Source organism: Camarhynchus parvulus, chromosome 1A (genome assembly GCF_901933205.1).
Source record: "Camarhynchus parvulus chromosome 1A, STF_HiC, whole genome shotgun sequence".
Lineage (NCBI taxonomy): Eukaryota > Metazoa > Chordata > Aves > Passeriformes > Thraupidae > Camarhynchus > Camarhynchus parvulus.
Window position 1 is genome coordinate 48,178,140 of NC_044586.1, and position 243,793 is coordinate 48,421,932.

The 243,793-nt window shown below is 38.4% G+C and overlaps 1 protein-coding gene across 7 annotated transcripts; it reads left to right on the top strand.

The window, feature by feature from the left end:
• Positions 1–114,299: 114,299 nt before the first annotated feature.
• PTPRZ1 (protein tyrosine phosphatase receptor type Z1) lies at positions 114,300–243,592 on the top strand. Of its 7 annotated transcripts, none has more exons than XM_030961041.1 (31): positions 114,300–114,490; positions 152,668–152,733; positions 186,153–186,332; positions 188,182–188,333; positions 189,748–189,843; positions 190,097–190,163; positions 193,316–193,473; positions 194,018–194,168; positions 199,361–199,545; positions 200,239–200,365; positions 206,638–206,681; positions 209,281–212,851; positions 216,464–216,608; positions 223,504–223,595; positions 226,842–226,927; positions 229,192–229,212; positions 229,375–229,471; positions 230,919–231,001; positions 231,723–231,857; positions 233,158–233,292; positions 234,301–234,464; positions 235,192–235,275; positions 236,772–236,907; positions 237,871–238,017; positions 238,591–238,684; positions 238,935–239,008; positions 239,980–240,108; positions 240,797–240,943; positions 241,242–241,384; positions 241,934–242,069; positions 242,566–243,592. In XM_030961041.1, exons 1-31 carry the CDS (start codon positions 114,433–114,435, stop codon positions 242,704–242,706), a joined length of 7,044 nt encoding a protein of 2,347 aa, XP_030816901.1. In that variant the 5' UTR covers positions 114,300–114,432; the 3' UTR covers positions 242,707–243,592. The 7 variants fall into 7 exon arrangements, with proteins under 7 accessions (XP_030816901.1, XP_030816905.1, XP_030816904.1 ...); XM_030961045.1 differs by having other exon boundaries at positions 209,281–212,761; XM_030961043.1 differs by lacking the exon at positions 114,300–114,490 and adding an exon at positions 137,749–137,894.
• The last annotated feature ends 201 nt before the right edge of the window (positions 243,593–243,793 follow it).

Genomic DNA, 243,793 nt, shown 5'->3' on the forward strand with positions numbered 1-243,793 from the left:
TGCTGTTTCCATAAATATTATTATTATTATTATTATTATTATTATTAGCAGATGATGGAAGGGAAAGAAAAATTTCTGACTTCTCCATTAAACTATATAATACAACAAGAAACTTTTCTGATCCATTGAATTTGGGACTGCTACTGTTTATACATAGCTATGTACATTTATTTCTAAACATCCTGATGGATTCTAGAACTTCTATAATAGAATTTTAAAAAAAATAGCTGAATGAGAGGAAAGAAAATGTCTCTAACCTATACAAAAAAATGAAGATGTGTTGTGGTTTTTGCAGGATAAATTAGATAAAACATGAGAAAATTATCCATTGCTCTGAAAGACACATTTAGAGTATAAATGCTTTATTAGGTTCTTAATAACTTTGGGGGAGTATTGAGCAATAGCTAGCTATCACACACCAGGTTTTGGGCAGGATAAAGTCTTCCATAGCCATTTCAAGTTACATGAACCTCCTCCAACATGTTGTTTAAATAAGCACTGGCAAATTGACAGTATCACACTGTCTGGAACAACTAAGAAAACATAACCTAGTGCAAGTGAAGGAAGGTAGTAGCTGGCAAAACCTACTTGGGTTAGCTGTGGAATTTGTGTCCATCTAGAAACATAAATGTTTGAACATTGTGGGCAATTATTTTTAACTTTTTTAGTTTTTTCTGAACCAGAATCTAGATTAATTTTACAGAGATACAGAAAGATTTTTTATTATGCAGTTCCATTGTAGTTTGCAGCAAAATTCAGTATCTGTTCAATTACTGGTGACTGGATGTTGGCACAAAAAAAGATGAAATAAATTATTCATAACAATTAGCATAGAAGTGTAAAATTTCACAGGAGGGATTAAACTGGAGTGACTCATTCAATCTATCCTGCTGTTTACAAGAGGTTTCAGTAACCTAGTGAGGGTGGAAAAATTTTCCATGAGACTCAAGCCTCAGGTCAGGTAAATAAATGTTTTGAATGAGTTAATTGTAAAAGCTGTGTTTGAGTAATGTGTTGTCTAGAATAGGGTTGAAAGGTAATAACAGCTTCCATGCAGTGGGTCTTGGCTAAATACAGAATAACAGGCTCATTCACAGATGGTGGATGTGTTAGGTCAATGGAACTAGCAATAAAGTCTGTCCACAGAGAGTAACACAAAACACCACTCAGAGCAACGGGATCCCAATCAGAAGTTAGGACACTACACTGCTGGATATCCATATGCATTTGAGGCTGAAGAGAATGGTATAATCCTTAAGAAAATAAACAGATTTCAAGAAGTAGCAAAAAACAGAGCTTCTCTGTCCCAGACTGACAAAATGTTCAGATGTGACATTTGAAAGCAAAGAAATTGCCTGCTTAATATATGCAAGAAAACATCTTCATGTACATTTCTTATAAACAAGCAGAACTTTAGCAAAAGAAATCCAGCTCTTGACATTTGTCCCACTATCGCAATTAATCTTGCAAGTGCCTGATCATGAGCTAATAACTCTGATTAATGGGACAAAATATATTCGGAAACAAAAGATGATAAGAGAGATGGCTTTTTTTTAGTTCCATAAGGGCCTCGAACATGTCTGTATCTGACCATGATAGTTTGAGGTCCTTTCTGAGGTAATCTTATATATTTCTGTGACATCGCAGATTTTTTAGAAGAATTTGAAAGGATGGTGAGATTTTGACTGGAAAATGGTTGTGAAAGAACTTTCTGGGACATACATCAAGATGAAGAATAAAGTTAAAAGAGAATTCCTAAAACTAAGAGGCTATAGCAAAATGAAGCTGCTAGTAAGTATTTTTAATTTGTCATGGAGCTTGAAGAGAATTCTCCCTGGAGCTGTGAAAATGTTCATAGTTAAAGTTCAGACTAAGTAAGATGTGACAAGAAAAATTTGATTTCTCTGTAAATATATGTCCATGTTTTAAATAAGCGTGAATAGTTGGACACATATTTTGTGCAAGAAAAATGTTTTGGCTCAATTCTTTAAATGCTTGCAGGTGATTTAAAGTTAGCTGAATATCTGTTTGTATCCTCAGTATTCAGTCATAGTCTTAGATGATTTGTGCTGGTTGCAATGATATTGAACTGTCAATTTTCTAAATAGCAGCAGAGTAGCAATCTCTGTGTAAGCAGGTCTATTTGGCACAGTGAGATTATAGTAAAATCTCCCAAGGCATAATTTTAAAACAAAGGGGAACAGTCAGAGGAAAATTTTGATGGATAACAAATTAAAGTGATTGACAAGACAGAGCCAAGTTCAGGTATTCAGAACCAATTCTGAGAGCCCAACAGCTCGCTGTGATTTTTTACCAGGATGTAAACTGAAATAATTGCCATTTTTTTGTTATCAGACTACCTCAAAAACTCCTAAGTTCATTCTGTACTTCTGATAACAAGAAAAATTACAAGGACATTTGCTTCATATTTTCACAAACTTCGTTTCTGCTCCTCCTGCATTCTGCAGAATCACAGACAGTCAAAGCTTCTGCGAAAAAGCTTCAGGATTTAATAAGTGCAATATCTCGTATGACTGGTTTCCTTAGTGTCTCTTGACCTTTTCTTTCATGGAGGCACTTTATTATCTTTTAAGAATTTCTGCATACCTTTGAGCAAAAAGTGAGACTCACATATAGATATAAATCTGATTTACCAAAGAAGTTTGATTTCTATGACATGGAAGGATTATTCATTTCTATAGTCTTTTATTTTAAACTTTACCTTTCTGTGAATTATTTCAACAACTACTGTCTTTCTCAGTTTGATGGTTCAAGTTTTAACCTCATGGATCAGTATTTTCCTGTTACTTATTTAGTAAGACAATACTGTATTATGAACACACAATGCCCATGTAACTGTATTTGTGTTTCCACACTATTTAAAAATAAGTAAGCGAAACCATGCTTCAAATAATTCAAGCACTTCAATCTTATACATGAAGGAGAACAAGAAGTAAAACTGTGATGGGAGAACAGAATAGAAATAAAAAAACATTAAGATGCATTAATCTCTAATGCATTTAACATGTGGTTAAAAAAAATCATTAAATACTTGCATTGAAATGCACTCCAGAGGTCAGTGTCCACTATGTCCCTGCTCCATCAACTCAAATCTAATCACAACAAATTGCTCAGGGCCATGTCTTGTTGATTCTTGAGCATCTCCAAGGACGAAAAGTCCACAGCAACTCTGGCCAACCCATTTTGGACCAACCTTATGTTTAAAAACTAATAAAATTATATTGCTATGTTACAATGAATCACAATGTGCCATGTTCCAACTTGTTTTCTTCTCTTCCTAGGGACAAAGATAATGTAGTCATTGGAGATGAGGATATGAACATGGAAACAATCATAATTAGGAAGGAAACAAAGGGGTTAATGATTTTAAGATTAAGATTATTTCATTAAGGTGAGTAGAAACTGATCTAATTGTTTGGAACACTGTGAGTCATGCTGAAGAATGAGTTGTTGAGTTTCTTTAGGCTTCTGAAGACAATCATTGGCAGGTCTTAATGTTTTCATTAATAATCTAGGCAGCAAAATAACAATTTGTTAATGCAATTTGCTGACAACATAAATTTGGCAGATAAGAATAGTACAGAGAAAAATCAGAACTGTGCAGACTCATAAATACATAACTTTAAATGGAACAAGAAATATAAACACATCAGATACAATAATATAAGAAGCACATAAGTAAGGCTCATATATGCCTCTCCCAAGTTTACACTTTCTAACACATCTGTGGGTCTTGGGCTAAAGTTCAGCCCACTCCCTTGGTTAGGGCTAGGAGAAAGACAAATTTTAGAAATCTGGGAAACCCTGGTGTTCAAAATAATGTCTAGGCCATTTATACCTGTTTGGGAATAAGGTTCAGTCTAAGACCAGGCCTTGGGCTAGATTTTGGGCTTAGTGTTCAGAGACACAAAGGTTAGAGCCTCTCTCGCCATCTGTTGATGGAGTACCATTGCATATGGGTACCATTATGGGTACCAATATGAAGTACCATTGCATTGGGTTTGTGCGACAAGATTTAGGTAGTGGGGAGGGTACAGGGGAGGCTTCTGTGAGAGGGTGCCAGAAGCTTCCCCTGTGTCCAGCAGAGCCAATGCCAGCCAGCTCCAGGATGGATCTGCCTCTGGCCAAGGCCAAGCCCATCAGTGATGGTGAGATAACAGACATAAGAAATGGAAAATCTGCTGCGTAACAGCCGCAGTGAAGAGAGGAGTGAAACCATATAGAGAAACGGTTCTGCAGTACCAAGGTCAGTGCAGAAGATGCAGGAGGTGCTCCAGGCACCAGAGCTGGGATTCCCCTGCAGCCCGTGGTGCAGCCCATGGGGAGACAGCTGTGCCCCTGTAGCCCATGGGGATCCATGGGGGAACAGAGATCCACCTGCAGCCCACGGGGAACACAATGCCAGAGCAGGTGGATACCCAAAGGAGTCTGTGACCCGCGGGAAAGCCAAGCTGGAGCAGATCATGAAGAACTGCAGCCCATGGGAAGGACTCGATTTCATGGAGGACTGTCTCCTGTGTGAGAGACCCCATGCTGGAGCAGGGGAGTGTGTGAAGAGTCCTCCTGAGTGAGAAGGAGCAGCAGAGACAATGAATGATGAACAGAACATAATCCATTACCCCCACCTGTGACCCTAGTTTTTTAAGATTTTCTAAGCCTTCTGATGTTGACATTCTTGTAGTGAGCTTTCTCACACACTTTCTGTAAATAACTCATTGTTTTGCATTCCTTTATGGAGGAGGAGAAAGTTGATAGACTGTTGGTTTGACCAGTGTCATTGGAGAGTTGGCACTGTCACCCTCCAATCCACTGTCACTTTTGGAAAACTATAAATGTTGGAGTCAGAAAATAAACTTCCCTTTTCCTTCACCTTGAGAACAGTGGTGTGCATTTGTGTTTTTTCATGTCCTATAGCGACACCTACCCCCCATCCTTCTGCATCACTGTGGGGAGGAGATAGAGAATTGGGGGGTCAGGTTGAGCCCAGGAAGAAGGGAAAGGTGAGGGAAAGGTGTTCTGAAATTTGGGGGTTTTCTCATTATTCTCTTTTGATTTGATTGGCAATAAATTCAAATATTTTCCTCCTGTTTTGCCTGTGATAGTAATTGGTGAGTGATCATCCCTGTCATTATCCCAAACCACAAGACTTTCATTAGTTTTTTCTCCCCTGTCCAGTTGAGGGGAGTGATAGTGCAGCTCTGATGGGCACCAGGTGTCCTACCTATGGTAGTGAAGTCACTTGTCTGAAAAAGGCTACAGCAGAAGCAAGATGGGTAGAAAAAGCCTCTAATAGCATCCAGGTTAAATGGATTATTGAGTGCACACTGGGGAAATGGAACTAATTGAGAGGTTGCATAGCATGTTCCTAACATTTATGATCTTATAAGGGACCCTCTATACTTATTTTCTTCCAGCGCTGCAAACAGAGAAAATTTCTGCATATCTTTGTGCAAAAAAAGAAGTTTAGGAAGAAGGATCTTTGAAGAGCATGCTACCAGTGGGAAGAAAGGATAATTTTGGTGGTGGCTGTGGAATGTCCAGCTCATTTGTACACTTCTGGTGTCTGGGAGTCTTGAACACACTATTCAGCTTTGACTCCCCTGGGCTCCCACATACACTGCACTACAGTAGAAGTGCACCCAAACACGAAATATTCACCTAATTAATTCGGTTAATTAATAACTTAATTAGCTGTCTTATTAGCAATGTGCTAAATGGTGAAGAGCAGTTGGGACTTCATAGATTTTAAAGGTACAGAATAATATTATTGTTCTACATATTAAGGGTCACAGCATTCTTATTATTAAAAATCAAGATTAATACAAATAAATCATGTCATCTGGCTCATGAGATTGGAGTGAAACAGAATTTGTCCCTCTCCTGAAAGACCTCCTTAATCACTTTTAGATAGGTTGTATACCTGCATCTGTTAGCAGAGACTCTTACTCTGTATTCCTGGTAAGAGTAGGTAAAACTGAGAAAGAAAGGGTGCTACAGTGCCCCAGCACTGCTCAGTGTCAGAGGATAAGGAGATGGCCTTTTGATATTGCTTACTTGTCTCCTCTTCTCGCTTAACACTCCAACTGTACACCTACATGTACATAGGTAATTCAAAGCACAGGCAATTCTCCTGCCTGTGAACTTCTGTTAATATGAAAAATTAGCCCTTGGTAATTATGAATACCTTGGGAAAGTCAGCTCTGCTTGTCAGCTCTGAAAGTTATGTGTACCTCCAGGAAGATTTTCACTAGGACTTCATGGGCACATTCACAAGAATAAGTGAACTGCCAACTTTGATTACTTGCCCCAAAGAATTGGGATGCAGGAGATTTTCAGGTAAAAATTATAATTCAGGACACATTATACTTTTATTTTATTTTTGGAAATGACTGAATGTGAAATTACAATAAATGGATTTAGGTTACCATCAGGACTGGACATATGCTTAACTACTTCATATTTGGCAATTGAAGAAAGCAAAAGCAGTAGTGTGAATTACAGGCATCATTATGAGAGCTGCCTATAGTGAAATTGGACAGTTCATTAAACTACAGTTCTTAGCTAGTTAGACCTTTAAACATGGTGTATTATAAAAATTATAGCAATTACCATGATAATTAAATGAGTCATCTATGATTACATCTGAGCTTAATGTCATGCTTAATGCAAGAGATGGGACTTTGGGCTTTAAAAGGTTAATTGACCTTTAGGGAAAAAAAATTAGATAGACATGATATGGAGGACTAGATGGTACCTTGTTCCTAAGTAATAAAGCATAGCATAACAGCAACCTTCCCTATGTGTTTCCATGACCTCCTTGGATTCTGTGAAGAAATTTTACCAGTCCGCCTAAAAATTAATTGATTTTAAGACTTTCTGTATTAAGCAAAACAATTGTTCCTCTTTTTGGTTTTGCTCAAATTTTCAAGAATTTAAACATTTTATTAGTACTGTTGTTAAGAAAAGTGTTAACTTTCTTAGTGGACACTCCTGTAGACATCATCCTTTATTGACTGGCATGTGAACCCATGGTATTTCATGGTATTTATGGTTTTAAGTTAGCAGTAAAACCAAGTGAATAAAACACTGAGCTTTCAGGAAACATCTGATACTAACTAGTACTTGGGAGTGACATAGCACTCCTGCATTATACAGGATGTACAGAATCAGAGTGCCTGGGTGTTCACAAGGCTTGAACAGGCTGCAGGAGCCTGAAACAGCCTTAACAGGACTTGCAAAGCAATTGCCGATTAACATTGCACTTATCTGCCAACCAAAGGTAACTGAGATGTTTCCTTTCATTTCTCCTCCTTCTGATGGTCCATGACTGCTGCAAAAGCATCACCTCAGTGTTCCATAATCCCCACCTATGACATTGCCAAATGTTACTTCCAGCTCCTTATTTCTCTTCACCTCTAGCTCCCTATGCAGGCAGAGCTGATGCTGGGGCATCTACATGGCTAAAATGGCTGTGTTACAATTACAGGTATCTTTATCTATGGAACTTTTCTTTCATTTTTCTGTTTGTCTGCTTATATTTTCTTTTACTCTTTGTTACTTCACCCTACACACATTGAAAAAAGTATTTGATCTCAGCCCAGAATGCAGATGCAAGAGCTAAAAGGATCCTAATTTTTGTCAGAGAGCTCTGTAAGTCTGTAAGCAAATAAAAGAAATTAATAAAACCAGTTTACACGAGGGACTCCCTTATGCTCACTGTCCTGGGAGTAGGAAGAAGACAAACTCCATTAGTTTGCTATCAGATGCCCACTCCAATAAAAATCAAAACCTATTTGAGATGCTCTATGATCTCTCACATTGCCACTGGCCAGTGATTCAGAAATGCATGGACCTTTCAGAGGTTTTCAGCAGCTGTGTTTTACTCAGTCTATTAAGCACTTCTCATCTGTTTCAGAGACAAGTGTGTTACTGGTAATTTCAGGTAAAAATCTGTGTTAGCTTTTTCCTCATGCACTTACTTGTTTCTCTGATGGCACAGAAATGCTGTGCTTCTGTGAAGAGACTGAAATTTCCCTAAAAACTCCCTTAGGCTTGGACCTGTTACCATGCTTCTCAAGGACATCTGAATGAGTCTGCTCCAAAATGCAGTCTTTTTCCTACAGACTGAGGTGGGGACAGGATTAGGATTAGGAATCTTCAGAAATATGAATATGCTTCCCTACCCTGCAAAAGTCTATGTAAATCTGTATGGTCTGAAGACCCAAATGAGGTCATTCATACTCAAATGGCCCCTAAAAAACTTGGAATCTAGGTGAAAAGCCTCCGCCAAGGGGAACTGAAAATTACTCCCACATCTCCCTGTTTTACTTGGGGAATTAGACAGTGTCCTGATTTTAAGCCCGGTTGGAGATGAAACACCATGCAGTCACCCAGTGGGATCAGGGAGAAAATTGGAGGATGAGGGGTACATTTGGAGTGATGCAATAACAAAGAGACAGGATGCCCATACAGTAAGCAATCCTGGACATCTCACAAATCAATCACCTTTTTAGCACCTTCTTTCCTTTCTATGCTTTTTCTGGTTTGTCATTTAAGTAACTCTTCAGGAAAGACTTCAGATTCACAGAGGTAGGTCACTCAAGGGGATGTCCTCTAGGTTTCCTCACCAGTTTACTCTGAGTTGAATTTACCATGTGCACCTGTCTTGTACTATGTTTCCCTCTGGACTCAAAAAACCCCAAAAAACCCAAAAAAAAAACCAAACCAAAAACAAACAAAGAAAAAAACCCCAAGAAAGCATAGTCAAAAAGCATAGTCATAAAGAGATAGCTGACATAAACCCTTTGGCAGATACCCCTGGTATCCACAAACTTTGTGGACTAAGAAAGTGATAGACAGCAGCATGCACATTAGGTGCTTTTAGGATCAGGAATGTCAGTCAAGTGATAAACAACACAAGCATGGGTAATTTAGCATACACAGCACGAGCCAGAACCTCTGGGGAACAATGAAGTTAAACATGAATTTGTTCTCTGCTCTCAAGGCATGCTACAAGTAGGCATGCACAGGATTATGACTATTTTTGCCTGCAGTCTTCAGGCCCTTTGTCTTCTCTCTCTTAGGATCCCCAGTCCTATAGAATCAATGATGATCAATGATGAAACTCTGACTATGTAGGAGCCAAGAAAAATTTATGATTCATGACAGTGGGAGGTCCAAAGATCTACTTCAGCACCTTGATACAAGACTGTATCATGATATAAACATCACTGAGCCCATTTGGACATTGCTCACATTTTCTGTTTCCTTGCTTAACTTTCCTTTTGTTTCCCTGTTACAACCTCTTGAGGTTATATACCCAGTTAATAGATTTGCTGCCTCAGTTTCTGCCTCTTTCTTTCTTTTCTCCCATGGATTTCTGGTCTGGGAAACCAACATGCAGTGCAGCACAGGCTACAGACCCTCTGTAAGCTCCACATCGGATTCTGCTGCCTTGACAGTTGCAGAAACATGGCTGTCACAGCTCACCAGGCTGGACTAATGCCAGCTAAATATAGTTTTAATGGGATCACATTCCCTGGTGGCTGAGAAGGCTTAGCTGCCATATGGCCTCTTTGGGCTGCTTTGCCAGTAGCGCCACAGAAGTGAATTGCCTTCCACAAGCTGTAAAATGGGAGATTGGGAAGTAATATTAAGAGAAAGGATGTGAAAGTACAGGGTGTCAGGCAGTTTTATGGGTTAGCATAGGAGTCATTCATCATGAAGACTAAGTCCTACTGAAAGAATGGCAGCAAATTAAGGGACAGAAAACATGAAGTTTGCTGTCCCATAGCACATTCCCCTTCTGATGTAGAAGGTTATTTACCCATGTTTCTTCAGTGTTTTCAAAACTCCTAAGAGCAAAACCTTTAATATAACAGAAATGATCCAGCAGTTTTCAGGGAGCAAGCTTTGGCAACTTCCACAGGAACACCGGGGAAAATAATCCTAACAAGGACCAGGGGTGTCCTGATGAAAGTAGCTATTGACTTTTCATCAAATCCTTGAACTGATAATTAAACCAAGTGAGATGAAGAACAAAGTAAGTGGTATTGAAATATAATCAGTGATAAATGCAAATGTCAATAATCTAATTAGTGCTATTTTTCCTTGAGAGGCAGCAAATAATAAAACCACAGAGGATTACAGTCTAAGATTAAGACTACACTTCAGGATTTCCTGCTGTATAGCAGAAACTCTATTGCAAAACCAGTTATACATTCATACCTGTCCTTCCATCCCCATGGCTATTTCTTCATGGGACATGTAGTTTAATTCCAGCAATTGAGAGCTTACAAAGTACTGAGGCTGCTGGACAAACAGACTGGCAAAGACCTTCATGACTTAACACCAGTGTTACAGATTTAATTTAAAACTTCACAGACACAGTCTGAGCAGTTGAGTACCTTAGCTTTCCTTCTTTGTTTAGTCAGTACGCATACATTAGAGCTCTTTCTAGCTGATACCCCTGAGGGAAGCACAGGCACAGCCTCAAGAAAGATATTTTCCCTTGTTGAGACAGACACACCGCCAACAGCTTAGTGAAGCCACCTTTACCAATGAGAGCACTCCTCCATTATCTTGTTTCCATCCACGTAAGCAATTTTGCTGCCATAAGGATGTGAAACAGAGGACATGATTTGTTCACATGCTTATGATAGCAGTCCTTAGCACTACTGACATCAGCTTAAATTGAGTCCCTTAGGCCAAAAGCATACAAATTCTAGCCAGGATAGCAAGTGTTGGCTAAGCCAGCATCCCCCCCTAGGCAATTTGGTTACACCACCAAATGCCAATTGTAGACCTGCCAAATGAAGAGTGGGCAGTTTCTGAATTTTGTTCAGCTCTTTTAGGAAAAGTATGGGAGCTGCGTGGTCAGGAAACCCCCCTGTCCTGCGGCTCCTCATGGCGTGTCCACGAGAGGGCTCTGCCGGCATGCCGGCCCGGGCCTTGGGACGGGCACCGCCCGCAGGCCCTGGGACGGGGCCGAGTAAAGCCTCAGATCGGCTGAGAGAAATTAAATACACAAAAGGAAAGAAAAAGAAAGAAAAAGAGGGAGAAAAGAAAGAGAGAAAAAGGGAAGGAGGGGAGGGAGGGAGAGGAGGGAGGGAGGGAGGGAGGGAGGGAGGGAGGGAGGGAGGGAGGGAAGGAAGGAAGGAAGGAAGGAAGGAAGGAAGGAAGGAAGGAAGGAAGGAAGGAAGGAAGGAAGGAAGGAAGGAAGGAAGGAAGGAAGGAAGGAAGGAAGGAAGGAAGGAAGGAAGGAAGGAAAAAGAAAAGGAAAAAAGAAAGAAAGAAAGAAAAAAGAAAAGAAAAGAAAAGAAAGAAAGAAAGAAAGAAAGAAAGAAAGAAAGAAAGAAAGAAAGAAAAAAAAAAAAGAAAAGAAAGAAAAGAAAAGAAAAGAAAAGAAAAGAAAAGAAAAGAAAAGAAAAGAAAAGAAAAGAAAAGAAAAGAAAAGAAAAGAAAAGAAAAGAAAAGAAAAGAAAAGAAAAGAAAAGAAAAGAAAAGAAAAGAATGACAAAATCAAATGTCCACCATTTTTTCAGCCAAAAATATTGGTCTTGACCCAACAAGGAAATGTGCCACAGGGCCTCTTTACAAAATAAGAGCCAAAGTTTGCACTGAAAAGTTGAACCCCGCCATAGCAAAAAACCCCAAAACCTCTAACAATATGCCACAAACTTTATTCTCAAGAGACTTTGATTCTCATATGCCTGAGAGCATCATTAGGGTTGATCTTCACTCCACGGCTGCTTGTTTCCTGCAGCAGTGTAAACCTAAGTGAACAATGTCCATATGTCCATCTGTCTCCTCTAGGTGATGTGGTGTTTGCTCTGTTCATAGGAGGAGCTAAACAGTGAGATCACTTTGGTTTTTGTTTGCCCCTGTACAACTGGCTTCATACTCCCTCCTAAGTGAAAAGTTCAGTCTGAGTAACCGAGCACAGGTGAAAGGAAGACTGAGGCAAGGGCTTTCATCAGTGTACTCAGCATAACATCTTTCTGCCCTGAATGATGAGATTTCTGAAAGAGAAGTTGACTTTGATGTGCACAGCATTAGGAAAGCAGAACTAGGTCACTCTCCTTTCTAGAAATATCTTGTATTTTTTATCATAGCAAGGGGGTGGCTTTATATATTGGAAATCTGTAGAATATTATTAGTTTTCTAAAAATATAACTAATTCCTACTTTTATCTCTAATAATTACAGAGGTTTTGCATGCCTAAGGCTGACTACATGTGAGGGGTTTTTTTCTATTTTTGTGTATATATATGAGATATTGCTGTACTCTGCAGACAGCTTCAACAGCTTCAGCAGCTTGCAATAACTGAAAACCTAATAACAAAATAATTGTGAACCTAATAATACCTTTTTTTCAATGTGTCTTATGAATTAGAGACCTCTAGAATTTTATTTAAATCTCACAGACATCACTCAGGTGAAGAAAACTGTAACATTCCTACAGGGATCAGAAGCAGTAATGAATGTAAATTACTCAAGCCTGGTCGAGATAACTACAGTTAGAATTTCAGTTCATAGCCTGAGCTGTCATGTGAGCCCAGAGCCCACACACCTGCTCACACCCTGACTCACATCTGGAATGAGACAAGGCAAGAAAAGTCATGCCCAGGCTAGATCTGCCTCACACACTGGTTTTGCCTTGCTTGGCTGAATGGGTGCATCCATCTTGAACCTAGCCCAAGCAGACAGAGTCAGAATGAAAGTAACCACCCAATGTCTCTTGTGTTTTAGGTGCTGAGGGGAGCAAAGCTGTGTATGTGTCTGACCTGGTGCCATGACAGTATTGTGCTCTGATCTGAATTTGAAGACACAACCACAGATTTTAGCTGGCTCAAAATGCAGAAGGCAGCTGCCTGCTGCCTCCTCAGCACTCCTCCAACAATGGGCAGTGTAGTGCACTGTGCAGAGCCCCCTGGCTCCCTGCTCATCTGTAACCAGGGGCCAGCTGTAGCTCATGGAGCAACACGTGCTTTTGTCTTCAGCAGGCTTAGAATATTTTGCTACTTGCTCTGGGGGTAATGATGAAGTTCATTTTGGCATCAGTGGTAGAAAGTTAGTTCTGAAAGAATAACTGTTACTGGAACTCAAATAGTGGTACAAAAGTCTCACATAAAATTGGATCAAAAGTCTAGAACTCCTTTAAACCACGCACCCTACCCCCTCCCACTTCCCACTTGCATGTGCCATTTTGGACTCCATCACAACTACTGAGTTCAGTTCAGAGCCCTAATTGAACCCTGCCTCAGCTGAAATGCCTGAATCTTGGTGGCATAGTGGTCTGAAGGAAGGGTATTTGAATAACACTTGCACTAACCCTTGGTAAGTGGCCTGCAGCTCTTAATTTCCAGACCATGTTGAAACACCTTCCAGTTTATTTGGCTTCTGATTAAAAAGGTTGATGATGAAGAGTAGCATTTTGGACAAAAAGATGTTAAAATCTGATGTTTAGCTTTTTGAATTTTATGCTGTTTGATTCTGGGTTTGATTGACTTTTAATATGTGTTTTGTCCCAAATGCTAAGAGACATAATTAAATTAACTGGAAAATAAAATTGTTGATTTTCATTGTGACTGTTCAGAGATTGGAGCACTTAGTCATTCTAGAGTCTGTGACATTTTTAAAGGTTGCACAGGATTTTCACCACATCTGTTCTACTACAGTCCTATCAAATCAGACACCTTACCTCTCTCCTCTCGGCAGCTGATAGGAGAACAGTCATTAGAATTCAAAGACCACACATGAGTTTGGAAAGATAGTGCATAAAGGTTTTTTAGAAAACCTAGAATGGATTAAAATATTGGAAGTCAGTCTGAAAATGTGAAGTATTTTTCACATGGAAGGCATCATTCCAGCACATTTGCAGCTAGAAGTGAGTCTAGACAAGGTATCTATCATTCTAGGTGTATGTATTGATAACCTCTGGTGGAAGGGGAATATATGGTATTGAGTAAACCCTATCTTGGTATCCATATAATTATTTTAAAATTAAAGAGATAAGCAGAAGAAAGAAGAAATGTCAGTGTCCATGGCAGTCAAGCACACTACACTCTCTTCTGAGTAAGCATTCTCTGTATCCAGGGGCAGAACCAATGCTGACTCAAATGGAAGCTCCTTGCTGCTACATGGATGGCCTGTGGCAAACACCAAACTGTGGCTTACCTGCCCCTTACTTCTTTCCTTGAAATACTAGACAGAAATTGCTACAGTTGTCCCAGAAGCACAATATATACCTATTCCCTTTTTGTTTCAAAATGCAATCTGAAGTCCATTTTTTCAGTATTTCAAATTTGAAACAGTTTCTGCAACCAGATTCACTAGAGCAGTGTCCTTTGCTTTGAAAATACTATCTTGTGGGGATTTGCCTGCTCTCTGAAATTCCTAGGATAATTCTGCTATGGGTGGTGCTATAAAATTCAGTGTTGATGATTGTGTTCCATTGTCTTAATGACTTGCTTTTCACATTCTTCTGCACCTAATTAGATTCAGATCAAATGAAGTCATAAGTGCCTGGGGATAAAGAAAAAACTCTTAAAGGGCAATTGGCTCAGTCAATGCAAGCCTCCAAGGGGTGCTTGAAGCAGATGCAGTGATTAATTGGTTATTTCAACTTCTTGTGATGAACTGTTCTGACAGGACAGGTATTTTCATGCTGTCTGACTTGATTGCAAAAGCTGTTTGTGTAAGAAAAGTGCAGCATCGAAGAGACAATCATTTAACGTGCACATGGGGACTGTATCATCAAAATAAGTATATGGAAGTTGTGAATATGTAGTAATTAGTGTGGAGAGGCTAAGAGCATATTTCTAAGATCTAGGATATGCTGAATAACTGCTCCAAAAGTGGTGATGTTAGTAATGATATGTCAAGTAATAAATATTTAGCTGAAATAAAGCGACATCGGTAATTTAGAAGTAACACTCAGAAAATGTAAATGCTTCTGTATAATGGTGAAGTCTTATGAAGGTAACATGCACTGAGCCAGCACAGCAACACCTGGGAGAAAATGCAGGATCCATCACTGAAAATCCATGCCTTAGCGCTGGTATCTGTTGCCTCCAATTCTTCATGGTAATAACAGGGTTAGGATAACCTTCTAAAGTTTCTCCTCTGATTAGCCAGTGTTGCAAAGAAACTTCATACCCTACAGGTCCCAAACAGTTTAACAATGCAAACTCTCAACTTCTGTTTAATTTTACTAATTTAGGAGCAAAACATCTTCAGCAAGAGAAGAGATTTCAGAACTTTGGCTAAGGGAGTTAGGGGTGTTTAGCCTGGAAAAGAGGAGGCTCAGGGGTGACCTTATCACTCTCTCCAACTCCCTGAAAGGAGGTTTTAGCCAGTAGACATTTGGCCTCTTCTCTCAAACAACCAACCAGGATGATAGAACAGTCTCAAGCTGTGCCAGGGGAGGTTTTGTAAGAATTTCTTCACAGAAAGAATGATTAAACACTGGAATGGTCTGCCCAGGGAGGTGATGGAGTCACTGTCCCTGGAGTTGTTTAAGTAAAGACTGGATGTGACACTCAGTGCCATGGTCTAGTTCACATGGTGGTGTTGGGTTATAGTTTGGACTTGATGATCTCAGAGTCTTTTACTACCCAATTGATTCTGTGATTTGTTAACTTGGTCCCTTCTGGGCTGTAACTCTACATCATTTTTTGTGGTATAACTTTGACTTTCCATGTACATTACTAGGTCACATCATTGAAGCACAGATTGTTTGGAGCAAGCAATGAGCAATCACTTTTGGAATCTCTTTGGGCTCTTTTATTGGAAGTACTTGCATGCAAGACTGTCTTGCAACTGACCTTTCCCCATCATCCCCCTTTTGGACTCATCTTTTTTACACTCTGACTTATATCCTGTCACTGGTTCCTCAACCTTTCCTTGCTTTCTTCATTGCTCTTATTTTATTGTCATTTTGCTCTGCCATCCCTTTTCCCTACTGTATGTACTCTGTGCAGACACATGCCCTCCCATCCTACATTGGGTTTTAATATTTTTGTCTCAACATTTATATTTTTTTAACAGAACACACGCACACACAGGTATGAACAATGCTCAAACTAGTAAGACTTCTGAAGCAAAAGAAAAAGAAACATATTAACACATTATATTTTGGTCTTGCTTCTTTTTGCTCTTCCCATTCTTTTGATTTTTGGCTTGATCTCTCATGAATAATCAGGCTATATAAATACTTTGTAGTAGGAACTATATCCTTTATCATTACCTAACACACTTCTGGATGCTATAGAAAAACTGCAATATGTCGTTAAAATATTTACCTTAAGAACTCAGTGATACAGGTACTTAGCATTCAGACTTGATTATCTTTCTTTCCTTAGGCAATTGGCTCTGAAATAAGAACAGCAATAGCAACATAAGAAATTAGTCAGCTTGTATCAGTCGAGGGACTGTACTTGGTCCATTTATTTCTTGTTTACATGGAAAAAATCAAAGCATCTTTACTGTGACTCTACAACTTCTGTCTAGGAAAACAACACTCCTACACTCAATATTATACACTTAATTTAGAGAGGAAGAAGAACAAAGGATTGTAAGGTGAAAATACTACTCAAATTACATTCTGTAACATGGTTCAGTGCTTTGAATTTTCCTGTTTTAAGATAAGATTTTGCTGCTATGCATTCCCAGTGATCAGTTACAGCAGTGTCCCAGTCACCAGATCCCTTCCCAGACAATCCCCTTACATCCACAGGGCTTCTACTGCCTTTTATCATATCACATGCTCAGCATGGGAGACCACAGCCTTGTCCACTACTCAGTGGGTAGCAAACTTGTCCAGGATGTTTGTTGTGTGGGTGTGAGCCTGAAAGACAAGATTTTTGCCATGCTTGCCAGGGTGCTGTGACCACTGGAGTATTTTCAAGGCATGAACAGTGTTACAGAGGCATGAAGGAGGCACTGAATTGTGCTGAGAGGAAAAATAGAGCTCATAAAACTGCAGTTTCTAGTATATACAAAGAGGCAGAACTTAAAACATAAATTCCCTCTGGGTTTTCATATGTTATCCACCTACTTTACACCAGATAAATCTTGATTTCTATACCACTAGTCCTCCATTCATTGCACAGGACTAAAAATTCAGTCAGGACTAAACATTGCCAAAAGAACCAGGTACCTAAGTGTTAACATGGCAAAATTATTGAAGCAGACCTGTAACTTTGTAACTGGAACAATTAGACAGTGCGTTAGAAAATGTAGAGGGATGTCTTTGATTAGTTGTCGGCTACTAATGGTTTATTTCAAGTATTTTTTAATTAAAACCATTGAAGTGTTGGAAGAAACAAATCCAATCTCTTTATTTTGTTTCATACTTTTAATGTGTATGTTTTAAGAATGCTCAGTGCAAAATTAGCTTTAATGCATAACCTTTACAGCATTATGAATAATGCTACCTTATTAAAAGTGAATCAGTCTGAAAAAAGCCCCAGTGTAGCACTCTTGCTTCTGGCAAGGTGTTTGCTTTTTATTCATCTGTTGTGATGAGCATAGACCTTCAAGTTGTCATTTTGCTTCACTCTAGTCTTCCATTTCACATTGCAGACAGGATCAAGTTTAAGCAAGCACTAAAGGCAATGTGGTTAAACTCCCTTTTACTTTTTTTAATGCAATAGAAAGATGTGAATGACCTTACAGCTCAGCCATTTTTTCTGGTGCTAGACAACACAGCAAAGCTAGGAAAAATAATCATCCCCTCCTCAGATTTGAGGGCTTTGGATGAAAAATTAGGACATGAAAATTTTCAATTAAGTTGATGCTCCAAGAGCACTTCAGGACAGCACAGGTCAGCCAACATATCAAATACCTGTCTTAGAGCACCTCTCTCACTGTGTTGCAGTGGTCTTAATACACATGGTCAGAGAATCCACCTGATTAGAGCCAAAGTGGAAAAAAAAACAATTCAAATAATCAAAAAAATCAAAATAATATTCAAAATAATAAAAAATTCAAATAATCAAAAATCTGTTATGTGTCCCACTCACTCCATCCCCCTGCACCCCATAACCCCTCCCACCCCAAGTAAAGAGTGCACACAAAATCCTGGTTAGTTTTAATCCAGTTCAGCCCCCTGATCACATAGCAACATAGGAGGGGTTTCAGTTTAGGCTCCCAAGTTAACACTTTTTTCCAGTGTTAAAATTTAAAGGTGAACCACTCACAGGGTGTCTGACTCTCCACTACAATTAAGAGAGATGTAGGCAAGAATTCATGGAGTAACAGCTGATATCCCAGACACCCTAGGTTATCCAAGGTACCTCTACAGAGCAGGATTGAGAGAGACCTGTGCCCTTCCAGATGGGTAGATGGGCAGCAGGTGAGTTAGAGTAGGAACATGCACAAGACCAGATATTTATGATTAGCCAATTGAATATGAATGTAGACGTTTTAAAAATCCACCTACGTTACTCTCAACCTGAATCCTGATCCTAAACTCACTTAACCTAAAGCAGAACTCCACTCACAAACATGCCAACAAACACCAGGGAGGAGGGCAGTGCAGCACGTTGGTATTGCTCAAAACACGACAGGAGTGAAAACCTCCTTTCTTAGAGCAAAAATACTTTCTTTTGAGTGGAAATCTCTTTGTGTACTATAACATGGTTTTTATAATTACCATGTTATTAGTTAAAACAGCAGCAATAATCTTTTACTTTTGGAACAAAAGAGACCATTAGTTCCCCTTTAGTCCTAAAAAGACCTCTCAGGAAAGAGGTCCAGCTCAAGATGCATCTTCTCTTAACCTGAAGTCTCTATCAGAAAGCATATTAAATTATCCTGGAATATTTTCTATAATTAGTTTGCATTCCTTTGTCCACAGGTTAGAGACTCTGACTCAAAGTGCTTCTGGAGTCAGCCTGGGGTGAGGACAGCCCTGAAGGCTTAGGATCCTCTGGGACCATGCTGTCTGGTAGTGGAGTGAACTGTGGTGAACAGGACAGTACGAAAGTTGAGGTGAAGTCCCCTCCAATTTGAAGTACTAAAATAGCATAAGTTCACATACATGTGATCAAAAAGGAGAAAACTGTATTTCAAGAATAAAAAGAGTTGCTGCAACCAAATAAGTGGATAACATGAACTGGGCAAGAATGAGAAGTCTAATTCCCCTGAAATTAATGAGCTTAACCTCCATGCATTTTTCTGCTGATTTCATCTGATTTCCTTACCTAATCTTCTGTAAAACATGTGGACAATACCTTTGATAGAGATATTTCACTTCTAATAAAAACAAGTGTTCATACATCTTCCTGCTTAGGTGGGATTTCTGTGAGCATCTCTCTGCTGTGGGAAAAGGGAAAAAACCTGTTCATTCTCTATTGCCATCTGGGCCTTTTTTTTCAGAGGTTACTACCTTTCCCTCATATCATTCCTCTGAATAGACATTAAAAAAGGCAAACTGGAAAAAAAAAGGAACCAAAGGACATTTAGGGAACACAGAACAATATTAAATTTACCAGTAAACCTTATTGCTCAATTTTTACATATATGAATACATAAATAGAGCAGCACGTGACAGAAGAGAAAGATCAAAAAGAGAGATCATTACTTAGAGACATTGATGCAGGAGGTGGGAACAGCCAGCCCATCTCAGCTGGCATGGGAAGAACTTCCTGGGAAAAGTTGTTCCAGCTCAGAAAGTCTGTGACTCAGATAAAATTAAACTTGGAAGCAAGGACTTGCCTGCAGGGACACCTCCAGGGTAGAACAAAAATTGAATGTAACATCCTTTTTTAAAATTCTATTCTCGACTCATTCATTTTGTATTTTCTCTGTGTAGAAAATTCAATTTACTTGTATAATAAATACTGCCTTTTATATTTGAAAGTCCCTTTGGTCTTCTGCAGGAAAGTTCAAGTCAAGTTTCCCCCTGTATTTTTCTGTAACTACAGAAATTTTTTGAACCTGAAAAGTCTTACATGAAGGAAAAGTTCTAGGTTTAGTTTAAAATAGAAAAGGAAAACTTGGAAGGATGAGCCTTAATGCTATGGAAGAGCTTGCAAGCCTAAGCATTAATACTCCAACAAGAGATTACAGAATTAAAACATGTTTTTAAGTCAATACTCAATTTATTTCCTCCAAGCCTTTTATTTTCATGTCTAGAAGTGGTCTTATTTCATGATTTCTAATGTTAGTTTGACAGCACCAAGTGATTATGTTAAACTTGGCATTAAAAGGACCACATTTAAAATAAATCAAATACTCAGTGAATATGTGAAGACAGAATAGGATTTAAGGAAATCATAATGAACACTTGAATGCTGCCAGTCAGTCAGAAAACTCTTAAAAGGCCCATATTCTTGAAATATTTTCTTTGCTTAGTTTGATAAGCATAACAGTCATGTTGAAAGTTACAGGAGATTTTGTGTGCATCAGTGTCTGAAAGACATGCTACTAAATTGGCAGGAGTTACTATATATCTATTCTTAGTTAAATAGTCTGAAAATCTCAAATTATTTTTTTTTCTTCTTTAAATCCTTGACATCTTCAATTTTTTTTCTCTTTTCAGGTAGCTCAGTTCTCTGCTAATTCAATTGCTTTGGGTGGTTGTCTCTGCCAAATGGAAAACAGTAATTTTCCTTAATCTGCAGCTTTTAAAATGTACTTCCCATGATTATCTGATGTACAGTATTCCCTCCATTGCAATGGATTTCTAGCTTCTTTACAGTGATCTGCAATAGCAATCCATTAAAATATTTTTGATGAATCTTCATGAGTATCTGATTTGATAGTAAGGCTATAGATTTTTGAAAGAAAATGTATCTGACAACAATCAATTCTATATTATTTCTTTATTATATTAATTCTATCTCTTATGGATAATTAATACCTGCAGAAGTTGCATTTCTTCCTCTAGGGACACTTTTTGAAAACCAATACACTGAAGTATCACAAAGAGGAAAATGAATCAAAATATTTTAGATTTCTAACTATAAAAAATTCAGTAGTTTGCAAAGACACTGTGATAAACTGCTTCTATTCCCAGACAGAAATAAAAGCAATACATGTTAGGGAATCTAACAAAATTCCCAAGAGAAAGGGTTCTGTCTGACAATATCCAGCTTCTTTACACCATCACTGAGCTGCATTTGGAGGAGCTTTACTTGCTCATTATTTAGCATGAAATCTCTTAGACACTAATACCTGCACCTGGAAGGGGAATGTTTATTTCCTACCTGAGGTTTTACTGCCTGGTAGTTTGTTCATTCAAATGGGCAGCATATAAGTCCTGACAGCAGCCTGGAAAGTTAATTGTGCTCAAAGATAAGAGCTGTCTTCTCCTGACCTGCTGCTGCTCTTTTCCCTTTCACCACCTGTCTTTATCAAGACCACAGAATCACAGAATCATCAAGGCCAGAAAGACCTTCAAGATCATCTAGTCTAACCATCAACCTGGCAATATCATAATCACCCCTAAACCATGTCCCCAAGTGCCACATCCAGACACCTCTTGAGCACTTACCAGGATGGTGACTGCCTCTCTAGGCAATTTATTCCAATGCCTAACTACTCTTTCACTGAAAAGTTATTTTCTAATATCTAATCTGAAAATTCCCTAGTTCAATTTAAGGCCATTTGTCTCAACTTTAAGAGGACTATTGATGGATGGATACAAAGCCAAGGCTGAAAATAAGGTTAGGCATGTTCCTATAGGCACATGCCATAATCATGAGGTCAGATCCAGACTTTCCTTTTCTTTTGCTCCCAGAAGCATAGTGTTCAGTTTAGACCAAAGGAAAAAGGATGTCCTAATTTTCAGATCATGGAATGTTTTGAATTCAGGTATTCTTAGAGGATCCCTACATTTTAAACTGGGGGAGCACAGACCCAGCACCTAACTCATCCTGTCTTCTGAGCAGTTTTGCTAATTGCTAGAGCTGTTACACTAAAGACAATTATCAGTGCTATCACAAACCTCTATTAAAAGTTACCAGCCTCAAAAGAGCAGGGGTAGACTGCAACATGAGTGACAGATAATATCAGCAAATCTGAATCATCCCTTAAAGTTGCCTACAGATTGAAAGGGAATCACTCTGGTTAAGCATACAGCATTCAACCAGCATGGAATTAATGTAACTTTTTAAATGGCATGGCTTGAGAACCTGCAGGAAGCAAGTTCCCATTTGGCCATGGAATAACAGAATTGACTAAGAAAGAACTGAAATGCCTATTTTGCAATACATATAATGATCAAACTTCTCTGTGATTGTGAGAAGTGACTTATCCCAATCAAAAGATAGTCACATTTTTCTGAGGTGATACTTTGCTACATTATATTATGTGTAAGATGCGCCTGAAAAAAAAGACACAGTGAAGAATCCTTTTTGGATACCAGTTGTTCTTTGGGCATCATTTTATCTTGATTTTCTACATATTATCTTGCTTTCAATTAAGACAGAGAAGAAGAAAGCATCACAACTGTTGTGTTTTTGGCCTAACTCCATGGCTTGTTGTAATTTAGAAGTTCTCTGCTGTTTGCCCTGCAAATCGTGGGTATCACTGGTTAACATACCACTAATCTTGTAGAAATGGAACTGAATAGAATGTCAGAAGCTCAGGCAACTATTTGGACAACACAGCCTATAAATGGATTTCATTAGTACTGCACTAATAACTCAGTGCATTAGCAGAAAGAAAATCATGTAGGAAATGGGATGGAAGCTGTCATCAGGGTACTTGTATGTTTTCACTCTGGTGTGACAGAGCACAAGAGTTGATGCCTCAGCTACTGAAGCTGATGTGCAAGAGTAAAAAAGCAAATAAATTCAAGCCTTCCTTTTTTCTAATTCATTATGAAAGTATACTAATCTGTTTTTGAATTCTGCAAAGCTATGCATCTTCCCCTCATTCAGTGCAGGATCAATGAACAAAATGGAACATGATTCATGCTATTTGCAAATTTTCATTTTTACATGGAAGCTAGAATGCCATAAAATGTGTGACTAGTGATGATTGTTGTGACAAATAAAATAATTTCCTTTTCTCTTAAAAGGTAGGTAGCAGGAAAGAAATAAGGAAAGAACTTATTTTACAAGAAGGATTTTTCAAACAGCCACAGGGGGCTTACTGTTGCATGCTCCCACTCTGAGTGGTGCCTTTAAGAGAACAATTATGGAAAAATGCAAGAGAAGTTTACTTACTGGATGGATCCTTCTCATGGCAGTTTGTTTTTTTTTCTTTTTCCTCTTTTTAATAATCTTTGCTCATGCAGAAGTAATGGGGAAAATTGGTGCAGCTGTGGCTGGACTGCTTCTGGGACAATGTTAATTCAGTGAAAAGGAAATATTCTTTACAGATGCAAAAAATTTGCTTGGGCTCTAGGGGAGAGACAAGATCTTGAAGAGAGGTCTGTTACAGACAAAATCTACTCAGGGAGCCTCCTGGATTGAAGATGGTCAGAGGCCAAGCATGCCAGGAGGAGGGTACAACAAGTGATTGTCCACTAACTGCTCACAGCTCCCACTGCATACAGGATATTAGCTGAGAACTTACTGGATCATGATTTTAAAGAAAACAATATTTCTGCCTCATAATTAGGCAGGACATTAAAAAAAAATGTGGGTATTTCTAAGAAATACCTGAAATTAATTTACATAGAAATGTCAGTTAAACAAATTTTGACTCTAAAAACATCCTAAGGAAGTCTTCCTCATCTCTGACTTTGCCATTGTAATATATGCCTGCATGTCTGTAAGTGCAATCCCTCCTAAAACATTTTCCCCTAGAAAGTTTCATGTATTCCTTTTGTTTTTATCACAGAGATTTCAGAAGCTCAGTTATGTACTTACCATGTGAAACAATTAAGCAGTTATAGGTACAGTAATGTGAGCATTAATATCTAAAACTACTACATTCATTTTGTATGCAACTTTTTCTACAGTGTGTTAGTAGTCCAAATTGCTATGCTTTGCAAATGAATATGAATAGTCAGCAGTGAGGCTGGGCTGTTACATCACACCCAGAGAGCTATTATTTAGCATGTACATAATATTTCCATCCTCAGAGAGCTTCATGAGCAGCCATGCATTCATCTCCTAAAGATGCCTCAAGCAAAGCAGGTAAATATTACCATATCTATTTCTAAACATGAAAGACCAAAAGACAGAAAGGGTAGGGAAGCTAAGCGACTCACCCAAAGGCAATCAGTAACAGAAAGTCACTATCAGAGACATAATTATAGGCCAAGCACTCCTAATTATATCTAGAATACATTTAGAGGAGGAGCCTGAGGCCATGCAAGTCGACATGCTTTTGTCAGCATTTCAAACATGAGGTTGTGGTGACCTTTGGAAAAAGCCAGAGAAAGAACTTCTGGATAATATTATCCCTTAGTGCAGCATGCCTGATCCAAACACCTCTATGAATCATTCCAGAAATGTTTCTACCATTCCTTACAGTGTAAAGAACATGCACAGAATTATTTTGAGAGATCTCAGCAACTTTGCCCTATCAGTGAGTGGGATTTGTTGACAAAATAAAAACTTCTATAGTCAGCAGTATGGTCAGTTAACAATGCAGAGCATGCTGGGCTGTACCTGATAATTTCCTATCCTGAAAGCATAATGTGGGTGTGGATGCCACCTCTAGTGCTCATAATTCAAGTTTAACACTCCATTTTCCCATCCCTGCTCCTTTTATGCTGTCATTTTCATCATGTGGAATCTCTCTCAAAAGTGCAGTCTTTCTTTGAAGCTCACTCTTCCCTGTCTCCCCCACAGGAAAAAAAAAAACCTTTTGCCCATGACCTTATGAGATGTGGCTTTGACTGTTGGCTATTGACTGTTCCTCTTGATGAGGGGATTCATCTTATTCTCTTAACACCATTCTAATCTCTTATCTCTAGTCCCTGTTCTCTTCATCACACAAAGTTTTTGTAGAAGCAGTGCATTCCTCACGGCCTTCTGTATAGGAACACAGTTCTACCTCATCTCTCTCTCAAACTTCACTAACCAATTATTTAAACTTTCCTGTGTCTTCTATCGCCAATCACATCTGTGCATTCACATTACCCCTATCCTTTCTATACCCCCTTTTCTACAGAGCAGTTCAGAAGTCTTCTCCTTTCAGTCTCATTCATTACACCCAAACCCTCTGCATTCCAACAAAACTTCCACCTCAGTACTCTTTCCCACTCCCTGAAAGCTAAATACACCCCAAGGATATTGGCATAATTGAGCAGCTCAGATGAGTGAAACCAGGTGAGGACTTGGCGTTTTGAAAAAACATCACCCTATTCTGTGTTGCCTGAACCTCAGCCCATCCTTCTCCACCCACATATGATCAAATCCTTGATGATTTAGAGCCTTTGTTTTACATATATCAAACAACATAAGCTAGACTGTTGATGCAATAGAGTGGAGTTTTTCGCCTTACTTATTTTTCTAGCACAGTGATTTACCAGACAAATCAGAATTGCACCATTCTTTATAATTCTGTTCCTTTTAATTCACCATTCAAAGGCAGGAGAGTCCAGGGCATCCAGTGAACTGAGTAAAGGAAGGATCTCCTTGCCTTGTGGACAAATATACAGAGCTTAGGAATCTCTTTTCCACAGGCAAGAAATGCAAGGATTACCAAGCTGTGCCAGCTTACTTATTCACATAAAAACAAAAGATTTTAGGTTCTAGTTCTTCTGTTTTTCTGTATTTGTAGTCAGTACATGTACAACACTACACAAATTTACAGTCAACCTCTTTAACCCTTAGCAAGCCCATTTTAACTAAATTTTACTGGGGAGTTTGTGGAAAAAAATTACAAGGAAGAAGCAAACTTAAAGGGTTGAATTCTCTAGTCTTCAGAAACACTCTTTGGTTTTGTTTGTTCTTCCTTTACTGTATAACTTTGTTTCTTTTTTAGTTAATGAAGAATAGAGCAGACTGGAAAGCTGAGCTTATCTTTAGTTTCAATGAAGAAACCTTGTCAGTAGAATTTCTCGATGATTGAAAGAAGTGAGCCCACAGAGACCAGCTGGTGGGATTCTTTTCTGAGATTAATCTTTTCTGTTTGCAGATATTTACAACAGTTAAAGGAATTCAGTACTGAGAGCCAGTCTGAATGGCTGAAAACCACTTTCCACCATTCAGATATATACAGGAGACAGTATCTCTAGTATTGTAAATGAATGTATCACTCTCAACTTCAAAGGAACTATGTTTCACACCAGATGAAAAACCAATCCCGTTGGAATTTCCTCTTGTGCCAGAGTTTGGTTGCTGTTGCATGTCTGGATTCAGCTGATCTGGATCAAAAAGGTTCCTAGTCCCAGCTGCTTCTCACTGTATTCTCTAAAGGTTAACCCCCCTGTTTCCTTCCCATGCTCCCCCTCTGATATGTGTACATAATTGTTCTCTAACCCAATTCAATCAAAATGAAACAGGTTAGGAAAAAAACTACTATTTAAAGTGTGTGAGCTAACCTGGATCATTTTGACTGAACTGGGTCAGGGAGTGATTATATGTGTCTCCTACCAGCTGAATGAAAAGGAAGGGAGACAATCTATTTGCTTGGCTTAGTAACAGTCAAAACAAGCCATAGGACTGCAGCTTTATGTGATTTATTCATACACTGCCTGTGGATGGTATAAACTGGCATGTGGTCTAAGAGATGTCTCACTGTGCTCTTCCTTTTGATGTGGTTTCTGCATGACTGAAATGCCCTAACAAATCCTCTTGAAACCATAATGGGGAGGTCAAGTGAGCATTTCAGGTCTCCCAACATGCTGATGCCTTGGGAAGTTCTGCCACACACACTAAGTACTGGTAAAACCCTGCAACCAAGACAGTTTAGAGCAGTGCTGAGGGAGATGCAGGGCAGCAGCTAAGATGTATGTCTTTTGAAATCAGCCAGATGGTTTTTTCCTGGCAGATAGAGACAGCCCCCTCTATTTGCTATCACCATCAACATGCAAATGTTACTGCACCCTGTCTAACAGATTTAAGCATTCTTCAAGTGAAGACATTTAATGTCAACATTTGGGCTTAACAGTCTTTGTCAACAGCTCATTTTATGTAACAACCCTGTACTCTGCCTGACCTTTAGTTGAGAAGAAGGGAAAACCATAGCGTAGATACTGCATGGCCTTGGATGTGTGCTTTTTGGACACACAGAAATCTCAGCCTTTCCAGTGCTGGGGCTAGTATTATTACTCTGAAGCCTATTCCCTTCTTGAAAGAAAAACAAACCAACAAACCTCAAATGTTTTGGTTTGTTTGGTCTGTTAAGCAGTAAAATTTTTCACTACAACTCCTCTTTCTCAGTTCTCCATTATCCGGCTCCTGCAGGAGTACAAGAGCACAGGAAACACTGTCTAAAAAAAAGAAAAAACCCAACCCTTTAGGAACCATCCAGGTAACAGCAAAATTCACCCTGGTGTCCCCAATTTTTTATAGGCTCCTATTAAATCCTGTTAGGCTGTGCTAAGGTCTTCCTGGACCCCTCTCTTCTTCAGGCTGAATAACCCCAGTTCTTTCACCCTGTCTTCATAGGAGAGGTGCTGCAGCCCTCTGACCACCTTTGTGGCCTCCTCTGGACTGACTCTAACACAGACACACCCTTCTTATGTTGCAGACCCCAGGGCTGAAGCAGTGCTGGAAACGCAGTCTTGCAAAAGCAGAAGGGAAAAACAAAATCAGCTCCCTCAACCTGCCAGCCACACTGCTGTTGGTGCAGGCCAGGCTGAGGGTGTACAGTGCTGTCATATATCCAGGCCTTTATCCACCAGTATCCCCTAATCCTTCTCAGCAGGGTTGTTCTCAATCCTGTCATCCCCCAGCCTGTATCACCTGGATTGCCCCAGGCAAGGTGCAGGACCTTGCACTTGGCCTTATTAAAGCTCCTGGAGATCACATGGACCCACTTCTCATAGTCTCAGGTGAATCAAGAGGCTGAACTACAACATTCAATACTGATGCCCAGAAAAAAATAGTAAACTATAATGGCAGCTGTAAATACCATGCAAAAATCCTGTCTGAGAGCTGTGGTTTACAATCCTTCTCAAATTCAGCACCTCTTCAGAAATGAGGGTTAACCCTGATGGTGATGATTTCCATGGGTACAGCTCTGCCAGCAGCAGACATGCTGCATGCTGTACCCACTCTGCAGTGGGTTGTTAATCTTCCCTGCAGGAAAAGGGTGGACAGCTGGAGGCAGTAACCTCTTTTGCCATTGTAGTTAAATCCATTAGAGACTGAATCACAGCTCATATTATTTTCCACATGAGCTCCATTTGTGCTCTGATGAAATGATGCATTCAACAGAAAACAAAATGAAGTGCTGAAACCATTAAATTCTTTAAGACCAGGAGACACCGCAAGTTTTTGTCATTAATCTGCCATAATTAGGAACTACTATTAATGTAGTAATGTATTATTAATTAAAGAGGTTCATAGTACATAATATTGAAATGTTACTAATGAAAATGCTACCATGATGTGATGTGGTGGGATGCACAATTTCATCTACAGCCAATTTTGCATTTCTGATAGTGTGGTGGGTTGATGTAGGAATAACACAAATATAAGCTTGAAGCAACATGATCTGAAGTTAAAGCTTAACTTAGAGAATTCTTGTGGACTTTTTCCTGAAAAGAAACTTTTCAAAATATAGAAGGTGTGAAGGAAAGATCATCTGTTTAACCAATGCAAAAACAAAACCTGGGTTTAACTCCAAATTGAGATGAAGTGAGGTTTCAAAGCTAATCACAACCCAAAACATTGGAGTTTCAGCTGCACTTGAAATCACAGAAGAAAAGTGATGGAAAATGTGATATGTTGAAAAGGAAAGAGGATGTGGTTTTCACGTTACCTGATTTTAGGCCATACAAGCTTGACAGACTTGTCTATCTCTATCACTACAAGCAATTTATTTATTATTATTTATTACAGTCAAGAACACCAATGTAATAAAGAAAAGTAATATATAAAAGTTATATATACATATAGTATGCTTATTGTCTGGAAGATAGTAAAAGATAAGATGTCTTCTTTGCAGAGCAGATCCTGTAATATTTAACAGGAAAATGCAAAGCCAATCCTGATTTGCACAAACATTAAAAAAAAAGAATTTTCCTTTAAATCTAGTTTGAAGAAAATGCAAATCTCCCTCCCCAATATTTTTCATTATTAAAAAAAAAAAAAAAACAAACACAAAAAAAAAAAAACCCCAAAACCACCACACAGCACTTAAAACTATGTTTCATTTTCTACATACAATGTGGAATTGAAAAGCCAAGAAATCTGGCTTTCTCTTCTTTTCCCTCACCAATAGAAGTTATGCTGCTGGCTCCTTTTGGAGCCATGATATTCAAACTCCCTCCCATAGCCTCAAGAAGCAGACACAGGAGAGGTAGGGAGGGCACGGACGTTTCCTTCTTCCCGCTAGGTCTGCCTGTGGGTTACCAAGTGGAAGACTCTTCAGCTCTGTTTTATTACTGGGTAAAAGCACAAGTGGCAAGGTCCTGCCAGACTGAAAGTTGTGATTTTAGTTTTCTGAAAATATTTGTGACTATGCAAAAGAATGAAAAATTTCTGTTGACCCTATTACAGCTGGTTTTTAATATGTGTCACAAGAAATGGAACTAGTAAATACTGTGATGAGAGGAAACAAAGTGAACAAAATCTCATGGTTATCTGAAATTGTGCACATCTTGATAGTTCCTTTCAAGCTGATTTTTTAATGGCAAATTCAATTTTCTTCTTGCAGACAGAGTGGAAGTAGCATTAGGCATATGTTATCTTTTATTTTATTGCAAGATCTGTTTCATTCCATGAGAAGATAAGATCATTCACAACTGGTTATCCTGTAAAATCACATTCAAGCACAGAACCTGGGAACCATAGCAAAACACTGGGAGATTTTTATTTGTCATTTTTATTTATGGAAGCCTTTGATATTCTTGGCACTGTACAAAACAGAAAAAGCCAGAAATTTTCTCTTTCCTATGAAGTTTACAACCTGTGGGTTGTGCTGTGCAATTTAAGGCCAGCCTGAATCTAGAGTAGTGAAGAATTGCACTGTGTCCTGGAGTGAGAGCACACCAGCTACTACTGTTCTTGCAAAGAGAAAGTTTGCACATTGGGTATGCTAAGCCAGCTTTGCTCTTTCCTTTGATGCAGTACCATGCCCAGGGAAGCTGTAAAAACGTGGGATGCAGCAGATCTTTGAGGGAGAAGTGAAACCACATGAGGCACAGGTTTTGTGGCCAGTTGTCAAGAGCAGCAGACTGCTAATCTTGCAAAATGGTCAAGATTTTGTCTACTGTGTGCAGGGCAATCTAGGTTTAGTGCTGCCGGTACTATTGCCCAGAAAGGGGTCAAAATGGGTGAAGTAATAGTTGCTGCAATGTGAAACAACTCCAGTGCAACACCTTTTCCCAAATCATTCTTTCCAGCAGCAGTGGTGGCCTGTCTCTGGCCTCCCACTTTCTGAACAATAAAACTTTAGCGCAATACAACACTTACATTTTCCTAAGATGGCCCAGAAATGGAGAATACTCTATATACTGTAAATTGTACTTGTACAATTTATGCAGTGCTGTGTAGACAGCTCTACACCAGGGCTAGATAAACAAATATATTTAAATAGGACCATGCACTGTCTTGCAGCGATATTAGCTTGGCTCCCAGAGGCATAAATTAATAGTTTTCCACTGGGGCAAGTTGGGATGATGCATCATTCTGACACGGCTGTAACCCTGGCAGGTTTTGAGTCAGTTCATTTGCAGACAGTTTGGATATGCTGCAGTGCCTGATGTGAATTATCCTTTATGATCTCCCTGCCCTCACAGCCTTGGTACCCGAGTAATGACCCACCCCAGGCAGATCCTAATTTTGTGAGAGCAGTCCAGACAATGAATATACTGAGTAAGCAGATGATGTACCCAACCCAAAATGTTTAGATGTCATTTTATGATTTAAAAACTGTGTAGTGAGCATAATTCTTGCAACAGGCTACTCCAGGAAAGCATTTATAAAAGTGAATATAAGGGGAAGATGTAATGCATGTATGATCTTTAGGCAGTGGCTATAGTTAACCTTAGACAATATGGGAAGACAGACTGGGAGATATGTGTCACTCAGAATTGGCATCAAACAGTGGAAGAGTAGGCAGTGATAAAGGATTTGCACAGAGAATGAAGAGTCTGCTGACTATTCAGAACAGGTTTGAATGTGAACAGAAAGGCTCAAATTAGTTAGTGTAGGAATTTAGATCTTTCAGAGAAGGAGGGAGATCTGCCCCTGGTGAGAATGCTGCTATGAATTGCCCACTCTCCCAGAGATTATTTGGTCACACAATCCCTGGATTTGTTTGCTGGGGCAGTAGACAGCAGAAAAGAAGTCAAAATAATTTTGTGTATATTACTTTTCCCTACAAGATAGAATGTTAAGTAATTTTCAAGTTATTTAAAGATTTGAAGTTACACTGCTACTAGTGTTTTAACTGCTGTGTATTGACTGCGTGGGAGACAGGCTGATTCTTCTCTGCAGCAGCAGAGTGCATGGGAAGATTTGTATTTTTGTCATATTGAACTAGTCCCTCACATACATCCCATGCTACATATTGCACAGAAAAAGTTGTTCAGCAGCTATCTAGATCTTGTTTTACACAGAAGTATATGAAACTCAAAAACCCCACTGTTCTTTCAGGAGCAGTGTAAAGGGAAACTGGACCAACAGTAATGGTTCATAGTACACACATGTATATGTGCTGATATGTATCTTTCCATATCCTCATGAAATTCTAGGTTTTTTCTAGGAAGTCACCGTCAATACAAACAACAAATTCCTATGTTACAGCCCCTGTGAGAACATGCCAACTTTTTACACATGACAAGTTATTATGCCATAGAGAAGCTCTGTCTCAGTTCCTAGACTCTCCAATGACTCAGAGTATCTATGCTGGAACCTCAGGAGCTCAGCTTTTTCTGAAAGTTGAAATTAAACCTAAAACTGACACAGCCTAAACCTCTAAGGAGTTTTCAAAATGTTCTTGGTCTTTATTTTGTCTGCTTTCAGAATGTTTTGATAAATGTCCTCTCACATAGGCGTCCTTCAGGATCCTCTCCACACTGAGCACACCTAAAGTAGATATTATCCAAACAAATGCAAAAGTAGTATTATTTAATATGCCTAAGGCTGCCTATATAGATATATATCATTCATCAGGGACTCATCCATAGATGTTTTATATTTCCCTTGCCTTGAGAACTTTCAAATCTACAGATCCCAGCTCCAAGAAAAGGGCCATGAGACTACTATCTGCTTTCATCCTTTTTTTATTTGAACCTAGATTATTAAAGAAAAAAAATATGTAAATTTCAGAATGAGAGAAGATAGGGAATCAAATTCTGTACAGTTTGCTTCATATAAAGAAATTCAATAAATCAGAGAAACATGCAAGACTATTTAAGGAATTTCGATGTTGAAAATTCATTAGTATATGTAAAAATCATACTCCCATTAATTATGTAACTGTCTTAGATGCCCTTTTAGAGCAGCAGAGATGCTGATTACTGTCATGTATTTTTTCTCTTTCATATTGTACATATTACAAAAATTCACTACAGAAATTATTATTAAATCATATGCTAATATGCTGAATGAGCACAAAACTATTAATGGCACATAATTTGCAGTGTACATGTCCACTGGAGTATTTAGCAATCCATGCAGATCTTATAGTATGCCCTATGTGCTTTGATTTTCTCTGTTAGATGATTGAAAAATATTCATTAAGAGATTTCTCTAATGAGCTGCGTTCAAGCATAAAATAGGCCATTCCTTTTATAATTTAAGTGTGGTTTTTGGAATATAAATATCCTCCAATTCCCTATAGGTACCAACTTCAAATAGGGGTTTTGTCTTAACACAGATTTCAGGATCTTTGAAGGGTCTTTGAAGTTTATAATTGGGTGCAAGCTGAAATGTGGTGTCATTCACTCAAACATTGGCATTTGCACTGCTTATGTTTGATAGAAAATATACACTTTTTGAGATATATCACCAAATTCCTTTGTATAAATACTGTAGAAAGCCAAGAGAATATTCACATTATAAAATCAGTACAACACCACATGACCCTCTGGTCAGTTAATCCTTGATCCCATTCATGGAGTTACATCAGACTTACCCTTTTTGTTTTCCATTAAGTTATTAGAGAGAAAGCTTTTTTGTGCTTTAATTTATTCTGTTTTCATTTGCAAGGCACTGAGAATGCTTGAGCACTGGCAGCTTTTAAGAATATACATAAAGGCCAAATATGATGAAAACCAAAATAGTGTTTTCCCACCTACAAGGTGAAAAGCACAGAGTGAAACTGCCCTTTGTGCAAACATTTTGCTGTTGTGCCTGTCTGAAGACTGTTAAAAACAGGAGCCATGTCCTGAGAGTGTAGCAGGTCTGAACTTGTGGCCTCCTGGGGAGGTAAGCCTAGCTGAGGACATCACTTGTCAGAAGTGGCATTTCTGAGCTGGATGAGCTCACTGTGATTAGTTGGCCCTTGCAGAGCTGCACAGTGGCAGACCAGGAGCATTCTGCTTCAGTGAAGTTAAATAGCTAGTTAAGTGATGAAGTGAGGGTACTGTAGCTCCTTTCCTTTGCTATTTCCTCTTCAGTCATGAACAATTCCGAGCTGATGCTAAATTGAAAACTCACTTTGGCTTCAAGCTTCACCACAGATATTCAAGTAGATTTCAAGCTGTATTTTTGCACTCATCACTGCTTCAGCTTTCTTAAATAGAATCAAAGGAGCCTTCACATTTTGGCAAATTAAAAAGAAAATAAAAATCCAGCCAAACAAAAGCCAGGCACAAGGACTGGACTTTGGCACAGAAGTTCGGCACATATGACACTGGGTGATTGTGCATTATAAGCAAAAAACCAAAACCAGAACCAACACCACTTTGTAATCTGCTGTGCCTAACAGCGATAAGCACAGAGCAGGGGTCCCATCAGAAACAGACTGTAATTTTGAAAGGAGTGGAAGATAGAGACATTGTCCACTCCAGCTACCAAGACACCTAACAGAGCTAAAGGGAGTCTGGTTTCAGAATGAGGATTGTTCTTGAGGGACAAGCACATAAGAGCTCTGCTCCCATAGGAGTACTCCGAGCATGAGGCTACCATTGCATTTCTTCATGCGTCATCTTCTTTTGGCTCTGTGATCACTGGCCCCCAGGTGCACATTCTCAGCCTTCTGAAAAATGGATGCATGAGTTCAAACTACTCTTCAGCTCAGAAATCAGAGTAAGATTTCTTCCTTCTCAGGCAAGCACACGAGAAGATAGACTTTATGGTAAAGGATAAAACTGCTGTCACCAAATTCAAGTGAGCAATGATTCCAGGTAGCCATCCAAATGAGAAAGGAAAAAACCCACGTTTCTATAGTACATGCAAGGTATCAAGATGATTGAAGTCTAGTATCAAGCTCGGTAACTTTCTTCTTTTTCTCAGCCAAGAGACTCTGGGGGCACTGAATGTACTGTCACATCATAATTTAATCATGCTTCCTTTTCCTTTCCTGAAAAGTCATTTTGGAGGATGTCATCTGTGCTAAATGCTACACAATCAAAACCCCATTAGTGATACTGTCAAAATGAAATTCATTAAACTTCCAACCAAATGTAGGCAATTGTTCTTCAATGTCACTGGTGTGGTCAAAATACTTTTTCAATTAATTTTCACTAAGGAAAAATTTCAGGGTTAGGATTGAGCGGTAATTTATCCTCCTGTAAGTCATATTTGTTTTTTCATTGCCTCAGTTTTATTGCAAAGGTTCAAAGACATAGTTTTCAATTGCTGTAAAGTGGCAGTCTGTTCACTGAGACATATGAACACATCAGGCAATTAGGCTAATCTTGACAGGCATAAATCATCTGTGCCTTGAAACCTGAAATCAGTATGAAAGCTTACTTCTAGGACCAGAATTCAGAGAGACAAAACAGCCATTTTTCATTGTGATAACCAGCTCATTTCCTTTTGGAGACACTTTTGATGACTGCCTTCTATTTTTCTCACATCACAGAAAACAAGCATGAATTCAGTGCCCCTACCTTAATAAAACTGACAGCCTGACTAATCCACAGCCATTCCCAGGATAACAAGCAATTTTAAAGATGTCATGCTCTGCAATAAATACCATAGTGTCTGAAGTTCTGCTTGTCCTTTAATTCTCATCACTCAGCCAGGGCTTTCCAGTTGCTTCTTACAGTCCTGTGTGGTTTACCAACATCCACCATTCATTGTGAAAAATTCACTGTGCTTTAGCCATTGTTCATCTTGGCACACCTTTATGCTTAGAGAATACTCCATGAATGATCCACTTGGATCCAAGCCTTTTTATGGCTGAAAAATACTGGTTAAATGGGTACTTCTAATTTAAGAGACCTAAACATTTTCAATCTTTTCCAATGCTTGAGAAACCATGCTGTAAATAATTTTCTGCAAATACCTGTTTGATAAAGAAACGGCGGCATTTGGCAGCAACATCCCATCAGCTTTATATCACAAGTCTAGATGGAGGGATAAAACTGTGTAGTGTGATTGGACAACATGCCAAAAAACGAAAGAGAACCCTGTGTTTGAGGGTCCTTCTTAGCTGTTACACGTGTGATCAAGAGAGATATGAACTCAAGTCACTACTAAGCAACCACTGTTATTTTATATCTTGTTAGAAAGAAGTACATGCAACAAGGTTAGAAGGATTCAGTTCTCCTCTAGTTAAAAGAATTTTATGTATATGCCATGGAACCAATTGCTTGGATTTAATACATGAAGAGTAAGTAAAACTAATGTGTAAAAAGATGGCTGGAAGTAAAAGTAGAGGAAACTGGGATGTAATATTCACAAAATTAAACTGAAGTTATAAGGGTATGGAAATTATAGGACAAAATACAGTTGCTGGTCCCTCAATGGAATGTGGTTGGCAGGCACCACAATGATTCCCCACACAACCATAAGCACCTGCCAAGGGAAATGGAATGGACTTGAGATACCATGGCCAGGCACTGTTGAAATCCTTGTAGGGAGGGGATCTTAATGGTACATTGCAGCTGATAAACTGTGTGACACCTGTCAGCCAGGGGAAAGAGGGGAAGATGTCCTGCTGCTCCTAGCCAACAATGTGGTGAAATCCCTCTCCTCAAATGAACATCATTCACTAAAGCCTAATGGTTACATTAACACACACCTCCATCCCAACATTACCCAACTCCAAGGTATGACCACCCCTCACCGGACATGGGCTCTATATTCTTTCTGATTGCACCTTTAAAAGTGAAGGGAGAGAATTTTACACCAATTAGTAACAGAGGTATGCATGACAAGAGTCACTCAAGCTCCTCCTAAACATAAAGAAATGGTATGAAAATAAGTCAAGAATGGGGACAAATTTAGGGAAGACTCCATTCTAACTGCTGGGATCAGTTGATGGGCTGAACCTGTCTTCCCCCATAGGGACACCTATTGGAAAATAACAATATTCTGTGCATTCTGAATACTCTTACTGGGGATTAAAATTTCTCTGTATGTTGTTTTGTATACATTTTTGCAGTCAGATAGTATCACCACCAATTATATTAATAAAGAGTGTTATTTCATAAACCATTGGTGTGGATCCCTCACAGGCACTGGCAATTGAGTACACTGCACTGGCAGCAGAGGACATAATTACGGAGGAAGACCTGACCTGCTGAGGGGTCATGAAGTGGGAAGACTCACTGAAGGGTCTTCCTTCTGCTGTTGGTGCATTTCCTTGAAGAGGTCTGTCGAGCCGCCCTCTGATACAGCAGAACTGCTCAGTGAATTGTGCCCATAATGGGACACTAACAACTGGGTCAGGCACAAGGGTCTTGTCATTTCTGAGGCACTGATGGACCAATCAATTAAGGGTCAAGAAAATCTCCTCTTTTCACATGAAAATTCTCCTTTTTGATAACTTTTGATACCATAGTGAATTACTGTATGACTAAGATGTCAGATCTCTATATTTGGCTGAATAGGGTTTACACCGTTTCTGCCCCAAGCAGGAGAATCTTTTCAATTTGTTTTTGAGGCTTTCAAGTCTGAGTAATCTTACTCCAGCAATGCTTAAGTGTCTCTGGCACTTTTATATATTTTTTCTTTCTCCTCAGAACCCGAAGACAGTTCACAAGACAAGTGGTATGTGGTTGCACCTCTAAATGAATCAGCAGAATTTATTGCTTACTACAGGGAGTGTACTTAGTGCTTTTTAGTGCATAAAAGCTGTCCAAGCTCTTCTGCTCAAGCCTATGACTTGTCTGACAAGACTCACTGTGCTGCTTACTCTCTTTTGAAGACATTTTTCATCTGCAATGAGGATAACATTCACACAGAATCATGGTATGATAAAGGTTGGAAGGCACCGCATTTACAGGTGTAAACTATCTCCTACACACCTAAGTCAGGGACAAGAGAAGGTTCTTAAAGGTATTTGAAGTCCAGTGTTTTGTTGGGACGTGGGAACTTCTCCTCAGTCTCATGTAGGTGTAAAGATCTGTTGGAGGTGATGTAGTGGGTAAAGATCTTCCTGTGACAAATTCAGTGAGAGCTGGGCTTGGTAGAGTGAGTATAAATCGGGAAGTAAAGAGATTTGAGGTAAGATAAGGGATTTTCTGATCCAGATGAAGGAGGGGTTTAATGATTTGCATCTGCATATAACAATTCTATGGGCAGGAGCAGAATGCTTGGGAAAATACACGAATTTGGAATGGATACCAAGTACCTTCAGCTCCTGCAGGCTCCTTCCTTCTCACCAGCTATGGAGAATTACCAACTGATGATAATTTGCATAGGGGCTGTAGAAGGGCTTCAACTGCAGTCAGCCACACACCCTATCCATTGGACCTAACCAGTCAATGTGTCTATTGCTCCACAGAAACTGGGCAGGATTCATTGTGTCCCCCTGCTCACAGATCATAAAGGGTTCTGTTGGCCTGAAAGTGCAAACGTAGTGTTATGTGCTGCAGCTATGTGTTGTGTAGATGCTCTGTGATCTGAAATGACCTGGAAAATGCATTTTGCTTTTCAGATATGTTCTGGCATGCTCCAAAACACATACAAACAGCTTCTCTTGCAAACTGGAAGGCGTTCTGGCATGCCACTTCAAACAAGCTTATCAAAGAAATACCTGTGGTAGATAGGTCTCTGTGCAAAACACCTACAGTACAGAGAATTAAGTGATGACCATCCTCTGCATTCCCATGTACTTTATACCACCTTGGAGTTCACAGTGTTTTAGAAATTCTGAGTGGTAACATTCTAGAAAGACAGGGAAGTATTTTTCTTTACTTTGATAGATGAAGAAGCTGAAGCTCAGACTGGCCCAATGACTCACCAGTGTACCTAAGTGTATAAAACATCCCTAAAGTAAGTGAGATGAGTTAAAAAGCAAGCCCAAAAAAGAGCTTCCTATATACATATAAGGTATATCCTGCCAGTCACTTCCACCTGAAAGAATAGTTCTCCTTTTGCCCTTCATTATTGCTGTCATTCATTCTGCATTTTCTCTGTTCTAATTGTTAAATCCAGACATTTGTCAGTTTTGTTGCACATAATATTTTGCACCCGAGCAATCCTAGATGAATTCATAGCTGAATCTCATTGTAGAAAGTCTTTCAGAGGGCATCTCATAAATTCTTCTACTCTTCTATTGCAAGGAATCCAAGTACACTGAGAAAACCACTTTTATCTAGGTTTCTGGTTCTCCCATATTCTGTGTGGGATTCTCCCTAAATAGTTTACCAGTCCAGCTGTTTTCAAAGAAATGCTGTGCTAGGAATCTATTTCATTTGCAGCTTCCTGAACACCTTTGTGGCTAAGCAGAATACAAAACCTGTACCTCAAGTCGTTAAAATTTCCCATGGCAGACCAGCTCTGAAAAAGCACTTTTTTAAAGGCTAATACAATACATGTCCAGAGTTCAGCGCTGTTGCCTTCAGTCACCACATAATATGGTTGCCAAAATATGAGAAAGATATAGAACCAGAAATACTGCACAGAGATGCACTAATTAGATCATTGCTTATTCAAGAGAAGAGATCTTTCATCTCCAGGAACTCAGGCAATTAGGTGAGGTCTGTCACAGTACACCACAGGGGCAGCCAGCTGATACTAATGAGTTTTGTGCTGTAGTTGAGTAAACAACCAGTCATCACAGTCTCATTAAGGCTCTTCCATTTCCATGTTTTCTTCCCAATTGCTGGGCTCTGTGGTCTGGTAGTGTGTTAAGGCCCTGTCATTACTTCTGTCTGCATTTATTACTTCTGCTTGTTCCTCCTTCTCTCTGTCCACACTGTTTTGTCTGCAGTGTGGGGCTGGTGCTGACCCTGCCCACTCTGCCCTCACCCCATCTGTATAATTTTTTTCATGTCCTAGCACATCTTCCATTGGATGCTCTGACCTGTTTAGGTATATGCCTCCTTCTTGAGGTTAATTTAGCAGCAATGAAATTTCTAGTTATAGAGAATAACTCTATCCATTTTGTTCAGGATAGCAGCTGTCACAACTGGATGTGTTTTAGTCTATTTTATAATTATCATTTATAATAAAATATCAAAATTTTAAGTTACACTGACAGTGATGTAGGTTCAAACTATTCAAATACTGCAACATAACTAATTTTCATTATACCTCTTGAATATATTTTTAAATATATAAATTATTTATTTATCAAAATATCAATAAAAGTATCTGCACATAAGAAATAACTGAAGTCTGAATATGAATCAGCTTTGACATTTGAATTCATAGATTGGCTTTAAAAGTCCATACACAAAGTAATTTGTGGACACTTGGCCAGACTGTACTCCCCAGAGCATATCAACTTTATACTAGAGTCAATGAAAACAGACATGATGTGTGAGAAGCTGTAAGAGAGCAGAGCCTGAAAAGCAGAGCTTTTAGCTAGCAGTCAAAGGCCACTCAGAGACTGATGGAATCAGCCATTCTGCTGAAATTTAAGACCATGCCAAATTGGATCACTGTCACCTGTATTTTATTTCCAAAGAAACTAGACTACATTGATTACATATTTTAATTTCTTGATCAGAACATGACAACACAGCTTCCTTTGTGTAGAAAGAGATTCCATCACTTAAACAGAGGTAGCTATTGTCATTTGAGATGCACTGGCTACCAGCTGCTGCTCCAGATAGGACTCCTACAGCTCTGTGTGCAATTAATATTACATAGGCAAATAGATATAGTTACCAATAGATGCATCAGATGCTTGTATCTAGGTGACTAAATCCCAGCACCAGTGATTGTCAATGAGTGGGTTTTAATGACTGGATACATTTCAGCATCAGGATTAAGATCTTTAGGTTTATCTTGCAATTAAAGATAAATACAAATTTCAGCATCAGTTAAGATCTTTAGACTTATCTTGCAATTAAAGATAAATACAAATTTCTGTGGGTTTTGATCCTTGAACTTATCCCATAGCGTCTTTCTTAGAATATATTTTCTCCACCTTTTAAATGTACTGTTCACTCTGGTGCTTCTTGAGCTGTAGTACATAATATTCCATTGCTTCTAATCAAGAAAATGTTATTTTCACAAACAGGCATCTATAATTTCTCTCTTTGGGACTTCTTTTGTGATTGCTTACCTTATAAAAAAAATCCAAATTAATACACTTATTCCAAGAAGAAAGGGTTTTGGAACTATATAATGCCAGGAAAATGTGCTCTCATGAGAATAAGATCTGTGCTTAGACTTCAACTGAATTCGGCTGTCCTGAAAATACGTATTTTTTATTCTTTTTTTTGTATAAAGAGGTATAGATGTGTATGTGCATCCTATCTCGAACCAGGGTAAATTTAAGATGAACTCAAAGCCTTAGCAATTTGCAGTTGGTTATATGAAACAAGTTTTTCTTGTCAAATTCTTTTCTTTCCCAACCTTTTCTTGCAGTAACCTAACCCTTTTCAAACAGAAGCCTGCCAGACCACAGACTTTGTTGTCACTGAGAGAACCCTGGGGTATCACTGAACAGGCACGAAGAACACAACAGTGCCCAAGAAGTAAAGTATGCTTATTTAAGCATATTTAAGTAGCAGAACCTGTCTCTTCTCTCGGCTTGAACATATTTCACAATAAGTGCAGAAAAACTTGAAAGGGTGGGAAAAGAAAATATTATCTATTTTAATGCCCTCTGAAATGTTAATTTGCTATGAAATTAACATAAAGGTGAACAGAGATACTCACAAACTGCATGTAAAAAGTGCTGAGCCACCAAAGTTTTAAAAAAGAGAAGGTTTTTGATTATATGTATTTTTTAAATGAAGTATGATCCTCATGAAGTGTAATTATTAACTTGGAATGCAGATTCAGCTCGTCACTTAAGTTTCTGCTTTACCAGGAGCTTTTTAAATAGCTGGAGAAGTCACCCAGGGACTAAACCCATAAAGGGGCCTTTAAATGGACCCTGAGGTTTCTGTAGCCCATGGATGCGTGCTGAATGTTGATGCAGGTCTCATTGTGGCTGCAGATGCCCAGAGGAGATTCCCGTCTCTCTCTCTCTCAAGAGATAGATTCTGGAGGATCAATTAAAACATGCCTGGGCTCGACTGACAAGTGAAACCCATTCCAAAGAGCTGAACCAGCTGATTTCTGGCATGGGAACTCACAGTCAGCTGAACCTCAGAAACCCTCTACAGTGACAGTGTGTAACTACACACAGAAAGGGATGGGAGACTACATGGCTGTGTCGCTTCCCTCGGCCCATTTCTGCAGACACACCATCTCCATTGCAAAAAGTGTTATACTCTGTGCTCCACTCATGAGTTGGGAGTTGTCTGTGCCAGCTTTAATGGAGTACAATTGCAATGTCAGAGGCAAGCAACCCTTCTGTATGTGTTTTTCCAGAGACAGAGACCATCAATTAATTTTGACCAGATAATCAAAAACTGTTGTGGTAAAGATATAGTTTTTCCTACTGAGCAGAGCTATTGCAAAACTCACTGACCTGGAACTGAGATGGCCACATAGCTTTATTCATCCTCAGCAAAATCATGTGGGTTTAACATACCTTTTCTTAAATAGTGACCAAGAGTCGATATTCAGTTTTTTAAAATTGTTAAATATAGTTTCATTCTCATTTATGCCAGTGTGAATAACAGTATTGAAGAATCTGACCCACAAACTAATGATAAACATTTTCTCTGACATGAACACAACACATTCCTGTGTTATGTAACTTGAACTGATTTTTTTATCTCTGTTTTCCTTTGTGTTTCTTTCCTTTTTTTTTTTTTTTCTTGTAGCTTGAACGTGAAAACAAATGGGAATTACAGTCAATATGGATATTCCTAAGAGGGAAAGAAAAATTTAATGTCGTGGGCCAGCTAATACCTAAAAAAATGTTCTCCTTCCATTCTTTTTCTTTTGGATATTTTTTGGTTTGCTTGTGGTTTAAAAAATGGACTCTTCTTTCTTCAGTGGAAAAGGTCATTGCAGTCCTGTAATTTTCGTGCTACATTTATGAAGTGCATCCATTTTCTTCCATCCAGTCAACTTTAACCCAAGCACCAAAATTTTAAAATACAGCACTGCCTTGTGCTTATGTGGAACACAATGAGGAAAATCCAACCACACGTTGAGAATATTAATGATACAATGGCAAGAAACGTACACATTAATTAAAATAAATGTATTCAAAGATGGACATTTAGATTCTTTAGCTTACATAAAGGAAAATACTTAACCAATTCCAGTTAAGATACTGTTAAAATCAAGTGGCTCCCTTAAGAGCCTTGCTCTTGCATGCAATGTTTAAATAGATATTTTTACTTTATATTGAATAGCATTTTATGATGCAACATGGAATAAAATAAACCCCACCGTCTTTATCATAGAAACAGACCTACAAAGAAAAAAGATATTTTACAGTGAATATTCCACCTATGAACATTCTTTAAAATTACTTACACTATTAGTGTAAAATTACTTACACTTACCAGCATTAATAGCTGGTGCCTGAGTTTATTCTGAGGGAACTTTAGCTATACTTGGGTTTCAAAAGTGATTTCTATGTTAACCTCATTCCTAACTGTTTATAGTAGTCTGAAAAATCCTGTTTTCAGACTCAATGCCCCTGTGTTTTAACTCAAATAAATAATATAAATATTGCCTTCTTTACAATTTGTTTTATTATAATACTTACATCTCCAAGTTCATTCTTTCTCTTTTCTGACCTGAGCTGAAGTGAGTGTTTGTACTATGACCTTAAATTACATCTAATAACAAATCTTTGTGCAGCAAAACTGTAAATATATGCACTGACCTTTAAAGATCATACACAATGGATTTTAAACACACCTGCAATGTTCTGTAAGCCACAAATGAAGAGCAGCTTTTATGAATAACTGTGTGCAGTGGTTGGTGCACTCCTCTGCAAAGGCAAAACCTCTATGTCTAAAGATTGTTACAATTCTTAAACTGAAAAATAATTATTTTATATATACAGAAGGGACTACTTTCTGTATTTCACGTTGTTACTCTACCTCCCATTCTGGTGACTGAAGATGCATCTTCTTGGTCACGTTCTCAGGCCTTGAGAGCAAATTGCACCATACAGATCATATCTGTGCTGTTAAATTATATTTCAATTACTCGCTTCTGTTTCTTTATCTTCTAATATATCTTTCCAGAAAGCAGATTTGTCTAGATGTGTCTATGTTCAGGGTTAACTAGTGATTTGAAAAAGAGTGTAGACCTTCAGGGATGGATGTGACACTTCTTCTCTCCACACCTTGCATACAAGCTAAAAGGTTTATGTAATAGTTCACACCAGCTCCAGCTTCCTGTTTGACTTAGCCTGCACATTGCCTGGAGCAAGGATTAAGATCCTGAATCATCTTTTACCCCCCACTCTCAGACCTGAGTAAATCTTCTGTTATACCAAAAGCATAGCACCAAAGAACATTTGAATCATTATGTTCCCCTTTCCCAGTTTTTGCCAACTGTTAATTATCAATGATGTTAAAAATAACTAATCATCAGTATGCAGTAAGTAATGCAGTGACATTTAAATGTGATGCTGAAGGGCCATGAATCAAATGACTTTTGACTGCTACCATGCTATAATTATGTTCTCATGTAATGTGATTTTTATAATGCAAGATAAAAAGCATTTTCTATAAAGTATAACAATTGTTGCCATTAGAACTAATGTCCAAATCTACTCAGTTACCTCTAGGGAGAGAAGGAAAACAAAACCTCTTTCCCTAGAGTCTCTAATGGAGGTCTGATTCTGCAATTTTTACACCAACATTAATCACCTTACTCAACATATTTTCTGGTTTTATTCTTTCCTGATTGCAGTTCTGGATAACTGAGATTGGTTTGGTGTTGAAATCATAAACCAGAATTTATACTTTTCTGCCAGAATAACTCAGAAGTGTTAACTATCAAAGTCTACCAGCAGATTTTCATGGCTCAGTGTTACCATCACACAAAATTTCAGCTTAGGAACATATTAGTCAAACATAAGTCATGAATGCTCTTAAGCTTTCCTGGTATGAAGAGAATAAAGCTTTTTTCTATTCCTTATCCAACACTCTGGGTTTATTCTTGACCACACAACAAAAACTGAAAGTAAGTAGATAGATTGCTTTATAGTATTCCCAAAAAATAAATATGTATTCCATGTATTGGAAACATACACAGATCTATAAAAAATAATGCCACATCTATCAGACTTCTCCCACTTGGGTTGCCTTCTTTTCAACACTCATTCAATATACTTCAGTGTCCTTTGAGAAATCCAGAATCTTTCATGATTAAAGTGCAATCTACCAACGCACTCATGGCCTCTTTCTTACTCTCAAGCAAGGAATTTTATTTCTTCCCTGGATTTTCTCACCTGCTGTGACTAACTACATGAGTACAGTCTAGTGGTGTGACATAAACTTTGAATATGGAAAATTTACTAGTGCCAAACTCACCTGAAGTGAGTTTGGCAAACTCTGGCTGCGCTATAAGGGGTTTTATAAAAGCATCCTATGAATCACTTCAGTGGGAGCTGCAAAACTGAAGTAGAGAAAGAAACTAAATTTACTTAGTTCATGCTGCATGAGGATGATTTTGAATATAACAGTAGACATAAATTTGTGTTGTAAGAATTCATGTCCCTTCCCTGCTGCCCAGTATTCCTCTGTCAGTGTTAATTCTCCTCTTCTTCACCACTTTTCACTTATGGTAGTTATCAATGGCAGCTCTTCTGCCCTTGGAGAAATCCAGCAGTCTCAGATGCTGATTTGTTCCAGAACAGTTGGAGAAAAATATTTTTCTTTTTAATTCCTCTATCTCAGGCCAAAGTGTTTTCTTTCACCTGTATCACCAACCCTTTGGATACCATTCTTGTACATAAGCAGAAAAAATCCCCATATTCAAGCCAAGGTTCAGTCTGGACATGGCATAAATGGGTAGTCACAAGTTCACATCAATGTTATAATCTGCATTTAGGCACATTCAACAGGTTCTTATGTGTAAATTAGCATATGATTGCAGTTTTCACATATCTTAACCCAGTAGTTTCTGCTGAGTAATTTGATAATAGGTGTTTTCATTACAATAAACATAGACACTGTTTGTTTTCCTATTTATTGCAAGATTTACCACAAGACCTTTTGAGAACCACATTCCATTTATTGCTTTTAGAAACAGCAAGGAAGTGTAGCCCTGTTACATGCTTTTCCAAAAGTTTTCACAATACACCAAAATTCATACTAACACCTTTGCTATCAACCACCACTATATGCTTTTTCATATACATAAACCTTTTCTTTTTCTATGATAGACAACCCTTTCTTTTAAGAAATTATTTATGTGAAATTCTGTGCTGGTTTTAGAATATCAGTTAAAAATAATTTGCTTTTGCAGATGATAGCAGTCATTTATTTCTTTCTAAGACGACCGATGAATACTTAAATATATTTCACATTCCCAAAATGTGTACCTTTTCTCCTATTTAAGTCAATGGGATAAATTTTTTTTTTTGCCTTTTTCTTTAATATTTTCACATAGTAAGAGATCAGTTAAGGTTGGAAAGGGTGTCTGGAGGTCATTTGGTCCAACCTCTCTGTTCAAACAGGGTCACCTAGAGCAGGTTGCCCAGGGCTTTGTCAAGATGACTTTTGAATATCTCCAAGGAGGGAGACTCTACAACCTCCCTGGGCAACCTGTGCCCTAGGCTCAGTCATGGAGCACTGGATGCACAACTCCTTTTTTGCAAAGTTGCTTTCCAGCCAGGACCTGCAGCATGTGCTGGTGCCTGAGTTTATTCTGAGGGAACTGAGACTCCACTGCCCATGTGTCAGCATGAGGTCACAGGCAGAACGCAGACATGGCTGTGTGTTTCTAGCTCATTATAGATTCATTTTAAAAGTATGAATTCTTTTTCTTCATTTCAGTCTACCATGGTTCAAAAATTTTCTGCTAACAGCAAATAAGAATTGCAATAGGTGACTTTGCCACCATATTGTATCGAATTGTTTGCTGCATTATAATTACTTCACATTTTAGACAGCAAATTCTTCATAGGTATTATAGCGTTACAGTTGAATTGCTCAGGGAGTCAGCTGTGAGCAATGGAAAAATCATAAAAATAACAGGGTTTCATGTATTTACATTTATATGTCAAAAAGCAACAGTCTCCCTTTCAGAAAATATATGTTGACTTCTTATTGGCCCCTCTATTGATGTTACTGAAAAAAATGTAGTGGGAGATTTTAAAGGGGTTTTCTTGATGCTCTTACTTCATCTTCCACATTGTTATATTCTACTTCAAAACTGAATATCTGTTAAAAAATAATATCTGTTAAACAGAAAACAGAATATCTGTTAAAAATAATTTGCTTTTGCAGATGATAACAGTCATTTATTTCTTTTACATGGGACCGATGAATACTTAAATATATTTCACATTCCCAAAATGTGTACCTTTTCTCCTATTTAAGTCAAGGGGCTAAATATTTTTTTGCCTTTTTCTTTAATATTTTCACATAGTAAGAGATCAGTTAAGGTTGGAAAGAACAGAAGATATGCCTATATTAAGGAAATACAATTTCATTGACAGGAAGGACTTAGAGCATCATATGTAGTAGTTTTATACTAAAAGGTAATTAGAGGCAGGTTGATAACTGTCATTTAACATCTATTTTCTTTTTTTAGTAGACATTTCTATTCTGTATGATGAAAGGCAGTCCAGCTATTAGAAACACAATACAAAAATAGGTCAGCAGTGGATTACTGTGATGCTGTGGAGAGCAGGGTTTTGCAAATGTCAGTCTCTATGGGTCCAGGAAGGTAGCATGAGAGTGATACACAGATTTTCCCAGTTCAGTGTTTTATAGTAAACATACCCCAGAAACAGCAGCAATTAATCTGAGTGACTAAAGTCTACATGAATGTAATGTAATGGCAGCTTCCTTCCCTGTTGTCTTTCACTGGTTTTGGCTGAATCCAGGGGTGCAAGAATGGAACAAAGATGTACATGCACTATTATGCATATTCATTAAAAATATTTGATTCAAGATGCTTTGTCTAATTTTTCTTTCATTTATTTCCCACTGGATGTAGTTTCAAACAAGAATGATCAGTTAAACAATGGATTTCTAATGAAGTATTAGCAAATACGTGTATGTTTTTCTCCTTGTGATTAAAGCTATTTCTATGTTTTACTCATCCAGCTTGGGCAAGAAAAGAACATCACGTGATAAGCATGTTCTAGCACTGCTCAGATTTAGCATATTCCTGCCAGCAGTCTACATATAAAAATTATTTACAAAATGTATCTGATGAATAAATTTGAATTGCAAAACGCTTTCATTTTTAAATTTAAAATAGAAAAAAGCCTCATAAATAATTTTTGGGTGATTTGTCTATGAGAAAAACTAAAATAACCAAACTATTAACTGAGGAGTACCTACTTAGATTTATCTAAGATATTTTTATAAGTAATTCTCAATAGGAACGCAGTTCATGTTTTGTAGATATCACAGTCAGACACTGGAAAAAGTCAGATAGTTTCAGACAGTCAAAAGATGGCATTGATTGGTTTCCTAGTGAAGTACAAGTGCGTAAATAAAACTAAAGTCTTTTTGCACTGTTTTAGTTACTTATGACTTTGCTATGAGGATAATTTTTAAAGTCAATGTTTGTATTAAAAGGTGAAAAATTACTTAAAAGGTCTGGTGGGAGGACAGGGTTAAAATTGGTAGGTTTGGTGAAGAGGAAGGAATAGTTTTGCTCAAAGTGACATTGCAGCTGAGAATGCTAAAAATGTTGGTGTGGGAAAACTGCATTTCTTATGCCTCCTGTTTGGAGGAGAAAAGTTCCTGTGGAGAGGTAACACACTCTCCCAGGACACGTGTGAAGCCTTTTGCTGTGGTGAGGCGGCAGCGAGCCCCCCATGCTGCTCACTAGGAGGAGCTGAGGGGAACGGAGCCCGTGTCCCCCCGTGTGGTTCAGCCACATGAAAAAGGTAATGAAATGCCTTCTTTTTGAGCAAGGTAATGAAATAAATCTGCTCTTTGTACTTTGGCTGTGGTTTGATGGTTGCCCTCAGTTACCTCTATGTGTTGAGACATACAAGATCTTTTCCTACAAGACCATTGCTTTGCTTCTGAAAGCCCAAGCAGGCTATACTGATAAACAGCACATCCATAACTTGCCCAAGCAATTTTCTTGTTTTGCTACTCTAGGATGATCAACAAGTTTTCCTGGGTTGGGCTGGCTGTGTCTCAGCATGTATTGTATAAGTCTTACATAATGTGCCTGATTGATTCTTTTCCTCCAACATGCAAATCTCACAATACCACACGATAAACCAGCTGATCAAAATTAGTGTTTCATGTCACAACTTGTATAGCATGACATGTTGCACATGTGTATTTCTACAAAATATTTGAAACACTTTACTAGCCACTGTGAAAGAAAATATATTTCTTCTCTGAAAACTGTACCACTTTCACCTGGGATAGAGTTAATTTTCTTCTTAGTAGCTGCTGCAGTGATGTGGTTTGGATTTATATGAAGAATAATTTTAATAACACACTGAAATGTTTTGGTTGTTGCAAAGTGTTTACCCTAAGTACAGTTTCCTGTGTTCTGCTGGTGAGGAGCTGCACAAGAAGCTGGGAGGGAGCGTGGCCAGGATAGCTGACCTGAAACAGCCAAAGAGAAATTCCACACCATAAAACATCATGTCCAGTATATAAACTAGGGGGGAGTGGCCGAGGACCCACAATTTTTCCTTTTTTTACTTATCCGCCTTCTCACTGTGGGAGGAAAGGATGGTGAACAAACTGGTATTCACTCACCAACTGGGGTTAAACCATGACAAAATCCTCACCTTTCTTACTTCTGTGGAATTTATGGATAATTTTTCCAACCAGTGACAATTTATCTCTTCCTTTGTAGAAATGTCTCTCAAATCTTTTCAGAATCTGATCATATTTCAGTGCAGTTTCTGTCTTGTGTATTGCCCTCCTTTCACCCAATAATATGGTCTTCCTATAAAATTACAGCCATATCTGACACTGAATACAGGCAATATCAAGAAAGCATTTAAGTAGTGCTAGCTGCTTTTTCAAACTTTTCAGAGAATGCCAAAAATTCATTAACTCAAGTGAGCACTCACACAGAAATGTTCATTCATTTTCAGTATTCAGGAAAAAATCCAGTAATATACTTTACTCTATGCATGTACACTTCAGAACACTTCCACACTTGGGAAAGGAGTTACACCAGGGTAACCTCTCTGGTCCATATGTTCTCTTAGCTGAGGCCTTTTATTTTTTCACAGTGTCTCCCAGCATTCATGTATTCATTGGCCTCAATTATTTGAAAACTTCCAAGAAGAAATTGAGAGTTAAGTCTCCTAATTTCAGATATTTAAATATTACATGTGCAATGCAATGGCACATGTATAGCACACGTGTAGACATGTTATCAATGACTGAATGAATGCCATCTGTAATATTTAAATATTAAATATCACAAAAATAAATACTTTAATATTTTAAAGATGCACTATAAACATATATAGACATGTAATCCATATTCCTCTATAGAGACCACTGAGTGAGTCTAAACAGAACTCCAGCTGTGCAACTGATATCTGATAACTGATTTGTGCAACTGATATCTTAGGACAGTTTGTTGTCAATATAGAAATACACTATCTGTCTTATTGCTGCAAATTTCACTGCGTTACTCTTTAAAAATGTGATAAATGGCTTCTGAAAATGAAGATTTGTCTCCATTAAATAGAAGCTTAGTCTAAACAAACTTCTGTTAGCTCTGATTGTCAGAATCTTAGAGGTCAAATAATTTGCTCAAACTTCCATGCCTAGGGCCATTTGAGACTCTGGTATGTATGAGAGTCAATGTGCATAGCTTGGCAGATGGGGCACAGGATCTATGGGAAACTTCCTGCAGCTGCAGGTGGGAGCCAGGCAGGGCATCTTTGGGCAGCTCAGATGGCACAGCATCCCCATGTGGAGACAGCAGAACCAAGATCTCAACTTTTTTTTACATATTTATAAATATGTGACAAGAACTCATCCTATCTGTGATTGCTGATTTGAGTCCATCACTTAGTTTGACATAGTTTTTTGTTATCTAACACTTGCGCAGGGTAAAACTATTGACTTAGCACACTAAATTGACTGACTGTGAGATTGTAGGACCTTGGTGAAACCTGTGGCAACCTGGACATCATGGTCTAATGCTGTAAGCTACTTGCATCCTCTCAGAAAAGAAAAAAATCCTTACTGGAAAAAAATCCTGGTGTGGTTACCATTAAAACCACTAAAACTTCTATTGGATATCTTTAGTGTGTAGCACCTATATCTGAAGACTGCTACTACAAGGAGAAAAATTTTGACCTTCTTTTTCCTCCCTTTTTAGGGGGGGCAGGGGTGGGTGTGTGTCTGTGGGTGTGCATGGGCATGCTGGTTTGTTTGGTTTTGTTTTCATTTTTGTTTTTTAATTAAGCAAGATTGATTTCCTTTTCAATTTTCAGATGTCTCAAACTGGAGTGTAAGGAGGAACAGAGGAATAGAAATTGATGTGGGCTTATTGGGCCTGCCTGAAGCCAGCATTTTTTGCAATGATGAAGTATATGTATTGACATATATGAAGAAGAGTAGAAGGCAGATCTGTGAGCATACATGTGGATCTTCATTTTGAAATGCACCACACAAGAAAAGGGCTGCTGCACTGCCTCAGGGGAAAAAAAAGTTCAGCTGAGCATTGCATGGATCCTCTTGCTTTTTCAGGAATAAACCCTGAATGGTTTGCACAACATCTGAATAAAATTCATAGTCACAGGTCCCCCTAATTACCACTCCTGTTAATTGTCATTATCTTCTCCCTTCTCTGTCTCTCACACCTTCTCATCTCACTGCCTACACTTTTAGCTCTGAAAAAGAACAAATAAAAATCTGTAACCATGTTAGCAGAACCAGAACTTATCATCAAGTTGAATAAAGAAAAAAAATCATCTCCACGATGTCATTGCATGTGTAATTATTCTCATATGCAGTGAAGAGCAAGAAGAAGTAACAGTGCTGGACACTTTACATTTGGAAAGCGCTTTGTTAGTTTTCACATAGGTTACATCTCATGTGATTTGGTGGAATTACTTTCCCCTCTTCCCTTTCCATTTTGGATAGGAGTGGAGATTTAAACATTATAAAACATACATGCTGCAGCAAGTGGGTTAGAGGAATTCTCTGGTTTTAGGAGTTCAACCAACAGTTTTCTCCAATTAATTTTCAAAGCTTTTCAGCAACCATTGCTGGCTTCTAAATTCTTCTTTACCCTGCCCAGCATGTAAAACATGCAATATATGTAGACACAAATATACTCACATTACCTCTCATCTCAGCTGAATGAGTCTTATGCCAGCGATTTTGGTGGAGTCATCCTTGTTTCAGGCCAGTGGATAGAAATCAAGCCTTTGTATGCAGGATATTTGATCAAAAATCCATACATGAGAGAAGAGGGCAATGCATTAACAGTGGGTAGCTTTCTAGTGCTTTTGCCTTCCCATTAATTGCACTGACAGCAAAGCTGATGAACATCTTGTTCAGGTACACCTGTGGCAAGGCTGGAAACTCTGGGGTAGGTAGAAATAGAGCTCTGATATAAGACCTGGCCCAGCTATTTCATCCCACAAATTTGAGTTACAGTCCTCAGCACAGAGATTAAAACCAAAATCTTTTTATTTTGGTGCTTTATCACAATTTACTGGGTTTACACATTAATATAATTTTCTTGCCCATATTCATAAAGGATTTTCCCGATTCCCTGGTATTCTTCTTACTAAAGTTCCTTTTTCTTCCCCTCAGTCTCTCTGCTCTGTTGTTTATTTTAATATAAAATAACAGTAAAATATTGCTTTTGTAAAAAGGCATCTCTAGGATGTATGTTAGTTATCTTTTCTATAGTTGCATTGCTTTACTAGCGCTAAAATTGCTTTACTATTTGCTTTACTATTTGCTAAACTTAATACATGCATTCATCTTATCAGCATCTTTATACTCAAAGCTTTTTAGAGTGGCAAGGACCTCAATTTTCAAACAGAAGACAGATTTTCATGTCATTGCTTATCACTTCTACTTACTGACCTCTTACCTGAAGCCTCCATTTAACTAAACACCATGAAACACGCTTAATGTTAAATGGAAATTCTAGTGCCTTCAAGAAAGTTTTACCTGTGCAGAGCATCTGAAATAGGTCATCTAAATTATTTTCTAAAGCTCTGTTTCCAAAGAGTCTGTTTTTTGCACCACTACTTTAAAAATAATCTATTTTTAACATTAAAGTTACCTGCTACTATGCTGAAGTCCCGGGCTCTTTAAGAAATCAGATTTGTTATCTATAAACAGATTTAGGGTGCCAAATTTGGCACAAGAGAGTTCTAGCCCACCAAGACAGTTTCTCAACCCAGCCAATTTCTAGTCTGCAGTGGGGGTAGCAGTTTTCCCTGAAATCACTCACCAAAATGACCAGTGAGCCACCAGGATCATTTAATTCAATTTTGGTGCATATCCATGAGACAATTTAATAGCTTTTCTAGCACAGAAGGGGAAATACCACCAACATTTGCAGAAACCCAGAGGCTATGTGGCTTTTGGAGTAGCAGGGAGAAGTTAAATAGACTGGGAGCTGGCTGTAGGAAGAGAGATTGGTTCTTGGATATTGGGATGAAAGGCTCAGAGCTGGCACGAGAAACTATATGTTTCTGGCAGAGAAGTCTATAAGAGGCATGAAAGAGCCTTGTGGGTGGCCCACTAAAAAGGGGGGTTACAGCTGGGTCTGAAGAAGGCTGGCAGAAGACAGTTCCTGGCTGTTAAATTTGCCAGCCTGTGTATGCTTGCAGCAAGGCAATGACCTACAGGGAGTTGTCTGGACAAATTCCACATCTATACCCAGCAGGCACTGGGATGTCTTTAGGACTGAATGAAGCATGATGATCTTACATTGGTTGCTAACCATTTGTATACACAGAACATGAAAAGAATTTTCCTCAGGAACAAAGGTTGGGAAAGGGTACCTTCATTACAATATGATCAAGTGAACATGGAGAATTCTTCAGAAGTGCTTATTTAATCACACCTGTAATCCTCTAGGTATTAAAATTGCACAATGACCATAAAAATAATAAAAAAGAGTGTAAGGTAATCTATTTATTTTTTGCCCTACCCTCTGTGGACTTGGAGTGCAAAACAGAATTAATCTGTTAAAAAACAAATCGACCCAAAGAGCTGTTAAAGGATTGGAAGACTTTTCATGTCCTTCCTCCTTTTTTTAGTTTGCTCATATTTATGTTAAACATGACCGTATCTTTCCAAACTTTTTATGGGCCATGTTTATAAAACTCTTTTTTTTCCTGTCTTTCTCTAGATTTTCTTCAACTCCATCTTTCTTAAAATATGATAGCCCACCTAAACATAGTACTCCAGGTAAGTCCTCACCAGTGGTAGGTACAGCAGAACAGTGACCTTCCTGACAACACAAAATGACATGGTTTTTTACAACAGCACGATATAGTTGACTCAGAACAAGCCTAATAAGCCTTCTAACTTCTAGGCCCTTTCTGGTTTGCTGCCAATCAGTTAACACTCTTTTCTGCATGAAAACACCACAAAGACTATATTGAATTTCACCTTGATTGATATTCTCTTTTTTATACCAGATGATTCTTCAGCTGCTCAAGATCTTATTCAGTGAACCTTGCCATCTTCACTCATTCAGTTTTTCATTAAAGTTCTTTCCAAACTATCTAAACTATTCATTCAAGCTATTAAAAAATATTGAAGTATACTGAGCACAGGACAGAGCCCCAGTGACTGTGACATAATAGGAAATGGTTGACAAATAGCTCTAGAGAAGATGTGTGCTTTTAGCTGTGAACCTGCCAAAACCATCATGTATACATGACTTCCTTGAGAGAAAGCGCCATATGGAAAGATCTCAAAAGCCAAAAGTCAAGACATATCCTGCTGTTGCCTCTTTTTCTGTATGCGACATGATTTTCTCTGGAGAATAAAGAAACTGCAGTGGATTAATGTTTAACTATTGGAAAAACAGTTGTCTTTTTTCTCATTTCATTGTTATTCTTTTAATACCTACAAACTGCTATTAAAAATTTGATTCTGATTCTTCCAGGTTATCAAAATGGCAGGTTTTTATAATCCCATTCTACCCTTTTCAAAACTGGAAATATCTTTGCCTTATCTTTGGATGCTATGATTTCTGGAAGAAAATCACTGCAGGTTTGGGAGTTGCTATAATACCCTTAATGAGGAACTCCCAAACTTGAGAATAACTAAAATATTCTCAGAGGGTTTTGAGCCTAGGTTTTTACATCTGTTTTTCATTTTAATTATTTTGACCATATAGAAGAACTATTTTTTTGCTCTACTTGAAATAAAAAAGACTTTGAATTTCTCTGCTCATTACTTCCTTCCCTTTCCTGGTAAGGATTTAGCTCATTCTTTCATTTCACTTTCATTTACTTCTAACATATAATTAGAAGGTTTTCTTCTTGTCTGTTTTCTCATTAGTCACCTAAACTTTCACATTCTAATGTATGCTCTGAATCAGTTGGATTTTTAATAACAATTTTTAACAGTAATAATGTCTCTCAACTAGCTCAACCTCCTGGCTCAATTGCATTATTTCAGATTACTTCTACTTTTATCCATCCCCAGGGACTTCCAGCAGATTGGTCTTTGGTTGCTCGAAAGCCAATACGTTAAGCCTATTCATTTTTGATTGATGGTGTAGTTATATACTATGTGTTATCTGACTTTACTATTTAGCTTCTTGCTCAGATACTTACATGAAGGAGGTCAGGAGAACAGGAGATTCTTGTGTCATAAGCAGGTGGTGTCATAGATTATGGTGATTAATGATCATAAAAATCATAAGTATACTAAAAATGAAATTCAAAAATGTGTACAGTTTTGCAACTTTCTCCTTATATGAAAAGAGAAGCTATGTTGAACATCTATTGGCACACACTGGTGAATTACTTTCATTGTAAGATAAAGTAACTTCCTGCACAGTGAACTGGTCCTCTTTCTCTTCTGTTGAGTCCCATTCCCATGAGGAAGGAGAGCTGAGTGCCTTTTGTATTCTCCTGTGCCCTGAACAGAAAGCATAAGGTCTTGCCTGGCAAAAAGGAACTGAAATAAGTAGACAGTGTATGCAATGGTGGCCTCTGGGAATGGTTTCAGGACTTTGTATTTCCTAGTTATTTTGTGCCTTTTTGTCAAAGGGTAAACAATTCAAGCTAAATTATTCAGAAGGGATTTAGGAGGTGTTTTCTTTAAGTTCTGCAGAGTACAAATGTGTGGAGAGAAAGAAAAATCAAGCATTCTGCTTTGGTTTTGTGGTTTTGTTCACTGGTTACACTGAGGTCTTTGAGGAGAAGGATTGTATAGATGTCTGGGGATGTTCCCCCCCTTCCTGAGTAGGCCTTTCATAGGAAGCCACTCCAAACCACTTCCACTGCTGGAAGAGGTCTATCTCAAGCCTAGTAAAGGAGAGAAAAGAAAAAACCCTGGCAGATGAGGAGCCATGATAAAATCTGAGGGGATTTTACTACCAAGACCAGTATGTTAGTGATATTTCTCCAGCTAAGAGAAGACACTGAGTACTTTTCAGGAGATGGCATTATGTAAATATGTGGTGTATTTTAGCAGATCAATACCAGCACAAGGCCTCAGAGTGCAGAGTGAATTCACTTTCCTGAAAAAAATACCTTCTTACATGTAGGAGGAGGAATGTAACTCCCTAAAGGTAGAAATTGAGCTAGAAGCCATCTGCTTCTGGATGCTCACATTGACAATACAATATATGCATGCACATAGATGTTTGTCATTTAAACAAAAACTAAGTGGTAACTACTAGAGCCATGGTATGCCTCAGTACACATAATCTGCATGAAGCCAGAAAAAAACTGTTTGACCCCAATGTAGCAAAGCCTCCCCAAGGACTGTTGGAAATGCCATTTTCCAGACTTGTGCTTCTTGCAGTACATGGCAGCAGATGGCCAGCCAGCACTCTGGGATATGACTGACTGTAAAACAGTGCCTTGACTTTATTCTGCCATTTTAAGGACTCAAAATTTTAAATGTATGTATTTTGACAAAGTTGTGAGACTGATTATATGGGAGGTAAGAAACAGAAGAATAAAAGTTTTTTCTTTGCAAGATATTGTGCTCTCTAGAGAGACTAAGAACCTGAGGCTTGTTTATGCTAAGTAACCTGCTGAGCCCATGTGTCTTGGTTAGGTTAAATAACACTGAATGCCCGCAGAGGGGTCACCATATTTGTTCAATATTCCCACAGTGTAGTTTGAGTAGTGAAAGAAATAGTAACCCCAGAAAGCTGTGACCCCCATGGCATACTGTCCCCAGGAGAACAGAGGCTGCCTCTTTTGAGATTGGGCATTTTTGTACTCTGGCATCCATCCATGTTGAGCATTATTCCACTTATCTGTTATTATGGATTGGGCCTAATTCTGTGTGATACAGAAGCATGTGTTTATATTTATATACTATGCGGACTGCAGTACAATTACTGTTAATAACCGATCCCAGGAAACTAATTCACTTTCAAAGCATTGTTACAGCTATTTTTATAGTGATATTTTTTCATGGTTCACAAAGTTGTAGGCGACAAGTTGCAGGCAGGCACCAGAAGTTGCGAAGGTAGTGACTTTTGATAAGTGAGGTTCAAGTGCACATCCTTGTCCTCTGTCCTCTGTCTCATCATGATCTGTGACACTTTATGTAAGATTTTGCAAGGTAAAAATCTATTTCTGTGCAGGTTTCAGCTACACAAGCGTAACAGACTAGTTTGAAACCTTCTTCACATTAACCCCATGAAAATAAAATACGGCAAGAGAATACTACTCTTCTTGGGTCTAAAATTTAGTACACACTTAAGAACCTCACTTACCTGGAGCTTGTGAACAAGGGTCCTCCAGACCCAAATTAACAGTAAATGTAAAGTACTTATGACAGGGCTCCAATACAAAACGTGGCATTGAAAAATAAAGATGAGCTTGGTACACAGGAGTGTAAATGCATTTAATTCTCTTTATGATATAACATATCACTGACTTGACATGTTGTAGCAACATTGAAAAAAATTTGAAGAATGTCAGGGATGTCCTCAAGGAAGCAATGAATTCCTAATTTGCATAAAAGGGGATAGAGGTAAGGAGAGAGGAGACCCTGCTGCTGTGCATGACTTTCGAATGTTAAGTTCTTCTCCAGAGGTCAGTGGGCAGAGATGTGAGACATGAGAGCTTGGTTGGAGATGAGTTAGACTCACATCTTGCTGTTTCATTTTTTACCTTTGACATTTTATTTCCAGCCCTGATATTAAGAATTTAAGATTTTCTTTGGCTCAAAAAAGCTTTCGTTAATTTTCCCCATCATCTTTCCAGTACTACAGTTGGGGCCAAGGGAAGCTGACAAATTTGGCTCACGTTCTGTCTCTGGAGGTAAAGTATGCAAGCATCAGCCCAATATTCCCCCCCATGAGGTGCACTCTGACATGGTGCTAAATGCTCTCAGCCAGGCTGGAAGGGTCAGCCAGGGCCTGGGAGTGCCAAGCACTCTATTGAAAAAGTTGTTCCTGGCAGACACAGAGTACACCCCTTCCTCCAGGATCAGGTAACAAAGACAGACCCCTCACAGCAGACTCCTGGGGAACCTTTCAATTCAGTCCATGGCTTCGAGGGGAAATGTAGCAGCTTCCAGCACAGGAGAGAGGGCTGAAACTAAATTAACCAAGAGAAAATGTTGGGCACTACTAATTTATGAGACTGTGTTTGAAAAAAAAATATTTACAAACACTTTCTGCAAAGTTGCTACTACTGTAAAATATGCAATAGAGGGTGTTTTCATGAGAATTAAGAAAAGAAGCAACTCTTTTAATCTAATAAATTCCAGGAAATCAGTTCTTTACTCAATCCTCTGACCTGAGATGCTGATACAGGTTTATTTTGCCTATTTTGAAAGGTACTGGAAGTTATCTAGTAGTTTTCTCACTCCAATAGACATTGCAACAATGCTGCTGTTTTTATCACTTCAGCCCATAAGGCTTCTCTCTGCATGGTCAGGCTCATGCCTCAAGAAAGTCACTGGCAAAAACTACTTGAAACTCTGCTTAAAGCCCAGACCCAGGCTTTGGAGGAGGTCATTAATGCTTAGAAGCTGGCTACCAGGGGGAAATGTTGCCATGGAGCTTTCATGGAGCTTTTATGGGGACTGCAGTCTAAAACCCAATATTCTTCTCAGAGTTAAAAGCTAAACAGGATGCGGGGAGAGTTTCTATTTTATCCTCCAAAATAGGTGACAATTGCACTGATGTTATTTTTTAGCTATTGTTGGATTCTTTCTTAGGTTGAAAACAAAATAGCAGGTGCAAAAAAGATGAATATATTGGAAGAGACACATATAAGAGTGCATATCTCCTCATGTTCCCATGCCCCTAAAAATGTTTGTATTCCACTCTAATGAGAAACCAGATGTAAAGAAGGAGGTGATTACAGGTAACTCAAGGAACTGTCAGGGTATGCAGTCCCATGTTAAGTCAGTGTTAAAACAGAAACTTGAACTCCATATTCTCTAAATGCAATGATGTGAAATGTTTTGGGATTGCCACAAATCAGATATCACTAATACTACCAAAAGGAGATTCTATTTAAGAACTTATCTGATATTTTGTGTGGTACCATGAAAAAGTGCACATTGTGCAGTAAAATAAACACATTGCCATTCAAAGTCAGGGGGAAAAAGGGGAACCCAGGCTACAGAAAACTGCAGAGTGCATTGAAAGCACTTTTAAGTAGAGCCTTTCAGAGATCCTAACAACTGCCAAAACAACCCAACTTCATTTGGAAGAAACAGAAAGCAACTGTGTGGAAAGAAAACCCATGGTACATAGAAGAGATTCGAGTGCAGAACATAGGGCCAGAGTGATGGTAATTCCATCTTGAAATGGTAAGTATCACAAGTGAAAAGGCCTAGCTGAAAATAATAGTGCTCCAGGTACAGGTCTTCCATAAGGTCCTAATTAAGCAAAAGAGATTGCCCAAGAGTATTAGCATCAGGAAACAGCTCCAGCAACCTGAGTACTCTGGCATGTAATTGATAAAATATTAAAGTGATGTTTTTAATCCAGCAGCAGCCCAGGTTAAGTCATGAACTTGAGAGTTAAGCATGTATTAGTGAAACATCAGAAGCTAAATTTTACCCATGAAATATACACTCACAGAGAGGTTATCATCCACGGAGCAGGACATACCTCAAAGTGGGCAGCCGTGCATGCAAAATTACCTCCTGCCTGTGAGCCCAAAGGAGCTGCTTAGATCCCTTCTGTGTCCAGTAATGGGGCCCAAAGGAGAGACAGCTTGGATACTGTGTATTGCTAAAAACTGAAAAAGGTGCACTGGAGCCTGCATAACTCACTGTAACAGAAAGGGCTCTAGCAACGCCTGTGAGGAATATAGCAGGAAAAAAAGAGAGAGAACACTGAGCTGTGGAAAATAGTTCATACCTCTCTTCTTTGAGGCTTTTTCTTACAATCCTAATTAGACATGAGCAAATAATTGACTTTTCAGTTTGGTGGCTGAACCTAAAAAATACTTTCTAATGTGTTTCAGATCAACCTGAACTGATTTCTTTTGCTAACTTCTTTTGCTAACACAAAAAGCAGCATTAACAGTATTTGGTGCTCAAGCACTTCTACATTTACAAAAATTATTTTGTAGCTGCCTTTTTTTGTTGGTATTTGTTTGTTTTTTTCTCTTAATAAATGAAGGAGAATTTGACTTCTGCGAGGAATGCTCAATAAATTTTTATTTAAAAAAATTGATATTTGATCCCAAAGCTCACAAGTTACTTTGGTAGACCTAAAACATTTCCTTTCACATGAAATTCGAACATGAATGCAGGCACAATCTCCATTATTGAAAGCCTTTATTTTTTTCCCCCTAATTTCACATTATTAGAATTAATTCTGCCCTCATATAAGTGGAGCAATGTAGCTCTCACTGACACAGGGTCCTGAATCAGCAAAGAACCTGTGTGTGTCCTTAATGATAAGGAACCTGAGCAGACATTTGTATTTCTGTTTGAAAACTAGGTCAACTAAAAAAATTTTTTTGAATTAGCTAAACATCATTTCAGCAGCTTACTCTTGCACTCCCTTCCCTCTTATAACTGTGTAGTAACTTCCCTATACTTCCAAAATCTTCTCTGTCCTGTTGAGGTTCCTGTTACACACTGAAGGAGAAGTGATTGGGGGAGTCTGTAAGCTCCCACTCTGCACTGCTGACTCCTAAATGGAGAATTCCTCAGGGTGCTTCTGATCTCCAAGGTCTAGATCAATGCTTCTGCCTCAAGCTGTTTCCATGTTAGGCTCATCCCTGCCTGTCTAGAGCTCTCCCCACACTCATTATTGTGTGGATGAGATCCAGCCATATGGGCTAGATGAGACCCAAGGAAGACTCAGGTGAAGCTTACAGCTCCTGTATCTGGGTGAACCAGGATTTCTGAGCATTCCCAGAGTGCAAACCTGCAGTTTGAGGAGTTGTGGACCACTCACATCCCACCATCACCCCAGGAGTTAACTCCTTACCAAAAAGAAAAACAGGACATATGTACTAAGACAGTAATTGATTGTATGAGCAATTGAGGAAAATTTACTGAGTCACTTGGGAAAAAGAATAAGCTGAAGAACAGGAAGAAAAAAAAGACATAAAATGAACAATTCTTTAGCAATCTTGGCTGCCTCTGGTATCAACAGTTTCCAGGACTTTCTAAGAGGGATCTTGACTGCCATACTGCTTCAACAAGTTGTCCGAATGACTATATTCTTTCAGTTTCTTTACACTTTTTCTTATTTCAGTTACTCAGGAATTGTAGCTAAAGAGAAGAGTAAAAACATTTCCCTTTATTTAGGATGTGCTGGAGGAACCTCAGTTGAGAACACTGAAGTCACAGCCAGATCCAGAGTCCTTTGTTAAAACCTGTTTTTGGAGAATCCTGTCCCCTGCTGCTGACTCTTTTATTTGCTGTTGCCTCTTTTCTGTGCTGCTGCTCTCGGCAAACTGGGCCTCCTCTCCCCTTCAGAGGGATAATCATCATATTCAGTCTGGGAAATCCCTGTTCCTGGGAAAGGGATGAGGCTGTTCTTGCTATCTGCTCTGCCAGCTCTGTGGGTAGTTCCTATTTCTCCTCTCTGTCTATTCAAGTTCAGGTATAGAAGACCTTTCTCCTAAGCAGAAATGGTCCCTGCCTAAGTACAGGTCAGTTTAAAACCACTCTAGTCTCTAAAGCTCTTGACTGAAACTACACTGACTCTTTTGGGAGATTCAACACCTAACAAAGTTTTATCTGGGAACACATAGGTTTAAATGTCTTAATCTGAGAGTTCTAGCTTGACCTTATGAATCTATGGCTTTTTATTTCACAACAGCTTTACTCTGACAGGCAGGACAGCCCAAGCATTTAGATCCTGTGACTGAAAATACTTTGAACCTTGAATTTAGAGCCATATAGGCTTAGATCTGAAGACCAGCTAGTTTAGGTAAGCTAGGCTGACAGAATCTAGCCATTATTTCTGAATGTTATAAAAGCCAAAATTGTATATTAGAATTATAGTAAGAAGGATCAGACGAGTTTCTGTAGTGTCCATGTGCAATGATCCCAGTCTAGCTGCTGCACAGTGAGGTTCTATCAAAGGCAAAGGGTGCATTCAGCTTTCTCACACATAGTTTTTGAGAGGAGGTCCAAGAAGACACCTGTCACTGATGCTTTTATTCATCCTTGCAAGTAAGGTCTGAGTCACATTCACTAGAGATTGTGTAATGACAAAAAAATTGTATCTTCCCAAGGTGTTTAATACATTTCTCCAACTTCTAGATGATCAGTCTGATAGTCTTCAATGGAAAATCAATGCACATAAAATGAATATATACACAAATGGCAGCAGCATTAAAAGAAGAAGAGTGAAAAGACTTTGAAAGAAATAGATTATATCTGACAAAAATATATGTGAGTTTTGAAAAGACATCAGGGGGCAACGAAAGTGAGGTCTTTTCTCTCTGTTCTGACTACAACTCTACTGCAAAAATTTTCCCTAACATATAATAATCTTAGCAAAAAATCAGCTTTACAAAGCTAATCAGCTTCACCTTGAATTCCTTCAGTATGATGGCAAGAATTTTTTGCAGGTAAAGATACAAGTGAGAAAGGTAAAGACCTTTAGCATGAAAATCTGTGGCTTGTTACAAACAGACTGACATTTTTGTAGAAGCAAAGTATAATTAAGCTGCAAGATTCTTTTCCAAAACAGAAAGACCTTATTTTACAAGTGAAAATTACATAAACCAAGTGGTTCATCATGTTACCTTTGAGTTCAACTATCAGTAAATTCAACTCCCACTACCCCCTCAAAGAGTTTAAATTTGAAAAATATACAGCTGAAACCAATACACAAAAAAATGTGGTAGGGAAAAGCGTGGCAACATTACAAGGGTAAATGAAACCATGCAAATCATCAATGAAAACCAGTGTCCTAAGTCTACCCAGACAGCTACACAGGATTTGTACAGCCGCAGGCTGGTTTTGTCTTAGGCTTATCTCTGGCCGTCCAGAGCTCTCCCCACAGGGAGAGCAGGGCAGGGCAGGCTTAGCCTCATGCTGTGCCCCAGACTGGGGAGGTAACTGGTGATGTTCAAGGCCTGCAGAGAGCAGGAGCAGCACCCACACATAAGCTTGGACTGCAGGATTCCAGGTGGTGATGGCCCAGGCTAATTGCTGCCAGAAACCCCCATCCCAAGGCTGGGTCTGCAAGAAAGGATCCCCCTGGTCCAGCAGAGATCCTCTGCACTGAAGCAGTCACTGAAAAAGTTATGAGCTCTAGGCAAATAAGGTAAGGGTGACAAAAGAATGTTAAAATTTTAGTGAAAGGACATCTATGATCCAGGCAAATTGCAGAGGAGAAAGGAGCTGGGAAAAGAACTGGATAATGAGTTATAAAGAAGAGACAACTTAACTGGACAATATTAAAAGACAAACATCAACTTTAGAGGAAAAAGACGTTTTGAGGACAGGAACATTCCTGGAAGTTGTGGGTCAGTGCTGCCTGTGACAGGAAAGAAGAATCATTCTTGCTTTGAGACCTTGTTCCTGCCCCAAAGTCCTTTTCACAGCATAACAGTAGGAAAAAGTTGTTAAATGTACAAAACAGCTGCTGCTGTGCTCTCTGCTGTCTCACAGCACCCTTTGATCACCAAAATATATAAGCAGAAGCCCAGATTCATTGCTAAGCAACAGGCTGCTTAAACATACACCTGAATTCAAGTGTGTGACAAAACTCCTATCAGTAGGACAGAAGCTTGTAACTCAGTTTAAATTCACAAGAGTGTCTTGTTGAAGGGGGGTATGGAGGTGGTAATGTGCACTCTCTGCCCAGCACCTTCAATGTAAAAATGGAGGTCACACAAAGCTAAAGCAATATCAGACTTTAGCTGCTTTCTTGATTCTGCTTTTGGACTCAATGATCTTCATGATCTTTTCTAATCTAAGTGATTCCATAATTTGGTATCAGCCATTGCCATTTCATGTCTGTTAATTCATTTTTTGCAGCAATTCAAGAGTTTTCCTTGCTCATGAATTAGGAGTGGTGCAGCATGAGCAAAACATGCAAACACAACACCTGAAGGGATTGATGCATCTGATCCCATTACCACTGTCCTGGGACACCATGCACTAATCTTTCAGCGCCAGGAAGGCTTTACAGAACATTCACTCCCACACTGTAATCCTGGTTTATAGGTGTTATGGGTTTAGACTGGAAGAGACATTCCAGATAATCCAGTTCCAACCTCCCTGCCATGGAGAGGGACTCCTTCCATCATGTCACTCAGAGCCCCACCCAACCTGACCTTGAGCACCTCCAGGGATGGGGCAGCCACAACTTCTCTGGGCAAATGTTCCACTGCGTCACCAGCCTCACAGTGAAGAATGTCTTCCTAATATCTTGTCTAAACTTACTCTCTTTCGGTTTGAAACCATTCCCCCTTGTTCTATCACAACATGTCTTTCTTGTAAGCTCCCTTCAGGTAGTGGAAGGGTGCAATAGGATCATTCCAAAACCTCCTCTTCTCCTGGCTGAACAATCCCAACTCTCTCAGCTTTTTCTCATAGGAGAGGTGCTCCATCACTCTAATCATCTTCATGGCCTCCTCTGGACTTGCTCCATCAGGTCTACGTCCTTTCTGTGCTGGGGACCCCAGAGCTGAACACACTACAGTTCTTCAGGTCTCCTTCTTCTGCAAGACATGGGACACAATTTTTAGATATAAGTATAAATGTATATGGGGTTGTGTATGTGTACAAATAACATATGCCATGTATGCATGCATTTATGCATTTACACAGCTACTTACTTTTGAATAAAACAGCTGAGAAAAGGAAAATTAAAGGATCTTGCTGCTGTAGGACTTATTCTTCCTTACCCAGTATCGTCCCTACTATTTGTTACATTCAATTCTCACAACACCATAAAAATGAGTAGGTAAGCATCTGGAAGACGAGAAGTGTGGTTCTGTTCAATCTCTCAAATGAATAAATAATTTTAGTTGATGCTGAAAATCTGCAAAGAAATTAGTTGCTATAACAGCCACTGAAACTGTGTTAGAAATTTTGGGAGAAACTGACTCATGATATAAAGGTATCACATACATTCAAAGTTATTCTCTTCATGTTTACTAAAGTCACCTAAGGAAAGGTATAAAAAACCTCAAGAGGCAGTAAAATTATGGCAGTGACAGCCAGCTGGGTTCTGTGCAAACACCTTGATGACTGGGAATGGCACCAAGGCTTTTCCAGCTCCTCTACAAGAGACAGAAAGAAGAACAAGAAATACAAAATCTCCCACAGGTGGGATCTTCTGCAGCTCACTTCAGATGTCTGTAATGTAAATGCCTATGTTTGAGGTAGCCATCCCCAGGTAATTTCACCTGGAGGCAAGACATCTTTTCATTGCCAGATCCAGGGATCAGCCTGACTCATGAGATGCAAGCTATGGGTAATTTTATAGGTTAATTGTGGCTGCAATTAATCTGGTTTAACTTTGTTGTTTTAAAGTTTGGAGATCTGTTCAGTTCACTTGAACCACACCTGTTCAGGGAGCAGTTTTGAAATTTTGCCTCATGCTTTTATTTATTGACATAATGATCATAATTATCACCCCACTTCAGTTAGCAGTGGTTTTGATGTGGCTTCTGAGGGCTCAAAGTTGAGTGTATAAGGAACAATATTCTTTTTAAAAAATGCTGATTTTGGCTTATGTAAAATGCTTCACACAAACATGAATGTCTTTCTGGAATAATCACTCTTTTCTTCTTGCAAGTAAAAGATACATCCAAGCAACCTCAACAAGAAAAAGAGTGTAGCTCTGATCAAAGCTAATCACAGTGTAGTAGAAATGTTTAATTCTTTTCCTCTACTTTCAATGCAATTCCAAAATTATGTAATACTCACTTCAACAGATCTGAAATATATTTCATCTTGATCAAAGGCAAAAAAATGCATTTTCATGTCATCATTTCAATTGTTATCCTATACTAAATATTAATGTGTATTCTATCATAAAGTTAAAAACAATTATTTGGTTTTATTAGTAGACACATCTTAGGAATTAGCAGTTTAATCTTATCCACACAGACCATTTTCCATGTATGAATACGAAACGTCACGAGGAGATCGATTCAAATTTTTCATTTTTCAAGAATTCTGAAATGTTTGGCTCCTTATCCCATTTTATCTCTAAGAATTCCTTGAGAAATGGAAATTCAGATCAAGCCTGATGAAGTTTTATAAGGGAAAGTAATATTCAGGTTCTCTGAAATCTTCTGAAATTCAGCTACAATCAATTGGATGAATCATGAAGACTTATTCTTTCTAAAAATTGGTTGGATTTTTTAAGTTGTGTGTCTGAGGGATCCATAAAAAATCCATATGATTCAAAATAAAAAAAATGCCTTTAATAATTACTTTTACTGAAAAGCTGTAAAAATCCTGTGTGATTTGCGCAGAAATTAAGGAATTAAGGAAGAGATGATGCTTCATTCAGGTCTTCTCTCTGAATGTCTCAAAATGACTTGGAAATATAATAAATTTAAGTCTCAGAAAGATCAACCCATTATTATATTCTCAGTAATTTTAGAAAATGGGAGTGGAAAATGGGAGTTAAATGGAAGCACTCAGAACAAAGTACTTAGATGTTATCTCAGACTCCAATTATGAAGACCAAAGAGCAAAACCTTCCAGGTATTATTAGCACCACAGGAGATCTTTTTACTAAGCTCATTTAAAACACAGATTTGCACCTAAATCCCTTCTCATGAAAAACATCTCTTCTGTCTAAAATTTCCCTGAAGCATAAATGTTGAGGCACTGGTGTGCAAATGGAGCAATTAAAAGGAAGATTAAAAGAAATTTATAGAATGTATTTCCTTCATAACTACTCTTATTACTATTCTGAAGCCCCTCAGAGACTCATTTGATTTTCCCAATGGATTTTTAGTCTTTTTCTAGTATCAATATCAGTCAGGATCTCTCCCTGCAGAGTAACACATCTGTTCTCAGGGAAAAGAAGGCCAGACAGATACAGGGTTTCCTCTAAATCAAGCCAGAACTCGTTTTGCATTTTGTTTTCCCTCATGCATTCCCACAGCCATAGGAAAGACATAGCAGGTAAAGTACTCACTATGGAGAAAAAAAATTACCAAGACTATAAACTACAGTGAAGCCATGTAGTTCTCATGGAAGTCTGGTGTATTTAGATAAGCAGAACTCACTTTTACTGGGGGAAAAAAATATTGATTTAATTTTTTCCAATAATAATTTAGGACTTCGCGTTTTTTTCACTGAGAGTAACAAAATAAATAATTGCTTGTAAGATTGAAGTGTTCCCAATCAGCTTCCAGTTAGGGAATTATGCAGAAGCAAAGAATTTAGGAGGAAAAATAGCTTTATATGCCCAAAAGAATGGTCTTATTTATTTGAAAATGTAATGGTTTTAATCCTCAAGGAGTTACCTGAGCTTTCACCTTTCTAAAAAGCAAGATATATGCAAGGAACCTAGAAGTGATCCTTTTTGACTTTAAAAGCTCGTTATAGCTCTCACTCTTTTAATTTGAACACCTCTGTTGCTGCTGAAAGAGTTTGGTCAATATGACCTCTACAGCTGTCTCAAATACAGCTTGCAGCTAATGGAAATAGACAACAGCTAGGATTTTACTGAAAAAACACTTTCCCAGCTGGATTAACCAATAATAAAAGGCGGCAAAACACCTTCTACCATTTTTTCTGGCCAAACCCCTACAGTCCACCTCCTACAAAAGGTTACAGTCACAGCCATACATGTTTGATTTCTCCTACTTGGGTCCAGATACTGAGACAAGGTGAAACCTTCACCTCATGTTGGGTGCAGGAACTCATGTCTGACAGGTGTAAACTTTGAGAACACCTGAGGTTCAAGACTTAGAACCTGCACTTGTGTCCCTGAACTCAAAGACCTACTGATACTGTGGGCTGTCAAATATTTGATTTGTATTCAGCAGTCTTATTTAATTGCCTTTGACTGCTTCTATATGAGCAATTGCATAGTCACTCTCCTCTTAGACAATTCAACCTGTGGTGCCTAAGGAACGCAGAAGAAAAGAGAGTTCTCCAGATGTGAACTAGCAAAAGACAAAGAAATACAGTGAAAAAAACCAGACCATTCAGCTATATGCCCTATTCTTGGAATAGACTATAAAATGTGTGCAAAAGATTTTACAGTATTTAAGAATTAAGGAAAATATAGGAAAAGATAAACTGCAGAATAATGTACACAAATCATTCCAAGAAAACATACAGAGAAGCAAAGATCAGTTTACCATTGACACTGCTGAGCAATCCATGGCTAGAATATGGAGTGAAATCACTTTATCCCTTTCTTCTTGAATTGCAGCTCGGTTTATGTTTGCTAATCTATTACTCTTCATGAAAAAGTTACAAGATATTGTCTTACACGTCTTGGAAATCAAAATCAATCTGTGCAGTTTGAAAATTTAGGAACATGTTTTCTGTCCAAAAGTAGCAAAGTAAGGATGGTTATCTTACTAAATTCATGGTACTTTACAAGACTTTAAAGAAACTCAGAAGAGGCATTTACCCCAAGTTGCTGGATGGAAAATTGGTCTCAACACTCTCTTGATTTCAAGACGTGACTGAATCACATTTCATGCTTTCCTATCTTCTAGATAGTTTATTTAAAACTTTCAAGAGTACGTTTGTACTTTGTTTCTAAGACCCTCAAGTTCCAAACTGCAGCTGCATGAATGCACGTGGAGTGCACCTTTTTACTGAGCTGTACTTCTGTCCCTTTGCCAGCTGTAGATGGAGCAGCAGGCAGTTTTTTCTCGAGAACTTCTATCCACTTAGGATGGGAGAAAAGAAATATCATGTTTATGATAACACAGAGAGAGTAGTAGCAATTTGCAAGGTGAAACATGACATTCAATTCAAGGCATTTGTGGGTTTGTGGATGCTGCTTAGCACCAGACCTGACAGTTTGGGCTTTGGGCAGTCTATTCAGATGACTGTATTGTTTTAGCCTTTGAAGGAAGCATACAAGGTAAGTGGCTTCATGTCCTGGACAATAACTTCCAGTTACAGTAAATGGAAGCTGAAAGTGATGTGGTTAAAGTTTACAGTGCTAATAATAAGGGCATGCCCTGTGAGACATTGAAATAAACCTCCCTCTTTCCCAATCACCAGCATGGCTACCCATCATTCTTCTGACAGGCATTGTAGCCCTTGCTCTCAGTATGCATGGCTCAGTCAGTTTCCTCATTTCAGTTCTCTGGAACAAATAATTCACACTTCCTTTTCAGAGCAAAAATCCACATAAATTTGGATTTCAGGCTACACAACCAGTGAATGAAATGAGACATAGCTTCATGATCGCCACTACTTGGCAGTGATCTTCAGAAAGTGTTTCTTCCTCCCTGTACTCCACTCCTGCATCTTGGCATCATAGAATTACCTGAGTGGAAGGGACCTCAAAGATGATCTGGTTCTAACTCTTGTGCAAGGACACATTTCACAAGATCAAGTTGCTCAGAGTGTTATCAAAAATAGGTAAAAATAAAATTCCTTAATACCAATGTAGCATTAAGAAGCAGACATTCTTTATTCTAACAGATGCACAAGGGGATATCTCCTTTGAAATATCATTCATCCTGAGTAAAGAAAGAGCTTGTGTTTATATACTGTATTTTACATACATATTAATTGATTTTCCTGGAATAAACATCAATATGATTATCATTTTCTCAAAGACCATTAAAGTATGTTCCCTCGCCTATGCTCATGAGGTCTGTCCTGGAAATCTCTTCGATAGTCCTGGGTGGTCAGTGATCCCAAAGTCATATTTGACTGCCAGGTCAACTGATAAAAATTAGGCATAACTGCTCTGGATACTCTCCAGTTCTTCTTGCTCAATGCTTAGCATCCTACAGAACATTGTGCAGATCCTTAGGCTAGTGGTTTATGAGGAATAAATGTTGTATTAATTCACCAGGTGCAAACAAGTCTTCATCTGGCAACAAGAGCTCCATCCACCCTGGCCCTGAACACTTCCAGGGATCATCCATAACATGTCTGGTTGACCTGTTTCAGTGTCTCAGCATTCTCACAATAAAGGCATTTTTTCCAAATATACAATCTAAACCTACTCTCTTTCAGTTTGAAGACATTCTCCCCCCAGCATACAGTGCTGTCACTATATGCTCTTGTAAGAGGCCCCTTTGCATCTCTCTTGTCATCTCCCTACTGGAAGACCACAATTTGGTCACCCCTAACCCCTCTCTTTTCAGAAGGGCAGAATCCCTTCCCTTGACTTGCTGTCCACACTGCTTTTGGTGCAGCCCAGGATACAGCTGGCTTCTCTCAAGGCTCCCAGTATTCCCATTAAACTTTTACAAGACATACACCTCCACATCCAGGTGCTCTACTTTTTGTCTGTTTTTACCTTTCCACTGGAATGCAAATACTCTGCTTTAAAAGATCTAATAGCGCTCCAGCTTAAGGAACTACATATTCTCTAGCCAAATTCAGAAGTTATATTTCCACAGGATTTGCAACTAGCTAGATGCTGAATTCTATGAATTACTTAAGTAAACTAACACTTCAGTATTTTATTCAAGTCTGCCTTGAGTCTTACCCTGCTGCTACAATCACACTGGTGTTCCCATGTGACTGTGTTTCTATGGATGTTACAGTGTGTTGAATTTATGACTCATCTCCATTTTAAAGATAGTCAGTATGCACACATACACAAAAATATCAAAAGGTTGTCATCACTTCACCATTTCAAATCTGGTTTATAGGCTATTTGGTGTAAAGCACAGAAGGCTTTTCTATCATAAATGGTGAATAATACTGACAACAGCTAATTTTTGAAATCTCATCAGGGTAGGAAAATTGAATCAGAAACTGCTTGCTCTTTTGGTGATGATCTAGATGTGTAGCAGGTATTGCTTATTAAGTGGTGTGAGGTATAAATGAAGGAACATCCTACTCATTCATTTATCAGATCCTGTGTCAGTGAGATAACTGCATCCCAGCATATAAACCATATTTCAGAGGGGCATGTCAGATTTGATTTAAGTTGATAGCAACTGCATGTGCAAAGTGTGTTTCAAAACTCAGATGCCATGACCCATTCCTAAATCCACTGAAGACAAAGCCCCCCTTTCCACTGGAACAGCTGCCAAGTCCTACGGCAATTTATATTAAAATTGTACATTTCTGAACACAAAATTCCTGAAGATCAAAGAAATTTTGACATTCTATTAGTAATTTTTTCCATAAATTAAAATTGAAAACCATCAAATGTCAGAATTTTCCAATGACCACATTTACTTCCCCAAAATTCACCACATTATGTTCTGCATTTGTGGATTTATGGATCATTTTTGCTTTCATTCTCATTACAGAATGATGACTTGCATCCTGAAAATAGCTACTTGACAGAAATGGAACCATGGATATTTAGTTTCAGCATAGACACATCAGCACAGATGTCTGAAGTTAGGATGGATTACAACTTTTGTCATTCAGACATCATGAGACCTGAGACGTATTGGGCAGCATGACCCATTGCCCAGCACAGACTACAGAACATTATCCAGTGATCCTTTCCCTAACAGACAAAGATCTGATAAAAAACTGGTATTCCATCTGTTGAATAAGGTGAGAAAGTTAGGGATAGGCAAAATAATATAGAATATCATGGGTGATATAGAATCCCTTGCTCTAGAACCAAGAGAGACAACAGATCACTAACACCACTACAGTGAATAAATCTGTCTCAAGCATACCAGCAAGGGCTGAAGTTTGAGTCAGGCATCATTTCCCTAGAAGTTTTGTTCAAGCTAACACATAAAAAAAGTTAAAATATATACCCTCTATCTAATTATCTGGTTTAGCCTCTAGATACTGCCTTTGCCTGCTAGATTAAAGACTGATTGCATCTACTGATATATCTTTTTTTTAATATACATATGTATGTTTATATTTTTATAAGTATCTAAGTTGTATCTTGATTTTCTTTTGATCATGGAAATAAATCATGAACAATTACCTCACTCTAACATATGAACACTTCATAAACTCTTACTTTTTTGATAAGAGGTGGTAAATGTAATCTGCACTAATGTAATATCTTCACTGTGAGAAGATAAAAAATAGACTTATCATACCCTATTTGTTGCAATGGAAGTTTTAATGTTTATATTTAGCTCAACTGGTAGCAATTAAAACTCTAGAAAAAAGCCCTTAACAGGATCAAAAAGGTCTTTTTCATTTTATTCCTTCAAATGTACATCAAAGCCTCCAACTCCCTGGGTAGTGCCTTTAAGCTGCTCTATAAATATGTGCTCTGTCATCTGACAGAAAGGAACAAGGAATTTTTGGCCAAATAACAGTTGAGCTGCAATGTGAGCATTGCAGAACACAGTACTGTGGGTAAAGAGAAAGTTTTACTGTGAAGGCATCATGAAACTCAGCTGAGGCGAATCAGCTGAAGAATCCCCATCCTGGTTTTAAGAAGCTGGATGTCCAAACACATCTTTTGACTCATAGAATATGAGTATGAAAATTTAGCCCACAGCCCAAAAAAGCCTCTCACAATGTCACCTAAAAGCAGAATTGGATCATATTTCTGCCCTTAACTGTTGGAAACAGTCATATCTGTCAAGGAACAAAAAAAAATATTCTTTTTTAGATCTTTTATGGAGATCCTGTGAGAACCTCTTTTTGAACCTACCTACACCCCCTGAAAGGCTGGACTTACAATGAAGTTCAGATCTGAGAGGAAGAATTTTTGCTGGTTCTTCTACTCAAAAGGAAGAATTAATTCCATGCTGTTTGATCTTTAGATGTGGTCTCTTGAGGATTTGAGACATACTGACTTCCTTAAATACATAAGATTTATGCAAAACTTGAGTAAGGTGAAAGACAGATGTTATTCTCTAGAAGAACACCAAATAGGAGTACACATTGTCCTGGTCAGGCAGTTTGAACTTCCTGTGCATGAACGGCAATAAATAATTCTGTGCTTGACATAAGTTTTCCAAATAGCACAGAATATCTGGTGTTAAATAAGAAATGGCAAATTGTGTTCTACTACACTACACACATGTAGGAACAGATTGTTTCATCTATTAAAACAGAGGACAACTAATTGCTTGCAAAAATTAAGACATCATTTGGACACATTGCCTTCATTCCTTTTTCTTTCCAAGCTTCACCACGATATAACAATTCCTATCACCTAAGGGAAAACAGATTGTTAAAGACTAACATAACATTATTTCAGACCTCAGCAGAAGCCTAATCACACAATCAGCCTGGAGATGCCTTTCCCTTTATGGGTAAATTAGATCATGGATTTCTACACTCTTAGAGCAGCTGTATAGAACTTTGAAACTACTGGTCCTAACCAAAGTTTGCATTTATTTGAACACCATTTATGAGGTGCATACAATATCTAGATATCCAAATAGTATCTTTCTCTCTAGCAGATCAAGAGAACCACAGGCTACAGGGTCTATAACCCTTTTGTTGCAAATTGAAAGGCATCTGAGTTGAGGAAAAAAGGGCAAACTCGACTGATCTCTGGGCTCCAGACACTGGATTAGAAATATCCAACATCCTGATTTATGTATCTGTTTTCCTTACTAGCTATTCCCATGGAATTTAACTTATCACCTAAAAACTCCTAGGGGAAAGAAGACTTCCTTCTATCTGAAGAATTTTTTCTCCTTTTCAGATACTACATTGCAAATAAGAATTAGGGATTATTATCATGAGGTCTTCACTGTGTATAGATCCAATAGCAAAATGCACCCTTCAGCACAATTTAAAAGCCCAGGAAACATTGATTCCTGTAAGCTGGAAGGAATTATCATTGCTTAAGGTAAAATCTTCAGAAGTGCTTCAATTACTTAGGCTGTTGAAGTGCCATTTTTAAAAATGATATACACACTTAGAAACATAAATCCAATAGAAACCTAATGATTATTGTAGCCTAATAGTTATTTCATTGCTGGTGGGCAGCAATAACTGCTATACTTAACCTACTAAGATCTGCTATACTTAACCTAATAAGATCTGCATATGAGGCTTAGATGGTTCTTCCTTTGTAGGTTAAGTACAGTCAATTTTTTCTTACTTCCTATGTAGCAGGCAGGCAGCCTGTTATGAAGGCCTACTTGACATGTGGCAGAAGATTAAGTTATAGCAATTCACGATTAGCAAATAAAATCATGGGACCTCAGAGCTCATGAATATGTAAATTCAGCTCATGAGAGGTTTTTGACTCATAGCCTAAACAGAACTTCACCCAGAAGTTCCTCCAACAGTCCCACAGCAGCTCGCTGAATAGATGCATGAATGCATTTTCTTGAAATCTTGCTTTATCCTAAGAAATAGCTATAGATTTTTCAATTCTCTGAAATGGTATTCCAAATGTTCTTTCACACAGGTGTGTATTTTAATGTTGTTCCAAAGATAATGTTTACTGAGAGCCTGTGATTCTTTGTATTCCTTCATTTCTTTTACCTGTGTTGGGTTACCCAAGTTTTCAAGGAGCTGTGTCTCTTCTTGGTGTGCATGCACACACACACACGTGTGTGTTACAAGTGCAAATTGTGAAGAATGCACTAGGAAAAGACACACTAAGGGGTTAATCATCCATCTAAATCTGTGTGTGGGTGGCTAAATAATTCATTTGAAATATAGCTCACTTCTCACCCACTCACAAAGGTGTTACTGAAGACATGAATTCTCTTTCATACTTGGGAACAAAACAAGGCTTATTTTTTGGCTTTTGTAAAAAAATGCTAAAACCAATGTGAGAACCCATCTTCTCAAATACACACAGAGTTCCCACAAGCATTTACACAACATCTGCTGCTGTAGGCTGAGGCTAGTAAACAGTAATGTTAATATGCACTCAAGATATATTATTGCTAATAATACAAAGTAATAATGTGTTTCTATTTCTTAGGGTATCACAAGTGTATAATCTAAGGCAAAGCCTGCTTTTCGTCTAGAGAGGGAGAAAGAAGACAGTCACCTTTTTACACCTGTAAATGTCATGCTTTGTAGAACTTCTGCTTCTCTGCTGCAATGTGATTCTATAAATATGATGTATTCATTTGTTCTACATCTATTGCTGTATACCACAAAATGGATGCTGTGATCCAAAACACATGAATGAAGAATTACTGGACTGATTGCAGAACCACTCTATTTAAGTCAGAATATGTTGGATGTAAAGACTTGTTTTCATTAACATGGTGAGCTTTTCTGTCAAACTAGCTGCAACTGAATATCCTGCTTTAGTAAAAAGTATTCTCTGTTTACAGAATATTATTGTTTCCAAAATGCTGCTCCTAGATAGCAAAAGCTTGTAAATCTTTTCTATTCTTGTGCAATAAATTTCTCACTCACACTTGAAATGGAGTAACTTATATTGGTTTTGCTTTTCAGGTAAATGTATATAACACACAATAGGAAGCATGGGTATCATCCTGGTTTTTCCATCTTCTTTTATGCTTTTTAGGTGTTTTAAGTTGAAAAAAAAGTGCCATAATATTCAAAAGATACGGGAAAAACAAATTCTAAACCTCATGGTTTTACCATTTTAGAATTGCATTGATAAATTCAGGAGAACACTTCTGACACACTATGCTTAGCCTTCACATTTAGGGAAGTGCTAATTTAACTGCATGGAGAAGCAACCCTGAGGCATTCTCCTTCAATAAGACACTGTCTTCCTGGCAGTGACTGCAGGATAAAAACAAGCTCAAAGTGTTTTTTGCACAAGGGTTGACATAATACAGTTCCCCACCATACCTCATTATGGTATCTTGCTCATCTGTTCATAAGGTGGGCGCTATGCACAGCTGCAAAACTGGCTTTCAGGAAATCACTTTCTGGTTGACTCTTTCTTTACTCAGACACTCAGTTCTCCTCTACCTATGCTAATAAACAAGGAAACACACTGAACTATGTATGTAATTGCAGCCCAGACCCTTCATTTTTTGTAAGTCCAGCTACAGCACAGATCCAGTTCAAATCTAGCTGGATTGAAAGGGAGCCTTTTCACTTTGTTTTAGATCAGGGTATGCATCCTGCCTTGGACAACTCATCTTTCTGTATAAAAGTCCTTCCAATTCCTTTCAAGTTTCCTTCTAAAAACATCTTTCTCTTCTATGAGAAGATATTCTGAAATATTCTCGTTTTCTTCATGCTGCGAAATTACAGTATGTGGTCTTTATGGGCAGTGTATGATGCAACTGGCAAGTGTTAAATGGCTGGCCACCCACTGTGGAATAATAGTGGATGGTAGCAAAAGCACAGTAAAAGTCCAGCAAATAAAGGGCCAGAATTCCTTAGACAACAGTTAAAACCCCAGGGATAAAGCAGTCGAGCATCACTTCCTGCTTAAGATAGATGACATTAGTGTCCAATGAAAACAGACCTAGACACACAGGGAAAATGCAGACCAGATCCTGACATCTAGATGTGAAGGCACCCCATGAGTTGCACTTGTTATCTGTCCACAAAACAATACATAAATCTGTAATGCCTCTTGTTTGGGAAAAAACAAAGCACTATATAAACCAGTTTATAATTTTTACAGTTTCTCATTGCAGCTGGCTATTGCTAAAATAGATGATCTCATAGTCTGCTGTGTGGCTGCCAGATAGCTTGCATGCAGATAGATGCCTTTGTGCTGCAGACCATAGAAACCTGCATAAAATTGGCCTTCTTTCCTTAATAGAGCTGCATGAACAAAGATGAGTTTGTTGCTGACCAAGAACTGAAAGCTTTGTTTTATAAGACTCTTTGAATGTATTGCACTTTGCCAAAGGGAAAGGTTCTCTATTAAAAAGGAGAGGGAAAAGGGAAAGAGAGAAAAAACCAAAGAGACAAAAAAAAAAAAGAGAGAGAGAGGGGGAGAAAAAAAAAGAGAGAGAGAAAGAAAGAAAGAAAGAGAGAGAGAAAGAAAGAGAGAAAGAAAGAAAGAAAGAGAGAAAGAGAGAAAGAAAGAAAGAAAGAAAGAAAGAAAGAAAGAAAGAAAGAAAGAAAGAAAGAAAGAAAGAGAGAAAGAAAGAAAGAAAGAAAGAAAGAAAGAAAGAAAGAAAGAAAGAAAGAAAGAAAGAAAGAAAGAAAAGAAAGAAAGAAAAGAAAGAAAGAAAGAAAGAAAGAAAGAAAGAAAGAAAGAAAGAAAGAAAGAAAGAAAGAAAGAAAGAAAGAAAGAAAGAAAGAAAGAAAGAAAGAAAGAAAGAAAGAAAGAAAGAAAGAAAGAAAGAAAGAAAAAAAAACAGACAAAGTGTGTTCTGTGGTGAATATTTGTGAGTAAAGTGGGCTGAAACCCTTTTTTTTTTTGAATAGTGGTCACATTTTTTGAGCTGAATAAAAATGAAAGCAAAAGGAACTTTAATTAATGGGATGCCTTTTGATTTGTAGAGCAAAACTGCCAGAGCAGATGTACCAGCAAAGAGGATTAGATTGTTCCTTCCCTGACACACTGAAAATTTCTTTTTCTCCTTGTAGTAACCCCCATTGAGGAGAGGCTGTCTTTAGTGTCTAAAATTCAGCACTGCTAAAGAAACTGTTGTATTTGGGCACAATGGGCAGCTCTCACAAGACTAGACAGAATATGTGAGGAGAGAGCTAATATTCCTTTAAATCCAAGGTTGATTCCAGTTCAGTATTTAGAATAAGCCTAAATGAAAGAGAATTTCTAAGTCTGAGTTCTTTCAAATCTCATCAAAAATGTATTAAAGTGAATCCTGAAGCAGTCATGATGAATGTTCATCCTTTTTAAGAGGCTGAAGTAACTTAAAGAAAGAATCTTGAATTTGTTTTTAATTTATATTAAAAGTCCGTCAATTCATCTACTTCTGAAATCTTTGGCTTAAGTTCAACTTTGAGCAAGGTGGAATCATGGAGTGCGAATGCATGAATCTTATACACAAAAATAGGTCTGAGAAACAAATTCCTTAGGTATTTGATTTTTACATATTTTAAATGGTGTTTTTAAAACTCTAGTTTGAAGAAAAACAGATCTCCACTTCTATTTATTTAACTTCCTTTGCACCAGCTGTGAGATAAGGCATATAATAAAAATTCTTTTTATCTAGTGCTTGCTTAGGTTAATTTTAAATTTCTTCTGTATAGAGAAAATTGCTTTGGAAATACATAACTGGCTCAGTGGTGGACGTGCTAAGGTGATGAATGTACAGAAGCCTAATTTATCCAAAGAGAAGCTAAATGGCTGTAGGAATCAAAAGAAATACCTATTTTTTTCATATATTATATTGCACCTATAAACAACACATATTTACTAAAGCAAATGTGTACACAGAAAAGAGGGGCAATGATACATTTTTAAGGTTACAGGGCTTATTTCCTGTGTTTTTGGATCACTCCTGGAATGGACCATGCACAGGGGGCTTCAGTTTACATTTTCCTTTCTTTCTAAGGTATAGTAACTCTGGACTACATTTATTCCTGCCTTAGTCAAAGGCTAACTTTGATGCAGTCTTTCATGAGGATGAGTCCCAAGTCACAATTTTGTTACTTACTGCTTGGGTAAGTGATAAAAATTATTTTCGATGCACCATTTCCATCATGTTTATTTGCCCAGAACAGTTTCTACTGCCAAATGTCAAACAAAAATCAAAGCTCAAATGTTTCCTTTTGTTAAAAAAGGCTTCTTCTGGTGCAGAACTTGGCCATGCACTGCTCTCCCACTGGGTAAGTTACTACATTGTTTAGGCTATCATCCTGACAAGCTCAAGTCCTAAGGAAACATTTTAAATGTGTTTTTTCTTCTTGTAAATCACAGTATAGATTATACTTGGCATAACACTCCTGCTGCTACTGTACTGTCAGAAGCTTTATATTGGCATCAAAAGTATGTACAGCACCAGAGACCTGCACCTCAACAGCGTGCACATCTTTGCCAAGGAATCGGGACTTTTATTTAGCCAACTGTGAATCTTGTAGAACACGAATCAAAATGAAGCTATTAAGTTCTTTTACCAAACTCTCCAACACCAAGAGTTTGGATGGGATCCTGTGATGGTATGACCAGCCTACCATTAGACAAATCATCTCCAGGGAAGGACTCACCAATATCAGCTGTTTCCCATGTGTGCCTAGTTAATCTGCAGTCTTTTTCTTGCACACTTATTTTACATAAAACAGTGGGTAAAAATAAGCACATGACTATTTACGAGGGATGCACTGCTCTTCCCCTCCCAGCAGGAAATTGCTTGATTGTATATTCAACTGCTGACCCTTACATCCAGCTTTATTATGCAGGGGGTGGGGTGAGGGAAAGGCAGGACCTTGGAAGTGCTACCCTTTGGCAAAAAAACTGATGGGTATTCTATGAAAATTGTATGTCCTCTGGACAACTGATTCCTAAACTGTTCATTCTAAAATTAAAACAAAAATCCAAGATAGGTAGAGGTGAGGATTGCACTTCATACAGTGCACAGGGGAAAAGAACAAGTACATAGACTCATTTTAAGACCTTAATAACATAATTAGTAACAAAATTATAGCTGTGAAGTGATGGTGTATTAAAAGTGTGATAATGATGAGAAGCGGAAATTTCAGGCAGGGACTGAATTTTCTTTTTCCATAGGATTTTCTATATGTCAAAGATCCTGTTTTAGTTTACTCCTCTTTCATTTTCAGTATAAATTTTCATGTACAATTTTATGGTAGATTCTTCAAATTTTATTTTAATGCAGTATATATTATTCATGGACATAAATTAAATTGGCTATAAAATTGTGGTTTTGTTTGTTTAGCTGTAAATATGGCATTTATTAGGAAGCAAGATATAGCTTTATAATATCCAACTATTGAAAGAACGACAAAACATGTCCTCCTTGATACTGGTTTTGTTATATCCATAGTGATAGGACAAAACCCAGCAATTTGGGCTTGTGCATGGAAATGGAATTAGAGACAGAATGTAATGTGAATGAGTTTATCACAGACACATTTATATAACAGCACTACAAACACTTTACTTGCACTTGCTGTGTAATTAAATTCATGATTCAGCCTGTTTTGTTAAATTACATTCATGCCTACATATGCAAAGATCGGATTTTTTCCCTTTTTTTTTAATTCTGAAGCAGAGTTAAGAGGGAGCCAGTTAAATCCTTGCTTACCTATGGAGCACTACACTAATTCTTCATTCCTTATATTACTTACTTTTTTAATTACATCTTCCTTAGCTGCTAATAAACCCACTGCTCTACTCCAATACCTTAGCTTCACTATCGTGATTTTTTTTAATGTACAGAATTTTTTGCTATACTTACAAAAGGTAAGCTAAAGTAATGAATTATCTTTCTACTGATAAGTTAACAGTATCTAGTGATAGAGTAATGCAGCCCCTTTATGTGTGTTTCCCATGTGTGTTTCTCCAAATAATGTTGCTCACTTGTTGCAGTCTAAGTACTAAACAAGATTTCTTCTCCTTTAAACTTGCCTTATTTGGTTTCTTTATATTCAGCCTCATCCCAGTCTCATTACCAGCACATCTCTATGAAAAAAATTCCAGAGATTTCAATTCACTCTTAAGTCCAAACCCCATTCAGTTGTAATTCCATCATTTATCTAAGAGATAGAATATTCTAATTGATTCTGAAATTTCTTGTTCTGCAATTCATGACATAGGTGCTAAAACAGACTTTTTAAAATATATTCTATTGGGGTTTTTTTGCTCCTCCCATCAAATGCAGTTTTGCAGGTTTTGTGTTTATAGCCTGAAAACTAAGAGGTAGGTAATTTGTGTGTTACATTATTTGATTCAGACACTATCCTTGATAATTTGTGTCTCTTGCCAGGAATCAGAAAAAGGTTGACCATTAGGCCTGTACCAGAGGTGTTCTTGCCTCCTTACTCAGTGTAACACGAGAATGATTAGTAAACTAGGACTACCCCTCTCCAGCTGCATAGTCTCAGCACGGCCACCAGTAAGTGAAGAGACATCAAAGAGACATGGAAATGTGCATCCATGGAAAAAACTTCACAGTGGCTCTGGCTGTGACTTTCAAATCACTTTGCAAAGCACAGTCAAGTGTTACCCTGTGAAAAGCGAGGTATCCAAGGCAGGGCTACAAAAGCAGCTCTTGAAGGCTGCTGCTCTCAGTTGCTTAGGTAGAGTGGGACAAACAAGAAGGAGAGAAGATGTGGGCAGAAATTCTCAGGTAAAGGCTGAGGCAGAATTAGTGAGAGAGTGAAGGGTACCACAAGAAAGATAAACAAAGCAGGTAAGAGAAAGATCAGAAATGCACTTGTGTTGGTATGTGATGACAAGACACAGAGGAACAAAGTGAAGCTCTTTGCCATGCACAGCTCCTCTCAAATACTGCCATAGGAAGGCTAATATACTCTTTGGATACAGAGTGTATCCCATTGCCCTTTCTAATGGACTACAAATCCACGTGAAGCATGCAATTCAGGCATAGATGCACTTCCACTTGGGGCACCTGGCAACAGTAGAAAGGGCAGAAGAGGACCACCTCAAAGGGGGAGAGTTCTGTCCTTCTACCCAGAGAACATCATTTTTGCTTGCCTTCTGCACACTGCACAGCCTTTTGCACCATGCAGCTTCAAGGGAGCCGAGGACTCTGGTATCCAGGACACCACAGCACTGGAGGGCTGGTCAGCCTGCAATACAATCTGAATGAAATCAAATCTTCCTCAGACAAAGAAGACTTGGATTCAGGGTTTCCTGTTTCCAAGAATAAATGGCAGTGTAAGATGCAGAGGACATGACTGCTGTTTGAGGTTCACAGAGGGAAACAGTTACCTGTCACCTCAGCATGAGGGTAGGTGAGTGTCAAGAAGGTTTTTACAAGCTTTCCTTCAATGACATATTTAGGAAGATTATTGTTTAAGGGGCCAGCTAGCTAGCAAATCTGAAAAGATGTTACCCTGTTTCATCTGTCTTTCACAAATAAAATTTTATTTCTATTTATGACAAGATCCAATTCTAACAACTTAAGTGTCATTGAATAATGCCCTTGAATTGTGAAGAAGTCCATCAAAATCGATTGAATTTTCTCACATACTGAGGTTGAATTCAATATAACCCAGGGTAACAGCCATGGTCTTCAAGAAAATACGATTCATTGTTACCCCCCTCCCAAATAAAAACAAAAAACAAAACCAAAACAAAGACCCCCACTTATCGTAGACTTTCTATTATAAAATCTTCTTTTTAAGGGTCAACTATTCTGTAAAATTTGTCTTAAAAGAACTCTATAATTTTCAAAATTTACAGTTGCCATGAGCGTACTTTATATCCCTGCATGAAAGGTCAAGGGAGATTCTAAATTGGTATCAACTGGCAAAAATCCATGTGCTTCCATGGAGCTGAATGTATTTACATCAAATGCTTTCCTGGCCTTTTGAGAACAAGATTTTATTGTTATTATTATTATCATTTTAAAGGCTACCAAGACAGCAAGGTTTACACAATTTTTTCCTGAAACTTGTGTTTGTAAAAAGAAAGCATCCTACTTTCTCTTTAGTAATTTTCTAATTAAATCCACATGAAGATAATCACCACTTTAAGAATAATTGGGTGTATATTCTTGTTCTTGGAAGTATAAAAAAATTTTCAGCAAATACAACGGCACGAAATGTCCTTTATAACAGGCTCAATGGCTCTCACAACTAATTGTGACATTATATCATAGGAAAAAGTCCGTAATGCTCCTCCAGCAGTGAATCAAAGAAGCATAAATATTAATATATACACAGAATTTATCCTCAAGCTAAACCCTTGCCTCATGCTCAGTGCCTGAATTTGCTGCTATGCCCGCGTTGAAAGGAACGGAATCCACATCACAACAACCATGTTTTATCCAGAATGGATCAGGGGCATGTATGGCTGTTCCTTGGCTCCTACATACAGAGATTTTGGGATTTACTCCCACAGTGCAGCCTCATGGTGTGCAGAAAAATGCCATTTACTCTGTCCAGTACTCACACAGAACGTGGAACTCTGTCCATGCTCCCTGTGGAGTGAGGACACCCTTACTGCTATGGCAGGGTTCCTCCTGATGACAAACAAGTGTCTTGTTCTTGGGTTGAATTCAATGTCTGCTCCTGCCCAAAAGCAGGACAAATTAACACTGGTCTGCAAGTGCAGGTGCTCACTTTTAGACAGACTACCAGTTTCCAGGCAACACAATGACCCTTTTTGTTTGGAGGTATTGCTTTGTTAGGTGTAATTGTATACACTGTCTCCACTTTAATCAGAGACACCTAGTAAATTATAGAGGGAAACATTTTACAGAGAGGAACACTGGCACCCTGAGAAACTCCAGCTGTTTCTGTGCAATATTTATTATTCATATGCCATCCCCATTTTCTGTATGGGGCACTTCACATTGTAACAAAGCAGAAAGCAAAGATGCTATCAGCTGACAGCTGGCAACTCTGGATCTAAAAGTTTAACTGTTCAATCCCACACCGTTCAGACAGGTTGCTCCCCACTTAGTTGTGTTTTTGCTGCCTGGTGAATAGTTTACAGTACAGGAATAAACAAACACAAGAAATTTTCTAGTCTAATAATAGGCTACATTTTTCTAATGGATATCATTATATCTACAGTTGCAGTAAATTCTCTCTTGTTCTAGAAATAACATAGCTACATGAGGTTGAGAAAAGTGTTACTTTCCATTGACAGCCAAAAACATGTACCCATGTGTCTGATCCAGTTGTGTTGTTAATGGAGGATATTGGCAGGAGAAATGAGAGATCATTACAGCTCATTACTATTTTTGTACACAGAGCAAACATAGCAAGGAACAATTAAAAAAAAGGTAGAAGAATGAGAGGGAAAAAAAATCAAATTCCCCTTTATTTCATTCTCATCTCTGAGTGACTTCTACTCCAGGTGCTGTGGTACTACAGAAAAGCTTGAAAGCCCAGAGTCAGATCAACTCATCCACCTGCCCACAACACCCTGACATCACAGGTTTTAAACAGAAAAAAAGACAGACTGAAAGATGAGCCCAGGTGACCTCCAGCCCATTTGATTTCATGGCACATCATATTGAATGAACCTTCCCAGCACAGTTAAACAAGCAATCTCTGATATTTCTCTAGGATATGCTTTATTGAAAACTGAAAAGATTTTCACTTCTCAAAGATTGAAATCAATGATTTGCACTTTTCAGAGATTGCACATTTGATGACATTTTTTTGCCCACTAATAAGAGTTTTGCAGTCCAGGCAAGGATGGGTGTAAAGAGGAATATTTCCCACCTACTGCAGAAAATGAGGGATGATTGATTTAAAAAAATGGCATCATTTAAATTAAGCCTTCAGGTCTGTGGAATAAAACCATTGGATTCATGATTAACAGCCAGAACACATAACATTCTCTTCAAAGAAAAAAGTGATGTACTAGTCAATAACACTGTGGATATTAGAAGAGTGGGCAGAGCTGTGGTAAGTGGGAATTATGGTGCCATATGGCAGCAAAGCCCACGCAGAAACAGCAGCCGCAAATCCACAACAGCAGCAGCAGCTGCTGGAAGGGACTGAGGAATAGCAAACCCTTATAAAAGTCCTGTAATAGAAAAAATATCATGATGTTGGGAAGGCCCATGCAGCTATAATTCTTCTTAGAGTTCTGAACATGGATTAATCATTCCTGCTAGACACGGCAGTGGAGTGCTGCAGGTCATAGGAGTATTTTCCTGGTCATGACTCTTTTAACCCACAAGAACCTCTCATCTTTCTTGGCCATGTTTCTGTCCTCTCCCTCCATCCTTCTTAAGATGTCTACTGCACTCTTATGACAGGAAAATAACCTTGTAAAGCCAGTTCTCTACTTAATCTGAAAGGTCCCTATACATAGCTCTGTGATTAGGAGGTGGTTTAGGTGTGGCACACAACATGCAGTAGAGCAAAGGAACCTGGAGTCAGTTCTCAACCTCCACTCTTCAGTCCCTCCTGGCTGCACCTACTTGTGGTGAGGGGGAAAGGGAGATACATGCAGACCAAATATTAAAGAACAACATTTTACCAGACTGTTGCTCGACCCAAATAAACATTGCAATAGCTTCTTTTATAAGTACATAAAAACCTATTACATTTCTAGCACCATAGACCAAAAAAAAAACCAAAAACAAAGGAAACACTATGGTAATTAAAACACAACCCCTTACAAAAGAAGATTTTTAGCTATGATTTTCTGTCTGAATGTTCCCAAAACTTTTAGAAAAGCAGCTTATCTTCAAGAAAATTCCCATCAAAGGCAAATCCATTGAAACACTGACTAAGTTGTTCCTCTGCTTAATCAGCCCCATCATAATATGCTAATCAATAATAAATAATTGGTTTTTAATAGTTACCACTCTATAAAGCCTTTAATTACCCACAACCTTCCTGTAAGTCATCAACATCACCAACCAAGCAGTAACATACTCATAATAGCTCTGAAGTTTCATAAAAATCTTTGGTGATTTGAGTGTCTAATTGAAGACACTCAACCTTGTCCTTCCAAAGCCAGGTACTCAAAGCAGCTCAGCATATTTGGATAACCAGACTAGAGATGGGGATAAAGGCAGGTTTCACCCAATTTTACCAGCAGAGTTTGAATTTTACATAGCTGTTTTTCTCTTTTGCTTAAAAAACACATTTCATTTGTGTTGAAAAAATGTATGTCCCCATTTCATTTTGTATGTAGTACATATGGGAAAAGGCTTCCATGTGGTAGCAGTGATCTTAACAGATGCTCCCCTTTGGGCAAATGGGATTTAATGGAAAAAGTGCTGAGCAAGATGCCAGCACCTTGTTCTGATGGAGCAAAATCATTCTGAAATGAAAACTTTGTTTGCCTCCAGTGTACTTAGTTTATGATGTCAGCTGTTAACTGTTATTCTTCATCACAAGCAATGTTTAATTTATAGGTATTCATATCAGATATAAAAACAGAGAACTGGAAGTTAAGTCAGTTATTAAGTACAGTCCATTAAATTGCCAACATAACCCATTAAATGGGAGATTATAACTGCAATTTATTTTTCATCTATCACTCTTAAGGGAAATGATTGTTGCTTTCTACATGGAGTCATCAGTCAGACTCATGGCTGCCTGATGAACTGTGATGATTTGATACTCGGAAAAATAAAGAGCCAAGTCATTCATTACTTTCTCTTGTACACCACTTGTAGACATGGTGCCAGCTGCAGGAAAATCTCTCTCTGCCCCACACTTGAGTTGCAATAGGCCTATTATTCAATGCCAGGCTATGGTTTCCTAACTTTTCCGGCATCAGCTTAATAGTAGCGTCAGCTGGGCATCATGCCATGCACATCAGCTATGCCTCATTTACCCTCCTGCTCCCAATTAGCTTGATCACGATGATAAAACCAGGAGAAAGACCTTTGGATAGAAGGCACATATTTATTTGGCCAACAGTCTAGTAAAAGGAAGGAAGGATGGGAAACTCATAAAGGGGAGGAAGCATGGATTGTGATCTTGGCTGTTCTGCAAATGCTCTGTGTGACTGCCACTTCTCTCAGCTTTCTCTTATTCTTCTTCCCACAACTGGGATCATTCTTTGCTTTGCTCATGGGAGTTTTCTGAGCCACTCAGCACAGTGGCAAGTCACAGAAATTACTATAAATGAAGGATTCCAAGAACTTTAAATAACTCTGATGTTCACAGATCTACAGTTGCTGCTGATACCTCTTAATCAAAAATCTTTGCTGAATTTCCTGTCATCCTATTTTGTTTGCTGTGACTGTTAGGCTGTGAAGCTGCCATCTCAGCTGTAATCCAAAAGCTGAATGTGATTTTTTGGGTAAAGGAGACAAATATTCTACTTTAAGACCTTTGTGCAAGATGTAAGCCACAGCAATGTAGCTATGAGAGAGAAAGTTCTCTGATTTACTCAGCAAGTAGTGTTTGTGCTAGCACATGTGAGCAGACACCCCTAGATCTCAGATACAAGCAGGGCTTACAATATGCTGGATAGGGAAGAAGAATTTGCAAGTTCCTGCTGTTGAATGCATGGCAGTATATGTCAGTGGAAGAACAGATCATTTAAATGTGAAGATCTTGTATCTCCCTGTGATCTCAGTTTCAAGGCAGAAAAATTGAGGAAGAGTTGCTAAAAATCTTTACAACAACTGCAAAGAAAATCTTCATCTAACAATCTCAGGAGCTTAAGATTTCTTTCATTTTGGTCTTTTGGCTCATTTTCTCTAAGGCGTTGCTCATCCTCTGAAAGATACTTTCACCTACATGATTCATGGTCTCCTGAAGTGAGATGTTCTTTTTGGAGATAATGGAATCAAATTAATATTGTGTGAAGTCCTTCAGGATATCTGTACCCAGTGTAGTTGTGATGAACATTCAAGGCTAGCATAAGCACTCCGGGAGTGCCAGCACCCAATACAGAACATACTGCAGCCTCAGAGCATGGAGGCATAGGAAGAGGCAAGGCAAAGGTCCTGTCAAGACCAAATATCTGTTTATTACAAGTCAGGAAGGAGTGAAAGTCAGCTCCTTATCCCATCTGATCAGGTGTAGTTCCTGTCTCTTCCCACCATCATTAAAATGGTCAACTTCAGACCTGAAACGAGTCTTATTTCCTCATCTGGGTCTCAGGCATTAGTCATGTGTGTGTCATTTTGGCTGTGACCCTCTATTCATCAAAATGAGTGACAGTGGAATTGAAAGAGAAAAAGAGAGAGATCAACATGTGATGCCATTTTACGCCATCTGCTACCAAGTATGGGGATGCATATGGGAAAACATTATTAAGAAGTCTTCTTAAAGTGTTTACCTACAAAGACCGACTACTTCACTGCTGCAATCTTTCCTAGCAGGAATAATTCTCAGAATGATTATATCCTCTAAAGCTCATGATAGCATTTACACCTACATTATATAAAAGTAATGCCCATGTTCCACCTGAACAGGCTTTCTGTGGGAGGTACTGAATAGAGTGTAAACAGCTTACAATGCCTACGTGTACATGTACGTGACTTTCATTCTCCTGATTCAAAGACTCTGAATTTGTTGCTTACAGCAAAAAGACATCCTATTATTTAACTTCACTGAAAAACTTCAGTTATTCCTTAGACACTAAATGAAAATCAAGTCTATAGGAATTAATTTCATCTGCATCATAATAAACATCTTTGCCTCGGTTCACTTTCATGTTTCTTTGTGAATTGGAAGACTAACATATTTTTTTCTTTCCAGCAATTATAATTCCAACCACATTAAAAATTAACCCTTGCTTTCTTTGAGAGTCTTATGTTCTTATCCAGAAGACTGATTTTTCATATTTGGAGTGCGCTTAGAAACACAGTATCTCATTCTAGGAGTCATGTGACCCCATTCCTTTTTAAAGCAACTATCCAAAAGCTAAAACCTGTGATGTTTTGTACATGTTCCTAACTTTTCTTGAACAAATTAATAGCATTCACTTCACGTTTGTAGAATTGGCCACTGATTTTCTACATGACTATGTAATTTAAGTATATAACCTGCAGCCAACCATTAAAGTGAATAGATTTACTTTGCTAAAGATAAAAAAGACTATTCCTCTTATTAATGCCCCAAATCTTTATTTTGCTACTGTGCAGAAGATAGTATGTCAGTGGAAAAAAATACATTTCAGTTTCACCATTATTTTGAGTGCTTTTCATTTTTCCATCTGTAGACTTTCTACCAGGGCACTGCAGCCCCAAGCACTCTGTCATAATTCCTCAAATAATTAACAAGGAGATCATTTAAACTGAGCAAGTCTCTGAATACACCCATTGCTCTCTAACATGGGAACTTCTACAAAATGGGATGGTTGTGCAATGGCATTTGTACACAATATTAAGTAATCTGAAGCACCATATGAAGAATATACCAAAAGTCACTGACAGGATGTCTCCTTCAGCCAGAAGAAAATGCTTGTTTTCAAGTGAAATACGAAGTGAAAGAAATAATTGCTTTCTTAAAAAAAAAAAAAAGAACTTTGGTGCCAAACATCCAAACATTTTAGAGATATTGTCGAGGAACAGTCCTTCCTCACATAGAGGTTAACCCTGTGGTGCTGCCAAGTTTAGGGCCTGAGTGGATGATTTGCCAAGTAAGTGCCAGTTGTGTAATATATGCTGTAGCAGGCATGGAAGCAGATTTTACTTTCACACTCGCCTTCTGAATTGGCATTCTTTGACTCTTTTGTGCCAATATTGCTCCTCTTTCCCATTCTGTGCCCTCTTTTTTCACTGGAATGCCCTTTCCCCTCACGTATAAGCTAAATGTCCCATTGTCTGCTAGAAAGCAAGAGTTGCTGAATATGGATTTTATGAAAGTCACTCAGGAAAGACAGACTGCATTATTTGCTACATACCTTATTCACATGGTAACCCTATCAGGAGTACATTATTTAAAAAAAAAAAACACTTATATTTTGTCACATGTAGCTGTCAATCCTATATAATGAGATATTTCTTTCTTTCTCATACACTCCTTCTGTCTGAATGACTGTTTAAATTTTGCTTCAATTTTTTCTCTCCCAAATCTTGATTGTCCTCACACGTATTCCTTTGAGTTTGCAAATTTCCACTGTTTAGATAAATATACCTACCTAAATAAATCTACTCTTCAGTTCTTAACCATATGTTTTGAGTCAAGTCTCTTTAACAGCTCCACACAGAGCTTAAGCACATCTTTCCAAATGCTGACAATTATGTGTGCCCTCTCAAGTAGCAAAACTGGATTTTCCAAAGACTTTACAATCAAGCCTTAGTAAGCAGGTTTATGCAATCAAATTATAGAAATTGTTGCGCAACATTAGAAAGTTTCTGCAAGTTAAAGGCAACTTTTAGCTCAACTGGAGAATCAGAATCCTGTTTTGTGTATGTTGCTTTAAGTCCAGGGCTGCTGTGGACCACAATGTTGTTCTTTGTTATGGAAGCAGGAAGGATAAGCAGGCTGAACAGGGACGTCTTTAATGTCCTTCACCTGCCTGTCAGTGGCCAGAGTAGGATATCAGCCTTGCATCCTTTGAAGTTACAGAGGACTCCTTCCAAGAACCAAGAAGGGACTGGAGGACAATAATCACTCTGAGAGTTTGGATTTACACAGAGGTTGCGTCAGCTGCTCAGGTCTTCACCTGTCAGTCAAGCAGTTGTATTAGTGAGGATGTGTGCTCTGATTCTGGGGTAAACATTAGGTGTTTCATCTTAGATTGCATCCTTTTCTTTGTGGCCTAATCAAACTCAAGTTTCTTTTCCCTGTTATTTCAGGATGTGTGTATAGGCAACTACTGACACTCAGCCAGTGCTTGGTCAAACATTAAATATGACATGATGGGGTGTGGAATCTCTGAGTCGTAATACCTTTTCTGAATGTCTCTAAGCTGGACCATTTAAACTGTTCCCTAGCTCAGGAAAGACCCTAAATGTCAAGTCAACTTAGTAGAGTATCAAAGTGTTTTGTGTACATCTTTTAGCCAGAAGAAATAGAAGGGACCTCATTGTGTAGGACCTATCAAACCTTCAGGGACTGGTGAGATCCAATTAATACATCTCAAGGGTGGTTGATCCCACTGCAGAGTGACTGCTCAGCAATCTTATACCTGGCACATGCAGAATTCTTTGGAATGCAACGATTTTGTCATGAGGAATTCTCCTTGGGAGATTTTTCCTTTGGACAAAAATAATAGTTAATCATTAATTAATGTTTACTACCAATTAATGTCTACATACGTGTCTCCTTTATTAATGTCAACAAACAATAAAGATACCCTGCTGAAAAAAAAAGGGGGGGAAAAAGATTTACTGAAATGCCTGGACAAAGTTCCTTTTTACTTTCTGTTGAGAGTAATGGCTTCATCTAAGCATATGTCAAAGTAAGCTGTTAAGAAAAAGTGGTTAACACTCAGTTTAGGCTCCCTGTCACATTTCTCCATTTCAGGGCTCATGAACACACAGAAACATAAGAGCACTGAGTACAGCATTCATATGGGGAGAGAAGGGCAATTAATAGAAACTCATTTATTTCTTTGGAAATGCTATTAAAATGTAGGTCACCTCTTTTAAAAAGGAGGAGAAAGTCTGCAGATGCTAATCATTGGTGTGTTTTGAATCATGCTTTCCCTTGTGAAACCCTGATAGCTGCACTTTGCTATAACTGAAATCAGAAGCATTGCAGATGTAGCCATCTTCTATTCTTTCCAGGACTCTGAGACAGACAGAGTCCCTGTATAAGTTTCTCAATATTTCTGTGTAGAATTTGAATGTATAACAGAACCTCTAGCAGTTTAACTAAATTTGGAGAAAAAAGAAAACCAAACCAAACCAAAACTTACAGAACACATGAGAATGTACTTCTGTCTATGGCAAAATATATTTTATTCTGATTTAAAATAAGAGTTAGTGACTTACTTTCTTAGTGGGATATTTTATTTCTCTAGCTCTTCCTACAGTAAATCAGTTCTTCTTTTTTAATAACCATTATTTGTTAGCTTCTTTCTTACCATTGTAACAGGATGCTCAAATTATTTTATTCTTCCAGAGACTGCACTCAATCAGACACTTCACTATATCTCATTATTTCCACAGTTATATACTTGATTTATTTAGCATCTATGTCTAATTTGTTAAAGTGTAGTGTCATGCATTGGTGGTGCTTCGTAAATAAAAAAAATAAGAATACAGCCAGATTTGTGCATTTTCTTTATTTCTGAAATGATTTTTTTTTAAATTCATGGGATGAAATAAAATATTTAAACCTTTAAAATACATTTAAATATTTGTAAAACAGATTTTTCACTGCTAAGGAAACCAGCATCTTTCCTGTAACTTTTGTTAGCTAAACTTCATTGTTTAATACCCAGCTCCTTCTCTCTTCCTCTCTTTCTCTTTCCCTCTCTTTCTCTCTCTTTCTTTTCCTCTTCCTTGTTCGCATCTTTATCCTCATCATCTTCCTTGTTCTTGTCCTCATCATCCTCTCCTCTCCCTCTCCCTCTTTGACATCTGCTTTGCCTTATTTTCTTTCTCAAAGCAGGTTAGACTCCATTTATGTCTAGGACCCATGAATCTCTCCCAGATCTTTAAGCAGCCAAAAAGAGACTCAATGTGAGCCAAATTATAAAACAGGCTAAATGACACAAAGGGAGATAACTCTCCACAAGGCTTTTGTGTGCTGACTCTTCCAAAGCTACAGGCCATGCCTGGAGATGACATTGATTTCTGTCTTATTACGTCCCAGTACTGAAAGGGAAGCTGCACTTACAGCTGGACTATTATTCTCAAAACCTGAAGAAAATTACAATAGCATAAAACTAGGTTTTTCTTTGGCTAGAAGGGCAATGATTTTTTTTTTTTTAGAGTTGGAAGTTCATTTAAAGTTAAATTAATTGGAATGTTAAGTACAGAGGTTGCAAAAGAATAATTTTAGAAAAATTATGAGAAAAACTGCTTGATCTAATGCTTGCTGTTATGGCAGCTGTGCTATAGGCAGCTTTCTTCATAAAAAGAATAATTTATTTTTTGCATGCCTGGAGTCTGCTCATGTTATTATCTGAAATGCAATAGTTGAAGCATAGGGGAGTGCAAATGTGAGGTGAAAAATTTCTAATACAATTCTTTGTTGTATCTAAGCAACCAAGTGGAGGACTGGATGTGCTGTCTCATGGCCTTCTGAAACTTTACAGTACCTGCCACTCACCAGTGTGGCCCATTCTGACAACAGATGCAAAAATGGAAAATTTAATAAATCTGACTTCAGGAGAAGCTACACAATTAAGCTGTGCTTTAGCAAAATAGACCCATCATATAAAGTATTCAAAAGAACTGCTACAGGCTGAGAAGAATAAACTTTCCATCTCTGCTTCATTCACCATGATGTGCCTCTCACTGCTTTCTTCTCTTCTTCAGCCCTAATTTCCCCTCCTCCTTCTCTTTTCAACTCCTAATTCTTTCACTGCTTCCCATTCAGGCCTTGCCCTCTGCATTCAGTTTCTGCTTCTCATTCCCCTTTGCCCGCTACCCGCCCTGCCTGGTCCTTTTTGGGTTCAGTTCTTCTTACTTCAGGCTTTTATTTCTCTGAGGGATTTGAATAATCACTCCTTCTTTTTTGATCTCATTGTCATCTCAAAAGGTCTTGCTGCCTTCCACCCTCTCCTCAAAAGGTAGGTTTCCAAAGAAAGTATTCATTCCAGAAAGGAGGAAAGGGACCTCTGAAACTCACTGACCCTTCCTAAATTGGATGCCCCATTGTGCATCACAAAATTAGGAATTTTTCTATTGTATGACAATGTTAACTTTGTTAGTGAATTTCTTTTTTAATGAGCACATTAAAATCCTCCTTAGCCTTATAAAGACATAACTCTGTCTACTAGTCTATCATTATTAATTTCTGTCTCCAGTCAGCTGAGGGTGAGCTTTAACAAGGCTGATTTAGTCATACATTAAATTTTATGTAAAACATCAGGTGAAGGAGTCTTCCTAAAGGCCAAATAAATGCTTTTTTAGTATAAGAACTGGGACCGCAAAACAAGGCTGACACATAACTGATGCATACTCCTGACCATATTTTTAAAATGCCCCTCAAATCTAAAATCTGCAACTGAATGCCCTTGAAGGCAACAATGCACAGCTGAACATCTAATCACACTGCTTGAGCAGAGAAGCCTTTCATAACTGTGCTTGTTCTTTATCATAGATCAGACCAAAGAACCAGACACAAAAATCAGGTATTCCAGGAAAAAGAAATTACTGTGGTACTTCAGAGTCATAACTACTGCAATAAATTAAAGAACAAGTCAAACAATAAAATAAACAATTTTGCAGCTATTATCAAAGGCTTCAGCCTTTCACTTTATTGTATGTAAACAAAAAAAAAGAAATTAAAGAAAATCCTCAGTAACATAGATGTGGCCACAAAACAAGAACGCTTTGAGTCAAACTTCTTCAAAGGTCAACAATATAGGCATAATATATTTAGTCAAGCAAGTCATATATTTTGTTCCTTATGTATTCTTTCAATGGCAAACCACTGCAAGTTTGCTACAGACCTTGTAGCTAGGTGAAGAAAAGTTAAAACACTCCTTTTTTTCCTGCAGCACCCAATCACCAGGGTACTAAACAAGCATTCCAAAATAAAATGAATGCAGAACCATATGGTGAGTTTTGCAGGAAAAAAATCACTCATGCTTCTGTTCTGTACTACAGATGGTTCTGATGGACAGCACATTTTTACTGCCTAGAAAAATGTGCAGACAATTTTGAAAATCTATTTATGGAGCACTGTCCTTCTATTAGACATAGGGATAAGTGATAAGTAGCCAGAGGGTACCTTTAAAGAATTATCATTTCTATTTTATATTCTGCTGCACTTGTATTATCTGATCATGCAAATGCCTTAGCAAACCTTTGAAAAATGCATTGCTGTCTTAAGACTACATTTTCTTCTATTACTTTCATCTCACTTCCCAGAATTCCCACTTCTACCTGTAACACTGAGCCTATTGTTACTTGACCTTTTTGAGCATCAGTATGGTTATTTTTTCTTCTGAACTTGGTAAGTTTGACTTCCTGGTCTTTTGAAGTAATAGTGGTCTTTAGTAGTTGCCTGGTAGACACATCTGACTCATCACCACATCTGTGGGATGTTGACAAGATCTAAAAAAAGCAATCATCAATAAAAAAAAAGTGAAAGATCTCTTTTCCTTTACATTTACAATTCCCACACATCTCAACAGTTTTCTTGTTCATGGATAATGTAAACCTACAAGCACTTTCAGGTTTTCATTTGTTGTTTTCTTAACTACAGGACAGTAATGTCCAAAATGTTCGCTCTACAGTTATCACAATATTGACAAATTAAATTGTACTGCAAAACATACAGATTTAGATAAAATGTCTCAAAATGATCTCTTCACAAAACATAGGAACATTCATTTAGCAACCTAAAAATATCATTCTCATGTCATCTGACTGTGACCATAATATTATGAATTTCAGTCTGCTCTCCATGAACTCAGAGGAAGAGAAATCTAGCCCATTCTCCCTCCTCCTCCTCTTTGTCCTTTGCAAGAATTTAAATGAGACTTCCATATCTACTTTTACCACTTACATTCTGTTTCACAAATAAGTGGTTTTGTGTAAATGCAGATAGCACATGGTCACAGGCATTCCTGTTCTACATTCAGTTTCGAGTAGTTTGCATAATTTTCTCTTTAGGGATTCTTACAAAAAGTGACAGGGGGATGGAAGTGTGTTTTTTTACTCCTCAGCCATGAATTCCATCTGTTGTCATGGCACTGAACCCAGTGTTGAATAGCAGCCAGCATTGCTTTTGATGTTCTGTAGGATTAGTAGAGATGTCTGAAGGTATTGTGCAACATAATTCATTGGAATAGCTCTAACTGAGCTATATGCAAATGTTGAGTTGCTAAATTAATAAATATACATGGTATACCACCAAAGTTCACTTTCTGGGGGCAATCCCTTGGACTGGCATTATTTCTCTAATGACTCACATACTTTTTTTTTCAATTATTCTCATTTCTACAAAAACAAGTCAAAAGTCTGTAGCATTTTGTTAAAGGCAGTTCAAAAATAATATGGCCAATGAAATATAACTGATGATCTGTAGCTGGTGAAATGATGAGGCAAGTTTTATGTTTGTAATCTAATAAAAATATTCATGATTTGGTTATGCTTTTGACTCTGATATTTTCTATTGAGCTATCAAGAAAGTTACCATTGATCCTAAATTCAGGAGGAGTCAAATATTCAAGAATTAGAGATATTATTCAATGCTCAGGTCATTCAGATTGTCCTATTTCAGATCTTCAAATCTCTTGAGATAATAAAAATTTCAGAAAAGCCCATAGAGTAGAAGAATGGGGTTTTTTTTGGTTTTGTTTTCTTATAAAATGAGTCTCAATGCTGTATAGGAGTTTCTTCTGACATTTCTTTTCCAAAGAAAAACTAAAGGTTGTCAGTCTAACAATACCTTGTCTTGTTATAGATACACTTTGGGAAGATTTCCAAGCTTAAAACAGAGTTTCTGGTCAAAACAGAGAATATTTCACCTTGGAATGAGCTCAGGAAAAGGACATGTAAACAGATTTCTGCAACAGGTAATTACCAGGGCAGCACATGAACAGAACTCTACTGGTTCTTTTTCTGTCTCTAAGAAGCCAAGTTTGCTTCTGCTTCTGAGAAAGCAGCCAGGTTATGGGGGCAGTGGCTGGGCAGTGGCCGGGGGAAGAAGAGGTAGCAGCTGGCATCTCCTGTCCTCACTGGTCCTTCCCTGCAGGAGCAGCAAGCCAATTTACTGTGCTGTTTCCTGAGGAGCAGCAGCCCAGCACTTCATCCTTGGAAAGGAAGAGTTCAGTTTTGCCTCTGCAGCTGAGAGATTCTATCTCAGCTCTGTCCAGGAGAGTAGCCTGGTGGGTGGCTCTTTCCAACAGAAGTAGAAGATATAGGTCTAGGACGCAGAGCAGACTGTGTGGATTTGGTATCCCACAGCTAAAGCCAGTGCCTCGCTGCTGACTGTGCTCCATGGCTTCAATAAAATGTTTTAGAGAGAGTTATCTTGCATTCTCTGCATCCTGAAAGGACAAATAGGAACTAGATATTTATTTTCTTCTCTAACTGCCGAAATATTACTGAAGCCCCATAGATTTGTGCTGTTTCTAAAAAAAATAGCTCTTTTTTCCTTAAATTCATTATTTTCATATCAGCTGTTTGCACAGACTATATGGTATCTGAGAATGGCATTGGACTCTTACAAGTGTTTGGAAATTGTTCTGGCTTTTCCACACGTGACCCTCTTTGAATAAAACTATGCAGCCAGTTCAGATAGTGTTTATGTGGAATAAATCGACTTATTTCAGTAGTAGCATCCTGAAGCTACTTCAGTGCAAATTAATATGTTATTAAATTAATTAATCAGCTTCTTATTTGAAATACAAGTATAGAATACAGATACACTGCCTTGAAGACCAACATAAGTCTTCTGATACTTGCCAAAGGAAAAGGATAAGGACAACAGGACTTCTTGGGATATGGGATGGACCACAGAATGAAAGTAAGCTCTGCTATGCAGGTGGGTTTCACCTGCTGATGTTTTGCTGTCCCTGGTGAGCCAGTAAGGCTAAACTTCAATACATTTAGTGAAGTGAGGGAGCTTTAAAACTGCAGCAACAAATGTACAAAAAAAAAAAGCACCAGCTGCAGAGTTAATAGAGGTAATTTCTTGTTTATTTTCAGAAAAAAATAGCATGATTTAGTCTTTTGTGTGTGAACTAGTAGAAAGATATGTCTGTTTTAAAAGAAGGAATCATCATGGCTCACAGTACTTTTTCTCTTTTCTGTAAAGGCTTTTCACTCATATCTTCATCTCAGTCTATTAAATGCATGTTTCTTTTGTAGCTGATGAATCAATGTCTGTACAAATGCAGCACAACACATGAGTGATTAGGAGAAGGCTGGACATTAAATTGGGTGGAAGAAGCACAGCTTAGGCACTGGTGAGACGGATCCCAGACTGTTATTTCACCAATACTTGAATCTCGTTTCTTTGTGGTGCCTCCATCCCCAGCAGCCACAGCCTGCAGCAGATGTGCAGCATTGGGATGGCATCAGCCTGGAAATTCTGCTGAGCATCAGCTGCAGCCCTGCTCACCTCTCACTTCATCCTCTGGCAGATGCAATATGCTCAAATATCTGCTGTATGGGCTCTGTGTCCCCAGGGCTTGACCATACATCCTTCAGCAGGACAGAGAGAGTACCAAAGCTGGAGATAGGGGTTAACCCTTGCTTTTCAGTGAACAGCCCACTGCTGAAGCAAATACAAATTGCTGTATCTGGAGATGCTCTGTTCTGCTGTGGGAGTCCCTTCTGCTGCTCCATACTGTGAAGAGAGTGGCAGAGGACTGACAGTGACAGCACTACAATGACCCTGGGCCAAGGTCAGTCATGGTTGGTTTTCTGGTTTTTATGTGCACAAAGGAAGGGGGAAAACAGAGAGGCCAAGAATCCAGAGTTCATTTGCAGGTGAGATTGAATCTCATTGAGGTGAAAAACCTTTCCCTGATATCACAAATACCATTCAGTTCCTGTATTAAGTATTCTGTGAGGAGCATACAATACAGACACATTTCATTTGTAGCCTGTAAAATTAAAAATTGCCTTTTCACTGATAATTTGGTTCATAAAACACATCCATTGTAGGCTCCTGGTGCAGAGGTGCAGCACTGCTAACTGACCATGAGCCCACGAGCAGCGTGGTAAGGAGGGATGCATATGTAGTAGCACCAGGCTGTATCTGTGAAATTGCTTTCATTTTTCACTGTCATAGTCCTGTGTGCTAGACTGAGCTGTCCTTCAGAAAACAGAGTCAGGCTTGGTTCCCTGTGCCCAGAGGAAAGAGTCTCATCTACTAAATAAGTGTCATGCTATCTAATTGTGATATTTTACTCAGTTTCATTTTTTAAGTTGTTATTATCTCAGGTACCCACAGAGAAGATATTACTGCAGGACAAATATTAGGTCCAGGCCAGAATGATCCTGTCTTATTTAAGGACTCTCCTTGTCCACTAAAGCTTTTATCTTCCTTAAGGAGATCCAAGAGCTAGTCTCTCTTTTGAAAAGAAACACACAAAAGAGATGTTGAAGCACTGGTTTTTTTCAGGGGTTTAGTAGACTCCACTGTATTGTTTCCATTTTATTTGGTTTTACAGTGCACTGAGAGTGTCTTCAGAGACAGAAACCTCTTTGATAAAAGGCACAATTGTCTAATCTGAGTCATGCTGATGGACACTGTAGATATCTTGATATTATGGTGCTTAGTATTGTCAGATGGAGCTGAAGTATCAGCATAGAATTATATTTACGATGAAGTTGGGAGCAAATGGAAATTAATATGTACAGTTAACAGGCTTTCAAAAAGTGGCAAGAAGCCTACTGAGCTCTCTTTTCACAATGTATCACCAGAAAAAGTTTTATAGATAACCTATTTTCAGTAGACAGAGAGACAGCAAGACAAGACAGAGATCTATCAAAGAAAAAGCATTTAGGGCAAGATTATGAAGTTGTTGAGCACTTACATGCCAAATCTCATTGACTTCAACTTCTCATTAACATGAGAAAGGGTTGCATAGTTTGGCCTTTAGTGAGACAGTAGGCTTAAAAAATACACATTTGTCAACTTTCAGCTGAAGCATCTCACTAATTCTATTCAGACTACTCAGCTGAAAGAAAATTGAATTAAGTACCTGCATGGGAGGCTTTTTCTGTGCATTGTGCATTTTTTCTGTGTATTTGTGCACACAGGAGTGAAATTCTGTTCAATTTATAGAATACAACTTTTACGCTAAGATTTTCAAAAAAAGATCACCCTCTGCTGTATTTTATTCCTCAATAGCTGCTCCAATCTTTCTAAAACTCATTACAATTTGGAATCAGTTGCTGAAATGTGCACAGATTTCACAGGTATCCCGAAATATTTCTTTCATGTATAGAGAAACAGCACAAGTATTACCAACAACTGAATATTCTTGGATAAAAACTGCCTTTAAAAAGTTTGCACCAGGAGAAAAATCTGCTTCTTGACATAAAAATAAATTACAGAAGGCTTTCTTTTACTCACTAAGAATTAGTTTTTTCCTAAACTTCTAAAGATTTTAAAATTACATGATGCACATATGTTTTTTGAAGCTACTCAAGCAGTAGAAGGAACATGCTGATTCAAGAGCTCCTTTATTGAGGGAATATCCTTCTTCTTCTTAATATCCTTGAAGCTACTATGAGGGCCAGACAAATTACACACCAAAGCCTGAATGTGTACTGGGCTAGTCAGACATTTTCTGGGACCTCATCTGTTTCAGTAATCCTGTGTTTTAATACATCAACCCAATTCAAGACTATTTTTTCCTTTGAGGATTTCCAGAATTATTTTGGAAGGTCAGTATACAGTTCCAGTTGTTTGTAGATAGAATCCAATCATAGCTAAAGACACAATAATAGAGGCATGGCTCTAGATTAAAACAAAACAAAACCAAACAAACAAAAAAACCAAAAACAAACCAAAGAAAACACACAACCAAAAACCCATAAACAAACAAAAACACGAACAAAAACCAAAACAAACTTGATAGAATTGTTTGTCTATGGTATTTAAGAGACAGTAGAGAAAAAACCAGGCCCATTTCAGGGGGGCACAGGTTAGGTTATGTTTGATGATACACCTTTTAATCATTCCACCACTGGTTTTTTTCTAATCTTCCTTGCTTATCACTGTTAAAAAAGAACAGCATATCTCATTATGTATTATTTCTCTGCATCTACTATTTGCCTTTCAAAAACATTGGTTTTCCACATGGACTCCAAAGGCAGAAGGAAGTGACAGCATTTAAAAGCATAAGGGCAGCACCAATGCTATTAACAATTTCAAAGCTCAACAAGAGTCTCCAAGTACCAAAGAAATTTAACCTGTAGCACACAAATGTATTTTATAAAGTACAGGGCATTAGATTAAACCATGAACTCTCAGAAACAAGGGAATTGTACCACTGACTCTGCTAAAGGCCAGGCTTTCATCCTCATTGTATCCTATAAAAGATCTATAAATACAATCTGAGCCTGAATTTTCCCTCTGTAAAGACTCAAAACTCTTATTCGAATGGAAATGAAGACAGTTTTGGAGGGGGGAAATCCAGTGCAACAGCACTGTCAATCCCATAACTAAAACATGTAGTGCTTTTTTACAGATATACCCTGGGACTGGACAAGGACTGTCTTATCCACATGTCTCCTGCCCTTGTCATTGTCCTACCTGAATGCTGTGAGAACATTCCTCAAAGGAAGTGGCTATATGGGGGTTATGTAGATAATGTAGGAAATATTAGGAAGAGAAAGGTCATATGTATTTTCAGAGGCCTTCTGATTCCAGGCTTGACTTAGAGGAAGCACTACAAAGCCTATGCCAGAAGGATTGGTGGATTTTACAACAGTCATCTAGTTGTAAAACATCATACATCAGTCATATAGGCCTTGTAATTTTTCACAGTAAAGTTCAGTTCAGAAAAATCCATCTGTACAGAGGAAGAATAATTTTTGTGCCTCCCAGAATAATTTGCATCAGGTCCTAAGGAAAGGCAGGCACAGTCCAATGCTACAAAATTATGTTTTAAATTTGAACTCACCTATATTACAAAGGTGCAGTAGTGTTGCATTTTAAGCCATCACAGTTTATGTTACTGCAGTGCTTCACAGCCATCTGACTAGTACAGCAGTCATGTATGCCCTAGAAAAGTGGGGAGGACAAAACAGCTATGAGATGAAAACCCTCAGTTATTTAATGCTCTGAGTACAAAGAAACTGAATGCAAAATATTTCAAATTCAGTCATTTACTTACAGTGTATACCAAGGAAATCTGAAACTGTTATTTCAGTAAAAAGCCGAGATATTTTATAGCTACCGCACATTTGTTGCCTGTGTCAATTGGACTTAATCCAGCCCTTCGAGATCTCAGTTACAAAAAAACCATTAATTTCATTACAAATATGCTCGTTGGTATCAAAAATTGGTGGTGAGACTTACCTACATCTTAATAAAAAGTATTGGACATGTGACCTTGTTTTCTGATATTCTGATATCTGCATAATGTAAATTGTGTCTTTTCAGTTGATTTAAGCAGTTGACAGAGTAAACCATGGATGTTATTCCAGTCTTTGGTTTAATTGGAAGCTTTCAGTACATACTCTAAAAGTATGGGAAAAGAGACCCATTTTTCACAGTCATACCTATTCTAGTTATGGAGTTTTTCACACTATTACACACAGCAAGTCCTTTAAGGCTACTTCCAACTTCAGGACAGTCAGAAGATGGGGAGGCCTTCTCAAGACTGACTGCCCAGCTCAGCATCCCTCAGAGTGACCTGGAGTGCAAAGGCAGCTCATATCACTCTGGTGATGTTGGTCACAGGAGAAGAAATGTGCAGTTTTGTCCAAATATTTTTCCACATTCTTGATTGTTTCTGGAGTCTGAAATCTAGTTTGAGATTACAAAATTCAAAAACAAATAAATAGTGTGGGAGCTTGGTGTACTACACACAGATAAACACACGTACACATACAAACCTCCACCTCTCTCCCCACCCTCCCCTGTTAAAGCAGCTATCTTGCACATCAAAGGGTGAAGGGTATTTTTGGTATATTCAAAAATCACTCAGGAGATGAACAAGCTTATTTGTTCCAAATGATGAAAGTTCAAAGTATTTCATTTATGCTAACAGTTCATTAGTGTAGCCACTCATGTGTGCTAATCCCACTTATTAAGCCTCGCTGTCTTCTATTAATAATAATTTAGCTAAGTGGGAGATGTTTCAACAAGAGTATTCCTACTTTCATATATAATTATCCTAGATATGGGTATAGTATCTTGATAATAATCTTCCTTTTCACAAAGACTTTAATCTAAATAGAGCTTAGAGTTGCCACAAACAACACTAAGTGCTGCACAGGCTGTGTTTGTCTGAAATACTGTTACTGAGCTGTCTGTACAGTGCTCACCTCCAAAATCCCCATGTGAGCAGATTAGCAGTGGTATCTCTCCTGAGAAGACAGAAACCTGTGCAACAGAAAAACACTGTAGTAGAACCCACAAAACCATTCATGAAACTTAATGGGTCTCAGGACCTTCAGGCAAGCTGTGGCAATGAAAAGAGGCAGCAAGTGTTGCAAAAGCAATGGAGAACCTGAGTGTTCTATTATTGCCTACATGAGAGCTTCAGCTAGTACACAAAGAGCAGCCGTTTCCTCCTTCAGCTGTTTCCAGATGTGAGCTAATTCTCTGTGCCTTGAGAGATGACTTAGACAAGACAGTTAAGCCTTGGCAGCTGTGGTTGCCTGATCTGTTTGTAGGACCTTTGTTCACCTCTGCTATAAGGAGTCAATTTCTTTCACCACGTAAGCAGACAACTTTATGCTTCTTTGCTCCAAGTCCAAGAACAGTCCATTTCTTCCTCCTTTTCCATTAAAGTATCACATCTTTCCTTTTTCCCCAGCACATTGCCGTCATCTCATTGATGACATCTCAGTTTCCACTTTCATAGAGGGTAGCACCCCTTCCCCACACACAGCATTTAAACAGACAGTCCCCAAACTGCACAGTGCAGAAAGTCTGCCTTTCCTCCATTCTCCTATTTCTGGCTAAATCAGACTACCTGCTTTCTCTCACAGCTGTCTTACAAGTGCCCAAATCCTGCTCTGCCAAGCACCACAGCAGGATGAAAGATATCTCCTCATCTCCACCAGGGAGGAAGGAGGAGGCCAAATAGTAGCACACATATTCCTAAGCTCATGGAAGGATTGTGTCCTTGACTGTGCATGGACAACATGTCAGTCAGTCCTGCAGGGAGGATACGTACTTATCTGGAGAGAGGGAATGTCTGCCCACCCCTAACCTCTGAGAGGTGTAGAACTTACCTCAGCCCATGAATCCTTCTCCAACAGCCAGACATCTGAAGGCAATATGGGATGAAACTCAACACCCATGCACTGTTCCTTTGGGGATTCATCTCCTAGCAGTTCCTGGAAGGTGACAAACCAGGGAGACTATTCAGCTTGAAGATGATAACTGAGCACATATACCCATGTATTGGCATCTGATCACACTCAAGATGCTTTATGAATGAGTTTCATGCTTACAGCTGTAAGTCTCATCCAAGTCCTGAGGTCAATCTAACAGTACAGTGTGCAGGTCATTGAGGTTCTCAGATCCTCAAATAGCACTAAATGCCTGTATTTAGGAACTTGAATTGACCCCTCAGAGGTCTCCATGTATGTGAGTTTTCTAAGTTCTCACAATCAAATCCCAATTGAGCCATGCAAGAATACAGCATGGGCTTTACAAGGATAACCACAAAACAAGGAAGATTACTGATGTAGGATGAAATAATGTAATCTGGCACTAGGGATTGACTCCAATTATTTGCCCAAATCATTTTATTCAATATTTCAAAACAGTGAAAAATCACAACAGAAGTCATAATCCTGGAAATCCCACGGATCTTCACACATTTCTGCTGATGCATACTGCGAACTGGGAATGTCTCAATGAGCTTGATCAAAGAAAAAAAATACATATTGACCAACTACCTGCTCACATATGCAAGAATGTTTATGCTCCTCAACAATATTTTCCCAAGCACATTCCCCATCCTCCTTGATCCTTCCCTTTCTTCTCTGGTCTTCCTCTAGATAATAAACCAACCCTCAGTTATTTTTCCCCATTTGTCACAGTTTTACTGTATTTGTATTCAAATTTGGTGGTTTTGATAGTTACCTAGGTAGTCTTGACCTCACAGAAGTTGATTGATACTGGTACCTAGGCACTGCTGACATTAAGATTTCCTCTCCCCCCCAAAAAAGCCACTGTTGCCCTCCAGTTACTGTGAATTTTGGTCAGCCCTCAACTCACGTAACTTACCCTTAACCAACTGTGAAACACAGCCAACCTTCACAGTACTATTTCTAACTTCTGACAGCTTCCCACTCTGCTACTCATTATGTCCACAAGAAAATGTCTTGTGCTACGTTCAATTAGCTGAACCTCAAGCCAGGGCTCTGTCATCTCCCTGCATATCTTACATTAGGCTGCTTAGCTTTCACTTAATTGGTCCCTAACCCTTACCTTAATGATAAAACTTACTTAAGGATTTAGTTTTTCCTGTAATTTAGTTCCATGGACATGTTTACATTTTTTCAGATGCATTTTAATATAAGCAAATGACATTTGATAAAAGCATAACCTAACGGCACGCCCTTTTATTGCAGTCAGAATATTTTGATGATCTGATGGTAAACACCATTACCTTTTTTATCCCAGCATACTGAAATACACCATAGTTTCTGTCATCAACCAGGGCCACACACGTCATCAACAAGACCTCTAAAGGTCTCAGCTGTCTGCGAAGGGTGAACCTATAACAATATAGTCCAAAAATGTCACTTGGCTCAGAGAAAGTAACTGTTCTTTCTCCAGTAGTTAGGAGGTCACCACAAAAGAGATAAAGAGGACTGGTACACAACACTTCCCCCAGGTAACCTGCAACCACTGACTAATCCTGAGTTCAGATTTACTACGACTGATGGTACATGTGCATTTATTAACCTTCTAAACTCTTGTTGGCCAGTCCTTGAACTCCCATCAATACATGTGAATCCAGAACACCATTGCCAAAGATTTTCACAGGCCTGAATCTAATCACTGAAAGAACTTTGGGGTTGGAGTCTTTTCGAACTTGGCTCATGCTGGATTTATTTGCTGACAGCAGCTCTCCCTGTTGGCCAAGTGAGCAGTTCCCATCTTTGCTCTCCACGGTCTGATCTGACAGACCTTGGTCATGGGATGTGTCTCTTCCAGAACAAGGAATCTCAGACTCTTTTACTTCCCCTTCAAATGTCTTCCTTCTTGTTCCCTAAACATAGAAGCCATCTCACCTCATCTTTGAGGTGCTCTTTGGAGAAGGTTGCTGGTCTTAAGAGAAGAAAATTTTGGTATTGAAGGTGTGTGGTGAGGGTAAAAAACCCCAAACAGAACTCAAGGAGTTTTTAAGGAGGATTTTTTTTTCGGTCATAATTAGAAGCATCAAGCAAGGAGAGAATTTATAGAATGACATAAGTAATGATGTTCCTTGTTTTGCTCTCTGTTAAGAATATTTTTGCCATTTTTTTGACATCTATCAAGTACTGAGCAAGGCTTTTCATTCAACTGTCTATCATAACCCCAATACCAAATAGTGAGTGGCAAGAGCAATCTCAGACCTCATTATTTTCCTTTAAGATATAGAATTCTTTCCTATACATGTGTCACATATGTCTTTGTATATATTAAATTCTTTTATAGTTCAGTTACCACAGTTGATAGGCAGCTCTGAAGTTATAGCAGCAAACTCAGATAAGTCCGTGTCTTCTGATATTATTTTGTTCAAATATCAGAAGTTTTTCTTTCCAGCAACAGAGGTTCTGAGCTCCTAAAAGTCTTTACAATGGAATGACTGCCAGAAATGCTTTTAGAATTAAGAAGGAACATTGTTTAATTATTCCTTTCCTTAATGGGAAATTTAATTGGCCATTTTGTTTCTATGTACTAGAATCCAACACGTCTGCCTCTGTTTATTTTTCCTATCAATGAAGTAGCAAGATGTGGTACTGTCAAAAGAAGGAGGAGTTGTGAATTTATTTTGTGGATACCTTGAATACTGACATATAGCTGCTATTTTTTATATAGGCTATGGCATCTCAGCATACTTCTGTTGCCATTTTGTGTACTTTTATCCCCAGTTGAATAATAGATTTCAAACATACTTATATTTTAAAGCTATGAAAATAATAGCAGTCATAATATGCAAATTCATTTCCATAATCTAACTAGCTTCTTACTCCAGCTAAAATTGAAACACATATTGTAAATGTGTTACAATTCGCCATAAGAAAAAAAAAGGAATAAAATTATAAACATGCATTTAAGAAAAAAAACTTCCCATGCTTCATTTTCCAGCAGTGAACTATTCCTACCATTCAATATGCATTATTTGAAAACTCCTCTGTGCAGCATCATCAACAATGTTTACCGGAGCATGATGATTATGATAAATTGTTCCAGAGAGTTCATATCTATTGTGGTTGTAGGTCAGCACTTGCTCTCACTTGCTGTAAGAAGAATGTCACCAAATTCACAAGTAAAAGGGAAAAAAAATGATAAATGTGACATCAGCATAGGAAAAACTGTTTGATAAGATCTGTGAATATGCCAGCATGCTTTTGGCTGGAATTGACTTAGTAGATCTCAGCTTAATGGCTTGTTCCAGGAAGATTTATTTATTTATTTATTATTTACCATTAAGTGGGCTATTATTAAAGCCTGCTGCATATGTAGGAATGGGGTGTGCTCTGCATGACCAACTGTTTAAGTCTATGCATGCCTTCAATACATAGCTTAAGCATGCACTGGAGTTTTGCATTTTGGATTGATGTTCTTGAAAGTATACATTTTGGTTTTGTTTGTCCAAATTTCCTGTCAGGAAATTATTGTACATATCTTTAAAAGAAGGCAGGAGAAAAAGAGCCTTTTAATCATCAGCACCACTGAAAACAGTGCCTTATTCTGCAGTTACTGACTGAGAGAATTTTCTTCACTGGCACAGAAAATGCCTCTTTCCACTCTGTAATGACAGCTATACCAGCAGTGAGAGCAGGAGGAGAAGGGGACCTGTGAAATTGCAAGCATAGCCCACTGCTTGGCTGACATGAAGGACAGTGGGTGCCTTATGCGTCTCAAAGTGAGGGGCCAAATTCAGTGCCTGGGTAGGCTGCAGAAGGCTGGGAGAGGCTCTGCACAATGCCACTGTCCTCAGCAGCAAGGCAGACCTGCTTCTGCCTGGCCTTCCATAGAAAGTTGAGCAAAAGTTAAACATCCCAGGAGGTCACATTACCTTGTGTTTGGAGACTGGGAGGGAACTAGATGTTAAATAATTCACTCCTGCTCACTCTTCATTTATCATTTCAGGATTTAGATTTAGCCTTATCTGTCTCTGTGGGAAACTACTGTGTTGCTAACAGGTAACCAGGCAGTGGGATGATATGACAGTGTGGTCAAAGCTGTACTTTCTGTTCCCAGTTTTACATTTAATAATCTAAGCAGAAATTAATAGGAATGTTGAACAGGAGCATGAAATATTATTTTCATTTCCTCCTTCCATTTCTTTGCTCCATAGCAGGATGGAAGATAACCAAATGTCCCTAGAGGCATATCCATTAGTCTAGAACATAGGAAGAGATTTGCAACTGGAGTAAAAACATTTTTACAACATGGCCATGGCTCCCACAGAGATGAAAATATAGTCAGAAACTCAGCCAGTGGTGCATCTTTCTTTACAGAGAAGTTCTGTGTAGAAAAGACAGAATCAACCTTCAATAAATATGTTGGAAACACTTGTTCATAAGAGGTGTTGAGTAGTAGCAGTGGGTGTTGAGTAGTAGTGTTGAGTGCCACATAACAGAGAGGTAAATTGTGATCAAACAAATCACAAATCTGACAAAAAACAAATCACAAATCAGACAGCCAAAAGCAAGTAAGAAGGAAATGTAGACAAATTTGACTCAGTGCTCATGCATTTATGAATGTGTGTGTGTGTACATAAATATATATTAAAAATGTTCAAAATTTGCCTTTCAGTCCATCATTGCTTACTTCCCACACTCGATAATCGGTCTGCTCTGATACAGAGTGGGATTAGAAGGTCATTCTTCAGCAGACTTAACAAGGAGCAGCTGTTTTGACACTTAAAGTATCACCTAGGCAGAGACTGGCTTTGCCAAAAGGACAGAGTTGGTAGGGGGATGTGGAGTTTATTTCAAAATCACCTGGTAAAGCTGGGAGAAAGCAATATATAAGATTTTTAGCCCATAAACCTTTGCTTTGCTTTGCCAGAAGACATGGTGTTGAAGCCTTTTCCATGGCTAGGCCAGACAGATAGCTGTCTAAAAAAACAGGTTTAAACCCTGCTTTTTTTAGTGCATCTAACAGTTCAGCTTTTTTCAACTGGTTCTTACAAGGAAGTAAAATAATAAAACCAGATTATGTGAATAGACTTTGTCTCTCACACAACCCTTCCAAGGATGTGATGGCACCTGGCTCCTGTCAAACTGTCAAGTTTTGATCTTTTTCTGAGAGGAATATTTATACATGTACTGCCATTTTGCTTAGCTTTGAAAACCAAATTGGGTTACATCTTCTCTTTTAGGAAAGGGACAAAAAAGGGCATTAAAGTCATAATTTTTCTTGTCTTTTTGTGTTCTTGGAGGCAGATGAATTGAGAAAGTAATGCTTCAGCCCAATTTAAAAAATGAAAGTAACACTAGGTAGAGTGTAAAAATAGAATTGATTTAAAATATGAAAAAAAAAATTACCTGTTAACAGGTTTTGAATAATCTTGAAGCCCTAAATGCTGAACAAAATTGAAGTAGACAAAAACAGTAGGTTTACTTTCATTTTGTATCTTAATATTACCAAAACAAAAGTTTGAGATCCTGTGCTAACACCTCTCCATGTAAAGGGGCATTCAATATTAAACAGCCATGGCAATAAGCAAGTGCTCTGAAGAAAACCAGTATTTTAACTTGATACATCTGACACATTTGATTTCAGCATGACTCCTAATGAATTTGGGTTTTGGTTTTGTATCGTGTATCTGAATGATATTCCTAATGATGGTAGTGACAGGATAACACATGCTTTAACACACCTTTTTAGTATTTTGAAGGTACATGTGGGAAAGGAAGAGGAGAGGAGAGGAGAGGAGAGGAGAGGAGAGGAGAGGAGAGGAGAGGAGAGGAGAGGAGAGGAGAGGAGAGGAGAGGAGAGGAGAGGAGAAGAGAAGAGAAGAGAAGAGAAGAGAAGAGAAGAGAAGAGAAGAGAAGAGAAGAGAAGAGAAGAGAAGAGAAGAGAAGAGAAGAGAAGAGAAGAGAAGAGAAGAGAAGAGAAGAGAAGAGAAGAGAAGAGAAGAGAAGAGAAGAGAAGAGAAGAGAAGAGAAGAGAAGAGAAGAGAAGAGAAGAGAAGAGAAGAGAAGAGAAGAGAAGAGAAGAGAAGAGAAGAGAAGAGAAGAGAAGAGAAGAGAAGAAGCTGCATGTAAACCCAAAAATGGATTTGACAAATATCAAAGACATTCTTGAAAATGAAAACAAGAAAATAAGATAATGCTACAAGAAACTGACCTTATTGTGAAAAAAACACCCACAAAGCACTCAGAGGTAGAAAAAAAAAATAAAAGCTGAAGGAACCATGGAATGACTCATTCTGGAAATTAACAAGATTGTCACAATACAAAAAAAACTACAGTATTAACCCTGAGAAAAAGTTCATTTAGCCTGACAAAAAATGCTGAAATTGATAAAAAGAGTAGATTTGAAGGAAATATTTAACATCAGGTGGGAAAAGAAAGTTGAACAATAAAGAAATTTGAAAACAAAATGAAAGGCCTTTCAAAAGGAGAAAAGTTTTAAACAGTAACTAAACAGGGAACAGTTTCTCATCAAGATTTGCTAATGTTCAGAAAAGTACAAGTAGAAATATTGTGCACTAAATAAAAGCTTTATGAAAATCCCCAACATATCTACTATACAGTATAGTGAGGAAAATAAGTAATATTTTCATTGCTAAGTCATCAATAAGAATAGTGAGTTCTAAAGAAACAGAAATCTGTAATTTCAGCTACAAGTCCATTTCATATCTGCTTGCTCCTGTGATATGTTTTGGGTTATTTACACCTCATAGAGGAGAGAGGGGAAGCAGTAATACAAATCATGTCTTAAGCTAGTTAATTATTTTCTTTACACATTTGTTTCTTTCCAAACTAATTTCTGTGAATTTGAGTTGTCACAGTACAAGCTAAAACATCATGAACGGACAGCTGAAGGCGAGGATGAAGTGTCACCCTACCACAGCCAAGTGCTTCCTGTACCATAGAGAGCTCTCTCCCCAGCCATTCCTCAGCTCAGGAACCAGAAGGGAATTGTAGTACTTGGCCTCTGTCCTGTGTATTTTCTAAACCACTGACACCCATTCAAAGCAGCTGTAAATTATAATCACAACAGGATAATTTAATTCTTATTCTGACCAGCTATGCGCACACAATAAAAGGCCAGAGATGAACCTTCTAATCCATCCTAATTATCTCTGTATTATAGGCTATAAAACCGCAGATGAGTTGCTTAGTGTAGGCATCTGTGGCTATGTTTTAAGGAGACTATATTTTGATGTAAAGGTTTGAAATTATGGAGAGTCTAACACGTTCACTGGTGATCTGTCTTAAATGTTTATAATTCACCTCATATAATATTATAGTGTATTACCTACTGAAAGTTAACTATCAGCATAACAACCATGTCAGTCCAGATTCTCCCTGTGTAGTAATTTACTGTGGAAGACTAGGAAATAGTACTGCCCTCTGTGGATGCTGTACTTACCCTTTTCATTGTGAATGTGTTCATGATGGGTAACTTATTCATGGCATAAATAAAAGGGAATTCTTAAAGGAACCCTCTAAGAAAGAAATACACTGACCCATCTAAAGCTTTTCCAGCACATACCTGGGCAGCTAATCATGTTAGCAACTGTTAAGAGGAGGTCCTTCAGTCTTGTCAGACAGTCACCGACCAGGGAGCAGCTGGCCACAGCTGAGCACCTGGCAATTAAAAAGTCATCAAACTGCTCAAAAGTTGGTTCCAACATGGGTAGAGGAGGAACCTCGAAGTTGCTGCAAGCTCATGCATACTTAGAAGCAACACAACTGAGTTACATCTGCCTATCATGAGAGAGAAGCCAAGCAGAGGTATAGCCTGAGAGTCAGGCATTACCGCAGGCTCTGGTTTTATACTGTGCATAACAATGATATATTACATTGTATATTACAATAATACCTATGCAATATTGTATTATTCTTACTCCTACTGAAAAACTAAGCCAGTCGCAAAATGGTGTTGGAGCTGGAGTTTATCTCAAATATATTAACTATTTGTATTAATATTTTGTCTTCCATATGTGTATCAGTGTGTTTGTGCATGCTTGTCTATGCATGGGTTTGGAAATCACTATAGCTTTTTCCTGGCATTTAGGTTCATTCAATAAAATGAAAATCAGCTGATTAAAATCTTTAACATTTTCCCTTAGGACAGTCCTAAAATAATTTTATATTGGTGGAGCTCAGCACACGAAGCTTGTTTCTTCCCATGATGCTGAAAGTCCATTTAACATGAACTGTCACTCAAGTTTTCTCCTAATGAACCAACCCCTATTGTATTTACACTCTAGTACCCTGAAAGATGCTGACCTTGCATGAGAAGACACATCTGCAGTCTGCTTTCCAAATACAATTGACTCCTTGAGCATCTTGGCACTCTCTCCTCTAACTTTTGTTCACTCTGAAATTTCTACTTTGTTTAATGTCAAGATAGCTCATAACATCCCAAAAAGCCAGGTAGAACAGGTGGAAATTGAAATGAAAAACAAACAGGATGGGGTTTTTTTGTCTTCTTTGAAGGACAAGCTGGCAGAGGCAGCCTCTGCGCCTGAGGACTGAGAGCTCGGTGGAGTAGGGTACCTATAAAGCACCAAGTGTTTTTACACTTAAGTTGCCCGCCATTAAAAGTCGCATCACATCCGAGCAGAATAGGCCGTTTCACTCGGATGCAAACAGTATCACAAACACAGGGACCATTCACACGGCTCCTGGGCTGCACTTCGGCGAGCCTGGGATGGAGCCGAGGACCGTGTGTACCATCTAACGCTCCCAAAATCTCTTGTGTTTGTCAGGGGTGTTTCCAGCCCCCACTTATCTTTCCCATGAGAGCTCAGCTTGGCGCGGGAAGGCCGTGGGAAGGCAGGCGCAGCTCAGAGGGCAGGGTGCCCCCCCCGCCGGGTCGGGGTGCGGGCAGGGCAAGGGGGGCTCAGCTGGGGCCCGGCACCGGGCCCACGCGTGCTGCTCTGCATCCCCCCGGCCCGCACTTCCCAATAAGCGGGATCTGGTGTTCGGTTGCCTTCGTGTTTCACTTCTGGTTTGGGTAGCTTTTGCTTTCTTTTTTTCTGGTCTTGTTTTGACTTCCCGCAAAAACGGTGCCAGTGCCTGCGCCCTGACCCACTTCTCCGTCGGATAATGATATTCCGCGGCTCCAGCCCCTTCCCCCGCTGCCACTCCAGTTCCCAGGGAACGCGCAAACCCTCCGGTTCCCGGGGCAGGGAGCAGCCGGCAAACAGCACCTCCTTAGAAGCGGCTCCGCTCCCAGCGCCGCCGGTGCCCCGCGCCCGTTCCCACGGCTGCCCATGGCGGTGCGCGCCCGCAGCGGGCCCCGAGCCCCGAGCCCCGGCCCGGGGCCAGCGCTTCCAGCAGGGCCCTTCCCCGGCCGCTGCTCTCCGTGTGCTCCGGGCTGCACTGACCGGCGCGCACCTCGCTGACCTCGGAGACCTCAAGAAGCCCAGAGCCACCCCCGTTCTCCGCCTCTTATAAAGATCTTGTTAAAGAAATAAACTTTTCTCCCCACGGCAAGGGCAGGCTGGCGCTGTCTGGGGGGCTGCTCCCGCGCGGGGCCGCCCTCCCTCCGCCAGCGCCGGAGCTGCGTCCCAGTCCTCGACCCCGGGGCCACGCTCTGCCCGCGGCGGTGCGAACCCCACTCCGTCCCCAGGTCCCCGTTCCCTCCCTCCTGCTTTTTAGGAGGGGGGCGAGGGTTCTGTTCCTCCCGCCCGCGGGTGCGCGCCACCGCACTCGCCGCGCACAACACCCCCGCACACGCACCCCCAGCCCCGCAGCCCCATCCACACCCACCAGCGCGCACACACATACACACATACACATATACACACACTCTCACACGCGCGCACACACATACACACATACACATATACGCATATACACACACTCTCACGCGCGCACACACATACACGCACTCACACGCACTCACACACTCTCACACGTGCGCACACACATACACATATACATATACACACACATACACATATACACACACGCTCACATATCCACACACTCTCACATACACATACTCACACAGACACACACTCTCACACACACACACGCACTCACATATCCACACTCTTACACACCAGTATAAACACCAGTATACACACACACACTCTCACACGCGCGCACACGTGCGCGCCCGCCCAGCGGAGCGCGGTCTCCGCCCCCCGTGCGCACACACATACACGGCGCGCACACACACACACACACATATCCATCCACACGACACACACGACACACAAATAGTCGCGACAGACACATCAAGCGGACAGCCGCGCACACGCAGCCGCCCGGGCACACCGCACACCCCGCGCTCCCCCGCCGCCACTCGCGGCCCCCGCCATGCGCTGAGCGGAGCCGCGGCCCCGCCAGCTCCCAGCGCCGCTGATCCCGCCCGCCCGCCCGCCCGCGGCGTGGGGGCGGCCGCCGGGCGCGGTCGCGGCGCGGAGCCCCGCGAGGGAGAGGTGCAGCAGCCCGCGGAGGCCGGCGGGCGGGCAGGAGGCTGAGACAGCCGGACAGGCAGGCAGGCAGTCGGAAGGAGACGAGGGACGATTTGGACATGCTCATTCTCGGGAGCTTGGTTGCCTGCATCCAGCTCATCTGTATCATCAGAGTGGGTGAGTGATCTCTGCATGAATTCATCTTCGGGCTTCGGAACAACTTTTCTCCCCGGGCTCCGGTGGGTTTTGGTCTCTCTGATTCCTTTTACATAGATATGCAGGGGCAGTCCGTGCCTGTTCCACACCGCGAAAACACGCTGTCAACACCATGGGTGGACGCGTTTCTCCCGCTCCTTTTACCTCAGCCGCCGGGCTCCGAGGATGCGCGGTACCCACGGCACCGCCGGCGCTGCTCCGAGCAGGGCTCGCCAGCCCACGCTGCCCCGGCTCCCCAGCGTGCCCCGCCGAGCCCTGCCGGGGTCCGGCCCCGCTGGGCTGCCGGCACCCGCGGGGGAGGGACCGGGTGTGCGCCGGTGACAGGGGGAGAGAGAAAATCCATGGCCAGCAATGCTGATATCGATCATCTCTGGGGACGTGGGATGTGAGATGTTACTTAAGGTCTCGAATGAACTGTTCCGAAGAGAAGGGGATGGAGCAAAATTTCGCTTTAAAAATTACTCGTTCTCCCTGAACGGGTAGCGTCAGCGGTTGCCCTAAACCGTGCAAAATACGAGTCGGTCATTCACGTGGGACCCCGCATACAGAATATGGATTCATATATAGATGTTAGTAGGACTGCTTACATAACCAAATTCATTTTCAGCTCATGCAGACCTGTGCAACTGGAGTGCATCCTAAAAATCATGCCGTTCCCTGTTACATGATAAGATGGTTATTATAACCAGCGTGAGTCACTTAATGCTGTTAGAAGTGCTTCATCAAATAAACACTAGCAGCTTTTGTGGTCAGGTTTGTATCCTGTTGGATGGTCGTTTTGAATTTATAAGTTCTAATTAAATAGATCACTAGAAAATACCAGTTGGCTGCTCATATTTAAGTATAAGGAACTTGGGAGCTTTACCTCCTTGTGTACAAAACCAGTCTTACAATAGGTCTGCGGTGACAAAGTAGTCACTAACCTACATTTGTCACCCAATAGGTGGAGCTGCTTCTGAAACCATGCAGCTCTATAAACAAAGATCGGGGTTAGGTTTCACTTCTAATTTAGTACCAAGTTCTGCTAGTTAAGGAAAACTACTTTTTTATTTTATGGGAAGAATGTTTTTGCCTCTTTTCAGAAAATACTGTGGAATGATTTAACTATAAACGTGATGAATGTAACTGATTGTCAGTTAAAATGTATCATATTCGTAAGGGCATTTATAATATTTTAATGTCACTTTTAAACTAACCTATTCCTAAAAATAGGGTGCTTACTTCAATTCTCTTACTTCAAATAATTCCCTTATACTATGGCAAAGAATGGTCTGTTATAAAACTTCTGATAAGTTTTAATAATGTCTTATATTGACAACCTGTTTCCTAAAATCAAATGTACTCCCAAGTCTGTTTAAACGAAAAAAATAATAGCAGGTGCTTTTACAGGTATGTGGAGATATATGAAAATATTTGAGAACAGATCAAGTATATGATAATATCATCATAATGTAATACAACTCAGTTGAATTTTGGAAATAACTTCCCTGTTCAGGTGATCCTATCACACTGGAAGCAATGCAAGACATAAACATAATTTTGTAACCCTTTTTGTTCGTTTGTTTTAAATAATTTCATCTAGCATCTTCTTAGAAATAAGCTGGTTTTATGTAATATAATGTTTGGGTACTTGTTGTGCATATGTATGTTATATTAATGAATTTACAAGATCTGACAGGATGGGAAAAGGTTTTCTAGTCACACTCAAGATTTAAGTGCAGCTACTTTTTGTTTCTCTAGACAGATACACTGTTGTTTTCAAACCTGACCTGGAGAGGACCCCCTTTCTAGATGTGATGGATTGATTTGGTTGCAGTGGTGCATCCTTCTGAAGACTCATGAGCTAGACTTGTCAGTGTGTTCAACACTATGATTGTTTCCAAGAATGAATACCCTGTACAGGCTATTAGATTTATTTAATCAGATTTCATTGGAATATGTTCCTGTTTGATTACCTCTCTGTAACAAATATGCTATGATGTGATAACATTAGTTCATAGAAACTAATACTTAGAATCCTGATATCATTTTCTTCGGTGTTTTTTGTTTGGTTGGTTGGGGTTTTTTTCATAAAATATAAAATAAATTATTGCATACCACCAATGTATGGTTCCAAGGGTTTGGTGAGCGAGAAGAACTGGATGGGACTGTCTGGCTCTTACCATTAAATATTTCTGGTGCCAGACCCAGGGCTCTGTGAATGGATTGGTGCTGCAGAGCATGGCAATCTGCCTTTGCATTGTGGAGCCTATGCTTATTAGTGTGAGAGGCTAGGCAACATGGAGATCCCAGCCTCATTTGCTTGTAGTTTCAGAAAATGTTGTTGAGTCCTTAGCTGGTCTGGTGCAGAGCTTTATCAGTGGTCCTTTCCAGGGAATCTGATTGGGAGATTTGCTGTTGACATTGGGAGATTCATCAGGGAAATCTGTCTCATACATGTCCAAAAAAGACAAGCCAAGTCAGCATCACTGAGGAATAAACTGTTAGAGCAGATGGAGGCAAAAAGTTCTTCTGGGAATGACAAGACAGTGACAGTTCATTCTTTGCCCTACTGAAGAAATGCTTAGGAGCTTAATTCTAATATCCCTGCTGAGTTATGAACAGCACCTTCCTTCACAGTGCTACTGAAGCCAAGGAACTTGATTACATCAAGTATTGATGTAATTATTTATGGAGCAGGGTATTATCTGAGTACTCTCAGTGAGGGCTGTTCAGTGAAGTCCAGTGAAACCTGTGGCGTGAGAAGCTATTCAGCCACAAGAGCTCATAAGAAATCCTATGCCATTGTTTGTGAACACTACTGTGTGGTTAGATTACCTATTAAGCTCTTTCTTTTACTGAGATTAAAGGAAAAAAACCCAACCCTATATGGACAATTCACTTGTTTTTTTACATTTTTATTTTAAATGAGAAATTTACGAATCTGTAATCTTCAGCCTGCATGTATCTCAGACTGAAGGTACTCTTTGGAAATCTGCCCTGGCTTGCTGATGTGTTCCATATAACCTGAAAGTCAATGAGGTGTGCCCTTTTTGAGCCTTTTGTTGCATTGTTCCTATGGAATTAGTATCTGGAGCCTTTTCAATAAGTAGACTATTTATGAATCTGTGTAGGCAAGAAAATGTTCATAGAAAAAGGAACATATTTTAACAAATTAGACAGTAATTGTGGTTAAATTTGGGTCAAAGAAGTGTAAATATTTAGGCAAGAGTTAAAAATATTGCATGCTTTCATTAGCAAAATGTATGGGTAGTTTCCCCAAATAAAGTAAAAACTGTCTCTAGAATTAGCTACCCTGCATCTTACTGCTGTCACTGTCCGGCCTCAACCAGGGTTTTGCCTTTCAAAATGCAGCTCATTAATCTATGAATTGCTTAATTAGTTGTGTCTCAGTTTAATTTCTCATTATCTAGAAAAGATCTCTTGTTTTTAGTTTGTTTCTGGCACCCCTGTGCCATGACTTTATTTGCACAAACATGGTAATCATTCCTCTAAATACTCTTATTTTTCTTACACATCTGACATCAGGACAGTATTTCCAAACTGTCAGGCAGCAAGCACCTCACTATCAACATGAAAGCAACTTCTCTGTGCTCTTTACTGGAGGGTCACTACGAAAAATTATGAGACTCTGAAGCAGAGCACCCCTTTGGCTTCCCAAATCCAATCACACTTTGTGCTCATTCTCATGTCCACGTTTGGATTCAGTAAGCCCTTAGACTATTAAAGGACTGTGGGATCAGGTCCCTCTTTTTTTGCACTGGTCTCTTATTTTGGAAATATTTTTGTAGGCCAGTTATTTGGCACACCTAAAACTGAATTACATCACAGTAATATTAATGTATATTACTTCTAAGGCTTTAGCACATTTTATCTTAAGATTATATGTTCCTGTGGATGAAGATACATAGCCCCTGTGGAGATATTTAATCCCGCCATATCTAAAATATAAGAGCTAAAACAAAACCTGAGAATTTCAGAACTAATTTATTTTCTATTTTAACCACCTATATTGTGGCCATATATATGCTATGCATTTTTGTACCATAGAGATTTATATGTATCAAAATCTAAATATACAGTATGGATTTATTTTAGGTTCAAATACTGGCAGGTATGAAAAGTGACAAAATTAATGGCATTTTCAAAATAATGTCAGTTTAGCCAAATAATTACTTAGCACACTAGTCGTCTGTAGGACATACCTAAAATAGTTATGTAGTTTTCAACATGGAATCAATACAATTTATAAGGAGAGTTTTCTCAATTGCACTTGGCCTTACTTCATCTCTGAATTTATCCTTTTATCTGGATTCCTGGAGAGAAATGAAATAGTATGTATAAAACTAAGATGGTAATTTGAAAATATTATCATTACAATCTATATTGTAAATTAGAATGTTAATTTATGAAAATAGGCACTTGCCCATTTCTTAAGGAAGGCTATTCCCTAGATATTCAGTGCTCATCATTTAAGTGGCCACTTCCCACTACGAGATCTCTAATTAGGAATTTAAGGGTGAACAGATTCTGTTCTTTCCCTAACAATTTCAATTCCTCTTCAAATGTGCTGTGCTTCTCAGTATTCCCCGTAGGGCCTGGAAGTCTGTGGCAGTTCCGGAGCCTCCAGCTCCCATTTAACAGCTCAGTTCTCACAGCTTCTTGCACCATTTATGTGGCTTTCCTGTACAAGACATCCTTTGGCTATTCAATAAGCTTCTTTTCCCATAAAGACAAAAGTTACCTTTTTGAATACATGTCAAGCCTTCTGTATTAGAAAGATGAATCTACAGGAAGAAAAGGACTTACAGTATTAAATAAACAAGATCCACTAAATGAAAGATAGCAAATATTTCAAAGAGGCTGGGACTATAAATGAAACTTGGCTCCTGCAGGTTGTTGAGGAGCTGTTGGTGGCAGAATACTTTTGTAGGAAGGTATGGTGCAGGTTGCTTGTTGAATACAAATTACTGATGTTGGTCCATTCAGTCATGAGGCTAAACTGGAAATAACTGGAAATTTTAGAAACAAGGTGAGGGTTTATTTGCATCACTGGCTGGTAATTATGGCGCTATCTGATACAGGTGAAATAATAGACTTTTTAAGTAAAGCAGATAGTGTGTGAGAGTGTCAGATTATTCTAGATGAGGCAGGTCTCTCAAAAACTCTTATTGCCCATACTTGGCTTTGGTTTTCTTTCATCCATTGGAAGTAGTTATATTTCACCCTGCAAATCAGTATTTTTCATTACTGTTTGAAGACCCCAGGAGTTTTGTTTGAGTTAGTTAATTTCAGAACTCATTATTGTGGTGAAAGTCACAAGGATGGTGAAAGTACTATCCTACATCTGCTGAGGAATGCTTGGCAATGGAACTAGGATGCCTGTGGAACTCAGGTGTCTAAACCCAAAATTTTAATCAAAAGGTTCCCTGACTCAGCTCATACCTTGATGGCTTCCAGGAAGCTTTCAGGCAGCTATAGTTCCTCTCCTGCATGTGTCTTACCTGACCTTACTGTGTGCATCTCAGTGCCTCTTTCACTCCAAAGTTTCATTGGATCCACATGCAAATGCCCTTTCAGGTGACTTTCCTGAACCTTAAGTCAGTAAGGCTTCCCTAAATATCTGCTCACAGAATCAGGTGTCTTGATCTGCCTGCTGCTACTTGTCTTCAGGACAAAGGACAAGCTGATGGCTGTGCCACCTTCTCATATTGTAGCTCAGTCACTGAAGCCTTTTACCCAGACAGTCTAGAGAGCAGGCCTGATCTGAAATAAAGGGATTTGAACCATGCCTTCTGTTTCCAAACATTAGGTTTGTCAAATCAGAAGACTTTTCATACTTCTTGTGTAATATGAAGCAATTAAGCTTATTTTTCTAAATTAAAAAAAAAAAAATTGAGAGAGTTCTGGGCAAAATCTTAAAAGAGGTTTGCTAAGCAGTTAGAAACCACATCTATTTCAGGAGTTTTTGGAGCCGGAAATGGAACCTGGGAAAGTTTGCAAGAAAATTTTCCAGCATATAAGTTTGCCTTTTTCTCACTGTTCCTTGAGCACCCACTTCAGGCTTCCGAAGTAAGGATTCTGAATTAGAACGATGCTACAGCAAGATAGGAAATATGAGTTCTTATGCCTCCTCCTACTCAGTATTTCATTATCTACTTGCTGGATACAATGCATGAATCACTACCCCTGCCTTTTCTCTGGTTGTGCTCTGAAAAAGATCGGATTTTGCTTGTTTCTTTAATAGTTCCACATACTTATTCAAAGAAGGGAACCCTAGGCTGCAGTTTTGAAAGACTAACCTCTCAAAGGTGAGCAAAGCCCAAATGTTTTTTCACCAACTCAGCATTTTACATCAGCTGCCCTGATCAGCTGAGTACCACTTGGGCAAGCCAGTTGCTAGTTACTGCACTCAGTAACTGCTTAGATCACCTAAAGACTCTGGAGCAGCCTGAACTTCAAGGCCCTGGAGCCTGCTACTATTGCCTGGAGTGGTAATTCTCTTGAAGCTGCCTTGCACTTGAAATTTTTTCTAAGTCAAGGCTATTGGATACATCTTTCGCACCACAGTTTCAGATTCAGCAGCTAAAAAATAGGCTAGATGTACTTTGGCCACTTGCCATATAAAAAGCACTATTTCCTTATCTAGATTTTTCCAGCGTCCAGTTAGACATACAAGGTGACATGTTTGGGTTTTTTACTATCCTTTATGTTTCACTAAATGTAAAGAATGTAGTTGCTTTGAAATTTTCTCTGTGATATTGAAATATTAAAAATCCTAATGTGCAGGTAGCATTCAGCAACTTTTATTTCTATATGAAGCTACTAGGACTTCTCACCTGACCAGTGAGAGATTTCATTAGAAGCTTTTGGGAGCACTATATCTGTTAGTAATTTGGCTGGGAATTGTCATCCTCATTGCCAAAAAACTTCTGCTAAATATTGGATTACCCGAAGGCTGAAATATAAAGTAGGTAACATTTGAAAAGTTATCCATCTTCACTGCCTCATTTATCTGTTTGCTGAGATAGGATAAGAGTAAAGCAGGGAAGAGGTGGTTAAACAGTAACATTGAAAGGGCAAAATAGGATACATCCAGAGTACTTTTACTGTGTTAAAATCATGTTACAAAAAATTGTTCTTCAAAATCCTATAAATTAAAAATGTTGCATAAAAGTAAATCACATCAAATGTATCTTAGTGAAAGACAGCATTTTGTAAATTCTGTAACAGAATGTGACAAAGAATTCTTGGCTCATTTAAAATTTTCTTGTCATTTGTTAGTAATGGTTTTTACATGGTCAAAAACTGCAGTTAGTAAAAAATGTATGTAGCCAAGTAGAACCCTCCAAAAAGGATGCGTCTCTCCAGATCCCTTCCTGTGTGCAGTTTTTGAGCTTATCAGTGGTACTAGGGGACATTGCAGAAAGAGCCTGCCTGTGGTGTGAACAGGTGAATGATCTCCTTTTTCTGGTGCCTGAGCTTACGTAGGAGGTTGAAAGACTAAGGAGTATTAGGGAAAGTGAAAGGGAAATATGTTGGTGGAGTTCCTCCCTTCCATCCTTGAGGGAGGTCCACCAGGAGTTGGAGGACTCCCATGCCTCCCGCTGCCAGGCGATAGGAGGAGACCTGCTGGATGGAGGGGAGCGGAAATGGGTCCCTGCTCAGGGAGCTTATAAAAGTTCTTCCTGACCCGCATCACCTACTCAGGTGCCACTTCAGAATAGGTATGAGGCCCTGGATCTAGAGGGTCAGACAGAGGACGTAGGAAAAAATGATCGGCCCAATGAGCCTCCCAATTACACTTTGTCTGTAGGATAGATTACCACCTCTAACATTAAAAAGAAAAGAAGGGTAGTCATAGTGGGTGACTAACTCACTTCTGAGGGGAGCAGAGTCCCTTTGTGTTGGACCCATGTCACAGGGAGGTCTGCTGCCTCCCTGGTGCCTGGCTATGGGATATTACTGAGAGACTCCCTGGGCTGATTCAACTCTCTGATTATTACCCACTGCTGGTATTCCAGGCTGGCAGTGAAGAAATTGAAAAGAAGAGCACCAGGGAAATTAAAAGGAACTTTAGGGCACTGGGTCAAGTGGTTGATAGAGCAGAAGTGCAGGTAGTGTTCTGCTCAGTCCCTTTGGTGGCAGAGAAAAATGATGAAAGGAATAGGAGAGCCCACATTATTGGCAAGGGGCTCAAGGGTTAGTGCCATCAGCAGAATTTTGGGTTATTTGATCATGGGGCAACTTTCATGGCACCTGGCCTGCTGGAACTGGATGGGCTCCATCTCTCTGTTAAGGGCAGAAGGTTTCTAGCTCATGAACTGGCAGAGCTCATTGAGAGGGCTTTAAACTAGGTTTAAAGGGCGAAGGGCATGCAGTTGGGCCATCTGGAAGCAGGCCCAAGGGTGGTAAGCCAGAGTTAGGGGTGAGATCAGCAGCCCAGCTGAGGGGCATGTGCACGAATGCCCACAGCAGGGGCAACAGACAAGAAGAGCTGGAGGCCATGGTCAAACAGCAAAGCTCTGATGTAATCACCATCACAGAAACGTGGCGGGATGACTCACATGGCTGGAACACTGCACTGGTAGCTGCAAGCTCTTCAGAAGAGACAGGAAAGGAGAAGAGGTGGAGAGGTGGCCCTTTATGTTAGGGAGGCTCTTGATGGCATGGGCAGTGAAACTAATGACAATGAGGTTGAGTGACTATGGGTAAGAATTAAGGGGAAGGCCAACAAGGCTGGCATCCTACTGGGAGTCTGTTATCATCTACCCAACCAGGAAGAAGAGGTGGATAACTTATTCTACAAGCAGATGAAGGATGTTTCAAGATCACCAACCCTTGTTCTTGTAGGTGACTTTAAGGTACCAGACATCTGCTGGGAAGTTAACATAGCAGAAGAGGGGCAGTCCAGCAAGTTCTTAGAGTGTATGGAGAACAACATTTTGTCACAGCTGGTGAGTGAGCCCACCAGGGGAGGCACTATGTTGACCTGTTGCTTGCAAATAGCGATGGGCTGGTGAGAGATGTGGTGGCTGGAGGCTGCTTGAGGCATAGTGATCATGAAATTACAGAGTTCTCAATGTTTGGTGAAATCAGAAGGAGCATCAATAAGACCTTAACATTGGACTTTTGGAGGGCAGACTTTGGCCTATTGAAGAGACTTATTCAGAGATTTCCTTGGGAAGCAGCCCTTAAGAACAAAGGAGTCCAGGAAAGGTGGGTGTGCTTCAAAACAGAAATTTCAAAGGCACAGAAGCAGACAGTCCTGATGTGCCAAAAGATGAGCTGCTGAGGCAAATGTCCAGCCTGGATGGGTCAGGAGCTTTTGGAGGAGCTAAGGAAAAAAAGGAGGTGTACCACCTTTGAAAGGAGGGTCAGGTATCTCAAGAAATGTTTAGAGCAGTTGCTAGGGCATGTGGAAAAAAATTAGAGAGGCAAAAGCTCAGTTAGAGCTCAAACTGGCAACTTCTGTGAAGGACAATTAAAAATACTTTTATAAATACATTAACGGCAAAAGGACAATCTCCATTAATGGTAAGGACAACCTCCATTCTCGATTAGATGCAGGAGGGAACTTAGTACCTAAAGATGAGAAAAATGCAGAGGTACTGAACACTTTCTTTGCCTCAGTTTTCCACAGAAAGACATGTTGTCCTCAGGACAACTGTCCTCTTGGGTTGATAGATGGTGTCAAGGCAGAATGGTCCCCATGTTATCCAGGAGGAGGCAGTCAGAGAACTACTGAGCTGCTTGGATATTCATAAATCCATGTGACCAGATGGGATGCATCCCAGGGTGATGAGGGAGCTGGCAGATGAGCTTGTGAAGCCACTCTCCATCATTTACCAACAGGCCTGGCTCACTGGGGACGTTCCGGATAACTGGAAACTGGCCAATGTGACACCCATTCACAGAAAGGGTAGAAGGAGGAGCCTGGTAATTATAGACCAGTCAGCCTGACCTTAGTACCGTAAGGTAACGGAGCAGTTTATACTGAATGTCATCATGCTTCCCTTACAGGATGGCCAGGGTATCAGACCCAGCCAGCATGGGTTTAGGAGGGGAAGGTTGTGTTTAACCACACTTTTTTATGACCAGGCACCCCCTTGGTGGATGCAGGAAAGGCTGTGGATGTTGTGTACCTGGGCTTCAGCAAGGCCTTTGACACTGCCTCCCAGAGCACACTCCTGGGAAAGCTGGCAGCCCACTGCTTGGACAGGAGCACTCTTTGCTGGGTTAGGAACTGGCTGCATGGCCGGGCCCAGAGAGTGCTGGTGAATGGTGCTGCATGCAGCTGGTGGCTGCTCACCAGGGGTGTCCTCAGGGGTCTGTGCTGGGGCCAGTTCTGTTCAATATTTTTATTGATGACAGGGAATGGGGTATTGAGTCTTTCATTGTAAATTTGCAGATGACACTAAGCTGGGAGCATATGTCAATCTGTTGGAGGGTAGGAGGGCTCTGCACAGAGACCTGGACAGGCTGGATAGATGGACCAAGTCCAATAAGATGAAGTTTAATAAGTCCAAGTGCCAAGTCCTGTATTTTGGCCACAATAACCCCCTGCAGCATTATAGGCTGGGGACGGTGTGGCTGGACAGTGCCAGGCAGAAAGGGACCTGGGGGTGCTGGTGACAGCCAGCTGAACCTGAGCCAGCAGTGTGCCCTGGGGGCCAAGAAGGCCAATGGCATCCTGGCCTGTGTCAGGAATAGTGTGACCAGCAGGAACAGGCAGGCCATCCTTCCCCTGCACTGGCACTGGTGAGGCCACACCTCAAATGCTGTGTCCAGTTCTGGGCCCTCAGTTTGGGAAGGACATTGAGACACTTGAGCATGTCCAGAGGAGGCAACGAGGCTGGTGTCAAGACAGTATTACATTCAACAGAATTAATTCAGGAATACTTAGATTAGAAATTATTCTTTTAATCCATTAGTGAAAAATAGCTCCATGAAAAATTCCTGAGGATTATGCAAAGATATCCTTTAATCTGAGTCTTTTTCAGTATTTTCTGGTTTTTGCTATCCACAGTGGGATTTGTAATGCATGAATCAGCAGACAAAGTATGTTTCCATGTGGCAGTAGTCATCTCTGTCTGTATGGGATGTTCCAAACGTTTTGTGTGAGTGGTAAGACTGTGACAGAAAATATTCTAATGATTTTTCTGAGCAGTGGTTGTCCTCATGAAAACAGGGTTTCGATTAGATATTAGAAAAAATGTCTTCACTGATGAAACAGGCTGCCCAGGGTAGTGGTGGAGTCACTGTTCCTGGAAGTATTGAAAAAAAACATGTGAAAGTGGCACAAGGGGATATGATAAAGTGATGGACTTCATGGTTGGACTTGATCAGCTTAGAGGTCTTTTCCAACCTTGAGGATTCTGTGATTCTGTGAAAAATGACAGCAGGAACAGATATGCCCTATTGTTAGGAATATGTGTGAATCTTACGTGACTTGATTAGCTTTTGCAACTACGTGTTTGCTGTAGAAAAAGACATTCATCATAGTAAAACATATTGCAAGTGCACTTTAGAGCAGATTAAAAATATCCTTATTGTCCTGCTGAATGGAAGAAGACAGGTTCAGCTAAATCTGCTGAAGGTAATAAGACAGTGATGAAAAAGAAATAGTTTCAGGTTACATGCAGTCAAGTGAAATACAGGAAAATGTATACGGAGCAACCAGAAAATCAAGTCCTGGTTTTGGTGAATAAGGTAATATGAGTTAATCAGCTTTTTCTAGTATGATCTATGTGTTCATCACAATTGTGCATTTGAAAAAAACTGAAATACAGGTTTTCATAGTTTGCTTCATTAGTTAAATAATTCCTTGGATGTGCAAGAGCTTTTCAAAACACATGTAACCCTGAAATCTGTTGTTCACTTGAAAGAAACAGGAAATTCAACCTATTCTGAGTATGATTAAATCAAAGAGGTTTCATCATCTTGCAGTGGAACTCAAAATGCTGGGTGTGCATAGATTGGGACTCACAGCAGACAGCATGCCCTTTACTGGGACATGCAAGCTTGGCTGGTAAAATAAAGATCAGTGTAGATAGCAAAATGTGAAAAGAATAACTAACTGGGACATACCTCTCAGGGACACATATTGGGAATAATTATGCTGACACATCTTGTTTAGCTGGCTAGATACATGGAATTCACAACTGTTGATCATGCTATCCCTAAACCAGCTATATGATGCTGATACTGGACACTTTCCATCATCATCTAATAATACAATATTTGCCAAAGAAAGAGGAGATGGCAATCCTAAACACTTCCCACATATTGAGATTTGAACCACAGCTGTGGAGGGCAATACGATCCACAGTATGACAGAGCACAGCAGCTGGGGATGGGCAACACTGCTGATCTGTACCAGGCTGAAGATGGGAATTGTAGAAATGTTTGAAAGAGAAAACCTAACTATCCAGTATGGGTGGGATAAGGTGTTCAATGTGGCATTTCCAGGTGCTAGACTTGATCTTTGCCCTCTCCTCTTCACTGCAGCCCTGCTGCACTGCTCCAGAGTGGCAGCTGCTGCTGTGTGTGAGCAGCAAATCCCGAGCAGCAAATCCTTGGTCTCTTCCTTCTGCTGTGGCTCCCTACCATCTCCCCCTCTACACCCCCACAGCACTGTCACTCTGTGGCTGCAGTAGGGATCTCTCTAGTGGAATGGACACAAATGTGCTTTTGGCAGCCTGTGCTGCTGGAAGGGCTGCTCTGCGATGGGCAGTGGGCAGGAAAGTACATTCTGTAGGTTGGTTCAAAGCCTTGGGTCAGCAGTTGGCCCATGCTGGGTTATGTCTGTCATAAAAGTAGTGATACATGGAATTCCAGACCCTGTCTTTTATCTAGCTGCTATCCAGTGTAAAACCAGCAGGATTTCTATTGTCTCCTGTAGTTTTGAAACCTGATGAAGAACGCTGCGGTTATCTCCTGGTCAGGTGCTCAGCCTGTTACTTATCTAGATCTTCTGGGTATCTCTGAATAGTCACTTGCTTACCCTACACTCATAAAGTCTCTGCATCTTTCAGTCTTGGACTAGTTGCTGATTTTGTTGTGTTGCAGAAGGTGAACCAGCTAGACACAAAAGTGCATTGTAACTCTCACAGAAAAGTGTGTAGCTGTATCATTAGTCTGTGTAAGAAGCGTATACATTTGCACCACCCCTGTTGGAATAACAGGAGGTTTTTCTGCCATAGGCAGGTATGGCAGCTGAATGAGCAACTGTGCAGTGCCCTGGAAGAAAATACAGGGAAAATACATGTGCTCCTTTTTGTAGCAAATCAGATGCTTTAGATGGCATAGAGACAACAGATGCATTTCCACAATGAGTCACTGAGTTTCCCTACAGCCCTGCATCTCCAAGGCTTTCAGCTGAGGTGAAGCATGTTATGCTGCTCCCAGTACAGTCAAAACCTTAAAGGCTTAGTCAAACCTATAATTAATTAATGGTGGTGTTAGACTTAGAAGATATCTCACTAGATGAGCACTAAGTCTGTTGCTAATGATTTTAAATCTATGAAGCAACTTCCTAAAACCCTTTGAAATTGGCAATTATAATGTTCTGTCTTACATGAGAAAGCTTTGATCACTCCAGAGCAGGAAATAAATGCATGACTTAAACTGGAGAGATTCAGTGACAGAACAGCAGCAAACTGTGAAATACAGTGGCATGGCAGAGAGCCAGAAGAAGATTTGCTGTTGCTCCTTCCAAAACTCAATTTGAAGTCATTTCAGTATTTCTGTGTTGCATAAATGACTGTGAAAGTCCTAGGAGGTCTGCAGTTGCATGTGCTTACAGTCTGAAGATAAAACTTAATTGAAGAATTTTTGCTTTCATATCTTGCTCATTTTTAAAAAATTCCTATGCAATTACAAGGCTACATTCTGACACAGCTCTAGAAGTGAACCTAATGAAAATCTGACTTGTTCTGTCACAGGTACTTAAATGTGATTTTTAAAAAAAGGTTTTAAGTATATGTGAAAGTCTGTTGTTTTCTTTTCAACAGTAGGAATACTTTGCAGAGAAACCAACTGGCTCCAGTCTAGAAGCTTCATTTTTGCTGTGGTGTTTTCTGAGAGCAAAACATGTGAAGCTATCTTCTGTGCTTGACTAATGCTTGTTGTGGCTTTAGCAATGCCATCCACCAAACTCTTTTCCTAATTTTTTCAATCTTTAATGAAATCGTTAAAATTAAGCAGGTTCTTAAGTATAAAACAGTCTGGTATTTGCTTGTAAACTTTTTACTCTTCCTCAAATAACTCAGTTATTAATGTGTAGAAGAGAAAATAGGAACATTTTAAGAAAATAAAAATGCATTCTAAAAAGACTCTGCTTTTAAGGATGTATGGGGTCTTTTTAAGCTACTGTACTTCTGTCACCTGCATATAATAAGCACCTGTTAGAGGCATCTTAAGAAACATTTTACTTACTATGATTAATTGCATAATAAATCCTCCCTAGTGGCTGTTTGATTAATTGAAAAATACTGCAAGTTGCTTCTTGAAAGAAGAAATGTAAATGTAAATTTATTTTGTTATGATATAAAACCATTGCAAATATTATTGCAATGGTTTTATATAATAATAAAATAAATTTACATCCAAGTAGAATGAGGGGGAAAAGGTCTCTCTCTCTAATTGTTCATAAGCTTTCCACTGAGGGATTAAATGTTAGCACTGTGCCTATTGATGCAGTACTAGTACACTTCAGAAATTTTACAAACGTTTGGGAAATTTATAACTGGTTATTGGAAATACAACTATTTAAAATACACAATGTATGTATTTCATTGCATGCAATATATTTATTTCATTGCATGCACAGATGAATCCTTTAACTGGGCTTTTACTTGTGTTGGATATTTATTAAAAAATGAGATCTCAGGTTAAACTGACATGTGGAGATACTGTATAGTCAGGGAATTGCTACCATTTATTATTTATGTATTGACAACATTTACGTGCACCTGTCAGTGACCAGGGTTTCGTTGCATTAAGCACCATATGAACACAGAGCAGTAGTATGACCCCTACTCTAAGGAATTTAGAAATAAAACAACATACAGAAAGATAAGCTGAGAAGATGGAGAAAATGGATGTTAACTGCTAAGAAAAAGTCATATATTAGTATAAAAAGCAGTTGAGTTGGTGAAGCAGCAATTTGCCATCTTTTCTAGCTGTTTCTATGAGTACCAGTTTTCAAAGAGGCGTTGAAGGTGTCTGTCTCAGTTCTACATCTGTAAGGTAGAGGTAGTAATACTTTACTAAAGGTATTTTGTGTGAACAGGAGTATGTTCACATTTCTGAAGCTCTTTGAAGAGTGAAAAGGTTGGCCTGAAGTCACAGGTGACAGGGCAGTGTCCCACTGTGAGGAGGCTGTGCACGGAGCCTCTGCAGCCTCTGAGCACCCCAGGCACGCGTGAAGGCAGCTCCCTTTGCAGTTCCCTGGTGTCCCTGGTGCAGCCCCTCCCGTGCTGTGTCAGCCCCAGGCAGCACTTTGAGGTGAGGAGAAGCATTCACCTGGAGAGCTGCTGTATCCTGATGGTTCAATAGGAAGCTGAAAATCATGAGACCTTGGAACTGAACCTGCCAGTATCTACTTGAGCATGTCATTTTACCTTCTTTGCTTGTTTGCCTTCTGCAAAGCTGAGATGATAAAAGCTGAGATGATATACCCATGCTTTCTGACATTGGCTCAGGAACAGAAGTACTGCATATGTACCAGGTGCAGACATAGTACAGTGTGCACATGGGCATGGGAGCAGCCGAGGTGTGCTGCTTTGGGTGAGAAAGGGAGTCCTTTCAGCCTGTGCACAGCCTTCCTAGTGCTGTGTGACTTCACTTAGGGGAGACTGCATGGACATTTACACCTGAAAACATGAGTCAAAACAGCTGATCTGAACATTTATCTTGTGGTGGATTGTCTCTGATCATAATCCTAAATGGGGGATCTCACGCTGTGTGACCTGCTGCTACCCAGAAACTATGGGCTGCAACAAGATCTCATACCTCATGGTCCCTGAATGTCAGCATGGAGAAATGTGGGAATATCAGGTAGGCATTTGCTGTGTAAAACAAAGATGTAACATCTCACAAAAGGAACAGTTATACTGAATGGGGACCCCACTGATGTTATTTTATCTAATTGCTGTGTTCGTATGAAGCATGGTAGTACACTGAGACTCACTGAAAGTTGGGTTTTCCTCAGGTGTAGCAGTCAGTAAAGCTTGGGTCCATGTGTCACGTTTGATGATAATAAAAATAATGATACTCTTTATCCTGTGTAATTTTTCTTCATATATCATTCTCCATGCTACAAAGGTAGCATGTGAGCACAGGTAGAGGGGTGGTGGCTGTTGGCAGCTATTTTCCATTAGCTGCCATTTCAGTTCCACAAGGTCTTGCAGCCCACATTTTCTAGGTGATCCCTGGTGCTAAATGAATGGGTACAGCTCTTCACTTTTATGCCCTCCATACTGCCTCTTCATGGAGCATGCATCCTCACCCTGCATGCTTGTGTGTTTGCTGCCAGTTACCACGCTGCAGTGTCCTGACACATTCCTCTCCGCAGTTCTGACTTCAGGGAGGTGATGCCCTGTACCCATTTGTTACTTGTACTTCAGAAATAAGTGTTAGCTTCTAAGTTGTTACCATAAGGCCAAATAGTGACATGGACAAAAGTTTTAAATTGCACAGGTGCAGTGGATAAAATACTACATTTCTTTGTATTCTGTCTTTTAAAAAATAGCATATGTTAAAAAATTAGTTGAAGGACCATTCCAGATTTCTGATGCCTTCTGGTAAATGATAACTTATGAGGGGAAAAACAGTAAGAAAAATGGTGGGTCCCATTAACAAGAGGAAGAGACTTAATGGTAGCTTCCAGAGTCTTTAGTCTTTTCCAGTTTGTAGAAATCCCAGAAGGATTGAGAGAGTAAATGGAAGAAAAGAGCAGCAAAAAAAAAAAAAAAGAAAGGGAAATTGAGAAACAGGAAAGAGGGAGGGCGAAAAGAAGGAGAAGCAGTGATGGGTTTAGGGAAGGAAGAGACATCACCCCCTGCCCACTTACCCACACTTCCACACTGCCTTGGCCTTTGAGGTTGGCCTTCAGCCCCTCCTCTCTTCTCCCTCCTCATAGGGAACCGTATGCACTCCCATTCTCCTCCTTCTGTTTCCCTGCCCCACATCTGGATGTGAACCAGATTCCCTTTGGAAAATCCTACTCTTCTAGAACAGTTCTTGTCTGAGGGTAGGAGGGAATACTGCAAAGCAGATTCTGGGTAATTGCCGCTCGCTGCCTGTGGCAAGTATCCATATCTGAGATTATCATATAAATTCTACTTGTACTACATACAGTGTCAGTGCAGCTCAAGTTCTGTGGATTTGTTGGCAATATTACAAGTAAATTATTGAAATAGTTGTTAAAGAGTGAGCCTTGACCATGCTATTCAGGCTGTAATGACCACTGTAACCTGAAATCTTCCAAGGAGCTTTATTGTTTTCAAAGAGAAATGTGTGTTCTTGGGCTGAAAGGTAATTTGGTTGGAAGAATACATTTCATTTATAATGAATACATCCTAAACTAATGCTGCCTCCTTGAACATTATGTAAATCCAGGATTTGAGGGTAAAACTCACTTCCTAAGGATGGCACACTGCTGCCCCTATGGAAAGGACATTGGTGTCTGTTACAGATTAAATGGGGACTACTGGTTTTCACCAAAATGTACAGACCTTTGGTAGTAACTCTTTGTGAGGAAATATTTGAAGGAGAGTTAAAAGCTTTGGACTTGTAAGGACCATGTTGGGAAGAGGTTTAGCATGTAACAGGGAACAGACAGGCTGGTATGGCAGTAAGTTCTGTAGGTTTTAAGTTTTTTTCAGGGAAACAATATTTAGAAATAAGTTTCAGCTAAATCTCACAATTATTTTAATTGGAGAAAACAGCTCTAAATTCTTTTTGATGCAATAACTGTAATGAGTACTATTTTAAGAATCCACCCAAGGCTCTAGTCATGAAAGAACATGTGCTTGACTGGGTTGCGTTCACTCTGTAAAATAAAACTGATGTTCTACTTGCAGCTCTAAAGAGAAAATCTCCATTTATTTTCCTCCATGCCAGAATTCAGTGATGGCTCTGATGAGTATCTTAGTTTTCCATGGAAAAAAAAAAAAAAACCAAAAGAGAAAAAAAGCTGTAATTACCTATGGAAAAACAAAATTAAGTATAAAAAGAAATTGTCAGGAGAAAAGGCATACTAGTGCAAGTCTTGATCAAAAAAACCTCTTCTGCTCAGTTCTAAAGTGTGTACATAGCATTTTAGATGTACATCTACTAGGTGTTACAATTTTCTGGTGTACATTGTACAACAAATAACTTTCTAAGAGTAGGGCAGTATTGGGGTGCTGTGCTGTAACCCCAGCCAGCACTAAGCCCCAGGCTGCCTGTATAAGAGCAGTAAGCCCATTGTTTTGGCAATAAACCAGACACTGCTGGATAAATTAAAATGCAACCCTTTCATCACTGCTTGATTTAGCAATTAGCTGACATCAAACTAGGAAGCATGCACTAGGCAGAGTACAGAATGTGATTTCTCCATATTAATACTCTAAATTCTTTTATTGCATATCTATATAGTAGGCAGGATTAATACTGATAGGGTTTCCTCTATTTACAAAAAAAAAATCCTTAGTCATGTTAAAGTGTTATTTTGCAGTTGCATTCAGCATAGATAAAATATTCCTTCATTCTAAATATAATTATGACAAAATTAATAATGACAAGCCTTGAGAAAATAAGTATGTGACAATTAATCAAAAAGTGGGTTAGATATGAGGGTTAGATGATGATGACAGGGCTCAGACTATAAATCACCAGTGTAAGAGGAGTATGCTGAGAAAAGACAACCATAAAGGCAAATTACAAAATCTAAATGAGACCCTGGGGAGTAGGAAGATAATGATGTAAATTTAATCTGAGATGTGGGCTAAGGCACAAATGTATAGGTGAAAAGCAAAGCTTCAATTTGATACAAGGAAAAGGAAATGTTTGAGAAATGATCTATAAGTTATATGTGACCTCAGAGAACAATTCATCCATCATTCAGTTAACTGCTGACAGCTTGCTTTCCCTGGGGAGTTAATTTGATGGCAACTGCCTGCCCTCAGCTGTCATTTTTGTGGGAGCTGAGAAGCTTATTCCTACCACCATCAGGCTTTTGGCACTCACCTGACACCCAGCATGCACACAGCTGGGTGACTGCCACTCTGGGACAGAGAGGGCCACCAAGAGAAGAGTGACCAGAGAAATCAATGTGGCCATGAAGGAAGCTCTCCCAGGATGGCCCCAGGAAGGGCATCCGAGTGCTTTGGCAGCTGAGCCGTCCCTCAGCCCCTGCCAGCGTGGGTTCATCAGTGGCTCAGGAGCCTGCCCTAGCGCACAGGAAGGTGTGGGCCCCTGGGTGGTGGGTGTGTGGGAGCAGCTTCTAAAGAGCAGTTAAACGTTAGGAATCTGGAAATAGGTGCACTTGAAATAAAAGTTGGCAGGAAGGTTAAATAGACAGGTTAAACTTTCAAGCTGCAAAACACAGCAAAACTAAAAGGAAAAATTTGGAATGAAAGGAAGAGAAGAAGGAAATGAACTAGAAGACAGCAGAAAGAACTTTGGGTCCTATTCTGATTTGACAAAAACTTCTTTCAGAAGACTTCTGGGGTTTTTTTTACAAAACCTCTGGGGTTTTTTGTATTTTAAGCTTCACATACATGCTATAGTTCTGATTCCATTTTTTCTGGAAAGAGAGATGAAACACTTGTGTCCCCTCATGAAAAGCTATGATGACTTTATTTTGATCTTCAGCCCAGAAGTAAGTTTTACCAATGAAGAAATAAAAATGAGCAGATACACACTCTCTGGTCTTCTGCATGTTGGCCTCAAAAGTGAATTGCTTCGTATTTGTAATAAGCCACAGTCCTTTCATAGTGCTGCAATCACCTAAGAAAGCCAAGATACATTTATGTAAAATTTGGAATTTACAGTAGAAGGCTAGACCTTATGTAGTTTTTTTTCTTTCTAATCTCGGCTGTAAGATATGTTTGATTGATGCTGTGATGGGCCCCTTCCCTTGTTGTGCCTCAGTACAAGAAAAGGGAGAGTTAATGCTGATCCATATATTCTAACCATTCAAGGACCAAAGATGCTCCTTTGGGATGAAGATTAGAACTTCTTTTCTAAGGCAGACTTTGATACAGTTATCTATTTCTTGTTGAATTCAGTTATCTATAATATGTGCCTCCCGAGAACTTTAAAAAGGCGCTGCTTGCACAGGTTTTATGTAGCCAGCACACCCCCAAGAGATGTTCCTTCCTTTCCTAAAGAGAGTGTTTACTTCCTTCTTCTTTCTTATGCCAGTCTCTTAGAGTGGGTGGTGGGTGGGGGAAGTTTAATTTCTCATTTTCTTTTCTTATTTTGCTTTGGTATACTTATGCAGCAGCCTGTGCTTTGGAAAGGGACAGTACTCTTCATCACAAATTATATATAACTTCAACTAATCAACGTTTGCTTGGAAAATTTGCATTTCCTATAAATGAAACCATATATAACTTATATAATTCTTTTTCACAGAAAAGCTATTTTTTTATGGAAAGACTTGCTCTGATGTAATTTCCTTGAAGCTGATGGTAAAACTGAATTTACAAGTTAATGATACATAGTGCCAGAGAATATTGTGTGAAGTATTGAATGCTTAATTGCAGAAAGCTATGTGGATATATGAAATGAATTTGTTATTAGTGATGTGGTATTTATGGACTGAAGAAAGATCATATTTTTCAGATGAGTGTCAAGATACTTGATTTCTTTCCAGATTAAGTTTCAGAGTAGAACTTAAGGTACAATTTCAACATTACCACTGAAGCCCCAGACAGATGTTACTACATATATATGCATGCATGATTATTGATGTTAGTTTAAGAATTCTAGAATTCTCACACACACAGAATAAATGGTTGAACACCAATGCCTCTTACTAAATTCCCTATTTTTCTTTGCTAAGAAATGCATTTTATTATTCTTATACCCTGTATCAGGATAAGCAGATAATTTAGAGCATTAGAGGTGCATTGCTTTGAAGGAGAATAGGGTAAGAGAAAAATTTCTTTCAGTTCATTTGTGGAAATTGTGTTCAATGTATTTGAAGACATTTTAGATAATGAATTTTTGTACTCTCTGATCATACCTGAACTTGATCCCCTCAAAATCTGTTGCAACACTTCCTGTTTTTTAATGGAGCTACAGTTTCTTATAGAGAGGCTTGGGTGTGTAAAGGAGACAAGAAGGAGCTTTGCAATTAAAACTGTTACATGGTAGTCTGACTTAAAAGTATTCAAGACTTGTCAAAGAAACTAGCAATTAACTCTGAACTCTGTAAAATTTCAATCTTTAAATAAAAAAGAGATCTCTTCCATTTGTAATTATCTTTGTGGGCTCTAAAAAAATAGGCTCCAAATAAAGAAAAGTATTTCCTTGAATTAAACCTCATGAGTAGTGTTAGATGGAAAGGTCATTATTATGAAAATATTGTTCAGTTTAAAACCTCAGTGTGATTCTGTTAGGAAAAAACTCAAAAATACATAATTTATTATTGAAAATTCCTCCACTTGTGCATAGCAGAGTCATAGGAAAGGTTTTTTAGGAGCAGAGGCTGATGAAAAAGATTTGGAAACCAGCAGAGAGAAGGTTTTGGGGGGGGAAGACATGATGTCAGTTAGTCCTAGATGGATTCAGAGGTGTGGAAGACTGAAGATTAGATGGCAATAACATCAGAAATAAAAACTGAAGCATTTTGGACATATTGTGCATTCCTCAGTGCCTTTGGAGTAAGAGATTGTTCAGGTAAGACACTGACCTTCATGCTGTAACATACCTTGGCCAGAAGGTTAGCCCAACAGGACCAATCCAGACTCCTCCTAAAGATATGATTTTCTCCTCAGAGGTATGTGAAACCAGCAGGTATATTGCTGCTTTACAGGGAAACATTTTAGAAAGGATATAATTTAAGTCCACAATATCCTACAGTAGGAGCATTTTAATTTGGAAGTCTTGAATCTCCCATCTTTTTTTAAAAAATAATTCCTAATAATGATATATTAGCATAGTTACAGTAAATCCAGTATCTGGGAGACCATTTCTTGACCTCTTCTATTTCAGAGTTCTTGAATGCAAAATTGCAGTGATGTCTTATAGACCAAAACTGATTTCAGTTAAAGGTAAAAAAAAAAAAAAAAAAAAAAAAAAAAGGGTCTGAGGAGAACGGAATGTAAGTCTAGTTATGGCAAGGCCAGCCATGCCAGACTGCATTGACAACACCTTAATGATCAAATGAAGGGATTGCATCTTCATTTTGGTTTATGTCTCACAGATGTACTGCTGTGACTTGCAATTTTTTGACATAAAAAGTTCACTATTATGGCATAACAGAGTAGCATTTTATTGTACATAGGATATTCCAAACTGTTTAAATTTTGCAGCTACTTAGTCTAAGGTAGTTGGATAGTGATTGTTTATTTTAAAAGATCATTTTAAACAGTTACCTAAAATATTAGTTTTCCTTGCTTTTTAACTAATTTGCAGGGCTTTTTTTACTGTAAACTGTATTTTAGGAGATAAAAGTATATATTGTTTGAAACTCTCATCACAATATTCATGTCACTGAAAGCTTGACTGCCTGTTTTCTCTGCAGACTTATGTAAATTTTCAGGGACCTTGTGTGAATGGAAGGAGTCTGAATTTGTGTCCATGGTAATCTGTTCAATGTGTAGAGGAAGTTACAATGGCCTTAGCCCATGAAAAGGATCAGTTGTTTTCATGGAAAGCAGTCAAGACATGCTTTGAATTCAGATAGTCAACTTAATCAGAGCTGGACTTTGTTTCATAAGGATTTCTCTTTGAAAGAGCTGAATGCTGGTCACCTGCTACAATCAAAATACATCATTCATCTGTAAAGGGGCATAAAAATTTAACAGTTAGCCGAAGAATGGATACATCCCTGAAACAAAGGGAAGAAAGTCCTGCAGTAATTTAAAATCTCTACATGGGCATGTAGAAGCATGAAAATGCCTCTGCTGTTGGGGCTCATTACCTGCCTTCAGCCATGGGCAGCTGAGTTAATTCTTACTGTGCTTCTGTAGGAATGGAAATCCAGCAGTGCTTGTCCTCACTGGCTTCCCCCCTCACTGTGGGAGTCCTGCCTGGGCAGGGCTGGCCAGTCCCAAATGTGGGAATTCAGAGTTCTATCAGCCATCAGAGGACATAACAAGAATTCAAGCCTAGTCCTCCACCTCAGACAAAATGGTTTTTCATGGTAAGAATAAAATGATTGAAACTATATTTCTCTTTTGTCTTTACTAAAAGAAATCATGTAACATTTGGTGGTTTTTCCCTGCATTTAAATGAAATCACAGTACAAATATTAGAAGTATCATTAGGCAACCTATATTTATTTGGTTATCCAGCAAAGATTTAATTTGAAAGATTGACTGATGCATGTCTCAGCTTCATTGGTTTCAGCTAGTGAAAGATCCTTCTGCTCCATATCTTAATTAATCTGCTGCAGAATATTTCCAGAGATTAATGGTAGATTTGTATGAGGGATGGCTTGCTTTTGGTCATGAGAAGGATGACAAGGTTAAAAACAGTAAGTACAATAATGTGAGAAAATAAAGAGTTCAGTGTCTGTTATTCATGCAAGGTTTTTTTGCAATACCTACCAAGTGCTACTTGAACATTTTCCGCATTACCAATGCTAGCTAAATAAATTTCCCTTGTTGCTGCATGAATCTGCATTTAGAGAGCATTGTAACTACATTTATTGGTCTTCCTTGAAAATGGCATTACCCAACAGCTTTACAGTGGGAAGAGGCAGATCTTTCAATGCAGAGCTCTGAATTAGGACAGCAGGGACACCAGGTACTTACCCCTAATCCAGTTTAAGAGCTGTAAAGTCACAAAATTATTTTCATAAGAACTGCTGTGCTCTGTGTGTGTTCACCAGTGGACATGTTTGGACATTAAACTGTAATGGGAAACATGGTAGCTGCCCAAGGTGTAAGAGAGAAGACCACTGATGGACAATCATAGTGTAAGCAGCAACATTATCTCATCCAGGCAGAGGAAAAACACTTAAGTACTGTAATGACTGGCATTTTTACTGGAAATTTAAGTTTTCTTTCTCCATGGGAGCAGATAATAGCAGCAAGGATTTCCTTAAAAGTTGCAACAAAAGATAGCAGCATAGGCAGAGGTGTACTGTTAGGGAGTATCTCAGATGTTTTTACAGAAGAAATAGGGATCAATGGCCAGATCAGGCTATTCTCTTGGTTCTCCACGTCAAACACAATTGGATAAAGCAGAATTTCTGGAAACTGTTTGGGGGGAAAAGCAATATTAACATTAATAGTCACTTAAATAAAACTGTAGAGTAGTTGAGTTGAACTGTACAGTGAGGAATCACAGAATTGGAACATTGGAAAATGGTCTTGTCCACAACATAAAGGGACAAACTCTGCAGTGTTGGTTAGGCCAAAATGTGCTCTACCCTATTATTTTATTAGGGCAGTGAAAGACTGTATTGTCTAAAACCAGCATTTGCTCTTTGAACAAAGATTGCAACACAGAAGTAAGCACCATGTGATCCCAGTTCTATAAGGTAGCGGCAGTTGATGGATCTGAGATTTTTTCTTTTATTAGGTATATCACTTCAGAGTCATGTTTTGCTTCCCTGATGGAATTTCAGAGATCTAAGGGGCACATTGCTAAAGAGCTTCTAGGAACATACTCCTGTGAATTGAAGCAAGGGAAGAGTCAGTCATATCACTTTCTCCAGCAATCCTCTCAAGTTAACTTCATTGTTTATCTGGACATAAAAGTGAATTGTCTATCACAGAACACTAAGTGATATTTATTTTAAGTTTAAATGGTAGTGGTATTTTATCTAGCCAAAATGCTGCCGCTGTTTCAAATACCATGGTTCATTCATGTGTGGTATACAAGTAGTAGGAATGGCCATGTTGGATCATCCCTGAATTCAGTATTGTGTGACAGAGACCAGTGCAGAGGTTTCAGAAGAATGGGCATGAAATCATACAGTAGGTAGAAGTTAAATACTCCCCAATCTTTTCTCATATTTCTCATCTATGCTAGGTACCTTTCAAAATGTGTTGTGATAAGACCTAGTATTCCTGATATTCTTACAGTTATTTCAGTCTTCATTTAGCTGTTATCCTGAGCAGTTTCTTGCAGTGATAATTGCCTGGACAGATGTGAATAAAGTGAATCCTTTCACTGCTTTTCTTACTTTCAGCCTCCTCATTAATGCCCCCATGTGTTCTTGTTCTTCCAAAGAGGGGAACAGAAGTTCCCAGTCTTCATCTTAGCAACATTCATTACTCTTTATATTTGTTTTCTTTCCAAAAGAAGCATTCTTTACTTTTTCCATCTCCTTATCTAGAACTTTTCTATGGCCACTTTCATCAATGTTCCCTCTCACCCATGTTGTTGTGCTTAGTTGTTTTCAAGAAGGCAAGTTCAGTACAGAATGCAGTTTTCCAGATGAAGCCACACTGGTGATTTGTTTTAAGGGGCAATAATATTTTTTCTTCACCATTTCTCAAATATTTCCAAATTTAGGCTTGGACTCCAGCTATATATTGAATGAAGAACTTGATTTAGCTGTCCAGGGATGCCCTGGTCTATGCTATCAGCTGATAAAATTAATTAGAAACCAAACAAAGTAAAAGCAGGAGTTTTTTTCTGTGCTTTTTTTCAGTTGCTTTTTGCTGCTACTTTTGTCACAGCTAATCATCATTTGGCATTGTTACACATTTTCCTTGCCTGTTGCAGCTCTTTGAATTTCTTGAAACCATAGTCTTACTTAATCTGATTAAATGAAACCTCAGTGCATCACAGCATTTTGCCATGTCTTCTTGGATCTTATGACCATTTTGCTTTTTGGAAAATTAATAGGCATTTTAAAGAAATGTTGCATTGCCATTTAAACTGGAAATATTTTTATTTTGGGGAACTCTTTAAAAATCTTGTGCATTTAATTACTATATGTAGGTGTCATTGTACTATTTTGCCACCCATGCTGTCCCTTGAATTTCAATTTGAATTATGGTGCCATCATCTCTCTTTAATGACTCATCTGCTGTTCACTGGGTAACCTGTCTGCTGTGCATATTAGAAGAAAGGCTTTGGCTTGTTTGTGTTCAAGAGGTGCTTTTCAGATTTGCACCAGCAGTGTTACTCTAAGCTTTGTCCTGCTGGGCCATTTACCCATTTTAAACGTGTCCATTGATGTCATACTGGTTTGTTACATTGTGCTGATTATTTCATCCTGCTCCGCCTTAGGAATTCAATTTGCTTTTCTTTGCTAACCTTTGTGACATAGCCACATATATATATATATATATATATATATATATATATATATACACAGTATATCTGTTATTAAGGCTCAGACTTGTTCTTTTAGAGTCAGCTGCATGTTCCTCTCTTCTCAGCCATTTGATTTTCCACAAGGCAGTCCAGTGACTAGAAGTTTAAACCTTGCTTGCTCACTCAAAGAAGTGAGTTTTAGCGCTCTGTTCATTTTGTCTGTTTGAGCCTGCACCCTTACATTGAAGCATTTATAAGAAAACAGGCAGAGAGAGAGCTTCTTCTAAGGCTATAGGTAAACGTCCAGGCTGTTCCCTATTCATAACTCTGCATTGCTAGGCGGGATATGTAAGTCGGGCTTCCTCCCCAGCACAATGGCAGAAGTGTCTAAATGGCCCTGGAACAAAGCGCCCTAATTATGTGCCCGAGGAGTGCTCACAGCAGACACTCTGAATCCAGCCTATTGAAGTTTTTCTGTACCATAAAACCTTCATATAAATATTCATAAGAGAGAGGGGGACAGGCAGACATGCTTCACAAGCTGCTAATTAATGCCTTTACCCATGGTTTTATTGCTCTACGCTTAAACCGAGGACAGGATGTGTTTATCAAGGGCTTTTGAGGATTTGGGGAGCCTGCAGTGGGAGATCAGTGTTAAAATCCTCTTCTGGTACTAATTCTTTATCACTGAAGAGCCAAAACCTCTTAGTTCTGTTGGAAGTTGTGATCTGAATGGGCAAGGAGTTTAGGCAGGTAAATTCCCAATGAAGGAGTGACTTTATCTGTTCTGGTGTAAATTCACAAGCCTCTTTAGTGCATTGAAACCTAAGTAAAAGATTCAAGCATGCTCATGCTACTAACCAACCATACATGTTTAGATAATGTTTCCCTGATTCTGTTTGCTGTTAATTAATGGAGTAATAAATTTATTTATTTATTGGCTATAAAAATAATTCAATCCTGGTACATAATTAATTGCATGTTCTTCTAGTTAGGTACATTGTATTTAACTTCTTAACATTTCAGTGTTTAGTTTGTAATACAAATTTGCCTGTGAATCACAGTGACATTCCCAGGCTTTCAGATTTTCATTTCAAAGATTTAATTTCTCACTATTAGAAAGTCACAGTCAATTTGCAGTTGGTTATTGAGTGTTGACAGCTGACTGCCACAAGTATGAACTTCCAGTTGTATTGAGCTAATGGGAGCCTAGGAGGAGTTCTGCAATAGGATTCTCAGCTCAAACTGTGTTACGCACTCAGTGTAGGATTGCAAGTAACAGGAGGTCAGAACCTCCATTTTGTGGTTCAGTGCACAAATTAAGGCTTTTCATGGAGTGCCACCACCACCTGAGACCTGTGAAAATGCTTTTTACTGCCTTAGCGAAGGATTGGATTATGTGGGGTAATGGTTACTGCAGAAAGGTGGAATTTCATGTTTACAGTGATTTTTCAGATCATGTTTCTATCATCTTATGGGGCTATTATTTCCACGTTTTGGGTCAAATCTTGCTTAACTCAGTTTATGGCTCCTGACAGAGCTGAAATATGAACTAACAAAATAATGTTGTGAGTTTGTTTTTCTGAAATCACAAATCTGCATTGTCTGTGTTACTCTTATGTAAAATGTGCATAAAGTAGACATTAGGAGGATGGGTAGGTGGTGGTTGTATGCCACCGTATAGTGGTTTTGTGCTCTGTCTGCATTCACGTGGGCCTTATATTGCTTCCCAGTAAGATTTACCATCCCACTCCAAGATGAAGAGCATATTGATTAGATACAAATGAGCAAGATACATTGACTATATAGATTGTGCAAAATATCTGATCAAAACATCTCTCTACTTCCAAATATTATCAGTATCTGAATTCCAAAATTGTCTTTGAAGTTCCAGTTTTGTAGGTGATTAGTACAGGATTAGGATGAGATTCCAGTTTACTTCATGGTACTGTCTTGGTCATACATAAACCATGAGACAGACTTTGACCCTAAAACTATATCAAATGGTCACTACAGAGTCAATCACAAGTAACTGAAAAGAATAAAAAATTAAGTCAAAAAAGCAAATGTGAAGAAAATAGATTTTAAATTGGCCTGCCTGACCTTATTTTATTTTATATTCCCCCCCCCTTTTTTTTAGTTAAATCTTTATGAGAAAAGAAAAAAATCAAGTGTTAATATTGCTGTAGTTAGCTGCAATAAACAATCACATCCAGGAGCAATCAGTACACCATGTTGTTTTCAGCAATCTGTGAAGGTAAAAAAATTGTTCTGTAGAACAATACACCATATTTGTGTATGTTTGATGAAGTAGGGGGCCAGATACTGAGCATTTGCTTTTTAAAACATGAGTAAAACATACTGGTCATCAAAAGTCTAGTGTGAGCTCTCAGTGCCTGGATTGTATGAAAATACATCAGTGGTGCAGCACCCTACCTGCATGGTGCAGGAGCTGGCAAAGCACAGAGGAAAGCCCAGACCACCCTCTGGAACTTCAAGCCATACCCTTTTTTTTGGTACTCTTTTATTTTATGTGACTTCCCAAAGTAATAATAAGAAGCTAAAACAATGTAATTTAATCTGTCCATATTTAAAATTTTTGAAATGAACTTCTGAATAGCTGAAGTGAAGTGATAGAAGGTTATCCCACCAAAAGCGAGGCCATATTGATTAAACTTGGGACTCTGTTTCCTTGGTAGCTGTAAAATCTGGCTGAGAATTTTGGGAACCTCAGCCCCACCCAACAGCACCACATCCTCCTCATCAGTCAGCCCCTTCCGACTGCTGCCATCTCTGAGCAAAGCTCCAAGATCTGGGAAAAATTATGCCTGAGCGCACTATTAATTTTTTTTCCTGACCTATGTGGCATGTATTTCTTTTTTTCCAGTAATTTCCTGGTTTAGGTTGTGCCATAGAGGTTAAATTCAATATACATTTCTAATATACTGTGGTGAAATCTCACTTAGAGATAGTACTTGGAGTGTACTTAATGTCAACAGGTATGGTTTGGCTTATTCAACAGTGAGTTTCCAAAGGATTTTGTAATTTTATACAGCAGAAGTCAGACTGAAAAGTGACACTTATGCAAAAGACAGACCCAAGTCCTAAGTTACCCAAGTCCTGAAAATGCTGAGAAATACCTGACTTTACAGATACTTCACTTCTTTCCCTGAAAGTCTCCTGAATGCTTAAAATTCTGCTTTAGAGTTTGGTAGAAAATTTATAATCTGGATGGCAAGGAGCTGCCTGGAGTGTTTTTTATACCTAACACATATCTAATTTTAAAAATTAGTGGTCTTTCAGGCATCCTTTAAAAATTAAACATTATCAGAATAGATTAAAATACACATTTGTAGGGTTAAGCTCCATGTAAGCTATTGCTGATTCTAATTCTCCTTTTCACTGCATTCTGCTGGCTTCAGAATTCCTTGAGTATGAGGAGACGAGTTCTTCTTCCTCTGACTGGGGAGAGGTGAATCTGTGGGGCTGTTGCTCCTTAAAAGCACACGAAAGGCAAGGACAAGGCATCTGCAGGGGCAGAGGGAAGGTAGTGCCCCGTGCTCATGGCAACAGGAACTGTGGACCTGAAGGGTAAAAGGCAGCCTAGATTATGTATCAACTCAGTGCATTGTTAAATACCCTATCATGAATGAGTTTTAAAGTTATTGCATTATTCTGATTATTTTCTCTGCAATCTCCCTTATGCCACTATATTAATAATTCTGCTGAAGTCTAGTAAATATAGAAAATTATTAAAAAATCATAACACAAACCCATAATTACATGTCTTTGTTTTGACTTTGGTTTGTGTTTCTGGTGTGCCAGTGTTTGTCACATTTTTCTCTGTTGTCTCTGTCAGTCATGAGACACTGTTTTATTTTACAAATGATATGTTTCAGTGATGAGTTATAATATGAAAATGACTAAAGGAAAAGAGTAAACATGAGATTTAAAACATGATGTTATCATAAGGGAGAACAATATGTGTGTGTATGTATTTATATACCCCTTTTTGACAAATCCTTATAGATGAACATTTATGCAGACATACTGATGCACATATATAATATAATTGTTAGGATTTGTCAAAAAATGGTAGGTTATATATGGGGTTATATGTTTTTATTTGTTTTGTTTTCATCGTGTTCAACTATCTGTTATGAAATAGAGACATATTTTTAGAGATATGCAGCTGCTATTGGGTTTTCATGATGAGCTTTGGAATTTTTCGTCTTGATGTTGTGGTATGTAGTTTCCTCAAGGGGGTAGAATGATGTTGGTATTGTTTTATAACAGGTATGTGGCATAATCCCTAGAGTTATAAGAAAATCATCCAGAGCAACCTCTCTCTTCCTCATGGTTATTGAAAAATAATTTCATTGAGACTGTAATATGACTGGAGGGATAATGGTTGATTAGAATTTGCAATTCCTGCATCAAATAAATGGGAAAGGAAAATATATAATAATTAAAGACTTCCTCCTGTAAGGAATATCTTTCTCTCAATACCCCCTCCACCAGCATCTTCAAAGGATCCAGTCTAAAGCTGTTCATTCAGGTCCCCAAGATGATTTTAGCCACTGAAATATTTGCAAAAGGTAAAGTTTTTAACAGCTTGACTTCACAATCCCTACTGTGCTAAAAAAGCGTTTATTTCAGTAAATGCTCCTTTGAGGCAGCTTGCATAAGGTTTACTCTCAAGAGTTTCAGATAAATATTGCCAAAGATTTAGGGCTTTACTGGTTGCTAGATGCTAATATTAACAAACAGAAGAAACATAGTAATTAAAAAAAAAAAAACCACAACTTTCCAAAAGCCAGTTAAATGTGGACTCTGGGATTTTGGATATAGGGGTTAAATTTTTGCTAATTTTTATTGCACTTTTATCATAGTATTTCTTCTTTGCCAGAAAGAGAATTGTGAATGTTTTTACACTTAGATGTGCAATATAAGAAGCAGTGCTCATATTCTTCACTCTTAATTATATTTATTACATTTCTTGACACATGATTTTACTAGAAATTGGGATCATTTGAGTTATTAGAATACCTAGAATGTTGAAGAGGATTATGCAAATAAAATTATGTTACATTTACTATTTATGTTTAAAGAAAGTTCAGTTGTTTTTATCTTCTTCTTTCTTGTCTGGTATTGCTGTAAGAGAAATAAATTAATTTTGGAATCAAATGTCTATAGTTTTGGTGACTTTCTTGTTTGTTCATGTCTGGTCTGGATTTACTTTTTATTTGTATGATTCCATGAATTTACATGTGTTGTGTTAAAAGACTGGGTATGGGGAAAAGAATCTGGGTAGCAACAGAGTTATAAAAGAGTATGTGTTAAGAGTCACTCCTTGGTACCTGCTTTTTATTCAATATCAACTCTAATTTCTGTCATAAATACCACCTTGCCTCAGCTCATACATAGGACAATGATGTAACATTTTTGGGGAATTGCAGTCTGCCTAAGTCCCTTCTGGTTTTGCCTTTGGACCTGTTTTTAGGTGCTCCAGCAGCAATCTAGTCTTGTAGTTTTGCAAGGCTATCTCATTCTGCAGGTCTTTAAATTATTGATAAATCTTTGTGTCTAGCCCAAGGGGTTCACACGCACTTAATTTCATTTACCTGTGCCTGTTCAAAGATAAGCACTGGTGAGTACCACTGTCCTGTCTAAAACTGTCTTCTTACCTTGGTTTCAGTGAGCAGACACTTCAATACTATGTTGGTGACCAGAGAAGCCCTAAAGTTTGCTATAGCTAATGCTTCATCTGTTGGGAAATGGCTGCGTGGGAGGCTGAACCCTATCAGGCCATTTGGGTGTACCAGATCCCAAGGGGAAGGAGACATCTGACATTTCCTACTACTTTACCTGTAGCCAGAGTGAAGGTGTCAGCCCATAATTTAACCGTGTTGAATCATACCCCAGAGTATCCCTCCCAGTTTCCACTGGCTGCTTAGGAATTTCAGGGCCACTCTAAACCTCAACATGTAAAATTCCAGAGGAGTAGAACCTAAATTGGTCAAACTGGAGTCCATGTTACCTTTGCATGTACAATGTGTTGGAAAATTGTGATTAAAAGAGATTTATCAACCTTAACTGATGCCATAAGTATTATATTTTTAATTCATGGCTATTCACTGTAAAGTTGTCACAGGTGAACTAAGCAGTGTGCCTATTAATACTCTGGTGCTTAATAATAGCTACTTCTAAATTAAAACAGTCAGTCTTTTTCTTCTACTTTTTCTTCTAATTTTTTTAACTTAACCACAATTTGTGTTAGTAAATAAACACAACAGTGGCCAAATTGTAAGAAGAGTTTTATTTTGGCTTTATGTTTAGTGCAGGAGAATTGTCAATGTGTATTGGGATGAACGGCCTGTACTCAAGTGTGATGGAAGGGACTGACTCTCCTTTATATACACCTGATCTTATACCAAAGCCTGAAATAAGCCTACATACAAGAAACTGTGGGTAAAAAAATATTTTTAAATTTCACTAAGGGTGGGAGAGTTGTCTGACAGGTCTTGACAGAAGACTTAGACACTTTGACATTTAGAGAAAAAGAATATATGAAATTGTAGAGGAGTGTTATTAAAGTATTTTTGTGTTGTTAAGAATTTTACAGATGGCATTACAGAATGAAATGCATTCATAAGAAGGGGGAGGGATCACTCAGGCAAATGTAGATCATTCTGCTAAAGGGATTTATAGTTAACCACTGTCTTTTAAAACTTCAAGACTGTTACCAGGTTGTGTTCTGAATCTTCTTATTTCCTCTGTCAGTATAAATTAGAGTTATTTCAGTTGAGGCAATGAAGCTACACCATCATAAGATTGATGAAAGATATAGAAGTGGATTCTGTGACAATCCTGTCAAGGAAAGAGGCTAAAATAAGTAAATTAAAATTGTGAAAGAAGCAATCCATTTATCAGATGTGATATTGCACAGTTTTACCTCTGTTTAGTGTTCTCAGAAGCAGAACCTGTCTAATGAAACTCTATTCAAAAATCTATTTAATTGTATTCTTTCATATTTGACAATCACCAAGCATCTCTTTTTTAAATTACATGTAGCTTCTTTTTTTTTGAATTTGTTATTATGCCATTTTTGCAGTTTGTTCTCCTCTCTGTGACTTCTTTGCAGCAATTTTGTCTCTGTCCCACTTCTTAGCCACTAGCCATGCACAGATTCTCTTTCAGTTACCCTGTATAAACATTGCTGCTACCTTACCATTTAAGTTTGTTCTACAATTCCTAATTCTTCTCCAGTGATGATATGTATGTCTTAATCTACAAATAAGCTACTTGCCTGATAACCTGTCTTTGTTAATAACCAATGCCAACTGTCAAGACAAGTGGATTAAAAGAGGGCAAATATGCAATGAGAATTTCCTAGTATAATCCTCCCAGTTTCATCAATAGACTCAGTGAGCCAAAAGTGGTGTCACTGTGTTTAAGAAGTGTTTGTGGATTTCTCCTTCACAGATTTTAAAATCATTTCCAAACCTGTGTAATCCTCAGGTATTCATAGCTTCCCACTTCTGGAGTCAGTAATATCAGTGTACATAGCTGAGCTCTCATGAGACACAATTGGCTTGAAACAAGAGCCTCTGTGTTCCTCAAAGAGAAGATTATCACAGTTTTCAGTGACTGCTCATCCTTGCTGCTATTCCAAGAGTTCCTGTGCACTTCTTTGGCCTAAGAACCATGCACTGAATCTTCCCCATGCAAATTGGAATTTTAATACTGACAAATCCTTTATCTCCATGACTATACTGCGTTGCCATTATCCACTTATACCAGATGAACGCTTATTACTTTAGAATCTATCCTCTTTGCTTTCAAATAAGATTTTAGGAGGAAAATATTGAATGGACCATGTATTCCAGGACCAAATCATGTTTGTAATCTAAATGCATAGTTCATAATATCTACCCATACTGCACATGCAGAACACCAGTGTCCTATTTGTAGATCTCACTAATGCTGACATTACTTAATGTGTCCCAGTTCCCATAAATAAGTTATTCTGGTGTCAGAATCTCATAAATTCCAGCTCCACTGCAGGTGCAACTCACAAGTTCAGCTTGAGTGGAGGCAAAACCACAAGGAGGATGTCCCTTTTTCCTCTTGAGTCTGGCAGCTGGTATGTCTTGACACTGGCACAAAGGACATAAAGTGTAAAATTACAGTATCCTGGGTATAAATGTCAGTTCCAAATTATGCCTGAGCTTGTATCCTTTGTAGCAAAGCAGCACATGGAGTGCAGCATCCCCAGACTCTCGAGCACTGTCCTTAGAAAGCCCTTTTATACCAAGACTTAAGAGAGGAATCTCTGGTGGATACTTGGAGCTTGTTGCCTCAGCATCTCTGAGGGGAATTTCTCCAATAGAATTCAGAGGTTTAAGGTCCCATTTCCTTTATGTTGGCTCTTTTTTTCTGGCACAGTGTCAAGTCAACAGGATCTCCCTCACAGAAAACTCTTTACGTTAATCATTAAAGCTAATAATTTTTCACCTTTAGATATGCCTGTTGAGGATTTGAATATTTCATTCACAGGACTAAATCAAAAGAAACTCAACTGAGGCCAGTAAGTACAAAAGGAATATCAGACTCATATTAGAAAGAAGAAAATCTGGTTATTTTTACTTTTTATACAGGAAAAAGTATCTACAAGATCTTATTACTCCTAGCACTATGCTTTAACCAGAGATCATGTTCTCTCTTTGCCCTTGTGACTGAACATGAGACAGGGTCAGTCGCAAATCAGTCTGTCCTGCTACCCGTGAATAGCAAGGGAGCACTTGCCACCATTATTTCTGATTTCATGGGCCTTGGGCACTGGGGCACACACTGTTTCAACAGAATGTAAAAAGAAACAAGTCTTACAGCCTCAGACAGAAACATTTGACTTTGAAGGAGGGTAGTAAAAGGGGGAGAAAAAGCATTTAATGATATCTTGCATGTCTCCTTAATAGACATAGAAGGATAACCACAAAACTGTTTAAAACATGATCCCAAAACCAAACTTCCCTGTTCTGTGAATAAATCAACAATTTATAGAAACATGTTCAATCGCTTCCTGGAAACAAAAAAGAATATTTGGTATCTTTTGCTTCATAAAGCACCACCTCATCCAATAAAATTCCAGCTATTTTAGGCACTGGCTGTAGACGTCAGTCAGTGTCATAGGAGTCATGCAGACTGTCAAGCTGATCAAACTCAATCAGTATCATAGATTTACGCATAAAACCACAAACTTGACATCAGTTTTGCCTTTTTTTTTTGTGACGGTGCTCTTCCCATCTTCATTAAATCAAATGCAAGGAATTTAAATACAGTATTTAAACAGAAGTACCTGCTGTCATATATCATCAGCAAAAGGGATGTTGATTTGTTAGCTTTAAATAAAATAAAACTAAAAAATAAAATAATTTCTTTCGAGCTGGTCTCTACACTGTTAGCTGTTTAACCTGTCAGTTTGCACAGCAGTAGAATGCGTGGTTGTGTTTCCCAGGGCAATTTACACCAGCAGCTCAAAGGAACAATTGCTGCATGGCCCAACCTCACACTCACACAGCACTTCCCTCCGCCACTCATGCTAGCTATGAATCTTCAGTCACAGATGAAATTTGCTTTTCTTCCCTAGTTTTGCCACATATTTAAAGTGCAAAGAGATGAGACCAAAACCACTGACAGTCCCTGCAGATGCAAGAAAGTTCATGGCTGTGGGTGTGCTGTGGAGGGGCTGTGGACACACAGCTTGTGAATAACAAAGGAAGGAAGGTGTACAAGTCCTGACTCCTCCCAGAATCTTTAAAAACTTTCTGAAATATTTACTCGGTCTATAAGTGTGTAATGCACCAAACAAAGTGAACCTTGCCCATTTTTTTTCTCATTCGTTGGAACTATCACTCCTTGTTCATCAGAACTCCCTGTGAAATTTGAAAAGTAGTGGGAAGCTCTCATGCCCAAGCCCTGCTTAGTTTGCATGTGACTTCAGGAAGTAACAATTAGGAGGACAATGGATAAAGGAGGAAAGTGGAGACACTAACTAACAGCTGTGAATCACAACTTACACAGCTTTCTTTTCCATAATTAATTCAATGACCAGGCACAATGCACATTGACTTGGAAATGTGGTCCAAAGACACCTTTGGTGCATGTAAATCCTTTTCCACTGCCCTTACTTACCTGTGAGGTTTGATCTTAGTCAGGAGTGAAAACTGTGTCTTGTTACATGGGATAGTTTGGTATTTTTGGCAGGGAGGGAGAAGGAGAAGAGAAAAATATTAAAGGACAATCACATCACGTGGAGGAGGTAGAAGTCTGGTGAAGTTAATAAAACATGGGCTTCATTTAGGTAGCAGAAAGTCACTGTAAGACACATAAACATGTAAACTTGCAAATAGGAATTATGATTTAACATCCTGTAAGCAGTGCTGCATTTCTGCGTGAGAGAAAAAGAAATGAATGTTATGAAATTGTTTCATTAAATTACTTATTGCAGAGTATGAACAGAATTCTATGGCATTTTCTCAATGAAGCAATCCATATATGTGTTCAACATGCTTGAGGGCAAATATTTCTTAGATAAGTTGTATTGTACTTCTCTAGAACAGTAATGACAGTTTATATTATGGCTCTAGAAATGATGATCTCAAAAAACATGTATCTGCAATTTACATGCTTTAGTAATTATTAGGGGGCATAGTCATCTGTTTGCCCATATCACTCTGTTGCTAGAATTGCCCTAGGACTGGCATAAAAAGAATAACAGCGAAGGTTTTTCAGTAGTCAGAGTAAGTCAATGAGCATTTATACACTTAGATATTTCTCTCTAGGAAAAACTAACATCATTTAAAAGTAACTAGTATCTAACCTTCTCTCTCCATCAAATTTATGGACATACAAGTAATATTCTATCTATAATTATGCCAATGATAGAACACAATGAAAATAATTTGAATATTTTAGAATACTCATATTCAAATGTTGAATCATTTTAGAATATTTTATTCATTATATTTAACATTTTTCTTGTATCAGCAGTACAAAGTTACAGAAATCATGTGAAGTCATGACCACAATGAAGCAAAAGTTTAACTGTCATTGACATCCTGGTTATCTAGAATGGTTCTCCCAAATGACATGACAAAACAGGGTTTCTTTGTGAGAGAGTTGTATTAATTTTAAAAGAGGAGGAATGGTTGTGAAAGGAAAGGAAAGGAAAGGAAAGGAAAGGAAAGGAAAGGAAAGGAAAGGAAAGGAAAGGAAAGGAAAGGAAAGGAAAGGAAAGGAAAGGAAAGGAAAGGAAAGGAAAGGAAAGGAAAGGAAAGGAAAGGAAAGGAAAGGAAAGGAAAGGAAAGGAAAGGAAAGGAAAGGAAAGGAAAGGAAAGGAAAGGAAAGGAAAGGAAAGGAAAGGAAAGGAAAGGAAAGGAAAGGAAAGGAAAGGAAAGGAAAGGGGAAGGAAAAAGGAAATCTCTTTGCTTTGCTTTTGTCCTTAATATGCTACAATGTTAATGATATTTAGATTCTGTTTAACCATTACTTTTCATTTGAGGTCCAAAATAAGGACAAAATAAATTATTCATAATTAATTAAAACAGTGATTATCTTGTGGGAGGGGGGTGTCATCAACACTTCAAGGTCCTTTTAGTCTTTGGGTTTTAATATTGTAAATTATTACTATTTTGCAGATTTGGTGTACGGATACTATAGACAACAGCGGAAACTGATTGAAGAGATTGATTGGTCATATACAGGTAAGCAAAGCTGTCTATTGAATGAGTTATTTCACTTTGATATTTTTGTGTTTATTATTACAATTTTAAGAGCCTCATGTGTCTGTGTACTACTTACCATATGCCTAAACAATTGCTAAAGTGTTGGAAAGGGAATCTGAAAAATACAGGAACTTTACAATAGGAGAAAATTTTCATCTATTTAGATTCATATTTTAATCTACTTATAAGAGATTACATCTATTAGTTTTGGAAAGAGAAAGTCCTCAACATTAAAACCTCAACCTGAGACCTGACTTATTTGATGAAGGCTGGGCCAATAAATTGCTAGGTGCTTGTTAATCATTTCAACATTGTTGTTCTAGCAAACCTGAAAAGCAGTCAGAAAGGCTGAATCAAGGCACAGCACATTATGTGGGAAAGAGCCTATCCATACACTGCACATGAACTTCTACGCTGTGCTTGTGAGCACTTCAGCATCCTTGCCAAGTCCCACCCTGCCTCTCCTAAAAACTCGGTCACTTTGTCTCTCTCATTTGCATGACCAGGAAAGATATACCCTGAAATTTTTCATGCCTTATTAAAGAAGAACAATGGATAAATCACAATTAGCTTATGTTCTTGCGTATAAGTCCAGTGATTTCAGTAATACTAAAAAGGTAATTTTGTCCTAGGTGTCTTTTGCCCAACATGTAGGAAGTGAGCTCTTATGGATGTGTGTAGGCTCTTACATTTTAAATTTCTTAAGCTACTGTTTCAAAAATATCAAACTATGAAAAAAAAGGACTGTCAAATTTAAGTTTTTCATAAATTTTATTCAAAATATGTTCCTGTAGTTAAGGAAAATCACACCATTCTTTTTATTTCTCTCACTCTCTCATTTTCAAGACAATTTTTATCTTCTAGTGTAAAACATATCTAACAAGTTTTAAGCCTAGAGAGAATTGAAACAGGCTAGTCATAAAGCCTTCAAAATGAGATTTATAATAAAAACTCCCACTTACACAGATTGTAGTGCAAAATTCAAGCATAAAATCAATCAATACAGTATTTCATGTTCAAAGTCGATCCATTTTTTAATATTGTAGTTAGATGACTGCAGGGATAAACCTCCTGGATTCCTGGTGACCAGAGGGCAGTCTGTAAAGGATAGAGAATGGAGTTTGTTTAGGGTATCAGAGGATATAGCTCTTCCCTAGGCTGCACAGAGTACCCATGCACTGTGCATAGGTGATGCTGCTGCAGCATCCATAGCTCACCACTGATGGCTATTTTGTATGGAAAAATAGCACAGAATTGGCATGTCAGCTGATCCATACCTGTTGTTTCTCTCCCTTGACCTGTGAGATGCCTGTGTGTAGTCATCTCAATTCATATGCTCTGCTCCAGTGAATCCCCAGCTGGCAAAGCCTTTCTCCCTATTCAGACCTGTCCAGGAGCCCTGGCTAGCACCCTGCTGCTCCTGCAGCCACCTGCCCCAGCTGCATCCTGTCCTGCCCCAGCTGCATCCTGCCCTGCTCCTGCCCTGCTCCTGCTGCCTCTCCGAGCCCTCTGCTGCACAAGCTCCGTGTGCCCCCAGCATTCTTAAACAGCTGACTGCATGTGGGGTCAAAAATTGATGTTCAAAGCTTTTGGGGAAGGCTGCATGTAAATCAGGAGCTTAGGGCTAGCAACTGTTTGAAAGCTGAGTATTATGGGATGCTTTGCTGAAATACCAGGTAATTGGTTCATGGCATAAGGTAGAATGCACAAAATCAGCTTTCACTAATAAAAAGACAGCCTTCCTGTACGTGAAAAAAAATTCAAGATTTTAACATTGTGATTTGGAGGCACAGAGGTCTAGAGCCTGAAGCATATGGGTATTGATCTCCTTCATTTATAATAATTTAAATTATTTTATTCCTGAGGCAAGCAATACCAGGTACTGTATGTATAAGCACTGTACCTAGCACAGGCTTATGGTTTTGAGGCATAGACCGACATCCACACCTCTGAATGGATGAATGCTTTGCCAGTACATTTTTTTTCCTCAGACACCAGTTATATTCTACTGTCTTATAACCCTCTTACTGAAAGACTGAAAGTGAAAAATTTCATTGAAAGTGAAAAATTAGACTGAATGTGCCAATGAAGTGTTTTGAATAGGCCTGGGGATCCTGAAACATAGAGTCTAATGCACCATGGGTAAGAGAGATCCAACTGGCTCGGTAAATTAACCTGAGTCTGAGCAGTGTAATTCTCTATATCAAATAAGGAATTTCAGATATATTAGCCACAGTGGGTTGATATACTCCTTTACTGGGATGGTGCTGTAAGGTGAAAGTAAAATGGAGGTAGAGAGTTTTACCTGCTAAAATCAACCAATTTCTGAACGTGAAGTTTCATAATAAAGCAATTTCACATGCTGGAAATTAATGAGTCACCATCAGGTTTTGACTCTTGGATGAGTGTATAATGAAGTCATAAATGCTACTGGAAAGATTTTGTAATACTTCTAAGAGCTCTGTTTTAAGCCATGAACAAAATCTGCATTTGCATGCATTAATTTAATCTTTTGTGTCCTGACTTTGCATGTATTTGCATAAACAAATACCATGTTAAGGAACTGGAAGGTACAAGTTCTTGTTACAGATGCATCCAATGTTTTCTGGCATAAGGGGATGCTGAAGCTAGCCTATTTCTAAAAATTACTTTATTTTAACAACTTTTTATTATATTTTTCATTAAAGCAGTCATAGAAATTTTTAAAAATGTCATTAATATTTTCGTATGGTGTCATATGGCAAAAAGTGAATCCAACCATTTTTTGTTGCAGAAGAACCCTGGTGTACTGTGAAAATTCAATATCCTTAAATCAGTTACATACTAATTGATAAGCAAAGGTCATTTAGACAATATTTAACTGTACCACTAACTTTAGTCATTCACATATTACTTCAAAGCATAAAGCAAGCAATATGAGCTTCAGTTACCTTCTGTCATAGAAGTGAAAGATTAATTTTTTTTTATGCTTTGCTTATCTGAATTGTTTTTGACAGAAGGAATGATATAATGTTGTTTTCTGGTTCTGATGTTTGGTTTGGTTTTTTTTAACATGGCTGGTTGATAGTAGTCCATCAAAATCCAAGTCTATAAGTTCACTTGTAAAACTGGCAAGTGTCACAAAATTTTTTTTGTTTCTGTCCCCAGTGAAATGTCTTTTTGTTGGATTTCACTCCTGGGATTTTGGTTCTTGTTCACAACAAACAAGTTATGTTCTTTAGGGGGAAAAAAACCACAGCTGAAATTTGTTAAAAACAAGAGATTCTAAGCAGTCTTCAAGGAATTAGCAAAGCCAAGGGTTTCAAACATTTTTAAAAATTGAATGTTCTATGTAAATAAATACCATAATCAGATCAATGTTCTTTGTTTCACTGTGTAGGGGTGTTAGGTTCAGCCTGTGCTGCCATTTATTATGTGATACACTGTTACACATTTGCTTTACAAATGTTGGCAACTCTGATCTTGAGGAAAGGGTAATTTTGGTATAAACTGATTGATCTCCAGGTATTCAAAGAACATTTTTATTATTTGCAAGCAGAATCTGAATAATATTCCCTTTTCTCTGGGGAAAAGCATCATGAATCATAGAATCACAGTATGATTTAGGTTTGAAGGGGCCCTTGGAGATGATGTGATTCCAGCCTCAGCTCAAAGCATAATGATCTTCAAAGCTGAAACAGGAAAAGTATGGAAAATCTCCAAAGAAGGAGGTGCTGCAGTTTGGTCAATGTGTTCTGTTGTTATTTTGAAAACATTTCTTTTCTTTTACTCAGCTTCAATCTGTCTTATTGCAACCTGTGGCCATTGCTTCTCATTCTTTCCTTGTGTACTGGTCTGTAAATTGCCTTTACAGAGCAGTAGACTTCAGCTGAGTTCCCTCTCAGCTTAAGCTTCAGCAAACTCAGGTCCCTCAGCCTCTCCTCATACATGATGTACTCCAGCCCCAGACCACCTCAGCAGCCCTTATTTTTTAAATATCCATCTCATACTAGGTTCAGGAGAAATCAAAACTGGACCCTGCATTCTCAATGTCACCTCACTGGTGTGCAGTAGAGGGAAAAAGTCATTCCCTCATCCTGCTGGCTCCATTCTCGCTAAGGTAGCCCAGGACAGCGTTTGTCTTCCTGACTGCAAAGGCACACTGCTGACACACACATAACTCATTCCATCAGGATGATTAATTAAGATATTCAGATAATTTTTAATATCTGATGTTTTTCAGTAGTAGTGTATAGTGATGGTGCTCTTCTGGCACTTGCACCAATACTTCTTTCAGTGGCAATGCCTAAATGTAATGATTTCTTTGTTTTGCTCCCCTGTTGAACTAATCTTGTTAAACCTGGAATTGTTACCTTTTGGTGTCTGACTCAACAGCCTCCTGGAGATATTCCCCTAGTTTATTATTCCCGTTACTGTTGCTATACAAGCAAAACTTTAGTTGTTGTTTGAAAGGCTAGGTTTGCCATCCCAAGTCTTATAAATGTGCTGTGGTTGCTTCAAATGGTCATGCCTGTAGTTTGGCTCAGAAATTAAAATGGCCTTTGTTTTCAGCAGTACTGAGAAAACACAGTTTTCTTTCTTGCCCAAACAAGAGCTAATATTTTACTTTCAAATGTTCCATCATATTTCAATACTGAGGAGATCTAATTTCAAAGTCACTTCTCATTAAGTTTATGGAAAAGCATGTTGTTGCTTATGTCCATAACAATGCATGGGTGTATTTGCTTTTCACTCAGCCTAAAAAATGAGCAAGGATCTACACTACCTCAGCTGTGGCCCAACAGAATGATTTAACATTGGTAGCTAACTGCTTATCCTGTAAAATATCTGCTGCTTCTGTTACCCATTAGTTCAGACCAGGTAAAGTGGAAAATTTGAGTCTTTCCCCTCATCCTCACCCTGTGTCTCTGTTCAGCAGCCATCTGCTGGGAGCATGGACAAGGTGGGGCATGCAGGTGCTGCTCCCTGCCCTGCAGCTAAGGTGAAGGAGAGGCTGTGCTGCTGACTTGTGTGAGCGTGGGCATGGCACTCGCTCCCTGTGAGACAGCTCCAGGCCAGGGCAAAGGGAGTCTGCAGGGAAGGGCAGGGGTCTGGGTCTGGGCCATCCCCTCCCAGGGTGCAGCATGATAGATGAGCCATTTGGTGAGCCAAATCCTGACAGTCAGCCTGTGTGTGAGAGGGGGATGCACCAGCAGGAGCCTGCTGGAAGTGGGAACGAGGAGCTGCCTGAGCTGCCTGCTGAGCTGACTGCTTTAATGGACTGGTCTGCCAGAGCAGACTGAAACATCACCAAGAGAGCCCTGGCCAAGAGTTGATGAAACCTTCTGCTTTCAGTGGTTTGATAAAACTGTGTTCTGGGGAGATGATGCATACCAAATTAAGTTCAATTTTTTTTCATAGCAAAGTGACTACCATAGCAGTATCAGCATCACTTCATGAGAAGATCTTGTCTTTTTATGACCTCCTGCCAAATACGTCATTCTGTGCTTTGTGTTCACCAGGTATAGTCATAACTGATGTGCTGTATCAGTTGTGGGTAATAAAGAAAAGCCTATGCTCTTGGGCTGTGTGGGTTCCTTCAATAAAGGGTCAGATTAAGAAATGGAAATAACATACTCTCTTTTATTAATTCATAAAATAGTTCTGCAGGGGTCCTTTCTTTTTTAGTAGACCTTATGCTTCAGAGGCTGCCATACCTTTCTTGCATGACATGTATTTGTAACCCCCAGATCACACAGCCACTCGTGCTTCCAGTCTTTTGTCACTAAATTCACAGGATCACTAATTAAAAGCCTATTACACTGTTAATGGTTTTGGAAAGCTTATGATTCCACAGTAGAAATTACACAGTTATGCATCTGTTTGCATGAAAGGGACAAGGTGTCCTCAATTGAAAAACCACATGCTGGCATTTCTGGCCATCAAGAAATTCCTTTTAAGATATCTCAGTGTACTGAATCAACAGCACAACAGAAGGAAGATGTCTATTTAGTATATTTGTGGATTTTGAATCCATATAAAATTATATGGTTCAGAAATTTGTTTACAATAAGCTTTCTTTTCAATTAAGAAAGCTGATCTTTGAGCAGTAGAAAGCTATTAGCAGCAAAGTGGAATTTGTTTCACTTTTATTCAGCAATATTTCTAGGGTAAACTGAGTGGAAAAGTTTTCAAGGGATTTTGAGGGAGGAAGTAAGAGAATTGGACCCCAGATTAATGGTATTTTCAAAGTTGAATTCTTGTGGGACAGATCTGAAGAACAGCATGTTGGTATTCCTATTTGTCTCACCACTGCTAAATTATAGCACTTTTATTTCAAATAATATTAAAGTGATCAATTTGCCTAAGTTTCCTTTGAAGAAACTCAGATAAGACTGTTCCTTCCTCCATTTCAGTCCCATAATGCTATAAACAAAACCATTTTCACAAAGTGCACAGCAACTTCTGAGCATCATCAGTTTTTTCAAATGAAAAGTTGGCTTCTGAAGTACAGAAGTCTAAATGTGAGATATTTGCATAGTGTGGCACTGCTGTTATGCCAAGCTCTGTTCAGGGGACAGAAAGATGTACAAACTTCCCATTAAGTAAATCCATTTGGAAATTAAAAGCTTTTTTAAGAGTGCTGGTTTGGGAATATACCAAAGTCAAATGGAAAAAAACAAATTTTGAATATCTCACAGCAGACTGCAGCCTCTAGTTAAGCCTCTTTGCCCTTCAAAATGATCATAAAAGTATCCTTTTGCACATACTACTGAATGATTTCTCATTTTCAAGTGCATGCAATGTATGCTGCAGTAGGAAGGTTATGCTCTTGGGGACCACTTGCTTACCAAATGCACAGATGATTACTTTGAGGTCATCACCTCCATGTCAAAATGATCTGTGGGTTTGTGAGGTTTAGAGCCCAGCAAATAATTCTCACCTTGCTTACATTTACAGAAGGCTGTATTTAATTGTCTGCTCCATCCAATTAGTTTTGGACTTCCTTACTGACATTTTTACTCAAAGGCTATTCTGCTGTATTTACAACAGGGTTTTTTTTTTTCCTGATGAATTCAAACCCCACTCATTTCAGTATGCACAGTTTGATAATACCTAATAAATAATTCTGTGGATTTTACTCACAAATTTGAAGCCATTCCTGATCTTGCTGTATGTCATTAATTCAGTAGATATAAAACCCTTCTAGGTAGATTTTCTGTGTAATGTTCTTTAACCCATAAGGATTAAAGCAGTCCCCCAAAGGGCAGGGTTAGACAAGTCTGTGAGAGAAGGAAGATAAAGGGTACAGTGAAGAATCCTGAGCAGGAGGGGACCGTGGAATATTATAACTTCTTCCCCCACCCCCCGCCAAAAAAAAAATTAAAAAAAAATTCAAAATTTTCATTTTGAGAAACTAGGGGAACCCATCAACATTTCTGTCTTGGAATAATCAGCATTTGCCACTAGATTTATCAGTTCATGAACTGTTCCCTCAATCATTCCAATGCCAGAATCACAGAATTTCAGTTCTGAGCATCTCTTCCACCTGTGAAAAGTGCACAAGCCCTTTTTTTTTGAGAAGCTGGGTCTCTCTGCATACATATTTATCAGGTTCTTGCTATGCTTGAAGACCTATGCTTCCAACAAACCCTATAGACAAGTTGTGGTGGCCTCTTTCTACTCTCTTCCAAGAGCTTTCTTTACAAGAGAGAAAACTGTGGCTTGATCTGATATTGCCTGGCATTGAACCTGTTCTAGGAGCCACAGGAACAATTGACTTGTCTTCTTTCAGCCTTTATCATAGATGCTGCATTTGAAACCTAAGCTGTTTTCCCTCTGTCAGTGGCTCCTCTGTCGGTGCACTTTATCTGATGAAAACTGTGTTAACAAGAGACTTTTCAAAGGGTAGTTACGAAAATTAAGGTATTAAAAATGTAAAAGCAAAGAGAGGGATAATGTGTTGAATGCTAGAAAAAGGAAAGAATCATTTACATGTAAGGACTTGGAATTTTTTTTTCCCAACTTCTGATATTTCCTTACATGTGTAAGGAGCCAGTTCAGGGCTTGAGTGCATGGCTATAAACTGATTGCAATTATTTTTACTCCATTAGTGGTATAAACAAGCCCAGAACAAAAAATACCCAATTTTTTTATCACCCCGCATGAGTAACTGAAAGGGAAAAATTGAAAAAAATATTGTTGGTGGGGTATTTACAAATACTGGGACAAAATTAATAAATTCTCCTCTTTCAGAACCGAGTGGATTTTCTGCCTGCTCGTACATGTTTTGACCACTTTGCATATACGCAATATGATCAAGCTTGGTTATATTTTTTCCTGTTGTTTTTCAGGAAAGCAAATATTTATGGTTAGAGTTCTAGTGAGTGAAAAATGCAAGCTAAAAGGGTTTTTTTCATTATTATTATTATTCATATGTAGTTTCTTGAAAGCTAGCTTCAAAGTAGGGCTGTGGTGTGTGTGAACAGAGGAACAATAGCACATTACCTGTTTAATAGCACATTATCTGTATCTCACTTGCTTTCCAAGTATCCAAAAGAGGTGCAAACTGGCCAGCACAAACAGGCAATAGACAATATTGCCTGTAATATACATTCTTGAGGAGCAGGAACATACTTTAAAAAAGTCAAGCATTCATTTTTTTCAGCTGTAAGTACCCACTCCACACAGATTCAGTACATTATCATGGCTAATCTTTGCCAACACATTTAGCCACCAAGATGAGATCTGTACACCTGCCAGTCCTAATGTGATGTGCATCCAATCAAAATGAGAGCACTACTTGTTCTCCCCTGTGTGAAAGCAACTGATGATAATCTGTTGCAGTGGCTTGATCACATATCTGAAGTTCCCTTTGAAATCATTTGTTTCTTCCTTAGAGAAGCTGTGGAGCATGTGCTAAAAAGAGCTTTTCTGGATGACTTCCTGTGTCTCCTCACTTCCCATTCTCGAAAGAAATTTTTCTATCCTTTCCAGTTTACACTTTTTGTCATATTGCTTTAATTCTTCTCTTAGAGTGCAACCATGACTTGTTTCTCTTTTGCATTACAAAATTCTCCTTTTTCCTACTATCAAACAATCATGTAGGGTTTTGTTGCCTACTTCTCCCTGACATTCTTAATAGCTCCATGAAGTAACTGTCAGTTTGCCACTTTATCTCCTGTGTTTCCAGGAAAAACTTTCCTCCCCAGTAACTAATGGAGAAAGAGCTGGCTGAGTGTTTCCATGACTATCTTGCAGTCTCTCGCAGCTGCCTTTTCCTAAATGTCAGAGCCACTCTCCAGCCTGGTTACCATGGTGCCTTCAGCTGGCATGCCTGCCAGGGTTCACCGAGCCAGCACACCCACTGCAAGTTTTATGGGAACATACCAGGAGGGAAGGCTCTTACCTGCTGTGTCACAGTTACATAGAATGGATCAAAAATTACTTCTTGGTGCATATTCTGTGTAAGATTGGCTCCAATTTAGTAGCATAAAACCTATTCAATCAATTAAGGGTATTCTCCTTGTCCCTCTGTTTGTGAGGGTAGTGGTACATCTATAGATGTGGTACAAGTTACATACATAAACCTGCTGGTGAGTTGCCAGCTCAACAGGTCATTAATGTAAGTGCTGCTGGAGAACAGTGAGGTTTATACTGTGCTATATTCATTAACTATCTTCTATAAAAAGATTTTAAGGTGTTTTCTTTTTCCTTATAATTTATTATTCAATTTCAAATACTGTTATTAGCAAAAGAAACTTTTCATCAATATGGCTTCCTGAGGTGAAAGTCAATACAAGTAAAGTATATTCTGCATCCTGCCATTGGAAAACATGATTTTTTTAAACCTCAGGTTCATAACTAGCAATCTGTTGATAGATTAGTAGCTGAAATAACAAAATCCTTTTTAAAATGACAACAGATTTTAAAGTTTACTTTGAAATTCCATGCAACTGAGTCATATTGTTGTTTCTAAAATTTGCCTTTGTTCCAAATAATAAGCTACTAGTAAGTTTTGTTCAGTCAATTGTTTCAGTTTCAGTTGGTCATATTTTCTTAAACAAATGGTTAGGTAGACTGCAAGCACATTTCAGGTGATCATAAAATAAGAGCTCTGAACTACAGTGTACTTTGATCTGTCTCCTTGATAAATGTTTTATAGAAACAAAATATTCTTCTCCCAGTTGCTCAGTTTTAGTTGTTGTGAATGAAGTGGTATTTTCCAGTCCTTTAATTGAATGTTCAGGGTTTTGTTATTGGTACTATATATGAACCCCCCAACTCCAAGACTGCTACTACAGGCAATCATGTCACCTAACTTTTACACAAAATTAATTGAAATCTGTTTTAAAAATATGTGTAATATTTTGCTTCATAGTTTCATTGAAAGACTATCTCAGAAATCCATTCTTGACTTTTCATAAAATCATAGAATCATTTACATTGGAAAAGACCCTTAAGATCACTGAGACCAGCTGTTAACCCAACACTGCCAAGCCCCCCACTAAATCATGTCCCTTAAGTAACCCATCTTTTAAATACAGCCAGGGATGGTAACACAGCCTCTTCCCTGAGGAGCCTTTTCCAGTACTGGATAACCCTTATGATGAGGAGTATTTTTCTAAAAGCCAATTTGAACATCCCCTGATGCAACTTGAGGCTATTTCATCTTGTCCTGTCACTTGTTACCTTGGAGAAGAGACTGACCCCCACCTGGCTACAGGCTGCTTTCAGGGACTTGAAGAGTGAGAATTTCTATCTTCACCTCCCTTTGTCCAGAATAAACACGCTCAACTCCCTCAGTTGCTTCTCATCAGACTTGTGGTCCAGACCATTCAGCAGCTTCATTGCCTTTCTCTGGATACACTCCAGCAACTCGGTGTTTTTCTTGTAGTGAGAGGCCCAAAACTGGACACAGAATTCCAGCTGTGGCCTCTCCTGCGCCAAGTACAGGGGGTCACTGTCTCACCTGGTCCTGACTACACCATTTCTGAGGCAGGCCAGGATGCCATTGCCCTTCCTGGCCGCCTGGGCACATGCTGGATCATGTTCAGATGGCTGTCAACCAGCACCCCCAGGTCCTTTTCCAGTGGGCCACAGCCTGGAACATTGCATGGGTTGTTGTGACCCAAGGGCAGGACCTGGCACTTTGCCTTGTTGAACCTCATCCAGTTGCCCTCAGCCCTTTGATCCAGCCTGTCCAAATCCCTCTGAGAGCTTTCCTGTCTCTCAGCAGATCAGTAATATGGCCCAGCTTGGTGTCATCTGCAAACTGACTGAGGGTGCACTTGAGCCCTTCATTCAGATGGTTGGTTAAGATGTTAAATGGAACTGGCCCCACTGCTGAGCCCTAGGCGAACCCCACTTGTGACTGGCTGCCAACTGGGTTTTCCTCCTTTCACCACCACTCTTTGTACTTGGCCATGCAGCCACATTGATTTGGATTTCCAAGGTAGCTGTATTAGTGGACTGTTGAGATAATCTGGTTCTTCTGGTAGAATTGATTGTTTTGTTTGTTTGTTCTTTGGGGAGTTTCTTTCTATCGGCAAAATTTACCTGCATTGATATCCATTTCCTGTTAGTTTTTTAAGTTAAACCACAATGATCTGGTCTCTTGTCCCCCTTTGATTGTTGCAGTAGCTTTTTCTGCTCAATTATGTTTCATCTAAAATGATTTTGTCTTCAACCAGAATCTCATGCAATTATCCTACATGAACTGTTCTGAGGACTTCTTGCAAAGACATTAATGCTTCATTTTCTTTACTAGGAGTTGCATGGTTAGAGCTTCAGTACACACTTGCCTTTCCATCAGTTTACAGCCCTCTGAGGCTGTCAGACATGGTCTGATTCTCCTCCTCCCCCATGTTTTTCCTATGTTGAAATTCTTATTAGTAACAAAACCTCCCACTACTGTCTAAATGTATCACTTTCCAAATTGCATTGTTGAGTTTCATGCCAAATTTAAAACTGTTTTTCTCAAGGTCAGCTGTTCTTCCCATTTGCTATACTGGACCTCCTTGTGATGGTGTGTTTTCACACGTCATGTCATCAGTAGGTGAAATTAGCAAAACTGAGATTCTCCAGAGCATCCTGCGCACACACAGCCTAATACTTCCTATTTACTGCTGCTTTCTATTTTTCTTCTCTTCTCATAGTGAAAGTACAGAGTTGTTAGTGCTGGGTGATAACAGCCACAGGATAATATGGTAACATTTTGGTGTATTTACTGATCTATTCAGCACAATTAAAAATTACAGATTTACTGCTTTTCCAGACCATTTTTGTCCTTCCTTCCTTCCTTCCTTCCTTCCTTCCTTCCTTCCTTCCTTCCTTCCTTCCTTCCTTCCTTCCTTCCTTCCTTCCTTCCTTCCTTCCTTCCTTCCTTCCTTCCTTCCTTCCTTCCTTCCTTCCTTCCTTCCTTCCTTCCTTCCTTCCTTCCTTCCTTCCTTCCTTCCTTCCTTCCTTCCTTCCTTCCTTCCTTCCTTCCTTCCTTCCTTCCTTCCTTCCTTCCTTCCTTCCTTCCTTCCTTCCCTTTCTTTATTTACTTTCTTTCTTCCACGATATCTCAATTTTGAAATCACCTAAACAGTCGTCTGTGTTCTCATTCAAGTTCTACAGGCACATTCATCCTCACTCTAACTCCACTGCCTTTATGATCATGAGTCAATATAAGGAAGTTGGCTTATAAAATGTTCTATATCCTAGGTGAAATACCACTTATGTTGTAAGTTTATTTCCTGTTCAAGAATCACTACATTGCAATGATTTATAGTCTAAAAATAAATGACTACATGAATACTTAATATACTGTTAGTACCTTTATTATGCTATCACCCACAGATAAATCTCTTTGATAAATTCCTGTGTAAATAAAATTTAAATTATTGCTAAGTAGGTACAAAATTCTACTGCTACTAATTACCTATACTCTGATTTCAAACTTCATCGTTACTGCCTGAACTAAAGCCAACTGAAATCAGTGAAAAAGATATCCCTTAACATAAAATTAAACAACAGTTCAGTCCTGACCAATAGTTATGACCAATTTATATCATATTAACAATGGAGTATGTTTCTAAACAAAATTTTTATGTGCGGATCTTAACAATGATAGAGCAGATAGGAAAAATACTGAGAAATTGAGTGCAAATATTTATTCTACTTTCAGTGTGTAAAAAATTACCAAATTAATTTAAAAATTATCATAGCAAAACTAGGAGTATTTGGCAATTAGGTGAGGAATCAGTTCATAACACCCAGTGGCAATTAGCTGTTGCCATGCAGGCCTCTCATTATTTGACATTCCAAGAAAAATTACAAGCTTATTAGCTTTATTCTGCAAAGTTGATCATCAGTGAAAATTGATGTTGATTTTAAATTGTCATGAAACTTCATATTTGGCACCTCTCTAAGATGAAAAGCTACGTTTATACTTTCCAGAGCCATTGTTTTAGTCCATGGTAGTATGAGATTCAAAATAATGCAAGCAAATACAGCTTTTTCTACACAATCAAGAATGATGTAGATTTTTACAAAGTTTATGGTAATGTGAGAATAGAAAATAGTTTCATAAATCCTTTCAAGACGTATGCAAGAAATCCCCCTAGATGTGGTCTTCTCCACTATTCTCACTAACATCTCAGGTAACAGAAGGGAGGGCATTTGCAAATTCATGGGAGACACCATGCTGGAAGTTGCAAGAATTTTGGGTGAACTAGTAAGAATTCAAAATGTACTTGAGAAATATTCTGAAATTAATCAAGTAGAATTTTTCAATAAAGTGAAAGCAGCAAGCACAAATTACTGCCACCAGGAAAGAAAATCAAAGATGTAGGTGCAAAATGAGTACTGCTGGTTAGGTGGCTGTATGGCAGTTAGCCATAATTGCATCTGAATTAACAATATGTTGTCATTGCAGAAAAGGCAGTCCCATTTTGAGGTGAATTAACAGGAATGATGTATAAGGCATGGGAGGCAATTATTCTGCTCTACTTGTCGCTAGGAATATCTCAGCTGTACTTCTGTATTTATCCTTGGGCTGCACACTTGTAGAAAAGACAGTGATAAATTGAGAGAAGGTGCAGAGAAGAACCAAAAAGAATGGTTGGTGTCTAAGGAAACTCAAAATCCTTGGAAGATAACTGAAGGAAATAAGTTAGTGTAGAAAAGGGAGTTAGGATAATATTTTTTAAATATTTAAAAGCTGTCAGTTGTTCTCGATTCCACTGAAGTGACAAGGTTGAGTCAGTTTAATCTGCAGATGAAAAGGCTGAGGTGCAATAATAGGAAAATATAACTGTAAGAATAGCTTCATTCAGGTTGCTTAGGAAGGCTGTGGAATCCCTCTTATTGAAGTTCTTTCAAAAAATTGGGGAAGACAAGCATTAGTGAGTGATTATTGAATCTGATTAAACTTGATCCTGTAATGAAGGAAAGGACTCAGATGACCTTTCAGTCTTGCACATCTGTGATGCTCTGGGGCAATGTAAGACCCAATTTAATCATCTTCCAAACAGCACCTCATGTCTACGTCACTGCTTAGACAAAGAGGATACTGCCAACCCTTCCTGAAATTACCCAGATTCAGACCTTCATGACTTTGTTAATCATTAAACATTTGTCTAAGAAAATTGTTTTCTATGCTGGGTGATTTCCTCAATTTTGACATTTTGAGGCTGTGGGAGGAGGGGCTGCAGGGAGTATTCCAGACAAAATTATCAGGTTTTTTATATAGAGACACAGAAAAACGTGCAAGTTCTCTCTTCTGGGGGAAAAAAAAAAGGCACAACATTTCTCTGAAATCCTGATATGTCCTTATTTTGAATCTGGATTCTGGAAGGAAGAGGCACTTTTTATTTTATCAACTCAGTTTCTGTATAAGGCAAGTTTTTCTTGGGGAAGCTCTTGACACCATGCCCTGACATAAAATATTTGTTGAAATAATTTAATGTTACCTGGGTGATTTAGACTACTGTAATTCTTTTTAATGGAATTGCAGTAGAATCCAGTAGGATGGAAACCTCTGTCTGAGAAAAGTAAATTCTTAAGTAACTCAGACTGTTTCTGAGGCTTGCCTGATTTGCACCTACAATTCAAATTTAACATTGAAGATTTCTTGTAACTCTAAGTTCATAACTTTTTGTGGGTTTTATCAATCACTTACTCTTCCAAAATTTTGGATGCTTTTTTGAAATCAAAAATAATTTGCTTTTCTTTGGACATTTGTTGCAGACAATTTGAGATTAAATAGATTTAATTTAATTTGATTTCATTTTCTATCTCTTGGACTACTGCAAGCCTGCAGTCAGAACACTGAAGGCAAGCAGTATTTTCTTTCTTGTGCCACTGAGCAGCTCAGATCATCTGGACTGTCAGCAGCTGGAATGTATTGACTTCACTTTTAGAGGAGCCTGAGGGTTGAGTAGTCTGCATTTGTACTGCTTTTATCCTGTTCTGCATTTGTGTGCCCTGTGGACTAGCAGGGCCCTATTTCACAGAGCCCACAAATAGTTGAGTCACCTGTTCACTCAACTGATAGTTTCTAGTGGCTGCTTTGTATTTGCTCTAGCATTCACATTTTATCTTAATGAGACAAAATGAGAAATCAGCTTTTCCAGCCTGCTGTCTCAGAACACCTCCAACAGCTCCCTTCAGCAGTATCACTGTGCATCACTGGTGCTCACACATTTGCTGTTGGTGAATCACTTTCTTTTATGTCACACTCTTTTGCTGTCTGCCTAGCTGAAACATTCCTTATAATATTCCCAGAGGTAACTGCACTGGGGTGTAGGATGAATCCATGTCCCTGTGAGGATAATGTTAGGTTTCTTTTGTGTGTCATAATGATACTGCATCATGGAGCCAGAACTTTTGCCTAGAAATGGAGTAGTTACAAACAAAACCAACCCTACCATAGCAGATCTAGAAAAAACAATTGTAGTCACTTTTTTAAATGTCAGGCTTGCATCCACATAACCTTGCAAAATTTTGTGTATGTTCTTTAAAAAACACAAGCTACTTTCTATTTTCTGAGCAGCCCAGAGCACTGACATGATCCTGTAAATTTTTTGCATGTTTTTATTGTAAACTGGTACATTATAGGAGTACATGTGAGCAGAGGCTCCTTTAGCCTAAGATACATTTATATACAAATTTAGGACCTGATTCCAGCTATGCAGTCCCTTGAGGTTACTGGGAACTTAAGACACTGTAATTTACAGGCCTATGCACTTTGCTGATTTGAAGGAAGAGGTGCAGTCAGGAAAAAAATGTCTCTGTCACTTCCAAAACATCTTTCTTCTTCCTCTGATGTATTTTTATAACCCATGGAGTGACTGTTCTAGTTGTCAGGAATCGCTGGGGTACTTTCTGTCAGCAGAGCAGAGAAGTGCTGGTGAGTATGAGGATCAGGGCTGTCTATCTCTGCATAAGGGCATCATGTTCATCAGGCTCAAGTATCACTTGTCCCCTTCTTTATTTTCAAATGAAGCATCCACTGCTATTAATTAGTTAAAGTGAAATGAAATACACAATCAAGCAATACTTTTCCATTAGAAATGCCCCTCAGGGATACATTTGGTTTTCTTTTTACATATTTGCGCTCTCCATGCTGCACATTCCACATAAATTTGCAGCTTAGGATGTCTACAAAGTGGCAGGCTCTTACATGAACTGAAACTAGTTTTATCTAACCTTTTACAGCTCCTTTCTTCTTCCCACAGCATGGTGCAATTTTCCTGGAAATTAGCACAGCTCACTGGAACTGAGGTTCCAGATGAAGCTTCCTCATCTCCCAGATGATATCATCTCTGAGTAAAAAGCAAAAACAAGACCTAAAAGGAAACACAAAACTTCAGAATGTCCCCTTGTCCTCCTTCCCCTACCCTAAATACTGAAGCCACAAGGTGAAGTCAGGCTTCTTTTCAGCTTGAGAGCAAAGGTCTTTTGCTGCCCAGAGCCCTCAGCAGCACAGCTTTCTTGGAAAGGTTGGACACTTCTCTTTTACTGGTTATGCCAAGTTAATGAGAAAATGCCTTTTCTCATTAACTTGGCATAACTCTCTCAGGAAGAACAAACCCAAAAATTCAAGTCACTGCTTCCTCATCCAGTGCTCTTATCGCTAGTGCACTTGCAGTGGAATATGATCTGTGGCCATCATTCCCATTGCCATTAAGAGAAAATTGATTGGACATTTGGAGTGACCTTTGAAAGGTGCCTGCCTTCAATACAGCCAGTGAAGAGAAAAAGGCAATTAGTTTATGAGCACTGGCTCTCCCCTTCAAGTCCTTTTGCCTTGGGCTGTGTGGCATATTTTACCAGATGCATTAGATACATTGCATTGAGCCTGTGCACTGCTGCAGAGAGCTGGCCAAACTTCTGCCCAAGTTACCCCTCAGTTTCTTCTTTTTGTTTGAGTAAAACAATGGCATATGGATGCTCATGAGAAAGCATCCTCTACAAATAGAAAATGTGATGTCAAATGACAAATATGCTACTTCAAACCAAGAAATCTGATTTTCTTGGAAATGACTAACCAGATTTTGATTTTGCAATGAGCATCCTCTAAATGCTATGCAGGGCAGCAAACCTGCAGTTTGAAACCCAACATCTTAAGCAGAAATGCAGCTTATGCAATCTTGAAATTACTAAATATTTCTCAGAATATATTTATATACTCACTTTTTTGTTTTTCCTCCTCTGCTTGAATGAAGGTTGTTCTTATATTCCACAGCTCATGTAGGAGGCTATGCAAGAAGTTAGTAATAAAATATTAATGTTGTCATCCCACAGGACATATTGTTTATACCATCACAGATGCAGTTTACATCTCAGATCAATAGAGCAATTTTTAAAAACCTCTTTTGAAAGCAGTAATTGGAGTATGATTATAGTTGTCCACAGTAGTTATATCATACAGCAAATTAGGAAATATATGTCAGGACCCATTATGCTAATGGGAGTCTTGTAAGATTTTTAAACAATGTAAGTAGATGCCAGATTTGCAAACTGATGTCCTGTCTTGATACAATACTCTCAGTAGGGAGGAGAGAACAAAAATATTGTTGACTTGAATATGGCTGTCAAGTTAATGCTTCACAGGAACCCACAACACTAATCACCCTTCTTGAATGCAAGTTCTCCCTTACTTTAGCTCTCTCATAAGTTATCCCTTAAGCACTCATTAGCCACTGCAGCTGAAAGTTGGCAAATTTGTTTTCAGTGTCAGCTACCACCATTTCAGTCCTGGCCAGATACAAAAGAGACAACAGTACACTGCCAATGATACTTTGTTTCCTGCAGTATTTGTAAAGAAACATTTTGTTTTAAAACCCAGTTAAAATGGAGCAAGTTCTTACATATTTGTGCTCCATAAAATGCCCACTGTGTAGCGGGCAAGAACTGTAAAAATTATAATGCAGAGGATTGGAAATTCTCAATCCTAAATGGCTATTTAAATAGCACATCTGGAGAAGGACATCTGCCAAATTTTTAGCAATCAGCAGCAGCATCATTAACAAGGGAACCATTATGGTATGTGGAATGGTAATATTTGTCTTATGCAACTGAGAGTTTGTCCTGATATGAAATTAAATTATGTACCAAATTAAAGGTTAGATCAAGCTTTACAGTTTTTCAATGGGCTCTACTTATTATCAAAGAGGGAGTTGTCAGACCTAATCTGAAGGGGGGAGTTTATGCAGATATACAGCTGCAGCCAAGTCAAAGGACATGGGAATGCAGAGTGGGCAAGGGCAGGGAGTAAAGCTCCCTTAGTGCTCTGTGTCTGCAACCTGAGGATTATTTGAACAGTGATCAAGTGTTCTCAGGAGACATGTTTTAATTAAATTCTGCTCAGCTAAGAAGTTGGACAAGGACACAATTGTCAACAAAAATCCTTCCTTGATGAGACTGAATGCTGGCATCATGAGACCCTCAGAGTGCCCCTCAGCATTTCAGGTTGGTGGAATAGCAGTGATATTACAGGCTGACAGTGCAGAAGTGAGAACAGTGTTCTTCAGGCTATGCTTACTGATGTTGCCAATGTGCCCATGGAATATGATTTTCCAAGCTGTGAAGTAATGTGCTCAACTCATCTTACAAATGAGAGGGGCCCAGGATGGCTGTGCAGAGTACTTGTAATACCTCAGGAGCTCTTAGTTCTGATAGAGTTTATGTAGTTCTGGTGAAGACATTTTCTTTCTGACTTGATTTAACAAGTTTGTTTTTTTTTTTTTTTCTTTACAAGGTTCAGCATAATGGGAAAAGAGTAATACTGGAAAAGAGTTATTACTCTGTCTCTTGGTCAGTGATTTGGATGATGGGGCAGAGTGGACCCTCAGCAAGATTGCTGATGATACACAGCTCTGAGGAGTGCTGAGGGACCTCATCAGGCTGGAGAAGTGGACTGACAGGAACCTCATGAAGTTGAACATAGGAAAGTGCAAAGTCCTGCACCTGGGAAGGAAGTTCCTTAGGCACTAGCACATGCTGGGAGACAGCCAGCTATAAAGCAGCTTTGTAGGAAAGGACCTGGGAGTCCTGGTGGTCATGAGTCAAGAATGTGTCCTTGCAGCACAAAAAAAAAAGGTTAATGTTAACTTGGGCTGCACCAGGTAGAGTGATGCCAGCAGGAAGGGGGAGGTGATCCTTCCTCTGTTCTCATCCCTGGTCAGGCCACACCTGGAGTACTGTTCTGGACTCCTCAGGACAGGAGTTGTGGATATATTGATGGTGCTCTGAGCAATGTGGTCTGGGAAAGGTGCCCCAGTCCATGGTAGAGGGGTTGGAACTAGATGATTCTGAGGTCCCCTCTAACCCAACCCAATCTGTGATTCTATGATTCTGTGATTAGAGAAAGTCCAATGAAAACAACAGGAAGAACTTGAAACACAGGAGGTTCCGTTTGAACTTTGGGAAGCACTTTTTTTCCTGTGACAGGAACTGAGCACTGACCCAGATTGTCCAGAATTGTGGAATCTGCATGCCTGGAGATATTCAAAAGCCTGGTCCCAGGCAACTGGCTTTTGATGACCTGATTTGAGCAGGGGCGTTGTACAATGAACCCCAGAGATCCATGCCACCCTCAACTGTTCTGTGGTTCTGTGATTCCAAGTGAGAATCTCACACAAAAGGCAGATGATTACAAAACCAGAAAAGGAAGGAAATGAACATGGCAAGCTAAGAGATGATAAGGGTGAGTGAGTCTCAAAAAAAGTTTGCAATGGTAAATCTCCACAGAATAAGAGTTTCAAAGACAACAATAAGTCAAAGAACTATTTATCAGAACTGTAGTGTGACAGGATATTAGCAAAAGTACAGGCAATATAGAAAAAAAATGGTTTTCACCAGATCTCCTGTGACTCACAGTCACAAACTGGCAGTATTTTCTGTGAAGTCAAAAACATCTGTTCTTTGCAGAAACAATTCCATGGAAACTCCACTCACTGAATCTTCTAGATTTGATGTTACCCCACAGGGAGGTAGGCTGTACTGGAAACAAAAGATTCTGGGTATTATTCCAAGATAGATCTTTTTCTCATGAAGGGAAAAGTTGCTGTTGCCTACAGCAGAGAGAAATAATTTTCAAAGACTTCACAATTACATATGCAAGAATCTGTCTCTGCATTTTCTCAGAAACTTTCATTTACATAGTGCTTTTGCCTTGCTTTCCCACCCCCAAGCTCCCACCTTCTTCTAATGTAATATGTTATTCACTATTTTAGAATTGATGCAGCAGAATCATATAATTTACCTACAGGTTTTTTTTCATCAGTCCCTTAGAGTGAAATCTCTGTGTAAATGTTGTGCAAGTTCTTCAAGAATGAGATTAACCTTTTCATACCTTCAAAACTATCCCAAGAGCTGAAGATTCAGTACTTGGGCTTCTCTGTCTTGCCTGTGTGATATGCCTTAGCTAGAAAATCAGGTGTTCTATCTTCTCTTTAATGATCATAACCTTTTGCCACTTTTCCCACCCCAGTTGTAATCAATGCCTACATTAGTCATCCACAGCTACCCTAATTAGGGAGAAGTCATACACAGGGCCTCAAAGAGTTAGAAAGAGAGGAGAGACTGATACATTGTGGTATAGAGTACACATGGTAAACAAAAGAGAAATTCTTACAGAAAAATAATATTTCAATATTCAGTAAGTGGTTGGTTTATACTTTGCATAAACTAGGTGAGGTTTCTTCTCTAATTTTCTCAATTATCTTTCATGAGTCCTGGTTTTGGCTTGGATAGTTAAGTTTCTGCTTCTTAGCTGCTACAGTGCTGTGTTTTGAATTTAGTGTGAGAATAATGTTAATAACACCCTGGTTTTTTAGTTATTGCAAAGTAGTGCTTGCCTGAAGTAAAGGGCTTTTCAGTTTCTAATGCTCTGCCAGTGAAGAGGTCAAAGAACCTGTGAGGGAGCCCAGCTAGAACAGGTGACCCAAACTGGCCAAAGTGATATTCCCTACAGACCATCACACTCAGTCTATAAATCAGGGGAGTTGGCTGGGAGCCAATTGCTGCTGGGGAATGGGGTCAGTGGGTGATGACAAGTTTATTGTGCATCGCTTGTTTCTCTTGGGTTTTATTCCTCTCTCTTTTTCTCTCCTTTTTCATTACTGTTATCATTAGTATATTACTTTAGTAATTTACTGTAATTTTCAATTAAACTGTTCATATCTCAACCCATCAGGGTGTTAGTAACATTACTCTTTTTCTGATTATCTTTCCCATCCCACTGGGGTGTGGGGAGTGGGCAAACATCTGCATGGTATTTAGTTGTTGGTTGGGGGTTAAATTATGACAATATGCAGTCTGAGTTTCTTTTTTGAGAATATAGTAATTAGGCATCATAATTTGATGCAAATTTAGGTCAATAGAGGTTTTGTGACTTTGGTCACAAGAGGAAAATTTTTCAGAATGAGAACAGTCAGACATTGAAATAATCTCCCCAGGGAAGTGATGGACTTCCCATCCTGGACACTTGTAAGATTCAGGGTGCTGGGCCATCTTTTCTACACTGTACTTTTGCTAGGAAAGGTTGAATGAGATGATCACTGAGGTCCCTTCAAACCTGGCATTCTGTGGTTCTAAGATGAAATAGTTATGGAACTGTGTCAGAAAACTTTAAATGTGTACAGTGCTGTTTGTTGCCATATTGCATGCACTAGCCATTGAGCTGGAATCACAACTATAAAACAACTAGAAATTGATTATGTTTAATAATTTTTAACAATTGCTTGCTCTCATTGGAGTTTGATTTGCTACAGAAATATGATCTATTTATATGAACAGACTAATGATACACAAGGTGTTTTGTGGCCATCAGTATGTTCTGTGACCAGAACAGCTGACTGTGCACCTCGATCTGGTTGTGAGGCTGAGACCTAATTCAATTGAGAACCAAAACACCAAAGAAATACTACAGAAGAAATAGACACTGATTTAGGGTTTATGTGTGCCAGTGGAAGCAACATGAGGAATTTTGCAGTAACTTCTGTGTAGACTTCTCAAGAGCACAAAGGTTTTGTGTGTCCCATTGTAAGAGCGCTGATGGTAGAGAAGGCATATCTTGTTAAACTTCACAATCCAAAGTTAGGCACCTGCATTAGGCACATAAATAGCACAAGGGGGAGTTATTTTCTTCAGAATAACACCAGTTAGAAGAAAGGTGCCTGCTTCAGCCCATTTGTGTCATCCCTGCTCTTTTTCTACTGAATGCTCCAACTGCTGGGCTACAAAATCAGTCATCTCTCTCTTTATCTTCTTGAGGCCCAATGATGCTTGAATTTTTAGCCTCTCCATGTCGCAGCACTGGCAGAATGAGTGAAGATGACTTGTTCTCCTTCCCTGTTAAGTATTCTCAGGCCTTATCAGGGAAAATGCAAAATATGGATGGTGAATAATTTTATTTTGGCTAAGGAGCATAACCACATTATGCCAAATACATAGCCTGGTTGTAGCTGCTGGGAAATTGTAGTAAAATGGGCTTTGCCTTGGATGTCCCTGAAGGGCAGGAGGTGCAGGTGCAGGGCTTTGCTTTCCCCTTGGTGCTGTTGGCTGTGTGCTCTGAGGGTCTCTAGGCCAATACCAGCTGGATCTGTGCCTTGGCAGATTGTGGCAAGGGATGACGATCCAAAATGGACTTTGATTTTTCTTCCTCAGCTTAGTAAAATTGACAGTGTCTTAGGGTACAAACAGTGATAGAATATTTAGGGGAGCTTTTGATGAAAATTTAGGTATCTATGAACTGTAATGTGGCTTAGTCTCTTTACCTTGATTAATTGCAATTCAGTTAGATACACAGTCCTAACAGCTTTTGCAAATCTGTTGCAGTTATGGCTGTCCAGCTCTTTGCAGACTGAATAGACAAGATTATTGTCTGAAAATTTTTATTCTGGAGTAATTCAGTAAATGTAAGTGTGTTTTCAAAACATTTAAATTCAAGATAAGGTGTTTCAGGTAGTATAATAATTTTCTTCTTAAGTATAAAAGTGATACTTTCCAACAAGGGCAAGAATGAAAGGAGAAGCAGCATAAATAAAATTTCATTAAAATTTTATCTCCCCCTAAAAATCAAGAAGTGTTTGCATTCTTCAGTACTGGGATGACTTGGTACTGAAGTTACTTGTGTACATTCCCTCTGGGGACTCACTAATATCCTTTATGTGAGTGATAGCATAATTCTGTGCAGAAGAAAATTACTGCTCGGCACTGGGGAGACACTTGATGGTTAGGTGATGTTAGTGGGTCAGGAACACCATGTGTTACTCTTGATCCTGCCATAATAACTTCTTGATTAAAATAGATAAACAGACAAAGAGTCATTCCTTAAATTTATTCCACTGTGATAAAGTATGCTAGATCTCTTCCTGCTTAAATGGTTTATTTAGTAAAAAGTAAAAATGCAATATTTGCAGGTGTAAAAAGTGTACCTTATATATTTGATCCCTAGGTAATAATGGGACAAAAATAAGAAACGTGATCTTCAGGTCCTCTTCTACTTTCCTATAGGTATATGAAAAAATACTTTCTTCATGGAGAAATGACAAAGAAAAATTATTATACCCATCTTCATGGAAGATTTTGTATTAGATTGTGTAGTTCTGTGTATTAGCCATGGATTTGAAAAAACAAAACAAAACAAACAAGTACTAAACTGTTTAAGAGTTTAGTGAATTTAAATTTAATATTGATAAGAAAACTTCCCCACTCTGAACTTTTGTCTTAGGTGGAGTAGGTAGGCAACAGTTTTTATTTGTTTCTGAACACAAGCAGTGCAATGAATTCTTCATTTCAGAAAATATGAAGTAAAAAGCTGTGCTCCTAAAAGCAGCAAGACTTTTTAGGTAAGTTTTATCACAGTGAGGCTAAAGAAAATACAAGAACCTTCTAGCTGATAGAGATAGATGTGAGACCACAACTGCCCAAAGATGCATGAGTTGTGTACCTCTGTTGGTGCTGCTTCCATCCTCATTTCAAACATCTTCCATTGTAAGAGAGAATGCAAAATTGTGAAGGAAAATCCTGTCAATGGTAGCAAGTTCCAAATCTGAGGTGGATTACTCCTACTGCTGAATAGCTTTTAGCTCTGCACTTTTGAGAATAACTACTCAGCATTGAAGGTGACTTTGGGAGTTCTTAGCACTGAAAGGTTTTAAAATATTGTTAGGATTTTTTATATATTTGCAAAGGAAAACCAGAGATCTGCACAAATTGTTTATGCAAAAATACTTGAAAGAAATATCTGCTGTGTAATTTACATAGTTCTGCTATCACATCAAGACTGGGTAAGATATCTCTCAGTGGAAGAGTTTAGAAAGAGTGTTTTTGAGGGTATGATAATCTCAAAAAGTCTAATCAGGTTATAGTATTATTTAAACTTAACATGGATTATCAGAGGAACAGTTCTGTATATCCACTGACATTGCTATGGTAGTTATGAAACTATCGGTACAAAGTTTTTAACAAAATGTAAACATAATGGTAATGCTGAAATTATATTTAGTCCAAATGAAATAATGCCATTAGTGAAGGAAGGTTTGTGTAATGCTAGGAGGGTGTTGATTTTTAACATTTTTCAAAGGATTTACTTTGATTTTGGGGAGGTAAAGGAAAGAGAATGAAAGTTTTTAGTTATCGTAGTCAAAAATCCTTGCCAAAAAGGCCATTTTATGAACTAGAATTGTCTTTCTAATGCAGAAAATAAAATATGAGAAGCAATTGTGGAGATAAACATGCAAAAACTATGGCTTATGCATGTAAGAAATCCATATAGCTCAATATAGCTCTGTTTAACACATTTCTTCCCATCACCTCATTTTATCCTTACCATTATGCAAACAGAATGTGTATTGAAATTCCCATAGAAGTGTGATATGAAATCCTGCTAAAATATGCTAGAAGTAATCCAAATTTCCTATGGTATTATGTTCTTCTGGAGATATTTAGGATCTTCATTTTATAAAAATTGAAACCGTGTGAAAATGAGAACCTAGGGAGCAAAGAACCAGAATTACTGGTATGTACTTTTGGACATTAGGGTGATTTTTCTGCAGACAGCTTCTGGGACTCCCTGGTCAGTGATGCAATCCAATAGACTTTTATACTTATATTTATCTTGCTTTGGTTTATATCTATCTAGGTCTTTACTTTTTATGATCTTTATGCTATTCTTTACAGCTGAGATAAATGCCTTTTTGCTATTCAGAGTTAAATGCTGACCTTTTTGATGGCTATTTGTGGGACTTCTGCATTCACAGTTCCACTACTGTTGTTCAATAGTGATGTTTTATATGCTCACAGCCTATCTGATTCAAAGCCCAGAGAACCTACTTGTGTATTATTTTTATAATTCAGCAGGCTTTGGATCAGAACTCATGACTGTGGCCTTTATGAAATTCTTCTAGATAGGCTTGTCTTGACCCAAGTTATTTTCCTAGGTGGTAGCAACATAGTAATGCATGTGTTTGATAACAGGAAAAAGTGCCCCTGTACTATACCACAACAGGACTTCTCATGGAACTAAACAGACTGCCTGTTAACATTTAATGGTCCAAGAGAAAGGGAGGATAGAGGGAAGAGAGCAGGGGAAAGAAAAAAGAAAGAAAGAGGACAGGAGGGAGGTCATACCAGAATAGAAGAGAAAAGGAGACTATACTGATTTTCTCAGTGAAAGCCAATATTGTTAGACCTGCTGAGCTGAGAAGTAGATTATATACTCTATTCTAAAATTCATCATTGCATTTTGTTTCTTTACAAGAGTGTGCCTGGAGTGCCTGGTTCTGTCACGCAAGATAATTTCTAAAATACGGTGGAGTCTACTTTGTAATAATGAGGATAGAAAAGTGAAGACTAACACAGTGCCATAATGCGAGTCATTAGACTTAGATGGTGATCTGTACTCCAGCAAAAATGAGGTTTATTGCTGCTGAAGATGAGTTTCATTGTGCTCATCTCCTGGGACTGCATGAACTATCACTTGTCAGACAGGTGCTAAATGCTGTGCTTGAAGTGGGTTATAGCTTTCTCTTCCTTTGCTCCAGCTGAGAGTCTTTTAAAGTGCATTTTTTAGGCCTGTTAAAAATTGGCACAACCTTTGTGTCTACACAGTTTCTTTCACAAGCAGCCATTCCATTTCTCATAAAATGCCACTTGCACGATATGGGGAAGAGGGAGATACCACCATAAGCTTCATTTATGCCCATGTTCACCAACAGAAAGACAACAAACATCCACTTGTTCTTTGTACAGTAGTCATATGTTTAGGAGTAAGCTCTACTTCTAGGAAGTACAGATTAATTGCTCATGGGGCCTCACCATGTTTAAAAATTGTTGCTTTTATGTTCCAAATCAAGGATGGTTTGAGAGGCCTAAGCCTGTGATTGTCCCATTTTATTCTCCCTTCCCTGATAGCAGCATGTGAAACAGCTGAAAAACAGGTGGGGAGTCTTCTTCTTGTGGAAGACCAAACACTCTCATGTGGGAGACCAAATGTTGCCATGACACATTGACAGCTAATTAAAATGTGTGTATGTTATAGGAAAATAAGCCATAGGCCATGTTTCTTGGTGCTTATTTCTTAGTCTAAAAGTGAGTCAGTTCTATGTATTCCAGTTCTGTTTTCAGTTCTGGTTACTTGTGATCTTGAAATTATCCTTGTCACTCAACAGTGTTGTATTCAGTTTCCTGCTTTAAAGTATTACTGAAAGTAAGGGGAATAACTGCTACAATCTGAATTCCTTGGAACAAGGTTAGAAGTTATGAAGCCCAATTAGGGCTTCATATGTTGTCAAGAATTAAATAAAGCAGGAAGAAGAATGTGGTACTTTTTATTGGACATTTTCTCATTTGGCACTGTACCAAACTTCCTTCCTTAATACTTAGTTGAAAATATTGCTTAGATCATAACACTGCAGTAATTATAAAAAATTATGTGGCAAATTTTCAATATATATAACTACATGATTCTCTAGCTGCAGCTATATGCGGATTCAGCAGCAATGAGATGAGAGTAATAAAAAAGAGGTACCTTAAAAGGTTGACTGAATTTCTCCCATAATCCTTCTCCTAGTCGGAACAGCTGTCCCACTGAGTGCACTGCAGATGGAGCATCTGTGATAATCTGTATTTCTCTAGCACAGAAGTATTTGATTGAATATTTTCTAACTAGCCTGCAATGGCCACATCTTTTAGGCAATGAAAGATGGAAACAGTTGCCATTATGAAAGAAAGCTGTCCACTGGCATTCATCCTGCTATGCATTTTGCTCAATAATTCACTTAGTCTGACTAAGATTCGTCAGACTGAGTCCCAGGAAGGAAAAATAACAGATAGCCGCTGTATTAATACGACTGATTGGTTTTCCACTGTATCTCAACAACTGTAGTTTATTCTATCTGGGGATAAAGTGGAAAAAACAAAGCATTTTTTCTTACTTGGTTTTTGACTACTTTATTGAGCAATGTTTCTGTGACTGTGAATATGAAGAAAGCATATAGTTTATGCTCAAAAAACAAGCAAACAAAAATGGAAGAAATAGTCTGAAGATAGCAAAGTGTTTCACCAGTATTTTCCTGGCACATCTTCTATGACAGATTTTAATAAGAGGTAAGTGGTCTAGGACATTTTAAATGAGCAGAAGGAAAGATTGAAATGAGAGGGTTCAGCTGACTACAGGTTAGTGCTGTGCTACCTTTCAGGGTATTCTCACAGATAATCCATGTTTATGTGCATGTAGACACAATGCACAAGATACAGTCTAGGTAAGCTGATATTTAGATACAAAAATGATCAATAAGGTGCTAGATGGAATAAGAGATTAGATGATTTGACTTGCATGAGTGCATCTGGTTTCAAAGCAACTAGAATTTTCTGTTGATTCTGTTTGCTTTATCTGAGATATTACACCCCACAGTAAGAAAATGTGTTAAAATAATTTCTTTGTCACTGTATGAGTAACAGAAAAAGTCCATACTATTTATGGGATAAATAGTATTTGACTTCTGCACATTTATAAGGAAGTTACTCTATCAGTGTTGATCTTTGATGGTTTAAGTGCTATTAAATTTTTCTAGATCTAGTCTGTGGGCTGACTCGCTTTAACCAAGCCAGCCCAATTTTATTTTCGAAAACTTGACTGAGATGTTGGCAAGAAATCCAGTGTTGGAAAACCTACAAGCAACTGCACCACTGAGACAGGCACAATAAATGGCTAAGCCCAAACCTGGAAGCCAAAATTCCTTCTTTGTAGTTACAATTCTGTCTGGGAAAGTAATTTCATCCTTTAAATTCACGAATTTTCCAATCTCAAGAATTTTTATAAACTTATGAGACTGATTGTGATCAGGTTGTGGGAGTAGTTGGGGCTTTTGGAGGGGAAAAAACCAAAACCCTAAAACCATTCCAGTGAAGATCAAGATAACACAGAAGCATTACCTTCTACTCAGTAATATGTGAAACTTAAGTCATCTATTTTTTGATGACCATAATGTTTCCCTAGAATGCAAAGTGTTATGGAACACAAGCTGTGGTAAGATTCCCGAGACCCATATTGGCAGAATTTCTCTCTTTGGGCCAGTAGCACACTCATCCAGATTGAGAACTAAAATCATTCCTCTGCCTTGGAGGATTACAGAGTGCATTGTGCAACTTTGGGTATAATTATTCTATATTTTAGAGTTCAGAGCAATATTGATTTGGCATCTAAATTTAAATTTTGTCCCAGTGTAAGTACACATATCTTTGTGTGGCCTTATTTCTGGTTTTTCATATCTTAGATAAAACATGTTTGCTAAAAATAAATAATTGAAATCACTTAACACTTCAAAGTGATAAGTCAATAACATTTTTTGATAAGGCAAATCCATTATTAACAGTCCACACAGAGGGGTTATCTTTAATCTCCTATGTGTGTCCAATCTATATTTATAGAAGTAATTTTAACATCATGAAAGCAAATGCTGATGAAAAATGTAGAGGAAGAAATTAAGTAAAGAATCCATCTCTCTTTTCTGCTGTCTTTCATCTATAAAATAAATCCTAGGATTCACATCCATTTCATTAAAGGCCTTCCCTGAGCCTCCTTTTCTCCATGCTAAACAGCCCCAGCTCCCTCCACTGCTCCTCATAAGATTTGGACTCCAGACCCTTCCCCTGCTCTGTTGCCCTTCTCTGGACACACTCCAGCTCCTCTATTTCTTTCTTTCAGTGAGAGCTGAAGAGGAAGCTGAAAGGAGAACTGGATGCTCATTGTAGGAGTGGAATCAGAGGGACTAAGGTTGAGGAGCAGAGTTAGATATTAGCATTTCCTAGAAAGAAAGGCTAGGAAAATTTTCTTCAGACATTGTGCCCTGGACAAGAGTGGTAAAGGTTATGGTATAGCAGGCATCCATTTAATCTACTTTGTTCAGGTTTTTTTCCATTCTTTGTGAATTGCCAGTTACTTTTTCAGGTCTGACACCTCTGACAAACATTCTTCCTCTGTGCACTCTTGAAGATATATTGTGCGTATTTTTGTTCTCCTCAGATTTCCAAAGCACAGTTTGGGAAAATTCATTTTCAAAGCTCAATTTCAGCAATATTTTTCAAAATGGCTGGCACAGCTTTGATTTATGATTTCCATCATAACACCTACAGTAAAACAATCTGCTCTTGTTTAAAAACATTCAGTTCTTTCATTTTTACTTTGGTTTTCAGCAAGTTATATAAACTGCAGCAGTTCCACCACCTGCTGCCTACACCAGATGCATTTATGTTAACATTTGAGTTCATATCAGGAGTGGACTTCTGAAGCAAATCTCCTGTCTGCACTCCACTTACTAAGCTTTGGTTTGCAAGGTAGTTGTCTCACAGTGTGTGGCATGGGTTCATCTTAACTGGTCCCAAACAGGATTTGTGTTGCAGGAGAGTACCTTATACCCTTCAGCAGCCAATGGGCATTCAGCCCAGGGGACCAGACAGAGCTAGACTGAGGTAAAACCTTCTAAAAAATATCTGGTATGGACATCTGGTCCTCAACCTCAGCTGTTTCCCTCTATAATGCTACTTCTGTTGTTCAGCACTATTTGCTAATATACACACCCAATATCTGCTCCAGCATTTGCAGAATTCATTCATAAACGTGTATTTTGCTGCTCAAATGTTATTTGGGTCATCATGACCAGACTCCAGTTCTCCATTCCTTCTCAGACTCTATTCCTTAGGGGATTCCCCCTGTTCCTGCCCCAGATCAGACCCTGCCACTGATTTCCTGTACATTTTATTCCATATTTTATATCAATGATACAGCTACACACTGTCTTCTGGGATGAGCAAAGATTGCAGATTTTATCATGAGATGCATGTTAGGGCTTTATTACACACTGAGTCACAAGTAATGACTACCAAGTTGTAGAACTTAAGTTCTACATACAAAACCACAAAATAAAAAACTATGGAAGTTGGAAGGAGATTATAGTTTCTTTGGTTTTAATTTACTTTTTTTTTACTGAAGATAATTGTAGACAGTAGAGAATTTAAAGACAAGATGAAAAATGCAATAATGTCTTTCATTAAAAGAAGTATGGAAGAAATTTTCCAAAAGCACCATAGTGGGAAAAAGAAAATAGTGTTTTTAGTCAGTTCTAATGTCAGTGATGGAAAGAGCAGAATAACAGAAATGCATGTTGGAAAAAAAGATGGTGTTCTGAAGGAGAGACTGCAGGTGGGCTATGGGATTGGGTATGTCAGTGGAAAGAGAATGGAGATTTCTACTGCCTTGGGGCAGATGCAGGAGTCTGAGGAAGTGTTTGGCTTTGGCAAAAGGAGCAAAAGAAATAGAGCATGGAGTAAGGGAGTGCAGCTTAACTCCAAGGGATGGCCATGGGCAGCTGTCTCAACCCAAACTGACAGAAACATGTGAGAGAGAGCTTTAAAGAGTTTGCTGCAGCTTGGAAAATCACTGAGCTGTCTGAAATCAGACCCAGAAACAGGAGCCTGTTTGCAGCGATGCACAGGGCAAGCTGAGAGTTATTTGTGTCCTTTCTGACCCTGTTTGGAGGCTTTTCTGTTTAAAAGTTAACTATTCTTTTTTTTTTTTAATTTCTTTCTTGATGTTAAAAGCCTTCAACATTTGTTAGAAAATTCACAATAGAAGACTTGAGCAGATTAATATCCAAGTGTTGGTTGACTTGAGCTGAGAATTTCTTAAGGGACACTTTTGAAGAAGATGAAATATTAGCCACTCTTTTCTTGTGAAAGTGCATTACAAATCAGGATATTGCATTATTTTTCCAGGTGATAAACTGACAACTAAAGGACAAATCTGACTTGAGGAGGAGCTGAAGGTTTACCCACTGTGCCATTTCCAAAGGGACCCATGCTTGCTTGGTACAGGGCTTAAGTTCCCACCTGTAGGATGCTGACATTCATAAGCCTGTGGCTTGGTCTCCCTTTGGGTTGTTTGACTCTTGTGCCTGCCAGTTCCTTCAGTTGCAATTTGCAGGCAGTAAATGTGTTTGCATACCATCTGATGCAGCAAGCTGATACTGGTAACTGGCTTGACTTCTACTTGTTCAATAATTTAGTTCAGGTTTCCTTCTAGCTGGCTGTCCAGGTGAGCATCTTGTATGACTGCCTATTGTCATGGTTACAGGACTGGCTGAATATCTTCTTCCCCCTATGAGTTTTCTGAGTGCGATAGGAGAGCTGTCCTTGCCTGGAGTACAAGATAGCAAATCCTCACTGACAGACTTGGATGTGGAACACTGGCCTGTAAATGAGCATTGGTTTACTTCAACATATCTAGTAGAATTCAAATATATGCACTGCATACACTAATATTCGTGTATTATATATATATATTAGTGTATTATATATATTAGTGTATTTTTTATATATATATATATATAAATATATATAATATATGTATATAACTAACTAATATTAGTTCTTAGCTGCTAGTAAGTGGGAAGTTAACTGAAGTCATTCCATTTTCTTGAATCTCTTTTCATTAACTCTTGGTTTTAATTAGCATTTTGAAGTATTTCCAGAAATCCCTGTCAGGAAAAATATCTATATGTTTTCAAACACATTAACATATGCAAAATATTGTTCCATTTTTATTAGCATGTTATATAAACAAAAGATTGTCAGGGCTGATGCTACTGCGTCATACTGATTTGTGGAGTACTTGTCCATTTCCTGAAAATTATCAAGTCTTTGGTGAAGGACATGCTGTCTGTGTCCCTGATTTGTGTCTGGGCTGGCCCCAGGGAAATGGCACGCAGCCCCTGTGCCCTGGAGAAGGCTCTTGCTGCAGCACAGGAGCTCCTCTCTGCCGGGCAGCTGCAGAGGGAGCAGATGGCTGGAGTGGGAGTGCACAGCCCTCCACAGGCACAGCTGGGCCATACAGCCAGCCTCTCAGACAGAGCCTCACTCATGGTCTTTCCTTTTCCAGGGTAAAATCAGTTTACCTTTCCCCCTCTGTGTAAGAAATTCCTAAAACATCTTACTGCTTCTTTATATTTAAAAACCTTACTGGATAGATGACTTCATTGGGCAAAAGGAACATTAACATTGGTATGATTAAAAGTTATTTGGGTAGGATAGTTTTCCAGCAGTTCCCACAGTTTTTTGCATGCTGGTTCCATTCATCTGAAAGCTTTTTTTTGTTTCATGTATGTTGTTCATGAGAGTTTTGTTGTTGTTTTATGCTTTCCTTGGAGGTTCATAAGAATGTATGTGTGGATGTCTAGAGTGAGACTTAACTGCTGAGGGTAGGAATCAGTGGTAGGTGTGCTAAATATTGCTACAGACAAAGTCTAAAAAAAGGGCCAGTACTCTGATCTCGGATTGCAAACTGTGTTTTAACATTACCACAGTAAAAAATGTATGGATGCCAGTTTGTATTTAAATGTATTTACCCCACGTGTTTTGATTTCTAGGAACTTTGAACCAAAAGAACTGGGGCAAGAAATATTCTGCCTGTAATGGTGCCAAACAATCACCTATTAATATAGATGAAGACCTTACCCAAGTTAACGTGAATCTGAAGAAACTTAAATTCCATGGATGGGAAAAGGAAACTTTGGAAGATACTTTCATCCGCAACACTGGCAAAACAGGTAAAGAAGTCAGATTGCATGTTTTGAGTTAAGAGGTCTGGAAAGTGGTATAGGACAACCAACCAACCAGGGACTTTTACTGAATCATTTTCATTTCACTTAGCTGGTGCATTCTGAATTGATCTATTAAATAAATAAACAAAACAACAGTGATGACAGTAGCTAAATGAAACAGAAATCACACAAACAAAAATTTTTATGTGTGTGGACAGATACAACCAAAGCAATCACATCGTGACTATCATCCCATCATGGGCATGTCATTAAATCTAAACAGTAAGTTGGCATTTGCTGTGCAGTTATGGTGATTATTACTATATATCTAGAGTCTGAAATGGGTAGGCAAAAATGATTTTTTAAAAGTACAAATAAATTACCTACTCATCTGAAAGCACTTCATGGATGAGTTGGAGTTACAAAAAGCTCAGGTTGGGATTTATCTCACCTACACATAGACAGATATAATATAGAAACTTTCATCTGAATTACTCATATAGACGCCTCCTAACAGTCAAAGAAGAGAAATATGTGCTTTTGTGTTCTGACTTGTTTTACCAATCTTAGAAATACATTTTAGAAAGAAGTGATTTATACTTATGAGTGCCTGTTTTTCCCAGCCGTGAAAAAAGCTTATGGTGTCATCTAAATTGTTAGACAAATCTTTTTACAACCACTTATAAATCCAGGAATGCAGTAACTAAAAGCTGCTTGTTAGAAGTACTGTTCCTTGTTTTGGGCATGGATGTGGAGGAAGGTGTCTCTTAACAACTCTCTTTTACCTTCTACCAATTCCAGTAGGACCCCTAGATCAGCCTTTTTTGTTTAGCTTAGTTTAGTTTGATTTAGTTCAGTTCAGTTTAGCATCATTGTTCCTAATTTCTGTTCTTTCTGTCGTATACTTTCTACATACCACTACACAAATCACTTACTTCCCTCCTGCCCTACTAGCTGAGATAAATATTGCTTTGTCTTTTCAAAATGCCCCTGAGAAAATATTCTTTAAAGTCCTTAAAAGTGGACTGAGATCTTTCTCATCTACAGCAATCTGGATTTTATATGAGGAATTTAGCAGTTCCTCATATAAAATCCCGATTGCTGTAGATGAGAAAGATGTTTAAATGGTCTTCAGAGTTTTGAGGAAAGGAATGTAGGGAAAATGAGCTCCATTAGTGCTGTTTTATCAAGAAGTCAAGCAGTTCACAGTTGCTGGAGATGGGAAAGACAACATCTAGGGCTTCAGTCTATCCCATCCTGCTCATTCTCTCCAGAAGACAAATGCTCTGTCCCATCTACAATTTGTGTACAGCTATGTCCAGCTGAAGACCTGTCATTGCTTTTTCCCATGGGAGACAGCTCCACAGATAAGGAGTCTTACATCAGGACAGCTGGCTAAAATATTCTTGTCATGTTGCCTCATGATTTGTATATAGAATTGTGATAAAAATGGGGGGGCAGGTGTGTATTTTCCTTTTTGTTAGAAACACAGACCCTTTCAGGAAGGTAGGTACTTCAGGAATGTATTTTCTTAGACCAGCTAGACTTTCTGAGCTTTTTAATGTAGTTCTGTATCTAGTTTCAGATAACAGGAAACAAAGTGCACTTCATTAAATTACTATTTTATGAACTAAAGCATGAAATGAAACATATTCTCCATGCTAATAGTGAATTACCACATTTGTTACTTAGTTTAACTAACCAATTTCCTGTCAAATTGCTTATGAAATACAGAGAAATAGGCATATCATATTTAACTTCTAGCACCTAAAACTGAAATATGAGAGTTATAGATGCCTTGGCTGGATTTTATGTTCACACTCCTTTTTTTTTCCCTCTTTCTCAATGTTTTCAGTGGAAATTAACCTGACAAGCGATTATTATGTGAGTGGAGGTGGGTTAGACACCATATTCAAAGCAAGCAAGATCACTTTTCACTGGGGAAAATGCAACGCGTCATCAGATGGATCAGAACATAGTCTAGAAGGACAAAAGTATCCTCTTGAGGTAAAGTTTAGAATTGATTTTGATGATTTCAACAATTTGGTATTCTGTGACATTACTGCTCTACAAAATTCCTTTGTTTATCTCTTAAATCTATTTGCAAATATAATCATTCACTTAAATCCTAATTAAGAATAAATTATGCATTTTAGAAGGGCAGTGTAATGTGTTTGTGGCATGTTGAGAATGTCTAAACTGCATTTTTTCCCCATCTTCTAAGATGGTATTAGATGTCAGTTCTGCTAATCTGACAAAGCTCCCACTAAATGTTAAGCTCCTATGAATTTGGCCCATCATGTTCCACATCAGTTCATTGTTCAAAGTGCAAACGGACTTTTCAAAGTCAGGGCTTTACTGAGAGACCATGGGAACTGCTGGGCCTTACAGATACAAAGCATGGGCTGGAAAGAGCTGGCAGTGGTGTGCCAAGAGCCACGTGAGCAGGTCCTGGGTGCAGCCACATTCACAGGCAGCCAGGCCAGTGTCCCCCTGGCTGCTTTGGCAGAATGGGTTGCAGCATCATGGGAGCAGGCTGGAGGAGAGGAGCAGCTCCTCCTGGGATGCACAAAGGCCAGACTCTCTTCCCTCAACATGGTATTGTGTGATCTTCCAGCTCAAAAGAGGCAGTTGTGGCAGGCAGCTGTGCTGTTCTTCATTCCAAGCATTTTGAACTTCTGTGTGAAAGCAAAGCAATAGTGCCAGGGCTGGCCTATACAGGGGGAAGAGTGGTAAGCCAGGAGCAGTCTCTGGACAGTGTAATTTCTTTTACCTCACTAACCACCTAAAAATTCCCAACTCTATCTGTCCTGACAAGGCGTCACAGAGAATGCTCTTTTCCATCATCATCTCATAGAAAGCCAGTAGGAGCAGTCGCTCCCCCATACACTTTGGTCACCCAGCACTGGAGGAGATTTACCAGCTGTATCTGGAGAAAGAGAGAGAGGGGTGCAACAAAACCAATGCTCATGACAGCAGTCAGATGTGGGTTCAAAGTGCCTGGTAGTCTTATATTACCAATGTTTTTCTACACTTACTGCAAGGCAGATGCAGTAGGGACATCTTGGCATATTATTCATGTTTTATCACTGATGTACAGACTGATTTCACCAAGTACTCTAGGTCAGGTGTCCACTTATCTCAGCTTACTCTATTATCCATGGAAAGCATTGTGCTCCTTGAAAGGGTAATTCCTGCAACCTTAATAATTTTCCAAGAGAGGTTTTTACATAGCTAATTATTGATGAACTCCATTCTGCATCCTCCGATAACACAAATGAGAGAGGTAAAAAATCCCTACGTTTATTTAAAATTTTTTGTTTGGATGTTTTTTTTCCCTCAAAATGGGAATATAAGCAATTGTATTATTGAATGTTTACAATTTTTTATATATAACATTTGAATATATTTTTAATTGCAGATGCAAATCTACTGCTATGATGCAAATCAGTTTACAGATTTTGAAGAGGCAGTTAAAGGAAGTGGAAAGTTAAGAGCTTTATCAGTTTTGTTTGAGGTAAACAAAATATATCTTTGTGTCATTTAATAAGCCTTGAAACACAGCAGATGTTCAAACTGAATTTAACTGGTTCCAATGTGTGATCACTGAGTTAAAAAATTTCATCTATCTTTCTAATTTATTCTTGCAGAAAAGCAAATGGGCAAAATAAGTTTGTTTAGCTTTAAATCATCTATAATTTTGGTGGTAAACTGTAGCTTGCAATCTTCTTTCATGAAGCCTGTTAAAATATGCGATTTCTTTTTAACAGATTGGACTAGAAGATAATCCAGATTATAATCCAATCATTAATGGAGTAGATAGTGTTAGTCGTTTTGGTAAGTTTGCCTCCATTTTTTATTGATTACTGATTAATTCAATTCCACTTCAGTGTGATTATGAAACCTTGAAGACATTGAGGAGCATGGTTCTCTATTGCTCAGTCATGTCTATTTTGTTAGAAATTACAGAAGTCATCTGGACAGATGAGAAATGGACAACCACCAACCACATGAAATCTAACATAAGCAAGTGCCAGATTCCACTCCTGGGAAGGGGTAATCCTGGTTATATATACAAACCAGGGAGGGACAGTCTGAAAAACACCCCTTTGGAAAAAGGTTTGGGGTTTGGTTTAATGGGAAATTGAACATGAGCCAGCAGTGCCCTGGCAGCCAGGAGGGCCAATCCTGTCCTGGGGTGCATCAGGCACAGCATCGCCAACCAGGCAAGGGAGGAGATTGTCCCACTCTGCTCTGAGCTGGGACAGGCTCACCTCCAGTGCTGGGGGCAGTTCTGGGTGCCACAGTGTAAGAAGGACATCAACCTATTAGTGTGCATCCAGAGAAGGGCAACCAAGATTGTGAAAGGTCTTGAAGAAAGGCGTGTCTGAGGTCTCTTCGTTCAGCTTGGAGAAGGGTGCCTCATCACAGTCAACAACTTCTTTAAGTGGGGCGACAGAGAAGCATTTGCTGACCAGTGGTAGGACATGAGGAAACGGGATGAAGCTGCGTCAGAAGTTCAGATTGGGCATTAGAAAAGGCCCTTCACTGGGATGGTGATCAGTGACAGCCTGGGCACAGGCTCCCCAGAGAAGTAAGTGGTCATGGCACCAAGTATCTGGATGATGCTCTTAGTCATATTGTTTAGTTTTAGATCATCCTGTGAGGAGCAAGGAGTTGGACTTGATGATCCTCACATGTTTCTTCCAACTTGAGATATTTTATTTTTCTCTGATTAATTTTCTCAAAGAATATTTGTAACAACAGACATATAAATGAATAAATATAACTATCATGAGAAATTTGTAACTGTTTAAATGCTAAATCCAGATAAATCTGATTTATTATGTACATCTTCTTAATCATAGAGGTCAGGGTTTTTGTATTTGGTTGGAAGCCAGATAAGACTGTTGTAACTATCTAAGCAAGAGTGAGACTGTCACTTTTCAGTAGACTCAGAGGAGAGAAATTTTTTTTCAGTAGCTCCTATGTAAATCCAAAATAGTCCAAATATATTGTATTGGCAATGGTTGCTAATCAAGACACAACTTCAGTGTGCACAAAGAGATCTGGGCTATGTTTCTAACTCAGTTTCTGGTGTCTTTGCAGATGAATAAATATGAATGAGCACTGTCTTGGACAGGGATATATTCTTACATCATGTCCATGACTTTAAGGAAACCTTGTCTCAGTCTTCCTTTATGCAATGGTGCTTGAATTTAAAAAGCTGTTTTAAAAGCCTTCAAAAGTGTGACATTGAAATCAAATTTCTTTTTTCCCTCTGGAAAACAAACACTATTCAACAAATTTAAAAGGGAACACCTTTCATAAGTTAGAAAGACGTAGGGGGTGGAAATATAAAGTAGTTAAGATTCATTACTTTTGTGTGTCATCTTCTGTGAAACAAAAAGGAGAACTAGTAATACATCAAGACAGATGCTGTCCTACAGCCTTGGAAGGAGCTGTAAAACTATCAGAGCAAGATTCAAGATGCAGCCACTACATGGCACTTCAACAATGCTTAGAATACAATTTCCCTGAATAAAATGCAGATGAGCTCAGGAAATTCAGGTCATAACCAAATCAAGTTGTTTCTTCTGAAGAAAAGCATGCAATCTCTCCTTGTCTATGTCCTTGTCACTCATATCTCTATTGTGCTTATTTGAATCACAGTTACTGGGTTCTCAAGCTCTGCAGAGGAGCACTCCTTTTCCTTCTAGACAAACTTTCTGGTTTTTATCATTCTTTGTAGGTGTTTGATTTTGAGAATCTAGGCTGTGAGTCTCATTAAAAGGGTATTCTAAAATCCAAAGTTGCAAAATGTATGGCAGGATTCTTGTTACGAATGAGAAGTTTCATGTCCCCAGCCATCTATATAAAATGGACTTCATTTTTGCTGAGGGACAAATGTGTTAACTAGACACATACCAGATAGCAATGATAGCTTCTGTCTGAGGGCTGATTAGCATTTTGACAGGAGAAATGGAAGGATGTGCTTTGCTCTACACTGCTAAATGTTCCCTCTTCATCATTCATTAATGAGAGAGAGGGGACAAGTCAGCTCTTAAGCCTTAACTCAGTAGAGAAGTCACTGCAGAGAAGAAAAGCATCAATCCCTTGTAGTCAACTGTTAATGCAATTAAAGCAGATAATTGTAACAGACTGAAAGTCTGCCTTGCTGAAGTTGTTACCATTTATGCCAATTGCTGTTGCTGGACCTACACACAGGGGAATGCCATACCAGCAGGCAAAAGCATTATCTGTGGATGGACTTACCCGCACAGCTTTCTGATGGACTCCCTCATGCTTACTCCCAGATGACAAGGTACTCAGTAAACTGCTGACCTGAAAGATGTGATGTTATTTTCACAGAACTTGTTCTCCTGGAGGAGGTCTTTGCATTGTTTCCTGATTTGTGTAAAGCTGTCACAGTTTTTCACTATATTATCACCATTTAAAAAAGAATCCTGATCCACAGAAATTTTGCTTCTGCAATCATGAGTAATATTAACCCTCGGGCCTAGCATGGCAACTGTTCTCCAGGCAGTGATTTTCTGCAAAAAACTCAACAACCTGATTAAATTTGGGGGAGAGTTTGAAGCCATGTCATGAGACCTAGAACAAAGATTTAATAAACTTTTTTTCTTTGAAATTCAAGAGTGAGACAAAGATTTGGCACCTTGCATCTAAGCTTACAGTGAGAAAATTCTTGTGAACTAATATACTAAAATTAGTCCATTTGCTACTGGAATAACTTACTACAGCTTCCTAAGTAAAGAAAGTTGGGCTTGAGCTATACTTTTTCAAATGAAATAGAAGACGTCATGATTTATTTGTATGTTAGTCTGTCTGGAAATTAAATTTTGAAAAGCCTCTCAATTAGCATGTTCCTAGGATGGTAGTTCTTTTGGAGAGTGTGATTTGTATTTATTAATTGCTTCTGTAGTATTTTATCTCTCTGACTGTATTTTTCTTTTTTATTTTTTCAGGAAAACAGGCCGCCTTAGAACCATTTATTTTGCTGAATCTCTTGCCAAATGCAACAGACAAATATTACACTTATAATGGATCTCTATCAGCTCCTCCATGCTCTGAAACAGTTGAATGGATTGTGTTTAAAGATACCATAAGTATTTCTGAAAACCAGGTAATTTGTTTAATGTAGTAAAACCAAACAATTATACATAATACCAAAGAGAAATTGCCACGTATATGGTAGAAGCTCATGGCATTCATTGCCAGCCCAACAACAAAGCTTTTCTTTTATCTAGTCAGAAATTTTTCATCAGCTGTTAAATTAGAAAGCATCTATATTAATTGTGTTATCTTTTATATTTTTTATAGTTCAGTACTAGAATCTGAGCAATTTCTTGTCTTAAAATAGGGTAAGAACATATCCCAGGCTGTCTAGACTTTGAGCTCAGATAAAAAGGAGTACAAAACACTTTTTGGATATTCTCCCAGCCACATGGTGATGCTGAGCAGAGCATAGCTCTCCAACAGCTGAGTGGTTTAAAAATACTTGTGGAGTAAAACATTAGATATACTGATAGAATAGAAGTTCTGTGCCATGGAGGATACCTCAACTGTGAGACTTTATCCAACATGTTTTTTCCCAGAGCTTTTTGCCTATTAGCAGAATCTGGTCAAGTTTTATGGCTTCTAACTTTTTTTTTTCTCTCATCTTTTAGTTAGCTGTATTCTGTGAAGTGCTTACAATGCAGCAGTCTGGCTATGTTATGCTGATGGACTACCTGCAAAACAACTTCAGAGAACAGCAATATAAGTTCTTTGGGCAAGTGTTTTCCTCTTACACTGGACAAGAAGAAATTCATGAAGCAGGTACTTAACTGAATTGTCATTCCTCTCTTTGCAAGTTAAAAGACAATTTTCAGTGAAAGATTCATCCAAGTATGCAGTTACTCATTTTAAATTGTGTAGAAAGTAGCACACTGTGTTATTAGTCATAAATCTATCACTTTAGAGAAAAAAAACAGCAATGATAAAACATGTCAGATTAAATGGAGTGGAAAATTAAATGCTTGTCTTGACCAAGCATTCAGTGAAAATCACGTCAGTTCAAGCTTCCTTACAGTGCCCTTTTAATGGGTTTCAGACTTCAACTAAGCTGCCTTTTCAGAGACTGCAAGAGTATTTTGTTTTACAAACCTGTTTGGTTCTTTATTGTGTAGTGTAGATGCTTTTTCAATAGAGACTGAAGGGTTGTCACCAAATTTCAAGTAGTTTGCTTAGAAAGTGATAAATGGAGAGAATTCCAGAAGCCAGATTCTGTTCTCAGTCTTACCATAAACTTCAGGGAGGTTTGAGAAGGTTCTGTGACCAAAACAGTACATTAAGTAGTGGGAAACAAGATTTAGCACTAAATATGGAAGTCAATTATTCCTATACTAACAAGCACAAATGAATATATAGGAAACTTCTAAACTGGAAGCACTATGTTAGCACTTGGATGAGAATACCTGTAGATTCTTTACTCAGTTCCGCTGAACTGTTTAATTAGACATGAACAGATGAATTAAGCACAGGCTATAGGTGTTCTGCAGATTAGAAGTGTGATTTCATACGTGTAATTTTACATATTTATGTGATCATGTATGTCAACACATATGCAACTATGGGATTTCTTTAATGTAGAACATTAGACAAGTGTTTATATTTTTGCCTCCTTTTTAAGACAGAATTTCAAAACTCTAGTAATCATTAAAGTTAAATGTTCAGATGTAAGCACTGTAACACAAATGCCAAGAGTCTCTAAGAGTCAACAGGCTTATTCGTGTTTAATATTTCACAGTAGTCAACAGAAAAAAACTAATCTTTTTAATCCCTTTAGAGGATGCATGAGAAATGCCAAGACTGATTATTACTCAGGTAGACAACTGAAAAATTATTTTGTGTTTTGAAACCTAGAATCCCAATTTTCTCCTGTTGTGTTCAGTGTAGATTCTCATTAGGGAGTAGGATTAAATGCTTGATTTATTGCTGTAATTAATACATGACATTTCATAAGTAGAACTAAGTTTTCTTAGAAAAGTTAGACGTATCTTTCTATTCCATTATAAAGTCATTTCAGGAATTTTCAAAATATTTTCAGGAATTTTCTCACAGTAACATCCCCAGCATTTTTGGTGTGCAAGCACAGTCCTACTAAGGGCATGGGAGATGCCTCATTCCCCAAACCTGCCCAGTGATATACATCATTTCCCTATGCAATATGTATGTAGCAATTTAAGAAGATTAAAATAGCTAATCCTTACAGCCCTGCTTGAGGATTCACCTAAAAAAAGTGTTTTGAATTTGTAATGCTTAATCTCCACCAACTTCAGCTGGCATGCTAATCCATTTATAATAAAAGTCATAGTTTATTCCTGTAAACTGAGAACCATTGTGGTGGCTGCTGGGCATATTGGGTGACTTTCCATCCTCTCCACCTTTCTGGTGAGGCCTTGGAAATAAGTACTGAAACCTAACTCTTATTTATCTTCCTGGATTTAGTAAGGTATAAAAAACAATGGGTTCTTAAAATTCAAGACTGACAATATATATTAATAAAAAGTACTAGCCAGCCTGTTTTGCCATGAGAAACATAACCACATAAAGTTCAGTGGCTGTCTCAGTTAAATTCTCTTGTGAGGCATGGGGTCAGGACTCACAAGGGAATTTATCCTTTCACGTTCCTCAGGCCACATGACTTCATTGTGAATTCCCAGATTCCCAGCTGTGTGTGGGACACTTCCACTGGCACAGAGTGTGGGGTGCAGGTGCAGGGAGAGCCCAGGGCTGCCCTGAGTCAAACCCAGACAGTTCCAGCTGGCTCCAGCCCACCCATCTCAGGGCACTGGGAGTCGTGGTGGTGGCACCTCCAGGAAAACAAAACTGCACAGCAGTGAGGAGTGAGGGAGATGTGAGAAACTGCTCTGTCACTCCCAGGTGAGAGAAGGAAGAAGGGGAGGAGGTGTTCCAGTAGCAGAGCAGAGTGAACTCCACAGTGCAGATTATGGTGAGGCAGCCTACAGTGAAGATTATGATGAGGCAGCCTGTCCTGTGGCCGACTGTGGAGGCTCCATGCGGGAGCAGGCTGCTGGCTGTGGCTTGTGGAGGGAGACCATGCAGGAGCAGATTATCTGTCAGGTCTCTGACCTTAGGGAGGACCCACAGTGTAGCAGTCTGTTCCCAAAAACTGTCCAGAGGCTGGAAAAATTCATGAAAGACTGTATCCTGTGAATGGGACTCCACACTGGAGCAGAGGAGGAGCATGAGGAAGGAGCAGCAGAGGCAAGGTGTTATAAGCTGATCACAATTCCCATTCTATATTCCCCTGGGCCCCTGGGAGTGGGGAGGTGGAAGAATCAGGAGTGAAGTTGAGCCTGGGAAGAAGCAAAGGGTGGGAGGTTTCATAGTTCTGGTTTTGTTTCTCGCTATCCTACTCTATTTTTATGGATGATAAATTTCCCCAAGTCTAATCTGTTTTGCCCATGATGGTGGTTGGTGAGCAATCTCTGTCTCTGGCAAATGTCTGTATGGGCACCTGGTGGCCAGCCAAGGTCAGCCCAGCAGACATCTGCTGTGCTGCTCCACCTCCATTACAGAGATAGATAGTGTAGATCTAGAATACAGAAAAATTGCTTTATGCCACACACTGCAGGGATCTACAAAGCCCCTGAATATCTGAAGTGATTTCATGGCTTCAACAATTGAAATGTTGAATTGAAAAAATAATCTCAAACATGGATTTAACTAAAGTAGAAGAACGCAACAAAGGTGGGGGGGAAAAAAGCCAAATTTGGGCAGGTTATAAAGGTCTTCTGGTCATACATAGCCCAGGCAGCTTTTGGCAATGATTTGGCTGATGTACCCCAGTGGTTCCCCATGATGCAATTAAGTTCAGATGAAAATTTCCTAAGTTACGTGGATAGCATTTTATTCCATAGGAGAATAAGCAAAGATAGATGCATTACTACAACATGATGTGATATGCAAAACCAGAATCTAAGTATTCACCTGGAAAAAGCAGAGACTTGGCTTCAAGTTTAACAGGGATTTGAGTAGGCCTCTGACTTTCTGTGAATTTTTTTTGCAAATTTTTCTGTGAATTTGTCCTTCAGACTAGTAACAAACTTGAGAACTCCCTTTCTTGCAGTCTCTTTGCTCAGATTTTCTAAAAGTCGGTATCACAGCAGAAGTACTTAATTAGATAAGTTGTTGTGTGGTCTTCTTTCAAGTCTCTGGAGAAGGAAAATGAGGTAAGACAGAGTAAAGTGCTTCTGTGTTACTGACTGGTAGAAAAGAAAAGGGATCAGCAGGATGATTTACGAAGTGGCATCAGAAGAAGGAAGGAGAAGACATTTTGGGAAGAAATGGATATGAAATAATACGTAAATGATTGTCATATAGTAATATTGTCAGTCATTGCTGAGATGAACATCAAAAGGAGGAGAATAAAAAGGAAGACTTTTTTCTTGGGAAAAAATAGAAGAACCATCTGGAAAGTGAAAAAATAAATCAAAGAAATAACAACAGAAGCCTTGTACCTTTAAAAGTTTTATAATACCGCTCTATGAGTCTGAATACAGACAGAGATTTCAGAACCAAATTCACTCATAAGCAAAAAAGATGAAGGGAGGAAAAAAGACTGTAGAGAAGAATTTGGAATGCAGAGAAGCTTGGTGTTTATATTATAAAAAAAGCATTTTGACAAGAATTTTAAACACCTTTGAAAGGAAATAGCTGAGGAGTCTTTAGATTAATTGAAAAAGAGTGAAATCTGTTTAAATCACCTGTGTTCATACTCAGAATTGAGAAGGGCTAGTCTAATGATTTCTCCTTGCCATCTGGTGGAAATGGGAAGGAATGACAAATTTTAGGAATGGAATGGAATGTACACAACATAGATTTTTAAAAAAACTTGCTCTTTTTTGCATCAATTAAAATAATTAAGTGTAATTAATAAAATGATGTATTAGTTATATATCACAGTAGATTCAAAACACAGAAAGGGTACTCACGTGAATTACAAAGACTAACGCTGCCTCTGCTCTTAGCTTACTCATACAAACACAGAAATTAGGAAAGCCTTGCTGCTTGTTTTCCATTGACTCTCTCAGACGGAAGCTGCTGAGAACTTCCCACCTTCCTTGGAGAAATTCCTTTGACAAATATTTTGACGGGGTTTGAGTGTCCCCTTGTGTTCAAGTGGCGAAATACAAAGCTGAAGGACTTCTCTCTCAAAATGCAGCATGGTCCCCCAAAGCCTTGGGGCATCTTGGTGTTCACTTCTTTTTAGAGAACTCCGAAGGATCTGCACCTGTTTTCTTAGTAAGCTAATAGGGTTTTTTGCTTTCTTTTTCTAGATACTCATATATTGCTCTAAGCACATTATGAGATGTAAAAAATATTTCCTCATTTATTCCAATTCAAGCTAAAAATATAATAACAAGCATTAAAATATAGTAACATTAAATGACTGGTGCTAATGCAATACTTAGCTTCTTCTTATTTACCTTTTCTCTCTTCTTTAACTACTATAAAAAGATTCAAACAGCCTTGAGGGGAAATTCAGGTGTCAGGTTTACATTTGACCATTAAAAACAATTTACTGTAGATTAGTTTATTATAACTGGTGTGAGATTATGCAGCTCTTCTAGTGCTACTTGGATAGAGCCATAAAGATAGAATTGTTGAGATTTTTTTATTCCCAGGACAGATATAACAATCTTTATATTTTATCATTTATATTTTATTTCTTAGGAACTGGATACTAACATTTCACAAAATATGTTATAGGAGGCAGAGAGAGGAAATTCAGTCCTCAACTTTACTTGCTTTTTGGAAATCTAGTGTTCAAATACTGGTTCTGTTTACAATGGCACAGCATTTCAAATGTTTTAGTAGAAAGCTAAAACTGAGGCACACAAAAAGACTTTTATTAGTTTTCTCAGGAAGTATCTCAAGATTTTTGTAGAGTTACTTGTACCATTTGATAAATACCATATCCTTTCCTCTTTTCTTTATTCCAGTTTGCAGCTCAGAACCTGAAAATGTTCAATCTGATCCAAAGAATTATACTAGTCTCCTTGTTACGTGGGAAAGACCTCGCGTTGTATACGACACCACAATTGAGAGATTTGCTGTCTTTTATCAACAGCTGGATGGAGAAGATCAGACCAAGCATGAGTTTCTGACAGATGGGTATCAGGACTTGGTAACTGTAAACTCTTCCAGTTTCATAAAAAGGGATGATGGTGTAACAACTCACTGTTAATTATTGTGACAGATTAAACCATAGCTGGGAGCTCATTGAAGAGAAATTGTCTAATTTTTTGGCTGTAAAGCCACAAAGACAACTTAAAATGAAAGAAAAAACTCTTGTCTAGAACAGGAAAAAACTCTAAAGATTGCTGCTTTGATTTGCCTATACTTGCTGTGAGCATGTCAATCACAGAGCTCCCTAGCCATAAAACCCAATTGTCAGTTAATAATAACCTGTAATTCATTGCTCGTGGATGTGAAAGAATGACCTACACAAGCAACTAATGAGATTCAATTCCATTATACTGCTATAAATCCTAAGTTACTGACTACAGCTTCATGGTATTTTACTAATGAGATCTGTTCCTCTAACCCTCTTTAAAGACTCATCAGACACCTAAACTTGTGTTCAATGCTAAATAGTTATTTGGTTTATTATCCTCCATGTAAAGAGTCACATGTTTTTGGTTTTTTTTAATTTGACTGAAAACCATTTGTGACAATAAAATAAAAAAGCACACATTATAATACTAGAAGTAAGGATCTTTGTACTTCAGAACAAAAATGTGTTATAAAAAATTAACATTTTCAAATTCTTGATACTTATTTGCAAGTAAATGATTAAATGTGTTTTTTTTTCTTTTAGGGGGCTATTCTAAACAATCTGCTGCCCAATACAAGTTATGTTCTTCAGATAGTTGCTGTTTGCTCTAATGGTCTGTATGGAAAATACAGCGACCAAGTCATTGTTGATATGCCTTTAGAGGATGCAGGTAAGTGGTCTTTTGAGTTTAGTGATCTCTTGTAGCTGAAAAACTTGTATTTCAAATAGTTTGTTTGCAAACCAGTTAAAATGCATGACTTCCGAATTATGCCAAAATGAAATTTCAAAATCACCGCAGTTAACTTTCAGCATGTCCCTTGCTAATGATATTTTACATGACATAATTCCTTGCAAGCATTACCTATAAAAAACTGCATGTTAATTTTTTTAATTCTAAGAATGTTCTGAAAAGCACCTACTTGATTTCAGATCTCATAAAATCTCACAAGTGTTTGGTATTATTTCTCTATGGTTCAAGCATCCTCTCAAAATTAATCCACACCACCAAAGTATTAAGGAATCAAACAATACAACCCCACTATATGATTTATAAGTCTATTTTAATGATTTTGAAATTTGATTTCTTATGAATACTTGGAGTTTGATTTCAAAAAACTTGTGATGATGGAATTCCCTTGCTTCTTAATGCTGCCTCGCAAAAGAATCAAAAGGCCTAACAAACAAATCTTAATGATTTCAGATTTGCTTCTTCTGCCTGCTGGTAAATATGAAATAACTTGAAACTGTAGCATGAAGCTTGATCTTATCCTAATAATTCCTTAAATTTGGTGTAAGTTTTAACATCAGATTCAGTTCCTATGAAAGTGAGTGAGGGCTTTGTTTTTAATTAAGAACACTGTAATTAATCATAGAAAAAAAACCAAATGTTTTTTGATCCTGTTAGGAGCTATTTTATTTTTAACCTAAGGGCCTGGATTTTGTTGTTTATGCATTCTGTAAATTCAGTTTTATACTTATATATGTCTGTTTAGCTGCAGCAAGGTCATTAGTGATGTTGTGGTGAACTTGGGAAAACGGGCCAGTTTTTCATTTCAAGGGAGCCATGTTCTCCATTACAGTGAGAGAGAATGTGATTCTCAACAATCTCTACCACATGAATTCTGGACTAATATGGGTAGTAGGCTTATAATAATGTGGGTTTCTCTGTAGGAAGAGGATACAGCATCAGGTATAGTACACATTTTTAATAAAGATTTGTCTTTCAAATACAGTGTATAATAATGTATTTTGGGGTCTTAAGTTAGTATCTACGGAATTTTCCTATTTCTCTTTAGTTTTCTAAAACGTCCACAACAAGGTTCTGACCTTCTGCCTGACATTTCACTCTTCTGTCTACCTTTTATTCATCTCTTAGATAGTATATTCTTCCACATACTTTCCAGAATTTTTTGGGTTTGTGTTTGAAGAGTTTTCTCAGATAGGAGTTCATCTACATACCTCACATCCATTTCTACATGGAATGACAAATAAGCAGCATAGTGTTATCATCATTTAACAACAAATCAAGTCAGTACTGTGCTGCCATCATGGCTGCAAAACCTCTGAAAATACACATTGCAAAAAGAAGTCCAGTGTAGGTGATATCCAGAGGATAAACCACCCTCCTCCTGCTACTGCTGTATCCCTGCTGTGAGGATGGGTTGCACCCAACCCCGCTGTGTTCCGTGCATCCCTTTGGAAGGAGATGTGGGTGCAGAGGCAGGGAGAGAGCCAGGGGCACTGGGGCTGGGCAAGCACTGCCCAAGCACTGGGCAAGCACTGCCAGTGCAGTGGCACTGCTGTGGCAGGAGCAGGAGCTGCTGGGGAGCAGCCCCAGAAGAGGAGGACAGGGCAGCCTGTGGCTGGCCAGCAGTGCAGGTGCCCCAGGCAGCGCGGCACCCCTGCTGTACTGCTGCTGAAGTCACGCAGAACAGGGGCTTTGCATCCATTCCAGGAGAAGGCAGAGGGAGGGAAATACACACTGGAAAACTAACTTCACCTTCCAGCATCAGCAGAAATTTCTCTGAGATTTGTATGCTCAGACGAGAGAATTTGGTACAATAAATGTTATATTTCAGACTGTGTTATATTTGTCATAATAAATGTTACGTATCAGGCTAAAGGTTTGATACTCTCAAGCCTTTTTACACAGGTAAATCATTAATTTTTACTTTGATATTTTAAATTTTTAAAAATTTAAATCAAAAGAGAGCAAAGTTTTTAATAAAAATTAAATAGTTAAATGAATATTTGCCTGTTTAAAAAAAAGTTTCACTGACATGCATCTTATCTGAAATGGACACAAAGTTATTAACTCTAATTTGGTTCTTTTATTTTGGCACTTCCACAGTGATACCTCTGAAAGCATTGAATAAAGAAAATTCAGGGAAAAATTCCTCTCATGTAATTAGTATGATTTCTAAGAGTGTACATTGCTCTGTAAGTAAGTTTCTTACATGCTGAGTCAATCTGGATAAAATTTTAAAATAGGAAAAAATCTTCCATTAATTTCTAACATTAATATTTATTTGCATAATTAATTTTACTAATTATTTACACCTGAATTAACTGTTGCAAATATTTCAAATATTTTCATATTTAATTATAATATACCTAATATTAGAAAACACATATATGGGAATGCAGATATCTAATAAGAAAGATTTCTTCAGAGTAGCTTGCTGATTACAACTATAACATCAAATTGATTTTGTGATCTGCTTTATAGATCTTGAGGCAAAAGGGGATTTCTTGGAGCTCCTGCTTGGGAATTTATGAAAGAAAAGTTATCTTCACCATGAAGACATGAAATAAAGTTGACACACAAAAAGCATAAATTAAATCTTTCATTTTCAAGAATTACTCTGAGTAATCCAGTTTAATTAAGATGAAATTCACTACAGTCACCTCCAGATCCATTAGTCTTCCTGTTAAGAGCTAAAGCAAGGCGTGAGTCATGCGGAGCCATTAGATGGGCCCTTTTCCAGGAAGAATTCTGTCCTTGGAGTGGCCACTTCTAATGAGCTCTGGTATTCAAAAAGCTCAAGACTGTTGGTTTAGACTTTCCTTTTGAGATACTTGCAGGAGAGTGTTTCTCATGCCTTCTCCCCACCCAGTCTGGTGCATCCCATATGGTTAGTGAGGGCTCTGCAGGCTCTGGTGATCCACAGATCCAAGGCTCTTGTTCTCAGCAATGTTTTGTGAGATGAAGGACCTCTTTGGGGTCTCTGCTTCGGTTTGTGGAAGCCTCAGGAGCTGTAATGTAATGACACCTGGGAAGGTACCCCACTGGAGACCTGTGCTCTCTGGGTTTTTCCTGAGCTCTTCAGAATTTCAACCCTTCTTCTTGTAATACACTGTGTGTGCTGGTTAAATTTTTTTTCAGTTAGTTTCCGTTTAGTAAAAGCCAACAAATGCACAAATGATGTAGCCACAAAATTTCCATTGAAAATTTAGGGAATTGTGTACAACACATTTTAATCAGCTTTGATAACAATCCAACCTTTATTTACAAATTTTTCATTTGTTATTAAAATTGGATTTTGAATAACTATGTAAATGTGTGCTTCGACTCTCTAGATAACATCTGTATAGAACTGAAGGTTGTGCAGTAGTTTGTTGTGTAGCTAATACTGGTGGTACTTACATGCTTTTGCTGACACAGGAAAGGAAAAATATATAATTCCCCATTCCTATTCCTTTGTTGGTGTTTGTCAAAAAAAACCCCAGCATGCTGGGACATAGCTCTCAAATACTGTCTCCTGCCTGGCAGCTCGTGCTGTCAGCAATGCTTTGTGAGGGTCTAACTATGCAACTTTTTTGTAACTCATCTTTGAGATTTTTGTCCTGAAAATCACTAAACATATATTAAATGTCTGATTTAGGGGATGCTTTTTCCTAATTTTGTACTGATGAAAGTAGAAATCTGAAAACTAATTTAATCAAAAGAAACAGGCTTTAATTTTGTTCTTGCCGTGCAATTTATTACATGTCAGTGCAGAAATGAAAAGAGTTTATGTTGTGCGCATTATTCTATGATTATAAATCACATTGTTTAAAGAGATTTTTTTTCATATTTCCATTGAAAAAATGTAGGGAAATAGTTACGTCTCTGTATTTGTTCTACTGTTTCTTAACCTGTCGTTAAAATGGACTAGGAAGAGACCTCTACAGAACTCTAACTAATTATTTAATTATTTTTAAATGTATACTATAGAATAATCAATATGTAGTTTCAGAAAAAATAAACAAGCTTGTTCATCAACCTTTAGGAGGGTGTGGCTGTTCACCTTGGATGGGGAATGTTATTATGTTTCTGTAATCTCCTGTCAAATCAAAAGCTCAGCAGCAGGATTAACAGAACTTCTGTGTGTGTCTCTAATACTTTTGACAAATAAATTTTATATGACCATCTAAATTCAAATATTCTTTATAAAGTTCCTGGAAATTTACTGGTTTTGTTAATAAAGAGGTTCTTTACACATATATATACACACATATATATATGTATGTTAAAGCCTCTCTTTTGCAAAAACAGCAAGAAACTGTAGTTTCCTGCTGGTGGAATTTGAGAGCATGTATCCTACTGTATACTCTAGCACAATCACTACAGTTTGTTTTTCTGACTGAATCTGATTAAATCTCAACTCAAGAATAGTAACCACAGAAAAGTATGGATAGAATTCCTCTGTACGAAAAACATGTTTCAGACAAGTCTGTTAAATACTTCGTACATGGTGTGGATCTATTATGGGAAAGCATTCAGACTAATGTCAATATTTGATTTGTATCATTGAGAAGCCAGGGAATATCATTATCTCATCCACCCCTTCCTCCCCTGCACTCCCCCCCTGGGTCCCCCCCGCCCCGTCCCAGAGCCTCCTAGGCCTCAGGAGTCAGAGGTAAGATAATTTTTTTATCTATCTAGCTAAAGAAAGGTCAGTTCTATATTTGGTAATTTATAGATGTTTGTTACTAAAGGATAATTTGTGAAGATTTTGTGCAGCATTTCTTAGTGAAAATTTGTTTGCATGCTATAATCTACAGATAATACTGTTTGATCTTATTAGTTTGATAAACTTAATCTAGTGTATGTTGCATATAGCATGTCTTAATTTGTTTTGAAAGGTAGATATGGATAGACCAAAGAGAATACAAATTAAGTCATAGATCTCCATCTGACTTTGCAAAAAAAGAGAAATATAGGGACGGAATCTTCATCCTAGTGTATTGAACAGACTACTTTTGGGAATTGTGGAGGAAATGCAGACATGGAGCTGTGTGTGATGGTATTGTAAGAATTGCTCTCCAGGCTAAGAGGTTGGCATTTTCACCTAGTGCAAATCAGCCCTCAGAATATGTGCTAGCATTTGTGTGCAGACAGAGTGCTAGAACATGGTTTAGGAAAAAGCCCTAGAAAGGAATGGATATGGGCCTTTTTGTAGACCAAAGGAGCAATAAGGTGCATTAGTGCTCTGGAAGGGGTGTTAGATTTCCTCACTGAAGACCTGTGCTGGTTCCTAGCAGAGAGGTGGATGTTCCTTTCAACCTGTTTTGAAGCATCTCTTGCTGACCACCATCAGAAGTATACTACTGGATTTGGCTGAGAAGAGAGAAAGAAGGCAAGAGACTGCCTCTAAATTTGGAGAGATGGATTTTCAGCTGAGTTGTAGGAAATTAATTGCATCAACCTGTTTCAACTGGTTTTTTATTTTTGAAAATTGGGAATGCCTCAAAAGCTTCTAGAGTAGTTCTTCGCAGAGCATGCAGTACCTGTTTGTTAGGGACTTTCTCTGGGATGTGATACAACTGGCTTTATGTCTGTACATCAAATCAGGTAGGGTGGGAGTTTGAAAAAGGTTGTAAGCACTGGGAAGGGTGAGTCTGTTTGGTCTGCCTCACTGGAAGCATGCAGCCTGCTGAATACTGACTATGATGGCGTTGATGTTGCTCTAGCACCTAAGTCCAATCCTGGGTGCACAAATAGGGAATTTTCTATATGAAAATTATAGAACAGATTATTTTACAAGAATATCTTCAGAGCTTTCAGATTTAATTTAGAGAAATAGTTGATCCCCAGACCTACTGTTTTTCTCACTTCTGTATTTCTGCATTAAACTGTATTTCTAATTGAAAACGTTTTTGTAAACTTGGCTTTCTCCAGCCAACATGTGGTTCCTCCAAAAGTGCAAATCCAGTGGTATCAAAATAGAGCCAGACAAAACTGCTGTGGCTGAATGAATGTGTCCTGTCTAGATAAGTGAGCAATACTACCCTTAGTCCTTATTCCAGGGGGTTGGCCACTTCTCCAAACACAATCCTACAAAAAATCTTTGACATTGTCTCAATAACCATATTAATTAGGCAGTTGAGTCCTTGCAGAATTCAGAATTCTGTCTATTTAAAATTGTGGATGATACAGTGTGTATTTTTGTTTTATAGAGGCTGACCTCATTCCTGAACTGAGTGAAGCTGCAGAATATGAGGTATAGCATTCATTTGTTTTTTAAGAGTGTATTTTTAATAAATACATTTCAACTACATTGAAATTATATCCTGTGAAAACTGACAAAACTATGTCACAAATGAGTGTATTTTCTGCATTTATGTATACTTATATATGCATGTATGTGCATACATAGCCTTTGAGCTATATTTCTCCCTAGATAACTCTGGAGATACCTCAGTATTTCTCTGGGGTTGGAGGTACATGGTGAAGTAAAGGATATCACTGAATATTCCTAAATATTTTTAAAATGGGGCATCAGTTTACAATCACCCTGCTGTGAAGTCTGACAGAATTGTTCATCAAAGAATCAAAGCTGCCATCCAGTGTTAGGCTTTTTAGTTAAAGAGAAGTTTGATTTCTCCTTACTTGTGATGGTGTTATCATGTAGTAAATTAAAGTAAGGGAGGACGATAGTGCTGAAGAGTGAGATTCAACTGTGTCTGTATCAGTGTGCTGTTGGTTTAACTGTCACTCAAAAATTCTTGGAGGTTCATTTGCTTCTTGAACTCAAGTGAGATTTTAAAGTAGAACTCTGTTTTACAAAATTTTTGATAAGATGATAACCTTTGGAGGTTTCATATTCAGTAACTAGGTCTCTGGTGTCACAGCAAGGAGAGATGTAAAAATGCCATGATTAAGTTTTTAACAGTCTCTAATACCAATCGTGTAACATAGACAGTTACTTCAGTAGGACAATTATCAAGTAATATCAAGTAATCCCACAGAATTTTTAATTTATAGTTTCAGTCTATGACCACAGTATTCTCACTGCATGACAAGTCCTTTTAGTTAAATAGCACAGCCTGTGCTTACCTATCTATTTACCTTCCCTTGCATTTGTGGACACTGAGTAACCAGTAGTACAGTCATTTCTCTGTTCTTATGTATCTAGATTATTATATTGTGTCTGTTTCGTGCCAGTGAACATCAACTGATTTTTACTTGAACCATGAAAGTTTAAAAGCTCATACACTGCCTTGCAGAAATAGAAACAAGGGCCTGTCCAGTCCAGCCCAGGTTTGAAGGCAATCAGTCATGGTGCTGCTGTCCCTACATTTTAGGTATTTAGTTCTTCAAATGAAATCCAAACCTGAGAGTGACATCTGAGGTACCTTATGTTGTGTGAGTGCATGAGGGGTTCCTGGTTCAAAGAGGGATTGCAGTGTGAAGCCCAGCTCTAGCCTAGTGGGTAAAGCCCTTGCTCTGGTGAGACTGGGTGAAGGCTCACAACTCCTGTTTGCTGAGTGCCTCAGTCAAAAACATACTCAGCAGCTCTTTATCTTGGACACATTCCTTCAAAGGCTGTTGATTTTTTACATTACTCTCCCTGCTGTGACCTGTTCAATGCAGGAATGGGAGATATATTCAACCTAAACTATAGTGGAAACTGAGGAGTTGTTAGATTGATGACTGTGCCTACCTCCTGTCTACTGGGTGTTTTCTCTCAGCATTATGCTTTTGAATAACAAACAGTGGCATTTCCACCACATCGCCAAGCCAGATCTTTAAAAAAACCAAAAGAACAAAGCTATTTTGCAAGAAGCCCTGTGCTGCTCTGTCTCTTAGGGCTGTGTGTGCCTGTCAAATCAGGTCCCTTCAGAAAATGAAAGTGTACCTCAATCTAGATGGCAGAGTTGGGCTGGGACAGGTTCGATTCTGGTGCAGCACTAGATGGGGACACAGCACAGAGCTGCAGGGACTGCTCTGTCTAAGTCAAAACAAAAATGCTTGCTGAGTGAGTTAGGTGCTTCAATGATAATATTTTTTTTATTTGGTGCAGGGAAAGCTCTAGAGGGGATGAAAAGATTTGACCTTAGATCCTCAAGTACTGCCTAAATGCTGATTGCATTCAGGCACATTTTGGTTTTTTTTCCTTTGGATATGTCCTTAAGAGGCAAAACTCTAACACAGATTTTGCACAAAGTCTTGTTATTCATTGTCATTCATATTCAGAAAACAAAGGGTGGTAACAGGACTAGGGCATATGGCTCACAACACTTGTGAAACTGACAGTCTTGATGAGGATCATGAACTCTTCCAGAATACTCTGACAATTCAGCAGAATTGTGGTCATAAATATATTTTACAAGTTCTGTTGTTATTATTAAAGTTTAATTTCCATCAGGATATTAGTGCAAACCTCTAAGGCATTCTGATAGCAAAACCATTTTTTCACTGCGCTGTATACAGTCTATGCTATATATTGCATATACAATTGCATTTTATTAGGAAAGAGTTAGAGCCTTCATAATAAAGTAATAAATACTGTGAGCAATTTTTGCCTCTCAAACACAATTTAAGTAACACAATGTTGAAGTAACACAGTGTGTGATGTTGGGACACAGCATTTTTCTGTTTTTATTGCAAATAAGTAATATTTTTCAAGATAAAAGAGGATACCTGTTTTTTGCAGTTAATACTTTTGTTTAAGACCAACAGTCTTCTCAAATGTTGTTTTGCTTTACCCCTCTTGATTTATTGATCCAGGAAAATGTATTATTACAGTTTAGTTTTCATTCATGTTCAGAATCTATAAACATTTTTAATTGTCTTCGGCTATGATATTTTTTTCAAAGGATGAAGTTGATGAAAAGGAAACAGAGGTGGATGAAGAAACTGCAGTGGTTCCTAGCACTGACAGTACAATGAACCAATTGAGGAGAGATTTTCAGGTGATTACATCCAGCTACAGTCAAGAAAAAATGGGAACAAAACCCAGTGAAGCCAAAACAAATAGATATCTAACAAGAGAAGAATTGCATGGTAAGGATAATGTTTTCAAAGCAGTTTATTATGCTACTTCTCCACCTATTGGTGAAAATTCTGAAGAGGAAGATCCTTTTTTGGAATCCCAAACAATTACTGGAATTCCTCCTCAACTCATTGACTCCACCAAAGGCAGAGAAGACGAGTTTATATATCTTTCTTCAGGCACCGAGCCAACAAGAATAACCACCTCTGGCCACAGTGACGAAGATTTCTTATTGCCTCCTTTTAAACCTCATCAGGAATCTGATGACTTTTGGAGTTCAGTTCCTACCACTTCTTCATCACAGCTGGTTACAGAGGAGGCCTCCCAAGAAGATGCCCTTCCTTCAGGAAGTCCAGATATCAGTGTGCATGATGTTCTTTCCCAAGGCTCCATTAGATATGTTTCAGAAGTCACAGCATCCTCAAGCTCCGATGAGCCTCCAAAGCATACTTCTTCCCCTGATGGAAATTTATGGTTTCATAATGCTACAGATCCAACGACTCAGTCTGTTGATACATCACCTAGCGGGCAATTGTCTCAGACCAGTTACACTGATGCTTATGTAGAGGGATTAAAGCCGACTGCAGTGCCCTATACAAGCAGCCCAGTGGTTTTACAAGACACCTCAGATGCGGATTTAGAGTTGCCACATTATTCTACCTTTGCTTTCTCCTCTGCTGAATTATCACCTCACTCTATCTCTTCAAGCTCTGGAGAATACGGTTCTGCTTCTGCTGCCAGTGAGGTACTCTCTCAGACAACTCAGCCAGTCTATAATGGTGAGATACCTCTTCAACCTTCCTACAGTAGTGAAGTGTTTCCTCTAGTCACCCCTTTATTGTTTGACTCTCAGATGCTCGACACTACCCCTGCTACATCAGATAGTGATGTGACCTTGCATGCTACACCTGTATTTCCCAGTGTTGATGTGTCATTTGAACCCACCCTGTCTTCCTATGATGATGTACCTTTGCTTACATTTTCCTCTGCTTCCTCCAGTAGTAAAATGTTTCACCGTTTGTATACAGTTTCTCAAATGTTTCCACAAAGTGCTACTCCAGCTGTTGCAAGCGATAAGGTGTCCCTGCATGCTTCTTTGACGTTGGCAGTGGGTGATCCATTAATACAGCCAAGCCTTGCTCAATTTGCTGATGTGGTGTCACATCAGACCACTCATGCTGCTTCGGAGACACTGATGTTTGGTCATAATAGAACTCACATATTTTCTCAAGTTGAACCATCCAGCAGTGATTTAAATATGCATGTACTATCTACAATGTCTGAACTTCCTTATGCTTTGTCTGGTAATGTGGGCTCCCTTCAAAGCTTTACTGTTTCCTATGACTCTGCAGAATTTGTGCATGATTCTGTTGACGTATTTCATCAAGATCCTTTATTTAGCAGCTATAACAATGTACTGGTGCATAAACCTTCTTCTGTAATATCACAAGCTGATACTTTGCTGCAGCCTACACGCTCTCTATCTAGTGACACGGATTGGTCTGAAGCATACTCTGGTAGTGAGTCCCTTTTGCCTGATACAGATACTTTGACAGTACTTAACGTTTCTTCCTCTGACTTTGTTGATGAGATACCATATGAATCATCCGGGTTTAGTGATGTTAATAAGATGCTTCAAAAAGGTGATGTTATATATGGAGATGAGAGAGAACTGAAAATTTCCTCTTCTTTAAGTGAAATGGCTTCCAGTGCTGAAAGTAAAGTGATACATGAACTTTCTACATCTGTTTCTAATGATGTTGTAATTGAGCAGAATATGTCTCTGCAAGAAAGCCCACTTCCTGTTTCTAGCACAAAGGGAATCCTTCCAGTTTCTCTTGCTTTTCCCACTACTAAGGTATTCGATCATGATATTAGTAAACTTACAGAAAAGCACCTTTCTGTTCAGCCTTTGCATGTTACAACTCCAGCCTTTGATGACACTTTGCTTAAACCTATGCTTAGTGCAAGCTCAGATCAAGCTCTCTCTGTCCCTGCTTATAGCAAAATGTTATCCTCGACTCAGCTGTACTTTTATGAGACCTCAGCAGCATTAAATAATGAAGCATTACTGCAGTCCTCCTTCCAATCTTCTGGCGATGGCACTCTGCTTAACACAGCTGCAGTTGTGCCTAGTGATCCCGTATTGGCTGAAAGCTCAAGGGTTCAAAAAGATAGTTCTACGTTTGACCAAATATTGCATCAAATGGCACCAGGTTCTGCTACAACTGAAAGCGAGCTGCATTCTACATCTGCACCTTCTGTTGCTGATATGATGTCAAACACTTTTAGTAAGCCCACAGCGTCACTTCAAGGTTTATCTTTTTCTTATGCAAGTGAGAGATACGTTTCATCCAATTTATTTAACAGTGAAGATGTTCAGAAGGTCATGCCTTCGTTGTACAGTAGCGATGCTTCATTCCAGCTGACCAGTTTAGAAAATACAAATGCCTTTCCGTCCCCAGCAGCGAATGCTGCAACAACTCCCTTCCTAACAGGTGACACATCATCACATGTAGCTACTCCTACAGACAGCCATATCTCTTCAAGTGTTTTTGAAAGAATTGAGGCTGACAGTGTCTCTTCGAGCTCCACACTTGGTTTTGATCCTGTTCATATGCCTGCAGTTGTTTCTGGTTCTGATGTGTCCGTTCATCACACTCTTCCTTTACCAAATACACTTATTTCAGTAACGGCTGTTCCTTCCAAAAGTGAGATCCCTGTAACTTTGAATAGGTTGCTGGTTCCTTCTGGAGAATCCTCTGGGTTGTCTCCCAGTGTCATGTCCAGTACTGATTTGTGGTCTTCTGTAGTTGAGGATGACTACGATGAATATGATGATGCCTTCCCTGTAAGTAACTGCATCTCATGCACCTCCCATAGAGAAGATCAGGATATGATAGTAGAGGATGAGAATACAAAGGTAAATAATAACAAGGATCAGAGTAACCTTATTATAAGTTCACATTCTGAGAAACCTGAAGAAGAGAAGTTTTCTACTGCTGCATCTGACAGTCAGATAAACCATGCCATGGACAGACGTAATTATACATCCATACCAACTTTGACAGCGAATGTGATACCTGAGAAGCACAACAACATGAAAACTTTGGAGAACCACATTCAGACCTCTAGTGTCCAATTGCAAAACACATCAGAATCTAAGTCTTGGGCTGTTCTGACAAGTGATGAAGAAAGTGGTTCTGGCCAAGGTACCTCAGATAGCCTTAATGATAATGAAACTTCAACAGATTTCAGTTTTCCTGACCACAATGAGAGAGACACTGAAGGGGCAGTTGAAGCAGGTAACTCAGAATTAACTCCTGGATCATCACAGTCATCAGCCTCATCTGTTACTAGTGATCACTCATCAGTATTCAACATCTCTGAGGCAGGTTAGTTATGGATAAGTCTAATGAATACCATGGGAAGCTGTGAGGGGATACTTTTGTACCATAGAGAATGAGAAGGTTTATCTACAGATAATAAAGGGAGAACATAACAGTGCCAATGGGTGTGATTAAGGAAGTATTGGGGAACAGGGTTTCATACTGAGCTGGCTATCTTGTGAATGCTACTTCTGGCTACTTAAAACTGCACCTGAAATATTTTTCAGTAAGATGATTGATGGTCTGCTTTTGGATAGATGCATACTGTCAGCAGAAGTTGAGTCATGCAATATCTGAAACCAGAATTGTTTCAGTGCTAATTTTTGCTTTTAGTTTTAAAGGTTTGAGAGGGACTTAGCTTCTCTGTTGAGTTCTTTGTACAGAGACTAGTGCTGGCCTTATGGAAATGCCACCAGAGGAAACCATGTCTCTGCCAGAGGAAACATGCCTCTGATATTCTCTTCTAAACTTACAGCAGCACATTTTTTTTGTGTTTTGTAAGAGGTTTAACAAGGAAGAAGATGCTGGTCTTATTCTGATTCATAAAAACATTCATTTTCACTCTGTATATACCACTTTCAGATTTGAATGAGATGCAGAATTTTTGTGCCAGATTTGCGTATTCCCAAAGTAAAGCCAAGATTCTCCTCTAGATGTTTATATTTAATGCTATTTTCTTATTTATTCCTCTTAAATTCAGTGAGAGTATTTGCAACCCATAATTCCAAGGATAAAGTCAGAAGTCAAAACTCATAACACATTTCCTCTGTATTTAAAAATGCACTGTGGAAAATCTGAAGTATTCAGGCACATAATTTTCATTCCTTCTTGTGCTAGAGAATTGAAAATCAAAGAATCAAGTCAAAAATAATCTATGATCTTTGAAAAAAAAAACAAACAACAAGGTTGAAATGGTATTTTAGAAAATAAATTGAACTTCTGTTATGTACTTGCATCATCTACAGAGGGCAGTATCATTCAACTAAACCCGTTAAGGAATGGCATTCACAAAGCATGGGAAGGTTTCAGCCCAGTTCTACAGATAAATACACCGTTGAATTACATTGAAATACAGGTTGTATTTCTCATGACCAACAGAATACTAATATGAAAAGGTGGTAAACTGACACTCGATATAGTTGGGGCTAGAACAATATGAAAAATAAAAAATAAAATTAAAAGAGAATAAAAAACATTGAAATTACTAAGAGTCCTAACAAGGTAGGTGTTACAAAACTGAATTAACAAGTGAATTAGTTCACTGGTAAGTAGTTACCACTTTGTGTAAAATGCATAACATTCCTTCAAAAATAAGCAAAAATAGCATTAGTATTTTAAAACCTATGTTATTAGTATGAATGAGTGTTGCCATAAGATAGTAGAGTTTACATAATGGGTGTCATTTGAATTTTTATCAGTAGTAACTCAAAAAGGATTATACAGTACTGGAGGAGGAGTACAACAGACTTAGTTTGTCTTCTAGATATTATTGAAAGACGCTCTACAGTATCATTTCATGTTCATTACTTTTTTTCCAGCACACGATGCCAAATACTGACTTTAAATAAGCTGAACATTCAATTTCAGCATGTCTAACATGGTCTCCTGTAAATCGAAGACATATTTGCTTAATTAAATTACAAAGAAATGCAGCAAACACAAAAATTAATCTCTCACCTGGGAACTTACTTATACATTGCAATGGATTTTGCAGAAATTGGTGAAATCTCTTTTCATTGTGACCATTACAGAAAAACATTGCCATTTAAACTTTTCCCAGTCTTGTAGCTGTTGATGCATAATTATGCTTGTTCTGAACTAGGATTTGCTCCATAAGACCCCTGTGACTACCCAAACTTTTCAACTTCTGTTGAAAAACTAAGACAAATTAATAGAAAGAAATATGCAAAGAATCCAAACACATCAGTTATTAGAAATCAAAGAAATCTGCTAAAGCTGAGACTGCCTTTTCAGCTGCCATCATTGGAGCGAATGAAGTAGGCAAGAAACCCTCTGTTACAGGAGAAGCCTGCACTTCATTCCCCATAGGAGGAGTCCTAATAGGATATGGTCATGAAGTTTGAAGGAGCACTGTCATCACACAGATAGGATTGGATTTTATGCTGTGAATTAGTCCAGAGTTGGATAAGCAAGTCTGACTGTTTCAAAGGGATCGTATTGTGCTCTCTCATGCATACACATAGTTTTTCTCTGGAATCAATAGGAAGCACCAATTTTAATCTACTCAACACAAACTTGGAGATTTTTCAGAAGCAACTTTGTGCCTTCAATTACTTTGCCCATTGAGCTGCAGAATTTAAAGAGAAGTGGTTTATATGGGTGTTAAAGAGTATTTTGAATTTAAACCAAGAAGACATCTGCAAAATTAGAGCCTAGACCTTTTTGCACAAAAAGTCCTGAAAGCCTCTAAACTCAAGAAAACAGAAGAAAATAGAGCTGCCTGGAAATCTGTACTGTGTGAAGCTATTTGTTTTTGACATCCTTATTTAGAGCATGTAATTTGCTGTCTTTTTTTTTCCCCAGATTCAACTCCATTCCTTCCTCTCTTTGTGTAAAATCTTTTCATTCATGTAGAATTGGTCTCTTGAAATCCCAATGGAGTGCAGATGTTTTCTGTACAGAAAAATTCTGCTCTTATACAGAAAATTCATTGCATTAGGACTGTTCGCAAAAGCAGAAAACATTCTAGGGGTTTAATTCTAAAAAGCACAAAAGTGCTTATTTCTGCATTTTCACTCAAATAATGCTCACAGTAAACTGCACAAATTGAAATAAGTCAGTTATTTTACATCAAAGTCACAACTTTGAAATACTTTCTTCTTGAGGTATGACCAAAGCTAAAAATAAAGTATTGGTGTTGTCCACCATTGTGTTTCCTTCTTTAATAAAATTGTAAAATATTTTGTTTTAATCTTCGCACAGATTCCCATGTCCAAATATTTCTGTCATCCAACAGTATATGGCTCACAGAAATATGAAACCAAAGCAATATCTAAATAATAATTTGAGCACCTGTAAAGATGGAGGTGGGAAATTTAAGTGTGGCTCCAGTATAGTTGAGAGAGGCAATTGGATTCAAAGGAAGCAGGATGTATCTATAAGGGCAGAATGGGCAATGGATAAAAATACAGAAAGCTAAACTGCAATACAGCGAGCACATAAAGACTTTTTCAAGATCATTTTTATATTAACCTATTGGCCAGAGAAGTGATTTGCACTATATGACTGACAGTTTAATATCAACTCCAATGCACATTCCAATATTATGTATTCAGATTTCTTAACTCGTTTGGCTTTCAGCTAATAAAACAGATTAAAATAAAAAAACTTTCTTCTGAATTTTAACAACAGTCTGCCATTCTTACAAAGAGAAGTTTCCACTGCTGGAGGGCTGAGTCACATAAGCTTGAACACTTTGCTTTGCCTTCTATCTGCTTATCTTCTGTAAGCTGGTTTGCAAATGTATAAACTTTCTGTGGTACATAGTAAAAAATAGAGGTAAGTGATATTTAATAGGCTCATTATAAGACACATTCACCTGTGCTGTGCATTTCTCAGAATTTAAACTTGGACTGTTTCAATTTTCTCTGACTGCAGAGGCAAGTAATATTAGCCATGAGTCTCGTATTGGTCTAGCTGAGAGTCTGGAATCAGAGAAGAAGACAGTTATACCACTTGTGGTCGTATCAGCCCTGACTTTTATCTGTCTAGTGATTCTTGTGGGTATTCTCATTTACTGGAGGTAAGTCGTATTTTGGTTGATCATTTTTTCAGTTCTAAAGAGGTATGATTTGAAAAATGTGATGGGCATTATTGAGCTGGTTTACAGGAGGGAGTCTGGATCAAGTCTCTTACCTTGCCTTCATATTGCTCAGTATCATAAAAATGACAAAATAAAGTGTTTCTGTCCAAAATACTCAGATGCAATTTTTTTTTTTTTTGCAGAGGGTTTAACCACTACAAATAGTTTATTCCCATATTGATAGACCTTAGTAAACAATAACTCATGACTGATGTCTAGAAACAGTGCACTGAGAAAAATAAGAGGGAGAAAAAAAATAGACATCATGGCATGGGACTATTTACTATCTTTCCAATCCTTTACCCATTAAAAAAGGTAGTTATCAATTTAGAATGAGAATCTATTGTCCTCAACAGGACTGTGTAAATAAGCAATTCATATGGCACTGTAGGAGTGTGCTGATGCTGTGTGGAAGACAGAAAGGGGGTAGTTTAATGATACTACAATAGTGTAACTGTTTGAAGATCACTTCCTGAGCAGCTCTTAGGATGCTTTGTGATTTAAAAGTCATTCTACTTTGTGATTCTGACAAGCTAAAATTAGCTCTGGTCTTTCAAAGCTTTAGTGGATAACTTTAGTGGATGTGTTTCATGTGCACATGTGCTCAGGTTTCCTCATGGATGTGTTTCTCTGTGACTTGATAAATTGGTAAGCCAGTAAAAAAAGAAAAAGTAGGATAAAGGGAATTGATGGTTATTAGAAGTCATTACAACATAATCAGTAAGAGCAAAAAACTGTGTCCACACTGTGAAATAAAACAGATCAGCTAGCATGGCACAGATCTCTTCCACAGCTGAAATTACTTCCTTCAGAGAGGATAAAAAGAGTGGCTGCATTCACATTGCTAACTGGGGATGGCCTCTGCCTTGTGCTAACCCCAAACTGTGTCTAGCATTGTGTGAAATACTGCAAGTTGGCCTGAACTAAAAATGCAACAGGAACCTTGTCAGCCACATGGCAGTATGTGGCAATGCTCAAGGCTTTGGCGCTCTCTCACTGGTTCTAGTTAAAGTCAGTCTTCCTAGAGACATGCCTGCTTGAGCTCTCAAAACCCTTGCACAGCCCTAAGACTTTCTCAAGTGTATAGATTGTCAGGGAGGAAATGCCACGGTGGGGCCGCAAGGGGGAAATAAATTGCAAAAACTTCTATTTCAGTGATTGTCAGGAACCTGATCCTGCTTCCACTGTGCTAACACATAAACTAGCAGCCAGGAACAGGACTTTGTTCTTACAGGGACTGTACAAAGAATTGGGAAGACAGGCCCAAAGATCTTCTTTCAGATGCCTCCAGAACCTGTTTTTCTTCTTCCTTCATCCCAAATAATCCTTAATCTAAAATGAAAAAAAAATGGTGAAGAACCATTACTTTTGGCCCTTTCCAAACTACTGACTACTGTAATCTCTAGGCTGTGATGTCAGGATTACGCTTACTGACTTTTCTTCTAGTCTTCTGGCACTAGTTTTCTGTCAGCCTATCAGGGTGTTGTCCCTCATGGGGACAGAACTCATTCCATCCCTGACCAGTCTAGGCTGGAGAAATTGAGTTCAAGCATCCTTTGTTCCAGGCAAGTGTACTAGTGAGTCAGACAGCCTTTGCCATGATTAAAGACACTTGATGATGAACCTTGAGAAAGATTTCTTCTGCTTTTCAAAGTAGTAGTTAATTGCCATAATAATTGCAAAAGTCATTTCTTAGTTTATGCTTAGTTGGATAACTCTATTCTCCATCCCTGGATTTCCAGCTAACCACCTGCATTCTGAGAATCGTTTTTTTGTCATTCATGTTATGCAACATGATTGTTCATATTCAACTTCCAAAGGGTTTCATCCCTGATGCTGAGCAGTATTTGAAATCTCTTCTATTTGCTAAAAAAGGCCATGCATTTAAAGACCCAGATTGTACAATGCAGTTCTAGTAATCCTACACGTTACAAGCTTGTTTTTGTCAAATAACATTGTGTTCATTTTGTACTCTTTCTCTGGGAATGAACAATTCAGTAAAACAGGTCTTTCAAAATGAAACAAAAATCCCGTTAGCAAGAATATCTTCTTGCCTTGAGTCTAATCTTTTCTGTATTTCTTGTGTACTACAAAATAAAATACGGAGCTCTTTTATTGTTAATCCTCAAAATTCTCTTGGCATTATGATAACACCAGTAACTGTTTCTTATTTCAGGGGAATGCAACATAAAGACTATGCATCGTAGATAGGACTTTACAGCCCTCTTTCAAAGATGCCAAAACATTCACCTCTTATTAAAGACTGGAAAAAAATCAGAATATTTTCATTTCTATGTAGATTTCATTAAGCCTGGAAAATATTAGTAGAAACTCTGTAAGATTTTTCTAATGGATTTAGTTTGTTTTGAAATAATTGCTTTTAGATGTTAATGTTTCTTTTTATATTGCACTTTTTTCCCCTAATTTTGGTCGATTATTTTCACTTATTAAAGTTCATAAAAACATTTAGATTTACAAGAAGTTATTCTATATTTCTTTTGCAGTGGTAGTCCAGAAAAACCATTGGTCTATCTCAGCTGGTCACATGAATGAATAATGCTTTGGTTGTTCCCACTATTAGCTCCTTCTTAGAATATTCAAAAGGTGTGTTATTTGGTTTAAAACCAAATAGCCACCAAGAGCAACAAGTTCCAGTCTCTCAAGGTTAAAGAAAGACAAAATTATTTATTTCTTCACTTTAATGATTTCTATCAGAAAAATAATTCTGTACCATCTGTTGTTTGGGTTTTGGTTTTGGGTTTTTTTAAATGAAATTGTTAATCAGCGCTTGAGGAAATTCCTCAATCTCTTCACTATCTCATTAGGCACAATTTAAATCTTTTTTTGATAGATATTTATTTCTCTGACAGGGATTAAAACTTCTAATGGCAATATTGTCTAAAGATTGAATAATTACCAGTAGGAAAATACACAATTTTAACTACTCTGGTTTTGTGTATCTTTTTTAATTCAAGCAATTTTCAAGCAATGTAATTTTCCTTTCATTTCTTCAGCATGATTAAGATTACAGTGGAATAAACAAGGAGATTCTTTGCCCTGTTTAGTGGCCTTGCTGTCCAGATAGACTTTTTAAAATAGCTTTAGAGAGAATTTTCTGTCCACATCTAGAGTCTATCCATTTCTTTCATTTTTTGTCTACTTTCTGAGTTCTTGCAGCAGAGATGTGGCAGGAATATCTGAATGTACTTGCTCTCTTCTTTTCTTGATGGCTTCATCATTACTATTTTGCCTAATTATTCATATTTGTGCAGATCAGCTTTTATAATGTTTATTGTAGGAAGAGCTTGGAGAATAGTAACATGGTAACAGCTATCAGTGGGCCTTGTATAATTCAAAATTCTTTTTCAACAAACATGTGAATTGTGGTAAAAGACCAGCTCTGATGACGTGAACCACAAACTGCTAATGCACTTCCAGGTCTATTTGCGTCTGTAGACATACTGAGCATCAGCTGCCTGTCATGCAGCCTGTTAGACATTTCATGATAACAACACTTCAGAAATTACCAAGATGATGACAGACAACACCCTGAGTAGTTATTTGATTTTTAAATTTCCTCTACTGCCTTATATAAATTGAACCATACCTGTCAGAGAATGTTCATTTTCTTAGCCATGATTTGATCTAAAGCCTTGAGTCCTATGATAAGTTTATGGGAACAGAGTTGAGAACCTTCTCTGAGGATCGTTAAGCTTGGGCATGCAGAAACACTTAAACTAGATTTAAATATACAGAGGCCCCACTCATCCATCCATAAAGGAAAAACTTTTCAACAGTGACCCATGTCATAAATAAGTCTTAATAAAATCTGACAATTAAAATTCCACTTGACAAATGCATAAAAATTAATTGCAGCTATTTAAAAAATGAATAATGAGCATCCATTGAGGATCCACTTATAAATACTTTGGTTTCACCACATCTTTAAATTATCTTTACATTTTAAAAAATCTAGTAAGTGTTTGAGGATACCTACTGGCAGATAATCCTTGAGCTAAAACGCACTGAAGTTTTCAGGGAAAGAAGGAATTATGCCTCTAAGACCACTCTGCATGAGCAGGAGAAGCACAAACACATCCTGTCACAGATGGCTCTGACTTGCAGAGCTCAGCTCCCGTGCCAAGTCCCCAGGCAGGATCTCTCTGCACACACACCCAGTCCCATGAGCACAGGGTGCTGTGCTCCCTGCCAGCCTCAGCGCCAGTCCCAGGGCAGAAACCAGGGCACTTTTGGGTCCAGGGGCCCAAATGCTTGGAAATCCATGTCCCCCACAGTCTGAGGCTTAGCCCTGTAGTCTTCTGTAGCTGCCATTGAACTGTTCATTCAGATCCAGTATCCCTCCTGTCAGACTGAAGTGCTGCTGTACAGATCCAGACGCTGTAATTAATTCAGTGGTTTAGCACTGCCCCCATATATAAAGTGTGTGTTTGAACAAGTGCAGAGTCTAAATTACAAATTACAGTTTTAGGTTGGAGATCTAAGTGCTGAAATGAAAGGTGTAAATTAAATAATCAGGTTATTGAGTGATGGGACCTTTGTCTGGAAGTTTGAAATAGTCATCACTTTTTTCATTAACAACAAGTGATAATTAACAAGATGTGAGTATTAACATTAGGTTTAGTCATGAAGGCTTTCAGTGCTGATGCAGAAGCAGATGGAGTGCCTATTTATGAGTCTTATTACAGGTTAAGTCAACTGCTATGAATTTGTCTCCTGAATGTGCTAAGGGTGTAATTTATTTTCAGCCACAATTAATTTTTAAAGATTAAAAATACATTGGCTCAGTGAGGGATAATGAGTGTATGGCATAATATGAAGACATTTTAAGTGCAGCTTTAGATGTGAAAGTCATTATGCTAATTAAATTCTTTAGAGCTCAATCTTTTCTCAAGCAAATAGGTGACAACGTTAGTCCATAAACCTTACATCTGATGATTGTTCACAAGCAGTAGACGTTTGGGGGAAAGACAGTTTTTGGGTTTGGAGCTGTCACATTGGACTGCTTGGCATGTTTGGTTGGTGCAGTTTTTAATAAACACAATACAGCATTTGCTGTGCCCAGCAGACAGGGCCAGACTTTCCAAAGTGTTTAATGATTTGAAAATTTGGAGACTTGCCTGTGTCTCACAGGTATTTCACACACAGTTCTGATTCAAGTTTTGTGCTAGCATGGACACAGCCTCTCTCACCTCAGCAGCCACTACCTCTGATGCTAGAGACTCTAAAATTTAGAAGGGTGTTCCCAGGTTCCTCCAGAGTGGGTTCTTGGTCTGCATCCATAATTGCCATTTCTATGTAAAACCACATACATAACAGATAGTATTGCTCCAATTACCTCATGCAAAGTCAAAGTTTCTCTGTGAACATCACAAATACACTTTTAGAGAATTCTAGCTGGACTTCAAATTTCATTGTCATGTGAGTTACCAGAACTATTTTGCATGTCTCAGTTTTCTCTTTTATGTAGCGGTCTGCTTTTTCTTGTGTTTTGAGAATCTGTATTGTACCCGGAAAGAAAATTCTCAACACATTCTGAGAACATGGGCATGTTTCCCAGAGGCTTAATTCAAATAAGCTTACCAAAGTCTTTATTATCTATATTAATGGTTCTGGAAAGAATGAAAACAGCCACATATTCCCTATCTATTTCTCAAAGTATCTTCAAAATTTATTTCTGTTCATAGCAACTATATGAGGCTTTTTATGACTGCAGCAATACTGGAATGGAATTCTGCCGTTTTTATGACTGCAGTGATACAGAATTTAAAATAACAGTGATTACACAAAGTAATAATCTACAATAGCTGCAGCCAACAGATCTGAAGAAGCCGAATCTTGTAAATATAAAATGAGATTAGTATTTTCATGAGGCATATATTTATTTTTAAATTTAATGATTATTAATAATATTTCCAAGAGATTAAATGACCCAAAGTTAAGATTGTTATTAGCGTGTCTAATCATACGGAAATTTTTTAATTAAAGAGGCTTTGCAATGCTTACAGCAGCAGTTAGTTATTCATTCCTTTGAATAGCTTGAATTCTTAACAGATGCTATTCCTATTATCTTCACATCTGGATTATAGCACAGATACAAATAACATTGTGAGTCATAGTTAACGTTGGTTCCATTTGCATTCATACTTCAATGTTTTTGCAGCAAAGCTAGCATCTCCTGGAGTTCGAAATCCCTGGTTCTGTCTGTCAGCTTTGGGAAGTCCTCCTTGGTTAAGCTGTCCCTCAGTGCTGCAATTACATATGAAAAGTTGTTTAGCCCCAGTCACAGCAGTTCTAGAGCCGCTGTTTTGGCAGTTACATGTTGCTTTTATTGCATTTCCATGTCTGCAGTAGCATCTATCAATGAATTACCAGAACATTGCTCCATCTTCAGGCTAGCATCATCACATGAAAGGGCACAGTAATTATTTAAGGGAATTTGGATAAGTAAGGAAGACAGTGATGTTTTTTTGTACTTGGAGTACACAGCATCTACAGTAGCTCCTGATGCAGAGTTTTTCTTTCAGCTGTCACTATGTCTGATGTGTGCTCTATCTTCTGCCTCTGGTATAGGTAAAGATGCATGAACTATGTATTATGCTGAGGTAATGGAGTATCTTCATGTTGTATGCATAATTTGGTGATGTGCTGGGGGAATATTTATATTGTAGTAGTAGTATTTGACACTCCATGAAAATTGGTTTTCAAAACCATGACTTTTCTTTCTGACTCAATAATGCCAGAATTCTAAATCATCTCGGATAATGTTTTGGTTGTTTCCTTTTTTTCAAATTTTTGTATATTTATTCCTCTCTAGGAAATGTTTCCAGACTGCTCATTTTTATTTAGAAGATAATACATCACCTCGAGTGATTTCTGGTCCCCCAGCTCCAATCTTCCCAGTCTCAGGTATTTCTGGCAACTGTTCTGTGGATCGGTGTTAACTGTTGGAAGATGCTGCTTTATATGTGTCAATGAGAATTCTTCAAATACTATAACATCTGTAAACCAGAGATTTGTAACCTCTTGTACAAATCTGTGTAAACAGGTACACTTGATATTGGCAGATTTGTGTTATTAATGGTCTCTTCTGTAGGTGACTCAGAAGAGAAATATCTTCAGTTTACAGTGTTGCCTCAAGGATACTCTGTGCTTTGTAGCAATCCTAAGTGTAGCCTCCCTAGAGTGGCTGCTCATGTAGCCATCTGAGCTACACTAAATAGCTCTAGAGAATTACACCAGCAACAGCAGATTCTGTTGTATTTCTGCCTCTAATTGGATTTGTCACCTGTGTATAGAACATGTCCTATTCTTTTACCAGCAGGATGAGGATGTGCCTCATCGTCTGCATTTCACTTGCAATTACAGCGTGTTCTTATACTTACATATTTTACTAGCATAATTACTATGGTATAACTATGTGAACCTCTCATTAAAATAATACAGAAGTTCAGAATATTATTAGCATCTTCTGATTCTATATCCACCACATTTATTTGGGGAAACTGTTTCCTTTCTTTTCTCAAAGAGTATCGCAGGAGCACATGCAGCCTTCCAGTTTTTTCAGTCTGTGTAGAATGAAATAGATTAATTTCATTCGTCTACTTAAACCCACAATCATTTAATTCTGAAGCAGATCCTAAGCCACATTCTCACCTATGAGACAAGGTTATCTTGTTCCACAAGTAATGTTTTTGTAAACTATGCTATTATACAAGGTGATGGATTTTCGTGGAATGACTAAAGGAAGAAAATCAGCCCTTGTGTGAATTACTGGTAAACACAAATAAATCCCAAACATTGATCTTCCATTGTAACTGAATTTTAGACATCTTTAAATGCATCTTGTATGGATTGAGGCTATTAGGAGATGCATAACCTTTTACTAAATGGTTCAAAAGCAGAGCTATGGCTTGATTTCAGAAAACATGATTATATAAGAAAAAGCAACAATCTTAGGAAATCTCTGCCTTAACTCTCCATCATTAACTGTATTGAACTACAACTGTATCATTTTCTTACAAATTTTCCTGACCAACTCACCTTGGGGGGAAAGTGTTTTCCATTTCATAATTGCACTTACAGTTATTCTGAGTGCCTAAAATGCATGTTTTGAAACTGGAGGTTTTCCTTCTGAAATGGTGATAAATACTAAAGAGAAATCTTTTTTTCTCAGTGACTGGAGATAGATAGCATATTTTATGGAAAAAACTGCAAGCACTGAGGAAATAGTTTTATTTTGCATGCAACAGATGTCAAGTGAACAGTTATTCTGTTTTCTATTGCACAAATGTTTCAACAATGTAATTTTACAATTGCATCTAATTACAATATAATACTAGAAAAGAGTGTAAGGCAGGAAGAGTGTTTTGCAACTGCTAAGTTTAATTCTTATGGCTGTGACCAAAAGTACACTCCACAGATGTCATTATATATTAAGTTTTCCTTCCATAGAATTATATATTAAATTTTCCTTCCTTTCATTGCCAGAGATAGGAGATCTGCAGTTATTCAAAGAAAATGCCATGGCTCTTCACAGCACAATTCAAAGATGCATTTAAATAGTAATGAATTACAGGGTAGGATTCAGATCCACTATCAAACTCTAAGTAGTTTGAAGTGATACTTGCCATCCAGATATAAAATACATTCCTGGGTTCAGAAGTGATTGAATTGGGAGATTTGCACAGGCAAGAAAACAAAACCTAAGATTTATTTCTCCATTAGTGTACTCACTCTTTGGGTCATTTGCCTTCCCTTTTGGGTTTGTGTTTGCATACCATTAGGATAAACACTTCATGCCAGGTTTCATCTCCAAAGTGTGAAGATTGTGTTACACATTTGTTAAGCTTCTCTTAGGTTTGACTGGATAAATTCACTTTTTGTATTCAGATCCAGTCATATAAGTGGGAGACCAGATGGATCTTAGTACAAATCAACAAATTCTTGGTAACTGAAAGCTAAAATTATTAGGTGGGCTAAATACTGAACATCTGTTGATGTGAAAAACAGGTCCTTGTTCAATGTTTCTGACGTTTTGTTCACATATGAAATGGTGATGAAATTACAGATTGTGAAATAAACATATTTTTAAACCATGAAAGGCTTTTAAAAAAATCCGACAAAATCATTCTTTGGAACCAAATCTCAGTGAAATAATGTCATCCTTTAGCAGATAATTGGCAAACAGATGACTTTGTTTACACAGCATATTTGCCGTAAAGAGAAGATTAAAAGTTCCAAAGGTTTCTGATGTTATTTCTGATGCATATTCTACGCAAGTGTTTTTTGTATTTGTCGAAAGTAAAATGGAGATGTTACTTCAATCATATTTATTCCTCGAGAGTGTAGATGTTTTCTTTGAGAGTAGCCAAAAAGTCTTAAACATAAATCTTTCATTTAAAACTTGAAGTATGAATCCTGATGTGAAAATCTGTGGTCAGTACTGCCATGATCAGACATAAGATTATTATCAATAGGTAATCATAGAATCACAAAGAGAGCTGGGAGAAAATTCTGTATGGAAGGTATTCACTGGTGCAATAAAAGATGAAAATTAATTGTGTTTCTTTTGGATGCCAATGGAAACATGCAAGTGTCAGTTAATGTGAAAATACTGGCATAATGCTGCTTTAATTTAGTAGGCTTGGGACTATGGGGCTCCAAGTTCCAGTGCAGCACTAATCAGCGTGGAGCACCCAGACAACTCTGCCTAATCATTCCTACTTTATCAGTATTGTTCAGAGCTGTGCTCTCTCCTTTTGAATGTCTTGCAGCAAAGAGTTAATCCTCCCATGTCTCCTTGAATTCACAGGGAATTTTGTGCGTTCTTCTATTTACAGACAAGCTTAGCATCTTGCAGAATCAGCTCCTTGATTTGGGGGGCTTACAGACAGAGCAAGACCTAGCTCTAAGACCATTTTCATTATCTTCTTTCCAAATAATAATTTAGAAATGTACATGTGTTAGGTAACTATTCTAGGAATGATAATGGCATCAAAGGATGTCGTATTTTTTTGGGAGTTGTGTATCCAAAGTTCATGCCAAGAATTTTATTTCAGGATGTTTTGTGGATTGCCTACATATGAACTTCATTATATGTCACTGGCTTTTTATTCTTCATAAATATATTTTTTGTCTTTTCCCACCCCTAAGATGATGTTGGAGCAATTCCAATAAAGCATTTTCCCAAACATGTTGCAGATTTACATGCAAGTAATGGTTTTTCTGAAGAATTTGAGGTATGGCTCTATGATGTCATCTTTTTATTAGCACATTCAAATAATGTTAAGTTTAAATGCCTGCAAACAAAAACTGGGGCATTACATTCTGACTTGGGCACCAATTTCATGAATGCATGTAAATGTGAGTGATTTGATGCATAAAGCCTAAGGAGATTCCTAAAATTCAAGACTGGAATACAAATGGGAATGTTTGTTATTGTGATAAAATACTGAATAACTGTGTGAATAAACTGTGCAAAGGTAGTGCAATGTATATGGTTTATCAGATATAGTGATAGATCTAAATATTTTCCAATACTAATGAAAATTGAATTTTGCTGAAGCTATTCATATTTGCTTGTTCCATTTACAGAGAAAATAAAATGGAAGTAATAATGAGTACAAGTGGCAAGATTTCTGATTAACAGGGGAGCTAATGTAGTCTTCATATGTGGTAGTGAAAGTTTTACAGTTCCTTTCCTAAAGTATATGGTTCATAAGAGGTATTTCAAAATGTTGAAACATATGCTCTAATCTATGATGTTACTATCACCATGTGTAATTAAGGATCTTCACTGTTTTTCCCACTCGTGTATTGCAATCACTTTAAATATGGATATGTTCTAACTTAATTCACATAGGCATTAAAACCCCAAATACCTAATTAAAGCTGTGCCATTAGCAATTTTTACAAGAGATTTCTAATAAAATCAGTCAGTTGGGATGGAAATAACTATTTTAGCAGATCTATATTAGGGTAAAATACAATAGTAATATTCCTTTTGCAAAAACAATAATGAAAGTAAAAATGCACAGTTTTCCATCTTCAGGTTTTACTTTTGTTTCCCCAGCCAATGTATTGTGATCCAGTGGACCAAAAACTCCATGTCCTTCACATAACCTTCTTCATCAGCATTTCTTCTTGAATTCATTTAACATTCAGAATATCCATTTGACTGTGGGACCAAATTTGTAAATACTTGTGAATGTCCAGTACATATTCATATATTACACATGTGCATATGCACTGATGGAACAGGACTCCAGCTTGATGAGCTATTAATAAGAGCAGATGTTGAAGGACTGTATGTAAATACAATGGATACAAAATTCTTTCAGTATTAGTCAGTGCAGCAGTACAGAAATCTGATTGTTCATTCTAAATTGATCTTTTCCTACAATTTTAGTTTTCCTAAATTACGGCAGTGATCTAAAGACCAAATATAGTGCTTGTCTCTGAGCTACAGCTGCAGCATCTGAAATATTTCATGCTAGAAAAAAATCAGTGTCCTCATCATTTGTTGAAAGATCTTTTTTGGCTTTATGAACTACTCCAGAAGTAGTGTTCAGTTCTTTACTGATAGAGAACTTAAAAGATTGGGAAAAACTGAAATGTTGTCTTTGCAGAGTTAGCATATATTTGAAGAGTACAAGGGTGGTTCAGATTTTTTTGGGGGGGGAGTAGCAGATTTTTTGGGGGGGTAGCAAGTTTTTTTCTATTACTACAAAATAACTAATTTAAAATCTAATTTTTAAACTAAGAACAATGTTTCACAAATGTATTTAAGTAGATTAAGGTGATTGACATTAAAATGAATTCTAAAGAGTGTTGGGAAACACCGTTAGTACTTTTAGTGATGGCAATTTATTTACTGTTTAAAAGTGTGGACCTTATAAATGCTTGAGTTTCCTGTCAGCTAAAGTAATCAATAAAATGAATTAATTTTGTGATTCTTACAGACTTTGCGCCTGTCTTGTCAAGCCTGTGTCTCTCTTTATAAAATTGTTGGCTTCACTGTGAGACTGCTGGCAGCCTGAGTGAGGGCTGTAGCTCTGTCTTTCCCCAGAGTGCTGTGAGGCTGGCTGAACTGCACACAGTCCTGCTCCAGTGGAGGTTTTGCAGCTGAATGCAAAAACAGCAAAAGCATTCCTCAGGGAAACTAATGCATTTATAAGGACACATAAAAATTCCAGTGAACTGTTACATATATAGATAATCTGGCTAAAGTCTGTGATGTTGCTCATATGTACAAGTTTTCATTGGCTTAAGGTCTAACATTAAAGATAGGAAAAGAGATGCCAGTGTTTTAATTGGGAAAATTACCTCTTGTTCCCTTTAGGAATTATGTCAGAAATATTCAGTTTTGTTGTTATTATGGATATATTGCATGACCATAACTGTTTTCCATATAGTAAATGTAATTTATATAAACACTTATCCATTTGTTCTGTGCTGTGGAATTTGATTTTTTTTACTTTTTTTGCATTCATTCCCTCATTAGACACTGAAAGAGTTTTATCAGGTAAGGAATTATTTCACTGCAATTTTTTTAGCAATGAAGTAGTTGTAAAATATCATAGATAATTGGGTATAAGGTTGTGGTTCTTTTCATGCTTGCTTACAATATTTAAAGACATTTTATGTACCTTAATAGTTAGTAAAGTGTGATATACTTTTTTTTCAGGAAATCCAGAGCTGTACTGTAGATCTAGGTATTACATCAGACAGCTCTAATCATCCTGACAACAAGAATAAGAATCGATACATAAACATTGTTGCTTGTAAGTAAAGGCATCACTTGTTGTTTTGTGTGAGAAATCATTATAAACTAGTACAAATTTATATGTTATTAGGAGGAGTAAAAATACTTCTACACTGAAAGCTCCAGCTATTGATCAGCAAAGTGCTCCTTGGAGAGGAGTTAGCATCAGATTTCACATATCTTCAAGTTAGTCCTCTGACATTCTGCTGCTTTGGTGAGCATGTGTGAGCAAGATACATTTGTGTGTTCTGCAATGACCCAAAGGGAGTTGGGAGATTTCATTATAATGCCATTAGAAAGCCAAAGAAGCTTTGATTGTCAAAATTAATCCATCTTTGCTTTAGAATTATGGTGATTTATTGTCTCTATGAGCTTCAAAATCCCTAGATATATTTACTGTCAAATATAAACATAAATGTTCTGGTTTTATGTTGTGTTATGCCTGGCAACAATTTAATACAACAGCTTCATTAGCCAGTACACTTGTTTGCCCATTGCATCACTCTCCCAGATTTTTCTTCTCTGAAACACATCTATTCAGTTTTGTTAATCTCTTTTTCAAGCTATTTCCTCTGGAGTTTTGATCATTTGGTGGCTCAATACTTTTTTTTTTAACTCTCTACAGCATTTCAACTTTGTTCTGATTACAAGAAAGCTCTAAATTAAATATATCTTCAGTATTCAGTGTCACTAAAGCTTAATAAAAAAAGTCAGAATGGAGCCAGGTGTCAGGCAGAAGAAAATGTAAACCAGCAACAAGAAATGCAAATCTCTCTGGCTAAAGATGTCTCTAAAGGGACAAAAACTCAGGGATTTTCCTTTGCCACTGTGTTTTGTATCTGATCATACAAAAGGTGCTAGCCCAGGGGTTGTTTTATTAAAAAGCAGTGTAGAGGCAGGTTAGGGCAGCTGAAGTAGCAAGAATTGTCCTCTATAAGTGACTCAAGTGTAGTTCTGACAATCAGTGCAGGCTACAGAACACTTCAGCTCCCCCTGATGTAGTTACTGCTGACTCTTCAGATGACCAGCATTTTCAAAGTCCATTGCTCTCCAGAGTCCACTCTTTTAACTTGGAATTAAAGTTCCTAAACACTGGTACCTGCTGTCATTTTGAGACATCCCACTGTGCAGATTTGGCATTCATGACACAGGATTTACAGAAGACCTGGACACCTTTACAAGCAGCAGCTAAAGGCTATAGGGGAAGCATGTCATAGTGACTAAAATGACCCCAGGTGCTGCTGTTCAGGCCACTAGATTCTGAATCCCTTCAAACTTTGGGTTCATTTCTTTATTTTTCCACAAATTAGAATTTTTATCTGCTTCATACCTAAGGAGAGGATGTTTGCCTATGTGATTGTTACTGTATTGGCCTTCTGTACTGTAAAAATGCATTTCGTTATTTTTATAAGGAAGAATTTAATGCTTTCCAAAAATTACCTATTTTCTCCCTTGTTTTACTGCAGATGATCATACTAGGGTTAAATTAGCACAGCTTGCTGAAAAGGATGGAAAACTGACTGATTACATTAATGCAAACTACGTTGATGTAAGTGCCTTTTTCTATCCATTGGCCTATTGATCTATCAGCCTTTTCTGTAAAAAAATGTGTATGGAGATGAATAGATTTAATTCCAAAAAAGTATCACAATATTACAGATTCTGTGAAAAAACTTTTGCAGTTTAAGTTAAGCCTACCAAGTTAAAGCCAAGGTAAAATGCCAATTCTTTCTTGAATCCATCTTGATATTGTAGCAGCTGCAGCTTAACAAGGGGCATTTTTAAAGAAACAATGTCCTTCACATCTGAGTCATTTTAGAAGTATATCTCATCTGAGTGGTTAATTCTCCCATCTGAGGTAATCTCATGAGAGGAAGATGCCATTTGGCTCACAGCCTTACCAAGATACCATTACCAGTTTTCATTACATAATTATTTACATGTGAATGATCATGATCCATTTTTTAAACCACTTTTGCAACGCATGTCTGTGTGTCTCATAATCACCATCATGTCAATGTTCTGCCTAAACATGGGCATTTGAACATACATATCCTATTTGTTGGAATGATAAACATTGGCATAACAGTTGTATTCCTATGTCATTTGATACCACAGGGTTTCCACAACCTCAACAGTTAAAAATTTAAAAGCACTTAAAAGTTTTTCAGAGTCTTCAAAAAATACATGAAATGTCATGTACACCTCCCAAACTCCTTTTGCTCATGGACAGTGATTTGACAAGTGTCATTTCTTTTATTTCAATTTAGGGCTACAACAAGCCAAAAGCCTACATTGCAGCTCAAGGGCCTCTAAAATCAACAGCAGAAGATTTCTGGAGAATGATATGGGAACATAACGTGGAAGTTATTGTGATGATAACTAATCTCATTGAGAAAGGAAGGGTATGAGTACTGTTGTCTGTTTTTTACTTCTCTAATGTTGGTAAATGTACCTGTAGCAAATTCCCATCTTTCTTTTTAAGATCTGGTTTAGTCAATTATTGAGCAAAAAGCAATAGTTTGTAGTAGTTGCCTGTACCTGGATTGGCTACAGAAGTATACAGTTGAGGACTTGTAGCATGAAACTAAAGAACATATTCAATAAATCTTGAAAATACCATGTTCTAACCACAAAAAATAAAAAAAAAAAAAAAAAACCAAACACGTACTTAAAAAGAGACTACTAGTATATATGGGTGGACAGACTGTGGGCCTTGTGCCCGCATTCTGCTACCAGTCTGCTTATCTCCTTGCCATCATGCACTTTCTCAGGGTTGTCTTGGACCCTGGAAAGAAGAATGTAGTTCAAGTTAACTTTCCTGGATATTCACTGTCTGCTCCCTGTTAACATCCCGTGGTACTCACAGTTCTTTTCCTACTACGTGACTGGACACACATTTGTCCAGTGAGACCAAATGAGGTCGAATGCCACCACAGGGTGTGTGTTTCTCTGATTTTGTGATGGGAGTATACCTGTACCCTGGGGTCACATGAGGGGACATTGCATTACACTTGCCACACACTGGCAGCAATGCCTAAAATGAGTGCAAATATTATCATACAACCTATAAGGCATCTCTCAGGTGATACAGACACAGTAATTTCAGATGAGGGCTGACTGGGAGTACCACTTCATTTGTAACACCATGATATAAACAAGCACTCTTCTAATACTCTTAGAGAAGGCTGTATGACTGCCCAGCCAAAAGGCTGGACATATCACAGCTCTCTCCTGTGCATTCTAGCCTTACACAGGCTCACTCTTACCCTCTCCTCCAGATATACTCTGCCCATAGTATAAACTATTCAGAAGCCACATACGACTCTAGACTTGGATGTATTCCTGTATTTCCTATAGATCATGTTTTTTTCTTTAGGTTTTATTGTCTCTATAGAATGGAAAATTCCACAATATTGGACCCTCTTAACTCTGATAGTATGATTTAAACCTCTCTTTTTGAGTTTTCCAAATAAAGAGCGTATTTGAACAGCTATGCCTCTACAGCACAAAATAATTGTTATTTGTTCTGCACAGAAGATCATGTCTATAATAAACTGGGTATATTGATGGTCCCAATACAGTTTCATGCTTTACTCTGCTCTTAAATTTGAACATTTCAGCTTACTATTTTGACATTTTACAGGTTTTTTTCTCTATTATTTAAAGAGAAATTTTCTAACGGAGAAAATTTCTTTCTAACAGAGAAAATGTGACCAGTACTGGCCTGCTGAAGGTAGTGAAGAATATGGGAACTTCTTGGTTACTCAGAAGAGTGTTCATGTACTTGCCTATTACACTGTGAGGAATTTTACTCTTAGAAACACCAAGATCAAAAAGGTTTGTGACATCCTAAAAACACAAGTAGGCAAAAGGAAGTGTTAAAAGATGCTCAGAATATTTTTAAGGCAGTTGACAACTCTTTTCTGTTGTATATGTGAAGCTGAATCCTATAGATCTCAGCCAGCCAAAATGCTTGTGAGCCTTAGTTAATTTGACCAGATAAACTCAGAAAATTGTAGGACTGTCAGGGGAAGAGCAGTGATCACACTGGAGAGCTGATGTGGACTTTGACTGCCTGGGTAGCAGGATGATACATTTTCAAAAAGAGCAACTTGAAGAAAATGTGGTATGAGTTAAATTATCCACCTCATCTCTCCGTTTTCCTTTTGTAAATAAAGGTGAATACACACTTTGTTTTATTGTAACCAGAACCAGCATGATCTCAGCTCAGCAGGGTGATGTCAGCTACTTTAAGGAGAATACTGAAAATTTATTCCAGCCACATAAATGTCTGAGACATCCAGCCTCTCACCCTCCCTGCATAATTAATACATAATGTTTGGCATTTACTATCAATTAATTTATTCTGCCTATTTTAGGAACCAATCTCTGAATGAGGTGACCTGCTTTCTGAAGGCATCCCTGCCTCTGAGTTGCCATGGAGGAAGGGAGCTTAGAAAAGCAGCCTGCACAAGGCTCCTTACCTTGTAGATCAATAAAGCTGGGTGAGATGAATCCTACTCCTTCTGTTCACTCAGCAGAGGAGCAGAGTGGCAGGAAGAGCTGGTGACTCTTGAGAGCAGCTGTAATTTGTTACCCTCCAGTGTTCTTAATCTTTCTCTATGGCTTTCTGAGACAGTGTCAGGTCATTTTTCCACTCAGTGAGCAAGCTGGTAAGACAGAACCCCTGGTCCTTCCCCTTCTCTTTGGAGGCTGGGATATTCAGAGCCACATGGCATGCTTTGAACTAAACAGGGATAGCACTAGTTCAACAACTATCAGGTATGGAAATAAAATGAAGGAAGATGTGGGCTGCTTACATGTGGAATTTTTTTTTTGTTGCAGGGCTCCCAGAAAGGGAGGTCCAGCGGCCGCATAGTGACTCAGTACCACTATACCCAGTGGCCTGACATGGGTGTTCCAGAATATTCCCTGCCCGTTCTCACCTTCGTGCGGAAGGCATCGCAGGCGAAGCGCCACGCTGTGGGGCCTGTTGTGGTTCATTGCAGGTGTGCTTTCTAGTGCTGTAAGGTTCACCCCACTTTTGTTTTGCAGAAGAAAAGAATTTCTCAGTGGTGGGTTAAGCAAAATTTCACCCTTGCATTTAACGATTCCTGATGGAGTAAGATTAACTTCTTAGCTGATATTCTTATCTGATATTTCTCTCCTTCATAAGGCCAACTAATCAATTGTGCCACTTCTGTAAATCTGTAAATCTCCATAAACAAGATGATGCTGCTGCTCTGCACTATGTTCTTTTTTTTTTTTTTTTGGCTAAACTACTTTTACTTCTATTTTTTCACATTTCTGTACTGCTATCTTGAATGCTATGAGCTTACCAGATACACATGTGGGGATAAATGTTTCATTTCTGCAAATATATTGTTAGGATGCTTTTGGCTCATGCTTTCTTTGGTGCAGGGATACTCTGTAATCCTAAGAGGAGCTATGTGCACAAGAGAAGACTCTCTCTATTCCTGGCTGAACTACAACTCTGCTGTTTTTAACATTCTCTGGGCTCTAGGAGTCATTTGCAATGGAGGAGCGTTCTGGGGAACGGTTGAGGTCTGCATGTGCCGCAGTGTGCAGGCAGGTGCTCTGTCAGTGCTCTCTGAAACTGGCAGCTCAGGGAAAATTGGTTAAAAAGGGTTTGTAGGGCCTGGAATGACTTCACAATGCCCATGAAGGACCAGGTTATTGTAAAATATATAAGCAGGTTCTGGTTTTCCACTGTAGTACCTCACCTTTGATGGAACATTTGGAAAGAGAACCTCCTCATGAATTCTGTCCTTCTGGAGCTGACACTGAGAAAGCCAACAGGTAAAGTCACCTCACAAATGCTGCAAATGAAGATATTTTATCTGTGGGACAATCTAATCTGACTGACATCTGTTTTTATCTTGGAAAATGAAAATTCCATATCTTGTTTTTCTGCTGCTATTTACATCCTGGCTGTTCTTGGGAAATTCAAAATTTCAAATCTGATATTGCTGAGATATTGGCAATACATTTGGAGTCAATTAAATTGAGTTTTTAAGAAGTGAACAGTGGTAAGTTGTGTGGCTTCAGTCAGACCTCTCCCTTGGCTCACAGGTATAACTCCCCTCTGTCTGTAGGCAATTTTGTGCAGGTTTTAGCTAACTGACCCCATGCACTATGGACTTTCAAAGGAACCATCTCATTTTTGAAATATAAATTTGATTTATATTTACAGGCTATATGGAAGACACAAATGATGAGATTCATAAAATTTATTTTAGCTATTTTTATTTGGTACTTTTCATGTCTTGTCTTTCATAACAAGTACAGATGGTGTCTGGTAATCTTTGTCCTTCTTTGTGTCTAACAGGGTATTAACAACCTGGACCTTTGGGTTTCATACCATACTTATTTAGACAGTTTATTACAGCAATCTGATCTCAGTCTACCTATGCTCTGTGCCCCCTCTGTGGCAGAAATGAGATGACTGAATTAGCATGTATGGACTGAGCTGAATCTGCCCACAGGGGACCATGCAGACCCAGCACAGTGCTGCTCTCAAGTTACATGTACAGTATACATAATGTTCCTTCATATCTTAGAGGGGAATTACAGCTGATTATTTCCCATATACTGCTAGATAACAAAAACTGATGTCTTGACCCTGTACTTCCTACCCAGATATTTTATAAACAAAAAAGTTTTTCTCTAATTTTATGATACAGCTGATTTTATACTATGTTAATCAGAGTTCATAACAGGAATGAGTTGATTAACACTTTCTTCTCCATTTCCCATTTTTAAAAAGGTTTTAAAAAATTGCTTGCCATCTTAACTTTGTCTAAGGAGCACTAAGCTTTTTTCTTTTACAGATATACTCTCAACAGTTCTGCCATTTCCTGGGGTTTACCTTTAAAATCTCTTGTACTGTAGTGGGTTGCATAATGCAACTTTTGCTTTAAAGTGGCGTTTCAACATAGAAGGATTTGAATATATTTTGTATGTCCAAGTGCTGACATATACCACCTGATGTAGATATACTTGGCAAAGTATCCTAAGGAGTATCAAGGCTGAAAATTGCAGACCTACAGGAAATCCCTTAGTACTATTTCAGCCAATAATTTAAAAACCATTTAAGAAAATAATCTTTAGGTCTCTTCTTGTACAAAGAAAAAGATTACTATCAGCCTTGGACCTTTAACAAAGTATTTCATAGAATTCATTTTGTAGAGGAAAATCTTCCGTATGCAGCAGTTTGTTGAAAAAGCTGTGTGTATGGAAAAGTTCTTTACATTAGTGTTTTATTTCGGGCTCAAGACCGTTTTTTTGTTTTATAGTGCTGGTGTTGGAAGGACAGGCACATACATAGTGTTAGACAGCATGCTGCAGCAAATCCAGCATGAAGGGACAGTCAACATATTTGGATTCTTAAAACACATACGTACCCAAAGGAACTACTTGGTGCAGACTGAGGTAAGAATAAAATATAAATAGCATGATACTATTACAAACTTTGTGTTTGCAGGAGGAGATATAATGCAATCCTCTTGCTGGCACCACCAGACAGACAGAAACCAGTCACCAGACTAGATTTTCCATTTTGCTTCCCTTGATTTTATAGACATCCTTCTAGGCACACTGAGAGCAGTGCATTAGAAATTACCTTTCCTTGGGCTCTTGTCTGTTTATTAAGGAGGACTCAGAAGGAATCCTGTATAAATCATGCTTCCTACAGCAGTGCTTTCTTGGCAGGACTTGTATTTTTGTCATGGAGCTTTGTGAGGAAGCACCATTGTCAGGCATTCAGATCTTCACTGAACCTCATCAAACAGTTTATATTAGGCAATAAAATATGCTGGAAAAGCTATTTCAGACAGAAAATTATATATAGGTGCTTTAAACTGAAGATTATATATAGAATATTGAAAGACCAAGAAAAAACAATAAGGGCAACAGCAGGGCATTTGAAAGTCTATTTCAGGTTTCAAGAACAGGTGGTTAGATTCCCCAGTGCCTTTCAATAGAAAAAAAAAGTTAATCAACAGCTAGGGTGCTTGTTCCAAAGGATGTGAGAGAGAAAATAGAGAATAGCAGTAGGAACCAGGGGTAGGACTGGCTTTAAAATTTTACTCAAGGCTGTGCTTGCCTTTTACCTCTATTCTGTTAACATGAGATATCACAGGTAGTGAGGATTTGGTATTAAATCATACCAAATTACATAAATATATGTGTATGTATGTATTGCAAGTGTAATTGTCAATTGTGCTTGTAATGTGTGTACTGTCACTGCAGAGGGACAGCCTTTGCTATAAAGGATCACATTTGAGAAAACCCCTGTGAAAAAATACTGACCACATCAGAAGTGGCAGTTTAACCAGAGGTATCCAGGGGAATCTGAAAGTCATGAGAGCTCAGATGTTTGGTTTGTTTTCCTAGGAGCAGTACATCTTCATTCATGATGCATTGGTGGAAGCGATACTCAGTAAAGAAACAGAAGTCCCTGAGACTCACATTCATGCCTACGTTAATGCTCTCTTGATACCTGGACCAACAGGAAAGACCAGACTGGAGAAACAATTCAAGGTGAGTTCTCTGAGATAGTTGTGTGAAAATCTTTGGGCTTGTAAACCTGAATGACTTAAAAGTAGGTATCTCAGCACAACTTTCATCTGCTTTCTCTACCTAAAATTTAACTGCTGAGCCTAAATTAAGATTAAATTCATCAAATGAATGCAGTCAACTGGGACAGAATTATTGGCATACTCTTTAACAAGGAATCTACCAAAAAATCCACAAAAAAGAGATCATGAGAAATAGGACAATAAGTAGATTGTGGAAAATTTGACTACATGTCTTTGCAGGTAGATCTCAAAGGTAAAGCAGCAGTCTGGAAATATACCATTCTGGCAAATATGTCAGACTTCACCTTCAAAGATATGGTTATTGATCTAGGGTTCAAGAATAATTTGAACTGCTAAGAACAGTGAAGAAAAATATTCTGGTGACGTGTTAAGTAATTTAGACAGATTACTAGATCTTAACTAAAGTTAAGAGAGACAGCAAACCTGCAATATAGGCACCGTTCTGTTTAATGCAGCTTATGCGGGAATAGCTTTTCTGCAGTTACCTGACTTTTTTTTAACTTCATTGTTTCAGTTACTGAGCCAGTCTAACACACAGCAGTGTGATTATTCAACTGCACTCAAACAGTGTAACAGAGAAAAGAACCGAACCTCATCTATCATTCCTGGTAAGCTTCTTCAAATCCTCAACAAGAGCTGAAGACATCTGCATTAGTTTGGAGCAATGTTCTGTAGAGAACATTACAGCGAAGAAGTGAATTATGAATTACACACATTAAAACCAAAATAGATGGCTGGATAGCACTTTGTCCCAGTTGATGGAGCCCAGTGTTATAATTACTGTGAGATGTGAGATAATTGCTATAATATTATAAGAGTCATTGCAACATGCTTGTGAATTCATAACTTTTTTTACAGTGGAAAGATCTAGAGTGGGTATCTCATCACTATCTGGTGAAGGCACAGACTACATCAATGCTTCCTATATTATGGTAAGTCAGTTAATATATTGGTGAAAAACAATGAACAGCTGTTTTCAGAGCTGCCATTTGGCTGATTTAGGGCGGCACAGTCCTGATTTTGAAAGCTCCTTTCTTCCATTATTCATTCTTCCTGAAAGAGTTCTCTCCCCCAGGAAGTACTATTGCCATTATTACTGGCTTTAAGTTTGGCTAAGTGCATTGCGTTTTAACAATCTGTAGAAACAGAAATCACATCATAGTATTAAAAACTGGTAAATCTAAATGCTTTATAGAAAGATTTTTTGAGATGAACTAAATGTCTAAATGTGTTAACTAATAAGTTAATTTTTAATGGCTGTATTGTGATTAGTCTTCCTACCTGCTCATCTTACAGTGCTTTTGCAGGTGGCATAGCCTAAGATACCATAGTTCACCAGCTTTCCATTATCTTTTTGCTCTCTGGGTTTTCTTAAACTCTTTCCCCCTTCAATAGCTGAGAGGGAGGAGTAAATGCCTCCTGGACATTCAGGAAAGAGATGGCAAATCTCTGTGCTGTGGTATGATCTTTTAGGTGCATTACTGCATAGGAACTCTCTTTCATGGTAAGAGATTGACCTGAGATATCTGTACAAATTAAGAAACTGCTTGGGATTTTTGCAGATCTTTCAAGTATTCTTTTATTTGGTCAGGTATTCAGTTCTTCTGGAATTATGGATAATATATTTTTATTCTGAGTTGGCTGTTGGAGTCTCCTCTGATCTCTTTTCTCCTTTTTCTTTATCAATTTTTTTTAAGTCATAATATTTTTCAATGTAATTGAATCTATTCTTTTCACATGGAAAATATTTAAGTGGAAGTTTTATATTTTTCTAATATCTGCAGGAAACCAAAAAAGGAACAAGTGTGCAATGCATTGTCTAGGTTCTCGTTCTGTCCACTAGAAGCCTCCTTTAAGCATTAATACTTGGGCAGCAATTTCAAATATGTCTTTTTTTTTTCAGGGTTATTATCAAAGTAATGAATTCATTATTACTCAGCATCCCTTACTACACACTATCAAGGATTTCTGGAGAATGATATGGGACCATAATGCCCAGTTAATAGTCATGCTTCCTGATAGCCAGAATATGGTGAGTTCTGTGGCTGATTGTTATGAGTTTTTGTATGAATTTTATTAATATTACCATTTTGAAATATGCAGGATATGAGAAAATGTCTTGGATTCTGCAAAAAAAAGTTAAAATTAATAATACCAAGCTGAGTGTAAAATCCCCAAGTCATCTAGCAAAAATCTAGAAATCCTTGTCTAGGCAAATTGTGATTGGAATGAAAACATATGGCAAGGAGGATTCCCACCCTGCCCATCTGATCATTTTGGTTATTCAAACTATTATAGAATTTTCTTTAAAAAATAAACTCTCTTCATTTCTACTGTCAGACAGAAAGGATTCTCCCATTAACGTTTTTCTGCACTTTCAGATAATCCCAAGAGCCCACATACATTAGAACACACCAGCTGAATTTATCACATGACCATGGGCACAGCCCAACCCAAAGGCCAGGCTGGATGTGTGGCACTATGCAGCACTGCAGGTTCATTGCTATGTAGGTCCACAGGGTACATTGATCACTACAGAGGTGTTTGAAAACCTTCACTTTGCCATTGTTATCCCACTTAAAATTTGATTTGTCAATTTAAATCTAGATGGCTGGATTTAATGTATATATGACATATTATTTATTATGTTGGATTTTGTATTTTAAGAGCTTAACATTATTTACTTTTATTACTCCAATTTTGGATTTTTTTTCCTGGAGGCTGAAGATGAATTTGTGTACTGGCCAAACAAAGATGAGCCTATAAACTGTGAGAGTTTCAAAGTCACTATGATTGCTGAAGAACACAAGTGTCTGTCTAACGAGGAGAAGCTCATAATCCAAGACTTTATTTTAGAAGCTACACAGGTAACACTGTCATAAACATATAACACAGGACTTGATTTTTGAAAGGTAATGCCCACGTTTTTTACATTTTCAATGCTAAATTACTGATAAAATATCCATGCCCTAGAAACAAGCATGGAGGGAGCAATGTCTATAAGGTAATATGATGACATGGTGAACAGGGTAGTGCAACCTCCACAGAAGTGGGGTTCTGCATCTGGAGGCTGGAGCTGGAGCAAGGTGAAAGAAAAGAATAAAGAAAGTCAATCTTTTACAAAATTGATTTATGGTGTTGTTTGGGTTTTTTTTAATCTTTTAGGATGACTATGTACTTGAAGTGAGGCATTTTCAGTGTCCAAAATGGCCAAATCCTGATAGTCCCATTAGTAAAACTTTTGAACTGATCAGCATCATCAAAGAGGAAGCTTCCAACCGTGATGGGCCCATGATTGTACATGATGAGTAAGAACTGCACTTTTCTGTTTGCTTTGATGTTTTTCTGTAGAACCATCCTTTCGCTGCGTGAAAGCAGCTGAAACAAGGCACAAAGTCTGCACTGAACAGTATTGGTGATGCTTCTGTTCCAGCTGCATCAGCAAGAGAAACATTTTTATTTTATCATACTTCATTTCAGTTTTATCATTTTGATACTCTAGATGGTTATGGAAGTCAGTTAAGATTTCATTGCCTTTTACTGAAAGGATTAACTATTTAGATGAGGCACCATACCGTTCTCCAGCTGTTCAATAATGGCAAAGAATAACAAAATTTTGAAACACTGAAGGACCCAAAGCATTTGGTTATTAGAGGGTTGAAGAGAAATAACTCTTAAGAAGTTGTAGCCAGGTGCTGTGAAAGTTTTTTTAAGCTAGTGCTGGGCAGACATGTTTCCTGTTTGTGATAGTGTAAATATCACAATTCATCTTACCAGTTTGCCCCAGAATTTGTATTTTTTCCAGCTGTAAAACCTGACCCAGTTTCTAAAGTTTTATTTTGTTTTACTTTACAAAGGCATGGCGGGGTGACAGCAGGCACTTTCTGTGCATTAACAACTCTGATGCATCAACTGGAAAATGAGAATTCAGTGGATGTTTACCATGTAGCAAAGATGATAAATCTGATGAGGCCTGGAATCTTTACAGACATTGTAAGTAATAAGCAAAATGTGCACTTTTTTTCCATATGTGTGACATTAGATCTTAGAGCAACACTACTGAACTATTTTGCATCTTAGTTTCTGCATGAATTAATCAAAACTGTCTTCCAGAGGTGCTGTAGAAAAAGAAATCTTCCTGGAAGGAGTTCAGATGACAAAAAATTGAGAAAAAAGCCAACAGACAAATAGTAACTCTAATCCTGTCCCCAGATTTGCAATTGACTGTAACAAGGATCAGAGTCAGCATGTATTTCTTTTTAAATAGTTTTCTCCCTTACCTTTACTGTGCTCCCTATTGCTGTGCTTTACATTGTGTACAGGGGGAGCCATTAGTCAGAAAATAATAAAGCTGCTAAGTAACACAAAAAATTCTGGAGCACGGTACATTTAAAGACTGACACATCAGCTGTTAATTAATTTTGAAGAACAGTGCCACAAAATAACCATTTCTGCCAACATCCTGAGTGTACCCTCTTTTCTCCTCCAGGAACAGTACCAGTTTCTGTACAAAGCTATTCTCAGCCTTGTCAGCACAAGACAAGAAGAAAACCCTTCAGCCTCTATGGACAGTAATGGCTCAGCTTTACCTGATGGAAATGCAGCTGAAAGTTTAGAATCCTTAGTTTAATTAGCACATCAAATCAAATATACACTGCATCACACCAATCACACCTGGAGTTTACCATTATTATTTTCAGTTTTATACTTAGGGTGGGGAAAATCTGTCCAGTCACTATCTATATAATAAGGTCCCAACAGTTGCTCAAACCAAGTAATTTCTGTTATCTACAACTTTACTGTGGAACTTTTATCATTAACAATGTGTGCCTTTTCTTGAAAGATTTCTTGTAATACATTGTTACATTTGGGCTAACTCGATTGACTTTTACAGTGTTTCTAATAATTGAATTGTGGTATGTTTTTTCAGTATTAGGTTTTTTGATTTATCTGGCTTTACTTTTAACTTAAAATTACCATATTTATAGATGTTAGGGAATCCTCAATTACAAACATGTCATGGGTTTAGTATTTGGTTTATTCGCTATATTTATAACAATTTACATTTGCTAGAAATGCAACTTTTAATATAGTAGAATGTAAATAAGATACTGTTCTACATAACATTCAACATTTTAAGACTTCAATTAGACATTTAGAATAGTAATCTGATACTTACTGTAAATACTGCTACTTCTGTAGTGATCCATGGACCAAATTTATATTTATAATTGTAGATTTTTATATTTTACTACAGAGTCAGTTTTCTAGTTCTGTGTAATTGCCTTGTTAAAATGATGTAGTCAGTATGTTTTTACTTTAACAAAGTCTTCTGATACATAATTGTGCATCTTAAGCAATTTACCTTCATATAGCTGCATGTGATTTTAACTTTTTGTGGGAGCTAGAAATCATATGTTTTGAAATGAAAACTTTTTATGAGACTAACACTGTACTTGGCATTGTTAAATTGTTTTTACCCTGGTATTGCAAAAATAAATATAAATATTCCAGTCTGTGCTTAGTAGTCTTCCACACAGAGTAAACAGTCTGCACTGTCATGCAGGAGAGCTTTTCCTTACAAGGATTTAAGGCTGATCTGCAGACAGCTGCTCTTCCTATGGAACCCCCGAGTTCAGGAGACATTTATAGAAAACTTTTGTGTTTTTTAATCTCTGCTTCTACCCATACCTACAGTGTCCAAATTAGCTCCTTTT

What these genes read in the sequence shown, in the direction of transcription:
- PTPRZ1 (XM_030961041.1), top strand. Translation starts at nt 114,433, where the DNA reads ATGCTCATTCTCGGGAGCTTGGTTGCCTGCATCCAGCTCATCTGTATC. An exon ending in CATCTGTATCATCAGAGTGG is followed by an intron (nt 114,491 to 152,667) that starts GTGAGTGATCTC and finishes ACTATTTTGCAG; the next exon opens with ATTTGGTGTACGGATACTAT. An exon ending in GATTGATTGGTCATATACAG is followed by an intron (nt 152,734 to 186,152) that starts GTAAGCAAAGCT and finishes TTTGATTTCTAG; the next exon opens with GAACTTTGAACCAAAAGAAC.